This window comes from Gavia stellata, chromosome 6 (genome assembly GCF_030936135.1).
Source record: "Gavia stellata isolate bGavSte3 chromosome 6, bGavSte3.hap2, whole genome shotgun sequence".
Taxonomy (NCBI): Eukaryota; Metazoa; Chordata; class Aves; order Gaviiformes; family Gaviidae; genus Gavia; species Gavia stellata.
The window spans coordinates 157,819-435,460 of NC_082599.1; the positions used below are offsets into that span (position 1 = coordinate 157,819).

Sequence of the window (277,642 nt, forward strand, 5' to 3'; positions counted from 1 at the left end):
GCCAAAAACCTGTTCCTGTAGGAGCACACTGAAAACCCATATCTGGTCATGAAGACAGCTTTTCGTCCATTTAATAGCTTACATTCATGAAAACGTGGACATCAGTTGGGAATAACTGCCCTTGAGAATAAGCAAATAGTTGCCTGCTTCCACTAAGATGCATGTGGCAAGCAGGTGGACATACCTGACGGAAACCAGGTCCTAAAACTGTGTGTATTCGAGTTGTGTGGAGCCAGGAGCACAATCAAAAAGTATGGTCTAACTTAGGAATTTTCTGTCCCTTAGCACAGTTGCACAGGCTCACCACTTTAACAGGTGCAGGACTTACAAGGTAATCAAATTGAAGCTGAACTGTTAAATCTGCTAGCCATGCCGTCTGCCCGTTTGTGATAGGAAGCCACACATCTGTTATTTTCAGGGATACTACTTTGCTCAATCTGCAGAACTGAGAGGTAGTTGTTGGGGACCTTCAGACAGTTCCAGGGCATACAGCAACCCCACATCATAACAACGGTGCTCAGCTCAACTGAAGCAAGCTTTGTGCATGTCAAAGGGAATTTTCCGTTCCTTCACGTTCCCAGAGTACACAACAAAATGACTGTTCTGCAGTTGTGGAGGAGCCAAACACATTTAATAACTTTAGTCCAGCAGCAAGCTAGACAAGCTGTGTTTATGCCTCCTTGAAAAATGAATGCATGAAGACAAACACGCAGGAGGGTGCAACAACAGCACTGAGAGCAGTGTAGTCGAGGTAACTTTGTTCCAGTACATAGCTCGTATTCACCCTCTCTCTCTCTGCACTGCTCAGCGGAATTGCGTGGCTTAAAGTACGGTTGACTCTACAGCTTGTTTTACATCCCTCATCTCAGACACGATAAAGTTTAAAGTTTACAAGTGAGCGCATGAGTCTGCCTGGAAAGAAACTTTTATTTGTTTAAAAAACAAAGAAAGAAACAAACAAAGAAACAAACAAAGAAAAACCCCAAACCCCCCACAGAAACAGCCTCTCTCCGTAGCCCATGCCTGTGCCTCAGAGCAGGGCTGGGAAAGTCTTCCTCCCCCCTTGACTTCACACGCCCTTCACCCACGGCGAGGCTGGGAAGGGGATGGAAAGTGCCAAGTGTTAAGGTGCTGAGAAGCTTTTGATGTTTCTAGTCTCTCAAGTGCTGTTGGCCTGTTCCTGCTCGAAGAGTGCCATGGCTAAATGTGAGCGGGATGCGAGTCCTTCCAAGTTACTAAGCACACAGCGGTGGTATAACTCCTCACTAAGCCGGGGATTGCAGCTCCTCAGTGCATATTTCTGCACTAAACCTGGCTCCACAGCCCTAAATAGGTGCAGACCAGAATAGTGGAGGAAGACATCAAAGACCTCCATGCTCTCCAGCACCTCATCTCGGTCTAGGATATCAGCTGCTAGCTTGGTACGTGCTGTCATATAGTCAGAGTTATAAAAGCAGGCCTCGGCGAAGGAATGTCTGTCAAAATGCCCATCCCTCAGGAAGTCAGTGCTGGAGGAAGCAGTCTGCTCACCACGGTACACCAGTGCAGGGTTGAACTCTTGAAAATGCACCGGGAAAAAGACCTGCCAGTTGCTGATAGTGTTCATGCGGCAGCGGTTCAGGAACTCCATGTTGATTTCTGTCCAGACACTCGCCAAGAAGAATAGTGTATCCACAGGGTGCTTCTTTGAGACTATATCCATGAGTTTCACTTGCGATGGCACCTCAGTTTTAACACTAATCCAGGGGATTTTAACTTCTGCATAGCGTTTCTCCAGCTCTCCTACCATGGCTTTGACTCCAGCAAAAACATCCACCTGACTGACGCGCTGGGCATCATAGGGATGGTAGATGAAAAGCAAAGTCAGCAAGGCGTTATCATGTGTGTCCAGTGTGTTCATAGCAAACATATCCAGGAAGTTTGCCACAAAATCCAGGTCCTGCACTGTCAAGGGAAGCACCAGTTGCACCCGTGTGGCCTCTGTCACGTACGGCATGGGAATAATTTCCACCTTACTTAAGGGCCGCACCAAGCTCACTCGTTTGGCCAGAACATGACTGTGGCCCTTCTGGGTCACTGCCTCCAGCAGTAGGTCCAGTGTATATTCCATGCCCCGTGTGGGGTCAAAACGCCGATAGCCATTCAGCAACTGCCGCTTGCTGAAGCGGAGCAGAGGCTGGTAGCGACTGTTGAGTTGCTCAAGTGCTGACTCAATGATTTCACTGATGTCTGCTTTGCTGGCTCCAGAGAGCTCACACTTGGGGGAGCCATCAGGACAGGAGAAGAGGTGCTGCTCAGTGAAGTAGTCCCAGCTGATTACTTCAAAACGTGACTTTGGAAGAAAGGGGGCATTAATGCCCACAGGCCATGTCAAACCTGCCTCACCTGCAGGGGTCAATGACGTCAGGTTCCTGATCTGCATCTGTGCAAAGAGAGAACGCACACTGATCCCTACCACTTTCTCAAAGAGGTCCAGTCCATCTCCCACCCAGGCCTGCCTCACCACCTAGAACTGTATCTTGGTACTATCACACCAGCAGTTTCAGAAAACATGGTGTCAGAAGTGCTATTTCTGAGACGCAGGACTATATCCTGTGTCTGGCTGACGGTCACCTACAAACAGAAGCAATAATCTTCCTTCACTGTGCTGAAAGAAAAGGAAACCTGTTTGGTTGAGGAGTTTTTGCAGATATCTCTCACCACACACCTGCAGGTCCTGGATCTCCTGGTAGGCTCTGTCCAGCTGGATCCTGCTGAAGTGCTTGTGCAGCCGGTACATCAGGATCATGTCGGAAACAGGGTGTACAGCCAGAGCCGCTTGGAACTCCTCTTCTTCCTCCTTCTCCGGCTCAATATTTTTGGCCAATTCATAGGTGTGATAATGCTGGCCCTGAAGTGGACAAGAGCCAGAAAGACTGGCATGGAACTCGAGTTCACAGAGAAGCCTTCCCTCACCCCAGGCATGCATTTGCCCTTCTTTCCATGCTGGCTGTGGTACCCAGACACGAAAATGTAAGAGCTGTCCCCACCAACCCTACATCCCATACTACATGCCCTCTTGGTTCTTGGTACCAACGTGCCCTTTATCCGACCTCCAAAAGCCTGTGGATCAGCATCTGCTAGTAGGCTGAACATTAAATACTGTATGTGCCCTCATCCCCAACGTCTCAGCTTTGCTTATGGGCCTCTCCCCCATGCTGTCACGCCACATAGCCCTTTCCTCCTCTGTAACTCACAGCAGAGGTTCGCCTAAAAGGCCCTTTGTTACACAGCAGGGAACTAGTAAGAGCGTGGGTTCTGTCAGGCTTAGCTAACCCAAAACCCCGAGAAAGCAGCTAGTACCTGGAGCTGGGAGACACAAGTGATGCCAAGGAAATCGATGATGCAACGTCCCAGCCACTCATCTGGCCGCACGCTAAGGATCTCATTGCGACAGCTGTCCAGGTGCGGATGGAGCTTAAGCAGCAGGCTGCGGGAGATCAGGTAGCCAAAGCCACCATGACAATAGCGGGCCTGCTCATCTCCCCCGATAAACTCCTCCGCTCGTCCCAGGTAGACATCTTGGTTAATGCTTAGGTGCGTCACCAGAGCCTTGACCTGTTCAGCCTGGGCATAGGTGTCATCCTGCATGATGTAGAACCAGTCATAGTCAGAGCCAAAATGCTGATGGATATAGTGCATGGTCTCATACATGAGCCAAATGGGACGCTCATCCCCATGGGCCACCAGCACCATGCCATGAGGCACCTTGGCACTGCGCAACCCTGTAAAGTACAGCAGGCGTGGGAAGTGATGGGCTACTGTCTTGTTCACCGCCACTGCCAACGTATTCAGGGTAGCCTTGGAGGTCAGCACAGCCACAAACAGTCTCTCGTGGAACCCCAATTCTGTCTGGATGTAGCGAGTTCTGTAAAGGAAGGACATACCTACGTGACAAACAGCTGGATGACAAAAATCAAAGGATTATGGTAATGTGGGATAAGTCTTTCTCTGCTGGAGTCTACAATGGTGAAACAGTTAAACCTAAAAGTAGAGCTTTAAGAGAAGACTGACTAGTAAATGTCCCGTTTTGTAAACGCACTTGCTTCCTTCAAGGAAGCTACAATCTCACATCCTTTATCCAAGCTAGGAAACTGCGCTAGTGTAAGTAAAAAAAAAAAAAACCACCACAGAACTAACCACTTGCAAGTTACATACATTGTTACTAATTTCTCAACATTTTCCTAATGAATAGACTGGCTAAAAAAGTTCCAAAGAATAATTTAACATGTTCTATTAGACATGAGTAACAAAAGAAGAAATATTCTCAATCTCCTTGGGCGTTTTTGTTGCCTTTTTTCTTCTCATTAAATTCTGAAGACACTCCTCCTGCACCCCTTGAAGGTAACAATCTTAGCCATCGCCTTGTTGCACTGTGCTGTTACTACGTGAGGTATTTCAAATAGCATATTCCACCTTGAACCTGCTAACTCTCTGGAAGATTTAGATCCCCAAACACCATCCATAGGTGACCGCTTTCCCTGAGGGAAAGCCCGGCCAGAAGAACAGTTTACCTGAGCACTTTTTTGTAAGGCTTGTTGGGGTCTCTGTAGTACGGGACAATCCGGGGCCTGAAGTCCTCGTGGCCCGGGCCCGGCCTTCCACCCTCTGCCTCCAGCCGCGCTCCGCCGGCCAGGGGCCCGGCCCGGCCCGCCGCCCCCAGGCACCGGTCCTCGCCGCCGCTCCGGCTCCAGGAGGCCCGCAGCAGGCTCAGGCTGCAGCCGAGGGAGAGGCCGAGGACGAGCGGCAGCACGGGCCGCAGCGCAGCCAGCAGCGCAGCCAGGCGCATGGCGGGGCTGGGCCCAGCGGGGCCCCGGCGGGGCGACGTCCAGCCGCGGGGCGGGGCGGGGCGGTGCGGTGCGGTCCGGTCCGGTCCGGTCCGGTCCGGGCGGGGGCGGCCGCAGGCCCGCTACGTCCGGGGCGCGCTCACGGGGCCGCTTCGGCGCTCGGGGAGCCGGCGGCCGCGGGACATGGCCGGCGCGGGGCACTCGGGCAGCGCGGGGCGGGCAGCGGCGGGCCCAGCGGGAGGGCGAGAGCGCGGCACCGTCCCCCGCCGCCGGCCGGCGCGGGTCAGCGGCGCCGGGGCTCTCTCGCCGGCAGGCAGGGCCGCCCTTCTGCGCGCAGGCCAGTGGCAGGGCCGGCGGCGGCCCGGAGCTCCGTGGCGGCGGCGCGGGGGGAGGCAGCGGCTCCCGCCCGGCCGCGCTCCCGCCGCTGCCACCTCAGCCGCCACATCGCGACCCTCGCGCGCTTCCGCTTCCCCTTCTCTCTCTATGGTGCCCCGGCGGCCGCTCTACCTGCTGGCGCCGCCGCCTCGATGGTACCGCGCGCCACCGCCCCCCGCGCGCTCGCGGCGGGCGCGCGGTGCGCCGGGGGTGGGGCCTGGGGCCGGTCCTAGCGCGAGCGGCGCGGTGCACGCCGGGATGCGCAGTGCCCGGCAGCCGGCGGCGCGCTGCGGCCCAGCCGGCGGCGGCAGCGCGGACTCCACTTCCCAGAGCCGCGGGGCCGCCCGGCGCGGGTGACGCTTCGCGCTCCGATTGGCCGCTCTTCCGGAGGGGTGGGGCGTGCGCACGCGGTAGCAGCTGTCCTGTTGCGACAGAAGGAAAGCGCGGACCAGCCGGTGCGGGCCGGGCCGGGCCGGGCCGGGCGGGGCGGGGCGGGAGGCGCGGGTCGGGCCTGGCGGCACAGCGGGGCAGGAGGAGTAGGAGTGGGCCGGGCCGGGTTGGGCAGCGCGGCGCGGGCGGGCAGCCCTCGGCCGGGCCCGGCGGCGCCGCGTGCTCCGGGCCGGGCGGCGCGCGGGGCCGCCGAGGCGGGGAGCCGGGGCGGGGCGACCCGGTGCGGGCCGGCTCGGCGCGGCCTAACGGCGCCCGTCGCACTTCCGCCGCAGCCCCTCCGCCGCGCCATGCCCTCGGACCTGGCCAAGAAGAAGGCGGCCAAGAAAAAGGAGGCGGCCAAGGCCCGGCAGCGGCCGCGCCGGGCCCCGGAGGAGAACGGCGATGCCGGGACGGAGCCGCAGGAGGTCCGGCCCCCGGAGGCCAACGGAACGTCGCTGCCAGGTGAGAGGCGGCCCTGCCGCGACGCCAGGCCCGCCGCGCCGGCGGGTGCCCGGCCGGTGTCCCTGCGCCCCGCGGGGGCCGGCGCTGCCCGGCGCGCCCCAGCGGGTGCCCTCGGCGGGGTCAGCCTGGCAGCCCCACGTGTGCCGGTGCAGGGAGCGTCCAGGCCGGGCCCGTTCACGGGCGGGACCGTACACTGTCGGTTGTGCCCACGGCGTAGTAAACGGGGACGTTTGTTCCTCTTCCGATGAAATAAATGCCTTGCGGGCATGGGCTTGTGCCGCGCTGGGCCAGCTGCAGGGCTACCGTGACGGCCACCGCCTCTCCTTGGAGCCAGCAGGACACCTTTAACAATTTGTCATGGCTTTCCGTAAACTGTGCAGGTGAAGGATTCCCTAGGCCCTCTCTTGGGGCTTGCAGGGTAAAGTCAGAGGGTGCTGATGGTGTCTTTTCGCTCTCAAACAGATACTGTCCCGATCTTCTGGTGTTTGATGCCCAGACCTGCTTGGTTGTTTTGGGTTTTTTGTTTGTTTTTCTTTTCCTGCTGCAGGAACCACTGTAGTGTCTGAATTCTTACTGATATTGCTATGGCCCCCTGTTCATCTGTTTCTCTGGGACATATCTGGTTTACAGAAGCTAAGAGCCTGTCTATCTTAATGAAAGAGACTTTGTCAACAAAGAGCTGTTGACCCCCCTAAAGGAAATAGGCAAGGTAAAGCTTACAGAGAGAGAGAGAGAGAGAGTTCATTTTTTGCCCTTACTTCAGCCCACCTGGTAACCTGCAGGCTGTTGCGCGCACAAGTTTTTTTCAGGCTCAGCCCACAGCGCATTGTTTTAAGAGGCACTCGGTGTATGACGCAGAGACCCAGGGCAGCCAAAGGCATGGGGCTCAGGAGGGCAAGGCGAAGGGACCGGTCACCTGAGGACCCCGCTCTTTGCCAGCGCCCCGTGGTCCCCAGGCACACTCCTGAGCGCTGGTGCTGGTGGCACCTGTGCCTGGGGGCCGGGCTGGTGGGCTCGGACCGCAGGCAAGGCCCTGCCAGTGCCTGAACGTGACTTTGGCCCAGTCACCGCAGCCCGGTGGCTGGCACGGGCGACTCGGGTGTCTGCCGTGGTGGGGTGAGCCTGGGCCGTGGCCCAGCGCCGACAGCTCTGTCACGGTGGGGTGGCAGGGCCGGGCCTTGGGCTCTCGGCATTCCCTGACCGGTCTCTGGGACTGGGCTGTTCTGGGTGGGAGCGCTCTGCCCGCAGCTGTGAGCGGCACTGCTGAAGGGTAGGGCAGGCCAGTGGCTCAGGTTGCTGAAGAGCGGAATTGGTGAGCAGACATTGGGAGTCAAGGGGGGGCTGGTAAACCCGTGCAAACATCAGAGGGCAGGTTACGTGGGCCAGTACACGCGTATTTCTTACTGGCAGTTTCCTGTGAAATAATCGCACGTCAAGGGTAAAGCTGCCTTGCCCCTCTTTTCACTCCTCTGGTTTGCTCGTTTATGTAACTGGTCCACTTGCACTGCCCACGCTTTCAGAGGGGGTCCTCTGTCAGTGCAGTTGATGGTTTTTGCTCCTTCTTGGCTAAGGCACATTTTCCTTGGTGATAATAGTGATTTTGCTGAGTGAGTGATTTTGCCAGGAGTGCTAGATGTTGATAGCCAGGGTGCTATCCCTCAGTGGTCTGAACACCAGGTCTCTGCTCAGAGCAGCTGGAGTATTGCTGAGATCCTCCGTGCCGTTTTCTTCTTCAAATGGCAGTGTCTCACCAAGGAGTGAGGATCGGACTGTAGCAACAGAAGATCAGCGTGACGGGAAAGATTCGCTGATACTGTAGGAGGAAGGGAAGAGGGGGGCATGCATATGGACATATTAGCTTCTCAAAAAATTGGTAGGGCCTATTCCAGTGCTGCTGCTTCCTTCTTCCTCTCAGCTTTCCCTTCATTTATTTTCTAGCCAAGTTCTCTTTTGGCCAGCTCTTTCCTTAAGCTTGCAAGCGATACTTCATAAGTTCTCTTCCCACCCCAGTCCTTCCTGCAGTGAGGGTTAGTCCCATCATACTTGGATAACAGGCTAGCTGTCCTGGCTGCTCACTTAGTTCTAATGGTCAGATTTTATTCAGAGGGCAGGTGGAAGTTCCTGTTAGACCATATATATCCATCTGCTAAGCTGAAAAGCTGAGTGTCATTACCTCTGGGCCTCCTCAACGTTTCTGTAGAAATGGGGACATGGGAGCTGTTCTTGTGGTCCTGGGCCCTTTTGGTACAGGGGCTTATGGCTTCCCTTGTATTTGTAAATGAGTAACACTTCTGGTCTGTCTCTGCATGTAGAGGTGGATGCTCTTACAAAGGAGCTGGAGGACTTTGAGTTGAAGAAAGCTGCTGCCCGTGCTGTGACAGGAGTGCTGGCCTCCCATCCCAACAGCACTGATGTGCACATCATTAACCTCTCGCTGACCTTCCACGGCCAGGAGCTGCTGAGCGATACAAAACTCGAGCTGAACTCTGGGAGGCGCTACGGCCTGATCGGACTCAATGGGATTGGTAAGCTCTGGGGCACAGTGACGTGGGCTGCTTGGAACTCTGGGCTGCTTGGGGCTCGGTGAAGATTCTGTGCTGCTGAGAAGCTGGACAGATGCAGGTGGTACATACTGGAAGCCGGAAAGAAGGCTGTTAGATAGACATGGCTGGGACATGGCAGTTTCTGTTCTCCCATCTCCCTACCCAGGAAGAGGAATTGCTAGGATTGCTGGTGGAAGTATGAGGTTGCATTCTGGCTTTGGGCTGTGCATTAGAACTTGTTTCTGTGGGGACTTGGGTGACATGTCTGGGATTTGTGAATCTGTCTGATTCCTGTTTGCAGGATTTATTTAGCAGTGTCAATAAACCCAATGCTGATGCTATTGGTCAAAGAACTTGCGCAGTACAGAGGAGTAGGGAGCGCCAGGTTTGGCCTGAATGGGAAAACAACTGTAGAAACCCTGGAGAAGGCAACGCCCTACATGGAGAGATGCAGAACATGGGTGTAATTGAAGAAAAGCTAGTAAGAGTGACCAGCTGGTTTAACTTTCAGGAAAACACTTAGGTTCTCTAGTGATGAGTGCATTACTTTCCTCTATGTTAGAAGTCTTTAGAGTCTGTGGTCCTGGTAACAGATGTCAGACCTGGTTAGACAGCAGGAATTATACAGCAGAGAGAAAGTTCTGTAAATCTGGGCAAGGGCTGAACTGTGGTGGTTTCCAAAGAGCTGCTTCATGTCTCAATCCTGTCCTTGGGGTGGTGAGCTTTAGCTGGGAGGGCAGCCTGTCGCAGTGAGACAGTAGGCTCTGCTGTGTCTCTAATTCTTCTGGCCTCTTGGGCGAGAAATTCCCAAGGATTTTCTGGGGTTGGACAGGGAGGGAGTCAATGGGATCTGACTGTATCTCGTCCGTTTCTCTGTGACACTGTATCTCACTGAATTCAACAATTAATTGTGGAGTGTCTCTCTGCACACAGGGAAATCCATGCTTTTGTCAGCTATTGGGAAACGAGAAGTGCCCATCCCAGAGCATATTGACATCTATCACCTGACCCGAGAGATGCCTCCCAGTGACAAGACCCCTCTACAGTGTGTGATGGAGGTCGATACAGAGAGGGCCATGTTAGAACGAGAGGCGGAACGTCTGGCTCATGAAGATGGTAAAGCTTCTCGGAGTCCCTGTGGACAAGGGACATTTCCTCCATTTCCCTCCCCACCGAAGAAAAGGTCTTATTTGGGTTCCTTGGCAGTTTTTACATGTTACAGTACCCATCTCCCCCAGCTGCCCTGTACTAGTTGAAAAGTCCTGTGGGATTGCACTTCTTTGGATGAAATTATTCCGTTCAGCTTCTTAAGAAGTGTCTCAGGCTTGGGAACGGAGGGGGCTGAATAGTGGTAAAGCAGATGGACTATGAGCTTTCCCAGCTGTATAGGGGTGCAGCTGAGAGCCCTTTATTGGTAGAAGTGCTGACAGGCAGGCTCTCTTTCAGCGGAGTGTGAGAAACTCTTGGAGTTATATGAACGTCTGGAGGAGCTAGATGCTGACAAGGCAGAAGCACGGGCCTCGCGTATCCTTCACGGCTTGGGGTTCACACCAGCCATGCAGAGGAAGAAGCTGAAGGACTTTAGTGGTGGCTGGCGAATGAGGGTGGCTCTTGCTAGGTGAGTGGTACACTGCCCGCTGCCTCCTGGGAGAATGCCTGCCTGCTCCTAACTCTGCAGAGCCACATACACAGTTCTAAGAACTCAGAGCAGAGCTGACAGGCTTTGGGTTACCTGCATTTACCCTACGCTGTCATCTCCCCTCTCCTTTCAGAGCCCTCTTCATTCGGCCTTTCATGCTGCTGCTAGATGAGCCCACAAACCACCTTGACCTGGATGCCTGTGTGTGGTTGGAGGAAGAGCTGAAAACGTAAGCATGAAGGAATTTGCTGCTTCTGTGGGTTGTGCTTTTCTGCTGGAACAACTTGTCAGCACGTGAATAAGTGCTACAGGAATAACTGTCTGTAGTTCTTGTGGCTACATAACTGTATTGCAGTACCAGTGACACCTTCTTGTGCTTGCTGGTACATGTGCCTACGGAAAGGTTCTTGATGCAAAGGCAGTGAATTCAAGACAAGACCCCGTCTCTCCCTCACTGAAGAAATGAGAAATGCTGGTTTGTACTCCCTGGTTAAAGCTACTTCTGTGAAAGCCAGGAGCAGGCCTGGCAGCCTGTGTACCAGCACCATGTGCTGTACCGGTAGTGTGAGCTTTCCAGGCCTGGCTTCCAGCTCATCTTTCTGCATATTGTTCCTCTGTTTTCACAGAACTGTAGTATCTGAGTGTGTCAGTTTCATCTTGTTCTAGTATGTTGGGTGACTCTTTTTCGTAAACAAAGGTAAAATGTTAAGGCTTAAGGCAAAGAGCTTGGGAGTAGTTATGAAGCTTAGGTTATCTGGGTTGTGCATTAAAAGGACTGTATTGTGAGAAGGGCTTTTCATTTGCAAAGGTTTTTCCATCAGCTTTGTCAGTTGAACCTTTTGCATGCTTGCTTTAGAAGCCAGATGTTTGAGGAAAGTAATTTGAACCTCTCTCTTTTTGGGAGACTTTAACCAGTCATTTTACAGATCTGGAGCAGAGCCAGGCATAGCATACCTAACAGACGGCAGTCTGTACCAAGGTGAAAGTAAGCAGCAAAGGTTGAAACTTCTTAGAAGTGTGATGCCAGTGGAGTCAGTTGCATCTGTAGCACTAGTCATCTACCACATGGGTAACCAGCTCTTGACTCTCTGTGAAGATGGGTGAAGACTGTCATATGGTGAAGAGCGTTTTACTGCAATGAAAGGTGTTTGCAGTATTTGCTTACTGCGGCTGGTTGTAGCTGCTTTACTCCGAATTTCCTGAAGCATCTCCAAGGCTGTTATCTTTTTGTCCTTAATCCGATTGTAGGCAAGAGAGATCTGGTGCATGTAAATCCTTTGTCACCATCAGGGCCAACGAGCAAGAATTCTTTTCCTAGCTTAGTCTCTAATAATTTATGTGGTGCCACAGGTTCAAGCGGATCCTTGTGCTGATATCCCACTCCCAGGACTTCTTGAATGGTGTCTGCACCAACATAATCCACATGCACAACCGCAAACTGAAGTACTACACGGTGAGTAAATGGTGCCCTGTGCAACTGGCAAAAACAGTGGAGCTGTTCTCTGGGGCATGTCTGACGTTCTGTGGTCTCTTTCTAGGGAAATTATGATCAGTATGTAAAGACTCGCTTGGAACTAGAAGAAAATCAAATGAAGCGATTCCACTGGGAGCAAGATCAGATTGCCCATATGAAGGTATCTGCCTAGCTGCATGAACATCTTTCTGCCTGTGCAGGTGGGCATCCCTGCTCCTCCTCAACCTTGTTATTGTGGCTTGCGGCTGACTCTGTGTTCTGTTGCAGAATTACATTGCACGATTTGGTCATGGTAGTGCAAAGCTGGCCAGGCAAGCTCAGAGCAAGGAGAAGACCCTTCAGAAAATGATGGCTTCTGGCTTGACAGAGAGAGTTGTGAATGATAAGGTAGGATCAGACATAGGATTGCATCTAGAGATCAGTATTGGAAACATGGGCTAGATAAGTAGAATGATCTTTAGCTGACAACAGGAACGGCTGACACAGCTGGGAGCAAGAATGGCATACCCTTCCTGATGCCAGGGATGACTGTACTGAAGATAGTGTATTGCTGAAGAGTGGAAAGAGGAGGAGTAATTTTCTAGGGGAGAGAAGGAGATTTGTCATCTCAGTAAGGCTATTTTGCAGACACAGAAATCAGAAATTAATGTCAGGGTTGGGGAAGATGGGGGAGGATGCTCAGAGCAACTCCTACTTCTTTGAAGAGTATAAGCCCACGCTTGCTTCAAGGGAAAAGAAATAGGGACTCATTAGCCAGCAGATGAGCTTGCAAGCAACTAATCAGAATAAATCTGTGAGTGAGTTGCTAGAGGGGCTCGTAAAAAGTTGCAGTCTGGTGCCTTGGTCTACAGATGATGTTTGTAGTGAGGCATGGTTATACCAGAACAATTGGGTTGTCTTGTGCTCCAGGGTATCTAACAAGTGGATATTCTGTGTTAACAGACTTTATCATTCTATTTCCCGCCCTGTGGGAAAATCCCCCCTCCTGTCATCATGGTGCAGAATGTCAGCTTCAAATACACCAAGGATGGGGTGAGTATGGGGAGTGTGCATGGGTTGTATGGAGATTACTTGTATCCCTGCCTTGTTTGGGGGTGTGAGACTTTTGGCTAACCTTTCTGATCAGGCTGCAGCTTATGACTAGCGGATCAAACGTCCTAGCAGTGTTAACGCTGAGTCTTTTGAGGAGAGAGCATTACAGGTGCAGCATGGAGGTTCTGGGTAGTAGTGGAAAGGCGTCAGATGCGACATGATTTTTGTGGTTTGCAGCCATGGATCTATAATAACCTGGAGTTTGGGATTGACCTGGATACCCGTGTAGCTCTTGTTGGACCCAATGGAGCCGGAAAGTCAACACTGCTGAAACTGCTCACAGGAGAGGTATGCTCCCTACATTGTCTGCTCTGTTCTGGACCTTTACTCTTGGGGTAGTCTTCAATGAAGTGGCACTTATTTGCCAGAGCACCCCAGTCAGGCCTTGGAAATCCTGAGGTCTTGCTGCAGTATAGGGTTTTTTCTCTCATATTATCTGTTCAGGCTGCCTCCTCTGTGCCAGAGCAGAGATGGATGGATTCTGTATTTCTGGCATACAGCAAAAGGAGGGATTTCCTGGTGAAATGCTTTTATCTTCCCTTTCTAGCTGCTGCCCACAGATGGGATGATTCGCAAGCACTCGCATGTGAAGATTGGTAGATACCACCAGGTACTCCCTACAGCAGCCACCAGGACATGAAATGCTGAGGAAAAAGCTGTTGGGAATAAGGAATCTTGCCGCTCTATTTCTGCTTCTAAGGCCCCTCCCACTGCTGTCTTCTGTGCCTGGAGATGGGGGAAGGAACTGTTCCATTGGCTGAATGGGCTCTTGCAAATGTTCTTACCCTGAAAAGAGGCTTGCTGTGGTCCTTTCTGTTTAGCCTCTCACCTTTTATGGGAGGGATGGTTGCCTTGTGCTTGGTGGTGGACAAGCCTGCTATTCTGAAGCAGCACTCCTGCTCCTGAAATGGAGACTCCTTCCATAAAAGTTCAGGACAGTGGCTATGCTGTGAGTGGGGTTATTGGCTCTTGTGTTCTGCTGCTCAGATGGTACCAGAGGGGTATAAGGGGGGAAGTACTTTTGGCCATGAAGTGGGTGGCCTGCACAACCTGAAGTTGACTTTTCTTCTCTGTCAGCACTTGCAAGAGCAGTTGGACTTAGACCTCTCACCCCTGGAGTACATGCTGAAATGCTACCCGGAGATCAAGGAGAAGGAGGAGATGAGAAAAATCATTGGCAGATACGGTCTGACAGGGAAGCAGCAGGTGAGTATGAGCTGTCGAAGTTTGCTTTTTGCTCAACAGGGAAGTAGAGCTGCTGCATTTTCTGTTGCTCTACTGATGTCTGACAGCGTGATGCAGTATGCAGCATGGCACACCAGCGCATCAAAATGTTTTTCCATCTCTGCCTTTGAAACTGGAGGAAAAAATAACTCATGGCTCATAGGAACTTTCTTTGCATTGCAGCAATATGTGGGTTGGAATGGGTGACCTCCTCAGAACCTGGGTGAAGAGAAGACAAGTTGTGGCATAGTGCTAGACTCAAGCATATTTCAACTGTAACTTGAACTAGTTTGCTTATCTCTTATTTCTGAGATGAATGCCAGGCAGAAATGCTAGAACACATTCTCAGCTGGGAGTGGGAACCACTTGGTTCAACCAAGAGGACAGGATCACCTGTGGTGCTCTGAGTCTAAACATGACATGCTTCTGTCTGTCATATGTCACACATATGACAGGAGTTGTCCTCATCACTGCAGTTCAACGTCGATTTCTACATTGTTCTTCCCCACTTGTCACTCCAGAAGTTGAGAGTAGTTTTACGGTTCTGTCAGCGTGCAATGAACACTAGTCAGACCTCAATTAACTATCCTTTGGAACCTTTAACACAAGCTGGGTCTTGCTACAGACACTCCTTCTTCAGAAGCCCCTGGAATTCCCCTGTTTTGCTGGTGAGAGAGGCTTAGTCTAGGTGTAAGACTGACTAAGCTTTGTCCTCTTGTGTCATGTAGCTGCTGGAAACACGGTGTGAGATCCGAGTATTTTGCGGTCAGGGTGGCAGTCTGTAATACAGAGCTGCAAACGGTGTCTGTGTTTGTCAGGTTAGCCCCATTAGGAACCTCTCTGATGGGCAGAAGTGCCGTGTGTGCTTTGCATGGCTGGCCTGGCAGAATCCTCACATGCTTTTCCTGGATGAGCCCACCAACCACTTGGACATAGAAACAATAGATGCTCTGGCAGATGCTATCAATGAATTTGAAGGAGGAATGATGCTCGTCAGCCACGACTTCAGACTCATCCAACAGGTAAGAAAAGTAGTGAATTTTGTCAGAGCACCTTTCTAACACTTCAAGTAATTAAAACAAGGTATTTTCAACTAACGGGCTCTTACTCATCCCAAAAAGATGTGTGAGTGAAAAAAATCACTGGCCACGATTCCCTTGCCATGTTCATGTGAAACAGTTACTGAGCTAACCTAGGAAAACATTAGGTACTTGAAAGAAAAAAAACCCAAACCCCTAGAAGTAAAGAATACGTTAAATGGAAATCATGACACACTGTGGAGGCCTTAACTAGATGTTTTTTCAATGATAATGGAGTAATTCTAGCACAGTTTTCTATGCCATTCTGCATAGGCGAAGAAAATTGCACCATGTACACACAAATGTCAAGTGCCGATTTATCAGCTATAGCTTTGTCTGCAAGTTCAGGTATAATTTTATTTTTCAGTGCATTATGTCCAAGTAGTTCAGGTCAAGAACTACTTCAATTCCCAGTTTAGCTGGAAAGGCTTTCCTTCTCTTTTTTTTTTTTCCCCCCTTCTTTTTGTCCATGTATAAAAAAAGAAATGTTGAGGGGTCAAGGATTCTTAGTTCTAAAATCTTGTATAAATTATGCAGAAAACACCAGGTAAGATATTTCACTGCAGGTATTTTTCTTTGGTAGTTGAAGTGTGAAAGTTATTAAACTCTTTTCTTACCGGACTTCAGAGAGTAAATTTTGGTTAATTTTATAATTTTGGTAAAATTATAAAATGCTGTACTGTAAACCTCTCCTCCTCCTTGTGTGCTTGCTTTCAGGTTGCACAGGAGATCTGGGTCTGTGAGAAGCAGACAATCACAAAGTGGCAAGGTGACATCCTCGCCTACAAGGAACATCTCAAGTCAAAGCTGGTGGATGAGGATCCGCAGCTCACCAAAAAGACACACAATGTGTGAGCTCTAGAGCAGTCGGTCAGGTGCTCTCTGTGGAGGCTGACAGTGGCCAATGTGACTCGCCCGTCTGCCGACTGGAATGGGACTCTGCTGCTATCTCTGTGGCTGTGTTCTAGGATTGCTGCAATACTGCTTCCCCTTGACTTGCCTTGCACCTCTGTATCTGGACAGATCTCTTCTCTCCTGATCTGGCTACGTTTGGCCAACCACTTCCATATTTAGATGATGTCCCATCTGAGCCAGGCCTTGGAATCTCATGGTCTGGGGTCGTGGCAGTGGCAGTTAGGGTGTCTGAGCTGCAGTGATAGAGAAGTGGAGACCCCAGCCCAGCTTCTCCTGCCTTTTCCTTCCCAATTTCTGCTTCAGTTTAGATACTTCACTTCAAACTCCTCTGGCCTTGGTTTGTTTTTAACTATTATTTAACAGTGTAATAAACAGATCTGCCTGAGAATCCATCAGTCAATAAAGAGGGAAGAACAGTCTTGTCTTGTTTTGTGAGCTGTGGCAGTTATTGGGGCATGCTGGGGCGAATCAGTGCTGAGCTTTGAGTAAGGATGCAGAGCCCTTTCTTCTGGGGCGAAGGTTCAGTTCTTCAGTACTGCCAAGGTTATGACCAGAACTTGTGGGATACGTGAAGAGGTGAGTACTGAGCTCTGGAGGTACAGAGCACTGAGTAGGATCCTCACACCTGGGAAACCTCTGCTAATCCGCAGGGTGAACACTGGGTTTTCCAGTTAGTGACAGAAGGGGGAGCAAGCTACGCATGCTTTTTTGTTGTTGGTGACAGATCCAATCTTCAGAACCCTTTCAAGTTGTAAGTTCGAGACAGAATGTAGATCTATAAAATACCAGTGTGTGTTCTGTACAACAGCATGGCTTAGGTGTATGTTTTTTCCTTCACCTTGAATTTTATGGGTCTAATAATGAGACTCAATAATTTAGGATTTTTGGACTATGAATTAGTTATTTGTTCCTTGCAGGTTTAACTAAACAAGACTAATCAACTAAAGTTAGTTTAACATTTCTTTTGGTTCTTAATAACAAATTTTTAGGAAAGTTGGTGTTTAAGCCTCACCCTGTGCTACAGAAGTTTGAATAAAATAACATTTTTCATGTATTTTTAACACAATTAAAAGGTACTAAAGAAAAAGGTAGCAAATCAAACCAAATAGCTTCTTGTGACCATGAGTTACCATTTTAATTACTTCTGACACATAAGAATGGCTGTGCTGGTCATGTGAAAGGTTAATGTAGCCCAATAACCTGTTCCAACAGTACATGTAGACAGGCAAATTGAAGAGTAGGACAAATATGTAGTAGTTGTACTCTCTTGGAGTACTTCCTCAGATGCCGACTGTCCGTGGTTCTGAGTTTTTGAGCAGAGTATTTCCTTGGTTTTTTTTCCGAAGGGACCATCTAGGTTGTGACTGCTGCTATAGAAGCCCTGCGTATCATCCACAAGACAAATGTCACAATGAGAGCTGCTCCCAGTAGACAGTGCACAACAGGTTTGTCAGTGTTCTTAGCAATGATCTGAGAGGAAAAAAGTCTTTTCTGAGAAAATAATGCAGATTGGTATAAATGCTGTTCAAGTTAGTTCTGCAGAAAAGTCTAGATTGCATTGAAAAGTCACTTGAACATCTCACAGTGTAGTACCTAGAAGTTAACAGACAGTGATGGAGTAAAAGCAACCCACAGATAAGTAGAGTGTCACAAAAGTTGAAACATGAATAAATGAATGCATGGCTTTGTTCATTCTGCTCTCTAGGTTTTAAAAAAAGATGGTGAGTTGGAAAGGGTTGCAAAGTAGCTATGAGAATGGTGAGGTCAAGGAGTCCTGCCTGGGGGAGCTGTTTGTTTCGTGCTTCCTTATTCTTAGCAAAGCTTTGGCAACAACTCTTTACCACTACATTTCAGACCTGTGTAGTGGAGAGCTGTGGTGGCAATAACAAATGCAGGATATAATCTTACACTGAGTTCTTTGGGAATGGTAAATCCTGAGAAGGGCATGGGAACACTGGGATGACAGCCAGCATGACGGTCAGTAGTTGGAGAATTCTTGTAGCTGATGTAGCAAAGAGGAGAGCTGTGTTAGCTGTCTGCTGCTGCAAAATGAGAACTTCTTCTCGGTTGCAGACAGGTCTCTGATTTAGCAAACAAGAACCACAAGTACATGTTCAAAGCAAAAGTAGCTGTAACTGCACTAGAGGTCACAGTTAGTAGGCCAGGACTTGTAAAATGGATTATATATACATGCTTTATCCCTCTGGTATTTCAGCCTTGATTTAAACCAGTTCATAGTATTGTAGAGTCGTTTAGGTTGGAAAAGACCTTTCAGATCATCAAGTCCAACCATAAACCTAACACTACTCAGTCCACCACTAAACCCTGTCCCTCAGTGCCTCATCCACACGGCTTTTAAATACCTCCAGGGATGGGGACGCTACCACCTCCCTGGGCAGCCTGTTCCAGTGTCTGACAACCCTTTTGGTGAAGAAATTTTTCCTAATATCCAATCTGAACCTCCCCTGGCGCAACTTGAGGCCATTTCCTCTTGTCCTGTCGCTTGTCCCTTGGGAGAAGAGACCAACACCCACCTCACCACAACCCCCTTTCAGGCACTTGTAGAGAGCGATGAGGTCTCCCCTCAGCCTCCTCTTCTCCAGACTGAACAACCCCAGCTCCCTCAGCCGCTCCTCATCAGACTTGTGCTCCAGACCCTTCACCAGCTTCGTCGCCCTTCTCTGGACACGCTCCAGCACCTCAATGTCCTTCTTGGAGTGAGGGGCCCAAAACTGAACACAAGATTCGAGGTGCGGCCTCACCAGTGCCGAGTACAAAGTCCTGTGGTGACAGTCTGTTAGGCAGTGCTGAAGCCACTGTGGCAGGCATGTGTCCTGGAGCACTGACTTCTGTGAGAGAGACAGCCGCTAGCTGGGGCAGTGGCATTTTGAACTCTTTCAGCTAGGGCTTTTCTGTTCGTGCACAAAAGCAACACTATGTCTAGATAAATTATGGTAATTGCTCCTTAGTTGGAGATGGTCATTTCTGTGAAAGAAGTGGCCTAGAGCCTCTATACCATTACTCTTGCTTGTAATCTAGAAGTGAGGTTGGCTCTAACACAGGTACAGCCAGAAGTGGCAGATACTACATCAAGTGCAGGGTTACAGAATCACAAAGGTTGGAAAAGACCTGTAAGATCATCAAGTCCAACCATTACAAAAAAAAACCCAAAACACCAAACAAAAACCAACCCACCCACACACAAAAACCACCACACAAAAAACCACCCATACCACACAGCACCATGCCCATCAAGCCACGTCCCACAATGCCACATCCACATGCTCCTTGAATACCTCCAGGGAGGGTGACTCCACCACCTCCCTGGGCAGCCTATTCCACTGTGTTACCACGCTCTCAGTAGAGAATTTTTTCCTAATATCCAGTCTGTATCTCCCCTGGCGCAACTTGAGGCCATTTCCTCTAGTCCTGTCACTAGTCACTTGGGAGAAGAGACCAGTACCCACCTCTCTGCAACCTCCTTTCAGGTAGTTGTAGAGAGCGATAAGGTCTCCCCTCAGCCTCCTCTTCTCCAGACTTGTTGTGGGATTCCCTTCTCTTTGTGTTATGAGTCGATCCCTATGCTACAAAAATAGCACAAGGATGAGTCAAGCCCAGCACATGGCTTCCAGAATGGACAGCCTCTAGCACATGCAATCTAGGGAATGGATGGTAATTCCCCAACTCTGGGAGTTCACATTTGACTATATGGCTCAGCGGATGAGACTCCACCCTTGCTATATAATGGCTGTCTGTGCTTAATGCTGAGTGACCAGTCACTGCTCCTTCTCTACCAAAGGGCTTCCTTCTAACTGAACATTTTGTCAGAAAAACAAGCTGTGTGTACGTAACTGCCAGTGCCAGACACAGCTGCAGCTGTGGAGAGATACTATGGCTAACAGCTCCTCTAGCATGAGAGCCTTTGTTTGCTATGACCGGTGGAAAAGGTAAAACAGTTCCAGTCGCAGTGAACAGTCTCCCCCAAGACAAAGATCTCAGCTATTTACAGCTCTGTAAATCAGTGGGGGGGTGGCACAAACATGAGAGGGAGGGAAGCTCTGTGCTGTTCCTAATCAATGCATGGCCTCTTGCAAAACAGAAGTGGTGATGTTGCCTGCCTCTTACTCCCAGTATAAGTCATCCACCGACATCTCTTGATATTGTTCGATATCACAGAATATGCCACTCCCGTTCCCAGAAGGATCGCACTACCCCGTATCTTCAACACTCAAGCCCGTTCCCCTTCCCAAATGTGCTGACGTGACCGTTCCACCCTGTCCCACCCAATCACTGATGTTTTAGTTCTTGGTTGCAAGAAGCCGTTCTGTGATACTTAGACCCCATTTGTCACCGTGGTGTTTATTTGCACCAGGGGTGGGTGATCAGGTGCCTCCCCATGAGGACAGGCCTAGAACAAAACTGAATTCAGTGAAACGCTATTGGCTGTACACGCACTGGCAGAGCGACTGATGAGCGGGGCTCCCAAACTCAGTCCTTGGAAGATGTGATTTGCTAAGGGTATGGCAGTATAATGTGTGCCCCTGAGCAGGAGAAGTCAGTGTTCATGGCAGCACAGAGACACCAGCGTGTTCTCCCCCAACAGTACATGCTAGTATTACCCTTTTATGAAATACCTGTTGTGGTGCCTGCTGAGAGAAAGGCTTCCTTTTCCATCTAAGGGACAGAAAACTTTTTCTAGTTTGTTCACTTCTCTGCTGTGTTGCTGCACATTTTTTTTCCCGGCTTAGCTTCATTCCTGCATCGTAATTACCATCACTACCCTGATCACTGGTTTCCAAGACAGATCAAACACATACTCGGGGTGTTAGCCCTCCCCTCCTGACTGCTTCCCTTCTGTCCTTTGAGGCCCTGTTGCGTGTAGCAGGCAGGACTCCCAAGAGCAGGCTAGCTGAGATAGTGGGAAGAATACTGGCTGTTGGGATGTTCATAGTGCTATCATTCAGTCACCAGACCAATGTTCCCTCCAGTTACTGAGTCTCCACTGACTGCATTATCTGTTCCATAGCACGGAAGTGGTTCCACCCATTCGATTCTGGAAGCAGAACCTTGAGTACTCTGATTTACGCCCTTCCACCAAAGTAGGAAGCCTCCTTTCACCAAAACCCTGCATGGACTTGGGAATAGCTCTTCTCTGGCACTTCTGCCCCATGTGAATGAGACGCTGCTGCTCTGAAACGCCTCTTTGCCCATGTTACCCTCAAACCTTTCCTCAGGTCTGGAAGTTTAATTGAATCAGTTACTTCCAAGATCCTCTCAGGCCAGCTGCCCTTCGCTTAGTGCAAAGTGGAATCATCAGTCACAGGTGTGTATTTGTCCCGCTCCTTGGGGGCTGCAGCTGAGGCAGGTGAGGTACTGCCTCCTTTGCTACATAACCAGTCCCCTGAGAGCTGCTGGTTGCTCTGCCAGAGGCTGAGATGAGTGCGGAAGCTGGGAAGAAGCGTGGTCATGCTCCCAGCCCTGGGGAGAGGAAGCCTAAGAGGAAGCCTAAGAGGAAGGAAACCTATTCGGTCTATATCTACAAAGTACTGAAGCAGGTGAGTAAATGTTTCTTTTCTGCTAGAAACTGCTTCATATGTAAAGTTACTTCTGCCCATTGCATGTTAATCTTACAAAGAGGAAGGAAGGAAAATCTGCCTTTTGGTGAGATGAAAAAAGAGTGAGTGGGTACAGGAGAGCCCCAGCTGAGTCTCAAAAGTGTGTATGTGGGGGGTGTCCTTAGGGTAGGAGGCAAGAGGTGGATCTAGATCAGAAAGGGTTTCCTGGAGAGAATAAGCTCTAGTGCATGACTCTGCCTACAGAATTAATTGAGTAGAAGTCAAGAGGGCAGTGACAGCTGCTGTTGGCCCTATGAGCAAGTATTAAAACCTTTCTGGTGACTCTGCTGGGGAGATGAGAAAAAGAATTTTGGGAGGGGGCTGTGAGCTGTCTAGGCCTCAGTTGCAGGCAGGACTTGGGGCACGTGGGCAGTTCCACCCCTTGCAGGCTTGTTTTTCACAGGGGACTGTGCAGAGGCCCTGCCAGTGCAACCCCAAAGCCGCTGTAGTTATCACGGGAGCCTCTCTTCTGTCTAGCGCAAGTGGCACAGAACTCAGACCCTCAGGGTGCCAACTGTGGGTCCCTTTGGGGTTAGGGTGCCCTGTCCAGGGTGGGAAGGGGGGCCCCATTTTTCTGGGGGCACTGGGGCCCCCCCTCCCTCCAGGGTGACGGTGTGTGAGGCAGTGCTCGGTTACCATCTGGCAGGTGCACCCGGACACTGGCATCTCCTCTAAGGCCATGAGCATCATGAATTCCTTCGTCAACGACATCTTCGAGCGGCTGGCCTCGGAGGCCTCGCGCCTGGCCCAGTACAACCACCGCTCCACCATCACCAGCCGCGAGGTGCAGACAGCTGTGCGGCTCCTGCTGCCCGGCGAGCTGGCCAAGCACGCTGTCTCCGAGGGCACCAAGGCCGTCACCAAGTACACCAGCAGCAAGTGACCGGCCCGGGCCCCAATAAAGTCCTGTCCTGCCGCACTCACCGCGCCGCCTCTGTCATGGCGCCGTCGGGGGAAGGGGGGCGCCGTCGCCATGGGGACGGCGCGGTTGCCCTGGCGACGGACACGCCCTGGCGTGCGCGGTAGCCGCGTCCAGCCGGCGGCGCTCCAGGCCTCTGCGGGGCGCAGGGCGGACGGGCCCTCCGCTGCTGCGGGCGGGCCGGTGCCTGGCGGCGGGCCTGGGCGCTGAGCCGCCGCTCCTCGCGGCGGGGCTGCTGGCGCGGAGCGCTGAGGCGGCGGCTGCGCGGCCCGCCCGTGAGGGCCCTGCGGGGCTCCGCGTCGTCCCGGAGAGCGCTCCTCAGCCGAGCGGACTGCCGCCAGCCCCGCTCCAGCGGGGCCCGGCGCGCCGGGACCTCCCCGCCTGGGGCGGCCCTCTCCAGCGCGGCCTGGGGCCCGGGGCGAGGTGAGGGCGGTCGCTCGGCCTCAGGGGCGGCGGCGCGCCGGGCCTCCCCGCTCCAGCCCCGCACGGCCCAGCCGCCGCTCCCCGAGCTCTCCCCCGCGCGGAGCGGGTGCTGGTGGGGCCGGCGGAGCCGGGCCAGGGCTTTCAGCCGGGGCGGGAGGTGCGGAGAGGCTCCTTCTCGGGTCCTGCCCGTCGGCCTCTCCCGCCGCTGCCTTCGGCGGCGCGGCTGCGGTCGGAGGGGGTGCCGCGGCTGCAGGCGCCGGGAGACGAAGGGGAAGCGCGGGTCTGCTGGCGGGTCTCCGGTGATCCAGCCTGGGTAAGGAGCGAGAGGAGACAGCCCGCCGGTTCTTCAGGGGCCGGCCGGGCGCTTCCTGCGGGGGAAGCGTGCGAATCGCTCGTCCGAACTCCGGCGGGGAGGATGGAAGTGCTGCGGTTGGACGCGGTGGTCTTACAGGTCTCTGCCAACCGTCGCGGCCCTGTGGAGGAGCTGAGGGTGCGCTCGGCAGGCTGCCGGCCGCTGCGAGAGCTTCCAGCTGGGCCGGAGCCCACCTCGGGGTGCGTTGGGCGGTTTCCACCTGCCGCCCAGAAAGAGGCTTGTGCACAGATCTGCCGTAGCTTATCGCAGGGCGGGGGTTGAGCTCCTCTCGGGTGCTCCTCTCCGAGGAAGTTACGGGCCACCTCAGTGTGGGGAGCGCAAGTTGGAAGCTCGCTACAAGCTGGTGAAGTTGCTGCAGCGCCTCAGTATTCTGCAGTTTCCCAGTACAACCTTTCGCAGCCCAAATGAGTTACCTGTAGTCTTGCCCCTTTACAATGACCGAGGGTGAACCAGCCACTGGACTTTGAAGCTGGTTGCTATTAAGGTCTTGTCCTCATCATAAGCATGATAAGCAGCTGGAAAACTTTTGTGTTAACGATGTCACACTTTCAAAGGAGCAAAACTGTAAGTAAAGTTTCCTGTCAAATTAGTTTCAAGAAGGGAGGGGGGCAAGATAAAAAGTTTTCTAAAATCTTTTCAGATATTTATAGAATTGGGACCTGTTGATGAAAGGGGCTCAAAGTTGGACTGAAAATCAAACCTGGTTCTCGGAAGGCTGCAACTGGGGTGTTGGAGGGTAGTGTAACAAAAATGTGGTATAAATGTCAGTGGAAAATCCTTGCTGACCACAGGCATAAAGGAGGTTAAAGGCATCTGTAGGTAGTAAGAGAAATGAGTACAAGATTCTGCATATAAAGAACAACAACAAAAAAAATCTTGGAGTGACAAACTACACAGTAAGTACAGAAATACCTTCTGTTTCTAATAAACTTTTTTCTATTTAATTAAAGAAGTTGTTAAAACAAAAAAACCTACTTCCTTGTTCATTTGTAGGTAAAAAAAAAGCTGTTAAATAGCAGCTAGATGGGACAACTGCTTCAAGGTCAGTATGTCTATAACTTTTACCTGGGTTTTGAAAAAATGGGCTGGGGTTCTCTGGTCTGGTGGCACTTAACTAAAAAAAAAATGCTGGAGTAGCAGGAAATTGTAAGTAAAGGATCAGGGAGGAAACATGCTTCGCTCTAGGAAAGGAGGATAGCATGGTTAGATGTGGGTTGGTTAGCCTAGAATTAATTCCAGGCAAAATAAAGGAAACCTGCTCTAATACTTGATAATAAATTAAGGGGTTGGAACATAAGTAATTGAAGTGGTTTATGTAGAGTATATCTTATTTTACCAAATCACAGGCTTGATAGATAACGTCACAGACTTGTCACTTACAATTTTTAGGAAGATTCCCTTTGGCTTTAATTAGCTCTCTATGGCAACTATAGAGCACCCAACAGCAGGTTGACTTCTCTGAGCTGTCCAGTTCTCGGCAAGTTGTTAACAAAGATCATAAATGGAGACTTTCCTTCTTGTGGAGTCCTGCAGGAGTTGGTATTCAGGCTTATGCAACTAAAAAAGCAAAACCTCCTGTTCGCTGCCTGCAAATAAATGTATAAAACCACAGATCATGTCTTTAATATTTGCATCATAAATCGTGAGGCAGTTTGAACTGTGGCCATCTGGATTGTTTGGTGGGACTGGATGAACAGCTGCTGTTTGAAAACAACCAAATACAACTAGGAGCAGAGACTACAGGGCATACTTGTGGAAAGCTAGGGTCGTTCGGGGAAACGGGGAGGGTTCTTCCACAGTTCTCAAAACTCCTTATTTCAGTTCTCAGGTTCCTGATTGCTGAAAATCCCTCTGTATCAGCGGGGTGCAGCTAGCAGCAGGTAGAGGGTGTTTCTTAAGTTTATAAACTGTTTTCAAAGGTGGTTTGGTTTTTCTGGTGGGTTGTGGGTTTGGTTTGTTTGGGTTTTTTCCTCCTGGTGAAAAATTTCTCCCTTTCGGGTAGGGGAGGAGGAAACAGTGCAAAAGGAGCTGGACTGACAGGAGAAACAGGGTATTTTTCTTTCTAGGACTTGTGGACCTCATCTCTTCTTGCTTCTAGTGGCTTTGGAGAGACAACCTTGTCCTGCAGGGCTATAAACTGAGCTAGGACCGAGTGTCCTGTGTTCTGCCTTGGACCATCATGTTGATGACCGGCCCTGCCCGTTTTTCCTCAGGCTGACTGGGAAGTTCATATCCCCAGGTGCTTCCTACATGAGTGAGCCAGGGCCCTGAAGGGAGCGTTAACAGACTCTGCCTGAGACTGTGGTCCACATGGAGCCTGTGCAGCCCACAGGGCTGGATGAGGGCTGTGTCCAGAGTGATGGTGGGGGCTGTGACCTCCGGGGCCATGGTGGGACAGCCTGACTGCCCCACAAGTGCAGTTCCTTCTCAGGGGGTGTGCAGGGCTGTCCCCGGGTTCCTGCATGGAGGTGCTGCCTCAGGGTCTGTGGTAGAGTGAAGGAAAGATGCGGGCTATGTGCTGGGTGGAGATGTGGTGGAGGTCCTTTGCCAGCTTCACGTTGGGACTGGATGCCTGGTTCTAAGGTCATCTGGTGGCAGCAAAAATTAGGGTAGGAGTGTCAGGAGGAACCAGAGCTGTGGTAGGTCCCAGGTGACAGTGTGCGGGGCGATCCTGGACTTTGCAAAGCTTGTGAGGTGATCCTGAGTCTCATGAGCTATGGAGCTGTGACAGGTGCTTGTTTCTGTCTGATCAGGGTCAGTCTGGCTCAACAGTGTGGGCCAGACAAGGTACATGATGCTCGTAGACAGAGTATGGGAGGCAGCAGGGCTGGGACTGAGCGTATCACCTGCGGTCCCAGCCCTGCTGCTATGGTGTGAGGCTGAGGAAGGTTGTACTGGGTGCTCTGTTTCCTTTTGACTGTAGGACAGGATTGAAGAGTGCTCTTTTCTTCATAGTGCCCTGCCTGCAGGCTGGAACGGGTCCTGAGCACAGGTGTTGGAGCAGCATCTCACCCAACAGGGCTATACTTTTATTTCCTCTAGCCCTGCGGCCGGTTGTGCTGTGGGGAGAGGCTGTGCAGCTGGTGCAGCTGGCAGAGCGGCTCTGTCCGGGCTGCCTGCGAGCCAGGTTCCATGGGGGAGACTTGGCCGGATGCGGAGCATCGGAGGCAGGCCTGGGAGAGTCCAGCCAAAGAGCGGGCTTGTGAGCAGGCTGCCGCTCGCATCTAGAAGGTGAGCAGTCCATCTCCTTGCCCAGTCTGTTCTATTACTCCCCAGGCCACAGCATCTGTGTTTACTCGCCCTTTCCAGCAGCACTCCCATTTCCCTAGCCCTACAGTGTGCAGCCATGCTACTTGCGGGATGGAGAGTGCTCATGGATAGCTTGGAACTGCAGTTCTGCTTCTGCCCTGGAGGTGGTTCTCTCTGACTACCTGATGTCAAATGTTTCTGCTGCATGGGCAGAAGCCCGGTGCTGCCCAGCTCCAAGCAGGCTGCCTGCGGACCATGCAGCTTCCCTCTGTGGTACCCTGGCTTTCTTAGCAGGTAACTGGCCGTCTGTGTGGGTAAGGTGCTGATTTACGAGGGGATGAGTGTCTGTCTCCTGAAGTGTCTGGTAGACCATCTAGCCCTGGGTGAGCCCAAGAGGAGTAAAGCTTTAGTGGTGAAGGTGCTTGATTCTCTAATACTGCAATTTGTGCACCCTGCTTCACGTCTTCCCCTCTTCCCCCCTCCTCCCAAAGGCTGGAAGGGTGAAGTTGGTGATTGGCCTCATATCCCTCTTACCACATCCCTGTGTTTCCTCACAGATCTGGAAGGGCAGCCTGCAGCTCAAATGCACCAAGCTTGAGAGGCAGGAGGAGATGGTTGCTCTTGGAATGGTGAGTTCTGCACTGAACCTGCCCAGATTGTCCTTTTTTGCATTTCCCGTATGGGGGCGGGTTCATCTTTCACCGTGCAGGAGTCATGCTGCTTGTTTCCCCATGGCGCTGCCCTGATACACCTGCACAGGATGTCTAACACAGTCTTCCTTTCCCAAGGGAACGCTCTGCATGCTTAGCAGGGATTAGCTTTTGTGAGGACTGCTCCACAGCTCAGCTTCTTCCAGGCTGGACTCGTGGCTCCATGCCCTGTTTGTGCCCTGATGATCTAGTGGATCAGGTGAGATCTGAAGAAGTTGCTCTGGGAGGAGGGGGTAGGCTGTGCCGGCCAGCAGGGATTCACAAGAAATTGCTCACTGCGAGAATGACACAGAAGCACCCAGGTTACAGTTAAAAGCAAACCTTAACTCAGAGCGCATGCAGGCACTCTTCCAAAGTGTCTTAGGGCTGCCTTGGTCCGTGTGAGTCTGTCTTTTTCCAGGTCTGCCTGTGTCCTTGTGAGGCTCCCAGTGAGTTCTTAGTACTGCAGCACTGTCATGTTGCATGTCCCTGGCCCCGTGTCTGTGTCCATCTGATTTGTGCTTACCAAGCTATACATGCCCATGGGCTAGAAGGAGCCTCTCTTTTTTTTTTGCCTTGGTCCGCTCTTCAAACCCCTCAAAAAGAACGCTGTAGTGTGACAAACTGAATCAAAGTGTTCATAAAAATATCATAATGCCTGTGTTCTCTCTCTTCTCTTTTGTAAGGGAACAATGACTTAAGAGTAGGTGCTCTTTTTCTCTCAGAGGGTGGGGGACCGTGAGGCAGGGCATCTCTCTGGTCTGTGATGAGTGGTGCAGGTTTGAGGGGAGGGAGCTTTCTGGGCAATGGAGGCTGGCACCAGTGTGCACACCTGTGTGCATTTCTCTCCCCATGGTGTTGTGTCCCTTGGCAGCAGTGCTGCCAGGTGGCTGCTCTGGTGCATCATTAGACACTTCCAAATAGCATAGGCAGGAATGGTTCAGCACTCAGAGGAAAATGAGCTGCTGATGGATAGCTCTGGTGATGCCAAAGCTGTTAAAATGTGAACCTCTGAAGTGCAGCCAGGGTTCCAGCAAGGGACTCTCATCCTCTCTGTGCTCATCTGCTGGTGTGTGGGGACAGAGCCGGTCTGTGTCCCTTCCCTTTTCTGGTTTGGCCTCAGGTAGGCTGTTGTCTCTGAGTAATGGTAACTCTGAGTCTGTAACTCATGGCAGCCCAGAATCCCTGCCTGGAGAGTGGGAGATGAGCGATGATCGAAGGTCAGACAGACACTTCCCATGAGCACACACATTGCTGTCTGAGGCTCTGTTATCCCTGATGCTGGCAGCACTGTAATGGGACTGAGGGTCCGTGGTGTCCTTGGAGCTGTTCTCCATCTAAGTTCTGCCCAGCAAGGATTGTTGCAAAAGGTTTGTGTCCTTGTTTGTTCTCTCTCTCCATACTCTGTTCACTCTGGAGTCCTGGATATAGCCAACAGTAATGCTGCTTCCTTCACCTCCCCTGTTCAGGATTGTGCGCTGGGGGTGGGGGAGGTATCCACAAGTTAATTATGTGAAAAAGTAAGTCTGTCTTGATATCCATCACTTCCAGGGCCATATAACAATGGGGTTCAGAAGGCATCCTTGTTCTAATGTCCTGTCCTTGCATAGCCGTGTATTACCTGCTACCAGACTTGGGGGGAGACTGAAAGACCTGCTGTCTGGTAAGGTGCTTCCTGATACCTGTGTAGGAGCTGCGGACAGGGACCGTTAGAGCCCCAGTGACTGTCCTGCGGTGCCCCCGGTGCTGAGGAGCTTGGGACAGGGCAGGCTGCTTCTCTGGGGCCTGACGGCAGAAATGGGATGGGGACAAAAAGTGTCTTCTCACACAAGCAATGTGTATTGGGCTGGGCTCAGGACCGTTACCTAGTGATACCCTGCATGGCCTCCACGTGGGAGGAGGATGCTTCCGTGTGGCCCCATGCAGGGTGTGGGGCTGGAGAAGAGGATGACATGGGCAGAGTGGCCCCATGAGGAATGGCTGCTGCAGGCCACACGCCGTTTTCCCATTAGCGAGTGTTTAGTTCAGCGTTTTAAATAATTGTGTCCTCGGAATGATATTTAAAATCCATTTGGGAGGCAATGAGGCGGGAAAGTGCCTGTGCCATTGTGATGACGCTGCGCAGGCCGCGCCGCACATGCATATTACAAACTCGTTACAGGCTCGTTTACACGCACACTGCTCACTCCCCACACAACCTCTTTCTGATGCTTCTAATGTTTCTTCCCCACCACGGCTGCTTCTGCCTGGCTCTGGGGAGAAATTTACTTGATAAGGCAGGTCTGGTGTCGTCTGCAGCAAGGGGAGCAAGGGGCATGGTCAGGGCAGTTGAGTGCTGGCCTCTGGAATGGGGATGTGTGGGGCATGCTTGGTGGTGGGACTGTCTCTCAGGTGTCCTGTCCTTCACCTGTGCTCCATGCTCAATGCAGAACTGTGCTTACTTTCTGACAAGCCCTCGCACTTGTGTTACTGCAGGCTCCAGACCCTGCAGCCCCAAGGCTTTCAGCTGCGGTGCTCTGGGCACAGCTGGGAGAAGAGTTGCAGCACCTGCTCCAGGCTGACTATGAAGCCGAGTACCAGCATGTGCTCTTGAATGTCCATGGGAAGCTGTGTGAGCTGGAGGGACTGGACATGAGGGAGCACATGGAGCAGCAGCTTCAGCAGCAGTTCCCTGAGTGCTGGTTAGTGGCTGAATGGGAGGGTGGCCTTGCTGCTATCCCTCTATCCCCATTCTGCTCTGACTGCTGCATGGCCACCCTCCACTGTCCTCCCAGTCTGTGTAAAATAGAGATCCTATGTTGTAGTACAAGGCTCTTGGTACCACCTATCCTTGTCCTGTTGGCCTTGGTGGCATGAGCAGTATTCAGCCTTCTCCCCTTGTCATGTCTCCCTCCTGATTGTGTCCAGCCCCTTCTAGCCAGGGTCCCAGCTGTGGTTTTGCTTGGTGCCACCTTGTGACCAAACGTTAGTGGGGTGAGGATCGAGCCCCCAGCTATACTGACGGGCATGCTGGGTTCTGACATCGATGTCCCTTGCACAGTGACCTTGCTGGCTGCTTTTCTGAATAGGAAATGGATGGCTCTAGTGTCCTTTTCCCAGAAAAGACCACTGGGCATAAGCAAAGCTGGAATAGGGGCAGAGGTTGTCAAATCAGAGGAGGAAAGGCAAGGTATAAAACATGGGGCCTGTCTGTGGTTGAGGCAGCAAACGTTCTCGGGAAGTGGAACTTCCCCCATCCCGCCCCAGGGCTGGTGAGTCTGAATTTCCAGTGTGTTTGGGAAATGTATGTGGTGGGGTGGTCTCAGGATGGAGGGGTGCTAACCCATGTAATCTGGGCCAAGGAAGTGCTTTGCACTGAGCCTGGATGTGCTGCCTTCATCCATGTTCCTGCCAGCAATCAATGGAGCATTCACAGAATCAATCACAGAATCACTATGGTTGGAAAAGACCTGTAAGGTTCATCAAGTCCAACCATCAACCAACAGCACCATGCCCATTAAACCATGTCCCACAATGCCTCATCCACATGTTCCTTGAACACCTCCAGTGATGGTGACTCCACCACCTCCCTGGGCAGCCTGTTCCAGTGCTTCACCACTGGAATTCACAATGCACTGCCCAAGTAAGGGGGCCGCATGCTGTGGTTGGGAGCGGACTGGAGCTGCTGTAAATGCAACACAGATCAAAAATGAGAAGCTGATACTTAATGGCTGGAACTTTGTAGGGTTTTCGCGTTTGTAGGTGGTTTTATGTGGTGTATTGCCCTGGTTGTTTCCTCCCTCTGCATGTGCCTGTGAGCAGCAAGGCTCCAGCTGAAACCTTAGCCTTGCTTTCAAAGAATAGGACTGTCTGTGGTGGGTCTGTTCTTCAGGACACTACATTTCATCTATGCATAGGGCTTTGGGTATCTGCTCTCCACTTGCCACTTCTTGTGACTACAGCTGTGGTGAAAGAGGCGTGAGCCCATCTTGGGTTTCCAGTTGCTTGCTTATTAGCACATCTTGGTGTGGATGATGTGCAATACCAAATGCAGGCATTTGGATTTGCACGTGCGTGGGATGCTTGGCTTTCCTTGCTGAGACCCTGAGTGTGGTCTGATGTGCTGGAGGGGGGAGAACCGGGCCGCTCTGTCTGCCAAGCTTTGTTTTTCATGTGCCTTGTGGTTCAGCTCGTCCAGGCCAGGCTGTGTTGCATGTCGGGCAGCTGCCCTGCCGAGGGATGGCTCCGAGGTGCTGCAGGGAATGGGGTGGGCTCTGCTGGGGAGAAGACAGCAGTTCTTACCTGATGGTGGCAGTGGGCTGAAACGCAAGCGGGGAGGGTGTGACGTGACAATGAATGAGGGGATGAGGGATGTGATGAGATGCCCTCCTGATGGGAGTGGTGTGGAGACAGGGAGGCATAAGGCAAGAGCCCCAGTGCCCTTGGGAGGTAGGCCAAAATGGAGCTGGAAGAGCGAGTCTGGTGAAGTTCAGCTGCCCTACCTCCGCAGACTGAGTCCAGCACTATGACTAGAAGCTGATTGAGGCACAGAAGAGAAAAGAGGTGGAAAAACCTCCGCCTGCAGGTGAGGGGGGTGGGCCCTCATTGTCTTGAATGTGCCCTGTGGATCTTCCTACTTGTCAGCTGTGGGTGTTTTGCCTGGAGATGCTGAAGGGAAAATGGAAAGGCTTTTGTGATTCATGGGGTTCGAGAGCAGAGCTCTCGGGCTTAGGAAGGTGTTAGCGGCTGTTTCTTCCTGGAGAAAGCTCAATTTACCACTGCTGTGTGCAACCTGTGTCCATGTGCAGGAGGGGGTTAGGCTGGGAATGGCTAACGTGTGCTGTGGCGTCTAGGGATGGTGTTCCTGGTTAGAGCTGAAGAACAGCAGGTGTTAGAGGTGAACCAGGAGTCTGCCCAGTGCTGTGTTGAGGTCGTATTTTACCCAGGTTGATGACGAGCTGTTGAGAGAGGAGCCATGGATACTGAATGCAGCAGTGGGCCAAGAAGATGAGAAGCCACCCAAGGCAAAGGCGGCAGTAAGGTCAGGAAAGGAGCCCAGTGTTTCAGGGACCATGGGTAGGAATGTGTAGCTGGTGGACTAGTAATTGAGCAAGACTGTGGGTAGAGTTGGGGCTGGCTCGCCTGGAATTGACTGTTCGGGCTACGTCTCTGCTGGTGTTCCCCGCTCAGACCCCTGTGCTCTAGCTCTGGTTGAGGCGCCTCTCACCTGCTTCTGACGCTGCAGCTAGCTGAATTGCTGCAGCTCTCAGTAATCTGGGTTGGGAATGAAGAAAACTTAATTTTTTTAAGTAAACCTTCTGCGGGAGAAGGAGGTGAGACCTACAGAGAGAGAGATAGGTGGGCTGTCAGCTTGTATATTCAAACTTCCCTTCTAGCTGGGTTAGAAACCCATCAGTTTCTAATGATGCAATTCACGATCCCTGCCATGTGCTATCCTTGTCAGGGCCTCTCCCATGAGAAGCTGGCTTGCCTGTGTCAGAAGTCAGTGAGCCTGGAAAGCTCTTCTGAATGACTTTTTGCAGTAGTGAGTTGCTCCTGAGTAGCAGAGAAGGTATTACTGAGGGTGGCTACTGCCCCAACCCATGTGCTGCTGCGCAAGAGCAATCCTAAGAAACATTTGAAGAACAACCCTCTCTACTGACAAGAGGGTCTCTAACCTGGTCCTGGTGTCTCATGGCCTTACTTGTGAATGAGGGCTTCAGCTCAGTAATGTTGTCTTGAGGATCAGACGTGTTCTACTTATTCTTTCCTTGGAGCCTGGTCTGAAGCTCTGTGAGGTCTCTGCTACCTCTGCTTACAGGAGGGACTCTGTGCTTGCTGGAGTAAAGGCTTTCCCAGGACAGCCGCAGGCTACCGCAGTTCAATAACTGCATTAACTTTTTGCAGACTAGCAGGATCTAGCTGCTGGTCCCCCTTCTCATGCCCAGGGTACAAGTTCTATTAGGTCCCTCTTTTCTTTCATCTACTGTATTGTAGAGGTGTGTACTTTGCTTTTGGCTTCAATCCAGCACAGCAGCTTCTGTATACCCAGAAGGTTTAACTGTAAAACAAAACCAGGGTTTATTATTCTTAAGGTAGAAAATTAAGAGCTAATAGTTCAAGACTTGAAAACAAAGTGCACAGTATGGGCTCCAGTAGCTTACTATGTGTCATTGGGACCTTTTGAAGGTGGTGGTATTTAATACATCATGTTAGCGTATATGAGCAGCTAGTATCTGCATGAAATCATGGTTTCCTGGGTAGTCTCTGACCTGGTAGGGCCATATGCTACACCTTTAGGCTTGTGGCTTACACAGATGACTTTGCCAGTAACAAAGTCCTCTCCCTAAATCTGTCTTTTGGGGGCAGACGTGCTTTGTCACGCACATGAGCGTGTCTAAAATGGACACACTTGCATTACTGTTGGGCTAGAGATTCCAGTTCCAACACTCTTGCTCTCTCCCACATCATGGGCAGATTTCCACCTTGTATCTTTGTACCAATTTGGGTAGCTGCTGCACGGCTATGGACCTCAGTTTTGTTTTACCATCTCTGTCTCATGGGGAGATAGATGGAGTTATCCACTCAGCCTTGTTCCCTTGCTTTGTCCTTAGTTACTGCTTACTGTGGGGAAGGTGTGATGTCTGGAGACATACCAAGGGTGGGTGGTCCCCGCTTCTAGGAGAGGTGGGTGGGTTGGGGGTGGTTGTACACCCCAGGGACCGCCTTCCCAAAAGCCAGTGACTGTCAGCCTCTGACCCCATGCAAATCTGCAGGTGGGATTTGATCCTCTGAACTCCTCTAAAGTCTCTGAGGATGAGACATTCCAACATGTCTCTTGTGCTCTGTTATACAAGAAATATGCTGTTCATCTTGGCCCCTGACACAAGGCAGGTGTAACTGTAAAACAAATAGATGATTTAGTAAAAGATAAACAAATCTCTTGCAATAAGATCGGCAATGTTTGGAAGCAGACAGATCACTGAAAAAAATTGCAACACTTTTTTTTTTTTCCAAGGATGTGCATCCTCTTCCCTCTGGTCAGCCTTGGGTTGTGGGATTGCACATGATCTCCCTCACTCTGACCTTTGAGGACCCTCTTCATCCTCACCGACAGATCCAAAGCATCTGAGAAAGGACTTGCTAAAGGTCCTGAAATCACTGGGGCCCGAGGACTGGGTGCTGCTGATCTGCGCATCAGACAGGCCCTGTGCCCCAATGTGAAGGTATTATGCAAAACTAGTGAGGAGGAACCTGCTTTTTTCCCCCAGCCGGACTATGCACCCCACTACAGAGTGTGCAGTGAGTGAGGTCAGTAAACTGGATTTGAAGGTAAAGCCTTGTGCCAGTAGCTGGACAAGTCCTCCAGATGATAGTGCTGGGGACAGATGGGCCTGACTTCCCTCCTGTGACCTGTCAGGCAGAGCAAGCGAAGGACCTCTTTTGCTGTGGGGCCGGGGCAGGTGCCAGAGCCCTGTCAAACACGAAGGAAAGGCTCTGCTGGGAGTGTGTGGGGGGTGTATGTGTGTGTGGTTGGCTGTGTTTTGTGGGTTTTGGTGGGGTTTTCTTGTTTTGTTGTTTGGCTGGTTTTGTGGGTTGTTTTTTTTTTGTGGTGGGGTGTTTTTTGTTGTTAGCCATGGGAACGGGAGGAAATCTCCAGGGTAGCTGGTGCAAAGGCAGAAATGCACACCCACTCAGCCCAAGGTCTCTGAAACTGCCCGAGTGCAAAAGCAGTGCCTGCCCTCTGTCAGCATTCTGGGTGTGATGGCTGGGGACCTGGCCTCAGCCCAGCACTCAGCATGTTCCTCCTAGATGCCTTTCCTGGGTAGTTGTAGGGTGTGTGAATAGTACTGTGTATGAAGGGCTAGGCTTGGATTCTGTGCCCAAGCCCATAGCTGGGGGAAGCATGACACCATTGGTTCCAGTGGCAGGAGCAGCAGGAGGTGGAAAGACAGGTTGGAGAGAAACTAAGAGTTCTCCTTAATTTCTCCTTTTCCTCATCTCTTGGAGGATCCAGCCTTCTCTCTACTCCAGGTTCCCCAAGTTGGGGCTGTTGCACTGAGCCCCTCATCTGGCCAGAGGAGACTGGCTATTTGTCCTGCTCTCTCCACCATTCCTGCCATGGTGTCCTCTCAAGGGCCCTCTGCTTTGTTCAGAGACCTGGCAGTGACTCACCCAAAAGCAAGTGGGATGTGCTTACTGGCAGGCTGGGCATCAGTGCCCTGGTCAAGGTGTCAGAAGGCTACAGCCAAGGCCAGGCAGTGCAAGCTGTGTGCATTGGTGCTGATAGTGTCACATCCTGCAGCTGGCCAAGAAGCATGTAGTGGAAGTATGTGAGCTCCTGCAGCTGCTGAGCAAGGTGGGTCCCATCTACAGCCAGGGGAGCCTGGTGGAGTCTGTAGGTAATTCAGCCTGTCCCCTCTGCCTTCTGCTTGACTGTTCCTCTCCAGTTGGTTTCACCTGATTGTCCCATTTCCTTTGTGCTTTGGAGAAATGGCCAGCCCTTCCTCCTGCCCCAAGCCCATTTCTGTCTTTGGTGCTGTGACCCTCCTTTGCAGTCTTTTTTACCTCCTGCATACTTGCGCTCTCTCTCTGCAGGACTAGTAAATGAAGACAGCCCTGGGTAAAATGTGGCTCCAGGCAGTGCAAGAGGCAGCAGCAGTGAAGGAGGCACAAGGGAAACACAAGAAGGGGACGGGGGGGGGGGGGGGCGGGGCGGGGGCAGAAAACCTACCCAAAACCCAGGATATAAAGTTAATAAATGGTTCTGATGAGCTCTGCATATCCCCTCTCTGGACAGGACAGCTGTTTGTCAGTTTTGGCCAATGTCTGTATGAAGAAGGGGGACAAACCACTGAGTTGGGGACAGAGTTTGGGAGGGGGTGTGTGTACAGAAGAAAAAACAAGCCTGCTGGGCATGTGGGTACAGATACACTTCTGATGGGGGTTCTGGGGTGAGCACGGTGAAGGTCACCACATGTGAGTGAGGCTGGAGATGTCTCTACAGTGGTGTTTGGACTGTGGCTCTGTCTGGAAAGCCTTACAGTAGTGGCGTCTACTGCTGTTCTTAGTGCCTACATCAGTCTGGGAGCTCTTGGACCTGTCAGCTGCTTGCTGGCCTTGCTGTACAAATGGGACAGGGAAGAGGAGCACAGGGAGGAACTGCTGAGTGCATCTTCCGCCTGACTCCTTGGCAGGTCCTGCAGCAAATGAGGGGGTGAGGCAGGCCCGGAGCCCCTTCTGCGGATCAGCAGCTCCTTCTGGCCAGTGTGCTTGAGGTGTGCCCTCCTCTCACACCTGTGCCTGGGCAGTCACTTCATTAAGCCTGAACATGGATCCTGAAGTGGGACTGGAGATATAGCCACTGCATCCTTCTGGAGAACAAGTGTGCCTGTGACCCCAGTGCTGCACCCGTGAGATGCTGTAAACTGCTCATGGGCACAAAGTATCTGCACAGTGGCAATGGGGAAATGCATCTGCCAGCTCTTGAAGGCAGCCACGGGACCTGGGACTGGTTCATGGACCCTTTTGGGTTTGCCAGTTCTTGCATAAGCCTTTTCTCTGCACTGGAAACAGCCACCAAAAGGAACTCAAGCAAAGCCTAGCTCCCTGTCTGATCAGCACCTGCAGCCACACCAGAAAGAACTCTATCACAGTTGGGAACCAAGTTGACAGGGTAAAGAATAAATGGGCTCATTAAAAAAAAAAAAACAACAAAAAACCCCCCAACCAAGCAACAACTGAAACAAAAACCAAACAACTTCCCCCCCCTCCCCAACAAAGTAAAAAGCAACACTAACAGCAACCTGTCCCCAAAAATAAAGAGGAAAAACCACCCAAAGCACCATATAGTCGCATATATTTAATATTAACAAGAGACTTGCCTGTTTTGCAGGCTAGATGGTGCAGTCCAGGAGATAAGTCAGGTCAGCCAATGTGACGGCTTCTAACAAAACCTCGTTGTCCAGTGGGACAGCATGGTCCGGGAGAAGGTCAGTGGAGGTGTGTGGTCTGGGTGCACGGCCACCCCCATTAGCCCTCAGGCACTCTTGCAGGTCTGTGCTGTGTCACTCCAGCAAGCCCAGAGACTCTCAGTTACAGGATTGGGTAGGGAACACTGGCTGAAGTTCCCCCAGCAGCTCACGAGTCCCTGTCATCATTGCCGGCGCTCACAGCCTGCCCAGCTGGAAGCTTCTCATGTTGGCAGGGACACAGCAATTACCAGGTTAGTTACAGGAGAGTAATTTGAGGGTAAACGAAGTTTAACAGGTCCCAAACCTATGTCAAGCTACCACAACATCCTGGCTAATGTCCTGCAGAGAGAGCTGTGATAACTGGGGCAGGGCAGGGGCCTTCAGCATCTTTCACGCCTCCAGATGTGACCCGCTGTGGCTGGAGGGGTGGATGGCGTAGCTGAGCGTACCCTGCTCAGAAGCCTGAAGACACTCGTCAGCCTCTTGAGGTTTGTGTGGGAGACTGTCTTCCTTAGTGCCAGGAAACTTGGGTCACGCCGTACAAGCTGCTTTTCCCGGGGCTTGCGTACATGCCCTCCTTTATTCTGCTCAGCTGTGCCTGGGCAGCAGCCTCACTGCTCTAGGGAAGATGCTGGACTCCCAAGAGCAGCGTGTGGGGCTTGTGAGGGTCTTTTTGGTCCCTGCAGAGCTGCCTGTGGGGAAGGCCTCTGTACTCAGTCCCTTATGACTTCTGACACCACTTCTGCTGCAGGTCTTTCCCTAGCTGCCCCCCACCGTGATTCCCCCCACCTTGCTCCGTTCCTTTCCAAGTGGGAGCACAGTGCAGAGCAGAGACTTTGCAGAGCAAACAAGCAAGCACATCGAGAGTGTTTCAAGGCTGCCTGCTACCCCTCTCCTGTGCCTAATCTGTGCTGGTGATTGCATCCAGCAGCTGAAAATAAGCTCTTGGAAGGAGGGGAGGCGGTGAAGGGGGGCTGCCAAGCAGGACTATTTATACTGGGTGAGTCAGGCCTGTGCCTGAACCCAGCCAGGCGCTGGGGAGCTGGAACCCAGGAGCAACCTGCAAAGGACGTAGCTTTGGATAAGAGGCTCTTGCCTGCAGCAGCTTGTTTGCTGTAAGGTTCCGACTTGTCCTGTTTGTTCCCCGTGATGGACTGCACCTTTCCCTTCAGCTCTGCCACACAACGCTTGCTGCAGCTGGATGAGGAGCAGCTGGATCAGGGGAAGTACTCTCGGCATATAAGACCCCGGTACCACCACAGTGAGCGCAGCCTGAGCCCAGTTGGCCAGGGATGCCAGAACAGCCGCTTGGAGCCACTGGAGTGCCGGGATCTGCTGGTCCAGAATGCGCTCTTCACTGGGGACCTGGAGATGGTGCAGAAGTACTTCACCAAGAGCGCAGCCATCAATCTCATCATTGAGACCAAGGGTGATGAGCTGCGCTGGACTAGCAGGAAATTTGGTGGGTGTGCAGGGCTGGGGCATGGGGGGACGGGAAGTGCCCAGGATGAGGACCAGAGAAAGAGCACAGACACCTGAGAAAAGTGTTGAGAGGAATCCCCGGTGGTGGAGGCAGGGTGGTGGAAGAGGGACTTGGAAAGAAAGGCTTTTGGATGAGGAAGGAGGATTCCAGGGCTGTAGAGCAAATGGTAGCAGGCTTCTTGAAGGTGGCCAGGGGCAGATCTCCTGGGAAATGGTGAGAATAGGGCCCTTGGAAGGGCTGCTAGAAAGGAACAACATCAGGACTGTGCTGTTAGAGACTGATGGAACAGGTGTGAAATATGTGTGAGGCGGAGAGAGTACTTGGGTGAGAAGGCCTCAGGTGGCATAAGGATGCTTTTCCTGCCTTATGTCTTAAGTTGGGTCTGTTACTTCAGTTCATTAGAAACTGGAGGTTGCGACATGCTTTGGGAACAGCAGAGAGGTCTCAGCGGTGCCCTTAGGGCAGACCTTAGTCCGTCTCCTGAGGAAGAGGCATGGCTGTGCTTCAGCCTTGTAGGCAGCTGCTCGGGGACCAAGCCACAGCTGCTCCGTATTCCTGCTGCCGCGGTGAGATCCAGCTGTGAAGCAGAGCCATTGCGATCTCAGCTCCAAACACTGACTTTGAGAAGCTGCAGGGGGGGTGATGTGGGAGGGTTAACAGTGATCAGCTGGAGGGGGCTTTGCTCCAGAAAAAATGCATTTGCTGTTTTGCTTGCTTTCACGTGCGGGGTTTGCACCCTGCAAGCCGCTCTATCCTATGAGATGGAATGGGCAATGGGAGCAGAAATCCAGTCTACCAGAGAGATCGTGGAAACAAGCTTGTCCTGAGTGACAGGAGGTAGAAGCTGGTCATCCTTGGTGTTTCATCCCATCTGTACACCTCACTGTACCTTGCCCAGATACGTCTTGTGGCTACCGCCTGTGCTTCCACGCTGTCTGGTCCCTTTTGCTTACCTTCTCATCAGTGTCACCTATGAGCTTTTCAGTAAGCGGCACAGCTGATGTGTTAAAGGGAGAGATGTGCTTGGCAATCTGGAAGTGCACATGTCCTTGCCGCTGTCTGTTAGCAGGGTGCTGCAGGCAGACTCCCAGAATTTAAGACAGGGAGTGTCGGGTGTGGAGGGGCCATAATTGCACCACTCTTTTCCACAGAAGGTTGGTGGCAAAAGCCCCCCCCGTTCCAGAATGGAAGAGCTCGATGAAGGCCACTTTCCCAGAGGTGTGGGTTCTTTTCAAGTGTCCTGACACAAAGCTATGGAGCACACTGATAAAGCTTGACCATAACTGAGAGTTTTGTGGGGATCCACGCTAGCAGGAGACAAACAGATAGGGTGGGACTGCAGGTGCAAGTGCTGCTACTTGTGGGTGGTGAAGATCACTTACTGAGTTCGAAGATTTGTAGACCCCAGGTTTTGAATTGTTACTTAGGAATAAAAATACAAAAGGTATTACCCTTTGTGTAACTGAGGCCACTCGTCAGAAAAATATTAATTGCACATTTTAACTCCTGTCTTATGCTGGGCTGACAGACACTTGAACAGCAAGTCTGTCTGCTCGTAAATATTTGTGCCCCAAAGAAAACAGAACAGCTGATGTAAAACAACTTCACACAGAAAGTGCTCTTATCACCAAAGTTTCAAGATGTGAAAAACCCAACCAAACAAGATCATTCATCAAGCACAGACCAAAAATGTGCTGGCAAATTTATCAGATAAGGGTATAGAACAAAAACCAAGGCAAATCTTCATGCTACCTAAGGCTTTGGTTATGTATCTCACTGGCCTGCAGGGACACTTTCTTAAAACTTACCCAGCCGGCGACCTTAAAAGTAGACTCTAGTGACCTGGTCTTTCCCAAGTCATCCGTATTGATATTTTAAGCCCAGAGGAAGTGTAAATTGTATGGCATTACTGACACTGACTCACACAGCCTTTTGCCTCCCTGGTGATGCTTTTGTGATTGGGAACCTCAGGCTCTGGTGGGATATCTGCTTATATCTTTGGGGAAATAGAGGACCCCATCAGGTGAGAAAGTCTGCCAGGTGCTTCCCTCATTTTAGCCTTTTATGCACTACGTTGTAGCTAGACAAGGTGGTGAAGTCTGCACAGACAGAGGATGCTGGAGACTGTCAGTATAGAACCTGGTCATTTATTTTCATTACTGAGAAGGGTAAAGTTCCCGATCTTACACTCTTCTCTTGTCCACCAGGTAATTGTTGCTTGGTGGTCTATTGGGGTCACTTAACTTGTTTTTAGCTGCATGATCTGAATAGTTCCATGACACAAAGTTAAACTAAACACTACTAGTCTTCCATGCAGTTTGATGTGTTCTTTAGAACATATGGTCCGCACAACACGCGCACAATGCTGATGAACTGTGAGCAAAGTGTGTTGTTCTGTAACCAAAGTAGGGGTCGGGTGGGTTTATACAACTAAGTGGGGACAGGGGAAAATGCCATCTCGGGTGAAAGGACAGCAGTGAGGAACCCTGAGTGAGGGGACTGTCAGGGGATGGGAAAGGGAGTACTAAAACCACGCAGGAGTCTCTCCAAGGCTGAATTTCAAGGAAAAGTAGGAGGGGCTCTAAAGAATAATTACTTTCCATGTTTTTACTTCACTTGTAATGCACTGTTTCCCATCCTTGTACCTGTTTCTACCTGTCCTTTGGCTTTAAGCTTTGATGAAAAAGAACTATCCTGTGGATTATTTAAAAACCTGTTTAGTGCCAAGGGCTCGGGTGGAACTAGCAAATGGAGGCGCAGTGCTGGAGATGTGCAGGGAGCCAGGGGCTGGACAAAGTGCTCCCTCGGCAAGTTTGCAGATGACACCAAGTTGGGCAGGAGTGTTGATCTGCTGGAGGGCAGGAAGGCTCTGCAGAGGGATCTGGACAGGCTGGATCCATGGGCCGAGGCCAATTGTGTGAGGTTCAACAAGGCCAAGTGCCGGGTCCTGCACTTGGGTCACAACAACCCCACGCAACGCTCCAGGCTTGGGGACGAGTGGCTGGAAAGCTGCCCCGCAGAAAAGGACCTGGGGGTGTTGGTCGACAGCCGGCTGAATGTGAGCCGGCAGTGTGCCCAGGTGGCCAAGAAGGCCAACGGCATCCTGGCCTGTATCAGAAACAGTGTGGCCAGCAGGAGTAGGGAGGTGATCGTGCCCCTGTACTCGGCGCTGGTGAGGCCGCACCTCGAATCCTGTGTTCAGTTTTGGGCCCCTCACTCCAAGAAGGACATAGAGGTGCTGGAGTGTGTCCAGAGAAGGGCGACGGAGCTGGTGAGGGGTCTGGAGCACAAGTCTGGTGAGGAGCGGCTGAGGGAGCTGGGGTTGTTCAGTCTGGAGAAGAGGAGGCTGAGGGGAGACCTTCTCGCTCTCTACAACTGCCTGAAAGGGGGTTGTGGTGAGGTGGGTGTTCGTCTCTTCTCCCAAGTGACAAGTGACAGGACAAGAGGAAATGGCCTCAAGTTGCGCCAGAGGAGGTTCAGGTTGGATATTAGGAAAAATTTCTTTACTGAGGGACTGGTGAAGCATTGGAAGAGGCTGCCCAGGGAGGTGGTGGAGTCACCATCCCTGGAGGTGTTCAAGGAACGTGTGGGTGTGGCACTGTGGGACATGGTTTAGTGGGCATGGTGGGGTTGGGTTGGTGGTTGGACTTGATGACCTTACAGGTCTTTTCCAGCCATAGTGATTCTGTGATTCTGTGAAAGGTGTGCTGGTGGTGTATGGAGGTGGCTCGGTTGTGCTGTTGTGGTCTGGGCAGCAGCTGGGTGACAGCAGGCTGGTTGGGCATGAGGCTGCTTCCCTCTTTGTTTTCTTAGTGGTGTCCTGTCTCCACTCCTACCCTTCAGGCTACTCTGCTACCCTGCCCTGCCTAGGGGCTTTCCCTTCACAGCCGGTGACTGCAGAGATACTACTGCCTGAGGAGCGTCCTCGTCAGCCTCTTGGCCCAAAGGTTTGGTCACAAGGTTTCCCAGAATAGAACAGCTGAGACCTGAGCTGTACCCAGCCTGGGCCAAGCAGTGATGTGACATGTCCTCCCTCCCTGCGCAGTGCCCCAGGGCGGGCAGGCAGCCCGTCAGCCGGGGCACAGGGCACTGGTGGGGCTCTACCCTGGGGCTCGGAGCCTGGCCCGTGAGGCAGCAGCAGGTCCTGCCCTGGTGTCTGCGGAGGGTCAGGGTACTGCATCATGGGTAGCATCACGGGCAGAGGAGAGAAGAGTCAGGAGCCCATCTGCACGCGGAAGGTGGATGGCCCTGCCCAGGTCTACTGGCAGGCCCTGCTGACTGGGGATCACGGGATTGTGGCTGAGATCCTCAGCGACCCTCACAACAACCTAAGTCCCAATGCTGTGTTTGACACCAGTGACCTGGAAGAGTGGAAAAACTACCGCTTCAACTTCCGCCGGCTGAGTATGCGGGGGGCAGCGGGCAGGCGGCGTGGTCCAGCTGAAGAGGGGCTCAGAGGCTTTTGCTTATGCAGCAGGGCATTACTATTGCTGGGCTTGTGTGTTACGGGTGCTGTTTGAGTTACGGAGGAGTGAGGGTGAGCGTGAGAGCCCTGGGATGTTGTTGGGTTCCCCTGTGCTGCTTGTGGGAGAGCGTGCATGTGGCTGGGAGTGAGGTGCATCTGGGGTACCTGGCCCTTCTAGCAGGGGTTCGTGCAAGTGCTTGGAAACTGCCTGGCTTCCCCCACGGGGCAAAGGACATTCAAGCTCCTGTTTGTGCTTGTTCTGTGACCGGCCCTGTAGCCTGGCTCTGTCTGTTCTGCGTGCAGCCTGTGCTGGGCTGCTGGTTCTCTCTGTGGGTTGTGCTGGACAAGGAACTGTCACAGCCCTGCGTTAGGTCCTCGAGATGGTTCAGTTTGAACCTGGCCCTGGGAAACACCGCATGCTGCTTCTGTGAGAAAGAGGTGAGAGGGATGTAGTATTGAACATGTCATGCAGTCTGGGACATGGTCCTCCAGCCCAGCCTGGAAGGGCAGCAAGAAGCATGATTTAAGGAGCCCTTTCCCTGTAACAGCTGCAGGCTGTTTGCCAGCAGACCGCACCAGCTCACCAACAGTTCCAGCTGGGTCAGCATCTTTGAGAGTTGGCAGGTTTCAGCCCCTTGCTCTCTCCTAGGCTCTAGATGTCCGTTGCTGCTGAAGCTTGCTTGTCTGCGCCATGCTCCGGGCTTGTCTGAGTCTCCTGTGTGTGTGGCAGCGTACTCTAGCACCCCTTTGTTTTCCTGCTGTGCTTCATGCACGGTGCTCTTCCCAGCCACCTTGCTGCTCTCAGCCCAGCCCTTCATCCACGGTATTCCTGTCAACAGAAACCCTGTGCTGCATGACTGAGCCGCAGGTGAAAAGCACTTTCTGGGAACAGCCTCTGCCCCAGGCTCCTTTGAGCTCCCTGTCAGCATGGCTGTGGAGTCCAAGAGCCATCCCCAGACCTTTGCCTCTGGCAGGCCAGTCCAAAGGCAGGGACCTTGCGGAGCGGGGACTGGCAGGAAGAGGTGGTCTCCTGAGGGGAACCCCGAGTCTCTCAAAGGGGGTGTACATCAGGTACCCTGGGGGAAAGGGCAGGTCTGGGCCCAGTGCTTTTGTGCACTGCGGCTGGACGCGGCTCCCTGACCTCTCTTTCCCTGCAGGACTGTGGTCTCTGAGCTATGAGCAGGAGCTCACCACGCCGCTGCACATCACGGCCAGCCGGGGCTACGCAGACTGCCTGCGGCTCCTGCTGCTCAGGGGCGCTGCTGTCAACTTCGCCCCGGGGGGTAAGACTGCCCTGCATGAGGCTTGTGCGGCAGCCAGTACCGACTGCGTGCGCCTGCTGCTCAGCTTTGGGGCTGACCCTGAAGCTGTCTCTGAGGATGGCTACAAGCCCCTGCATCTCTGCAAGAGCCCGGACTCCATCCAGTGAGTTCTACCCAGGGAGCACAGCGGGCGTCCCTCCCCCTCGGGTCTCATCCTGCGTAGAAGGGGTCCCTACTCATCCCTGCAGGCGGGCTGGTGGCTGTAGCAATGGCTGCTGAACGGCGCGGCCTTACTGCCTGTTCCCGGACCTTTGAAGTCCGACAGATGACTGCAAGCTCAGTCCTCAGCTGATGCAGCTAAGCGTGGGGCTGCTCTCTCCTACCCTCCAGCAATGCAGAGCCGATGGCTCACGCTGCGAAGCTGAGGGGATGCGCTATGCAGGCAGGCCTCCGTGGGTGCGTGGGAGCAGACGCTGGGAGTGACGACACTCAAGATCTGTGGAGAGTTAGCTAGAACTAGGATGACAGTATCTCTGCTCGCCAGTCGTCCTGGCGTAAAACCACTACTCCAGGGCGTGAGGAGCAGGGATTTTGGGGCTCTTGGGAAAGCTGAAAGCCGTGGGATGGTATAGACACGGAAGGGGGGTGGGAGGTAGGATAGGAGCTGGAGAGGAGAGCCCGTCTCTGAGTCACCTTGGCCCACACAGGTGTGTCCACGCGCTGCTGCAGCATGGCGCCAGCGTGAACAGTCGGACAGAGGAGGAAGGCGACACAGCACTGCATGTAGCAGCACGACATGGCCTAACAGACCACGTCCGGCTGCTTCTGCGCGATGGGGCGCAGCTGGAGGCAAGGAATGAGGAGGGGCAGACACCACTGAACGCTGCCTGTGCTCAGCCCCATCAACCCCAGGACATGGACCGCTACTACCGGGTCTGCCAGCTGCTGGTGGAGCGTGGAGCTAGCGTCAATGCTGCAGACGGGGACCGCCAGCACCCGCTTCACCTGGCCTGCAAGAACGCCAATGCTCAAGTAGCAGAGTTACTGCTGGCCCGGGGTGCAAACGTCAACGTCATGAACTACAGCGGCAACACGGCACTGCACAATATCCTGCAAGCGACTGCCTACAAGCTAGACCACCACCCAGAGCGTGTGGTGCAAGCCCTGCTCAACTACGGTGCCATCCGCATCTGGCCTGGCTCCCTCCTCAAGGTGCGGGGCTCAGCGCTGTGCCGGGAGCATGGTGGGAAGGGAAGACCCTGAGCATCAGGGCCCCGGTGAGAGCAAGGGTGTTCCTGTCACAGCAGGGCTTGTTCTGCGCCAGCCTGCTTGCTGTCCTGCCTATCTCTTCCCAGGGGCTGGGGTGGGGGCATTACTGGCAAGGGATTCCGTGGAGTGTTCTCCTGGGGTGTGTTCTCCTGTAGGACTCTCCTGCTTCTGTCTGCTAAGCTGTGTGGACAATACTTACCCAGTTTCCATAACCACTTGCCCCAGAAAGTGTTGGCCCTTTTCCTCTCAGGGTATGTGTTTCCTCTTTCGGGCACACCCTCCAGCTCGTGCTGTCTCTGCAAGACACCGGCAAACAAAGGGTTAATTTCCTGTCTTAATTCCTGAGCAGTGCAATAATTACCCAGCCCGGAGATCAGCAGATTGCTCTCCCCTTTGGGAAAATACAGGAAAATCAACAATTAACACTAATTAATCTCCTATTAACGCCAGATAATGAGGATCACTCGTACAGCCGGAATAGACTCTGACAGCTACTGCTGGCCTGGGCCATAGGGAGTGGGAGCCAAGAGCCGGGGGGGATCTGCCTCTGTGCAGCTATGCATGGGTGGGGTGTGCTCCAAAGGCCACTCTGGGGGTGTAAGACACGCAGCACCAGTGTGTCGCCGGCGCCTACCTGTGTTGTTAAAACGTGGGCGTGGTACACACCGGAGATGTGTCGCACAAAATATGTCCGGTGTCTTCCTGGGGCTCTGCGTGGCAGCTAAGATGGGCAGAGTACTCCTCAGGACACCCACTGCACACAGCGCAGCTACGGGATGTCTCTGCAGCCCCATGCCGAACAGGCGCAGTACGTCCCTGAGACCCCTGTGTAGCCCTCATGGTATGTCTTAGTCTTGCTGCACACAAAATGGGTGTCAGTCCTTGCCTCAGAATGGTTCATGCCCTGACTAGAAAAATGTGAGGAAAGGAGCCTGGCATAAAGTAGTGTCGGTTGCTTAGGAGCTGCTTGCGGCAGTGAGGCAGATGAAGGAGATCTGCATCCCAGCCATGTACGTTAGTCCCTGCATCCGAGGAGAGGCTGTGGGGACCCAGTTGTGCTGAATGCAACCGTGCTGTGCGTGTTGGATGTTGGCTCAGTCACCCTCTTTGCAGGTGCGGTGCTCTGGCACTTCCCACCATCAGTGGGTTTGGTCTCCTGGGACAGCACGAGGGAAGGACGTTAGTTCCCTAGATTTACCGAGGCTGTTTTTGAGCATGTGTAGCTTTTTAGAGGTGAAGGTGGGGCTTGCAGGACCTTGCCGAAAGGCTGTGTTCACCTGCTCTCTCCCTGGCGCAGGTGCTGCGGTACTGCCATACCTGCCCGCGTGTCATCGAGGCGCTGATGAACAGCTATGATCACGTGCGCATCTCTGAGGACTGGGTGGAAGCGGTTCCAGCAGAGGTTGTACAGGTGAGGGAACGCATGCTGCCGGCTGGAGAATGTGCAACCAGGCTACCGCGGCAGGGTGCCGGAGGAGGCTTGGGGCCGAGGGGCGTTTGGGGCAGGGCAGGGCTGGGGCTGGGTGGAGGTTTGCAGGGCACAGGGGTGGTGTTCTTGGGGGATAGGGAGGATGCACCATAGTGAATAAGGTAAAGGTATGTCTGGTTCTACCTCTGCTCCCAGGGTGTTATCCTCAGCTTTAGCTGCCTCTGGTCCTCTCTTCTTTCTCTGTAGAAATACCCGCGTTTCTACCAGTCGCTTTTCTCCCTGGAGCAAAGACCTCGCTCCTTACAGCACCTGGCTCGCTGCACACTCAGGACCTTCCTGGAAGGCCGGTTACTTCTGGTCCTGTCTCAGCTGCACCTGCCAAGTGCCTTGCACCGTTTCCTGCTGCTCAGCTTCGAGGACGTCCTCTACTAAGGGCTGCGGTTCCAGTCCTACTGTGCCTTTCTGTGCAGATGTTCCACCCTTGCCGGTGCAGTCTGTGCCTTCCCAGCTAAACCCTTCCCCTTGCACACCTCCTGCCAGGCCACGTCAGCCCCCCGTGCCAAGCCTGTCGCTGTGTCCCTGTCCCAGCCAGCCTTGTGCTCTGCCTCATGCACCTATTTTGGAGCATTCTGTTTACCCATACTAATCAGCACAGTCTCCAGACTCACTAAAAAAAACAAGAGATGGGGATTAGGGCATTTTGTGGGACAGGGAGCAAATACACGGCATTGATCACAGTTTTTGTTGTAGGACACCAGTCTCCCTATCCCAAATCTACAAACTCTGACCTGAACCAGGCAGCTCTGGTGCCCTGGGCATTTGTTGGGATCCTGTCTTCAGTCAAGTTGTTTACAGTTTGTACCCAAAGGTATTTGGAATAAACCCTAGTCTTTATACCTACCAGAGTACAACTTCTGCCTTGCCTTGAAGACTGTCCTGGCAGAGCTCATCCATGTGACATGCCATGCGTAGTGGCATGTGCACTCTCAGACCTATACATCCATCTGTTTCTCAGAGGACATGGGGGAAGGTGTGGTAGGTGTGGGGCTGAGGCCCCCCAGAGAAACACTTCCCATGCAGGTACAATGTCTGTGGTTGTCTGGCTTTGCAGCTTGGGGCAGGACAGCAGTGCTTGTGCCAGCACTGAGGACTTCGGTGTTGGGCGAGGAGGACACATGCCCCGAGAATGCCAGTCCCCTGGGTCCAGAGCAGCCAGCCCCTATGACAGCCCAGCCAGCATCTACCAGAGCACAGTACAGGTCCACACACCGCTGCCTGGGCTGCGCCGCACTCTAGACAAGGTAAAGGGTAACATTTCTTTCTGCAATTTAAAGACACAGTTGTAAAGAAATCAAAGCACTAGCCATCCTTTAAAGATTTGCTGTAAGCTAACACCATTCCTGACTCAAGGCGTGCCAGAACTGCTGCTGACTGGCGGAAGGTACACTAGGGCAACACTGCAGTTTGGTGCACTGATCTTTCAAGGCCTCTGTTAACACCCACATCAGTGCCAGGACACTGGAACACACAGATCTGAAAGCTAAGCAGACGCAATGCTTGTCTTTTTCTGCCTGTGTCGGGACACAGGGTGCAGCTCTGCTCCCCTAGTTATCACCCACCACCTTACACAACTAGACCATGCTGCTCTGCAGTATCAAGCTTGAAATAACTATGTGAGGTTCAGCGAGCCGTTCCTAATGCACTCGCACCAGTGATGCACCACAGTGTGAATGCTAACGGGATACAGTAGGAGTGTATTCCCATCTTACAGGTTTACAAAAGGTGTCAGGAAACCAGTTGGCAGCCGGCGGGTGCTGGTACTACTATTGCGGCATAGAGATGGTATAACTCAAAAAGGTTTAACAATGTGCTTTATGACATCCATGGGCAGAGAGGTGAGATGTTGGCTCGAGGTGACGTACCAAGACTATCTGCAAAACAGGGATGAAGGGAGCCGGAGAGTCAAAGCTTTTAAAATACCTGGGTAACGGCACCCACTCTTACCAGGCGTCAGTAGTGCACTTCCCTTGAACCAGAGCAGGAACCCAGCCTGAAGTCACCACCCTGCTGCTGGCTGTGCTCCCATGTCTGTTCAGGGTGATCTGTTTGTGGGAGCAGGTCCCATAGTCTTATTCCCAAATGCTAATCAACACTGTATAGTGTTCATTTTTAGCCAGATCATGTCTGTGACTGGGGGAGGTGCTGAAAAGGGAGGGTCTGTCCTTTTTGGTGGCAGCACAGGTTGGAATTGCTTAGCCTGAATGGGTGTCTTTGGTATGAAGGCAGTCTGCAGAGCAGTACATGTGGGGCTGGTTTACTGGTCCTCCTTCTTTCCAGCACTGTCCATATGCCTGCAATAACGTATGTTCGGTACAGTGTACTCAACCACTAAGATAATATCACCTTAAGGACAGGGAAGGATTGAATTTAATGGTTTGCTTTATTTTTTAATTGTTTCTTGCAGCTGTTAGACTTAAAGCCGTGCCTCAGGTCTTGCTGATGACTTTTGTTAGTTCTGAAGTCTGCTCTGCATTTGGGTGATGAGGGCAGCTCAGGTGGAAAGAGGTGAACCTACGGTGTTTTGTTCCTGCAAACACAGGAGCATGCAGGGCCACTACACACATGGGCAGGCCAACTCCTGGCACTGGCAATTCCTCTTTGGACAAAGGCGTCTTGGCACAGACAGGTGCCTGTCGTAACGAAGGACCCGTGCTGCGACTGCAGGTGAATTTCCAGGGTTCCTTTCAGAGCTACCAGGTCTGCAGGCAGGGGATCCCAGCGTAAGTGGGAGGGCTGAGGTCAGGCAGGTGGCTGGGAGGGACAAGCCATCCTTGGGCACAACTCTTCATAGACTAGATTTCATCTATGTTCCCACTGAAAGTCAAAGGACATGATTTCGTTGTGTGTAAGGATACCACTGCATAACCATTGTCAAGCAATGTGAGGCTAGTAGGAAAAGGGGAGTATCTTTTACAGATTGACTGATTTAACTGGGGGAAAAAACCCACCCAACCAACCAACAAAAAAAGCCCAAACCAACCCAACACCAGAAAAGCTTTTGGGCACTCAGGCCCTTTTTCAGAACTGAAACAATCAGAAAAGTTCAAGCTAAGTGCAGGCTGAGAACAAATGCTCTGAGTTTAACTCAGTTCTGCTAATTGATTAGCAATTGATTTTTAGAAACATTTACAAGAACAGAATTAAAAAGGTTTGATGTGCAGAGCACATTTTGGCACTATAACAAGCTGTGCTACTTTTTCTCAGGTTTCTAAAGGGGAAATTTCTAACGCAGCATTGAATGTACTTGCTGGGACAGGAGTTATGCCAGGGAAATTTAGCTGTTCTGAGTGTGAGGGCTATGATCTCAACCGAGGACAGCAAGCGTGTGACATTATTAGCACAGGGGCATGTGGTTCTGATGTGTTTTTACCAACTGCCACAGGCACAGGCAGCTGCTGATTGCTACCGTGTCCCAGGTTCACCGGGAATGTCTCTTGGGTACATGCTGTTGTTCCTGCTTCAGCATCCACTTGGGTTTTTGGGCAGAGCAGTCAGAAAGAGACCCGCTCATGACTGGCTGAAGTAATGTGAGTCCACTGCCACGTTCTCAGTGCAGCTGTCCAAGTGGGAGTGATGTGCTCAGGGAAAAGAAAAATGCATCCCATTTCTAGACAGACGTTTCCATCCTAGCTGCAGCCACTGGGTCTTACTCTGACACTCTCTGTGCAGTCAAAGCATTGCCTATTCCTTGTATCCCCTTCCTTTAACTGAAGATCAACTCCATCAGTATCTCCCTGTAGGCTTCCCAGCCTCAAATATCTGCTTGACTCTTACTTGATCATTCCTGTTCCTCAGTAAAGAGCATGACATGCCATAATGGGTGGACTAGTAAACCATAAGGATACTTATAGAAGGGTACAAAGACAAAGCAAGTACAGAAAAGTCCTTCCCTAGGATGTCCATCCCCACCCCTGAGCTCTGTAAATTCCATTTCAGGTACTTTTGAGTCAAAAGGGCATCTTTGTATTTAGCAGATGTAGAGAGATTTTTTTTTTCTTCCATAAATTTGACCGATCACTTTTGGACCCATGTATGTTTGAGCATTCTGATATCCTTGTGGCAAGGATAACTTCATTGCAGATTGTGTTGATCACCTCCTTTTATTTGTCTTTATGCTGCCACCTTCTCATTTCATTTGATGCCCTTTAACTCTTGTATTCTAAGAATATGTGGGCAGCTATAGTCTGTTCCTCTTCATCATATTATTCAAAACTGTATAGATCCCTGTCATTTCTCTCCTTACTCCAGCTGGAATTCTATTCAGCTGTGTCATTCCCTGTGCGGAAGCTGTCACCCAACCCTTAACCACCATCACAGGCTTTCTCTGTCCCTTTACTGATCCTAGTGCATCACTTTGAGATGAAGGGACTAGAACTGCACACAACATTCAAAATGTGTTGTGCTATGATTGCATAAGAGTTATTCTTATCCTTGTGGATGTGAGATCTACACAAATGCCTCAGGAGCTTTAGATTCATATTTGACGTTACTTGATTATTTACACAGTCCAGGAGGAGGACAGCCTTGGCAGCGATGCCCTCCCATTCAGCACGTTTTGTGGTCAGACGGCATATGTTGCAACCTCTAAATGTTTTTCAGACTCATTACTGTCCAGGATTGCCATCCCTGTTTGAAAATGAAGCTCACATTCTTCTTTCTTATATCTTGCACCTTATACTTAGACGTAACAAAACAGGTTTTTCATGAACGTGGTGTTTCAAGCACAGAGTCACAGAATCACAGAATCACTAAGGTTGGAAAAGACCTTTAAGATCATCAAGCCCAACCATCAACCCAACACCACCATGCCCACTAAACCACATCCCGCAGTGCCATGTCTACATGTTTTTTGAACACCTCCAGTGATGGTGACTCCACCACCTCCCTGGGCAGCCTCTTCCAATGCTTCACCACTCTCTCAGTAAAGAAATTTTTCCCAATATCCAGCCTGAACCTCCCCTGGCGCAACTTGAGGCCATTTCCTCTTGTCCTATCACTCATCACTTGGGAGAAGAGACGAACACCCACCTCACCACAACCCCCTTTCAGGTAGTTGTAGGGAGCGATGAGGTCTCCCCTCAGCCTCCTCTTCTCCAGACTGAACAACCCCAGCTCCCTCAGCCGCTCCTCATCAGACTTGTGCTCCAGACCCCTCACCAGCTTCGTCGCCCTTCTCTGGACATGGTCCAGCACCTCAATGTCCTTCTTGGAGTGAGGGGCCCAAGCAATCCAGATTAGGTTGTCTTGGGCAAGTGCCACCTGTTACTTTTACCATCCCAACAATTCGTTTTTATCTACCCCAATAATTTTACCAACAATTGTTTTTTATTTTCTCCCTGATTGCTAATAACATACAGCATTGATACCTGAATAGAATACAATTAGAAATACATCTGTCAAATGGCTATATAGAATAAGTCTTCTCAGATACCCAGTTCTTTCAACCCTGTTAATACTGATCACACTGACTGCAGCATACAGCTAATTTTTCTTATTAGAATGTCATGCAGAACTAAGTCAAATGACTTACAGGAGTCTAAGCATGCCATATCTACGTAGTTAGCGCTATCAGACTTGTAGAATTACAAACATTGTAAAAAATCATTTGAAAGTTTCAAATGTTTCAAATGACATTAATTTGAATTACAGTAATTTGGGTTCTAGCTTTTACTAATTTACCCAGGTCATCCTTTGGCTGCTTGTCTGTGATTGCTTGGAGTGTATGTTGAACTAACTGCTCTGTAGTTTCTGGGATATCCATGTGAACACATTTAAATACCGGCAAGACATTGGATTTTTTTCCCCCCAGTTATCTTAAGTTCCCCAGTGTGCCGTGATTTGTTATAAAGAAAAAAAACAATGGTTCAGTGAACTCATCAACCAGTTAAATGCTCTTGGATGTAAGTTATCCTCCTGCAGATTATAAAAATTGTTGCTTAGACAGGTTCTCTTTAGCATCTTCCTTAACTACTGATGGAATAGAAAGTATTTCATTACCACTGTAAAATACCAATATTATCCCTCGTTGTTTCAAATACAGAGCAGAAATATTTATTGAGTTCTTGGTTTTCATTACGCAGAACGCATGTGTACACACAGAAACCTGGGGCAGGTGCCCAGCGAGTGCAGTTCTTTGGATTTCTGCTTCTGGGGTTGACATTTCGAAACAATTGGGAAATTGGAGAGGGTTCAGAGAAGAGCCATGAGTGAGTTATGGATTGCCACTGATTCCTGGCAGCGGGAATTTCGGGGAGGTGGTGGTTGGACACACCATCTTCGGAGTCCTGTGTGCAGTTGTAGGCCCCAGTTCTTTAGTCCTGGATTTAGAGGGCAGGAAGCGTTGACAGCACTCTTCCATGAAGCACTGCGGGCACGCGGGCTAAAGACACCCTCCTTTGCCGTGCTGGCATCCGTTGCTGGTCCTCAGCTGCGCCTTAGGGAACTTTCTGAGGGGCAGGCTGCGGAGTTTATTCAGCATTGCCAGTTCTTCTGACTGACGCTTAGAGGTAAAACTAGATCCGGTGGATGGAAATTAAAGCTGGGCAAACACATATTAGAAATGAGACACATTTTTAATAGCAAGGGTAATTAATCTACTAGTTAATTGCATCTTAGAATAGCTTATCATGGTGGATGTAGATTTCTCATCTCTGCCTTTTTTAAAAATCACCAGAAGATCTGCCCCAGCCCAGACCATAATTCATCCTGCATGGTGCTTAGCCCAACTCCCAAAGAGATCAGACTGCTTAATTACAGACCAATGATCCATGGTCTTGTCACTCTTCCACACTGCTCTACAACTGGCTTCTGTCACCACTGGGGCTGTGTTTGGCCCCAGGGTGATGAAACAGCTTCATGTGTCCCTTAATAGCGCTGTCACTTCACTGATACCTCATTGATGTCTCTGACTTCCCCTCAGTTTCCTGCGTTTCGTAACTACTGGTTTGTACTCGCTCTGTCAGCTTCCTTGCTCTGGATTTGCTGCCCGTGCTGGTTTCTGAAAAAGACAATCAGAAATAAATGGTGATCCTAGTTTACAATTTTATTTAAATATTTGCTCTTAATTCAACTTCTCTCACAAGCTTTAGCTTTGAGACTTCAGCCGTTTGGAAGCACTGAGCACCCTGTGGGACTCGGCGGTGTTTGTGGATCCCCAAAGGACCTCAAGGCTGGATGTGACACACAAAGGCAAACTCCCTCCTCTCACCAGTCTGCCAGCACAGGAGGACCTCACAGAGCTGCCCCATGACACTTAGAATCATAGAATCACAGAATCATTTAGGTTGGAAAAGCCCTTTCAGATCCTTGTAAACCTAACACTACCAAGTCCACCACGAAACCCTGTCCCTCAGCGCCTCATCCACACGGCTTTTAAATACCTCCAGGGATGGGGACTCAACCACCTCCCTGGGCAGCCTGTTCCAGTGTCTTGCAACCATTTCAGTGAGGAAGTTTTTCCTAATATCCAGCCTGAACCTCCCCTGGCGCAACTTGAGGCCATTTCCTCTTGTCCTATCACTTGTCACTTGGGAGAAGAGACCAGCACCCACCTCACCACAACCCCCTTTCAGGCAGTTGTAGAGAGTGATGAGGTCTCCCCTCAGCCTCCTCTTCTCCAGACTGAACAACCCCAGCTCCCTCAGCCGCTCCTCATCAGACTTGTGCTCCAGACCCCTCACCAGCTCCGTCGCCCTTCTCTGGACACGCTCCAGCACCTCAATATCCTTCTTGTAGTGAGGGGCCCAAAACTGAACACAGCATTCGAGGTGCGGCCTCACCAGCGCCGAGTACAGGGGCACGATCCCCTCCCTACTCCTGCTGGCCATACCATTTCTGATACAGGCCAGGATGCCGTTGGCCTTCTTGGCCACCTGGGCACACTGCTGGCTCATCTTCAGCCGGCTGTCGACCAACACCCCCAGGCCCTTTTCTGCGGGGGAGCTTTCCAGCCACTCGTCCCCAAGCCTGTAGCGTTGCGTGGGGTTGTTGTGACCCAAGTGCAGGACCCGGCACTTGGCCTTGTTGAACCTCACGCAATTGGCCTCGGCCCATGGATCCAGCCTGTCCAGATCCCTCTGCAGAGCCTTCCTGCCCTCCAGCAGATCAACACTCCCGCCCAACTTGGTGTCGTCTGCAAACTTGCTGAGGGTGCCCTCGCCCAGATCCCCTCGCCCAGATCATCGATAAAGATATTAAACAAGACTGGCCCCAGTACTGAGCCCTGGGGAACACCTCTTGTGACCGGCCGCCAACTGGATTTCACTCCATTCACCACAGCCCTTTGGGCCCGGCCACCCAGCCAGTTGTTCACCCAGTGAAGAGTGCCTCCGTCCAAGCCATGAGCAGCCAGTTTCTCCAGGAGAATGCTGTGGGAAACGGTGTCAAAGTCTTTAGTAAAGTCCAGGCAGACAGCATCCACAGCCTCTCCCTCATCCACTCCGTGGGTGACCTTGTCACAGAAGGAGACCAGGTTAGTCAGGCAGGACCTGCTTTTCATAACCCCATGCTGGCTGGGCCTGATCGCCTGGTTGTCCTGTACGTGCCACATGATGGCACTCAAGATGAACCTCTCCATAACCTTCCCTGGCACCGAGGTCCGGCTGACAGGCCTGTAGTTCTCTGGATCCTCCTTCCAGCCCTTCTTGTAGTTGGACATCACATTTGCTAACTTCCAGTCGACTGGGACCTCCCCAGTTAGCCAGGACTGCTGGTAGATGATGGAAAGTGGCTCGGTGAGCACTTCGCCAGCTCCCTCAGTACCTTTGGGTGGATCCCATCCGGCCCCATAGACTTGTGGGTGTCTAAGTTGTGTAGCAGTGATCCCACCTGAGGAGGGATCTCTGCCTCATATCAGATCTCTGACTCATGGCAGTAGGAGCCTCAGTGTTTGCCCTAAGCTGCAACCCCACGCAGCAACACAGCCGCTCTTTGTGCAGCCCCGTGCAGAGCTCTGCTGGGCTCACTCCAGTGGCTGATTTGACCCTACAGCAGCTCTCCCAGTGCCAAGTGCTTCTGGCACTTCACCGTTAGGAACATGACTCCAAATCCTTCCTGCACTTCTGTTTCCATCCAGATGCGCTGCAGCAGATGCTGATGCTCCTGAGGTACCACGTTCTGCAGGTGAAACCTGGGGGAGCACACCCCTTTTGCTCAAAAGCACTTTCCGGGGCCTGTCAGCCCCCGCTCCGTTCCTCTGGCTCCTCACCAGGTGTCAGCGATGCTGCTCACGTCCGCGCCACCCACCCGCCTCCAAGCACTGTGCTCCTAGCTGCAAGGCGTCCCTTGGGCTTCTGAGCCACGTGGGCTTGGGCCAAACACAAGCACGTGTTTGATAGTAGCCTATGACTTCTTAAATTCGGCCCTGTGCCTGGACAGCCTTCTTCGATTCCTGGAAAGTAAGGCTGAGAGAGTCGGGGTTGTTCAGCCTGGAGAAGAGAAGGCTCAGGGGAGACCTTATTGCCGCCTTTCAGTACTTAAAGGGGGCCTGTAAGAACGGTGGGGACAAACTTTTTAGTAGGGCCTTTTGTGATAGGACAAGGTGTAATGGCTTTAAACTAAAAGAGAGTAGATTCAGACTAGATATAAGGAAGAAATTTTTTTACACTGGGGGTGGTGAAACAGTGGCACAGGTTGCCCAGAGAGGTGGTCAATGCCCCATCCCTGGACACATTCAAGGTCAGGTTGGACGGGGCTCTGAGCAACCTGATTAGTTGAAGATGTCCCTGTTCGTGGCAGGGGGGTTGGACTAGATGACCTTGAAAGGTCCCTTCCAACCCAAACCATTCTGTGATTGTATGAATTCGTAAGTGCCTGGACACATGCAAAGTTGGTCAGACCAACCTTACTTCCTTCTGTATCAGGCCAAAGGGCCTGTGGGAAAGGGACAGAAGGAGCAGATGTTGTGTGTCTTAAATGTCTTAATTTCATGCTCTTTCACATGATGTTCTCAGAAGGAAATTCAGAAAAGACAGTAGAGAGTGAACTACTATTAGGTGAGAGCATAACTAGTCAGAAAACCCTATTCAGAGTTAGTTATCAGTAGTCAAACCGCAGCAATGCATAGAGGGTGTTACCTGGAGGTCTGTCCTGCATCTAGCACTCTTCTAGAGTTGTTAAAGACTTGCATGAAGGAATAGACATTAGCCTTATTTAATCTGCAGAAGACACTGTGCTGGTTGGGGTTGCGGCCCCAGCTGCAGCTAAGGCCAGCAGGCCAAATACCAGGTTCTCCCCTAGAACCAGCGGAGCCCAGCTGCAAAACCTTACTGGGGCCTGACCTGCCAGCGATGGTGCAAGCTGAGATGTGCAGGAACAAACATGCCACGTACTGCCCATGACCAGCCACATGCTGCACAGAAAAGGCATAGCTGTCATGGCATGCATGGATCAGAACCCGATCTGCAAAAAAGTGCTACTTTGGTCTTCTCTTCCGGAGGTGCGATGACCACAGCGTAGTGGGTCTGCGGTGGGGGCAGAGGACATCAAGAATGGTAAGAAGACAAGAAAATGATCAACAAAAAGAGCCTCAAGGACCTGGAGCTGTATATTCTGAAGAAGAGAAAACTGAGTGGTGACAAAATAACAGTATCTAGCCATGGAAAAATTACCTGAAGCACCTGTCCTGTGAGGAAAGGCTGAGAGAGCTGGGACTGTTCAGCCCGGTGAAAAGAAGGCTCAGGGGGATTTCATCAGCGTATATAAATACCTGAAGGGAGGGTGCAAAGAAGATGGAGCCAGGCTGTTTTTGATGGTGCCCAGTGACAGGACCAGAGGTAATGGGCACAAACTGAAACCCAGAAGGCTCTGTCTGAACATGAGGAAACACGTTTTCACTGTGAGGGAGACCGAGCACTGGGACATGTTGCCCAAAGAGTTTGTTGAATCTCCCTCCTTGGAGATATTCAAAACCTGTCTGGCAGCAGTCCTGGGCAACTGGCTGTAGGTGACCCTGCTTGAGCAGGGGGGTTGGACAAGATGACCTCGAGAGGTCCCTTCCAGCCTCCACCAGTCTGTGATTCTGTGACTGAACAAAGAGAGCCCTCTTCTTCGTAATGCAGGACCCAGGACTAGCAGGACTGTTCTTGTACACTGAGTCCACTCTAGATGATGGTGCTGTAGAAATTAAGGCCACTGCATCTTGTGATAAGCCAGTAAGTACTCTATTGCCAGCTGAAGACAGGTGTATCAGCATTACTCATGTACCAGCCTGTGTTGTGGATTGTGTTGCACAACCCGTTCTGCTCTGAATCCTGCATCCTGCACTCTGAGAACATCACCTCTTCTTATAGGCTCTTTGCTTCTGTCAGGTAGTCGTGAAACACACGTCCATATAGTGACCTGCGGATGACGGATGTCATGGCATGCTCATGTAACTGCTGGGGCAGAGCAGTGCACTTGGGGAGAGCTGCTTCTACGCTACAAGTGCAAGAGGTATCAGGCCTGGCTCCTGGAAGAGACCATCTGCTCATGGGCCAGATAGACCTATGTTGGCTGACGGCAACGTGCACAACCTTAGCGCTTGGGTGCATCTGTCCTCTGGCATCGCCCCCTTGCAAAGCCTCCTTGGTGACCTCCAAAGGGCACATTATGCAGTGATATTCCTGTCCCCTCACCCCTTTCTTGCAGCCAGGGGCTGACAATGTGCCAGGCAGGCCATCTTACAAACTGGGTCCCAGCCTGCTGAGGACTCTGCACTGCCCTGAGCAGTTTTCTTTTCATGAAGCTGATGACTTTCCAGTGATGGTTTCCCTCTGGAGATCTCACACTTGCTTGGCTTTCTTTCTCTCGTTCTGTCCTTCTCTTTCTCTCTTCTCCCCATTCTCTCTCTCTCTGTCTGATGCCAGTTATGCTTCCTGAACAATGTCTGTGATCACCGTGGGGAACAGCCATGCTGCAGTTGAGGAGCTAGATGGAATGGACATGTTGATGCTCCTAGGAGACCTTATCCAGAGGAACTGAAGACAGCTTTGCAAGTGTGGGCATTGCTTTGGGAATGTTGCCAAGCATGCCCAGTCTTGGTCTGCTGTACAAACACAAGCCAAAAGAAACCAAGAACTTTCAGCAGCACCCAGTGCCAGAATGGAAATGCGACAGTACCTCAATGGTGCCAATATAAGCCAGCCCTGTGCCTCGGGAGCCCAGTAAATTATTTGAAGTGTTTGGCTAATATCACTCTCCCAGAGCAGGATCAAAACGCAGGAGTGAAGGAGGTGTTAGCTCTCCTAAACAGAACAATCCTCAAAGAGGTGTGTGAAAGGCTCCTACCTTATCCAGGAGTAAAGAAATGACAATGAGAGACACTTGCCAGGTGCAGACAAGTCAGGGAACAGTGCCATCTTCCAAGGTGAACTCTCATCTGTATTGCGAGTGGGCTGAAGGGCTCAACCCAGCTTCCAGCTGAAGTGGTGCCTGTGACCTGTCCCATCAGGCTGACCCCTCTGTACTTACTCTGTTTGTGCGTTGCTGCTCCTCAAGCAGGCTGGAGCAGGATAAGTGCAACATATTACCCGGGATGTATAATCACTATAATCACTGCCAGCAGCTTGCCTGCAGATCCTACTACCTTGGTAATTTGCCTGCATCCCCATGCTCACGGCTCTGCGTCTGCTGAGCAGCCTGTTCCTGCAGGGCACGGGGTCTCGGGGACCTGCCAACAGGTCTGGGGGAGCAGCAACATTTGCTGCTGGGGCTATGTCTAGTACCAGGTTTAGGTGGTGAAGCTCCCAGCTCCCAGCACTGTGTCTTCGCCCCTGTCCCAGGGGACCCCAGTAGCAGACAGCCACGCTGCCCACAGAATCTGCACAAATTCATCCTGGGTCCTGCCTGAGGTTGAGCTGCTCATGGACTTGCCTGGCAAGGGCCAGCGTGGCTGCCTTCCTCTGGGCTGGCTAAACTGTCGTCCGTTGAGGATGACTCCGAGCTTATGCTGAAAGGCAGCAGGGAGGCAAGGTGGCGTGCGAAGGATCCCACGTTACTGGTAGTCACGGGGGGGGTGAGCTAGCTCTGTCATGTCAATGCTGTTGCTAATGAGCTCTAAGAACATTTTCACAGAATCATAGAATCGTTAAGGTTGGAAAAGACCTGTAAGATCATCAAGTCCAACCATCAACCCAACACCATCATGCCCACTAAACCACGTCCTGCAGCACCACATCCACACATTCCTTGAACACCTCCAGTGATGGTAACTCCACCACCTCCCTGGGCAGCCTCTTCCAATGCTTGATCACTCTTTCAGTAAATAAATTTTTCCTAATATTCAGCCTAAACCTCCCCTGGTGCAACTTGAGGCCATTTCCTCTTGTTCTGTCGCTTGTCCCTTGGGAGAAGAGACCAACACCCACCTCACCACAACCCCCTTTCAGGCAGTTGTAGAGAGCGATGAGGTCTCCCCTCAGCCTCCTCTTCTCCAGACTGAACAACCCCAGCTCCCTCAGCCGCTCCTCATCAGACTTGTGCTCCAGACCCCTCACCAGCTCCGTCGCCCTTCTCTGGACACGCTCCAGCACCTCAATGTCCTTCTTGGAGTGAGGGGCCCAAAACTGAACACAGGATTCGAAGTATGGCCTCACCAGCGCCGAGTACAGGGGCACGATCACTTCCCTAGCATTCCCTGGGAATGCTCTTTCTGTTATTGAGGATCCTGGATTCTTCTTGCTCCAGCTACAGCTCTTCCAGGGCTAGTTCTAAAATATGTTCCCCAGGCATGAGAGGGTGTCTCCTCAGCTGCTGCAGACAGGTTTTGCTGTAGGAAGCTGAAGCAGAATCACATGGGGCAGCTCGACAGTGGGCTGAAAGCCTGTGGGACTGTATTTGCAGAGGCCAGATGTAAGCACCCAGGTGCTCCTGGCACCCAGGTTGCCTGCTGGGGCAGGACTTGCACATTAGCTGTTACCCACCAGGCTGAGTGTGCCCACGGAGCCCGATGGCTCAAGCCAGGTTTGTTTCACTTGGGCCACTTCATGGGTATAGTCCAATAGCAGAGTATGTGCCCGATATGAACCTAGCTTCCGTTAACACAACATCACAGCCAGCCCATTCTCTAGACTTTCCCAACTCTGCGTAAATAATTTTGCAACGTTACCCTTGCTTTTATTATGTTTAATAGCTACATTGCAGGAATGCCTAGAGGCCGTGACTAGATTTAGTCCTGTTGTGCTAGATTCTGTGTAGAGATTGTAAGTGGAGCAGGTGGAGGCATAAAGTTAAGGTTGCATAGCAGTTTCCATTAGAAAGACCTGTTTTCATTCGCCAGTCAGTTATTAAACTTTAACTGTTGCGGTTGCGGTTTGCCATGCTGTGTGCGTGTCTCAGACTAAACTTTTCCCGTTACAGCTAAAGCAAAAATTAATTGGCCTCTACTTAACCAACAGCCTGTGTACCAGGAATATGCTCTAGATGCCCCACCTTGGAGCAGCAGCTACAGGGCAGGAAGGAGAGCTGGTCTTCTTCTGCCCGATAGCTCGGGATCGACTTTTCCTAAATTACCAGCCTCTGAGGACCCCATTTTGCATGTACCAAGCAAGGGCATTTTTAGAGGCTGATTGTTTTCTCCCAGGAAGCGTCTGCCCATGCTGAGCAGTTTGAAGTTACGCCGGACCCTCCGTGCTGACCGGACAGGCCATGTATCGTTTGAGCATAGACACTGTGTCCAGCATCAAGTGTTGAGCAGGACACCTTCCAGCCTTGCCTACTGACTCCAGAAATGCAAGCAAACGGGTTTTTTTCCATGCTCACGTGTCTGCAGCAAGGAACAGAAAAGGAGGAAGAAGCTTCAGCAGTTCTAATGCGGAAAACGGACAAGAAGAGGGGTGGGAAGCACAGGCAGACGGAGGAAGGAGGGCGAGCTCAGGCAGTGACATGCTGGGGGAGACAGGACAGGCTGGTCTGCAATCGCACAAGGGCACTGCTTGCAGAGACTGGACTTGAACTCAGTGCTCGGGGCCCAGCCCGGTGAGACTCGGGACCAAGTGCTGAGGCTGATAAACATGGACCTGTGACCCAGCAACCCCAAAACGGAAAGGAGAGAGCAGGTCTCCTCCTGAGACTCTTTTTTAGCTCAATGTCTGATAATGTACCCAGCAAGGTCCTGAGAGGTCTCTGTCAACGGCTGAGAGTGCAATGAGACCAGGGGCTTTACAGATTGCACGTACAATTAATGTTCCTCATGTACCTGGTGTGTTGGATGGTGTATCTCCAGGCGCGTTAAGGGAACATGCCAGCTACTTGCGAGTGGGGGATGGAGCCCGATAAAGCGGAATAGAGTGGCTCCCCGCAGAGAAGGCGTGTGGGGAGGGAGAAACACCCAGGGAGCACACGGAACAGCGGAGGTCTGAGCCTCAAGTGGAAGCCATGGAAACTGCATTTCCACTAGACAGTGAGAAACTGTAGAGGATTAGATATAGGCTACAGAAATTGGGAAAGCCCCTGGAGGTTTAAGGGGTGGTAGAGTTATCGTGTGCAGCCTGGACCCTCACCCTTCCAGTTTGGCTCACCCTGCAAGGATGGTGGCTGTGGGAGCTCTCCATCTGTGTCTTGTTCAATGTACGCACTAGGGTATAATAGTACAATATTTGCTTTATTTTGCTTGCAACCCTTTTTTTTCCCCAGTCCTTCAACCTTTTCTTCTCTGGGTCTTTGCTTTACAATATGGCAAATGAATTTCTACCTTACTTTACTGCAAAGTCTCATGAGACAAAGTAAACCCGAGTGGAGTAAGCTGTCAGGGCCCCGAGCGCATTCCCCTCCTCCTGGGGGTTCGGCTCTTTGGGGCCAGGGCCAACTTACGTGAGGCAGCTGTCTGGCCTTGGGGAACCTCAGCAAGACCCTGCCCCTCTTTGGCTGAGGAGCTGCTTTTAAGCTCAGGCTCTTGGCCTTGGACCTGCCTCACCACTTGGAGAGCGGGACTTGCTGGGTGATCACCGGACTATTGGTGACCTGGCTACTGTCACCACGTCTGCTCTGCTTGCCTTCCCTGAGTCCTGCGGGACTGCGCCCTTGTCAGAGAAAGCACTGCCCTGCCTGCCTTGCTGCAACTCTTGCTTCCTGGCTTCCCTTCCCTGTCGGAGCAGCCGGCCCTTGCTGCTCCTGGCATTGAGCCGAGACTCAGTGTTTGAAGAGAGACAGGGGCTGCAGGTGATGCAAGTGTACGATCAGGTAAGCAGAACCTTAATCTTGGAGACACACGTAGGAACTTGCAGGGTGCAAGCTATTGGTTTGCAGAGGTCGGTATGGGAGCTTGTGTCACTGGGTTCAGGAAGGACCTGCTGCTTTGGGCAGGGGCCGTCATCCTTCCTTGTGGGAGCTGTAGTTCTTTCCCCAGCTTTCTCAGTTTCCCCAGCAGGTCGCTGAAGATAGCAGTTGCTGTTGCTCTCAAATATCTTGCTAACTTATGTGAGGGTGTGAGGTGTGGGTTGAGGGTTACATGTAAAAGGTTCATTGAACAACCGATCAGATTGCAATTGCTCAGGAGTTAGGAGGTTGCTTGCATGGCCTTGATTTGGACCCTTTTGAGTACAGGCCTTGAGATCCCGTAACTTACACATAGCTGTGTTTTCATTTTCTCCATGGTCTAACGTGCTTTGATAGCAGTGGAATGAACCCAAGCTGCGTGCATGAAGATGCCTCCAACCTGAAGGTTCCTTTCCCACAGAGGATTTGGTGGATAAGACAGGAGAGCTGGGCCAAGGACAGATAGAACATGGACGCTGACCCGTGGACCTTGAGCGTGCCCCTTACCATGTCACAGCTGATTCCTAAGGTGGGATTCATCCAAAAGCTGGTCACTGCCAGCCTCCTTCCCAGCCTCAAATCTGGGCCCTCATCCTAGACTAGGGGCTGAATGGCCCATGCCCGACAAACACGCGCGGCTCTTCCTCGGTGATCCAAGGGCCGTCGGTTAGTGGGAGCTGTCTGCATCAGAGTGCTGAGAGGGATCCCTCTTGCCGGGCCTCGGTTTTACCATTCAATATTTGAGTCTGGATGATTATTTTAACATCGACTTCTCCACACCTCTTTTTCCCTGGCTGGGGGTAGGGCAGCTCTCGCTGCGGAGGGGTATTTCCTTGAGACTGCAAGGATGTGCCACAGCGAAAGGCATAAAAGCGATGAAAGAAAGAGGAGGCTCTGTGCAGGCCCTTGGTACTGATGTCATAGCTGGATCCCGGGGATCGGGGCTGTGCCTGTTCAGCGGAGGAAGGCTGCGTACCCCACTGTCAGCCCGGCGGACCCATTTGGCCTCATGTACATGCTCCACCCAGGATTCAAGTGTCCAGCTCCGTGGCTGGACTATCATGTCCCCCATAAAACAGATGATTCAAGGCTGCAGCAAAACAGTGCCCCAGACCTCCTTGGGGACGGAGTAGGAGGGGGGGGGGGGGTGGAGAAAGCTGTGCATTTGCGTAGGGGCCAGAGGTACTGCACCCCTGCTCACAGGGGGAGTGCAGACAGGAACACACAGGGGTCCCGAGAGGAGGACTACCCCTGGGTGACAGCTCAAGGGCTGGCGTGGAGCTGTGCCCCTGCAAACGCTTCAGCTCTGGCATTTCTCAGCTTCCGAGTGCTTTACGTGGTAATCCCGGTGCTGGTTCTCTTCTGAAGCAGGGCTTTAGTCTGCTCAGCGTTCAGCATATCACGGGCCCAGTGAGCATCGCCCCGTAGGCAGGATCACAGCGGAATTGCCGAGCTGCGGGGGAGAAGTACCCCGCTGCAGCGAGGGGACTCCCCACGCGGGGCCAGGACGCGCTCCCCAGGACACACAGTGGGCCAAGGCGGAGCCGTGGAGCTCCGGCCGCAGTTCGGGAGCGCTCGGTTGGCGCCAGTCTCACTCTCTCTGCAGATGGAGCGATGTGCGGGAGGGCCCACCGGGCCGGGGCACATGTCTGACACACGACGAGTGCGCGGGCGGGAGGGGCAGAGCCTTTGTGCAGCTGCGGCGCGGCGCGGGTGGGTCAGCCAGCCCGGCCGCGCGTGGGTCAGCCGAGGGGCCCCCAGCCCCGGGCAGCCTGCAGCCGCCTGGGCAGGCGCTCCCCCCGGCGCCCCGGGCCGCGGCCCCGCTCAGCCGGGGCTCCGCGCCGCCTGCCTGGTCCTGCCCGACGGAGCCGGGCACCGGGAGCCCCCCCCGCCCCGCCCCGCGGTGCACGGCGCCGGGGCCGCGGGGGAGCAGCAAGGGGGGCCGGGGAAGCCTCCCTGCCCCCGTTCCCACTCCGGCCCGGCGCGTCTCCGGGCAGCCCCGCGGCCTCTCCCGGCGCCCTCGCCCGTCCGTCCCACAGAGACCCCGCTCCGAGCCCGCCGCCGCGGCTCCGGGGGCTGGAAGGGGGCAGGCCGGACCCTGCCCGGCGGCGGCCCCCGCCCCGCGCCCGGGACGAAGGCGGGCGGTCTTCCGGCACAGCACGGCGGTCCCGGAGCGGCGGGGCCGCGCCCGGCCAGGGCCGGTCCGTCGGGGCGCTCGAGCCCGCCCGGCGCCGGCGGCCCCAGGCCGCTCCCCGCCGGGCTCGGCCGTCAGGAGCCGTCAGAGGCGGCGGGGCGGGCCGGCTGCGGGAGGCGGCGGGGCCGGGGCGGAGCGGGCCCGGCCGGCCCCGGCCGTTGTCCCGGGCCCGGGGGCGGCCCGAGGACGGATGCGCCGCGCGGCGCGGCCCCGTCCCGTCCCCACAAAAGCGCCCTTGTGCTGGCCCCGTAATTGCTAATCATCAATCACCATTAATAACAGCTGATGAGGCGGGAGGGGGAGGTGCCTTCCCAGGGGCCGGCCGCGCCGGGGGGAGCGGGGAGCCTTGCCCCGCCGGAGCGGGCGCTGAAGGAGGAACTCGACCGTGATGTGCGGAAGATGGATGAGAGCAGAGGGCGACACCCCCGCCCGCCTCCCCTCCCCTCCCCTCCCCTCCGCGGCCCGGCCCGGCCCCCCCGCGGCGGGGCGGGCGGGCGGCTCCGAGCGCGCTTCCACTCCGCCGCGCCGAGCCAGCGAGCGGGCGGGCGGGCGGCAGCTCTCGCCGGGCGCCGGAGCCCACGGGAGGCGGCGGGCGCGGGCCGGGGCCGGGGCCGGGGCCGGGGCCGCGGCAGCGGCGGGGCCCGGCGGCGGCGGCGGCGGCGGCGGCGGCGCGGCGAGTTGGCGGCGGCCCGAGCTCGCCGGAAAGTTGGTGCCGGCTGAGCCGGCGGCGCCCGCTCGCCATGCAGAGACCCAGCGGCCAGGGGACCGCCTTCTCCATCGACTCGCTCATCGGGACGCCGCCGCCGCGCTCCGGGCACCTGCTCTACACCGGGTACCCCATGTTCATGCCGTACCGGCCGCTGGTGCTGCCGCAGGCGCTGTCCCACGCGCCCCTGCAGTCGGGGCTGCCGCCGCTGGCGCCGCTGGCCTCCTTCGCCGGCCGCCTCACCAACACCTTCTGCGCCAGCCTGGGCCAGGCCGTGCCCTCCATGGTGGCGCTCACCACGGCCCTGCCCAGCTTCTCCGAGCCCCCCGACGGCTTCTACCCGCCGCAGGAGCTGCCCCCGCCGCGCGCGAACCCCGACGCCGGCTGCCGGCGGGGCGCCGAGGGGCTGGAGGCGGAGGAGCTGCCCCCGGGGCGCGACAAGGGGCCGCCCGAGCCGCCGCTGCACTTCCCGGACCCCTTCCCCGGCCTGGCAGGTAAGCGCGGCGCCGGCCCGCCTCGCCCGGGACTCCCGCGGCCCCGAGGGGCCCCCCGGCGGGCAGCGCCGCCCGGCTGCCCCCTGCCCGGGCTCTCCCCGCTGCCCCGGCGGCGGCTACGGGCGGGCGGCACCGCGGGCCCCCGAGCTCGCCAGGTCAGGAGCCACGGAGCCGGGGGCGCTGGGGACCGGGGCGCGGCGGGCAGGACGGCGGGGCCGCGATGGGCCGTGGCGGCGGGACCTGCCCGCGGCTGCGCCCCCGCTCTGTCCCGTCGGGCCGGGCCGGGAGGACCGGGCCGGTTCCCCGCCGTTCCGGGCTGGCTCCGCAGCGCCCGCAACTTTGGCGGGCGGGAGGCAAACTCCGCTCGCCGTGCCCGGGCCGCGGGGCGGAAGAGCCGCGGGAGCCGCCGGTCGGGGCGGCCGCCCCGGCGGGGCACGGACCGCCCGGCAGGACGGGAGCGGCGCGGGCGCCCGGAGCCGCAGCCGGCCCGGCGGCGCGGAGCTCTCCGAGGTCCTGGCACCCGGCCCGGGGCGAGCAAGGCGGACGGCAGCCGGGCGCCGCGCCGCCCCGGGCTGCCGGACAGCGCGCAGCCCCCCCCCGCCCGTCCCGGTCCCGGTCCCGGTCCCGGTCCCGGTCCCGTCGGTGCCGCTGTGTCGCGGGGCTGCGCCTCGTCCCCGGCACGATGCCGCGTCCCGGGCGGACGGCGGGGCTGGGGGCTCCCCCGCTCGCCCGCGGCCCGCCCCGGGCCGGGCTCCGCCGCCCTCCCGGCGTTACCGTGCTGCCGCGCTCCGAGCCCGCGCCGCGCGGGGCAGCTCCCGCGCCCAGGCGGCCGCCCCGCTCCCCGCCCCGCCCGGAGCCCCACTCCCCTTCCTCTCGGTCCGCTGCCCCGCGCGGCTGCGCCCGCCGCGCTCCCGGCCTCGGCACCGGCTTTGCCCGACGGCGCGGGCAGGCGGCGGCCGCGCTCCCGGGGCCCCGCTCGGTGCTGGCCGGGGGCGGCTCCCGCGGCCGTGGCGGGGCCGCGGGGCCCTCGCCTTTGAGAGCTGCGGGCGCTCCCCGGAGTGTGCAGGCACCAGCCTCGGTGACTTGTTGCTGTGTATTTCCCAGCCAGCTGCAGCCCTTGCTCTCTTCCACCTCAGCTCCTGCAGCACGGGGCTTGAGGTGTCCCTTCCACAGCGAGACTGAGACAAGCCCACTGCTGGCTTGCTCTGATGGCCTGTCCTGAGAGCTGTCTCCCCTGGTCACCCGCAAGATCCACCTTTGTCTCGCAGGCTTCCTGGCATCAATGCGTGCTGAGAAATCTCTGCTGCTGCTTGCAGTGCTTGGCTGTTTGCTCTCCATCCCCCCTTTAGCCTCTCCTGGGTAAGCCCGGGTCTTTTCCTTGCCCTGCCTTGTTCGTCCCTCAGAAGACTGTTTCCCTCACTCAGGTACCCCTTGAACCTCATCCCTCAGCAGGACAACCAGGGCATTTTGCCTCCCCGCTGCCTTTGTGGGTTACTGGGGCTTTGGTGCTCCTCCGGTGCTCCCAGGCCTCTGTGCTGAGTCAAAAGCCCAGTGCGATCTCACTTCTGCTCTGAACGTCTCCTCGGGGACAGAACTGCCCCGGCCAAAACCAGCTGTCTGTATGACCACATCTTCCCAGGCTACGGGGAGATGAACTGCATTGTGCTTGATCTCCCTCCGTGGCTCCTCTATAGCTAAGCCCACATTCTCTCCTCCCGAGGGACTCATATGAACTGTCCCAGACAGTGGCCACTTCTGATACCGAGAAATCTTATCTCTAAGACTTGCCCTGTTGTGACTGGCTCATCTGATGGAAGGAAATATGTCTTGCTACCGCTGTTCATTCGCTGCTGCCTATTAGCTGTCTTTTAGCACTGTGCTTGCTCTGGAGCCATGAAGAATGCTTATCCTTCTGCACAAGCATGTGCCCATGTGGACCTGACTCTGTGGGCTGCTCTGCCCAGGTCCAAGAGGATTTGTCAGGCCAAATGTGCCCACCTTCTCTTTTACCTAATGTTTCTCCTGACTGCACCAGCCAAGGCCCTTGGAGATGGACAATAGGGTTTGTTTTACCAACCATCTCAGATGAAAGCCAGAATGGTTGCTGCGGGCTTTTTCCACAATTAAAGGAGAGAAAGATGATTTCTGTCAAAAGGAGGCATCAGAAGCTATAACGCAGTTTGCACTAGCATCCTATCTTGATGCCCTGGCCAAAAGCAATTGTCCAGGGAGGAGTCAGAGAGCACAACCTGTGCAGTATTTTCTAAAATGACACTTCCCTAGCATCCAACCAGCTGCACTTCAGGGGCTTTCTGAGCCAGGTGTTGCTTCTGCATATTTAGTAACCTTTGACCAACTCCTCTTCTGTGACCTTATCTAGTCTCCCCTGGAGTCCACCAGAAGGGAGAGAGAAACTTGGCATCAGCCACATCCTGGGGCAAGGTGTTCCACAGATCTCTTATCTGTCGAAGAACCACGTGAAGAAGAAATGCCTCCTTTTGTCTGTTTTGCTGGCATCAAGTGAATTATACCCTAAAGTGACTATTTCTGTCCCCAAGCTCCGTTAGTGTCTCCATCATGCAGGTGTCTGTGGAGACAAGATCAGTTGCTTGCTGGATCAGCCAGCGGAGTCAACAGTCTGTGTTTTGAACTTGCTTCCAGCAGTTGCCGCACTTCCTGAGAGGGGAGAGGCACGTAGGGAAACTGGTGGTAAGAAGCAGCAAAGCTTGGAGTGAGGTTCGGTGCTGCAGCTGCAACAAAGAGTGTGACCGCCGGCGTAAAGGTACTCAACAGCCCCAGCTCTCCACACCTCTCCTGAGCCGTAGCAGTCTCCACCGAGATCCAGGCAGTGGTCTGAGACCCTCTCTTGGGTTGAGGTAGTAACTGCACGCTCAGTCGGGGACAGGGTGAGCTTTCGTGTTGTTCCCTGTGAGCACAAGAGCGCTTGTGTGCTTACCAACACAGGGCTCTTCTGGCTGTCACAACACCCGTTCCTGATCCGGGTCCCCCTGATCCTGCTTGAATAACTTTGTCACCTGTGACACACAGCTCTCCTCACCATGCTTACCACGTCCATGATAAGATCAACGAGCAGCTGGGACTTCGTGAAGGGCTGATGGGTCAGTCCTATTCTTCGTCCACTGCCGCCTTGTTGCCTTTTCAAAGTCACAATACTTTGCTTTGTGGCAGCTTCACTCCCTGTTCAAAGGCCTCTGAAAGTCTCGGTACACCCTCCCGCCAAATGGGTGGGTTCCCCTGCCTCCATTACTTCCTCGACGGGGACAAACTAGGTGACTACCAGACCAATATACCGATTTTCTTTGTGAAAACCTCTGGTTTAGACTGCATCGTGACACAGTTCTGAGTTCCCTACTGCAAACCCAGCCCTTTTATACAACACAAATGTGAGACGTGTTAGTCTGGAAGAGACTATTTACAATCTGGGGTCTGGTTAAGAAGAGTGTACCCAGAGACAGTACCTGTTTTACAAGGCGACATGTTGCACTTGGCAGCTCAGCCTTCTTCCAGTCTCTTGGGGCACAGTCTGGGCCTGCACGAGCGGATGCCCGATCAGCACTGTCTGACAGTGTGGCTGCTGGGGTGCCGTCCTCTGTCGCTGGGGAAGGGCAGAGTCAGGGCAGGACCTACGAGTACTCTTGGTGAAGACACTGACGCCTTCATGCGAGCTCTCGTATCTTGTCAGGCCTTGTGCTCCGGCGGATGGAGGTGGTACACGGAAATGAACGCTCTTTTCTTCGGCAGAGTGCTTGCGTGAGACTGTGCGCTGGCAGCCAAAGTGCACCGTGCCGCCTGCTGCTAATCCTCAGCCCCACAAGCACAAATTCTCTGGGTCTTTACTAGACCCCCTGTGAATATGGGAGATTTCTCCCCCCCGCCCCTGACCCTCAGGAAGAAAGAGGTCACTGTCTATTCTTCTGCAGCAGAATAGAGATGGAGGTGTTTCTTACCTGCTGTATGAAGCAGGAAGAGCAGGGAGGTGATTCCAGGTCTCCAAAGCCATCCACCCTCCCTCAGGAAGCCACGGACTTGCTGCAGGACCGGCAAGGGATGTGGGAGCTCCACAGCAGCCAGGCTCCTAAAAATGTCTCCTGGGCTCAAGCAGTTTCTTGCAGTTGCTGCTTGTGTACGTGCAACCCTGCACCTTCAGGCATCTGATGGCTCTTCTGCCTTTCCCACTGAGGTGAGGTGAGCTGTCCAGAGGTCCAGTGGCCCGGGGCGCACACGCCAGTACCTGGACACTGCTTAGAAGCTTGGAGAGCAGCTGCTTCTTCTTCTGCATGGAGGATTATATTGAGTGGCAGTGCTTCAGGACCAGCTCCTTCCAGCAGCTATTCCTGCTGTTGGGTCAGGCTGGGAGCGTTTGCTTCTAGTCTCAGCATGACAAAAAAGCTTCTTCATCTGCTTGTGCATAGCTGGGGGTCCTCTCCCTCCGTGACCCCTGGCTATGGCCGGGAGCACCTTCTCGCTCGATCTCCTGTGAGGCCTTTGTTTGAGCCCTTCTACCGAGGAAGGGACTGGCTTCCACGCCTCTTTCCTCCCCGCTGCCTCCCACCCATGCCCTCCCTTGCTCCATGGCTGTTTAATCATTCAGGCAGCAGTTTGGGACACAAGAAACCGTTAAGAAGAAGATTCATACCCCTATACCCTATCAGTATCCTTCCAGGGGACGTAACAGAGGTGTCTGCGGCGGTCTGAGTGCTGCCTCCCCTCTGGGTGGCCTGGGATGAGGTCCTGTCTGCCGGGGGGAGTTGGCAGCCTCCGGCCTGCCCCTCTGCACAGACTGGTGGGGGGAGCTAAGCCTCGGGCATCAGCTGCCTAAGCACCTTGCTCCCCGGCTGTGCGACCCTGCTGTACTACAGCACCCTGGGCTCAGGGAGGGAGCGCTGGCAGCAGGACAGCCCCTGGCCTGTAGAGCCCTGCGCAGAGGTTGGCCGGGCTGGAACTGCCTCAGGCTGCTGTTTCCAGGACGGTCCTTCAGCGCCTCTTGGCCGGCTCCTCTCCGGTGAGCAGCACCAAGGGTCTGGTGCGGCGGGACGGGACGGGACGGGACGGGGCTGTGCAGACTCTTTCCGGACGTGGCGGCGCGGACAAGCCCTGTGCGCTCCGCTGGAACGGGGCAGCGATGCTGCTGCAGCCGGGCTGTGGGACGGGCTGGCGGCAGCTCCTGCGGCCGCTCACACCCCAGCGCGCCTGCGGACGCTCCGCGGGCGCTGCCCCGGAGAGCGGCCGCGCCGGGGCCGGGGGCGGCCGCCGCTGCCCGGGGGGCCGCTGCCTGCGGCGGGGCCGAGCGCGCAGCGGGCGCCGGGGAAGCTGCTCCCCCCGCGGGAGGCAGCGCCGGCGGCCCCCGGGCTGCGGCGGGGCCCGGCCGCCGCGGAGGGGCCGCGGGGGGAGCCCCGCCGGGCGCCGAGGCCGCGGCTCCGGGGGCTCCGCGGGCGCGGGGGGGGACGGGCCCCTCGGGCGGGGCGGGGCGGGGCGGGGGCCGCGCCGGCGGGCGCTGACGCTGTGTGCCCCGCAGACGGGAAGGCGTACAGCTCGGACGAGGAGAAGCTGGAGGTGAAGTCGGCGGCGACGCCGTGCAGCGAGCGGGAGGAGGAGAGCTCGGCGGGCGACAGCGAGGAGGAGCCCTTCCTGGACGGGGCGGCCGCCGCCGCGCTGGGCGGCAAGGGCAAGGGCAAGGGCGGCCCCGCCGCCGAGCAGGCCCCGCCGGGCTCCGGGGCCGGCAAGAGCCGCCGGCGGCGCACGGCCTTCACCAGCGAGCAGCTGCTGGAGCTGGAGAAGGAGTTCCACTGCAAGAAGTACCTGAGCCTGACGGAGCGCTCGCAGATCGCGCACGCCTTGAAGCTGAGCGAGGTGCAGGTGAAGATCTGGTTCCAGAACCGCCGCGCCAAGTGGAAACGCATCAAGGCGGGCAACGTCAGCAACCGCTCGGGCGAGCCCGTCCGCAACCCCAAGATCGTGGTGCCCATCCCGGTGCACGTCAACCGCTTCGCCGTGCGCAGCCAGCACCAGCAGATCGAGCAGGGCGCCCGGCCCTGAGCGCCGTCGGGGCTCTCGGACCCTGGGGCGGGCGGGCCGCCGGCAGCGGGGGGGCCCGACGCGGCGGGGGGCGGCCCGGGCGCCCGCTCGCACTCCCTCTGTACATCTCCCTTATTTATTCCGTGTAAACTCTGTATATACGGCAGCGTGTCCGTCTGTCCGTGCCGCGGGGAGCGCGGGCCGCCTGGCCCCCGCGGGCTCCGGCCGTCAGCCGGGCCGGGGCCGGGGCCGCGCTGCCCGCGGGCGCCCGCCCATGTATAGCTGTGATTTCAATAAATTATTTTCTATGGAGCGAGGCGACGTTCCTCCGCGGGGCTGCCCGCGCGGCCGCGCTGCGGGGACGGGCGGCCGCGGCCAGCAGCGCCCCGCGGCCCCCGCCCCGGCGGGAGCGGTGACAGGGCCGGGGACAAGGGCAGGGGCGGCGGCGGCCGGGGAGGGAGGGCGGGCGGCCGGCGGCGGCGGGAGGCTCCGGGGCTCGCCCGTCCCTCGGCCGGGGCCGGTACCGGGGCCCGCGGAGCCGGTGGCTGTGCGGGGAGCAGCGGGGGCCTCGCGGGCTCCGTCGGAGCCGGTCGGGTGCCGGTGCTGAGACACGGGAGGGGGCAGAGAGGGGGGCGGGCTGGGAAGAGCCCCGGAGCATCCCCGGGTGCGCCCTCCCGCCGGCGGGTTGGTGCGCGGGCCGGGGCCGGGGCCGGGGCCGTCCGTCCTCGCCCCCCGCAGCCCCTGCCCGCGGCCGGCGGCGCTCCCCCGGGGTGGGAGGGACGTGTTCGCTGCCCCCGGGCTCCCGGCCCGGCTGCCTCCCCTGCCCCGCCCCGGGCAGCGGGCAGCCCCGGTGCCCCCGGCCCCCGAGGTCTGCTCCGCACGGCGGCGGGTTGTCACCCTCCCCGAAGGCAAAGCCCGTCCCGTCCCATGGGCCTCGGGCCGGGACCCGGCCTTTGCTGGCCCTGGGGTGAGGAGAAGCCCGTGCCCACAGCCCCCTTGCCCCCCGCCCGGTGCAGGCAGGATGCCTCCCTGCTGTCCCCGGGGCTGCCCTGGCGCCCCGCGCCAGCTCCACGCACCCGCAGCCCCACATGCCACCGACACATCTGAGGCCCAGCAATGCGATGCCCTCCAGCTCTTCAGGGCTAGAAGAGCCCTGCCTTGAAGCCTTTCCTCCTTCCTCAGCTCCGAGGGAGCCCATGGGGGATGAACGGGGAAATCCTCCTGCAGCTCAGGTGCCTTATTGCCACTGAATCCTGGGGCAGTGCTGGCTGCCAGGGCTGCCTGTCCCACGGCTGGGCTGAGGGGAAGGTAAGGGTCTCGCCCTTCCGCGGAAACCTCAGCCTGTCTCACCAGTACCAGCTGCCGCTTCTCTTACCACGCTGCTGAGGCTCCGCAGCAGTGAGCAGGGCCAGGGCGGACCCGGCCCTGCTGTCACCGACAATGTGCCTCCTTGCCCCAGCCTGGAGCCGCTGCTGGGTCTCACTGCGCTGATGCAGGAGGGGGGTTTCAGGCTTCCTGAGCAGGGGCTCTCACATCTGGGTCAGCCAGTCTGCTCTTGAGAGCTATGGTATGAGAAGCCTGGCTGCTTCCGAAGCCAGGGGGTATCTCAGACTGAGCCCAACCCCAGAACCTGATGAAGATCCAGTTTTGCACGGGGCACACCTGCACGCACAGTCCTGAGTCAACAGTGCAGAGGACCATGTGATTCCACCACTAATTGGGTGTCCAGCCACGAAAGCCTCTGTTGCTGGTTTGACGAACATGGGGCAAGGGAGCTCATGCATCTGTAGCAACACCCATTGCAACCCCACCAGAGGTTCCTGGACAGGGAGAAGGTTCTCCTCAGGGGTGTGGGACATGGTGCTGCTGGGATGCCAACTGCTCTTAGGTTTGATACGGAGTTTGGGTCACACAGGGTCCAGTCAGCCATTGGCACCCTGCCCTGGCAGATACAGCTTATAAGAACGGACAACATCCCTGACAGCCAGAGGCAACTTCACCTTCCTGGGTGTCCTCCCTGATGCCACAGCAAGGGCTAGTTCATCTCCGTGCTGCCGGGGGCGGGGGAGTGCTCCTTCCCCATGGCCCTTCCCTCTCTGGCAGGTGCATTCTCTTAATCTGGAGCGTGGACCCCATGCTCAGCCTGCACAGCTGACTCCTCCTGCAGAGCCCTGTAGCCTCAGAGCACTGCTGGGCAGCTCTCCCTGCCCTGCGGCTGCCGGCCCGGCCGGCCTGTCTGGGCACAGCCACAGTGCAACCGTTAGGACAAGGCTGTGCTCCTGGATGACCCAGCTGGGTGCTTCTTTCCACAGAGATGTTTGTCGCAGGTCCCGAGACAGTTCTGCGGGATCCTTCCGTGACCTGGCTTTCTCAGCAGCTGCTGGGGCAGCAGAGCACCACCGGCTCCTGCGGCCACGGCAGGACAGTTTCTGCCTCTACCCCCTGCACCACCGACCTAGAAAGGAGAAAGCATCCTCAGCAACTGCCTGGCCTGGTGTTGCTCACAGCACCCCCGGCGTGGGCTTGGCATGCTCAGGTAGCAACATCTGCTGGCATTCGCTCTGGATCAGGGGAGGAAAACGTCCTCTGGCAGCTGACCCCAGCTGCCCTGCCCTCAGGGGAGCTGGCAGGTCCCTTCGCCGTTCAGTGGCAGAGCTGCCTGCACCCGGGAACTGCAGCTCAGGTATTCCCTGCTTCTCCCTCCTTGGGTCTGGGTTGGTCTGAGGCAGAGAATGGTAACTCCCCTACTCGACACGGCTGCAGAAGGGGACACCATGCCGTTTGCAGCAACTGCAATAGTTCCTGCACTGAACTGAGGACGTACATCTGGGCCGGGGGGTGGGGAGGGCAGGAAGAGGCAGGATGAAGCAATCGTGCAGCAATAAGCAGTGCTCTGTCACTATAAATGTGTCCACATGAGGGGTCTGTGCCACTGCAGCCAGCATGGCACAGCAGTACAAGCTTAAGCACAGCACTCCGAAAAATGTCCATAGCTCCAGGGTTGGGGCAGTAACATTGAAAGGAGTTAAATTTTATTTTAGGGTCCAAGAACCCCCTTACTCTCACTTGACATTTCTAGCTAACACTGGGGTTTGGTATGTCCCCGCCCTGTGACAACACCAGTTTATTGTGTTCATGCCCGTCCCCCCGAGCTGTGCACGCTATTGCCAACCCGAACTATGTGTGCACAGCACCCCCACTCTGGCTGCACACTTCTCATCGCCTGCCTGTAGACTGGATGGAGAACTGGAGTTTTCAGCTGCTTAGAAGTTACTTGGGTTTTGGCTTTTTCTGTTGTTGAGTTAGATCAGTCCCGGAGCCAGGACACAATGCAACCTTACGAAGAGTCGTGTTAACGTAACTGCAAGTGCTGCAGAGAGGTGCAGCTCAGGCTGGTGCTGATGGAGGTGACAGACTCACTGCTGTCACCAGGGGTGTTGGAGAGAGCTGCAGAACAGCAGAGTGCTCCTCGCGCTGCGCAGAACAGAGCTCCCCTGTGAGCCTTGGGCATTGCAATGAGCCTGATGCCTCCTGCACAGCGCAGAGCAAAGCGCTGCAGCGCACCAGCGCATGCAGCGAATGGCACTGCCCGCACTGCACGAAGTGGCTACGGCACCTCCCCAGATAGAAGAGCTGCTGGGGCAGAGGCTGCCGTGTGCCCCACGGGCTGGAGCTATAGGTGCCGCATCATTCAGGCTGGGCGGGATGGGAGGAGAGCAACAATGAAAAATTGGGCAGTAAAGACAGACCCTGGCATGACAGAGCCATGCAGACGGGAAGGGACCTCGGGAGGTCTCTGGTCTAACACCTGCTCAAAGCCGGTCCCGTTAGATCCGGATGCTGAGGACCTGGACTTGAAGTCCAGGATCTTCCGGACTTGAAGTCCAGCTGACTTCAAGTATCTCCAAGGACGCCAATCCCACCTCTTCAGGCCCCTGTTCCAGCGTCTGACCACCTTCCTAGTGTTTTTTTTCCTTTTATCTAGTTGGAATTTCCCATGTACCACCCTCTGTCTGTGTCTTGTGTCCTGGAGTGGGAACTGGGCAGGGGGGAAGGAACTCTGATGTGGATACTCAAATGTACACACTTGTGTACATGTGCGCACGCACACACACAGAAGAAAAGATAGATACAGATGTAGACACATAGAGATATGTATATACAAGGACATGCATTTATTTATATATATGTTTGTACATATATACACAGACATACATACAAACAAGACTTCTCTTGCCCTCATGAAGGCAGTTTCATCATTTACAAGGGAATTTTCTCTACCCAGACCTGCCCACTCATTTACCTGGGAAATGGTTCTTAAAGAACTAGGAAAGGAATAGTGACTGCATCCCGCGGCGTGTTTATTCACGCAGTGGTCCCCTCTCAGGAAAAGTCTTTCAGCGCAACAAAGCTGGTTCACAGCATTCTCTACCAATGGGCTTCTATGAAGACCTGATGGGCCACAACATGATGCCAGTGCTACTGTTGTTCACCAGTCAGCCTCTGCAGGACTTGCTCAGATGCTTAGCTGACAGAGCCGTTCCCCAGGAGGTCACACAGGGCTTTTTTCCCCAAAGCTGGTGTGCAGCGGAGGCTGCGATGGGCCCTCTGACCCCGGTGCAGGCAGACTGAGGCAGGGCAGCGGAAGGCTGCACTGTGCTGTGCTGCCCTGGGGGGCAATCCATGCTGCTGCGGGTTGTCTTTGGGGAGCAGCTCACCATACTCCTGGCCTTGGTCAGGAGTGCCTGGCCGAGGGCTGGGGACATGGCTGGCACCGCATGTGCCCACCCTGAAACAAAGGTGCACAGCCCAGTGTCAGGGTCAGCGCTCAAAGGAGCCCACCCTTAGAGGCAAATTGCACTTTGCAACGTGGGCGTCATTGCTGTGGGAATCCTGCAATGCAACAAACCTATACCCTCGTGGGGAGGAATTGGCTCTTGCTGCACGTGGGCAGGAGAGGAACAATCTCCCTTCCCACCGACCTGGCAGCTGGGAAGGGTCATGAGCCCCCCTCGACCACCTCCTATTCCTTTACAGGCAGCTGCACAGCAGGCAGAGTTCAGGGTGCAGGTGCAGAGGGGATTCGATAGCCAGTCTGGTCATGACGGCCTCAGCAGCAGAGTGCAAACTCCTGGTGGGCGCAACTTCAGTGTCGAAGGAAAATGACCCAAGATCTGACAGAAGTTGTCAAGGGCACGCTGGAATCGGGGGCTGGGAGGAGAGAGAGGCTGTAGCCACACTCCGTCGTGCTGCTGCTCACTCAGGTGCTGGGCGAGCTGTGAAGCACTTCACAAGACTGCAGTGGCTGATGATCCCTTGCTAGCCAGGACTGCTGAAACCGTCCCCAAGCAGGGGGTCCCACTCCTCTGCCTACGCACAGCCTACCACCTCATGCCCGTGTCCTCAGCTGCCAGGCTGAAGTCTTCTCCAGAGGGCTTTGCGAGGACCCGTGCTGCACTTTGTGCCCACAGGCAGGCCAGATACCGAGACATGAATGGCACAGGGTGCAGGCGCTGTATGGAGCATACTGGTGGCGTATCTCGGTAAGCAGAGGCCAAGGGAGCTGGGACATGGTGTCACAGCCCGCTCTTTCAAAGAGGCAGGGCTGAGCGGAAACACCAACGTGCAGAGCAATAGCATGATCTCTGCTCTGGCCATCTCTTGTAAAAGAATCTCTGCATGTACCCAGTGCGTGGCCCCGGCTGCCTTGGGGCTGGGTAGTACTGCCCCTTGTCATGGCTGATGCCCACCACGTGCCCCCCCATGAGGCTGTGCCAGCTCAGCTAGGGCTGTGAGAGGGCCCGTGGGGCTTTGTTTGTGAGTTGTGCCCCACGGGGCTTGTCCTGGTGTGGTCTGCGGTGCCTGGGCTCTCTGGGAAGCATTGTAGACCTGCGGCATGGCGGGTTTCCAGCCTGGGGCTGCACACCCTGGACGCGCTGATGGCGTGAGTCTGCGTACACTGCTGCTGCGCTGCAGCACCCGCACCCCGCTGCAGCCACTGCTTCAGCTCAGTGGTGCGAGTGGTGCCGGCTGGCTCCGGCAGGGTCCTTATAGTGCTGCCAAGGAGCTGGTGTGGGCATCGCTGCTGCTGGGGGCTGCACTGCGCAGGGAGACCCCCCCCGTGCTGCTGCCCCGGCACACTCCTGGGGCGTACAGAGCAGAGTGGAGGGTCTGCCTGTGCCCTCCCTGGCACCAGCCTAAACACGGACACAGCAGCTCCTGCCCCCTAAACACGGACACAGCAGCTCCTGCCTCAGCCTGTCCTGGCCCGGGACCACCTGAAGCCATGCGGGCCACCTTGGCACTGAGGTGTGCTCGAACACTGGGATAACGCTGAGCTGGGGCAAGGCAGGGCAGGACCGGAGCGCTGCTGCTGGGGCCTGGCCCCACTGCCGGGTGGGGGCATGCTGGTTTTCTTAACAGCGACACTTGTTCAGCGCAAACCCCTTCCTGCTGGCGATGGGAACAGCCCAGGGCGAGCACAGGCCCTTGCACTGGGGCAGCACACTGGTATGGGGCGGCAGCGTGGCCTCCCTTAAGGAAACTAGGGCCGCTGCAGTGCCAGCAGCCCAGGGTGGCCTTGCCTGCCTGCTCATGACTGGAGAAAAGGGCTTTCGTCTTGACTCTTCGGGACCATGCCAGAGCACACGGGGAAGCTGCTGGTGCTCCCCTCCCCTGGGCACAAGCAGAGGGGCAGCCCCTGGATCCCCGGCACCCATTTGCAAGATACGGGCAACAGCAGGGCACGGGGTCTGTCTCCCCGGGGCTGTGCGCTGGCAGCGGTGCCACCACCAGCAGGACCTGGCCAGGGCTGGGGGTGCCCCGAGGTGGGCTGCACACCCCCACGGGCACCCCGTGGCCCAGGAGGGGCTGCTCAGGGCCGCGTGGCCGCAGGGCTGTCCTCACGTGGCTCCCCTTGGCACGGCCGCTGCTCCCAGCCCCGGCCGCGGGGCTGACCCAGGAGGCAGAGCGCGGGGGCAGGCGAGAGGTTTGGCTGGAGACCCTCGGCCGGGGCTGGCTTGGAGCTGGGTCCCGGCTGTGCCGCAGGCCAGGGGCGCCCCGGCGGGTCAGGGCAGGGCTGGGATGGGAAGGGAGGCGCCGGGGCTGGGCCGGGCGGGATCCCGCGCGGGAGATGATGTATGGGCAGATGTATCAGATCGCACAAGATAAACAAGCAGTGAATTTCATCAGGGCCCATCATGGCTTTAATTTGGCTGCCTAATGAGTCAGATCCAGCCGCGCAGATAAAAGTTGTCAGAGCCGCAGCCCTAATGAATTTCTTGCCACTTGTAATCAAGGCAGCTTGTCTGAGGGGGATGATTAATGGGCCCCAGAGGAGCTCCGTCCCTCGGCTTCCATTCCTGCTAATGCAGTCGCCAGGAAATTAACCAAACCCAGCACCGGGCTGGGGCCGGAGCCAGTACCGATGCGGGGGCACTTCTGTGCACCGCGCGGGAGAGAGAGAGGACAGGGAATGAGGGGCAGACACGGGCGCAGGCGGGGAGGGCCGGGACCGGGACCAGGACCGGGACGGGTCCCACGATACTGGCACACGCAGCCGGCACGCAGAGATGCCTGAAGGGGCTGGTGGAGGGGCCGGGGTCACCATCTGCAGCCACCAGTGGCAGCCCTCTGCCACGGGAGGGGCACGGGAGGAGGCAACAGGGGTCTGGAGGGAACTGCTGAGGGGTACCTGTGGCGGGTGGGGTGCCAGGGGGAGAGCGGGGTGTCTTGGTGACTCCCGACTCAGGCTTGGGGACCAAGAGCCGTGCCCAGTCCCGGTGCAGCACAGACCCAGGCATGGCAAGGGGGGATGCTGGAGCCCCAAACCACCGCTTGTGGTGTGGCTGTGGGTGCAGCCAGTGGAGAACTGGCTGCACTGGGGCCTTGCTCTGCCACGAACTGGGGGAAGCATGTGTGGTCAGGGACGGTAGAGCAGAGACCCACAGCTCCATTCACTGCCGGGGGGGCTATCAACACCTTGGGACCAGATGATGCCCAATCTTCTGCAGCGATCTTTTTGCCATAGCAAACCACCCAGGGTCCTTTGTCGCTGGGACAGCTCACCATTCCCTGCCCATCCCTGCCTCCCCCCCAGCTTCAAACTCACTCTGTTGTGCACAGGGACGAGCTGGCCCCAGCACTTCCGACTCAGCATGTCCCCTGCCCAGTGCACCCCTCTGCTGTGCCCATCTCTGATCCTGCCAGAGCCGTGCATCCCTCTGGGGCCGTGTCCCTGCATTGTCCCACCACGCCCGGGGTTGACATATCTCCCCTCTCCATCCCAGCGCTCTGCCATGTCCACCAAGGGGCCCAGTTCAGCGCAGGACTGCTGTTACCAACTCCGGAGATGGAGGAGAAAGGGCTGAACGTTTGTCAGTCTGGGAGGGAAACCCACCAGACCCCGCAGCGTGGGCAAGAAGCAGACCGGAGGCTGCACTGGAGGCCCAAAGGCAGCACACAGAAAAGCTGGGCTGGCAGGAGGTGGGTTGCTTTATTGGCTTTTATCTCCTTGGCTGCAGATAACACACACAGGGCAACTCATGGCAAAGAAACAGTATATACAGAGTGTCCATATAAATATTTCCAATGTACATTTTATACACAAGTGAGAGAGACATTCCACAGCAGCGTCCAAAGCCTTGGTGTTCTAGCGCTCAGCTGCAGGCTTGGCCCAAAACCAAAGGGAGATGCTCATCTCCTCTCTCCTCTTGCTCAGCCGGAGACCAGCCCCGCCTGGGCAGCAGCGGGAGCCAGCGGGGATGCTCTGATGGAGACACTGTGTATGGCTTTGGGGCTTCAACCTGGAAGGACAGTGACTCTACAGACAGACAGACACAGCTGGGGATCCCAGGGTGACCATCCTCTTCCCCCTCTAGGTCACCAGGGAGGCTGGAGGGGCCTTTGTCCAGGGGCTGCGTGGGAGAGAAGCTCCCTTTGCATCAGCACCTGGGGAGCGGTACCAGCAAGGGGATCCCTCCCTGCACCGGCCAGCAGCAGAGGAGCACAGGGATGCAGTGGAGAAACATGCACCTCCTGCTGCCCCCCACCTCCCCACCGCCCCAGGGGTGCACGGCGAGGCCGACACAGGAGGGGGGGCAGGAGGGAACTGCCCTGCTGTTTGGGAGAGCGGGTGCAGTAATTGCCCTCCCCAGTACCGGCTGTGCAGGGGAGGACCACACCCCTGAACTGCCTCCAGCCCCTGTATTATCTACATGTGTGTGTGGTGGGGGGGCACAGAGAAACTGCCTCTCCTCCCCCTGTACCGGTCATGAGAATGGGGTGTACTGGAGCCCCCCCATCCCAGTGACTCTGAGGGAGCCCCTCCGCAAGCTGACAGCGCTGGGTCTGCACAGCTGCCCCCTCACAGCACGGGGCGAGTTCACAGGAACCGGTGCAGAGGTGCGGGCTGCTGGCTCCCCGGCCTCCTCCCGGACAGAACAGGGGTCCCGGAGCAGGGGGGAGCACAGCAGGTGTCCCCACTGCGCTGCTCTCAGAGCCACTCCTGTGACCCTGGTCCCCTGGCAGGGCTGGAAGGTGGCCGTGCGGTGAGCGGAGGGCCCGTGAGGAGCTAGACAGCACTGGGGCTGGAGCCGAGCTCAGCCGGCACCGCGGTGCAGGCGTTGTTGTTGGCGTTGGTGTTGCGGCGGGGCAGGCTAGGGGTCAGCGTCGTGACGGCACTGTCACTGGGGCATCCGTGCTGCAGCAGGATGTCGATGCACTCCTGGCTGCCGGCTCGCCGGGCGTAGGCCAGCGGGGTCAGGCCCCGAGCATCCCGGCTCTTCACATCCACCCCATACTGTGCAGGAGAGAGAGCAGCTCGTCAGTGGCACCCAGGCACCATGCGGCCCATGGGCACGGAGCTGGCGCAGCAAAAGCACCAGCACAGGCAGAGGGACTCTGTAGCACTGCGGCAGGCAGGGAGAGGGAGATGGGAGGGTGAGCAGGGCAGTGCCAGCGGGCACGTGGAGAACCTGTGAGAGGGGGATGGATGAGGGGTGTCCCAAGACCTGGGAGCGGGGAGGTGCTACAGAGGGGAAGCACTGGGATGGGGCAGAAGGGCCGTGGTGGAGGCTGCGGGGTCCTGCCTTACCCAGATGAGCAGCTGCGTGAAGACTACGTTGGCCATGGCACAGGAGAGATGCAGTGCTGTGCGTCCATCTCCATCCCCGTAGGTCTCATTCACTTCCTCCTTGGTGCCATGGGCCAGGAGCGTTACCACGAGGCGCAGGTCATCCTCTACCACAGCCCGCAGCAGCTGCTGCCCCAGCGGGATGTCCGATTGGGGCAGTGGAGCCAGGAAGAGCTTCTGCTCGTATTTGGCCCGGATCCAGCGCTCCTTCTCCTCCCTGCCAGACGGGACACCGTCACTGTCACAGGTGGGCCAGCCTGCCCGGGCCCCATGTGCAAAGGGGCATGTGGACCAGTGCTGCCACCCTGAACGCACCCTGTGTTAGCAGTGTGTGTTTGTTACACACACAGGCACCCCTTGCATAGCCCCTGCTGCAGACACGTCCCCTGCTGTGCCCCCCCCCCGTGCACACGGCTGTCACTGGCACCCTGTCACACTGCTCCGGTCACATGCCTGACACGCAGTTGTCTCACTGCACCTCCTTATAGCTCCCTATGTACACTGTGCACTTACGTCCAACAGCGTCCCACACCCAGACCCCACACACTGCGCAAAGGGACACCCGCACCTCCATGCTGGTGCCCCTGCACACCCTCCTGCGTGCCCATTACGTGGCAGCGCAGGGACTGTCTCTGTCCCGTGCTTGTGTGTGGGCCATGGCCAGCAGCGAGAAAAGGTTAGCTGCTGCACACGACAGCCCAGTGCCACGGGAGGCACGTTATCACTGCTGCCGTCTCGCCTGGTGCAAACAAAGGCTGCGGCAGCGTCCGTCCCGCCTGGGGCTGCAGGGCCGGGCGGATCGATGTGTGCCGTGCCGTCGCTATCTGCTGCCATTCTATCCATCTGCATCTGGCGGGCGGCCATCAATGCCCCGCGCGGAGCATGCTCACTCCCGCCGCCCCCTGACCCGCTCTTATCCGTTGATAAGCCGCAGAATGGGCTCTTGTTGGGATGAGTGACAGGAGAGTCGCTCCGATAGGGACAGACAAGGGCCTGAAAGGGACGCACCCTTGAGACCCAAACGACGCTGCCAAGCCGTCTCTGTTAACCCCTTCTGCTTTGCAGCCAGCCATGGCTCCAGCAGTCACCACATGGCCATGCCAGCCATGAAGCCCTGCGGGCCCACCAGGACAGTGGGAGAGGGCCTCCAGTGCCGGAAGAGCAGGCAGGACCCTGGACACTGGAGTACTTCCAGGATTCCTGCCCAACTCTCTGGCTGGCTGGCTGCTCCCAACCTCCTGTGGTGCCCTCAAACCTCCTGGTGTGGTTGCCGGAGAAGCATCTCTGCAGCCCCCATCTACCTTACCGACTGCTCTCAGGGGTGGGCTTGGGGTAGCCTTCCACCGCTCCTTCCCAGACAGCGTTGGCCAGGGCGTTGCCGATGGCCGTCATGACCATGAGGAGCTCGCTAGGCCAGTCGTCCAGGTCCAAGGAGCGCACACGGGACAGGTGGGTGCCCAGGTTGCGATGGATCCCGGAGCACTCAATGCACATGAGGGAGCCCAGGTTGAGACTTGCCCAGTCCGGATCTGGGGGCAGCAAGATCAGCGGGGGAGAGTTAACACCAGCATGGACTCACCAGCCTGTCTCCTATGACCCAGGAGACCCATATTTGCAGACACCTGCCCACCAGACCCCTTCCACGCCCAGTGCCCCAGCAGCACAGAGAGGCAAGGACCCCAGGCTGGTCAGGGAGGGGTCATGGACCAGCCCGGCAGGTGGGTCAGCCCCCCATCCTTGAAGACCAGGTCCACTGCAGGAGAGGACGAGACAGCCCCGCAGAGTAGGTCCCTTTGGGACACGAAAGGAGGTGGCTGGGCTGGAGTTCCCCTGCCCTCCCTGGGTGAGTGGCCCCCACCTCCCAGTGCAGCATTTCTTACTCGGTGCATCGCAGTCCACACAGAAGCTGTTCCCACGCGCGGTGCGGACGGCCTGCATGGCCTGTGCATCGCTCTGGCTGCCCAGCCGAGCCTGAAACAAAATGCACGGGAACCTCGTTTACTCAAGGCCAACTGCCCCGCCACGCGTCCTCTCCAGCACCCCGAGAGCCCGTCGGGAAGCCACCAGCACCTTGCTCCAGCAGGCACCGCTGCTGCAGGAGGGGTGTCCAGCACAGCGGCTCAGAGAAGAGGGTCTGGAGGGAACACCGGGTGGGCGTCGGGGGAGCAAAAAGGCAGAGCTCTCCAAGGAGGGAGCGGACAGCACAGGATCCAGCCCTGGCGGGATGCAGAGAGCTCCGTGGGGCCAGAGCCAGGCTGGGGAGAGGCTGGGCAGCTCGGAGAGGTGACAGGAAACCCGGTGGGGAGCAGCGCAGTCCCAGGGATGGGATTCAGCCCTGACTGGGAGCAGAGGGATCAGTACGGGATCCAGCCTGGACAGAGGGAAGCCTGGGACAGGGACGATGCAGCAAAGCAGATGCCAGAGAGGAGGGAACAAAGCAGAACTCAGCCGAGGCCTCTTACCTTATTTTTGCTGCTCTCACATCCCTGCAGGCTGGCGAGGATCTGGCTCTCGATGGCCTGGACCCAAAGCTCTCGCTCCTCTGACGTTGAGGCCTCAAAGAGCCATGTTTGGCCCGTCAGAGACACGATAATGAACTCAAATGGCTCATCTGGTTCTGGAAAAGAAAGGTATGCCATGCCGTGGGTCAGGGAAGGAGGGGGTCTGCCGGTCTCGCAGGGCGTGAGCGCACAGACAGATCCCTGCGGGCCACTGCTGTGCCCGCATGTGGGCAGGATCGCTGGCAGCAGTGGTCCCCAGGAGGCTGGGACAGGGACGCGCAGGCAGAGAGTGCCTGCAGCGAGGAACCAGAGCTCTGCGCCAGCCCGTCCCTCCTGCTGCTCGCACAGCTCCCTGCCTGCCAGCTCCACTAGTGTGGGCTTGCCCTTCCTTCCACACACAAACGTCCGCAGCCTCGTTCCCCAACCATCCCGGGCCGGGAAACCCAGGAGGCTGTGGCACCAGACTCCTGGAAGCTGCTTGCGCCCTGCTCTCCATGCCCTGCACGTCCCACCCTTGGAGGGAGCTGCTGCCCTCTTGAGCAGTGGGATCAGCTCCTCCACAGAGCTGGTGCCCCGAACAGCCCCATCACCCCCAAGGGCCCACAGAGCTCGGTGCCTGCCGATGAGCGGCTTCAGAGGGACAGACCCCTGCACGCTGAATTGGGAGATGCAAGGAAGGTCCTTGCGGTGGGCTCAAAGGCAGCTCTTCACAGCCCTGCGCATCGAGAAGGGGCGTCATAGCCAGCTGAGATGTGCAGCGGAGCAGGGATCCCATTGGGAAGCCCTCAGTGCCTGGGCGCTCCTCGGACCCACACGACAGGGCACAGGCTGCTGTTTTCCCACAGAGAAGCACTAAGTCACAGAGACCGGGGCAGGAGCCATCAAGAGGCAAGAATGATGCAGTTCTTGGCTACTGGCACCTCTTAGTGCCCTGCCAGGCAGGCGGCCTCCGGCTCCCAAACCTGGGAAGCTGGTGGCCATGGGGGTCCCTGGAAGCCGACCAAGCGGAGCTGCTTCCATGACGTGCGTGGACGACAGCAGGGATGTGCAGGGCAAAGTGCCCGGGAGGGCAGGGCCAGGCGACCGGCTCCTCAGGCGCCTCAGGTGCTCCTCTGCACAGGACCAGCATCTGCGCTCCGGAAGCAACCCCAGGAGATACAGCCTCAGTATTAAAGTGCTTCCCTGGCTGTGAAACACATGGACACAAATTCCTGCCTTTCCGTCTTCAGGGAAGATGGTTCTGGTGAGCCCCGAGGGTTGCTCAGGCCGTCAGGCACTTAGAGGCTGGGTACAAATGGAAGCATCCCTACAAACGCAGGCTGCCTGGTGGGTTTCCAGGGAGGGCGTCAGAGCACAGGCACCTCTGCGCTGGGTGGCAGAGCCAGCAGCAGACGGGGGACAGTGAGAACGTGTGAAAGCACCTCAGGCCCCCGAAACAGCCAAGGGCCTGCCGAGAAGCAAGGCTTAGAGCGTGGTCTCCCCCCCGGCTACTGCTCTGATTGCTGTAACGCCCTCCCAGTCTGCGCTGCTGGGGCTGGGCTCTGCCCTGCCAGCCCACGCCACGGGCTGCGCCGAGCGGGCACACGGGCCTCAGATTTACGTGGGGTGCACTGTCTCAGCTTTGCACCCAAGCACCAGCATTTACCTTTTATTGCCAACTTCAGTAGTTAGTGCAGTAAATGACTTAACTAAGCGGGGCCTGAATGGAATGACTAATAAACGTTATGTCACAGCACACGCTTCAGCTCATAGCAAAATGATTTGTAATTACCTAATTAGTGTTATGCAAATAACACCCTCATCTCCATAATGTGCCTTCCCAGCTCTCTATTAAAAGCAGGGAGTCAACTGCACAGCTCCAGAGACAGCAAGGAGGCCGAGGGGCCCAGCCTGGTCCGCAGCAAGGCAGAGCTGCACTGGCCTCCAGCCTGGCACGGTCTGTGCCTGCCGGGGCAGACGCGGGGCGGTGAGCGGAGGGGGTCTGGAGGGGATCCTCTCCTCTGCCTGACTCCCCCCGCAAGCTGCGGCCAGAGGAATCTCTTACTGCGGAGGGAAGCAGCAGGAAGGCAATGACCGAGGAACCCGCTGCGGCCCGCAGCACCCCAGCAGAGCTAATGAACGGGTGCAGAGGCCACCAGCCGGGTCCCACCAAGGGCACGGCCAACGTCAGCTGCTTCTGGGCTGCCTGGCACCGGCTGAGCAACGCTGTGTCCACAAGCACACTCAGAAAATGGGTGCAGCCACGGGAAGGCTCCCTGAGGAAGGACGGGGGTGGCGGGAGAGCACACCCTTCCCCTCTTGCAAGTGCTCTTTCCAGGCTCTCGCTGCCTTCGGAGGCACCACCACCCGCATTAACAAGTACTGGGCACAGCGTCGAACTCTCCATCTCTTTCCATCACGCACAGATGCTTTCCCCAGAACAACCTGAGGGTAAAATGCCGCTCCTGCTACTGTGCCATGGTGGGGAGCATCACGCTACTCACACAGCAGGCTCCGGATCTCGCATTTCATGGGGGTTAGAAGTGTGAGTGACATCTGGTTGGAAAGATGCCTGCCCTTTGCCATCGCTGAGAGCGGTGCACGGTGTGTCCTGCACAGACCCCAGCAGCAGCCATGGAGGCTCGGAGATCAGCAGCGCTGATGAAATGGACTGCTGCAGGAATGCAAGGCTTGGTCTCCACACCAGCAGACCCTCGAGAGGGTCGAATGATTCCAGGACAAAAGGCTCTCCAAGTGAAATGCCAGTTGGCTTGCCTTTCCCAGATAGGAAGGGGAGGCTGTTTCACTCATTTCACCCTAGAATCAGCTTGGGACTCTTCCTCTGGGGAAAGATGTCTGCAATTGCCTTTCTCCTGCTGGGAATGAGAAAATCTGGGGCACCAGGAGGAGGACAGGACTGCAGGTTGCTGGCAGTCAGTCATGCTGCTGGACTCTTCCCCTCTCTGTGATACACTTGCCTAACCAGGACATCGAGCTTGCCCAGCACTTTGCCCCTTCCTCCAGCTCTCAGCCACAGAGGAGACCCCAGTCCCTGCTCTGGGGAGCTCCCTGCAGGCAACACCCCTCCTACCCTACGGACGTTTGCTGTGGAGCTCCAAGGACACCAAATGCCAGCTCAAAAACAAAAGTCTTGGAAAATATACAGCTGGTAACTTCTGAATACTGGGAGAAGAAATAACCGGACAACAGCCAGGCTAATAGCCGCTGCCCCCTTGGCTAGCTAGCACCGTCCTCTCTGTGAGCACTGCCATACCCTGGACACGGGCAGGGAGCACCCAACCGCTGATGGCAGCCGGCAGACAGGCGATACAGGAACCTACTACCACGGCACTCAGCTGGATCTTCCCAACCCCTGCTCAGCTCCAGCCCACTCAAGAGCCAGCAGCTGCCCCCACCTCTTCCATGGTCCCGCCCTGTGCCTGGGATCTGCAGTCCAGGGACTCGAGTGCTTCAGCTGTTCTTAGAGACGGTTCCTTCTACCTCTGCAGGAGGCTACAAGAGAGCGAGGATCCGGCCCCCGCCAGCTGCAGGATCGATTCTGCACAGGGCGAAACGTTAACAGCCAGGAAGGAAAGAGCGGTGTTTCCTTCTGGGGGGCAGTGACTGCCCAGGTGCCTGAGGGAGCGTTCGCAGTTCCCAGATCTCGGATCGGGCCACACTGCTGGAGCAGCGACCAACAAAACCACTCCTGGGACACCCCGATTTATCAGAATGGACCTATTCTCCTTAAATCTCTCCCATCCTTGGTCCGAGCCACCTGTGGCTGCTGTCAGCATGTTGCAGAGCCCAGGCCAGCTGCACGGACCTGGGAAGTAGTGGATGCACTTCAAGTGCTCCCTGCCGCTGAGCCGCTTCTGCTGCCACTGAAACAGCATCAGGCAGGCCGGCACAGTCCCCGGGACACGGTGCGGATTCCTGCCAGAGGATCACACGACTCCATCATCCTTGTTTCTTTCTCCCGCTTGCTCAGTACCCGCCCCCCCCAAACACGCAGGCGGGAATCCCAGCCCAAGCCTTCCTGCGCTAGCACACGTCCCGGGCAGAGACAAGGTGGCAAACGCCTGCCCTGCAGCGCCTGCCTGCCCCAGGGCTCCCACGCGGGGCTCGCTGCTGCTCCCCTGAGGCGGGGGTACCGTGTGCCTCCCCGTCCTCTGCTCAGGATGCTCACAGAGGGAGGGGCAGGCGGCTCCCTGCTGCCAGGCTCCCCGCTGGCTGCCCACACCCGACCATGGGCAAACAGCGGGATTTCTGGGGCTCCAACCCCATCCGGACAGACTTCCCCACCACCGCAGCTCAGGGGCAGCCCGGAGCACTGGGGCTGCCCAGTCCCAGCCCTGGCAGCGGTCCCAGTCAGCCCAAAGCCCCAGCACCAGCTTCACAAACCACAGGACCTCCATTCCCCTTCCTCCTTTGTGCCTCACGGATTCCAGCTTTACTCCGAACAAAGGGCCTGTTGCTCTCAGCAGAGCCCGGGAAGAGCTAACAAAGGACTACAGCTTTTCTTCCACACTAAGGCTTCTTTCACAAACAAAATCACTACCTCTCTTTCCCTGCAGCAACGCAGGACGGCAGTGCAGGGCCAGACCTCTTCGGAGGCATGGCTATGGCAGGAGAGCGGGGAGCTGTGGGATCACACCCTCGGATTTGCACGCAGGGTTTGGCAGAGCTGGGGAGGGAATCGAGGGCTCAGAGCAGCTTCAAACGGTGTGTAGACCCAGCTTCTTGGATGGTCTGGGACAAGTTCCTGAGCAACCTGGAGGGGCCCGTACAAGGTGAATCAGACTGAAGTCATAGCTTTAGGGGAAGTATGGGGCTTTCTCAGATTTTTCTGGGGAAAGACACAGATTTCTGACGTGGCAGGGGCATTTCTGGCCAGATGAAAGGGTAGCCCATGGCAGATGACACAGGCAGAAGGATTTGGATTACCTCTGTTGAAGCAGAGTTGGCAGAGTGCCCTTCCCTGCACCACGCACAGGGCACAGGCTCCTTCCCAGCGGCCAGGGTGGCCAGAAGAGCCCCACATCTCGCCAGCTCAGACTCGACAGGGCTAAGGTCCCGGAGGAAGCCACTCCTACAGGAGTGGGGAGCCCTTTCCAGCCGCCTGGAGTAAGGGGCTATCCCAGGGCCGGAAGGCAGAGCCCGTCTCCTTGGCCCTGCGGCTGCCTGCAGGCGTGCTGGTGGGAGTCCATTACGCCAGCTCCATTAGAATTAGTGGGCAGTGGAAATGAACGCGCTTGTCTCTCTCTCTCTCTTGATGATTTTTTGATGATGTTTTAAAGACTGAGCTCCGTGAAGAGTTGCTGAGCAGAGTTCGGTGCGAGCCAGCTCTGCTAATGGGCGTTAACCCCATGACCCAGCTCCAACACCGCCCAGCAATGAGTGCTCCAAATGAGAGCAAAATTAGCGAGGGCAATGCACAGCGGCCAGGACGGGCCAGGGCCGTGCGGCACTCGGACTCGACTAGCAACCCAGTCACCAAGCGGAGTGGGCTCGAGAGCTTCTGCAGCAACCGCAGCGAGGTGATCAGCCCTCCTGGAGTTACCCTTCACCGGCCTGCTGTGCTCGAGAGGGGGAAGCCAGCAGCCCCCGCTGCCAACAAGCCAGCCTGGGGAGGAAGCATCTCCTCAGGACGGCACGTGAGCACCCCAGGACTGGAAAGAAACGGGGGGACAAAGACATCCTGTATGCACTGCCAGGAACCAGCACAAAGCGAACGGAAGAGGGTAAGGGAAGAGCCCCACCAAGAAGCCGGGGTGGGACAGAGCTCTGCTGCCCAAAGGTGCCCTACGGCTGAGATGCCCAGCAGACCGGCGGATCCGTCACCGTCACCTGCGGAAGCAGCAGGGGATGTTGGAGCGGAGAAGGAGCATGGGGAGGAAGGGAAGCAGTGGCGTCCCAGAAGTGTTGCCCCTGCAGCTCGTGCCAAGACCCTTCTCTCTGCTCTCAGCGGGAGGAAGCACAGCTTTGAGCAGAAGCGGTACATCAGGGTGGCTAAAAACACCTTAGCTTCAGCACACGGCTAGGCACAGGGATGTGTCCTGCCCTGTGAAGGGCTCAGACAACACACTGCATCAATGCAGGAGAGCCCGGCCCAGGCCAGCCCAGAGACCCCACTGCAGGGACCTCGACGTGGAGTCAAGGGAGTGGCACTTCCCACCTCCCTCCCTACGGACAGCCTGTTTCTCCCTGGGGTGCAGCATGAAACCCCCGGGCAGTGTGCCTCCCCGGAGAGCTGCATGGGACAGGCTGACCACATCCCTCACATGCACCCAAGGTGTCCCCATACAGGGTTGGGGCAGCACCCTCAGAGCACAAGCAGCAACATGGGACGGGCTGCTCTCCTATCCCTCAAGCACCAGGACACAAAGCAGCTGTGCAGGGAGGACACAGAAGATGGAGCAACGCCCCTCTAGTCACTGCGGGAGATGCGGCGCGATGCTCCTCACCCAGCGGCAGGATCGTGCCTCTCCCAGCACTCAGGACACAGGGCTGCAGTTCTCTTCCCCCCGCAGGGCACTGGATAGAGCTCACGCACGCCAGCCCACAAGACATGGGGCAGTGCTTCCCACCCCAGCGGGCTGGACAGGAGGGAGCTCAGCACAGGGCATGGGCAGGAGCACTTCCACGCCAGCACACCAGGCACGGGGAGCCCTCCATGCCAGCTGGCTCCCCAGCTGGCTCCTTCCCTGAGCAGACGGGACGCAGCCCCTGCCCTGCACGCAGGACGGTGTGGGATGTCTCCCCCTGCATCCCAGCAGCCCACGAAGGAGGAGCAGGATCCCACTCAACATTAGCAAAACGAGAAGCAGAGCTCACACTGAGCCATGCCCTGCTCTTGAAGCAGAAGTCCCCTTTTTCACCTCCACTCTCCCCCGCCTCCCAGTCACATCCAGTCTCTCCCTTCGCACTGTCCTTCTCCTACTCCCATCCTTTCTCCCCCTTAGAGCCGGCGTAGCAGCGGTGCCTCTGGATGCCCTGGGGAGTTGGTGGTCACACAGGGAGGAAGTGGGGGGAACGCTTCCAGCGTGTGGGGCGCATGGCAGGGAACCAAGGGCTGGTCCTGCCTTTGGTGCAGGGAGTGCCTGGCCCACAGCTCCGCTCTCTTGCTGCCAAGTCCGTGAAGAGTGTCCAGGAGCAGGGCAGCCAGCAGGCCCCCCAGCCTCGGGATGCTTGTTTGCAAGCTGCCACTGTACCACATCATTATGAGGTGTTTGGGATATCAACAAATTAGCAGGCGTCTGGGAAGAGAAGGATGCAGCACCATTCGTAAATGTCAGCTCGCTGCCTCCTCATTTTGCAGATCATTAAACCCAATATTCCTAACCTGTATTAGTGCAACGGGGACAGGCCCCCTCCACAGCGACAAGCCGCCAGGAGAGCCGCAGCAAGAACATTGCTATGGAGACCCCACAGCGCCTTCTGTCCCAGTGCCCCCAGCCCCCGGAGGGCCCCAAGCTGAGCTGGCACGTTCCCACCGCCCGTGCTGCCCGGGGGGCACGCTGGGCCGGGGCGGCAGGGGCAGGGAGGGCTCTGCGCAGCGACCCTGAGCAGAGATGGGCAAACTCAACGGTGCAGCAGCGGGCACGCTGTGGGGTACCAAACGTGTGCGTACGCGTGCGTGCACGTGTGGGGAAGGCTAGCAAAGGCAGTTGAGCCTGCATGTCAGGAAGGGAAGGCGCTCCCAAGGGACACTGCAGGGTACGCTGCGATGCGCAGAGGGGTCACCGCAAGGGACCAGCAGTCTCATTTCTGTGTATATGGGGGGGGTGTGAGGATGCCATATGGGGTGCGGCGTGTGCACACAGCGCAGTGGGGCTGGGAGGCAGCAGAAGGGCCATGCGGGGTGCGTGCACGCACGGGGGGCGGTGGTGTGTGTGTCACACTGTGGGCACAGGAGGGAGGGCACGGACAGCGGTGGGCTTCACGGTGGATGTGGAGGCTCGCTGCAAGACGCACTGGCAGGGTTATGGGTGTGCACACAAGGATGTCTCAGAGGGGCAACGCGGAGCCATACAAGGTCCCCCCAGGAACCACAGAAGGAGTGGGCTGTGGAGGTGATGGAGACAGGGGATCAGCTGTGGCGTGGCGATGCCCAGGCACAGGCTGCTTTCCTCCCGCCAGGACGGAGCAGGGAGCTCGCGGGGTCTGTAATGAGCAGGAGTGACTTGTTAGCACTGAATTAAGAGGCTTGGCGGAAGGGAGCGCACGGGTGACACAAGCTGCATGGGGCAGGCGGGAGCTGAGCAATAGCAGCTGGAATCCCCAGCAATCTGGTAGGCGCAGCTCAGCCCCGCACTCCCAGCTCGCCGAGATCGGCCTCCGACAGCCCCTGACAGTTGGCATTAATCACGCACATCGCCCCAACACAACTCTTTACTGGCCATCAATTTCCCGTGGGTTTTAAAACTAAAAAACAAAGACAAAACCGCGTCGTTTGGCCGCCACTGAGAAGCACATTAAGGGGCTGTCAGCTTCTCGCCATGCACCCTGCATCACTCTTTAAGCACATGAGAAGTTCATTATCCCCGGAGCTCTGGCAGCCATGGGGATGCTGGCGTAGGGAGTGTCGCGAAGGTGCTCCTGCCACCAGACATGCCTCGTGGCTCCCCGGGGCCCTCCCGGCTGCCCCAAAACAGGAGCCAGAGGTCCCGGGCGCAGAGGAGGCATGGCTGCAGCAGGGGCTCTGGGCTTGGCTGCAGCAGGACGGGGCACTCCTGGCCGCAGCGCTTTGCTGGGCTTTCACCTCGAGCAGACTTCCCTGATGGTCCCTGCAGGCTGACACTGCAACCCCACCGGTGCCGAGCTCTTCCCGGGGCTGCTGCGACGTCCCCTGACAGCCTGACACCACGTTTGCCAGCCTGTGGGTGCTCCCTGACAGCCTGAGCCGCGTTCTCTGGTTTGGTGACATCCCCGGCAGCCCAATACCACGCTTGCCATAGTTTGCTGATGCTCCCTAGCAACCTGACACTGCGCTCTCTTTAACATGCGACCATGTAAAAAAGCAACAGCTCGTTTGATTTATGATACTTCAGAACAACTAAGATTCAATTGCTCCGCACGTCCCTGGCTCTGATTACCTCCTAAATGAGATAAACTGATGGCAATTTATCCCCAGACCTCACCAACTTTCCCAGGATGCTAACCTGAGACGCTCGTGCCCGGCACAGGCAGGCGTCGGGGGCACATCCGAAGGCAGCCTGGCCGCAGCCCGAGCCGTCTGCTCCTCCGCACTCCCCTGCTGCCGCTCGTGCCTGGGAGAGAGGCTGCGACACAGAGCTGAGCCGGACACCGGGCCTGGCTCAACGCGGCCGCTGAGGTCTCCTGGCAGGAGGCTTTGGGGGATCCCGGCAGCGGCGCTCCCCACACTGGCATGGCCACGCTGGCGGGAGCTCACGGAGAGCACAGCCGGTCGCTGCCTGTCCCCCACGCTCCTCCCAGGACGGGGTACCCTCCACAGGGGGATGAGCAGCACAGCAGCCCTGCTCTCTGCACAGCCATTTTTACACTTTCACCACGTTGACTATGCGAAAGCAAAAAGCTCAGATGATCCTGCTGTGAAAAAACCTGCTGTAACTGTTCAAAAGCAGCTAAAAAAGATTCAAGGAAGAACCAGACATACTTATGGACACCAGTCCATGCCGTAAGGCATCAGTCATGCCCATGATGTGGGGCAATGCTCAGTCCCAGGTTCACAGCTGGAACTAATTGCTGACCATTAAGACATCAGGATGGGACCTCACATAGAGGCTCATTATCTCTTATTTGCTTGCTGCCAGTTTCCACCTCTGATGCGGGCTGCCGGGCAGGACAGTGACCTGGGTGTGACTCCAGTCCACTGCTCACCCCGAGTGCCTTAGGAAGCAGACAACCCAAGCATCAGTCCCAGATCACTCCTCTGCATGTGCCCTGGGCTGCCTGGTCCTGGTGATGAGCCGCCGCGGCATCCTGAGCTGCATCAGCTCTCGGGAGCAGTCCTAGTGCTGGGGGCAGGAGAGAGGCAAGACGAGTCGCCCGAGGAGGGTGCCACAGGCAGGGAGACCCAGTGCCGATCAGACGTATGGCAGGCAGGGGACAGTCTGCCTGAAAAGGAGCGTGTGATTCAGCTCCGCCATCTGTACTAAGCACAGGGATGTACAAGAACCCTTTCCAGACAGACACCCCCCCCTCCCCAAAACGGGGTATACAGCTGTTTGCTACTGAAACATCGGACTGGCTACAGCAGGACCAAGCTGTGAACCTCTAAGCGCGTGCTGCCTCCACACAGCAGCAGTGGCCGGCTCCTGCGGACACGGAGCACGGCGCCGCTGGCACGGGTGCTGCCCGCAGCCCCGCCAGACCCGCAGCACCCACGGCCGGACCTCCCCAGGGGGTGCTGATGCAGGGCGACCCGTGAGGATGACAGAACTGGCCCAGCCTTTGGAAGCCAAATTTTGCAATCAGATCAGTTTTCTAATACAGGAGATCACATATAAAATAAATAGAAGGTCAGTTTTTGAAAAGCCAACCAAACAGCCAGAACCCCCACCCACCCTTCCCCATGTGGAAGATATTCTGTCCCAGTGTGTGCCTGGGAGCCGCAGGCTCGTCGTCTCTGCCTGACCATAGCGCTGAGCCAGTGGATACTGCACCCATTTACCGACTGAGGAAGGAGACAGGGACTTGGAAAGACTGGATTCAAGCTGAAGACACAGAGGCTGGATTGCTCATGTGCTTGCAGATCACAGATGCCCCCTCTGCTCTGCTGTGCCCCTCCTGCCTCTGCTGCGCTCTCCTAACTCCTCACAGTGGTCTCCTCACTGCTCCCTTCCCACCGCTGCACCGGAGCAGGCTAAGCAGCCTGCTGCCACTCGTCCCAGTACCGCGCATCACTGGGGAGGTATTTTTCCTGCTCCCAGTTCTGGTGCCAGAGGCTTCTGGCAGCAGGAGGAGCAACTGTGTGCAAGGTCTGTGCAGTGACAAATGAAGCTTGGTAACTGACACTTCACTGGCAAACGACGTTCCATGTTGACAAATGCGAAGTAATGCACATTGTAGGAAAAAATTACATTACTCCAACACCTGACAGGGCTCTAAATTAACTGTATCAACCCAAGACAGGGCATGGATATCACTGCAGATAGCACAAGACCTCTGCCCAGCACACCACCACGGCCAAGGACCAGGGCAGGAAATAACAGAAAATATTCTGGTGCCCTCATACACATCACGTGGCACCACATCGTCACTATGTGCAGCCTCGGTCACTCCACCTTCCAAGGATACTGCCAAACAGGGAAAGACAGAGAGGGTGAGCATGTGTCTGAAAAAAACCTCCCTATGAAATGACAGAAAAGCTGAGATGGCTCAAAGATACACGGACTGGGCATCCAAGCGGGAGGGTGACAATAATCTGGTCCGCCCACCCGGATGCAGAGGGCAGGGAATTCTGCCAGGGGCCGGATCACACACATCTTGCGGAAAAGTATCTTATTTAATTTTAAGACTTTGAGCAGTGGTTAGTCCACATTACTGCTTCATAAAAGTGTTCCCACATTTAATTACCTTTTCCACTAAGAAATTGGATTCAATTTTGTGTAACTTGAGATCCCAGCCTCTGCACCTTCTCACGCCCCCGCCAGCTATGCTGAACAGCCTTCCGGGACCAGACTTCTTTCTCTGTAAGTACTGAAAACATCAGTTCTTTGCTTCTCAGTCTTCAATGTGGTAAGCTGAACACCTTAATGTCCACATCATAAATACGTTCATCAGACGCAAGTCGATTTTGGGACCTTCTTTACAACTCTCTCCAGTATTGCCACGCTCTCTTGGAGTATTATTTACAGGATGTGGCACAGTACTTTAGCATGTGCTTTCTTAGTTTCACATGTAGGTGCAAAGTCATTCTACTCTTTGGTATCCCACTTTTCAGACATATAAAGAATACATGTCTCCTTTTGCCAAAGCACTGGACTGAGAAGTGGTGGAGGTGTTCAAAAAATGTGTAGACATGGCACATCGGGACAGGGATTAATGGGTGTGGTGGTGTTGGGTTGATGGTTGGACTTGATGATCTTACAGGTCTTTTCCAACCTTTTCTGTGATTCTGTGGTTCTGTGAGAACTGCAAACCGAGAGCTGATGTGGGGAAGGGCAGTAACGTCTCTGAAGAGTCAACATATACCCATAGCTAGGAACACATCAGTTGTTTAACAAAACATCCAGTGTATATTATAGACTCAAATGATGCTCAAGATGCCTGAATCAACCATCGCAAAGGGGAGGTCTTGCCTAAACTCAGTGGTTTTCAGACGAAGACAACTACAACAGAAAAGACTGAACAACAGAACGGCGGAACTCATATGCAGATCATCACCACAATGTTTCTAAGAGAGACACCTTACTTAAGAAGAGTTGTTCTGCCATGGGGAACCTGGGCTGCTGGTCTACAGGCTGACCTGTGATTTGGAGCAGGATGCCAGGACAGCCGTAGCATGCTGTGTTAGGTACAGGCTAACAAATGTACAGGCTAATATTTTCTGGTTTGTTTTACAGTAGCCATTAGTTTCAAACACTTGTACTTAACCCCTCTCCTCCTGCCTTCAGCCATCTGAATTAAATCTTTATTTTGCTTTACTACAAAAGCTTACTGAGTGCTGTGGGAGAGGATAACCTAGGATGAAGGCAAATCTTAAAGACCGAGGATTGCTTTTCCCACAGACGCTACCCACAGGTGCAGGCTTTGGGGAACGTGGTTGCCAAGCTAATCTCTACCTGGACGAACCTGGATGGCCTTTCATGGCAAAATGCACCTCCCTATGCCTTGCAGGCTCCTTGCCAAGCCTTGGGTCCTTCTTCAGAAACCACAGAGACACCAAATTTCTCAACAGAAAAGCCATCAGTACTTTTAGCATAGGCAAAGCAACGTATACATCTTCAACCAGTTTCCTGAAGTAGATAAAACTTTTCTGAAAGTTTGGAAAAGATGGCCAGCATAGGTCTTTTAAATGATGAAAGTCTGGCAAATTTACAAGCCAAGAGAACAAGGTTCTTTCTTGTGGCAGAAAGTGTCTGCACACCTTAAGCATAGTTAAGCATACCTTAACTACGCATGGTGTGCTCTCAGCTCTGCTAATACAGTTAGTAATTACTATCACCACTAACAGTGTGTGCAGTCACGGGCACGATGGCAGCCCTGCTTCCGCTGCAGGTGAGAAATCAAGGGCAGAGCAAGAGGGGCGGGTTGCTCCTTTCTGCCTAAGCACAAGCCGGCTCGGATGAGGAGTGTTCCAAGCCCCAGGTCCCTGGTGAGCCCCGGCAGGACTCCTGGGTGCCCGGGGCTCTGAGCCAGCGGAGCTGCCTCCCAGGCAGGACACCTTTCCTACCTTCTGCCGCCGTGCTGGGGCCATCGGGCCGAGTCGTCCCTGTGCTCTTTTTCCTGCGATGCTTCTTCCTGTTTGCATGTGGTGATGGAGGGGGCTCCAGCTTCGGGCTGGCAGCGCTGGAAATGTTCGGGCTGGAGCTGAGAGAATCGGCAGTACCGTTAGCTGGGAACAAAGATAAAGAAAGTAATGTACAGCAAGACAGTGACAGTCTGCTCTTTCTAGAGACATCCAAGCATCCCGGAGACAGCCCCAGTTTTCTGCCTGCCTCAAAATGCACAGCCCCACAAGACAGGACAGTACCCGCGCTCAGCCCCATGGCACAGGGTAGCTCCGACACCCGCTCCAGCTCAGGCTCCTCAGGCAGGGTCGGGCTGGACACGGTCTGCACTGGGAGTCATCTGGGATCATCACACGGAGACAGCGCTGGCATCTACGTGGCCGGGACAAGCACTGCAGCATCACTGGGGGCAGCCTGACATGCCAACCCCTCAGCGCACGTCCCTGTCCGTACTGCTCAGCGGCAGCATCCTCGCAGGGCGTTTTTGGGAAGGGACAGTCCCAGGAGGTGCTCTCGGGCCCCCCAGGTTCAGATCCAGGTCCCGGGATCTGCACTGCTGCTGCAGAAGCATCAATCCCCCACGGCACCGCTCTGCCAGATGAGGTGACTGGGGTTGCCACACTTAGGAACCTAAGCATGATGGTCTCAATAGGCTTCCGATACGGAGCTGAAGAAGCTGCATCCCCAGCAGCAACGCACCAAATTTATCCTCAATCATACTGTTCCTTACAATTAATAGCAGAATTAGAAACAATCAGGGAGCTGCCTAATTACTGTCAATTAGAGCGCGCTAATCAAGCTCCGATCACACACACACACGCTGCCGCTGCACTCACCATTAAATGTCAAATTTCATTAGAGACCAGCAACAAAATCAAAAGCCTGACATTCAATTTCAGCAGCACACACAGCGCAGGCTTCCAATCAGCATAAAAATGCAGACTCCGGGGAAGGCAACGAGGCGCAGGAGCCCTCGCTGCACTGTTAACCCTCTCCGAAATACACTCCTGCCTCTCCAGTGTCCACCCACCCACAGGGCACGTATGGCAGCTCCGCTCCCACTCCGCTTCTGTCCCGGGCAGCTCGCCATCCTCTTTGCAACAACGCAATGTCTCCCGTAAGTCCTAACCTCCGATTTCTGTGTTGCGTGGCACCTGAAATTAAGAAAGCAATCACAGCGTCCAGCAAGGGCAGCACCCTCCAGCAGTGGGGACTGCCTGTGACTTGGGAAGCCCTTCTCCCGCTCCAGCCTAGCCTCTCTGCTCCCTTTTCAGCCCGGTTCCGTCAGACCGGCTCTCTGGGGCTTGATCTGCCTCTGTGTGGCAAGACAAACATCCAACAGTGGGACGGAGAGGGCTACAGGCAGCGGCCAGGAGCTGCCCCATGCAGAGGTCTGGCGTGCAGCCGTTCCCCCTCGCAAGACTGGGAGAGGAGGCAGCACCCGAGCTCTTCCATTTCTGGTTTCTACTACATTTGACACGCACTAGTAGGGTGTTTCTGCTGCTATTTATCCACAGGGAAATAGTTCACCCTTGACAATTAAGAGAGATAAATCTAACGAATTCAGACTCCATTTTTATCAATATAAATTGCTGATACCGTTCTCCAGGACTACGCTTAGAGCAGGTGTGAGGCACCTTCATCTCCCAGCCCGGATGACGCAGGGGACCTGAACTTTCTCGTCTGAGGCTACACGTGGTGCATCCGACCTCCCTCTGCTGCCCACCTGCTCCCCAGGACACCCCCCGGGGCCAAACCACGCGCTGCCGGCGTCCTGCCCCCCTCCAGGCTCAACATGAGGGTTCGTGCCCTTCTGCAGCTCCTGCCAAGGCGCCTGCAGGCTGCGGTGAGCCTGACGCCTCCCGCTCCGTGGAGCAGAGATCACCCACGTCCCTGCTCTTCTTACTGCCCAGCAGCTAAAGCCGCAGAGCTGGGGGCTTCCAGGGCCCCCAGTGGGATGGGGATGGGACTGCAATGGGGTGGGCGCAGGACGTAAACCACGCTCCCTCTGCAAGATCAGGTCTTGCTTGTTCGCCCTCTTTTTCCCTAGCAGGACAGAAGTGAGCTCCTCTGACCCACCCAAGGACTTCCAGGTCCACCCAAGGACTTCCAGGTCCCCGTCTCACCACAGGAACCCTTCCAGCAGGCACACGTGGGACCTCCTGCTTCCTCCCTCCAAACCATGTGGCCTCACGGGCAGCCCCTGGGTCCCCACGGGTGGGCCGCAGAGGTCCTCCCATAAAGGACAAACACAAAACGTGCGGGAGGATGTTTACGCAACCTGTACAGCCCATCCCAGCCCTCTTCCAGGGGCTCTCCCGCGCACAACGGGAGGAAGCAGCCCACCCCTGGGAGTTGTGAGGGCAGCCCGCACCCTCGGCACGTGCCTGCCAGTCTGCTCTGAGCCGAGAAGTATTCCCCACCCTGCCCCGCCATTTAGAGCTGGAAACACAGCGGAGAACTCACACCTGGTCTGCAGAGACACAGCGGCACAGCCGGGATTCAGGCGCGGGTGCAAGGCACGCCTGCTTCGGCTTAGCTCAGCCCTGCAGCGCAGGGGCAGACATGCCGCTCAGCTCGGCATGCCGTGCCACACGGGAAGCAAAGCCCTCTCCCTCCTGACACTGAGAACCCACTTCTGCCGGCCGCCAGCTGTGCAGGTACGCAGCCCGGAGAGCCGCCAGCCCGGCGTGTTGCAGCCCGGGGCTGCTCCAGCCGACGGGGTCAGGAGCCCAGGGAGCTGCTCACCACCCTCTGGAGCCGGGGGTTTGCTCCAGGGGCTCCGCCTGCCCCAGCCCTTCCTCGACAGCCCCGAGCGGTTCTCCGATGGGAGACAGACGCTGGCAGGTACAAAATGGTGCTTTTCCCGCCTGCGCAGCGCTGACGGCGGTGCAAGCTGTGAGCTGGGCAACCGACTGTGAGGCTGCTCTGGGAGGCCCCCAGGATGTGGGGCTGGTCGCCGCTCGTACGCCGCAGACCCTTCAGCACAGCTGGCCAAGTGACGTGTCTCTGGGCCACTAACACGGGGCAGGGCAAGGCAGGACTGACCCACAGGGCTGGGGGCCCAGCACAGCGCAGCGGGACCTGGGCAGAGTGGACGAGCAGCCATCAGCGCTCGAGACACAGCACTGAGTCGACATCTCACCCCTCCACGTCACAGGGAGAAGCAGTAGCATCTCACTCCTGTTTGTGTCAGTCTCCAGGCTACTTTGCACAGAAGAGGCAGATCGCTTCGGGTGGCCGCAAGTGCAGCAGGCTCCTCCCGCGGGCAGGCAGCAGCGGCCGGCTTGCTCTCCTGGACAAGCCAGAGCCAGGGCAGGCAAGACGCGCAGCGCGGCCACGCCAGGCTCTGCAGCGGGGCGTCTGGGAGGAGGACGAGACCTGCCGCAAGGGTCCCTGGGGCGGGAGGCCATCCAGGCAGCAGCTGCCGTGACACAAAATTCACCTGTGCAAAGGACACGTGCATGCCGGCCACGGCGCTGCCTGCCTGCTCGCCTGCAGCCCTCGCCGCTGCGCGCACAGGGGCTCGCTCGGCCGCCGGCACGGGTGGCTCCTGCTGCCTGCGTGCATGGCTCCCGTGGGCAGGGCAAGGTGCCACTTGTGCTGGGTCACCCCTCTCCCGGCGCAGGGGACGGGCCCCGCAGCAGCGCAGCGGATGCGCCCGTGTCCAAAGCGGTGCGCGGAGCAGCGGGCCCCCTCCTCGCACCCCGCTTCCTCTGGCGCCGGAGGAGCGGCGGCTGCCCTGCTGCACCCCATGTCCGAGGCGAGGGGCGGGGGGGCTGCCAGCACATTAATGCTCAGAGCTGCGCCCTTCCGCTCCCGTCGCCTGCGCTGCCCCATCAGCAGTAACAGTCTGATTAATTCGCTTCCAGCAGGGAGCTGATGGGGCCAATGATGGAGCCGCTGCATCAGGCGCGCTGAAATTGATAGTTTTTCACAGTTACAAATGAGGAGCCTCCTCAGCTGCAAATGGCGCCCGCACAGTCGGACTCCGGTAATGATCATAAAGAGGCTCTCTTTAAACTGCGAAAGCCCCTGGGACCGAGCGGGGGGGCGGCTGCCGCGCTAATGAGAACTACAAGGGGCGAGCAGGCATGGAAATGGCTCCTCCACTCTTGATGTGCATTTAACTGCTTTTTTAGTGCGGCGGCAGAGCCAGGAACGAAGGAGTGATGAATGCAGCACAAAAGCATTTATTTTCCAATTCGGCAAAGTGGCTACGTTGGGAAATGTATGAATTATTTTAATTCACTCAACTGTCCTGAAACATCACAGAGAGCGAGTGAGCGTGGGGGGAGGGGGCGGGCCGCGCTCAGTGTGTGCTCCAGAGACAGGAATTACTCCTATTCCTTCAACTGTCCCAAAATTTGGGAGCTGGGGCTGCTGGTCAGGAGCAGGGATGGGGGAAAGCAATGGTTACTCCTCGCACGGTGAGCTGAGAGTGGGGCAGGCAGAGGAGCGAGGTCAGAACAGTCCTGCCGAGGAGCAGCATCCCTTGGCTGGAGGGAGACTGCTTTCCCATGCCCGGAAGGAGAGCTTCTCCCCCCACCCCGGTTTGGACACGGCCGGCTGACCCTCACGAAGGTCCCAAGGCCCCAAAGGCTCTGTCGGACCCCCATGAGCAAACTCTGGGCTCGCAGCCCCAGGGCAGAGCTCAGGACTGCCCCGTCACCAAAATAAACCTCCCCACCCGCTGCAGCTGAGGGGAGCGGGGTCAGGAGTGCTACTTACAGGGGTTGGGGCAGCTGCCGGGGATAGCCACGGCCTCGTTCCACTGGTCCGCGCTGGAGACGGAGTAGGAGCGCTGGTGCATGCTGTCTGGCTTTGAGCTGAAGCCCACCAGGTTGATGCCACTGATGGAGCGCTCTGAGTGCAGGGAGGTACTGCTGGTCGAGTGGGGAGCACCTGCAAGAGAGACACGAATTTAGCACGGACCAACCGCTGCTCTGAAGCACGGCAGAAGAAGGAAAAGCTGTCCTATACCTGATCCGACATGGTCCCGGTGGCCCTGCATGAGGACAGGCTCTGTTTGGCTCTCCTCTCCCAAGGGGTGCTCATGCATCACCCCCCAAAGGCGCTGAGAAAAGAGCGCTGCCCAGCACATAACACTTCTCAGAGAGAGACCCAGCTTGAGGTATTTCAACGTAGCACCCGGGGATGCATAGCTAGGCAACCTGGCACACAGCTTCCCCCTCCCACCAGATTTTTGCAGCCGGAATTCACGGTCTGCTCATAATCTTCACTATAGCCTCCGGCACCTGGACAAACACAAACCCACCCCACAGCCAGCACGCCCATCCTCACTCCCTAACTTCACCCCTTGTGTGTCCCCAGCAAGAAACACAACCATGTTGGAGGCACTAGGAGTGAACGGAAAATCACGTGGAGGATGTCAAAGGGACAAGCGGGGGAATAGATGTCTGTAAGGTGCGGATCGTGGGTGGAAAAGCCTCTTCCCACTAGCTGGAAACCCCCTGAGCTGAGCCCAGACCTTGAACCACCCAGGAAAGGAGCGTTTTTGGGACTAGAGGCCGTCATAGAAGACAAGATCACTCAGATATTCAAAACAGGTCAAGTGTTTCCGGATTACAAGAATATCCAAAATTTCCCAAATAGTAAACAGAGCAGCTCTGACAGGGAGCAAAAATCTCGCCGTGCAAGGCTGCAGCAATCTGTTAAGGAGGATGCCGCTGCCCTAGAGGGATTACCCGACACCTGCCCACAAGCACTCTCCTGTGCCTTCCCTTAGGGCATTCAGCTCCAGCCACCGTAGAGCAAGTGCTCCGGGAGCTCCGTGCGAGCAAAGGGTCCCTCTCCCTACTCTGAAGCTACCTTTCCTCCTTCCACGCCCCAAGGCGCAGATGCTGAGCTGGGACTCCCACACCAGCCCTTCTGGCCATGGCAGAGGGCAGGGCCCGTTGAACGGCTCCGGCCGCACTGCGCCTGGCTGGTGAGACACGGATCCACACCTGACCCATCTGCTTGCGCCAGCCCCACCAGAGCTGACCGCCCCGCGGCCGCGCACGGAGCCGGGCTAAGAGGAGCCGAGCAACTTGTTTCACGGGACTGGTATGTCAGTGGGATCCTTTCACAGACGCAGGCTGGAGAGCAGATGGACACTGGCCGGAGCAGGTCCCCAGGTGGATCTGCTACAGCCAGGACAGCTCACCTGACTGTGTCTTCACTGCGTAAAACCAGCCTCATTTTGCTCTCAGAGAATCCCAGAACAGCCGAGGCTGGAAGGGACCTCTGGGGCCGTCCTGTCCAACCCCTGCTCAAGCAGGGCCACCCGGAGCCAGCTGCCCCGGACTGTGTCTGGATGGTTTTTGAATATTTCTAAAGAGAGAGACTCCACAACCTCACGGGACAACCTATTCCAGTGCTCAGCCACCCTCCACAAAGAGCAGAGCCCCGGAAAATCCCCGTGTGGAGCCACAGATTTTGTACGTAAGGTTACGTTTCTGTCCCTGCTGTTTCCAGGAAAACCTAAGAAATGTGATGTGAATGTCACTGGTGCCTGAGCAGTGCCTGAGGCTGCAGAGTGCCTGAAACAACAGCTCAAGAAACCCAGAGCCGCCCTTACAGAAGGTGTGTGCCGAATGCAGGGGTGATGCGGGCCGTCAGCCCTGCACCAGGCATGCCGGCCGTCCGCCAGCACCCTTCATTCCTCACCAGCACGGTGGGTGCCTCCCACCCTCCTCTCCAGCATACCCAGCCTGGGCCAAAAATCCCCTTTCTCTGCTGCACTGCGTAGGGACAGTCCGTAAGCCTTGCCTGCAGATCCTGCCTGTCCCGGCAGTGCCGACGCCGAGCTCGCAGGGCCGCGGTGCCCTGCAGCCCCGAGTTGCCGGGCCCCTGCCCGTGGGGCAGGAGCAGCAGAGCCGCCGGTTTGTCTGCCTCCAGCCCGGCTGCTGCATGCTCCCCCTCCCTCCCCTTGTTCAGCGCCACAGAAACACGTGTAAAACCATGACACTGACTTTGCCTCTAATTAGCCCTTAATTTACAAGACACACTCGGAAGGGTAATTAGCTGGCGCTCCGCTCCTGACTGCCGCATCCATCTCCTCTCGCCTCCTCGTGGGAGGGAGCCTGCTGCCACTACAGCAGGGACAACGCTACTCTCCCGGGACCGGGACCGGGACGAGCTGGGTCCTGGGGACCGTGCTGCTGGGTTGGGATGGGATGGGACGGGACAGGATGGGATGGGACGGGACGGGACAGGACAGGCTGCCCTCAGAGCTCAGGCAGTGCCTGCCGGCCCCATTCCAGGCTGCGCACAAAGCACGTGTCTATCGCCACAGCCACGGAGGAGAGGGAGGCAAAGAGCAGGAGTGCGGCGTGCCTAGGAGAAGCTCCTCCAGCAAAGGGGAAATTCCTGCAGAGCCCCAGGGTGCCCAGATTTGCCCCTTCCACCTCCACCCCAGCCACGCTGGGAGCCCCAGCCTGCAGACACACGCTCTCCCATCGCTCCGAGGAGGAGCAGCGTGGGCTGCCACAAATACCCAAGTGCCCCAGCCCTGACCAGAGCCGGGGACATGCTGCTCTGCCGTGGCCAAGGCACCCTCCAAACCTGCCCCCAGCGATGGACCTCAGTTTCATGGCGCCGTGCGGTGGGTGAGGCCGGGCAGTGGGAACGAGTGCTGGCAGCAGGAAAGGAAGGCTGCTGTGGTCAGACTCGCCGAGCAGCAACCCCAGACGCCTCAAGAGCCCGCCCCGCAGCCCTGCTCAGCTTTGCCGGCGGCCACCCTAGCAGCACACCACGCGGCCAGGGCAGGCGGCCACAGCTGCGGCGTGACCTGCGCCAGGCCCACTGTGTGCAGAAGACACGCTTGGGAAAGCCACCGACACGCGCTCAGAGCCTGCCCCGCACGCCTGCGGCAACCACCCGACCCTGCACCGGCGGCCGGCACGACCCTCCCGAATCGGACGCCTGCCTTGCCACAGCACGTGCCATGAAGATGCGGCGCCGATTTGAAAATTTCATTTTGAAATGGAACAGTGTTGCTATGACTTCCAGGAACAGCTTCTATCAGCCTCTGCAGTCTCTCCAGGAGCTCCCCGCACTTCACACCAGCTGCCTGGAGTCACCCAGCTGCAGAGAAACGTCCTCACAGCCCGGCCGCTCGCTTGGCTCACGGACCTCCCGGCTGCACAACTCCAGGGTGTCCCAGGGATCTGCACGGTGGTCCTAACAAGGCTAGAGCCCTCAGGAATTGCATCACTTTGGGAGTGACACCAGCAGCAGTTGCTGGATATGTTCCCTTTAAATTAGGCAAGCAAAGTGAAAGGTGAATAAAAGGCTACGTACAGAATACTAATTGCGTCTCTGAACCAAAGCCTCCAGGAACTGAACTCTCCCTGACCCTGCCTACAGTCCCTCAAGCAAAGCTCTCCCAATCACTGCTTCCTCAAAACCCCAAAAAAAAGAGATTCATGTAGACATGTTAGTGTGACCTCACCAGCAGGCAAGGCTTCGTGATGCCTTTTTAAGTAAAGCCTAACCGATGACATGGCGGTAAATGGAAAATCACCTAAAAGCAGAATGTCATTTTTCTAAGCGTGGAGTGCGGCAGCCTGGCCACTTCAGGAAAACACCGAATCAAAGCAAACTGGGAATTCCTCATTAAGGTGCAGATGCACAGGGGAACTGGATAAAGGCGAGTTAGCAAAGAAGGGTACCGTCGGTTGGGAAGGAGGTCATTTGCAGAGTCACTCGAGGATCTTTGGACAAATCTTTGGACTAATTTAATATTTTCAACAGCGATTTGCCAAAATAATACATGGGTTCTGGTGAAATTTCCTGGTGACATTAAGTTGGAAGCACTGACAGCCTTCTGGCGATAAAGACGTCACGCAGGACTAGATGATTTTGAAAAGTGAGCTAAGAAAGCCACAACAAAATTTATTTAGTACGAAATGCAAAGACATGTACTCTGGAACTAATGGGCCTGATTCAGAAAATCCTGGGAAAGTATGTACTGTTTTCCATGGGATCACACCCCAATGACAAGAATGTCTGCACTAGGCTGGGCCTCCTAACTGGGAACACCAGAGGAGGAGGAATTCTGCAAGTATTGCCTCGTCACAGCATCACCGAATCACACCACCGCCGAGGCTGGGAAGTCGGATGTGATCCCACATGCGCACGACGAGGTTAAGTCAAATGTGATCCCTCGTGTGCAAGATGAGGTAAGTCTTGCGTAACTGGGAAGCGTGCACGCTTTCTGCCCAAAGCTGGTATGACACCTCACCTAGCTCCTCACGCACAACCTACCACCTTGAAAAAAACGAATTCAAGGTGGAACGGATACCGAAAACAAAGGTGACTCTCCATTCCTGCTAATCCTGTCAGCCTACCTGCTCACATCCCACAGCACACCGTTCCGAACCACCGCAGACTGCCAGCAATAGCAACACAAAGGGTATGGCCATGCTAAGTCATATACTTTTTAATAGGAGTAACACCTACATCCCTGACAGCTTCACTCAGGAAAGGACTGCTTCGTTCTCTTCCTTGAACATACAATAACCTGACCAGCACTGAAGAAACCAAGCCGTGACACATCAGCTCTACCTCCCACCACCAGCATCGCAGACCCACTGCTGAGCAAGCTCCCGGTGAAGCCAGATCTCTCCTGGATGCACATGTCCCGGGTGCTGAGCGTCTGCAGCCTGGCCAGGACATGGACGAGAGACCGCTTCAGCGGCACAGACGGACACGCTCTGTGCCCCAGCAGACAACGGACAGATACCAGTGATTCTGGTCCTGGGCTAATCTCTTTGCTGCGTCTGATGCTGTCAACCCAGGAATACTGCCGTTTCAACCTGAGAAAGGGGACAGCGTCCCGAAGGCTCATCCTCCTTTGGCCAATGCACACAGCAGGCTGCAAGACAAAAACGTCTTCGCACCCTCAGACCCCTGCCCGGTGATAACTCAAAGGAAGAGCTGTCTCTTGCTGGATTTATTCAACGTTAAAGTGTGGCCAACAGGAGAATGGTCAGACGGCAGCTAGATTCTGCTCTGTCTGTGCTTCTGCATACCACGACCTCCCCGAGGCCCTGCAGAGCCGAGGGCATGGGCAGACAATTGCCCACAGTTATGTTTTTGCGAGGAGCCACTGACTGTCGGTCCCCCCTCAGCACTGCTCTCCCGGGGCAGACGGGTGGCTGCTTACCAGGTCCTTACAACGTGGAAGAAACCGGGTTCGCCTGGGGGAACAGGGCTATGCTAAATTTTAAAGAGGCACAGGCTGGAGAGCAGTTTGGGAATTCCCCCTTGTTGTACGGCCAAGGACAGCACAGGTCTTTTCTCTGAAGTGCCAGGCCTTGCTCCGGCACAGGAAAGGAACGCTGCCGCCACGCTACGTTGCAGCAGAGGCTGCAGCCGTATGGCATGAGATGGTGATGGAGGTCACGGCAGGATGCCCAGTGAGGACACCCTGGCATGAAGCAAACCCGGTTTTCTCTTGCACGGCAGTAAACCAATAGCACACTGCAGATTAATGCTATTCACTATCTGCCAAACCACGTCCGAAAGAGTCATCAGTTACCACTACTCGTTAAACAAAACTTTAAGGTACTCGTTGCCAACTGATCGTCATTTATCCCAAATAAAAATTAGAAATCCTGCAAGTCACCTTAGTGTACTGACTCTCAAGTACGCTGTTGGTGTCTGCAGCCATAGCATGTCTCAAAGCCTCCCCGAAAGCTGTGCGCGTGGGGCAGCTGCGGCTGCTCTGGACCCCGAGCTGCTGCTCCTGGGCCGCGTGGAGCGGGCTGGACCGGTACCCACCTCCAGCTGGTGGGAATCTACTCCAGTCCGAGAAACCAACTGGTTCTTGAGGGGAGGTGAGAGCCAGTGAGCCTGGTTAAGCTGCCTGCCTGTGAAATGCCTGCTGCGAAAGACATAATTCACCACTCTCCATCAACAGGCGGTCAGCTGCCATGCATGCAGGAATGCAGCTGTCCTCGAGCATCCCGTGGCTGCCTTTCCCGGAGCCGCCCCCACCTCTGGCGCAGGTCGGGAGCCAGAAGAGTCTCTGTCAGGTTGGTTTTCTGAACCAAGCACTGCATGCTGTTTCACTGGACATACTCAATTCCTGCCAGTAAAGAGGCCAAAAAACCCAGGCTGGCTCTTATCAACCAGAAGCACCAGGATGGACTCATGTCATTTGAAAGACATCAAATCCCAAGTTCTCCTTGGGATGTGGCAACAACGCCAAGCACCTATGCAGCCCCACAAGCACGGCCGGGCATGTTCAGGGACGACAGATGTCCTTCCCAGCTCTGCCAACAGCGACTGTCTGTGCGAAATGCTGATCCAAACGGCAGGCGACCTAGGTTTCCCAGCCCTGCTTCTTAGCAAGGCCGTCAGGATCTGCCAGCTTGCACACAGCGGGAGCCATTGCCTTTCACTGGGCCTCACAGATGCTCTGACACAGGGGAATCTCCCTCCTTTCTTAGCACTGCATTTGGAGAGCACATTTTTGGACACACGCACGCGGTAAGTGGCTATGTAACACCCCAGCTCCTACCAAAGCCAATCCGTGGTGGGTACGAACCGCCAGAAGAAACAGTTCTGCGCAGCCCAGACATCTCTGGGAGGACTGAAAAGCCAAGCTGCCTGCAGCAGGACGGGAAGAGCTGACCACGACACGGTTGCCATTTTATACTCCCGTCTCCCAGCCGAAACTCAGCGGCCCACGAGAAGAGCCAAGGCACCTCCAGCCAACACACCAGACTCACCTCTGGTTCAGATGGTGGCTGACTCCCCGCGCAGAGTTCGCAGGACCCCAGCAAACTGGAGAAGCCTGCGAACAGGTACTGCAGCCACGGCTGCCCCTCAAAATCCTCAGGCACCAAGAGCACGCCGACAGCCCGGGAACCGCGGGCAGCCGCAGCTACTCAGTCCTTCTCCAGCCTGTGCTCTGACCGCACCACACACCCACACAGAGCCCGTGGAGCCTGCTGGGGCACGCCTGTCCGCTCGCCGTGCGGCTCCACCGCCACGGAAGGGTGGCCGGAGTTGCGTGGGGAAGAGGCAAATCCACCCGGAGAGCAAGCGACAGCACATCTGGACAAGAAGCCAGAAGCAGCCAGAAGGAGCCCTCCGACTGACTGCTCTGTTCTGCATAGCATAAAATTACACCATAGGTCTTCCACTAATTCACTCCTGCCTGAACTAAAACGTATCTTTTAGAAAATCTTCTAATCTTGATTAGAATATTGTCACTGACAGAGAAATCACAGCAACTCTTGATAAGTAGTTCCAGTGGTTAATTACCCTCACTGTTGAAATTGGCACCTTATTTCTAGTCTGAATTGTCTTGCTTCAGCTACCAGTCACTGGATCTTGGTATATTTTATCTGATAAAGAACTCTCCATTACCACATTTTTGTTCCTACACAGGTACTTACAGACAGTGTTGAAATAACCTCTTAACCTTTTCTCCGATAAACTAAACAAATTGAGCTCCCTGAACCTTTCACGACAAGGTGCATTTTGCGAGCATTTCATCGTTTGCACAGCTATTCTCTGAGCCCTTTCCAACCTATTGGTTTCATTCTGATACTGCGGACATGTGAAATCCATGAACTTCAGCTCTCTGGAAGTCCTCTCCGTCCCAAAACTGACAGTCACCATCAACACTTCGCAAAGACCTTGACCACATCTTCTAGAATTCCTGAATTAAATAATTCAGAATTGCTGATTCAAACATGTCTAAATCTCCTACCTGCTGTTTAATATGCTCCCTAATTACAGTTGGAATATGAAGAATTCATCATTCTGTGATAAGACACATCATCTTGCCTCTTGCCAGACACCAAACAGAAGTCTTCACTGAACACTGCTCTTTTTTTTTCTTTAGCAACCATTCTACTATTTTCTTCCAGGAATGAACGAACGCTGGTTTTAGGATTCATTAGTTCCTAATAAACTTGAAAAAAAAAAAAATTCACTGTCTTTAACCCTGCTGCTTCCCTTTTCTGTAGCCCCTTGCGCAACCACGGTAATGTAGGCTCCGGAAACTAGCCAAGAGGGGGGAAGGTGAGCTGGGAAATGAGCTTCAGATACTAAATCCATCACTTTCATTTGTATGTTATGTAGAGTCTCCATGGAACATGTAAAAGCTGAAGATTAGGAACTTGGTAAGGTGTATGAACAGCGACTGTTCTCATGATTCACAGGCTAAAAGTACTGTATTACAGAGACGGAGACGCTGTGGACAAGGCAGCCACTTCAGCAGAAGCTCACCAAGTCCAAGGCACAAGATGAGCGTAAAGTCAAGACGCAGCGAGTGGTGGTAAAGGAGACGCTGCCACATTTCCACGCCGCACCGCTGAGACCAGAACAGGAAAAAGCACCAGGGAGGACACAGGAGCTGCTTTGAGCTCAACATCTGGACCTGTGTTGGAGGAGGAACCAAGATGGAAGACTTGTCTTTTTTTCAAGTAAAGCAGCTATGAAAGAGAAGGAAAGAGAGCTTTCCCTCCAAGAGAAAGGCGGCAGAGATGACAGACTCAGGCAGAAGTCCGCAAACTAGGAAGCTCTCAGACGTGGCAGGCAGCGTCGGTCTTCCCGTCAGCTGAGACACTGATGTCCCTATGGAGGAAGGCGGCGTGCCCAGCAGCCGCGGCGTGCTGGTATTCTTACCTCACTGGTGACTTTGTTTCCAAGTTCTTGGTCAACAGCACAATTTGCTAAATGTATTTCACTTCTTCCCTAAATTTGACGGGTACCAAGCGTGGCCTGGGGAAGCTGGGCAGGCACAAGGTGCACAACTTCTCCGCGAACAACAAACCCAGAGCAAACGGTGAAACAAACCCTTTGTGCGGCTGCAACCAGAGCAAGTCTGGGAATGTCAGGAGCTGGAATGCTTCCCACAAAGCCAAAAGGGTCACTTTGAGGGCTGCTCATCATTAATCACTCACGGCGGATGTTAGTCTGTGGAGCTCTGGCAAAGGGCTACGTGGCAGAGAGAGCCTCCACCCGTGGTTCCAGCTGGCCATGCAGGACCGCACTGGTGCCATCAACTATCTGCCTACTGGAGCTTTCAACTTCTGCTCAATACTTATCGATTACCTTATTACGTGGCCGTTATTTTTATTGCTTTTAATATATATACAGTTACACAGATGTACAAAATACGTTAGCGCAACACAGCTCGCTCCCCTCCACTTTCTTTTGTTCCTGTGCATTCTTTGCTATCTGGACAGAGAGAGAATGAATAGTTTATGTCTCCTCTTAGCCCAGATTAATACATTTTTAAGCAGTGCAATCTTCCTTTTGATTTTAACTTTTTGGTATCCAGTAAAATGTTCTTTAAAAACTCCTAATTACGCTTCACTTTTTTTTTCTGTTGAAGTTCTTTCTCCCAAATGATCTGGCTCATAATTGCTTTCAGCTTTGTGAAATTGGCTCGGATATATATTTTTGTGTGTGTGTGTCTCTGTGTGTGTGTGTGTTTAGTACACTTTATCTCTGATTTGAATTTTACTCTGCCTGAACACCAACACAACGAAGTCAAGGTTACTTTTACCTAAGCCACTACCAAATTTTAGTTTTGTGATTCATTCTCCCCATCTGCTTGGATGAGGGTAACTACGGCGTTTTCCATGGGGGCTGCATTGCTTCTTTGAACCAGTAGGATTCAGAAGGTGTAAGGAAGCTTTAGTGTCACTTGGCTAAAAGTCCTTTGGTGAGTATCACCGTGCTAATGTAATTTACTCTCCAACACGTTATAGTGAAATACTTCAGAAACTGTTTCTGAGACACACAGACCGAAGTGCTGGGAATGAGCAGTGGGGAGAGGATGAAGGAAAGACGGTCCTTGTTTCGGATCTCTCTCCTGGTCTGTTAATGTGACCAGAGGTGTCACTTACAGCCCCTGTACAAACCTGAATCATAAGCTGCAGAAAATGTACAAGTAATACTGTTTAAAATACAAACCAGAAGAGATACTGTGCAGCTGAAAAGTCCAAAAGAGATCACCGAGACAGCGGTGGGAGACAGGCGCTCATGACAGGTTGCAACGATACGAATCACCATTTGCATTTAGAGTCAGAAGCGGGAAGCCGAGTGATAGAAAATGGCAGGGAGGAAGGAAGCAGACCCAGAACTTTCTGGGTTTGCTGCAGAAGTGTGGACCTGGACAAGTATTGCAGTGAACGATGACAAACCAGCATTTGCACACAGCTCACGAATGCTAGCAACTGAAAAGGCCATTCAGCTTATGCTACAATTGCGTTGTATTTTCTTACATAACTTCCATTTCTAAAGCTAATCACTCCTAACGTGTTTTATCCACCCCTGCTCGCTTTGTCCACAGAGGCTGCCTGGCACCGAGCAACACAACCACCCGGTGTGCGCAATACCAAGAGAGACCGTGGATCAGCTTGAAGTTCGGCACAGGTCCCTGGGAGGGGGCAGAGCAAGCACTGCTCCTGCCAGGAACAAAGAGCCAAAACACAGCCCGTGGCTCCGGGCAGGACCTTAACGACAACAAGTTTGGTGGTACGAAAAACCCTGTTTGGAGCAAGCCTGTAACAGGATGACTCTATCCCTCGTCTGCTAGCAACGGGGTTTTGCACTTTCCTCTGAGACGCCTCACTGCCCCGCGACAGAAAGGAGAGCCCAGCCACCGACCGGCGCGCCTGCAGCGCAGAGCCGCAGAGGAGCGGCCGGGAAGGGGGACTCGGAACAGGAGCGGCAGCCTGCACTCAAGCAGGGATGAGCTGGCAGGAAGACTGGGTGACAGCAGAAGGGCCACGAGTTTGTTGCCTGTAAAAAGTTGCTCTCCTGCCCCTCTCCTTTTGCAGCACAAGTGTGGTCTGGATGGAAGAGAAAGCATGGTTTTCTGGAAAAGGTCCTTAGTCCAGACCAGGAGAATACCAGCTACCCCGTCGCCCCGGTCTTCCTTGGCAACGTGGGGCAAGTTGTTTATACTGAGATTTTTTACAGGTGGCTACTAATTACACCCTCCTCATTTTTCCAGGTGCCCTGTGCAAGACACCCAGAGCCAGATGTTCAGAAATGCAGGATGCGTACAACTACAACTGCAGCCGATGGCTCTGGCTTGCTGCCCCTGCGCGACGAAGCTGCGTTGCCCATCTGGCTTCCCTCGGCACTTCCATCATCCCCGGGCAGGGCTCTGATCATCAGAGTGTTTTGTCTGCCTTGTTCTCCTCTCCTCTCTGCTCCTCCCCTCCTCGCTTTCTCTGAGGCCTTTTCCCCTGTTCAGCCCTGCAATGCACAGCTCCTTTAGTGTTCTAGCAAGTAATAAGTATATCAAGTCCCAGTAATTATCTCTAATTAGGGTTAGTGATTATACTGTTGGGTTGGAGAAAATCAATCTCTGGTTTCCCATCAGGGACGGCAGAGAGAGTCGGGGTGGGGAGGGGAGCCGGCACTGGCAGCTCCCTCCCGTGCTCCGATTCCTCCCGCGAGCTTCTCCCCGCCCGCACTGCTAACGGCACCGCTCGCCCCGAGGACCAGGAGCTCCGTGCGGGGGAGATGGGTCTGAGCAACGGCAACCCGGGCACAGCCTCGCTCCTTCGCTGGTCTGGACAAGGGGGAGGGCCACCCACCCCCGGATGCACAGCAAAGCCGCGGCTGTGACGGCATCGCTGGGGCCAGCGCACTGGATGCTCTCACAACACTGTGGCCACCTCCACAGAATTCTCCTGGGGACGCGGGGGCTCGTGCCCTGCGTCTGGAGGCAAGACGCAGCGTGGGGTGCTGGGGATGCTGGGCTCCCCGGAGGGCAGCACGGAGCAGAGACCCGAGAAGGTCCTACATCTCCTGGGGGCCCAGCGTTCGTCAGGCGACGGCAGCTCACCCGAGCGATGCTCCGCAGTCTGAGTGAAGCCCGAGGTCACAGGTACAATCCATACCCCAGCACGCTTACCCTGCATACTCCTGGAGAACGTGGCGGCTGACCGTGTGTGAGTGACACCACTGCTGCGGTCGAAAGGGTAACAAGTGGGAGGGCTGGATACGCTGGAAGGCAGCTGTGGATGAGCGTGAAAACTGGAAGAGGAATAGCCAGAGCAGTCTGTCCTACACCAGCGAAGCTGCCTTTTGAGAAAACCCACAACACAGCGTGTCCATGACGCCCAGCCTACAAGTCTAGTGAGCTGAGTGCTCACACCTCCCGAGCAGCAAGGCTCTGGGTGCGGACATACAGAGCAGAGGGACGGGTGAGCAGCTATCTAAAAGACGGGCAAAGACAGAACCGGTTCTGGACAGAAACCTCTGGCAACTGGCAGGTCAAAATGGAGAATGGCAGCCAGATTTCTGGCAAAGGAAGCCTGCAAAAAGAAGAGCAGGTCTGAAGCAAGAAGGTGCTGCCTTTCTCCCCATGCTTGTACCGAACCCTGGCCACGGGGCAGGAGCCGAAACCTCATTTTCATGGCGGGGCGACAGCTTCTGCGGCTCCCAGGAATGGTGGGAGCAGGCAGCTCTGCTCCCAGGCACGATTCCTGGCTCGTCTGCTCCATAGAGGAGTCATGTTCTGACAAGGGGAGCGTGAGGCCCTTCTGGAAACCAAGCAATAGATGAAGCTACTTAATACGCTCAAGATGGTTGCGTCATCAACTCTCTGAGAACGGTAGCATCTTTGCAAACGTCTGCAGAGTCATCAGTAAAGCTGGAAAATGATACAACAGTAATAGTTTTTCTGTATGACTGAATAGGCTACCAGTATTTTCACATAATAGCTCAAGCGCAGATAAAATGGTCTTCAGATGCAATGAGGACAGACTCTGGAGGAACGTGGACCGGCAGGCAAGGAGCTGCTACAGACTGTACAGAGGCTGTGGGGTTTCATCCGAGCTGCTCCTTGCCGCTCTGCCTCACAGATACCCCCGCAGCTCTCCTCTCTTGGCTGGTGCAAACACAATCCAATTTGCACAACTCAGTAACAACTCTGCATATTCACGCAGAGTCCAGGATATCTCAGCTGAGCGGCTCAGTGTGCCTTTCCACTTTACAACCAACAGATCAGCAGTTTCAGCTGATGTGCCACAGCATGCCCCAATTCAGACCTGCAGTGCTGGTATACACCTTTGCCACTCCAGATAAACCTCAAACACCTTAGCGTATCTGATTTCATCCCTGGTAGAAAGCATTTCCTTCCGCCCACAAGGGCAGACTCATTCTGGAAAAATCATTCCGCTGCCTACCTACAGGCTAGAGTGAGTCAGATGGCCTTCTAAAGGGAGACAAAACCGTGGTAAAACCTAAGGATGCAGTCTGTTGCAATGCCGTAAATACTACTGCCACCGTGACATGGCACGTCCCGGTAACATCCTGCGACAGTGGCCTTGCTCAGCAATTTAGGAAGCGTGATGCAGTGCTGTGCTTTGTCCCTGGGATCTGTGGGGAGGACACGGGAGCGTGTCGCAGGGCCAGGGCTGCAATGTCCCTCTGGGAAGCAGGAATGCTCTGCATAGCCAGCCCTGTTGTACAGATGGGAGAACTGAGAGACCGTGAGCAGCAGTTTGCTGGTCACCCCAGGAGTCCCTAACAAAACCAAAGAGACAACCTGAGTCTCCCAAGTGCAACGGCCCTGCATAACGCTGGAGCCTGACAGCCAGCGAGGTGGCGGAAGGACGGCCAGCCTTCGGAGACATGGCTGGCAAGCACCTCGCTCCTGGCTCCGGTATCTACTAGCACGTCCACAGAGACCCTGTGGCCTTTACCAAAAGCTGGGGATGAGCCAAGGTTCATGGACTCTCTGAAACACACAGAAAATTAACGCTTTTATGGAGTACGGAATACTGTAAACCCCCAAAGATGTTACAGGCAACTGAGTCCCTTGAGCAGGGAGAGGACGCTCATCCTGAAATCACCAGTCTCCCACTGAGAGGTTGTGCAGGAACAGCCAACGGTGACTAACCCACAGGCAGAGGTAAACTCCTCCGAACCAGGGGGTTAACCCTACATTAGCCAACTGACCACCCTGCCACGGGAGAGGTCCTGCACTCAGAATGGACCCACGTGAGTGATTTGGGCAGGGCAGGAAGGACTTGGATCAAGCGGATAGCGCTGTTTGCGCTCTGCATCGGCACACAGCCCAGGGAGCGATGGACGGGCAGCGCAGCCTCCGAGTCCAGTATGCACCGGCGTTTAGCTCAGGCCAGGCCAGCGCCTTTGGTTCATGCGCCTGAGCGGTCTCTGAGCACAGAAAATGGATGAAACTAAACAAGAACGCCTGCTGCAGCGCTGCTCCTAACGTGCTGCCACCTCTGCAGGATGTCCAGTTCCCCGGACCGGGCTGGAACTGGTCGGCAGCACGCTCCCCGCACCCCGGGCAATGGGCACAGTGAGGCTGGCATGTCTTCACCCACCGCTGCTCGGAAAATCCCATCCCCTTGGTCTACAGCGGAAAGAGCTCAGCACAGTACGGTGGTGCCGACCAACAGCTCTACACATGCACCACCTCGTCCGGGCCCAAAGGTGACCACTGCACAGGCCAGTGCTTGCACATCTCCTGCCCACGGGAAGGACGGTGGGCTGGAGAGGAATTGGCAGGCTTAGGGACAGCACGCCTCTGAGGATGATGGGGATGACGATGAGGAGTGAGGTGGTCTGTTACCTTCAGGACTTCTGAAAGATTTCTTGCGGAATCAAGGTGCCCAAAAGAACAACGCAGAAGGCAGCAGGGCAAGCAGGGGCAGTCCAAGGGCAAGGAGCTGAACATCTCCTTTGGGGACCTGGGATCTAATCCATACACCACTGCAAAATTCCCAGAACTACTGTTCAAGTCACTTATACCAACACTTGTCAAAACCAGCCACTAATAATGTGTTCCTCCTCTTCTGAGTGCCCGGGTGGAGACTCTGAAGACTGATAAACAGGAGCTCACTGCTCACATCTACACTTTAAAGGCTTAAAAAAAGGCTAAGTTCTTGGGAAAGAAAAAGCAATTCTTATGCTGTAAACTGGGGGCACATAGTTAGCGGATGCTTTTGACAATGTTGGCTTTATCTTCTCTTTGCCTCAGTTTTCCTTCTATAGAAAGAAATAATAACAGCTGAGAGAACAGACTTAGAACGTTTGGAAATATGACATCCATCGTAAATCTAGTATATGCCTAGCAAATTTGGCGAAATATAACCTCAAGCTGACCCAGCGTATCTCGGTCCTTCAGGCTTCCATCCACGACAAGAACTGGGCACCAAGGTTTGCTGGAACTGTCCTACCTCGTGTCACCCCTTCACGTTCCTGATGCACTCCTCCTCTCCCCGGGAAGTCCCAACAATTTCTAGCTTCTACTCAATGCAAAGCATTGAAGGCCACGGCTCCAACCTCACATTTGGATTCATCCTCCTACTTCAGGCAGCCAGATAAACATTTGCGAGATGTTACTGTATGAATGTTATAGTGAATTTATAATATTTTGATATACATATGAATTTGCAGTATTTTATACATGATTCATGATGCAAAGTATTAATTGCAGATAAATTTTACTAAATCTCTGATCTCTGCTTCAACTTCAGACTACAAGCAACCCTTTAACATATTGTTGGGAAGGATAAAGGTCCCACACCGACAAACATCACAGACAGACCCTCATCCTCTTCCTTTCAGCTTTGGCGTCCCCACGTCCAAGTTCTTGGCCCCTGGCTGAACAACAGTAACTAACGTTGAACTTTTCCAGTCGGACGCAACAGAAAGCAAAGCGAGCTAGCGGAAATCAGGGCCAGCCATGGTTTTAACACCAGGCTCCCAGTCAGCAGCACATGGCCCTGCGCAGAGGAGCACAGGGAAGGCCTGGCTACATCCTCAGCCTGAGCAGAGTGGCAAGGGCCACCGAAATATGCAGCAGAGGCTGCCCACTTCCATAAGCAAGGAGACCCTGTGGTAGCATGTCTAGAGGGAGAGAAGGACTGTATCCACATCTGGCACCCAAACAGCTGTGTAGGGATGCTGCACCAGCCCTGGTCCTTGAGATGAGCAGATCCACTGGCTGACGGGGCAGAACTGGAAAGACGGCTCTGGCCTTCTCTCTGCCAACTAGTTCGCAGGCACCAAAATAAAGAGAGCAGCGTTACAGGATTCCTGCCTCAGGGTAGGAAATACTGGAATGGCGAGAGGTAGCCATAGGTTTTAAGAGCAGGTCCTACACACCGTGCAGGTAACAGACCAGCCGCAGGATTACGGGCAAATCACGGGGGCAGTAAGCTCGTTTTGAGGATATCACACCTTGACCAGCCGGCCTTCCCTGCCGAGTGAGCGTGTGTGTCCACTGGGGATGTTCTTGGTGTCCGCAGAAACCTGCCACGGCAGGGTGAGACGTGCTGCTCCTGCACCCACGGGCTGTTTGCAGGGTGGAGAAGGCAACTTTCTTCCAGAAGTGAGAGCTGAGCTCTTCCTCCTCAGTACCCAAATACCCATTTCGTAGGAGATGAATGACCCTGCTCTGACCTTAAAGAATACGTTGTGCAGCCACAACCAGGAGAAAGGCACAAGATGATCCCACCAGCCTCCTGTCTGCCATGACCCGCGCCACCCTGCTCTCTGCTGCCTCTTCTTCCCTCAATGTCATTGTCCCCCATGGCGAGCAGCGGTATGCCAGGGAAACAGGTTTTCCCTTTTCTTTGTTAATTCTTCCCTCATTACATTTGAAATTCCACAATCAGTGTGCACTGTAATTGTCGAATTTGATGCTAATGATTAATGAATTAAACATGGATCCATCAATTAGTCCTCGGAGAATAATTCTGCATAAAGCAGCGGATAATGTAATTACAGTAACAAAGATAATGAGATGTTAACATCGACGGAGCCCGACGTGACATGATCACAGCAGGCTCAGCAACCCCGGCCTGGGGGAGCCAATCCCTCACTCTGCAGAGGCAGAGCATCGGGGGGCAGAGCACACGCACCGGGCCGGGCGGAGGGGGGGCCCGCTGCCGCCACGCTCCCCCAGCACCAGCGGCCAGGCAGGCGCCGGCAATGGCACGGTGCTCTCCTCCCGCCTGCCTTGTGCAAACATGCTCCCGGGTTATCTGCTCTGGAAGCGACAACGAAGCGCGCTGCTAGGCGTCAGCACGAACCCGGCAAAAATCCTGCAGCTGCTTGGAAACCCAGCACCATCTCGGCCCCGGCTGGGCTCCCAGGCGCTTTGCTGAGCGGCTGAGACCAGCGCAGGCTCCCCATCGCCCCATCTGGCACAAAAGCCGAGGGGAGAGGCAAGCCACCCACACGCAGGGCGTCGAGGGCTCTCCTGCACGTGCCTGAGGAGCCTGGCTGGCTCCGGCTTGGAGCTGCGGATCAGTGCAAGCGCTCAGAACTCAGCCAGGGGAGAGCTGGACCCGCGACACTTCAGAGCAAACATGAGCACCAGCCAAGACACTCCACCCCAAGCAGTGCCTCCACCACCACAGACACACTTAAGAAAATGCTCTCCCTTGGCCACAGAAGCAATCCTGCAGCAGGAGGAGGAGGAGGAGGAGGAGGAGGAGGGCTCACACGCAGCCTGCCCTGACACTCATGTCAGACCGTTCCTCAGGGCGAAGGCAATCAAGCAGCATCACCCTTCCCGCTCTGCCCCCACGTAGAAGACTCCAGTGCCTAAGCTCACACCCCTGCATGAGACCAACTCGGCTCCTCCTGCTTGGCCTCCTCCGTGCCAGAGGCACCGGTGCCACCTTTGCTCTCCTGCACCGCTTGGCAGCAAATCCCACGGGAGGCTCATGGTCCCCCGCGAGCTGGAGAGCCCCACGCTGAGCCACTGCAGAGACAGGCAGAGCTTTCTGCTTGAACCTCCTCCCCTAACACCACGCTCCGGCTCTCCCAGGCGTTGTTTGCTGTAGTCCCATCCCCAAGCCACGCAGCCCGGCTGCCTGTGCCACGCTGGCCAGACAACCTCACTGGGGACTGCTGCATCAGCTCAGCATTCCTGGCTGAGGTAGAGCATCTGCACTGCTTCTGCCTGCTAGATCAGACAGCCTTCTGCTGTCGGAAACTGAGCCTCCACGTAGCTGCCTGCAACCACAACCACCTCAGCAATCTCGGCCGATTTCTCCTTACACTTCAACCCCTCCTCTGGAGGCAGGTTTTCCAGTGTTCAGCTGCTTGGCTTCCTCTTACATTGCTCAGCTGCAATGCAGTGTCAGGAACAGGCTCGTGCGCTCTGTGCGTGCCCACGTTAAGTGTGCGCGTAAGCACGTGCACAGGCATCCCGTACCACATTTTCAGGCAGTCTGCTTCATGCCCTTTTCCCCTGTGTTGACTGCTTTGGAGTAGGTCCCTACAAACCTCTGCAAAGCAAGAGCTCAGGGCTGCAGCTGTGCTGAGACCAGGCTCTCACGCTGATTGACACTGTCTCCGTATTCTTGTGCTACCATCTGTCCTTCCCCACTAAAAAATTCCTTTTCATCCAGCCTGCACTTTGAATAAGAGCTGTCCTCATTCTTCAAGCCAGAAACACACACTGAATCAGGTAATGAGGTACAGATGGGGCAAAGAAGCAGAAAGGGTGAGCTTGCTGAACTACAAGTAAAGATACAGCTGGGGATCCCTGAAGAAGGGCGCAAGAGAAGCAGTATTCCAGTGGGATGAAGACCTGCAGGGATCTGAAGGAGACACCTGAACCAGCAACGCCACACGTGCAGTGAATACACGCTGCCAGGCTCCATACTCACAGCCGATTTATACCCAGAACACAGCGACCTGAAGCCCTGGCAGCGAGATCCGCACATCCCTTTCCTGCCCTCTCCAACCCAACCACCATTTGGGTTTGCCTGGCACAGGAGACACTGTGAAGTGCTGCTCGCTCTGGCTGGCGAGGTGCCCACGTCACCCCGTGAAGCCACGTGCCCAGAGCTCACCTGGGGCACTGCTGGGCACCGTCCGCTCCAGCTGCAGTCGACGGAAGCTGCCCGTGCTCAGCGTGCCCAGCAGCTGCCCCAGTACCGCTCCAGCCCAGAAACCCAGAAGAACACAGGTGTTTCCACCACCGGCCCACAGCCAGCACCATCTCACCTGACCGGGGATTTATGACACCGAGCAGCAACCGCCAAGAACTCTTCCTCAGCTTTCTCCAAAGGCCAATACCCACTTGTGCTCCTCCTTTGAGACTTCAGGAGCCTCCACAGTTCCCATTGCTTGTGGAGAACTTCCACTAGCGGTTTCAAAAAAGACCTTTAGCAAGTATCACTGTCCTTTCAGGACACAATCTGACTCCGAAACCCAGACGCGGGGATGCTCTGACTAACCTAGGTGCTCTTGGTGGTCTCATTTCTAGTTGTGGAAAATTAAACAGACAAGCACAGATGGGTCCTTCAAAGTCCCTAGAAGTCTTTGACATGAACAGGGTAAGCATATGTGCCTATTTCTATGCAGCCTGGTTTGCAGCACGAGTTTCTCCTGGCACCCGGTGCTGCTGTAGTATTAGGTCTGGGGAATCGCAGCGCCAGGACACCTCTCCTGTGCTCACGCTGCCCATCACCAGCCATACCCACCGGCTCTTGGAACAAGTGCCTTGTTCCCGCATCCCAGCAAACCCTAAGTGCCCAGGGAAGAGCCAAGTGTCTTCCCAGCCCACGGTGCCTCCCACCTCCTGACACAGGAGACTCGCTCGGAGAGTAAGGGTGTTCGGCTGGCCCAGCCCTTCACCAGATCAAGGGTATAAATCTGCTGATGAGACATAGGGCAGAAGGTCCTCTCTTCAGAAAAGGATGGGCCTTTTAGCTGTATTACAAAAATGTATTAAAGGGAAAAAAAAAAAAAGTCTTTATTATGAAGTTAAGGTACCAAAAGTTGGAGAATGCCAAGAAGGAGTCCGTCAGGACAGTTCTAGCGTGAGCCGCGTGCATCCTCACTGTAACGCAGCCTAAGGGGCTGGCGTGTCCCGGGGACACCCTGCACCGGCCAGGCAGGGCACGCCCTGGGCAAGGCGCCGCGGGCGCAGGACAGCCCGCGCGGGAGGGAGGAAGGGAGATGGGGCCGGTGGGACAGGGACGCGGGTGAGTTCTCCACATCCCAGGGGATGCCGGGTCTCCACCATGCGCCCCTCGCATGACTGTGCCCTCCCAAGCGCCCGCGACCCAGTGCGCCCCGCCGTCCCCTCCAGCCTCCGCAGCGCTGGCGCGGGTGCCTGACAGCCAGCTGCGGCACCGGGGCCACGCCAACGCCAAAACTGTCCCTAAAAGCTCCAGCTGGCACTGAAGACGTGCAAGTGGTTTGGACGCGTAGCCGGCACCAAGGTGGGGGGGCCTTTGAACTGCCACCCGAGCCCTGGTGATGGCCGACGGTGTCGATCCTTCCCAGGAGACCGGGAGATGTGACTGCGGAAGGTGGACCGCAGGCCTGGCAGCACAGCCGTGTCCCGCACGGGAGGGCGGGCAGGAGCCCCTGCCCCACTGGCGGGGAGCGGAGGAGGGTGCTGCCGGCAGCGGGGACAGGAGAGCCCAGGGCTGCCCCCACCACGGCGGGGCTGGGACCATGCAGGAACAGCCCTGGCTGTGGCAGAGACACAGGGGAGGGACAGAGGAGCTCGGCTCTGCCGGGAGCGCGGGCAGAGCCGTGCAGGACGGGGCCATGGCAGGGCTCGTACTGCCGAACCCCACCAGCACCTGCAAGCGTGGGTGTCCTTTGGCTTCCGCTGCATTTGGAAGGCGCCGACTGGTGCCCACTAGAGAGGATTTCTCCCCAGAGGGGCACCAGAGAATGCCCATTTTACACAGGGCCTTTAGACCGCGCCAGGAACTGGCTGCCCACTTTGGGGTTCCCTCCTCAGGTCTCAGGGTGCAGCTGGCCAGGAGTGCCAGTGCTTCCCGCTCTGCTGTGACTAGTTACCTCCACGCAATGCACCCTGAATTTTCCAACCCGGTTCATCTTGCCCCAACAAGAAGGAGGACTTAACTGTAAAATAAAGATTCAGTAAGCAACGCTAATACATCTGAGTTTTCACTCCAAGTTGAGAAAGAAATTGTTACAAAGAGTAAAAACACGTAGCGCTGTCTTAGCGTCCATCAGCAAGACCACTTCACGCCCATGCCCCTACCCAGCTCCAAAAGCTGGGGTTCAGCTTCACGTGACCACCCCCTCCATCAGAGAGCTAACCGATCCCAACGCTGAAGCCGACACGGAAGCTGACAACCAGCCTACCTCTGCCGGGGCGCGCTTCCCCGTGACCTTAAGCTGTCCGCGGCGAATCTCTCTTTCTGCCAAGGCCTGCCCGTGCTCCCATTTCATGCCAATGCGCTACGGACGGTTTTCTGAGGCACTGGTGCCTTTGCTACTCAAAGCAGTTCTTGGACTGTTTTTATATTAAGAGCAACACTTTACAAATCGAAAGAAGCGTTTACTCTCTTTATATCCACGTATTGCTTATACCTTTAACATATTCTTAGCCTTCATGCACATCAGTCACAATCTATTCTCATCTCAGTCATGAGTTGTTTTCTTCAGGCGTGCTCAGGAAGGCGAGTCCCCCTCCCCTGCTTGCGGCTTTCCAGGAGTAGTGTTACATTCCCCCTCTTCCCTGCCTGCCTCCCAGGATAAGGCCTGACGTAGGATGCTTGGCCCAAAGAAGTCTTGTGATACGACCGTGGAAGGTGGAGCCCGTACATGCAACACCCTCTCACCCTACGCAAAGGAGGGATGGCTCAAACAGACAAATGAGTTCATCGCTGCCCCTGACCACATCTGTGCCACTAAAGGGATTATCTTTGCAGCAGAACACAAGAGCCGTCAGGGCCCCCGCTTAAAAACCTGCGTCAGCGTGGGGTGCTGAGCGGGACAGCAGCGTGCACTGGGTGGACCCCTCTCCTGGCTTGCCTGGCGCGCACTGGACCGAGTGGTTCAATCGGTAGGCTGCAAGAAGTCTCCAAAGAAAGCCTAGGGGACAAGAAGGTGGGAGGAAAGCGCCACGGAAATATCTGGGCATACGAGAGATGCTTCTGGAAGGCATATCCAAAACGTTCTCAGACGAGCTGCCCTTGGCTGGCACTTCCCAGGCGTCCTCTTGGTCTTCCAGGACATAACCAGGGAGACGGCGAGCACGATGCACAAACAGCAAACCCTGCGTCGGGACACGGATGAAGAACACACCGCTCGAGTCCACGGAGGTCCAGGCGCGGGGCTTCGCTTCCCAGGCCGGTCGGCTTGGTCAGGCCCAATTCTGCGCACAGCACTGCCTGCCACGAACATGGCAGGCAAGGAGCGCAAGCTGGCAGAGGCGACGGGGGCCCGTCGCCTGCGCTTCAGGATTTCCCGACGTTGAAGGGCTTGATTTAGGGCTCAGCCGTCAGTGTGGTACTAATGCTGGTTATTTGCATTTAGTTAGCTCTAAACCTGTTAACAGACCCTGTGCTTGTTCTCAACTACTCTTCCATCTCTGGATAGTCTCTTTACCAGTAAAATTTCATACAAGAATAGAAGTTAGGAGAACATTACAGTTGGAAAGTGAAGAAAAAATAGCACAGAAAAGCAGAGACCATGCTGCCAGGAGCTCTTGACAGCCCAGGAGGAGATTAAGTGCTCCACAGCTTCCAGTAACCAACTTCCAAAGCTTTGATCAAATCCCAGCGTATTTTCCAGGGGACAAAGAAAAAAAAAAAAGTTCCTAATTGAGGACAAAATACCTGCTTCTAGGCAATCTTTGCACCGCATCTCTGAAGATTTACAGCTCTTGGAGAAACATTTTTAATACTGACAAATTCTGTATTCACAGAATCACAGACCCACAGACCGGTGGAGGCTGGAAGGGATGTCTGGAGGTCGTCTTGTCCAGCCCCCCTGCTCAAGCAGGGCCACCCAGAGCCAGCTGCCCCGGACTGTGTCTGGAGAGTTTTGGATCATCTCTGAGGAGGGAGACTGCACAACCTCCCCGGGCACACAGGACGTCACATCTGCGTACATGCTCCACAAAGAGTAAGCCTTAGGTGGACATAAGGCAGCTGCAAAGTCTGACAATGTTCTGTGCCTCTGAAAACAGGGTTTACAATGGGAACACATGCGACCTAAACTAAAACCAACTCTGACTCCAGTAAAGTTGCCTTCTTTAATGGTTTAAATACCAGGGTACAATCATCCGTTGAGCTCACAGTCCCACGGATTTCACAAATATAAGCTCCTTCCCCATTCTTACTTTATTTAGCTCCAAGTTGTACTGTCTGTACCTACTTTGGAGGTTATTTTGAATCACCCCCAGAGTGCTGCATATGTGTATTTTATCCACATACAGGGCAGTGTGAGATATTTTACCTTTTTTTCCTCCTCCTCTCCTTTATCTACTTCTTCTTTTCTTGCCCCTGGGTAAGGACTGTGCATCTAGTGGACATTATTTAGCGCGCTCACTTACCTTGGCGGAGCTCAGGTCACACGAAAACCACAGACCACCTGCTTTGAACTCTAACCACAGGCCATTTGGTTTTACCCAGACACTCCTGGTGTAAAACAGCAAATCATTCAGGTCTCCAAAGCTCCTGCCCTCTGAAGACTAACTTGTGCACTGGAAGAGAACTGCAGATTTTGAGGGTTTCCCTCTCCAGCCGCCCAAAGCATGGATTAGATGCGAGATGCCCAGTGGACTCCAGTAACAGTCCTGTCCCCAGCCCCAAAGGTGGCAAAATTGCCAAGTCCCTGCCAGTTTGATGCAGGGCAAATTCTTCACCGACCCCAAATCCAGTACTCTGCATTACGCAGGGATATGAGCAAGACACCTCAGAGGATTTTTATCATGTCAGTGCACTTACCGTGGCGACTGCATCGTCAGCTGCAATCAGTCTGGGAGGCATCAGAGTGAGTTGAAAAAAATTCCTCAGAAAACATCTTACCATTTGTGTACGAGGAGGAAAAAAAGCCTTTCTGACCAACGCAGACAACCACCCAAAGCCAAGACACATAAAATCTGATTACGGTTGCTGTCTTAACGCTGAGCCCTGTGCTGATGCATGGGCTCTGGGTAGCAAAGTAGCGCTGTTCTGCTCAGGGGCCCAGAGGGAAGACAATGAACAGGGGATCTCGAATTCATAGATTTCTACATGAGCAAAGACCACCGTATCCATCCAGTTTGGTCACCTGCACGCATGCACGCAGCGACACACGCGTGAGCTGGATTAAAGCATATCTTGTAGAAAGATAACTAATCTCATTTTAAAGGCTTCAAGCAGTGCAAAGTCCACCAGCTCTCCAGATAAACTATTCCAACATTTAATTACCCTCCCTGCTAGGAAACTACATCTCCTCTCAAGTTTAAATTGCTCTAACTTCAGCCTCCACGCACTGCGTCTCCTCAAGCTTTGCCAACCAGACTGAAAGGCCTTGCACAGCGCTCACTTCTAGGCGCTGGTTTTCCAAGCAGCGGTCATTAGTAACCAGGTCACATCTCAGTCTGCTCTCCTGAGTCCAACAGGACTGAGATGACGGTTGAAAGCAGGATACAGGGTTACGTAGGCATTTGGTTTGACATCACCATAAGCTTTTCTGTGGTTTGTCTTTGAATTCTTCCTACAGCTCCGATAACCTTCTCTAAGTAGGAGCTCAGCAAAGCACCCTAGAAATGCACGATTGAGAAGTGCCTCTGTACAGAGGCAGGAATTGTTACCACGCTCGGGAACGCTGAGGGTGTACCGTGGTGGTGAAGAAATGACAGTGTACAGCGGAGAGCCGTGGCAGAAAACAGGCAGAGCTGCACACCCTTGGTCAAAAAAGACAGTAATTGCAATCATTCACTGGCAGTTCATCTGGTCTGCAGGCTAATTCTGACTCTACAGAAACAGCAGTTTCGGTTCAGAAGGGCTTCTTATTTCACACTCGGCACCACGCGAACACAGCGATGTTAGCATGCCCCATTCCCTGCGTTGTGTGTGAGGCCGAGGACCCCAGCCAGCTCCCGGCATTCATTCCAGCTGCACCCCCTCTCCTGAGTCCTCACCTCCAGAAAGCTGTGAAGCACAGTGCCGACAACACCCTGACCACAGGACGCAACCGGGGTGCAGAGCGGGGCTGAACGGCGACGAGGATGTGGTCACCCACGTTCATTCTCGGTAGCACAGTGTGCAGTACCAGATTATGAAGGTTTTCTGGTACCAGCAGCATTACCCGCACTCCCTCGTTAGGCCAAGGAGCGGAGAGGTACCCGTACCCTGCTGTACTAGACCCCTGCCAACAGCTGGCTGGGAAGAATGCGTGTGGGAACTGTCCGTCCTGGCCAAGGACACCAACCCCCGAGGACAAAGTAAAGGCACGTCAATACCCAGGGGAACTTGGGCAGGAAAGCTCTAAGTTGAGCAGCTCCCCTGGGCAGGGTGAGATACCTCCTGGGGCAGGAGAAGCAGCAAGCAGTGTGGCATGAACTCCACGAGAAAGCAGAGAGCCTCCCAACCTCACCTCTCACCGCGCTCTGCGGCAGCTGCGCCTCTTGAATGTGCACACAGAAGAATAATAATTACGAAACAAGCCCCTCACGTTACTCTTTCTCCAGGGAAAAGTGGAGGTGGGGGGGAAAGGGGCCACAAAAAGGGACAGAAGCAGAAGAGAACTTGCCAGGGATCAAGAGACATCCCTGGTTGAGATTTCCTTTGTTCTAGGGAGCAACACCCACCAACTCATCAGAGCCAAGTGTTCCCTCTCAGGGAGCTCATGACACTAGTTAAAGCCCTTCTACTCTTTCTTCCGTCCTGGACACTAACCAGCATAAAACCCCAACAGGAGTTTACCTGAGACCCGCACAGAAACGCCAAGACCCGCCGAAGGCACTCGCAAAGAGTGGTGAAAGCAAGAAACTCCAGAAGAGCTTTTTTGCTTCCGGCTCAGCAAAGCAAGGCACTGCTGATGCACCGGAGGGAAGGATGGCTGCCAGCTCTGTGCCACCCACACCGACTCTTACCTGTGCCTCCCGTCAGCTGTGTGCTGCTCCTCTCCTTCGCAAGCCCGTTGGCTTTGGGGCTAGCGCTGGGTGCTGCTGCCGTTGTTGCCCTGGGTAGCCGCTTGCCCGGTACCTTCACTGTAGTTCTCAGCAGATCGATTTCCTTCCCGTGGACGTTCTGCATGTAATCCTACAGCAGAGAGATGGAACGGTTCAGGATCAGCCCTGCCCTGGCCCACCGCTCTCAGCTCCCCTCTCATTCACATACTCAAAACTAAAACCCGGATCCGTTTACCCACGTGGTACCTGGTTAACAGACAGATGGTCAGCCAGTAACTTGGAGGTGATTTGGGAGCTCATCACATGCTGGTTTCTCCTGCACTATACTGAAGTCCCAAGTCAGGCAGGCTAGAGGTAAAAGACCCTACACCTTCCCCAGTGTCCACAGCCAGCTGTTTTCTGACAACGTGGATGCAAAGTCTTGACTCCGACCTGCCTTCTTCCCATGACTAGCTGGTGTGTTAGAACTGGCTCCGGAGAAGTGCCAGGTCTCACTTTCAGTGCCCAGAACTAGTCAGCTCTGATATGAATAACATCGGGATGCTGCCACGGGCAGTCAGATGCCATGACAAGCCCATTTGTGAAAGCCTGGCTGGGGATCAGAGATTAGATAGAGCAAAAGAGCACGTAGGTGGCAGGCAGTTCTTCTTCCCTGTCATCCGTTGTCTTTTTAATCACAGCACTCAGCTATAACAGCTAATAATATAATGTAGTATGGTGTAAGTAATGGGATACCTGGAAATTCCCTCTTGGGTCACAGCTAGCATAATTCAAGCCCAAAACAACACAACTCAGGCTAACTCCCTTGTACATTCATCTGCATAGCTTTACATTATTCAAAACTTGGTGCTTCCACCGTTTCTTCTGGTAGCCTATTTATTGCACAACCAGAAACTCTACGTGCAGACTGTTAATAGCATTCTGCACCGCCTCCTTACAGCATCTCGTCTTTTGGTCAAAATAAGGCTGCAGACCTCTACCCTCTCCTGAGAGCTGTCTCCTGTCCCACGCCTTCCATCCCTTCCCTGCTCCACAGGGCACTGCAGCTCTCCCCTAAGCCTCTCCGATGCGGCTGGCTCTTGGGCTCACGCCCCAAGAAGACCCGACCGATGTAGTCTCCAGAGAGATGCACAGAGGGGACTGCCCCGCAGGGACCGAAAGCTGAGCTAGAGACTCCGGGAGGAATCGCGACACGGGCGCATCCTCCCCTGGGTCTCTGCGCTGGGGATACGAACTGCAGTTGGGAGAGGTGTGGCAGCAACCGTCCAGGGTGAGACTGCGGCTGCTGCAGGGAGGCTCGGGCTTGCTCCAGTTCACAAGGAGGTCACCAAAAAGATTAACTCAGAGCTGGTTCCTGTCTGCTTCCAAATCCAAGAAGATAAAGACAGGAAGAAGATCAGTCTACGCCGAAGCGTTCTCCCAGTCCTTGGCTCCAAGAAGCGGGTGAGTGGGGGCTGTATGGGCAACGCTCTGTGGTCTCAGGGGACTACCTGCAGGGCTTACAACCTCTCAGCAGCACCTCAACACCTCGGTTTGAACTCTTCTCTTTCCACAGACCCCTGTGCAGGCATCCAGCCCTCAGAGCAAACCCAAGAGACGGGGCAGCGCGGCAGCACACCCTTCTGTGTCACCAACTTCTGGGTGACTTGACCTCAGATGACATGCCCACAGCCTTTGGTGCCCCGGGCAATTCCTAGATAACCAGCCCAAGCAAACATTGCTCCAAGCTGTTCCTGGTTGGGTGGGAGCCCGGTGGCACCCCGGGGCAGGGAATCTCAGAGGGGCTGGAGGATTTTCCCTAACTCAGCACAATTGCTGCGCTAGCCGGCTGCCTGCCGGAGAGAGCGGTCACCAGCGCACCGCTTTTATTACATGCTATAAAACAGCAATTTCTTCCCAAGCCTCCTCGCTAATTACCCAGCCAGTTCTCTCATTTCATTTTATTACTGGAATTAACAACGAGTTCAAAGCGTGGAAAGCTATTAAGATGTGTGATTAAGCCACATTCAATTAGTTTCTACAAACAATTTAATTGATGTTGCAGATAGAATTAACAGAAGGTGATTGTGTGAATGGCTCCACTGGCTGCAAAATGGGAGATGCTTTCTCTCTAGCTCTGCGCAGCACAGCACAGCCTGGCCAGCGAAGCTGGGCTGAACCACATACGCCTTCCTCACGAGCAGAAGCATTTACTCTCCAAGGCTTTGAAAAAGTGATAGGAAACCGCACCAGTCTCTTCATAGAACTTGTTCTTTTCCTGGCACTGAACACACTCACAGAAAGGTAAGAAAAATACAGATGCAACAGGGATCAGACCCCCAAGCGCTCCTGCCTTGAGCAAGAGCTGCTCCCCACTGCTCCAACTCCAGGCATCCTGCTTGCAAAGTCTCTGGAACCGCTGACGGTTCCAGAGAGGAGGCAGAGGTGGCACCTGCGAGCAGGAACACACAGCTCCGAACGACCCAAGCATAGGGCCAAGCAGATATGCTTCCATCGAGGAGTCGGAGAACACTTGATTTCAGGGCTGGCCCCAGCTCACCGGAGAGCTCTCTGTCCACCTGTGACTGCAAACCCACAGTTCAAGCCTGACTGCCACTGAGGAAACTTCAAAGTGGGGACTGGAGGTGCCAAGATCCAGATCCAGAAACAGGTCGAGTGATAAACACCCAAAAGCAGATGAATAGCCCCACCAGGAAGCTTTTGGTTGGTAAAATCAGAAGTATGACCCAGCCAGAGCCATGCAGTAATTTTCATCCGAAGGGGCCCAGACACATCTGGAGCAGATATGTCTACTGGAGGAAAAAGAAGAAAGGCAGGGCTGCTGATCCCGGGGGTACCTACGCCCATCCCGAGAGGGAGGGACAGGGAGAGAACGTAACAGAGACACAAGAGAAGAGAAGTCTAGGCGGGAATTGCCCTGAACCCTGCCAAGGAAAAGCCATTGGGAACACAGAAGCAGCACAAAAGTGCTCCGGGGCTTGAACATCCTGACAGGGGCTGGGAAAGACCCTCTTCCCACAGGAACCCCGCTGCTGCACCCTGAACGCTGCCGTCCCCCGGGCACGTGGCAGGAGAGGCTCGCCCTGAGCGAGGCACGGGAGAAACCGGGACTTCCCATCTCAAAGAAGGAACTTCGGGAGGCCGAGTGTCTCCGTGACTGAGGATCCCACAGACGTGTTCTTGGCAGAAGCTTACCTCACCACGGGCCTGCCGGCCTGAGAGCTGCTGCCACAAATGGAAGTGAGAAAGAAGCACGTGGCCTTCCTCAGGAGCACAGGTTTCGTTAGTGACCCAGGCTGGTCAACCCTAACGTGCTCTGCTTGGGTCACCCTCTGAAAGGACATGGGAACTCGCTTCATGCCAGGGGAGACAAACCCAGCGACAAGCGCACTGCAGCATCTCCCGATCCACTCTAGAAGACCAGGAGGAGAGGATATCATGGGACATCCTCTTCTGGACCCCCTCTTCCTCCAGGCTTCCTTCTGCACCTGCCCCCTCCAAGCAGGCTGTAAGCCAGACATCCAGAGAAAAGGCAAGGCAAGGCAGAGGCGCCTTTGCTAATCAGAATAGCACGCTGCTCGCCAAAGCCTTTGCCAGCATCGCAGTAAAAAACGTAACGCGATGGCAGGTGTCATGGCTCTTTTCCCCAATTCCCAGGGAGGCAATGCCACGGAGGGAGCACGCAGACCCCCCCATCCTTGCAGAAGTCCGAGCTGGGCAGCAAGCAGCTCTGCGGTCTGTGGCCCACACGTAATTAGTCCCTGCTCTAGGTAAATACGTAGGGCAATACAACCCCTATCTTGGGTGCAAGGTTCAAAGCTTCCAGTGGAACCTAGGGGAGGAGAGGCGCATCTTGTACCTTCCTTAGCAACAGGCTGTGGATCACCAGTGGCACCAGGTGGAAGCAAACCAGATTTTTGCTTGGGGCACGGCAGTAATGAAATGAAATGCTGAAGAAGTGCAGTAAGGAAAGCAAGTGACATCAATCTAGATCACCCCCTGAGGAAGAAATGGTGTAAAAAGGAGAGGAACCTGGTGTGTAGCAGCATCATCTGAGACCGGTTAAACAACATCCCAGAAATTACTCTGTCACTACAGCTGATTGTAATAATGGCCTATGATGATGCCAATGGAAATGTGAGAAACCCGCACACGCGTGTGAGCACACACGCAGAGCAGGCAGCAGCAGCAGCCACCCCCTCCCAGTTTGGTTCTATAAAGACCAAAAAATGGGGTTACAAAGTTAGGGAACTGCAGAACCACAGTATGGTACAGGGATCAAAGACTCAAAGAAAAAAAAACCCCTGTTCCCAAAGCTCCCACAAATTAAGGAAAAGGAAAAGCAAGGACTGGCTTTCCAGTGTAAGGATAGGAGGGTTAAAAGGTGCAGTGGCTCAGGAGGGCATTGCAAGCCCATGAGTTAGAGACGCAGGGTCAGAAATGAGGAGAAAGACTCTGAGGCTCAGGGCACTCCAACACTGGTGCGTGTGAGGAGACGGGGGACAAACCAAGCGCCCAGGAGCATTCAGGAAGCACAGGAGCAGCGACACCTTGCTCTTCTCCCTTGAGCCCCGCAGAGCGCTCCAGCACCCCCTGAAGCGCCCCGCGCCCAAGCTCTCCCCTGCGCTCCCCAGCCGCCGCCCGGCTGTCCTGCTGCAGCACGTCCCCTCCGCAGAGGGTGCTGTGGCCCCAGTGTCACAGGTGTGTCTGTCCGCGGCTCACTGTCTCAGCAGCAAACTGTGCTCAAGAGGGAACGGGGAAGAAGTCATTAGCCCCACAGTGGGGAGGCGACAGAGATGGATGGGGAGGCAGCTGTGCGCCTGAGCCAAGCAGTGAGGAGGATCAGAGATGCATCGAGTGACAGCTCAGCTCGGCAGGCTCTGCGCAGGCACCTCATCTCCATTACCCAATACCTAGCAGCCAGGAAAATTATTCCACACCCAAATGGCACCATCAGCCATGGCTGCAAGGAGTTCTCTGCCTGCTCCTCACCCCAGAGGCAGGGAGGCAGCACCCCCTGCTTTAATGGACTGAGCAAGGGAAACAGAAAAGAAAGATGCATTTACTTAGCATAATTCTGCGCAGAGCATGTTCCTATCAGCTCTTCCCACCCAGCCTGGCGCTGCAGAGACAGCCTTCGTGAGAGGGAAGAGGTTTTCTCCAGACCTGCCCTGTGGAGGGCTAGTGCTGAACCTCCTGCGCAGGGCCCCGCTGCAGGCCGCGACGGGGGCTTCCGTCTGCTGCCAAACTCTTCCCAAGCAACTCCCTGCAACTGTGGCAGCTGCCAGAGGACCTGCAGCAGCAGCCATAGCACAAAGGAGGACACTGCTCTGTCCCACCCTGCTCCTCTACCCAACTCAGCGCAGCACTTACATGCAGGCTGGGGTGGTAGGTGAGGACTCCGTTGTCACACAGCGTCACGTACTTCTTCTTCCACTCCTTGTTGAGAGACTTGCCGCTGCGTTTGAGGAGAATGCCCTAAAAGAGAAGAGTCAAGAGTCTCAGACCTTGTTTGGCCCAGGCACCTCCCGCTCAGCTCCAGCACTGCCCCTTGTAGGAGACCAGTCTTTGAAGACACACGAAGATCAGGACTCAGGAAAACGTCTTCTAGGTTCGCCTTCCCAACAGCGTTTTCCCTGGGCCTGGTTCCTCGCAAACCCCAGCATGTCTCCACGGACAGCCCCCCGCCCCCCATTCTCAGAGACGAGGGTCTCCCCATGCCAGTACCGCTGCCCAGAGCCTCTGAGGGACTTATCACATACTCCACGGTCCCAAATCACTCCCTCTGGGCAACTCTTCTTGTGCTGAAGGACAGCACCAACACAAGGCAGAAGCCAACCTCACCACCAACCGACACTTCTTGCTCTGTTAGCACGGTGCTCCCAGACCTTCCTCCATCACCCAAAGCACAGCCAGAGGGATGATCGAGGCAAGGACAATTTGGGACAGGCAGGGGCCAATCAGTGGAACAACGCTCCAAGGTACAGCTCTCACAAGGGATGCGTATTCTCTTGGCTGCTTGCACTTCCTTCTTAGAGATGTCAAACAGATGGAGCTGGGGACACATTTCAGGAGGTAGAGCAGGTTCTGGGCAGCTGAGGGGTCGGTTCAGCCCCCTTCCCCATCAGGATTTTACATGAGACCCATCCTGTGGTCTTCAGGCACAGCACACTCCTACGGCCTGAAAACGATTGTGCTCAAAAGCCCTGAAGCTCCCTCTTCCCACCAGCCCAACCCAGAACTAACTGCCATTGATCTGAACCAACACTCAGAGCTTGGGACCTCCTAACCCCCTCCCCATCCCGTCCTGCCTTCCCAGGAAATCTGCTTCTAGCAGAGGCGGAGACCAGAGGTGGAGAGGGAGAAGGAAGACGGCGAGAAGCCAGGCGTAAGGGCTCCGGAGCAGGGACCAGGGAGAGAACATCAAGTATTCTGCCAGCAGGGAGGAAAGGACAGCACAGGGGGACAAAAGTACGACTGAATAACAGAGTCTGGGAAAAAGCTGGATCTACCAACTGTCGGGCCTGGGCCCTCCAAAAGCACTGTCTGGACAGACATCCAGACTGGCTGTTCCTAACGTGGCAAAAATCTGGGCCCTGGGCCAGCAACTCCTCAAAAACCTGGACAGAAAGTCTCTGTCCTGCCAGCCTCAGCATATTTGGGGGCCCCGTCCCACTGCCTAGAGACTGAGGCTGCTCCGCCTGCGTGATGGAAAAACACAACAAGAAGTTGTAGGGTTTGGCACATGCTGGGGTAACAACGCTGCCAGACATGACCATGAAATCGGCAATAAATGATGCAGAAAAGACAGAAGTGCTCCAAGACCGCTTGTGTTCAGTACTTGGGAAGCAAACAGTGTGAAAAGGAAACGCCTCCTACTCGTGCAAGGGAGAGAAAGTTAAAACAGAGCGGCAAAAGCTAAGCCGTGTTGGTGGCAAGATCTGATCCCTTGCCTTCAAGAGCTCCGAGAGACCGGGCTGAAGAGCTCACTCGGCAGTGGTTAAGAGGTGCTGATTTTAACATGCCTTGGAACACGGCAGCAGTCTGAAAGCTCGTGCTTTGCCAAGATCTGCAAGGGGAAAAGCAACGACCCTTGTAAATACGGCCGCTGAGCCGGACGCATACACTGGGCAAAACCATGGAAAAGCCACCGCGAGAGGTGATCAGCAAAGAATGAGAGGACAGCAGTGTAACTAATGCCAACCAACGCGGAAAGAGGACATCAGAGAAGTTTGATGCTACTTTTGGTAAGATCACAATATCTGATGACAACAGTAACTGTGCTGACACAGCATTTTTACTCTTCTGTAAGGATTTTAACTGAGCAGCACACACCATTAAAAACCAACTGTACAAAACCCATGAAGCCATTAGTGTATGGAGTAAAAACTGGTCAACTGAAAGGTCTCAAAACGTAATCATAAACGAGAACAAGCGTAATCATAAATGACAAAACCACGTCCAACAGAAGTACTTGTATAGAGGTCCAGCCAATCTGCTTTTGATTCATACTATTTAATCACCGTCTTCCCCAAACGAGCTCAAAGAAAACATAAAACCAGAAAACTTGAAGGTAACAGAGAAACCGCACAGCGTAAATCACTGCGGTGACTGGTCATTAGCACAAATTGCCTCGTACCACTTGGCAAACTGGGCTCCTGAGAAGAGCGTGATTTTAGCACAGCTCGTGCAAGTTGCTGCCCCCGGGGACGGACTGCCGGGGCGCCCCGGGGTGGGCTCTCTGGGCTGAGCGCGCCATCGCCCCGCGGATCCTGAGCTCCCAGTGTTCAGTTAGGAAGGTAACGCAAGCCGGCAGTGGAGGAGCAGCGGACTATCGGGTCGGACCAGGCAGACGGTATTACCTCCAGGTGTGATATTACCATAGCAAAGCAGAGCTGGAAGAGCGTTCGGAGGTCACCTCGTCACATCCCTCCCCGGGGCAGGCTCAGGTGTACCCACGTCACTCCAACCTCATCGTAAAAACCGCCAGTGATGGAGACCGTGCTCCTCCCCACCGGAGATCAGACCCCGATGCTTCCCGCACCTCCACAATGAAATGGCAGCACAGCACTTGTCCCGTCGTGGCGACCACTCAGAGCAGTCCCACGTCTCTGCAGCAGCCTCTCATGTTATCCGAAGACTGCGATTACATCTCCGCACACTCTTCTCTCCTCTGGACTCGCACTCCCAAATCTGTCGCTCCCGCGTTGCAGAACGTGCTTCTGAGAACATTAACCTGCTCGTCCTGGGGAGTCTCCAGCGTTCCCAGAGCTCGAAGGGCAGTGTCCTGACCGGGACACGGCAGCGCACCCGAGGCCTTACCGTGCCAGAGGCAAGACTGCTTCTTGGGTCTCGTAAGCCATCCTCTCACACGCAGCGAGCGGTACCTGCGTTTTCTCAACGCCAGGACACGGCTGGCTCTGCTCTGGTTCTGACCTACACAAAATCATCTTCTCTAGCAGCACCGCTTGGCCACGCGTCTCCCACACGGTGTGTGAAGATGATTATTCCTCCTCACATATAAAGACAGCTTAATATTACACCAGCTAATCCCGATAAATGGTGGACTCTCTGTATTTGAGAACATTTGTTTGGTATCTTTCGAACAAATCTGCTCCAGACCAGGCTGAAGTTACAAATTTGGCTCAAAGTCACTGGGTGAAATTCTCTGGCTTCTGGGCATAAAGGTCCCTTCTGGCCTTAAACCCGGCTCAGCTCTACAGTCTGACCTGCCAACAGATACAACAACTCCAGCTGCCTCCCCTCTCCGTGATGTGTCTTCAGCCTGACACACCTTGGTGCTAACAGAATACCTACTTCAACATTTTCAGTCTGCTGCATCTTCTATCAAGCCCCAGAAACGTGTTGTCTGCAGAGAAGAGTTCAGCTGCGGTTAGTTCAGCTACAAATCTGGAACTTTGCAAATTGAAACACAAGCAAAACCAGACCTGGAAATAGAGAATCGAGCACTAGCAACCCATTTTTTCAAGCCAGAAGGCACAAAAGTCCAAAATTGGGAGCAACTACACAGTCTAAGTAAACATCTAATAAAATGGGGGGGAGAGGAAGGGGCCCTTAAGGCCAAACATTTGCAAGAAACAGCTGAATCGAGGGATAGAGCTCAGTTAGACTTGTTGTTTGCTGCTGTATTGGAGATTAAGAGGCCGGGGACAGAAGCCAAGAGGATTCCAGGTTTTAACAGCGTTGCTGTGCTGACTTCATCAAGGTTACAGCTCCATAGCCCAACTTCTTTTTGATGGCAGAACGTGGCCCAGCAGCATCCAGAGAACTCTGGTTTTCCTGGAGGAAAGCCCCTACGGCAGCTCAGAGAGAAGCGAGAGGTGGCAAGGAGGACAAAGCCAGGTGACACGCAGGAGAAGGGGCCAGAGGCGGGCGCATCCCCGCAGCTGGACTCGTGCCCTCCACGCACGTCCTCGGTGTGCTCCTGCGCACGTACCCCAACGTGCCTCCCGGACAGGCTCCTCAGGTCTGCCGAGCCCCCTGCGCCGGCGTGCGTTGCCACACCTCAAGCTCCCTCTGCTTCTCGTGGAAAGATTTACAAGAAATAACTCTTCCACAAGTTTCTTCCCGAGTGTGGAAGCCATGCACAAAGGGAAGAAGCTGCCAGAGATGAAAGGCAAGAGAGTCAAACCCTCTTCCTCTCCCCACTTCTCCTTTCTTCCCCGGCATTTTGTCGGCCAGCGCGAGTGTCTCTGTGTTGTGTTTGGATTGTGGTGGTGCACGGTAAAAGCAGCAGCAGCAATATGCAGCGTAATGAAGCAGGGAGCAGCGATGGCCCCCAAAGGACTCGTTTACTCCACAAATCTCCCTTCCACTCACTTTTTGCTAAGAATTTTAACACCAAACTTAATTGTAAAGTCGCGTATTGATTGGAAAATGCAAATGGCAATTTAAATGTAATCTAAGCTCCCAGCATGATCCCAGCTCCCAAGGAGGAGGAGTCACCCGCCTTGGGCCCTACTGGCGTGTGCGGCCCAAACCGAGCCGGGCCAGGGACCTGGGGACCCCCGGGCTGCCTGTGCGTTCAGTACAGCCTTCCCGGAAAGAATCTGGTACACGTGCAATTAGGAGTTCATTCCTAGTAACGAACAGCTGGGGAAGCTTAGTCTCCCGGCCTAATTAACCCACTTCTCAGAGACAAGCGTCCAGCTATGAAGAAGCTCTTCCAACCTTGCAAGACCATCTGAACCTACGTATCACCAAAAGGACATGGCAGCAAGGGGATCCCGAGCCCACGGCGCAGAGCAGCCCCAGCTGAGGCACTGCCTCTGCAGCCTGGAGGGAGGGGAGGTGCTGTCCTAGGCGTAGAGATGCCCCAGCATCCATGGTCTCACCTGTCCCATTGGGGATTTCCATCTTTTCTAGGTGTGCGTGGGGCATAAGGGAGACAGAGCAGGTGACCCGGAGGCATCGTTCTCAGTTGTGCTGGAGAAGGGGGTGACAAGTGACAGCCAGCCACCACACCTCCGCGGCAGCACACGTCCCTTCTCAGCCAAGCAAAATCTCCACCCAATGTTTCTCCTTTCTGCAACACGCAACCCAGCCTCCCACTTCGTGGTCAGCCTTCCCCGCCATCAGACTTGGTTGGCCCTGTGCAGAAACCCAAAGCACCGAGCGCCAAACAGGGCTGCCAGCAGTCCTTAGTGCTAGCCCGCTGCCCGCAGAGTCCAGGACGAGACCGTGCACCGGTCACACTGATCACGGGCATAGGGAGCATGGAAGGAGTCTGCAGGGCAACTGCCCCTACTGCTGCCCCACATCACCCGCTGACTTCAACTATCTTTAGGTAATTTAAGCACGCACCAGTCTTGTAGGAATCAAACCGCTCCCGAGGTTACCTACCGGTGGCCGCAGCGCCCCAACCACAGCATTTGCTGCCGTCAGCCCAGCAGTGCGCGTGCTGAGGGAAGCGAAGCAGTCTGAAACTGGCCAAGCACGCAGGCAGAAGATCCTGCACGTTTGCCACTGTACAGCCCTCAAAATGACTGGCTTCTCTGCTCTTTTATGGCTGGGCAGGACCTCCAGACCATGTAAGAGTCAAACTAGCTAAAAGCCCTGCTCTTTCACTGCCCTTCACAGAGATGGAAAGCAACAAGATCTCCATGATCTTCCAGAAAGGACAGGTCCAGACCAGAGAGCAGAGCAATCACCACCTATCCCGAATCTTTGCGATGTGGAGCTACAGCTCCTGAGAGTCTTTGCTCCTTTGCACATTGGTGGTACCAAGTCATCGCTCCTCCTGGAGGGACGACCCGGCAAAGGGCCACAGCAGGGATGGTGCAGAACTGCAGGACTCTAACGTTACTCTGGACCGACCGCACTGCGTATGTACACCAACCCAATCCCCCATAACCTGCATGTGGATATTGGCCTGTTTCTTCCTTTAGGAACAAAGATCTGTGCCTTCCTAAGCTGCTGTAGCACAACTGTTTAAGTCAAGCAGTGGGAGGGCAGCAACTTCAGAGTGCCACAGTATCTCAAGAGACAGGTCACAGCAGTGCGCTGTGGCCTGAGCACTGCCCCAGGACCAGCAACACCAGTGTGGTGTAACACAGTCAGTCAGAGCCCAGGGAGGGAGGGCCACGTGCATAAACTGGTGCCTACCTTTCCGACAAGACACTGCTTCCCCAGTGTCAGTACGTGTTCCCGTAAAAGGTCTGCCAGGATCTTCTCTGCGACATCACCTCCTGCAGCTCTGGCTACGGGAGGTGCCAGTCCTGAGCCTGGGCACGGACCCAGATCTCGCAAGGTAACGTTTTGCTCCGCGCTCTCCTGGTGAGCTGCTGCTGTGCAAACTGGTCGCTTCACTTAGGTCCGGAACCAAGCACGTAGTTCAGCACCTACTTCTTCTTGCAAAGCACAGGAATGATGCGCAAGCTTTGTTTTGCAGACCTAGACCTTTGTCTGCCTCAGTTCTCCGCCTGTTCGACACGGTAACAGCACTGCTCTGTCTACAGCAAGGAACGACTTAATCATCACGCTAAAACACTGCGATCTCCAGCAGAATGGACAAGGCCAGGCCCAGTTAGCAACACAGAGAGACACAGGAGCATCTTGCCCTGCTGAGTGAAGGGAAATCCTGGAAAAAGCAACCCAAAGGTCCAGAAACCAACGGCCATGGAAATGCTCCCACCACCAGACCTCCTGCAGTCAGCAACACGGTTTTGGGGAGCCAAGTCAAGGCTCCAGATGCTCTGCTCTCAGTCTCCCCTTCCTCACCGCAGAACAACTGCCCACTGCTTCCCCCGCCTGCCGTGCTGGGCTGACTCAAAATCAGAGCGCACAGGCGCTGCCACCGCCAACCAGCTACGCACTGTGCTGACTGGCAGCCAAAAGGCAGCACACACGGCACGGAGGCAGCACTTGGACTGCGCACCTCACAGCCCTCAAGGTCACCTGAGGGCAAGCACCCCGGCAGCAGAAGTGGTGGAAGAAACGGTTAACGGAGCCTTGAACCCTGCTCCAACCGGGAGATTAAAAAAAGGACCTGTGCCGCAGAGCAAGAAGGGGCATGACCTGGCACGCAGCTGATATGCCCCTTCCCGCCGGGGCTGGGCAAACCTTTGGCACTCTGGAAGCAGAGCCCCCACGTGCGAGACCCCACAGCCCCTGCGCTGGTGCCCAGCATTGCTTCCCCTGCCACTGCTCCCCTCCGGCCCCAGAGCACGCTGCCCTCCCAAACACAGCCCTCCTTCCAGCGCTGTTCCACTGCACTCCCGCGTCAGCGGCACTGACAACAGCTCTTGCAAACCTTTTACAGTACTACTACATGGACTGGAAAGGGCAGGAAGCTTTGGGAGCTCCAGCAGCAAGCAGGGTCTCTCTCTTTTGACCCACCGCCCCATTCCTCAGTCAGCCTGGCCTCACCGAGTCCTTCCCAGGGATCTGTTTCCCCAGTGAATACTCAGCACGGAACAGTACCAGGGAGACAGTACATGGTTGGGACGCAGAGTCTGCCCTCCCGCCCCACTGCCCAATGCTCCTGAGACACAGAGATGTAACCGGCCCCGTGCAGAGCAGCTCAGCACCGGCAGCGTGCAAGCAGATGGGGCAGAGAGAGGCCAGCTGGACCCATCGGAAGAAAAATGGATTCACAACCGGGGGCACAGAGTGCAAGGCAGAGGCACAGCCAGGTGCTGCAAAGCAGTGTACGGATGAGCCTTGCCAGCACTGCATGGAAATCCTGGTGGAAACACCATCCAGCCAATCCATACCACTTGGCTTGCTCGGACATCACCCATCGCTGCTTTGCAGCCGATGGACACGGGGGCAGGTATCGCTCAGGGTTCCCTGGAAGCCAGGAGGCAGGAGCTGACCGCACTGCTGCCGGGCCAAGTGGCAGTCTCCCTCTGATTCATGGCAGCTCGCGGAGTGCGCAGGGTGCTCGCTGCTCTTTGCCGCTGCCCGTTATGAGGAGAGCCTCTCTGTCCTGCCTGAGGGCAGCTGGGCTGGCGCGGAGCAGGAGCAGGAGCAGGAGCAGGAGCAGGAGCAGGCGCGGTGAGGCGCGGGGCGCTGCGGGGGGCTGCAGCCGGGGGTCGGGAGCGGGTGCGGATGCCCTCTGCCGGAACCGCTCTGCCAGCCGGCCGGAGCAGCCCCCGCCCCGCGCCCAGCACCCCCGGCACAGCGCTCCTGGGGTCCGGGCGGGCGTGCAGCCCCCCAGGGCGCTCGGTCGGCCAGGCCCGGGGGCACCCAGCCCCTCCGCGCTCTCCCGTGCCTGGTGCCGGGCGAAGGCACCCGAGCCCACACCGTAAAGCCGCGAGGGCCCTCCCCAGGGAGCCTGCTCTCACAGAGGGGTGAAGGGAGGAGGATCGAACCTGCTTCATGGGAATGGCCCGCCCGCTGCCGATACTGTCCGCTTTACACTCCGGCACCTTCTTCTCCCGCTCCGGGTCCGCGCCCTTTCGAGACTGGAAGAGAAGAGACACAGGTCCGTTAGAGACAGGGCAGAGGAGATGGGAACGCACGGCCCCACCGTCCCCAGCGGGCTGCCGGACCAGAGCAGACCAGACCAGACCGCTCTCCCCCAGGCCAGGTCTCCCAGCGCATGGAGCAGCCAGCGTCTCACCCGTCCCCTCTAGGGACACTCCAGCCCCAGCCTCCCCACCCCCTGTCCCGGCAAGCTGTCCTCTCCCCCCACAACTGCAGGCAGAGCTGTCCTCCTAGCAGAACGGGGCTACCTCTGACCCCCCTCCCGCGGGGGCACACAGGACGTGGCGACAGACAGAAATGGCATGGGATGCAGGTGGAGCATGGATGGAAGCAGGAGAGGCTAAGGCAGTGAAGGAACTCACACCTCTACTAATCCAACAGATTTATTCTGTTAACACACTTGCACCATACAAAGTAGCACAGGTCACCGGGCAGAGATACCAGCCCCTTACAAAAGAGCATGGACAATAAATATCTATCACACGTCTAGAGAGCTGAGAGCAAGACCCGCCAGCCCCCGAGGGAGGCTGCGGTGAGAGCAAACTCCAATAAATACAATATGAAATATACAGTCTGTTGAGCAGAACTCATTCAAAGTGCTTAGGACAGAGGAAAATATCAAGTCATACACGGCATGGAGCACAATCAATACATTCAGAATCACAACAATGGCAGAAGGGCAGCGGCAGCGTCTCTCTGGAGCGTCCTACACACCCCCTCAGTCCGGGAGCGCCCCATGTGCTTTGGATCAGAAAGGGACGTGAGCCCCACGCGCCTGGGACACCGATTCACTTGCTTTTGGGCCCAGAACAAAACAAAGAGATTGAAAGAGAAGAAAACTAAAGAGACACAGATGGCTGCTCTGCTGCGAGGAGGAAGAGGAGGAGGAGCAGGAGTCCATGCAGGCTGCAGGAGGTGCAGTAGGGAGGAAGGAGCTGAGTGCTAGCGGCAGGCGCTAACAGCAGCTCCCGCAGGCAGCAGCAAAGCGTCTTTTGGCCCATCCAGCTCCACTCGCTGCTGTCGCCCGGTCCCGGTGGGTCTGCAGGTCTTCCCATCCCATGAGGGTCGTCCGCCTGGCATCCCCGAGCATGGAAAGTGCCTAGACAGCATCCAGCAGGCCCAGAAATGTCCCAGCTTAAAGTGCAGGCGCAGGCCGTCTCAGCGCTTCCTAGACTTTACATTGGGGGGATTTAAAAGGCTCCTGCGTGTCTCCGAGGGGGGGACCCATGCTGGCTGGAGGGCGGGCGAGCCTCTAATCTTAGATCAATCCCAGTGCCCATCCCTTATCCGGCCCTGGAGAGGCAATGAAAAGTGAGAGAATTTGTACAGAGGTGCCGTGTGTAACCACCTGGATCTTCTAATTTGGAAGGAGTTGGAAAGGCCTTTTTGTTGATGAAAAGTTGGAAACAGTGGCACATATCTGCAAATATCGAAAGAATAAAGAGTTTGGCAAGTTATACTCAGAACACGGACACGAGTCTGTCAGCGATGGGCGCCAGCGGACAGGCAGACAGACAGGCCACGGAGCGAGGCGCCGGCGGCAGCAGCAGTTGGGGTTTGGGCTCCGGCTAGCGGGGACGGGGTGGGCGCCTCTCGGGCAGAGTCTGTCTCCACCTGGCGGTCTCCGGCACGCAGACCCCCGCCTCTGCGGCGGCGGGCGCGATCCGGCGTGGGGAGCAGGAGGGGAGCAGGAGGGGAGCGAGAGCAGGAGAGGAGGAGGAGGAGGAGGAGGAGGAGGAGGAGGAGGAGAGGAGGAGGAGGAGGACTGGACGCCAAGGAGCCAGGCACAGCTCGGGACTGGGGCTGCAGCTGCTCCCGGAGCCGAGCGGAGCACGGCCCTGCCCAGCGCCGGACCTCGGAGAGGCCCGTGCCCACCTGGGGGACCCCGTGGCGACGGGGGCTGCTGGCTACACCTACGCTGCCTGCCTGGGAAAAGCTAGCGGCAGAAAACCAGCCTTCCCTTCCCTTCCCTACTCTTCCTGGCCCTGTCCCACCGTGGGAGGAGGTGTCAGGAGCTGCTGCTGCTGCCACGACCAAATGGGGTGAAGACGTCAACGTGAGCCATGTATGTGCCCCAGCACAAGAGCAAGCAAGTGAGCGTGAGCCCCAGCCCCACGGCGAGTGAGCGCGAGCCCGGATGAGCACAGGTGAGCCCCACAGCGAGTGAGCAAGCTTGAGCCCAGAATGAGCGAGCAAGTGAGAGCCCTAGACGGATGATGACGTCCACAGCAAATAAGCGTAAGCCCCACAGCAAGCCGCCCTCCTCCTCCCGCCATGAGCGCGTGCCCACACCAGGTGAGCTGAGCATGGGGCTCTAGGAGGAGCGAGAGAGCGTGAACATGAGCTGACGGCGAGTCCAAAACCCGTCGGCGCGCAGGCGAGCAGAAGGATGGGTGGCAGTGCATGAGCGCCCACGTGCACTGGTGCACAGCAGCAAGCATGAGCACGAGAAACGGCGGGGAGGGAGGAGAAGCATCCATCAGCACTGAAGTGCAACAGTAAGCATGACCATCAACAACAGGAGACCTACAGGGCATCTTCAGGGAGGCGTGAGCACACAGAGGAGGGGAGGGCTAGTAAGGAAACAACCATGCGTCAGGAGCAGTGGATCCGCTGCACAGGGCGGTGTGTGCTGGGAGGAGGAGGTTGGCGGGGCACAGCCTACCTGCCAGGCAGCACAGGCGGCGGGGCGAGCGCGTGCGCTGGGGAGGGGCTGGGAACCCGTGCACACGGAGAACTGGGAGGGGATGAGATGCAAACGGTGGGGAGCGCACGGAGCATTCAGGGCATCAGAGCGGATGCTTCCAGGGTGTCAGAAGCTGGGGAGGATGGGTACACTCCCAGCACGAGGAGTCGGGGGAGTCTGGGATGCCAATAGTGCAGTGAGAGGGACGGGGCACGGGACATTGTGCATTTATGTGGTCTGGGTCCAGAGCAATGGCGGCTGTTCACACAGGGTAACACGGTGCAACACGTACAAGGACTGTGCGGTGGCCGGTTCCACAGACAGCAGACACGGGTGTACTGAGCAATGGTGGCTGGAAAGCACATTTTGATGGGGAGGAGGAGAGAGGACTGAGCCCAGCACGTTTACAGGGGCACCAGGGGGAAAGGAGCACATTTACGTGGGGAACAGAGGCTATCTACGCTAGACACAGGGACTGGGAGTACGTGTGCGCTAACAGCAAGGGGAAACTCGTGGGCTGCGCTAACAGCGAGCGTAAGTGTGTGGGCAGGACTGTGTGCACGCTGCGTGGACGGGTGCCTGCATGGTGTGAGAGCGTGCTGAGAGGCAGGCTGCGACTCAGCCAGCAGAGATAACAGCCGCAGGCGTTCCCTGCACCACCTGGGGCCCACGGCTTCGCTGGCTCCCTAAGCCTCCCCTCCCTCCCCGCCCCACAGCAGTTTCCAGGCGCACTGCTCAAGTCACACAGACGCGGGGTTTTGGGTGCTGGAGCGAGTGGGGGCCAGTGCCACGCGCTGGGCTCTGCACAGCACCAGCTGGCACCAAACAAGGAGGCCCAGTTGCCAGGGGCTTGGTGCCACGCTCGGGGGGGACAGGGCCCCAAGGAGAGGAACCGCAGAGGTCACTGGTGCTGTGCACGCACAAAGTGCAGCTCTCCCCTGTAAAGATCAGGGGGGTCTGCTCACACACACACATGCACGCGCACATACCCCATGCACACTCCTACGTGTGCAAGGAATGGCTTGCTCTCAGGCGCTCCCCCACGCACGCGCACACACACAACCTCCCAAACACACACCCCAGGAGCAGCTCTCAGCACCACGGTCCCTACACACGCAGAAGGCTCCCTCCCTCCCTGCTGCACGCACACGCTCCTGCAGGGAGACCCCTCCACGCACCCACTCTGCATCCCCTGCCACCCGTCCCTCCCTGGCCAGCACAGCAAGGTTCACCTAGAGACTAGTGCACGGAAGCCTGTGGGGCCAGACTGCTGCGGATCCGCTCCCTTCCCCTCTCCTTGCGTGACCCTCAGAAAACTCATCCCAAAGCTCCTCCGACCCCAGGGTCACTTACCGTGAATATGTTGGAGCGCCGCTTCGACTGCTTGCGGATGGGGGTGGGTGTGTTGGAGGCAGCAATGGTCTCAATCCGCAGCTCCCGCTGGCTGATGCTGGGTGTGGAGGGCACAGAGGAGGAGTAGTCACTGAAGGCTCCTCCACCATTGGTAGCCTAGGGCAGAACGAGAATGGACAGTCAGACGGAGACAGGCAGCTGCCCCGGGCCACGATCGAGGAAACACCTTCCACCTACGCAGCCTCCTGCACTGGGGACAAGGAAGTGCAGCACAGGACTGGGACAGGGGAGACATCCTACGCCAGGCACTGCTCCTGCCCAACGGGGGATCTTGGGAAAGCTGTTTCCCTTCTTTCTGCTTTAGTTTTTCCACTGGTAAAATGTTAAAATTCTGAAACTGACAGTGAAGGACAGCAAATGGACAGAGAGACGTGAAAGCTGGCTGTCGGCCGGCAGCCAGGGAAGCCCTTCCAGACAAAGGTCTGGAGCAAAGGCACGGAAGCAGCAATGAACCATGCAGCCCTGAAGAGCAGCAACTGGCTCTCTTCTCAGAGGGGCATGGCTGGGGATACTTCAGCGTGCTCCCTCTCCAATTCACAGGACCGGTGCAGCTATCTCTCCCTCTCCAGTGTCCTGAAGCACGGGGTGCCACAAACCAAGCTCACGCTCCATGTAAAACACATCTCTGCCACTGGATTGAGGTCTACCCAAGCAGACCCCAAGGGTGGCACACACCTCTTGTGCCTGTGGACCACCATGGCCTTGGCTGCAGTGGCCCATGTCTGCGAACATGTGGGACAACACGCTGTGTCTTCACTAACAACTCGCTCGACTTCAGGGAGAGGGGAAGATCCAACCGTGCAGTTTGTGGAACCATCTCAGTGATACTTTTCTTTCAGACAAGTAGCTGCTCACTCCCATTCTGCTCACGTAAGCTGTGCGGGCAACGACCTGGAAATGAGCTTACAAGAGGTCCCAAGGAGCAACACCTGCACAAAAGCATTTCAGAGCTGCAGCCCAGGACGTCTTACTACGATGAGGCACGTGGCAGCCTGAGCTCTCGTTGGCAGTTCTGCTGATCTTTGAACAGTATTTCCAACGTACATTGAAGAATCTGCCCCCAGAAGGCTAGGAGAGCCGTGGCACCCCTTGCAGGGAGCAGCCCGACTCCTCAGCAGCATCCAACCGCCCTGGGACTTCCTCCACTCCCACCTACTGCTTAGAGCAGAAAGTGCAAGCACATGTGGGATGAGGATCTGCCAGAGGTGCTCAGTGAGAAAACACCCGCTGCGCCCGGCGGGATCTGAGCCTTATTCTGAGACAAGCGGTTAAGAAATGTTAGAAGCATGAAAGAGGCTGTGCGGGCAGAGCAGCCACCACGACCCGCAGCCCGGTCTCCTAGAAAGCATGCAACTTTCACTCAAGCTATGGACCGTCTCATCTCTGATGAGAGAGAGGGAACAAGACACACAAGAGAGAACTTCTTTTAAGAGAGGAAAGAGCCGTCCAAGAATCAGCCCAACTTCTTCCTCTCTGAGGCAGAGCAAGGGACTTCTGACCGAGGGCAGCTAGGTGTGCTGCAGGGAAATCCTGCTCCGGAAGGACTCAGATGGACCTCCTTCACATCCGCGTTCGGGGAGCTGACAGCTGCTTCTGGGGAGTTACAGTGCCCCTACTTGCCAGGGCTACCCCCGGCTCCGGCACAGCTCCACAACAGCCTGCCTGCAGCATGGTATCTGCTGCCTGAAGTCACAGCAAAACACCCTTCCACAGCAGGGAGGTGAAGCCCACGGGGAGGCACGCTGCCCTGACAAAACGTCCTTGAAGGCCACTGTCTCCAGGTGGGTCTGGAAGACCCTAACCCCATGCTGGAGACAGGGCAGCACCAAGCAACAGATCCTCTGCAGCCTGCCCAGCTCTCTGACGGCTCAGAGGGCAAAGGGAGCCTCGTCCCGAAAGGGACTCACCGGGCTGAGCTCCTACCTGCCGCCAGCCCGGCGGCATGCGCGGCTCCAACCGAGGAGCTGGAGCCATGCGGCTGCTCTGTGGCTTTCAGGAGAGCCCTGCTGTGAGCAGGCGGCCTCCCTGCAAGTGTGGGTCTCGGACTGTCCCAAGCCTGTCAGAGACAGGAAAGCTTCGGGCACCCCGAAACGCAGAACGAGTGGGAAACTGGTCTGCTCGTACTTCTCTGCGTGTAAAAGAGGCCAAGCACTCTGTCCGGAGAAGTGAATGTCGCCAGGGAGTTTCTCCGGAGGCTGTCCAGCTGACGAACCCTGCGCTCAACGAGGGAGTTCTGCTGTCATGTCCCAGGGGAGGAGGGACCACCAGGGACATGGAGAAGCAAACCAACATGCCGCCCTGCCAGTGACTTCTGAACCATTAACAGAGACAGCTCCTGCAAACCATGGATTCAACCCTGCATGAAGAAGTGTTCTCCACACGCCGTGAGGAAGGCACAGATGCAGAAAGCTAGGGCTACCAAGTCAAAGAGAATTTGCTGAGACAGCTCAAGTTTAGGATCAGGCATAACAATGTCTGTACAATCAGTATTTAACTGATGCATAATGTGTGAACTATATATAAAAAAAGAAAAAGATTCAGAGTGTGAGGGAAGAGATGGCCGATGCTGCAACACAGAGAACCTGCTACCCAGGAGGGTGAGCCAGGGAAGGCTGCCAGGGGTCCGGAAACCACTCCGAGGTACTCTCCTGGCTAAGCTCTGGATATTTCGGTACCCTTGTCAGCACATTTAGGAAGCTATGACTGTGGGAAGGATTCAGTTCAGAAGAGGCTGTGGAGTCTGAGCTCCTGCCATAGCAGCTGGGACAAACCCTACGGATGTTAGGTGACGGATGCTAAAGCTCCTAGGAAGAAATCTTGCTAAATTGTGGTTTATATTTTACATACTCCCTGTAACCTTGTTTCTAGTTTTTGCCTGGCCAGAATAATTTTCCTTAGCCCGTAAGTTTGCCTACTGTTGGAGACAAGTCAAGGTTACCGTCTTTCTTGAGCAACAAAGGACACAAGCATTTGAGCCTGCTGGTGTCCCACCCAAACCTCAGGAAAGGCACCGGGGCTGAAGGATGTCTCGCACCAAGCTACAACGGCTAGTGTGAGGGCTGGTACCATCCCTTGAGTTTGGGGGCAGAGCAGAAATTCCCCCAAAGGCAGACAGCAGTGCAGCCTCTGGCTACGCAGGGAATCCTGAGCCACCGCACCGCTCAGCCAAAGCAAACTGCTCCAAGACTTCAGCAGGGATCCAGGGACCCAGAAAAAGTCGCAGGGATGTGGAGAACCCTGACAAGATGACAGGTCTGGGCAAATACCTCATTTTTCCTCCTGGCAGCTACTTTGCTGATCCACCTGAACAACCACCTGTGGTCGCTATGGAAATCTAAGACCACAGTGGAAGCTGAAAACTTAGTAAAACACATGCAGGACAAATCCGTCCCATTAGTGTGTAATGGGTGGGTATCATGAACTTCAAAGAATATCGATAGTGCCGTAGGGTGCCTGAGCAGGGAAGGACTCAGATGAAGTTAAGATCTAGTAACTCTCGGCATAAAAAGGCACAAGGCAGAACAAGGAGGGAAATTTGGGAAGGGCTCTGAACGGAAGAGTGCAAACGAACAGAGCCACCGACTCAGCATCTGCACCGGAACAGGGAAGAAGCCAGAGGAGAGGACAGACCGTGAAATGGAGGGCATCGTGAGCTGAGTGGGTTAGGGGGCACGGGCTTCCCCGAGGAAATGCAAACACCCGTTGCTTCAGCTGCCGCAGCACACGTGCTGACTGAACCCTGCTGCAACGTGCTGCGGCAGGCAGGGAAGCGCTCGTTACCGAGCACAGGTGAGCTGCAGTTTGTGTTTCAGTTCACTTGCAAACTTTAGTTTTCCACCTCTTTCATCTGCTCTCTTACTAAAGTCTCGGTAAATGCACTTCCCAGTGTCAGCAAAGAGCCCGTGCAGGACCGCAGAGCAAGGCCATCAGAGTGAAGCCGTGACACTGGGCAGCCCCACGCCAGGAGGGCAGCTGCGCAGGGCCGGGCACGGCCGGGCACCCAGGCAGCGCGGTGGGGCCTGGCAGCGGCTCCCAAGGCCCGGGGGACTACGCAGTTCACTCCACCAGCCTGCGAGGCTCGGCGTGGGGTGCCTGTGTCACCTCCTGCCAGCTGCTGGGAACGAGTTCCCTGGCAGAAAGACAAACTTCCATCCCACAGCAAACAGGCAACTGTGATTCATCCTACAGCCTGGGGTACGCCTAACGGCATCTCTGAATCCCTGAGGAAGGATGGAGAAAGGGGTAGCAACAGTAAGGAAATCAGGTGGAATAACTCTGCGTGTACTGCAAGCATCCACCGGCCCGAGAAACTCCCACCCACACCCTGCAGGCAAGGGGCAGGCAGCTGCCGGATGGAGCCGGGTGGAAGTCAAGGCCAAGCCAAGGAACAGGGCTCCCAAACCCATCTAACCTGCTCACCCAGTGCCAGGGGAGGGCAGGAGGCAGGAGGGAAGAGCCCACACCAGCAGGCAAGCAAGAGCTTTCCTTGGGAGCTGCAGGGCCCCGAGGTGTCTGTTCAAACGGGTGCAGATCCACATCCTACGAGCCGCTGGGAAGGCCCGAAGGACGGACGATCCCGGCGTCCCCAAGGGAGCGCACAGGACTCCCGAGACCATCCCTGCTCCTGCCACGCCAGAGGACCAGGGAGATGCTGGACGTGGTGCTCAGAGTCACAGACCTGACGAGCGCATCTGGCGCGCTCGTGAGTGCTGCTGGAAAACCCTGACCACAGCCGAGCTGTTACTACGGCTCCATTCCTCTCTGCCTTGACGGGAGCAGCGTCCTCTGAGGCACCAGGCACCGCTGCGGAATAAAAGCAAAAAACCCCAACATTCCCAAAGACAGAAATGAAACCAGGGCCTTTGGCTGGTTCAAGAAGTGTTTCATGAATAGGATCATCCACTGTGCAAGGACACCAAAACACCTCACACGGCACCGTTGTCACAGCGCCCTGCCAATTTGGGAACCTGGCACAGCCACGGAGGTTTGGAAACTGGCCACCGCCTCACACCTAGGAGAAGAAAGTCCTCAAGACAGATGGGTGACAAAATCACCAGGGTCCTCTGGGGTCTCTGCTCTACCAGTAATTGCAATGGCCTGGCCAGATTATCAGGACACCAGACAAGCAACGGCCATTTCCAAAAAAGTTAGTTTGGCTCAACTAGTATAGCATCAAACTACTTCCAGAGAAGGTGTCCGCAGAACTAGGACAAGAGACAGGGCTGGCTCCCAGCTCCTGCTTGCTGTAAGCAACTCTGCTTGTTCCCATTCAACACTTGTTCCCCTTTCCAGAAGACAAATGCCTTCTTCACTGACAGCTCCAGAAGACAGAGCTGTCCCTGCCTGGATGGGCCAGGACAGGCACCGAGCGGAACATCCTCCTCATCTCAGACGGCACCACCATCTCTCTGGGCACAAAGCTATGAAGGGAAGCAGACCTCCACCGTAGCTACTGGCAGAAGGGAAGAGTGACGATCCAGGAGGAAGGGAACGCCGTTGCTAACGGCCCTCAGAAAGGCAGCCGGCTAAGGGGAACGAAACGCTGCTGGAGATGCCGTAACTGCCTGGAAGGGACAGAGCAACGCTGCCGCCGCACACGGCCAGCAGCTGCAGGCAGCACCTCTCCACACCCAAGACCCGGCCCTGTGAGGACAGAGCAGTGTACAGACTCCCAGGGGCTCCTCCTGGCCAAGCACACACAGATGCCAGTCCCGCTGTTCCCACAAGTGGTACTGAGAAGAAAGAGATCCTTCTGTCCCAGTGCGTGTGTCTTGCCTGCGTACACCAATACCTAGCTATGGTACAAGGCAGACAAAAGCTCCTAATTGTATTTTTTGTCTGGCTTCTTTCCATCTCATCTCCATGTTAAACGCTGCGTTCCCAAACCCTTCCTTGAGATCCTTTTCCCTGTGCCAGTTCCTGCTCTCTTACTTGCGAAGGCAAGTAAGAAACCTTGGCGAGAGCCCCATACCCTCAGGTAGGAAAAGAGAGGACGTGGCACTACTCTGCAAAGACCTTGTCACTCTCTAGTTCGTCCTTCCTGACACCGTACAGTCTGTCCACCTCCCCCCAGAGCTGCCCCACAAGGCATCGCAGTGCCAGGAGCAGAGGACACCTCCCAGGAGCGAGGCCACCGTCACTGAGTCCCACGAGAGGCTCCGGCACTTCTGCTGCCCAGAGCCGGAGAGCAGCGCCCAGCAGGACTCGAGCTGTCTGCACCCAGCTCTCTCCTGTGTCAGGGACAGTCGCTCCAGCTCCTGCAGGAGACCATACCCTTCGGTGTGCCACCACCATCACAGCGCACTCCTGAGCAGCGGTTCCGGGCTCCTTTGCATCCCTGCTGCAGTAACTGCCTGGTCGCTGTGCTCGCTACTGGATGTGTGTCCTCCCGCATGGGCAGCAAGCCCGACTGCACCAGAGTGCGTGGGCTGCTCTGCCCAGGTCCGTGTAAGAAACATCAGGAATCAGTGAACCTGTGTTTCTCAAAGCCGGTTGGATTTTCTCTGAGGACAGTGGGAAGCAGTTCCAGAACCACATTCCTGAGCCCAAGTGAGAATGGGGAAATACTTCACAGCACTTTACGATCACTCACCAGTTCCATTACTTCATGCTCTATTTTTAGGAGAAGTTCTTTTTGTAATGGAAGAGAGATGTGTAAAGACCACGGCGAAGATTGCTGCAGCAGGTCACTGGGAACCGAAAGGGTTTGGGGTTGAGCCACAGAAGACCCAGGGAACAGAAATTAACTTTGATCCTCACTGTGGCGTCCAGATTTGCTGAGCGCAGGAGGGACACAGAGTTAGACGGGCACACAGCATGCACGGAGGAGGGAGGACAGAGGGAGGAAGCTCCAGAAGGACATGGCCTATCATTATTGCTGACACTGCTACAACCCAGGCAATCAATAAGTATTTCCTGCTTAGAAAGGCCTCACAGTTAGCTGCAATGTCCTGTTAGCTGCATGCTGCATTACTTCCCTTGAACAGCTCTGGTTTCCCACCAGAACTACCTAGGTCCCTCCGGCAAAGCCCCGGGAGCACAGCACGGTACTGGGAGCAAAGGTCCTGTCTCAAAGCCAAGGAGCCAGCCTTCACCTCCACACAGACGTCGTCTGCAAACCGGGCTGAAAGGTACTCTGCGGGAGGGAAAGGGAAGCAGGGAGGTTTCTGAGCAAAAACCTCTAACAAAGCTCATGACACGCAGTTAGAAACCTCTTCCGATGCCCCAACTTTGCTTCCCCGTGACCAGTCTTAAATCCACCCCCTTTGTTCTAGCACCTTCTTTTCTTAAAAGGTTCTTTCCTTTCACAGCTGCGTATTTTAGAGGTCAGGGTTGGTCCATTTCAGCCTTCACTTTCCTCAGCTAAACAAGCCAAGTGCTTAACTTCCTCTTGCGTCAGGGTCTCTTTTCCCTCCCACTCGCTTTTCGCTGTTCCTACCCCGGTTTCAGTGCATACTTACAGGAGCGACTGGTATCCCCACAGCCCTCACACAGGGAACACATTTTTAGCTTCACTACAAACCTGTTGCCCCGCACAGCAAGCGCCATTAGTACAGATTCGTTAAGACCCTTTTCTCATACTTCGGACATTGAAGAAAATACTGCACAAGTGTTCAGCTCCTCCCTGAGGAACACTGCCTTTGGCCGTCTTCCGCCCCGCTCCCCCTTTCAGCACACGTTGCCCCTCCTTCCCAACCAGTCTTTGACTGTTCACAATTTGTCTGCTAATAAAACGCTCAAATTAGCAGATACACTCAAATCTGCGTTTTCCCTGGACTTTGCTCTCCACCTTGGATGCCTCCTATTCAACTTCCCAAAAAGCAGCCCTAGCCAGACGTTCTGCAGGGCATGGTATGGCTGTGCATGTTTTACAAGCAGCTGTGCTCACTCTGCTTGCGTCCCGAGCTGGCTGGACACAAACAAGCTCTGATCAGAAAGCTACGTAGCTTCATCAGGGAGCTCTAGCTGTCAGCAGGGCTCAGCCTGTTCGCTTGCACACAGAGACTTCATCCGAACTTGCTGGTGTCCCTGGTTGACCTGGAGCACCAGGCAGTTGGCACAGGTCTCTGCAAAAATCTGTACACACCTACCCGTAGCCCAGCTTTAGAAGCCTATACAGTCAGGTATAAACTTCTCCTGGGTATTTAGAAATTACGTAAGGGTCCAACCAGTGGCTGCAAACAGTACTCGTGTTCGTACAGGAACAATCTCCCCTGTGGTGGTGCACCAGAAGTCCTCTCGGGGCTGAGAGCTCAGATACACCCTAAGGTTCAAAGCGTCCCCTTATAAAAAGAGTGTCAGTCTGGTGGAATTTCTTTTGCTAAACTTGCTTTGCATTTTCTTCCGGTTTACATGCTCCTCTGAGTCCTTAGCTACTCTGTTCCTCAAAAACCATTTCAAGCACTGCTCACTGCTGGGGCAGCCGAGGGGCTCACAGCTGCTCCAGCTCTGCTGCCTCCCCTCTTTCATAAACCCAGCTGCTACACTTGCTGATCCTCAGTCCGACAGCACCGCGCCAGACAGACAGATTTCCCAAAGCCCTTGCTACAGATCCTGTGATTTCATACACCAGGTGCTTCAGAGCTGGGAATCTGTTGGCTTGACTGCCCCTGAGGAGCAGCAGAGCCCAGTATTTCACCTGCCCCATCAGAGAGCCAGCTCAGCATTTGTGTGGGTGCTGGGAACTGCGGCAAAGCCCGAATGCAATTAGGCAGCTGCCCAAAGGATCTCCTCCACCAGCCACTCGCCGTGGCAGCCTGCTTTGGTTTCTGATCTGCCCCCCCTGTGTCAGTTCTGCTGCTCCAGAGTCACAGAACAAACACCTCCAGCTTCACCACCCTCCCGGCACGGAGACCCTGGCAGCCCCTGCCAAGTTAACGCTGTGCCAGCAGAACAGCACAGAGTCCTTCCTCTGCCAGAGGGGAGGAGAACCTCCCCCTCCTCTGTGCTACTCCTTCAATTCGCCACTGAATTCGCCCCTCCACAAACACATCCCCTAAGAAGCCCACCTGTATATGCCTGGAAGACCATCAGCTTCCTGCTTCCAGGGGCAGCAGGACCGGGGCAGCTGTGTCCACCCAGGCTCGCCTGCCTGGCCAGGGCAGCCGAGCCGAGCCCCCTTTCACAGGTCTCATCCCGCTCTGCCCAGGAGCTTCCCTGCAGACTGCTCAGGGCTCTGCCGCCAGCGTCTGTAGAACCACACCGCAATCTTTGGAGACCAATGGTTTAGACACGAAGCTTGACCTCAGGGCAAGCACCAAGCTGTTCTGGGCTACGGACAGAAGCTCCGGGGTGACCACCACTCTGCTCTTTCCAAAAGCTATGCCAGGGCTGTAGCGAGAGTCTGAAGCTAGGCTAAACACGCTGTGTAGTGAGTGACCTGAGGAGGTGTGGAGAAGCATGTGGGGTCCCTGGCTTTCCCTGTTCCCATTTCCCACCTGGTTGATGTGAACAGAAGGAATGGAGGCCGCAGAGACAGACGAATGGCTGGGTGAATTGGGCAGGGACTTGCAGGGACCGATGGAAAGCTGCTGTTTCTTCCGTAGAGCCACCACCTTCTGAGCCACTGGAAGAAGGGAGAAAGGGACAGGGTCAGAGTCCAGAAAGCAACTTTCCCCACCCACAGATTTCTGGAGTGCTTCAGTGAGACCCAAACCCTTTGTCTGACTGATGCCAACGTCTGGGGCTCAAACCGCGCCACCCTGTATTAACAGGGAGGATTTCTGCAGAACACCCAGCCTCGCAATCCCCATGGCCTGCCGCTGCCACGCAACCCAGCTGCAAGGGACAGCGTCTGCCCGTGGCTGTTCCAGCAGGCAGCAGGGCAGGCTTCCCACGCTGCTCACGCAGAGTCCCCGAAGGCCATTCGCCCTCTTGGGTCTCACGCGGAGCAGTGACTTGTTGTGGACACCAAGGAGTCACCCAGAGCCCTGGGCTGCTGCAGAAGAATCCCTGGGCAGCCAGAGTCACTTCTCAGTCACCCCCTCACAGCAGCCACAGGAGCCAGTTACTGAACTGAATAGCCTGGGCAATGCCACCTCCATCAGCCTGGGCCCTTGTAACCCTCACGGTCTCCAGGTGTTCGAAAAATTAACATGAGGAACAACTTGCCCAGTTCCTGTGACCTCACTGCCTGATGCCAACAGCCCAAAATTGCATTTCAACCTTCCCAATCTCCTACCTTTTCTGGAAATAAACATCTTGACCAAAGAGCATGACAGCAAACAAGCTGGGCTGTTGGGGAATTCAGGAGAACACATTGCCACTGCTCGTTTTCTCTTGCACACTGGCTGGGTACCCCCACCATCACAGAAGGAGGAACGTTTCAGCTGAACACGACTGAAGGCATCGGGAACATCACACATCCAACCCAGCATGTCTCGTATCGTGAACCCTTGCAATAAAGGAGCTGCCACATTCCCCCTCCAGAAAGATCGATGACGTTGCACCACACGTGTGGTGTGACCGAACCCATTTGGAAAAGTCAGATGTCAACAGCAACTACAAAATCCTGCCACCTCCCAGCTGCACTGCCACGTCCCCTACAGAGACAGATGAAGGCCTATTGGGCCACTGCTGCTACCTGCTCATCTGATAAAGCTGGAAGCCTGTCCAGATTCCCAAGCTAAATATTAGTCCCATAAATAGCAGGAACCCCTCCTACACCCACCAAACAGACCATATCAACCTGTTGTTTTTCCTGCTCTCCTCCCCTCCATCCTCTCCTCTGGCCAGCTTCATCCACTGTTCACTGCGTAAACCATCTCTCCTTCAAACACTGGCCAGGCACACTGCGAGCTCAGGCACCCCAGCTCTGCAACACCCCGTGTGTTGGCTGCCCGGGAAAAGCAATACGAGGGACTGGCAATGCTACCGGGATGGACATGTCCTCTGCTGACCCCCCCCAGGACCCCGCAGCCTCTGATACACAACGGCTTTAACCTAGGCAGGTCGAACCACAGCCCGGCTGACACACCGCGTGGTGTTCGGCTGTCTCAGAATCACACAGAATCACAGAATCACTACGGTTGGAAAAGACCTGTAAGATCAAGTCCAACCATCAACCCAACACACCATGCCCACTAAACCACGTCCCGCAGCGCCACGTCCACACGTTCCTTGAACACCTCCAGGGATGGTGACTCCACCACCTCCCTGGGCAGCCTGTTCCTGTCTCCATGGAGAAGACAGCCTGGGAGGAGACGTGGAAAATGGGGCAGGTCTGACAGAGGGGAAATTCAAACACCTGCGTCAGAGGAGCAGTTAGGGAAGGAAGAACTCAGAAATTACCCAGCAGAGAGTAAGACGGGTGAGACCTCTTCTACCACGCAAGCCTGCAGGGCTCATTCTTTGTGGTGTTAAAGTGATAATGAAAACTACCCGGCCAGATCCCAGACCAGACAGCTTCTCCGGCTCCGTGGAAGCACTGACTTCAGGAGAGCAGCACCCATGTACAGCAGCTGACAGCCTGCCAGCGGGACCAGCCACATCCCCACGGTCTCAGAGGGCGAGTTCATCAGCGCAAAGCAGAATTCCCATGACAGGCCACATGGTACCTAGGAAGCATTTTCAGGGATGCCACGACAGGCAGAAAGCCACTTCGCTCAACAGCAACATCTGAGCACCCACAGCAGAAGTCAGACAGTTCCAGAAACCTTACGCAGAGCCGAGTCCAAACTAGATCGGACATGGCAGGAGAAGGGACGTCCTGCATGGCCACAGAGAAAGCCTTTTCACTTTCCAGGGCAGAGGGCTTTATGCTGTTCAGGACAGCTTCCCAGAGCTTCACTGGAGAAGGCAGGTTCAAGGCAGGAGGTTTCTCAATATCCAGAATACAAGTAGGTCAAATTTTAGAGGAAGAGGCAAGGTGAGAATGGTCTCTTGAAAGAGGGAGGTTGAGAAGACCACCAGTGGGAAAAAGAGAGGAGGCCAGAAAGGGTTCAGAAGAACTCGTCAGCAACTGCTGTCCTGGGCAAAGAGCCTGGCAAAGGCTCTGCCTTGTCACTCACACGTTAGTGGTAACAAAGGAATTAATCATGAGGCCAGCAAGACCACACCGGTGGTGATAAAAATCTCACCAACCCTTAACCGAGGCGTCTTGAGGCAGCCTTCGCGCTTCTGCTTGCCAGGCAGAGGTTCCTCCTCTTCTTGAACATCAGCCAAACTTTTTCAAGGATAATTTCTGTCATCCTCTAAGCCAGCGTCTGGGATCATTTGCTTATCATGATTTCTTTGGTTGCTACAGGCAGCTCTGTGATGTATAACCAACGAGCCCTGCCCTGGCCACAGAACCTCTGTCCAGGTACGTTTGTTTGCCAGATGTCACATACCGTGCTCCTGTGCATATTAGCACTTGAGCATCACACGGTATTTAAAAGCATACCACAGCACTCTGTTCTAGATGTTCTGCAGAAATCCTTGGTGATGCACCAAGGACCCTACAGAAAACACCTCGGGGAGAGGGGTGGCACCTGATGGAGTCGCAGGGCCTCGCACACTCCCCTGGGCACAAACTCTCGGCCTCTCCGTTGAAATGCTCCTGCCAAACCATCCCTCAGAAGCATCACTCACTGCCCTGGAAGACATGGCGATGCTGTCGATCACCCCGACAGCCAGGAACAAACCAGCTCACACCCGAGCAGGAGGGGAACCTGCTGCCCAGCTGACCCACTCAGGATGCAGAAACCCGAACAACCCCCCGGGCAGGAGAGCCAGAACCACCCCTGGGCTTTCAAGCTGAAGTCACGTCTGCAGCCCTGCGGCTGAGGAGGAACGATGGAGAGCAATGCCACCCCCACGTCAGCAGCCGGTTCTGGCGGGCCACAGAGAAGGCTGCCTCGCACTGCCGCCTGTCCTCTCCGATGCTCAGGGCCAGTGGGAGGGGAGGAGCGCTCACCCTGGACCTGCCGCAGAGGTGAAGCTAGAGAAGCCACCCACAGCACCGGGCAGCGTGGCTGCTGTCCCTCCTGCGCCCGTCCAGGATTGGGCCTGGGTCACTCCTCCTCTTCAGGAACAACGCCGAGATAATGAGTGCCAAGGGGCTCTCGACAATTTGCTCTCTAACCTTTGCTTTGTACAGAAATATTCTTAAAACGAAGCCCAAGAGCTGAAGCACCCCCACACCAATGCCTTCTTGCTGTTGTCCTGGCATCCTCTAAACTTTAGGAGATTTCTGCATACAGGAGCTCTGCGAAGGCAATTTTGAGAAGAACGCTCTTTAACCCTACCTCTCCAGAGCCAAGAAACCAGTTCAGTGCCAGCCTCCCACCTCACCGGGAGCTTTGCTGTGAGCGAGGGGAGCACACCGACCCACCCCTCAGGGCTGGCTCACCCTGCCGAAGTTCCGAAACCGCAGCGGGTGCCTGCCGGGCACTGGACGCTGCAGCACACAGCCCAGCCTGCGTCCCCTTCCTGCTTGTGCCAGGGTCATCTCCTCGCGGTATCTGAAGCCACAGGCAGACTGTCCCACCCTTCACAGAAGCAGTAACTGTGACAACATCTGGTGCTGGAAGCAACTTGGAAAGGATGAGAGAAGTGCCGTTCCCACACAGCAAACAGCGTTTCCAGGGGGACTTTTGCCAGAACACGAGAGAAACCAGCAAGGAGAAAGCTGCCCCTTTTCTGCACGCCCCGAGTCCTTTCCGCAGTGACCTCCAGAAGCCTGACTGCCTGGACAAAGCCTTCACCACTCCAAAAGATTCAACACAATTACAGTGGCATACACTATCACGTACGTGGTCTAGATCCTTGCACAACACAACCACAAACTTAGCTTCAGACCAAACAGCCGGGAACCGCTCTAGACCTGGAGGAAGGGCCTCTGCTGCACCTGCCTGAGCAGGAAGGAGGGCACCCAACAGCTGGATGGAGCCACCCAGTTCTTGGAGAACCTCTGAACAGTTGGTGACTATGCAGATCCGAGGTTCTCCTTCTTGGAGCTTCCCCATGCTCAGCAGCACCACGTGCAGACGTGGGGCGTTTGCAGAGACAGCAGCTTGGGAAGGAAGAGTGCTAGCCTCAGCCTTCAACTGAGTGCCCAGCGGCAGGACGGTCGCTCCCTCAAGCCGTCACGCTAGACCAGCACAACATTAACTTGCCGTCCAAAAAGGTCAGCGATTGCTTGTTGTTAGACAAGACAATGGCATGGAAGGGCTCTCTGGGAACGGAGATGCAGCATATGCTCTGCATAGCCTGGACAAGCAAGCAAACCTTTGCAGTGAAAGCAAAGACCGCAGCTTAGAGAAGCCTTCCTCTTTCTGCTGTGGAAAATGGACATCTTCCCCTGCCTGCGTGGGGCAGGCCTACACGATCCAGGCTGAGCAACTTGTGTTGGAGAAATCATATAAAGACGAGGTCTGGCTGGTAACTGGATCGCCACGCGGGGCAAGCTCCTCACACAATCCATGACTGCCAGCACTCCCCCAGATGCCGAACCAGATGCATCAGGACCCACCAGTGCTCACTGGGAAAAGCCGCTCACCCACTCTGAAAACAACTCATCCCGTCAAGTCAGCTTCTCCTGAAACCGGATCCTGGAAGTCCCTGGATAGTTCTCAGATGTCTGTGGCCAACGTGTTGGGCTCAGCTCTCCTCAGCTCCTCGCCAGCACCTCCTGGCCCCTTCTTTCCCTCCCCACAGCTTTGCTCAGGAGCATCTGTGCGCTCCTGCAGTTGAGCAGGCAGGTGAGAGCACTGAGGACCTGAGATTTACTCCAGATCTCCTACGAGATGGTGGGTCCCTCTGCTCCATTTGCAGCTCCCAGTTATCACACTGCTTTCTCCAGAGCTCTGAGCAGCGCGCTCAGCAAGGGCGCCGATACCGGCAAAACTGCACCAGCAGGCATGTGGCACCGCACGGCACGCAGAGGCAGCCTACCGCAGGAAATATGGCACGCGACAGGGAACCGCAGCAACGCAGACAGCTCCTGCGTACACAGACTCAAAGGCCAGAAGGATCTCTCCATCTTCCAGGCTGACTTTTGTATACTGCCAGCCATTACGCTTCACCCAGCCTATACTGCACCAGCCACCAGGGAATGCGGCCAGACTCTTCCACAAAGGGACTTGGTCTGGATTTGGAGAAAGTACAAGAGGTGCAGAATACAGCACTTCCCTATGCATTTCTTCCAACAGTTAATGAAAAGAGGGCTACTAATAAAATAAAGCAAATATTTTTCAAAATTTTAATTCAACTAGCTTTGACTTCTAGCATTAACTCTCTGCTAACCTGCAGAGTCTCAGTATCTGTGATTTTCTCCCCATGTAGACAGGTACGCAAATACTTTTATATTATAATCAAGTCACCCCTCAGTCTTCTTTCTGATTTATTCAATCGATAACCTCTTCAGTGTTCCACTATCAGGTATTTTTTTTGTAGCCTTTGATTAGTTTTTGTAGCTATTTTTTTAAAATCTTCTCGGTTTCTCTGTGTCCTTTTGAAGTGCTGACACCCGAGTTTGACAACAGTCCAGCAACGGTTCTCCTGCTGTCCTGTACAAAGGCAAGAATCCCTCCAGACTTCCGCTCGGTGCTCCCCTGCTTATTCGCCCAGGACAGTATCAGCCCTCCTGGCAGGGCGGCCCACGCTCCTTGTTCCGTACAGCATCAGCATTTGCCCAGACTGACATCAGTTTTGTATGAACCGTCTCCAATTACCACACTCCTTGGGGTCTTCTGGGTTTCCTCAGCCTCACTGCTCCTCACGTGGACAAACCCGCTCCCTTGCCGCCTTCCCAACCACATGTACAGGCTGTGAATAAACCCAGACAGAAGATGAAGCACAGCACTTTGCAGGCACTCACTCCTGAGCCTTCAAGCAGCAGCTCAAGATCGACCACCAAGTTGGCTAAGCGGTGCTGGTGCTTGAAGCTGAGTCCCGGTCTCACATGGGAGCTTTCATCTCACACATCACACTGCTTAAAGTTGTGTTGTCTATGCTCCCAGGGTCAACAAAGAGAAAAAATAACCCCAGAGTACAATTCATTCCATCTTGAGATAAAAAAGGGTGAGAAGCAGCCTACCAAATAGCAGCACCTCATCCTGCACTGCCTTCCCCACCCCTTCCCAATCCCACCGGCTGCTCTTCCTCGCTGTACTGTCCTTCAGAGAAGGGACAACACAGAACCAATTTGAAGGAGTAAGCTGAACAAATTTGGTGACACACGGTGCCAAACGCTTTCCAGAAGCCAGGATCAGCCATGCACACAGCTCGCCTGCTGTCGCTCTCTCCAAACTGGCTCTGCAAACCGCTAAGTTGGTTTAGCAGATCCTCCCCGCCCAGGTCCGCCGCGGTATTCACTATCCTCAGCTATTCCCAGCTGTTCCTTCCCACCATTCCCCCGTTACTCATGAGGCGGAGGAAGAGGGGGACACTGACAAGCAACGTGCAGAAGAAAAGCAGCACTGTGACTATGATCCTCAGCCCCAGAACAGGAGATTGCTGGAAGGTCACAGACTCATGTAGGGGAAGGAGGATCACCAGCTCCAGCTCAGAGGATGAAGCACTTGAAGCCCACGACAGGCTCAGTCCTGTGCCTTGCCCTCAGCCTATCTTGCTGTGCTGCAATGAATCAAGCTGGATTTTTGCCTTCAGGCAGTCCTGCTGCACTATTATTTCCAAACCTTTTTCCATGCGCCTGTTCCACTTGCAAACACTAACAGCACAGCTCTCCTCCTTTCCAAAAGCGACTGTCCCGTCCAGCCACTCAGCTCTGCACAGACCCTTCCTCACGCATTGAACACAGATCCCCAGCTGCACTCCAGAAGACAAGGTACAGAAAGGGGACATGGGAATACGCAGTCCCATTATAGGGCAGGGTCCCAGTTTATCTGAGCAGACTGCAAACTCCTAGGACGTGGTGTAGGTTCCCTCTTCCACCTACAGCATCCCTGTCACGCAGACTCCTCTCCAAGTTTAAGCAGAAACACTCTTCAACACAGTGTTCCCACGAGGAAGAGCTGCCCCAGCTGGCCGTTCAGCTGCTGCTCCCCTACCTCTAACACCCAAAGGTTCTGCTGTGCTCCCTCCTCTCCTCCAAGAAAGGCAATCAAAACCCTCTCCGCAGCCTCACAAGTCCTCTGCAGGTTCGTTCAGACTGCTGTGCCGCACAGGCCCACCACGGGGATGCGACCAACCCCTGCAGCCTCTCTGCTCTCTGGAACGAGTGGCTACCCAGAGGACAGCCCCTGCAAGAAAGGCAGGAGAAGGGTGCTGCCCGGCCCTGCTCTGCAGTCCCTCGTGCACATCCATGTGCAGTTCAGCTACGTCCCATCCTTCCACACACACAGCACGTCCTACTCCTTGGACCTGGGCTGCACGTGTAAAGCAATGGCACTGCACACGAACGTGTGCTAAGTCCCTTGGCCTCACGGCAGCACGCCGTTCTAACCGAGAGCCGGCGCTCTGGGTAGCGTAAGCCCCCTCTCTGGGACAGCACTGCTGCCATGTCTCGCCCGGACACCCTCCACCAGCTGCAGTTACCATCCTGGAAGACTCTCTCCACGTTCAGTCCGTAGGTGGCACAGGTCTCGTAGTACGTGCAGCGCTTCAAATCGTTGGAAAGCTTCCGCGCCCGAGAATCATCAATGACCCGGGGGTTCGTGGCGCTGATGGCATCTGGAAAGCAAAGGGAGAGGAGGTTAAAAAGCAAGTGCCTGCGTCCCATCTATCCACAGGTCCCTGGGCACACTCCCTCCCTCCCTCCCTCCCTTCACACACTGAGATACCCACCTTCATAGTACACCCCCTCTCCTGTAAATGCCTTAGATTACAGTCCCACGTTTGTAGAAAAACAGATTTGTTAAATGAACCTTTTTAAATGAACCGGTTTTTAAATGAACCTTGCTCAACTCTCCTAACCATCCAGCCACCGACGGTTCTGAAGACAGAGGGCAGAAACCAGTGGGAGGTGTGGCTGGCAAGGCAAGGCAGCCCGGACGTTAGGAACGGGACACGCCACCACAGTTTCACACAACCATGTCGTGAACAGTGCAGCTGCTGAAGACAACAGGACACTCAGTGACAGCAGACAGAGCGCTGGGGGCAAAGGTGTAAACAGCCTGACCTTGGGTCCAACTACAGCCTCATCTGCATGAGGACGCAGGGTGTTTACGCGCGTTAGAAAAGACTAACGTTGCCATCTGTCAGCATGTCACTGGTCATGGCTGCTGTAAGGAGCCACTGCACTCATCTGCAAGTCCCCCTCAGCTGCAGAGTAACATGGATTTGCCAGTCTTGAGCATTTCAGGTCTCACAGCCATACCCTACAGATGAAAGAATCAGAAAGGAGAATTCATCCTCAGTTAATTGGGAAAGACAGATCTGCTAGGATGCACTCACAGTTGAGGCCTTGGTGGACAACAATAAAATATAGGCTTAATTTGTATCCCAGATGGCTGCTAAAGAGCTCGCATGTTTTGGAAAAACTGCCTTCCCAAGAGGAATCCGATTCCTTGAAGACATGCCAGGGACAAGCAGGGGCTGCAAATGAACCCTCTCAGGAGGAGTCGAAGGAGTACTGGGACTCGCATTGTAATGAAGTCCCCCTTGAACTCTCCATGATCTGCCGTATCACTCTTCCCCACTCCTGAGTCTTCACAGCACATGCCTGCAACCCCAGCCCAGTCCTGAACCAAGATCACTCAGTCCTGGCGTTAACACCACAATCTCTAAATATCAGAAGTTTAAATTTTGTTCTACGCTTAATCCGCGGTCCAGCGCAGACAGCCCTGCGACTCCCCTCCCGCTCTCACTGCCTGCCTTCCCACCCTCGGGGTTTCCTCTTCACCAGAGCGGGTCGCACCGCTCAGGAACTGGGTCCTGCCAAGACCTTCTCCCCTCGCATCCTCCGTCCCCTGCTCCCGCTCCCTGCTGTCACCCTTATGTCCAGACAACTTCTGCAGCCCCAGGCTCCCTCCTGCCTGTGCTTTACCATCTACAGGCAGGAAAGACGCTCGTTTTGGAAGAGTGGAGCTCAGATACCTGCAGCAGTGCCCTCGTAGCTGCCCCTCCCTGCCTCCCGGGCACCCGAGCAAGCCTGTCAGAGGCCAGGCTGCCTCCGACGCAAGGCAGGAATCCCAGTCAAGGGCTGCCCTCTCTCCTGGCAGCCCCTCTCCATCGGCAGCTCCTTGCCCAGGCATATCGGGGGTGCCCAGCTGGGGCTCCAGGCACAGCGTCTCAGCCTCAGCTGCGGCTTCGTGACTGTTCTCTTACGGCCTCCGTCCCAGTCCCAGCTGGCTCCAGGCCCCAGCCCTGTGGGAGACGGGGCGGAGGGCAGTTCTGGGCTGCTGCTGCTCTCCCCCGCATCCACGTGTGCTGGCAACACCTCAGGGCAGACGGTGCTGCACAGCTCAGGCCTCTTCTCGGGGTGGTGAAAGCGAGTTGCCATCCCCCCAAACCTTCCCTGCTGCAGCTTGTCCCAGAGGACGAAGGGCAACGCACCCGCAGAAAATGCTCCCACACCCAGGCCCTGACTCCTGCCTGGGCCCAGCCGCTGCCTGCAGAACCGAGGAAGGCAGGCAACGCCAGCAGGTTTGGGCATTTCAAAGAGGAACGTGGCTCCGTGAAGTAAGGCAGCTCCTTCAGGAAAGCTGAGATGGTCTGAGGAGGAATTACTCAGCTCCTCCACAGCCCTAGACTAGGGGCCTCAGAGTAACTCTGTCCTGCGTACGGCTTACAGACTGGGATGCCCCGACGCATTTGCAGGGCTAGCACCCGGCACTCTCTTGCCAGCGTAGACACGTCACCAGCACTCCTGACCGAGGCAGGGAGGATGTGGGGAGGAAACCCGGCCGCCCCGCTCTCACCCTGCGTGCCCACCAGCACCATCGGCACCTCCGCTGTGTTCCGGTAGCTGCAGAGCCGCAGGTAGTAGTTGTAGACTGTCTGGAAGCTGATCTCGTCCTCCAGGCTGAAGACAAACACCACAGCATCGACCCAGGCAGCAAACTGAGGGAGACACACCAGCCGTTACCGCCCAGACAAGTGTCCCGGAGCCCCATGCCCAGAGCCGCCAGCAAGAGCAGCCATGCGGCCGGTGCGTGGGGCGCTGCGGCCGGGGCAGCCAAGCACAGGCCCCAGCAGCACAAGGTCCCTGGCACCGCAGGGAGGCCCTGGGGTCCACAGTCACCACAGGGGTAGCCCCTCCTCAGGCCTCGCAGTCCTCACGTTCTCCCACAACCGCGCTCCCAAGAGGCAGCCGGGAAGGTCCCCCCCAGGAGCCCTCCAATCCCTCCAGCCGGACAGGGTGGGAAGGGACCGCAGGAGGTACGGGTCTCTCCTACCTGGAGTTCGGGAGGGCCCCCTTCATCTCGAATCAGCAGCAAGTAACTCTGACCGTCCACTACGATCTCCTTCTTAAATCGGCCACCTTGGGAAGACAGCAAAGCAGCAGGTCAAGTGAGGGGGGGAGCAGAGGGAAACCCCTAACGAAAGCCAGGGGAGGCTGCAGAGCCCTGCGGCAGCGGCAGACAAGGTGCAGAGACGGGGGTCCCCTTTAGAGCCGGTGAGAGGAGCGAGGACCCAGACCACCCCCCAGGCGCCCTGGGAACCAGACCTACCCTCCGGAGACTCCTCCTGCACGTAGGTGCCGGTCAGGTAGCGGTGCACAAGGGCCGACTTCCCGCTGGACAGGTTCCCCACGATGCCCTGGAACAGAGGCGCGCGTCACCCACTGCCTGCGCGCCCAGATACCTCCCTCCACACGAGGCCACCCCTGCGAGGCGAGACCACCAGTAACCAGGTGCACGCACCAGTAACCGGGTGCGTGCCAATGATGGGCAGAGACAGTCACGAGAGGGCACAGGGGCTGGCACAGCCCAGCTGGCACTCGGTGAGAAGCCTGGGGGCATTAACTGGTCTCAGTCGGGCAGAGCACAGCACGTACTGGCGCGCAGCCACCCAGACGGAGGGCGCTGAGGACCCTCGTCCTCCCCCAAACAGGCGCAGCCCCATCAGTGCCACGTTAGCTCTTCCCACAGCGCTCCTGCTCCTCCGGGGGACGCCTGCCCTCCCAAGCCACAGCCAATTCTGAAGGAAAAAAACCTCTTCTCCCAGCCCACACATCCCAAATTTTGGGGCGATGCAGTTCTTGACAGCACCTGCCAGAAGGAGAACGAGAGCAGAGACTGGCCACGCATTCGGTACAGCTGCTGCTTCCGATCCCAGCAGCAAGGCACAGCGCTTGCTCCTCGCTGCGGCAGTGCTGCTGCTGTAGCAGAGCGTACGTTTCCCGGTGGAGCGGCTGTGCTGCCTATGCAGAAAGACACCTAGCACCAACTTTTAACTGACTTGAAAAATAAAGATACCTGGCACTAATTTTTAACTGGGTTGAAACACACCGGGCGGGGGGAGTCTGGCAGTCTGGATCACCCTACAAATTTGCTCCAAAAGGAACGTAGCTGTCCCAGGATGGGTCAGCCAGACAACCCACTTTTTCCTAATGTCAGCATTTTCCCAATGATTTCAAAAACCTCCAGTGCCTAAGGGCTTGCAAGTGGGCTTGCCTGCTGATGGAAGAGCAGTCCTGGGGTAAAGGGGCGTCTTCTGCCACCCTTGCAAAAAATCTATTTCTGACTGGGCAGCTTATATCCCACAGCTATTCCCCGCATCCACAGGGACAACATAGCTCGCAGATCAGGCTCTTGCGTTACTGAGCATTCCACCTCACGCTCCTCCAGCCTCAGCTGCAGCGTTGCTCTGATGGTGCTGGAGTAGAAACGCCGGGGTGATGCAGAGGCGCCCTTCGCCCGTGCTCTTCTACCGTCTCCCGATGCCCCAGGCCTGCGGAGAGCCGCTCTCGGCCAGGAGCCAGAAGAGACGTTCCAAACTCACTCCTTACACAGGCCTGTGCACCTCAAAACCCTGGCTGGGGAAGAAGGCGGGCAAGCTCCTACCAGCCGTTCACCGTGCAGAGCCCAGGAAGCCGTCCCGGCTGAGCCCGGGTCACAGCTCACCGAATCTGGGCAACGCAACCTCCCGCTCCTTTTCCACAAAGCTTCCCAAAAAGCACCTAACGTACCTTTGGATAGTCTGACCTTACCACGGAGCTTCTCATATGTAACCCACTACTGCTTTAGGGCACCCGACGCCTCCTCCCGTGTCTAAACCACCCCCCCAGTGCTCCCACAAAGACATCCTTGGGGTGGGTGTCCAACACACCAACACCGCCATTCGGAGCACCTGCCCATACTGCCCCGCAAAACTGGGAGCCGGGGGGGATTTCTCCACTACTGAGGGTTCATGCTTTGTCCCACTGACTTTGTGTTGTTGTTGCCCAGCCTGCCATCCACCCAAATGCTTTTGTAGGCATCCTCCTCCTCTGTCCCCAAGATTAGTTAGCATGGTTTGTGGGGACTTGCTGTTTCACTGGGATTTAAGACGTCTGGTACATCTACCAGACAGAAGCCACCAGAGACATCCCTGTGCAGACGTCCCAACGGGGCTGCTGTGTTTCTGGAAATTCCAACATCCCCTGCGTGTCCACGGCTGCTTCACAGCCAACGCACAGTGACGCTAAAGCATTTGGCAGCGCTCCGCTGACCTTGCACCCTTCCTAAACCCACCACTGGACCAGACCACGAGATTCAATGGGCACGTGCCGAGTACCCACATATGCTGGAAATACCAGAGTCCCCGTGGAGGTGCTGCAGAGACCCGGTGGGTGTACTTCTGCACAGAAAGTCCCAGGGAGAAGTACATTATCTTTACAATGAGAATTTCAAGCAGACACACAGCACTGAAAAGCTAATAGCGTTCGTGAAAACAGCACGTACCCTTACATGCATGAGAGACAAAATCAAGATCCCAAGTCCCATCACTTGTCTCCAAGTGTCGCCTGCTTATCGGAAACCGGCACAAGGCATGTCAGGGTCAGAGCTCGTCACTTGTCTGCTGTCCCGGGAGAACCCTCCTCCTGGGCTCCAGCGAGCCCAACTCCTGGAAACACATCACGGCACTGCCGCTGACTCAGGGAAGAGGCCACAGAGCTGAGCAGGGACCAGAACCTGCTGCGTGCTCAGCCCGGACCCAGCCCAGCAGGGCACACGTCGCCCCAAGAGACCCGAGTCCCGTGTGCTGGGGCTGGGGGCGGCTCTCCCCCGTCCGTCCCGCTGCCTTGGGCTGTGCCCACTCCCGCACTCCCAGAGCCTGGGAGGGGGTCGGCCGGCACCAGGCATCCCCAACGCAGCCCGCTCGCGCCAGGGGACGGGACCGAGAGCTGCGCTGTCGGGGCAGGGCCTCCAGAGCCCAGCAACACACCTTGGTAACGCTTCCTCATGACGTCCAAGCGTGGGCCCCAACAATTTCAGCTCCGGCCACTGGCTCTTCCCTGCTTGCCAAGATCTACTCCCCGTCTCGGTAAGTGGGGACCGCAGGCAGGTCTCGCAGACACAACCCGTGGTGACGCCGGGCTGGCAGGCTGCGGCACAGGGCAGACGTACGGCGCTGCCAGAAGCGGTCTAACAGCAGTAGCACAGCACTCCGCTCCATGCCGCCTGCCTGCAGCGACCATCCCCGCCGCACCCACGCCTGCCCCCTGCACCCACCTTGCATTACGCCCTGGACTGTGCCACCGACACAGTCTGTGCGACTGCGGAGCAGAAGGAATCGAGAACAGGCCGTCCTGCCCAGCACTCCTTCGCAGTGCTCTTTTTCAAAGCGGCGCAGTTGCCGGAGCAGGCCTGCAGTACAGCCGCACACAGCCCCACCAGCGCCGAAAGAAGTGGGGGGTGAGGAGAGAGGAGTGGCTGGGAACATGAAAGCTGCCTCTGCCACCAAAGAGAAGCTTACGGCTGACCTTTTCCAGGCAAAGGGATGAGCTTGGAGAGTGAGTCACCACCAGGCAGGTTCTCCAGCTTTCAACCTGGCGCTCAAAAGCTCCCGCTGCACCAGGTCCTGCCCCGGGCTACCTGCATGCTCCCGGTAAGAGGCAAAGACGCGCCAGCCCTGCAGCAGCGGGCGCTTCAGCCGGCGGCAGACCGTGCTACAGGAGCGCAGGAAACCGTCCGGTTTGCCGACGCCTCTCGTGCCCACGCCGCACGAAGCCAGCGAGCCACCGGACCGGGGTGCCTGGAGCCCGGGACTAGGAAATGCAGATCAACACGCTCCCACGGGCATGCCCGGGCTGAACGCATCGCTGCCAGCTCTGTCACCCACAACAGTAATTACAGATCGTACGCAGCGCGTTTAGACAGATGAGAACCCATACCAGACTGCAAACCTCACAGGTAACGCACACATGCTTCTGGAGCCAAGCGGTCTGCGGAGACGTAAGGGCTACACGAACGCCACAGCCCGTGTTATTAATGGAGGTAAAACCCCTTCCTCCAGCTGAGCCCTCCCTGCCGCTGCCGCACTTCGATGGCAGCGTGAGCAGTCTGGGATATAAAGAGGTGGAGAAGAGAGAAGAAACTGTGGAGAGCACCGCGCAGAGCGGGCAGCTCGGGGTCTCAGCTCTGTGCCCAGACTGGCCGCAGCTCCAGTCCCTGCGGAAACCTCTGCAGAACAGAGTGGATCCCCGAGGCCGGCTGGCAGCTACGTCTCCACGCAACATCAGAGATTAAACACTCCAACAATATTTAGCTCTCTAAAACCAGGATGGAGTCTGCATTTACGCTTTGTTTGCTTAGAACCAAAATCCTGACCTACGTCTTGCTGAAACACACTTCTGCTTTGTCTTTCCCTCATCTGGTGTTATAAGCAAGCTCAAACAGAACTGCCAGTCTTGAGGAACATAACCCCTCCGAGGCAGCAAACCGAAGAAAAACGTGCTGCGTAGGCACCATGGAAACCTCTGTATCAGGACATGTTGGGAGAAGGAGGGAATGCAGCCTGGCTCCGCGCTGGCCAGCAAAGGGCTGATATGGCCCAGTACGGGGTCTGGGGGACGCGTCCCCGCCAGCAGGCACCATTCGTGCCCGTCTGCAGGAACCGCTGCCTTCTCTCGCACACAGGCTCCTCTCAACCTGCAGCAGATGGAGGAAGCTTCAGGATAAAACTGAGGTGGGAAAAAGTGCTGAACGTAACTTAAGCACATCAAGCTATTAAAAAACCTGAGAGGAAGTACACTGACCACTTGTGGTCCAAATGGGAACACGAGCAGGGAAGAAAGCGGTAAGAGCCTTACCTCCTGCAGGAGAGGTAAAGGAAAGGGTTCATTCCCGCAGAAGGAGGGATGTGGGCTGCAGCGAACGCTTTATGTGCCATGAAACAGAAGCCCCCAACGAGTCTGTGGTTTTTCATACTCACAGAATTATGAATCTCGGTTCACAGGCTCAGCGTAGGTCTCCCCCGGGGACAAGGACTGGCAGATCAGAGACAGGGTGGGTGCTTCGTGCAGGCCTCTCCCACGATAAACACTGCGCTCTGCCATTTATCAAAAGACCCTGCGTTTGCCCTGCACTAGGATGTCTTTTGGTTTCAGACACATTTTTCACCGGGGTGCGCTCGGTGAAGCATCACACAGGCAGGACCGAGGTCTGGGTGGCTCTGCCGCGGGAGCCACTGCCGCGGCACTGCTGAGATCGCTGCCGAGCCTCGTGCCAGCTGCGCAGGCAAGACCTTGCTCCACCTGGAGCACCTCCCTGCGTCGAGCCATGCCTCTGAGGATGGGGCCGGTGAGGCTGAGGTGGGGGTCGAGGGGAGAGTTGCTTGAAAACTGGAAGGGAGCAAAGCCTGGGAACATTTCTTGCCAAGTCCCAGACATTTAGTGATTCCTGTACGGGCTCCGGGATGGGCGCCACATGGGGACCCCTTCCATATCACCGTAACCTGCTGGTAACTCGGGACGCTCACTCAAAGACCAATCGGCCTGCAGGGACCGGGGGAGAAGAGCTGGGCCCTGCGACGGAGGGGGACGGCCGCGCTGCTGGGGTGAGCAAGACGGGAGGTGAGGAAGAGGCGTCATAGAGCTGGTGCACCCACCGGGCAGCCAGGGCCGGAGCAGCGCGGTGCGGAACGGACCCCTTAGACACCCGCCCAAAAGCTCAGGACCTGCCCGGCTCTCCTCGTCCCCACTGGCTGACCACCATCCCAGATCCAGGCAGGAGCAGCTCTGCCGCTACGCGACGTCCTTCCCTTCGCAGCCGCAGAAAGAAGAAATCCTGGACAACCACCCCACCGCCCAGAGGTCCGCCCGCCCAAGCACAGGGTGCCCCGCCACAGTCGGCTGCTGCAGCCCAACCCCAGAGGCACGATGGAAGGGGCTTCGGCCCAGCAAGGCCGGCACTGAACCAGGACTCTGATCAGAGCCTCCAGGCTGTTAGAAAGAGCTGCATCGGCCGGATGAAACCCCAGAGCAACAGAGATCCCCAGAGGTTATGGAAAACATGGGAAAAGGATTGTGCTAATGGAGAAAGAACTAAAAGCTTTAGGTTTGTTTAGCTTGCAGCACTGTTTTGTAGCCTGCAGAACGTTAAAATGTCAGAAGGCAATAGACAGAATAACTGCAAGAACATTTTTGAACAGACAGACATTTTACAAGCCAAACTAACAAACGAATATTGAAAGTTTGGTTTGATTTTTACTTAACTGCAGATAAGAAAAATGTGGCAGCATGGTGCTGGCATGTTTTGCAAAAAGGCTTCTTGTTTCTCAGATTAAGATAAAAAAAAATTAATCTTGAAAGGGCTGAAGGGAGGCATGCCAACAGTCTTCAAAGGCAGTTAAGTGCTGCCATGGAGAGCGCGAGAAGAGCGGAGTGGTGGAACAGATTGCCGAGGTCCCTCAGAACAGACAGACAGACACTTGCAAGCGACTGCGCCATCCTGCCCGCCCCGACGTCTCTTCCAGCGCCACCCCAGCGCTCACAGCATCGCTGCCGAGGGTGCCTGTCCATGAATGCCCGAACCAACCCACGAGCTCATCACCACCAGCAAGGAGGTCCTGCTTTGTCCCTCGCCCCAGGCACGGCCTCTGCCCCTCGTGCTCGCCAGCCAGCTCAGCTCGAGCAGAACACCTCCGTGTCCTCCTGCACTGCTGACCTGCGCCAGCTCTCAGACGGCCCCGGCAAAAGCCAGCGTGCAGCCATCGGCAATGGCAGGCCATGGGAAACAGTGCCGCACCCCGAGACCAGGCCCCCTCCCTCATGACCTTGTCCCGCATGATGGGGGCTGTGTTGGGGCAGCCCCCCTACCAGAGACCGTATCCCGCAAGTAGGCGATGAAGCCCGATAACGGCGTACCCTGGGAAACCCGCCCTGCGCTGACAAACTGGAGGAGCGTCATCCCCTCTGTTTGGCAGAACAAAGCACCAGAGGTGACGGTTTCATCCCACCAGCATCCCTCCACAGCAGGGACACCACGGGGCAGTCGCGTCTGGGAGGTGGCCAGTAAAGGCAAGGGAAGCACCCGCACAGAGCTCAAACGGAGAGGTGACACCTCCCACGCGGGTAACTCCCACGCTTGGACAGCTGCTCTGAGGGTGACGACCATGGATGGATGCCCGAACCGCCGCTCAGGACCTGCTCCTGCTTCTGCTATGCCAGAAGGTCTAGCCCATGCAGCGGTACCCGGTCAGGAATTATGACTCTGCTATAGCCAGCAGGAAGGGTGAGGTGCTCAAATATCACCTTTCAATGTTCACATCCAAGTGCTCTCCCACATCAACACCCTCTCCCTTACAAGTGTGAGCCACTGAGAAGCTCTTGCTTTCCCCGAGCACGACGGCAGCACCAGCTCCTCTCTCCCCCCCACGAGGCTGAAGCCTCTGTGCATTTCCACTCGGCCACGTTAAAACACGTGTTTTTCCTGGGGATTTGGAGAAGCATCAAAGAACTGGGGTAACTGAGGCACGGGTTGCGAGTACTCACCACCTTCAGCTCAGGCACCGAGCGACTCAGGGTCCATTCCTGGCTGTTCACAAACGAATCTGCAGAACAGAGAGGAGAAATCATCAGGTCACCCTCATCTCCCTCAAAATCCTAAAAGGATCCTGCCACGCTCTCCCTGCTCCCTCCAGGCAGGAGATGTATGTCTCCTCCCTCCCTCCCACCTTGTCTAGAGACACGAAGCCGCACGAGGTCCCGACGCCGCCCGTGCCTGGGAGGCGCTGCAGCCAGAGCTCCGGGCGGGAAGGAGCAGCCGAGCTGAGGGCAGGAAGGCAGCACAGAGCCCATGTACCCTCCCAGGGACCCTCCCTCCTTCCCTGCGGGAGCACAGAAAGCCCTACCACATCCCCTTCCTCGAGGCACGTGGGACAAGGGAAGCACCAGAGACTAGACGCCTTTTCGGGGGGCACGTGCTGTAAAGGACCCCCGAACCGAGGGCACGTAACGGTGAAAGCAGTGCCCTGAGCACTGCAGTCAGGCTACAATACCAGCGTGTTGTATGCAGTGCAGATAAAGAGCTGAAGGCACGCTATAATCTATGTTCGTGATTGAAAGGGAACACAATTAATTATGTGTACGTTATGTAATTTGCAGAACGTTGTAATAGGCTTAGGAAGGTTGTAACAATCAGGGACGGCTTTGAGCGGCACAGGGAACACCCTCTCTCCTGCCACAGAAATCACAAACACTTCATTTACATCCAAACATTCTCCGGGAGCTGGTCGAACAACAGACTTCCCAAATAAAACCAGACTCACCGGAAGAGGAGCGAGAGCCTGGAGAACACCTTGAATATCAGAAGTAACCAGCAGCCACTCCTAACAAAACTGGAGTCCTTCATTTGCCTTGGATGGGGAAGTAAATCCTCCACCCAAAGCCAGATGGCTACGGGTCAGGGGGCCAAAACAAAAGAGCAGCACTTGCTGTACGTTAATAGTGTAAAACCAACAAAGGATTTTGGGAGACTGAAACCTGTGGGAGCACTGCTTCTTCAAGAACCTGTAATAAACTTCCGAATTCGCTGCCACGGACTATTGCAGAAATGGAAATCTTAGTTCGGTTCAAAAAGGGAAGAGGCGAATCCGCGAGACCCAACCGCGGGTGGCAATTAAACACGACAGCCTGGGTGCTACCGCTGCTCAGACGTCACCCGAGGCCACAGCAGGATGCCAAGCCAAAGGGGAGGATGGCTCTAGACCTGCCCCGCTGCCCTGTCCCCGCAGCGGCCGCTGGCACAGGAGCCGCGAGCTGCCCTTCCCCGCCCCGGCGGCTCCTCCCTGCCTGCCGCTGCTCCCGGCAGCCCCGACCCCGCTACCGCACTCGCGGTGCGAGTCCCAGCTCTCGGCGTCGGCACCGGCACTGCCCAAACCGGCTGGGCAAGCTGGCGGCTGCAGCTCTCTGCTGAGTAGGTGTTTCATCTGGGGCTGTGCCACGCACCGCAGGCTGAAACCAGGGCGCTGCAGGAGATGCCACCAGACCCAGGCAGGATCAGAGGGCAATGCCAGGCTCTCCGGCCCTGCCAGAAGCCTGTCAACGACTATCTTCACTCCAGTTTATGTTGCTGCCCTCCCAGCTCCCAAGGGAGTTCCCAACCAAGGGAAGGTTGGACACACAACGGCTGCAACCCTCGCTCTACCTCCAGGCTAACGCCTTGTCTCATCTCTCCCTGCCTCACCTGGGCAGTCGGTGGGAGATGGCAGCCCAAAGCTGCGTGGGGAAGAGTCTGCTCCTGCTGCTGGTGGCCGGAGGGCTTGCAGGGGCCCTCCTTCCGTGCCCGCACGTCCACACACTGGTCCACCGCTGCTCTGCGTGCACGAGGGGACAGAAAGATGATCCGCCACCGTGCCTTTTTCATGGCACTTGTGCAGCCACCGGCAACCGCAGGCCACAGCGCATTTTTCCATCGTGTCAAAAAAAGGTAAGAATACGGTGCGCATGCCTAGAGTTTACCAGTCATACTAATTTATTAACACTTCTTTTTCAGAAGCTACAGACAAATAAAACACCAGTCTGATGCAGTAAGACAAGGTTATTTATAACAATCGTGAAGGTTCTTAAGAGGAATCGTTTCTTCATGGTCTCTGTCTTTCACCTATCCTGTCTTTTTTTAGGCAGAGGTAAAATTTTTCCTAAAATGACTCATAAGGAGGAAAATTATAAGTTCTTGAGCCCTTTCAAAAAGGTAACAGGACACCTGTATTTCCAACTGCATTACTTGGTCTAAAAAAAGCTGTCACCTCCACCTATAACTTCTGCTCCGCTTCGTCCCTTTGTGAGTTAAACGCGACGGGTAAAGCACCATCGGTACTTTCTCCTTTACTGGCATTCCCTCCCTCCACATTAGACGAAGCAGCGTACTTGCACTGTTTCGCTATATGTACCTTGTTCTTGAACTATGAAAAACTGGCAAAAACCAAGCAGGTTTTTCAAGGGGTTCTGAATGGAGCACAAGTCAAATGCGCTCGCCGACTCGGCCTTAAGAAAGAAAAGAGAGGCAGAGAGAGACCTGGAGAGGGCAGGCTCTGCTCTGCTCTGCTTCTGTCTCAGATGCTCAGGATAGAGAAACTGTCCAGATTTTTGCTAGTTGCCTCCTTTGCTAACTGTTCTAACAGAGTTCGTTAGCAACAGTTTGATTTTTGACTCACTGCGAAGGTCTCTGAGAAAATCTTAACACAAATAAATAACTGCGACGCAATGCCAATTTAGCTACATTCAGCCGTACACACTAAATTATTAACTATCATCAGCACGCTGAACCCAAAACACCAACGTACAACCTGGGCACCTCTGCTTGTCAATCAGTGCCCAACGTGTGCCAAGTCTGAATTTTAGCCCAGGCCACCAGCCAGCCCTGGTGACCCACCTGGCATGTCCCAGCCCGTGCACGGCACCGTCAGCCCACAGGTCCCGGAGCAGCCCGGCACACCGGCTGCATCCGCGCTGTCTCTGCTCAGCAGCGCACGCCAGGGCGCTGGCACCTCTCTCGGAGCTCCTGCCGCCGCAAATCCCCGCGCCCAAGTGACAGCCCCACTGGCACGAAGGAGTGGGATGGGAGCACCGGCGGTGACAGCTCTCACTGCCTCCGCTCACGCCTGCCCCGTGCAGCAGCGGGGAGGACGCGCCGAGCACCCACTCACTCACCCGCACTGGACCTCTCTAAGCTGCGCTGTGCCCCAGATGCAGCAGCCGTCACCCAGGAGCTTGCACACTGCAGTCTGGCTTCAACACCAGGCTAGGCGGGGGGAGACCCTTCCCGTCCGGTCCAGCTCACCGCCCCCAGACCGCGGCTGCTCTTCGGGTGCAGGCGGGGGACGGGACTGCCCCTCCTCTGGGGCAGGGAGCAGGGCTCGCCCGAGCGCAGGACAGGGCTCGTGGCGGGCGCTGCCCGGCACCGGGAGGTGGGCAGCCACCCGCAGCTCACGCCACTACTGCTGGGAAATCCACTCGCGACTGCGGCTGGACAGAGCGGCTGCGCAGCACCAGATCCCTGCTCTGCCATCACCGGGTGTCCTCCTGCCCCTGCCGAGGGGCCGCTTCCCCTCCCCGGGGGTGCTGGGGGCTGCTTTGCCCCAGCAGCAGCTTCTGCTGAGGGCAGGAGGGAGAGGCAGGAGGCCGCCCAACATCGTTACCGGAGAACGGCCACCTGGATTCGGACCGAGGGTCTGCCCAGCCCAGCACGCCATCTCCAGCACCAGTTGGCATCTGGGAACCCAGGAAGAGTAGGAACATGGTGAGACTACACGATACTGATCCTACATGTGTTTGGGGCTGTTCTCCAGCTCAGGGATCTCCTGTGGTTTGTCTATTTAGCAAACCTCAGAAACCTCTGCTTTGAGTAGTTTTTCTGTTAAAAGTAGTTTTTCTTTTAAAACCATTTAAAATTTCACTTCCACGTTATTCTTTAGCAAGGAGTTTCAGCAGTATAAATACCCATTCCTTGAAAACCCACTTTCTTCTGTTTTAGGCTTGACTTCATGGGATGCCCCCAGCTCCTGTACCAGAGGCAGTGAGCTAACATCCCCAGCCAGCCTGACCAGCACAACCCCGCCTTTCACCGCAACCCCTCTTTTCCACACTGCGGAGTCCCAGCTGTCGGATTGCTCCACGTGCAGAAGGCGTTGTGCACCTTCTACCCTCCCTGCTGTCCTCCTCCAGTCCCTCCTGTTTAGCGGAAGAGGACACGTCCACTGCACACGTCGCTCTGTAAAGCATCTCACCCGCAACAGGAGGAAGGCAGACGGCTGTACTGGAAGGTCCCACGTGGCTCCAGCGACTGACCCTGCCCGACTGCCCAGCTCCTTCCTTGCAGGAGAGCCCGCTGTAATGGTAAGGAGCTCTACCTGCAGCGTTTCGGGGTCGAGATACCCCCAGTGTAAGTGTTCACAGAGGGAGGGATGAACCCACTCTTATGCCAGCACCCAGGAGGGTAAAAGCAAGTGCTTACAGACTACGTGACCAAAGGAACAGAGGCTAAGGTGGAGGTGGCCCTGAACTGAAGACAGCCACGGGATTCCTTCACAGTCACCTGGGAAGTTACTGAAACACAGACCTTGGAAGGGCCGGTTCCCTCTGCGGCCCCCTCCAGAGCCAGGGTCCCAGGTGTCAGGATGAGAAGACCCTCATGTCCACTTGCCATCCCAGCCCGTACCCGTACACACAAACCCTTCCACTAATGAACTCCTACATGAGCAAAGGCGCCTCTTGTTCAGGAAGACATCCCACCCTGACTTTAAACTGCCCATGCGGAGCCCCACTCCTCGCACCGACCCACTCGCTCTGCCCTTCCCCAATAGCTGAATGGGTGGAGCTGCCTGAGGCGTTTTCTGCCGAAAGGATTAGGGATGAAGCAAGACAGCGCCTGGGCCAAGCAGAGATGTGAGGCAAGGAGGCCGCGCGTGTCTGCACGCCGGGGTAGACACACGTCTTCTGCCTGCACCTCGCGGCATGCCCGGGAAGCTTCCCAGCTTCTGCAAGAGCACAGAAGGAGCGTCACGGTGTCCTGCAGCACGCCCTCCAAAGCCACTTCCCAAAACACCCAGCTCACTCCGCAATGAGTCAGTCCGGCGCAGAAGAACAGCGGCTACTCAGGAAGAGCGCTTGGACCAAGCTCCCCCGCACGCCTGACTGCTGGCACCAACCGGCCAGGCTTCAGGTCTGGCTTCAGACAAGCTTCGTCCAGAGTGTTTGGGGGCTTTCTTTAACGGTGGTGGCTTGATGGGCATGGTGCTGTGTGGTGTTGGGTGGGTTGGTATTTGGTGTGTTGTGGTTTGTTTTTTGTGGGTTTTTTGTTTTTTTTTTTTTTTAAGGTTGGACTTGATGATCTTACAGGTCTTTTCCAACCTTAGTGATTCTGTGATTCTGTGGTGCGCAAAAGCTGAAACTCCTCAAAACCAGGAGGCATTAGTGTCAGCTTCCCCAAGTTACTCAGTTAATAAAGAAGCATTCCCACACATACACTTCTAGCACTCCCTGCAGACCAAGGGGAGAAGCTTGCCTCTGGTTGTCAAAAGGAGGAAAAATAAATGCCTTCAGCTGCATCAACCAGCAGCTTGTAGCATGCATCTCCTCCTGCCCCAAGTGCCCCAAAGAGCAGAGTCCAGAAGATGCAGCAGTTCCTGCAGCACCTGAAGAACTGCCATTACTAAGCACGAAGCCTTGACTTACACCGTTCCCACCTACCACCTAGGCAAGGTACTCAAGACCATCAAGACCATCAGCTAGTCCATGAAGGCATGAGGATCTGGAGCACAACCCACTTCACACGTCAGGCTGGGGGCCGTGCCACAACCGAGTCTTTCAAATCTGTCACTGTAACTGGCTCTCAGTCCTTTTTACACCCCAGGGCACACCAATCACCCTTCTCTCACCACGCACGGGGACACACAACCTGTGCACGCCAGGCTGACATCTGGGTGACCCACACCTAGTCCTGCTGCGCCCATTCGCAGGCCCAAAGACGCCTCGTCGGTCAGCTCTCGCGTCACCCGACGCCCCTGTGTCCTGCAGCCATCTGCACCCGTGCTCGCAGGGACGGCTCCATCGCTTGGTTTCAGGTAATTCCCCAGCACAGAGCCCCCCACGCCGTTCTCTTGCACTCATTTTCCTCCTCTACCAGCAGGTTCTTGCAGAAGCGAGCGCAGCAGCCGTGTGCGGGCGGGCACGGATGACACCCACAGAGCTGCCAGAAAGCACCTCAAGAGCAGTTTCTCAACCACCCAAAACAGCCATAGGCCAAGTACCTGACTGCCGAAAAACGCTGACACAACTCGCTGATGTCAGATTTGTCCATCCCAAGTGTTGATCGTTTGCTACTAAAATGCAGCATATGGCCATTTCCTGCACTTCATCGGCATAAAATCTGTTAGTATAACATTATACACTCTGTCTTGAGTGGCTGCGACAGACCCAAATCAGCGTAAGGAAGGTCCAAGTCCATAGCTGCAAGAGGTTGTTTTGGCTGTGGGAGTCCCCCCTCCGATGACACCGTCTGCCAGACCCTCCCCACGCGCAGTGCTTCTGCCGCCCAGCCGGCTGCCGAGCAGCGGGAGCTGCAGGGGCTGACGCCAGCCGCCTGGGCACTGCTCCCCCCTGGAAGAGGCAGGAGATCCCCGTCTTCTCCTGGGGAGAAACAGCGACCACGTGGAAGCACCCAGCACGCCACCAGCGACCTGACCTGATCTAACGCACTAACCGAAAACCAGGCGGGCAGGTCAGCATTAGCACCTTCCTCGCAGTGCCAGAGCCTCGGTAGGAGCTTGTTCAGCAGAGATTGCCTCCAGCTGGGTAACACCTTAATGAACTGTCATCTCCCTCGTCACCAGGGTTCATGTAGGCATCGGGGAGTAGCGATTTACTTGATTAGCTTCACTGCTGGACTAGCTGTATCATTTGGTATTTCACCTTAAAACACACCCAGTCACTCTTCCTCCCTCTTCTCTTTGTTATTTAACAACACAGAAGAGACCAGACTGCCAGGGCTGCGGCCGAATACCTTCCCCAGGCGCACCTGACCTCAAAAGCAGAAACAGTGGACTCACGGCACCGCTTGCACACCGAGAGCCTTAGCGCAGCCAAACGTCCTACGGACCCGCTGCTGCTTGCACCCACTTGCTGCTGCAAAGCCGGGAGGAGGAAGGGGCTGGCCGGGCAACACTGACTCCTCACCCAGGCTGCTCCCGTCGTAGGATGAAGCGCGGCAGGTTCATCTACCTTGTGCTTCAGAAGCGCTAGTGCCAGACACATTTGGTCTCTACACACAGCAACTAATAATTAACCAACTTATTATCCAAGCCACTGTGGAACTAACTTGGACACTGAAACCCTGGACGCTAAACCCGGCCTTGAAACCAGGTCAGAGGCTGAGCAAACACAGCAGTGCCCACACAAACCACGTTCCAAAGTACCCATCTGCCCGCACACGCAGATAAAAGGGCTCCAGAGTGCGATGCGCCTGGGCAGAGCCACCTCTTCCAGGCCAGGCTTGATAAAGACTCAACCCCGGCAATGCTGGCGGGAAGAGAGATTTCTCCAGGTCAAGGACCGACACGGGCAAGGCTAGCGTTCCCGTCAGAGAGCTTAGCCGACGCAGATACCCTGTGTAGGACACGATCTTAGCAAGGATTACCTCACCAGAGCTTTAAATACTTTGCAGCAGTGAAAGGAGAGGATGTCGTGCATCTCAGGGAAAAAAGGGCGCGATCCCGAACTGCTACCCTTGCTCCTGAGCTACGCCGCACGCGGCAGCAGCTGACGCCGCCGCACCACAGGTGCTGCGCAGTGCACAGACTTCAGAAGAGCCACACGTTTTAAGCCTCTCGGCACCCACTGCTTCCCAGTCCACGTCCGAATACAGGCAGACCAAAAAACCACAGCAAATTGTCTCTGCTCTGACAGCTAGAAAGGGTCTACTGAAAGGGACAACCCGGCAGAGCTAGTGACATGGAGGGACAGATAACCCACCGCTTCCCCAAGACGAGTGCTCTGTGGGGACCTACTTCGCCCGTGAAAACCTGTGCCAAATCTGCCTGACCTCAGCTCTAGGTGTTTAACCCCACAACCAAAGGCAGAAGATTAAAAAGGCACTGCTTTTTGAAGTTCCCTCTTCCTAGGGATGCCTGCAGACCGTAATCAGAACACCGCTGCACCTACTGCACACATCTCCTCCGATCTCATCCTCAGAACCAGCCCTTTCAGATCGGTGTCCCAAGAGCTCCTTCCTTGATACCTTCCAGACTTCTTAAGTTTTTCTGAAGTGTGGACACCAGACTGGATTCAGCATCCAAGCCACGGTCTCTAAACCCATCATGCCATCTCTGCTCCTCACCAACACTCCCAGCTAAGCTGAGGCAGGTACCAACAAGAGATGATACATATCATTATCTCCTCAATTCACTATGCAAACTTCACCTTACTAATGTAAAAACACCCCCCTCTTCTCCCAGTAGTCTTCTCTCACACATGCCCTACACGTTAGTCCTCTGTGTGGCCACACACCAAACAGGAGAGTAAAAGGGAATTACCTTAAACCTTCAAGCACTTTAAAAAGCAGGGCATCTTTCTGGGAGAGGGGAATATGACTGTGAGAAACACTTCCTGAGCTGTGGAGTCCCGATCCCACTGTCAGAGATGCTGCACCCATCATATGATCCCTCCCTGCACGAGGAAAACTCCAACCCCAAACCAGTCCAGTTTTTCCAAGCCTGTGCCTATCAGAGGGCTTCTTCGGAACTGCACTAGCCGATACCTCGATACCTAGAAACGCTCCTCTGAACCGCTGGCCACAATTCTTTGTGGCCAGTCCAAGCTGGCTGGACTCCGTGTTGACTTTGTTCTCCAGCTCCAAGGGCTCTTGCCCTCTCTTGGTGCATTCACAGAAAACCACAGCCCCGTCAGCCTTCATCCTGCTACGCAAAGACCAGCTCCTTAAGTCTTTTTCGGGCAACAAACTCTGCATTCCCCTGATCACCCCTCCCTGTCCTTGGTCCAGGCTGAACCCCGCCATCAGCAGGGAGCGAACGTTACCCGCGCAGTCCAAAGGAGCTCTCAGCCCGGCTGGGGGAGCAGCACTGAGACCGTCCTCCTGACTCTCCGGTGGGCCAGGCTTTTTGGCCCTTGGGTACGTCTACATGGCAGAGTGCAGCGCTGGATGGATATCTCAGTTTGCTATAAACAAAATACTCTAGGTACTGGAAACAGGGTAGCAGCGTTGGCTTGGATCTCTGCCTGGACTCATATATCCAGCTTTTCCAAAGAGCTGATAACCGCAAGTGCAGCTGCACCCCCTCGGGAGGGCGTGTTGGGACTGTATCAGCAGCTTTCCTAGGGCTAAGGTGGGCAGCGCTAGCGCAAAGCATCAAAGTTTCTGAAATGTCGAGAGGCTGTTAGAAAGACTATTGGCCTGCAAGCCTGAAAGAGGAACGGGGCAGAGATCCCCTGAGCTGCTGCATCCAGCAAGTCCACGCTGGAGCAGTACTAAGGTTGTGCACACCCGACCTACGGGTGTCCTGGCTTAGAGGCTCACAGCTCCCACCGGAGTCAGCCAGAGCCCACAGACCAACGTGCTGAGTGGAGAGACAACGGGGAGACAGGACACAGAAGACAGGACAAGCAACAGCAGCTTTGGTCTGCAGCCTTCACCGCTGCTTCTTCGCATCTTGTTGATCCCAAGAGGACATAGCTCGACTGGGTACAACCAAGTGGATAATGGCAAAAATGGTGTTCTGAGACCAAACCAAAGGGTGAACTTTGCAGCTCCAGCAAGCAGGGCTTGCTCTGCTGCAATGGGCCACAGTCCCAGAGGCAGTCTAGAAAGGTCATCCCCAAGCTTGCGCCTCCGCTATGAGCCACGGTGGCAAGCGCTAACCACCCTGACAAACAGCGGTCTCGCATTAGCTGGCTGGTCACTGCAGGAGAGGGCTCCAAGCCCTCCCTGGCGCTCCCCAGCGAAGCCTCAGACGGCTCTCCAGCGGATGGACCCAAAGGGAGCCCCGGCCCGCCCCAGCAGAGCAGCCAGGTGAGGGGTGAGGACACCAACACAAGCGCTCAACCTCAGCTGCTCCCCTGGGAATGCGGCCGCCGGGCTGGCTGCTGCTGGCGCAGCTCCTGCTGGAAGCCGCCGGCAAGCAGGAACAGGCCCCCCGCTGCACGGGCAGGACCCGGCCCTCCCTGCCCGGATACACCCACATTCCCCAGCCATGAGCGCAGCCTCCCCTCGCCTGGGAACCTCCCGCCACCCAGCCGGCACCCCGCCCCGGGCACCCCTGCCAGCGGCACGGCCCCCCGGGAGGAGCGCACCAGCAGTATCCCGTCCCTTCACCCCACAGCGCACAAAGGCAGCCTCAGCCACCCACCCGGAGCCTGCAGAGCCTCCCGGACCGTTCCCGGGAAGGCACAGCGAGCCCCAGGGACAAGGGGGACCAGCGGGAACAAGCTCCTTGAGCTCCCTGCGCAGCACCTGCGTGGCAGCGAAGGTCAGGCTGCCAGCAGTGCTGCTCCTGCACTGGTCCCTGGAGCCCAGCCCTCCTGGAAAGCATCCTGGGCACAAAGCTCCTCTGGGCAGCTGCTGCCTTGGGAGCGCGTGGATTCCTCGGGGAGCCCGCCAGCCCCAATCCGCCCCTCTGGCACGTGAGCCAAGCCAGGGAACTGCCTCCACAATGCCTGGACTCCAGAGCAGAGCAATGGAAACCCGGAGAGGCTTGCAGGCGCCAGAAAGCCTCTCGCTCCCAGAGAGCGGCAGGTCCCGGCCCAGCCCAGCCCCCAGCTCTGTGCGCACAGGCCAGCGTTCAACGCCTTAAAAAGCCTGTGGATGCTGTTCTCCCCTCCCAGCCCCTGCCAGGCAGCGGGGCTCACCGGCCCGTTCGCTTCTGCAGGGCCGGGCCGGGCACACTGCAGGGCCAGGGAACGGGATGGGGCACAGAGGCACCGGCAGCCTGGTGCCCGCAGAAGCCCCGCACACCTGGGCAACCCCGGTACAGGAGAAGAGCGCGCGGCAGCGAGGCCAAACACCAGCTAGTCGAACACCTAACGGCTGCTTCGCCACCAGTCCCCATCGCGTGCTAGTCCCACGGGGGTCCTGTTCCCCCTCCCCAGCCGGTCCTGCTCTCTGTCCCTCTGCCACGTCCTTCAGGATGCCACCACCGCTCTCCGCAGGCTGCCCGGCACCTGGCGAGCGGCGCCGTGGTCCCCAACACATGGCCTCCGCTCGGCGCCAGGGAAGACCCCGGCAGAGCATCGCCCAGATAGAGCCTAGCATCAGGGAGCCGCTTACAAGAAGGAGGTGCAGGCATGTTTCTCTGCTCCCCAAGCCCCTCATGCTGCTCCACCCCTCTGCTCTGGCAATCTCCCAAATAGTTCAGCGCTTGCTCGGGAGCCCACTAACAGGACCCCTATCCCCCTCCCATGGAGCTTCAGTTCCCTCTGCTCCCCTGATGCTGCTGCGTAAGGCTCAGCTCTCCCTGCCCTTGGCTGGGACACCACTGGGGCAAGAAGGATGCGGGATACACACGCTCGCTCGGCTCCCAGGTGTCTGGCCGGCAAGGGAACCCGGACCCCTGGAGCATCTCCTCCCAGCTAGCCACGCTGCGGCTCCTTCAGCACCGACGTCGATGGCGGCGCCCACGGCCACCGGGCGCTGCAGTGCGAAACAGCCCCGTGAACGCTCGCACCACCTGGCTACAGCCGAGCTTTCCTGAGCGCAGAGCTCCAGGACGCAATCGGGTGCCCCTGCCCAGCCCAGGACCTCGGCTGGGACAGGCCATGGCCACCCATCCCTGCAGAACCCGCAGGCGCAGGGGAGCTCTCGCCAGGCCAGCACCGCTCCCGCGCTCACTTACCCAGCGCTCGCAGCGGACCGCTGCCCAGAAAGACGGGCTCGGCACTGCCGTGGGGGTCCTTGGGGCACGCGCTGCTGGTGCTGCCGCGCTCTCGCCGTCGGAAGCGGCTCGTGAGGAGTCTCCAGAGTCCCCCCGCCTGCCCGGGCTCGGCGTGCAGCCTGCCCCCGACCCTGGCCAGCTCCGGGTAGAGCAGATCCCGCTTGCTGGGGCAGGTGTGCAGGGAGCTGGCGTCGCCCTCGCTCTTGGTGCGGAGACGCGCGGGGCGCAGGAGCCCCCCCGACTCCGACCGCCGCAGCTCGTGGCCCCGGCGCAGGCGGAAGCTGAAGCTTTTGCGCAGGGAGCTGAAGTTCCTCCTGGGGCCGGGGCTGCTCCGGCCGCTGCCCCCGAAGAGGTTCCAGCGGCGGCTGCCCCACAGGGAGCCCCCCCGCAGGAAGCCGGGGCTCTCGGCGGGGTGCGGCTGCCGGGCCGAGGGCAGGAAAGTCATGCTGCTGGGGCGCGGGCGCTGCGCCCCGTCGGCCCCGTCGAGCAGGGCCGCCGCGCCCTCGCCCTCGCCCTCGCCCTCGCCCGCCGGGCCCCGCTTGCGGGGCGAGCGCAGCCTGAAGAAGCCCAGCAGGCTGCCGCGGGCCCTGGCGGGGGGCGGCGGGGGCAGCAGGGCCGCGGCCGCCAGCCCGTTCCCCGCCGCGCAGAAGCTCTTGGGCCGCCGCCGCTGCTGCTGGGCGGCCTTGAGGGCGGCCTGGACGGCGGGGACGCCCTGCAGGTCCAGGGACTCGCAGACGCTGACGGCGCGGCGGGGGCTCGGCCGCGGGGGGCCCCGGCCCGCCTCGCTCCAGCGCCAGCCCTCCGCCATCGTCAGCGGCGGGGCTGCCCCATGGCCCCGGGCCGCCCGCCGCTCTGGGCCGCTGCCGGCGCGGGCGGCCGGCCCCGGGGAGGCGGCGCAGCGGGACCCCGCACGCCGCCCGCTGCCTGCCGGCTCCCACGCCGCGCCGGCATGCCCGGGCCGCGCTCCGGCGCGCCGCCAGCGCGGGGCTGGGCCCGCCCCGGAACGGGGCCGGGGCCGGGGATGGGGCCGGGGCCGGGGCCGCCCCGCGCGGCCGCGCCCTCCCCGGGCCGCCGCCCGCCCCCGACGCCGCCGGCAGCGAGCCCCGGGCGGGCAGGTGCTGCCCCTCGCCCGGCCCCGGCCCCGGCCCCGGCCCCGCGCAGCGGCCGCGGAGCCGTCCCGGGGCGGCGCTCACGCCTCCCCCGCGGCGCTCGGCGGCAGCCCCGGGGTAGGGCCGGGCCCTGTCTCCGCCCGGCCGCCCTCGGTGCCCGCCTGCGCCCGCGGAGCGGCGGCGCTGCCCGGCCGCCCCGCACCCTCCACGCCGGGCTGCTCGCCGCCCGGCCCGGGCAGCACGGAGCGCCGGGCAGGGCGGTCCCGGGGCCGGGGCCGGGGCCGGGGCCGGGGTCCCCCCGGCGCGGCGCGGCGCCCGCACTGCCCGCCAGGGGGCGCGGCGCTCCCGCTCGCCGCTGCCGCCGGGCGCCCCCGCGCGGCTCCGGGGGGCAGCACCGGGAGCCCCCCCCGAGGGCCCGGCGGCCCCGCCCCGCCCCGCCCCGCCCCGCCCCTCCCGGGCACCGGGCTGCTCCCCGCCGAGGCCGGCAGCCGCCGCCGCCCGCCTGCCCATCGCTCCCCCCGCTCTGCCGCCGCCCCGCTCCGCGGTCCCGCCGCACATCGCTCACCCCGGCCCTCCGCGGGAAGTACGGGAGCCGACCCCGCTCCCTGCGAGGGCCCATGAGCGCTCCCGGCGCCCTGACCCCTCACTCCGTCCCTCCCACCCCGGGCACCCCCTCGCCGCCCGCTCCCCCCCCCCCCCGTCAATCCGCGTCTCGACAGCGAACACCGTCAGCGGCTGTCGCGGGGCCCCGTCCGCGCCGCAGACGACGACAAACGGCCGCGCCGCGCCCGGGACCCCCCGAGAACACCCCCTCAGCACCCACCCCGCAGCCCTCGGGCCCCGGGCGAGCGCGACCGTCTCAGCCAGCGCTCCGCTCCTGCCTCCTTCCAGAGCACAGCGGGTTTTGCCCTCGATCACACACGCCGCCGCTAAGCTCTCCCCCCCCTTCCAGGCCCTTTCTTCCAGAGTCCCCCAGTGCAGTAATAACTCCTCTGCCTCCTCGCCAGCTCCCCCCCCCCGGCTGCCTGCGGCGCTCCCCCGCTCCAGCATCGCCCCAGGACCCTCCTCCTCCTCCTCGCTTTTTCCTAACGCATCTTCCCTCTCCCTGGCTTTCCTCCTCCTCAGAACAAGCATGAGCCGCACTCCCTCTGGGGAGAAAAAGAAAAAAAAAGATGCTCGACTCCCCCCTTAAAGTATTTTTACATTTCGAAAGCTCTGCTAAACCCGCCCAGGTCTTCTCCTGCCTCCCAAGGCCTCTCCAGGCAGCATCTTAATATCAGCACCTCCTTTTCCCCCTCCTTATCCAGGAGTCTTTCACTCCGCTGCCTCGACTCCTCTGAAATTCCACCAGCTTTTCAGACTTCGCCCTCCCTTCGATCTCTCACCCTCCTTCACAGAACGCCCTCACGATTTTCTTGAACACCCCATCTCCTCTCCAGCTGTCCGTGGATGCACCCAGCCCCGTTCATTACCCGCAGCCCCAGGACACAGCTAAACCCCACCTCGCCATGAGGCACCACCAGCTTCAGCCCTTCCCCTCCCCAGGGCACAGCCAACGCCTCAGCCAAGCCCCTTCCTCTCCCTTCTCCATCCTCCCCTCAGCCCACAGGTTCCACCATCCGCCTCCCCTCCTACCACCCCCGTGAATAACGCAGACCACCATCGCCACGCTGCATAAGCGGAGCTATCACCCAGCAGCCTCCTCCCTTAGCTGGAGATCCTTCTCTTCCCTCGACTCCTTTGCACCTTTCGGACAGTAAAATCTCTAATTCAGCAGTACCCCCTCCCAGCTACACGGTGCTGAACACACCCCGAGCGAGGATCAGCTCAGAGATCCCCCTCCCCACACCATGTCAGCGCTTCTGGGGCAGAAGACGGGACGCATCCAGCTCCCCTCCCTCCCAAGCCAACAGGCACCGATATCTGAAACCGAGCAGAAGGCGCCTGACAATCCGCCAAAGCTACAGCTCTGCCATCTGTGCCAAGGTCACAGAACACGCGAGCTGCCAGACTGGATCCGACCCTCATCCACATCATCTGGTGTCCTGTCTCCCAGGAGCAGCCGCACTGCAGCGAGGAGCGAGGAATTCTGCAGAAAGCAATTACGAGGGAACGTCTTCCAAAGAGCGCCGAACACCAGACGAGGCTGGCGGCAGAGACCGTGGCGTCTCCATCACCGGAGATGTCAGAACCGATCACACAGACGTCTGTCAGGGGTAATTCAGACACAGGTAACCAGCCTTTGGGCAGGGAACCAAAGCAGGAACCTCGCAAGCTCCTTCCCAACTGCGCTTTGCACAGCTCCTCGCTCCCAGGGATTGGAAGTTGTTCCTGTAATGAAGCAGGACCATCTATATTCATCCCTTCCCAAAATCCTGGCTTTAACTTTTACCGTAGCAATGCCAGATGGTACACCTCCTATATGAATCTCATCTTTTTAAAATATTCTGGCAAGTTTGGGGCTTTAAGGTATCGCTGAATCACAGAAACGTCTGCTGGGAAGGACTCCAAGAGATGGTGTACCACCCGCTCCCCTGCCGAGGCGGGACCAGACCTGCGTGGATCACCCCGACAGGCGTCTGTCTGACCCCTCCTAATGACCTGCCCAAGCCCACTGCAGTGCTGCACCGTCCTCGCTGCTCCCATTCTTCCTCGTGTCCAAATCCCCGTGCCTGCATACAACGGCAAGTACTTCTGCCATACCCTTATCAGCTGTGAAGGATAACAGACTGTGTTCTTCCCTACAACCTGAAACGTACCGAGAAACAGAGGGTTCCCCTCAGCTGACGTCTTCTTCACTGTCCCTCCGAGGATCGTAACTTTAAAGCTATTATTCTTTTATAACGCACTCCCTTCAATTCTCTACAGTTTGTCTTCTACCGTTTTTCAAAGGTAGTGCCCAGAACCTGGGCACAATACTCAGCTGAGGCCTCCAGCAGCACTGAGGAGAAATATAACATCCGTACTGCGATATCTATCCCAAAAAGATACTGGTCTTTACTACAGTAACACCACAACGATATTTTTACCTAATTAGCCTGTTAAGAAGCAAAGGTTTCCATATGCTACATACATTGGTATGATCCGCTTGGCATTATTCCTACAGAAAGAACAAAAGAGATTGGAAATAAAATAAAACGGAGCCTTAGGTAGGACTTCTGGTGGCAGAGGGCTGCAGGCAGGGTGCCTGCACCCAAGGAAGGGCTCAAAGCCCACCAGATCTCGCCAGCACGTGGGCTCTGGCTGCCTCTTCAGCTACCAGGGCTGAAACGGCGACCGATGGAGGAACTGTTCTGAGAATGACACCAGGAAACCACTGGTGTTTAGAGACTGAAATATGCCCCGCACACCTTTAAGTGTCCTGTCTTACCCAGTTCACTCCATGATTACACCGGGTTTGACTGGTGCTGTGTACATATCTAACGCAAATGAAAGGTCACAGTTCACCTGCCTGGTGGGAAGGGGCTGCTGCTGCAGTCCCCTCTGCCGCGTGGGTCTCCGGAAGCAGACGAGCTCCGAGAGCTGGGATGTAACAGGGACATGGTGATTTTGCAATCCTGACCCAGGGCAGGTGCCTGGGGACAGAAGCAAGTTAGTCTCTCACCATTACTTTTATGAGTCACACGCACGTTACAAATATTATGGCAATGAACATCTGGCTTAAATTACCAAAAAGGCATGAGAGGCTAAACAACAGCTGCACTGGAAGATAGTCCGAAAGTCAGGGAACTTTCCACTGCTGGCTGGTCCCCAGTGTGAAGTTCAGGGTGGAGCCCCGAAACAGAAAAGAAGTCTGAACCGTGACTGGTCAAATGCTCCAGACTTAACTGGCATTGGTATTTCTGCTCCAGCTGTCTGCAGATGCAAAGGTTTTGTTGCAAGGGGACATTCAGCCTGGAGCATGGGACGGCTGCATTCACCGTCCCACCTGGGTTTGAAGGTGCTGTCGCTCTGCAGAGAGGCCCAAGTCCGGGAGACCCACTGCAGCAAGTCACACGTCCAGCGCGGACAAGGGACCAGCACTGCGGCGTCCAAGAGCACCTCGGCAGCTGGGGATGGAGGGACGAGGTTCCCAGCACGGATGGAGATGTACGTTTTCGGCACCCTGGCAGCAGGCAGATGACGGCAGCAGACCAGGAGGATGGGACAGACCTCAGCCAGCCCCGGGACCAACATGCCGGCGGGGCTGCAGAGTGCCCGCGGCCAGCAGCCCCACGCGGACCGTGCCGGCAGTGGGACCACGGGCAGGGGACCAGGCTTAGTACCGCTGCCCAGGCAGCGCTGCCAGGGGACAGACAGGACAGGGCACAGTGACACCACCGCACTTGGGCCAGGCTGCAAGACGCCCAGGACCCTCGGCACACGCTCTCCAGCCTGACCCACACGACCGGCGCGATGCCAGAGCTGCAGAGCGGGAGGGCCCCACGCAGTGCCACGGGACGGCGGCGGTGCCCATCTGTGGATTCAGGACCCCGAGCGCTGTGCCAGAACTGCGCTGGAGCTGCCAGGCTCTGCAGACCAGCTCCAGCCGGCTTGGCCGCGCACCAGGAATACTGATGAGGCTCTGCCCAAACAGGGAACGTCTGGGGGCGCAGCCTCCGCTGCCCAGCCATGGGGTGCGCAGCGCCGCAGCCCCCGCAGCCCCACGTCACAGCCAGTGCTGCCACACACAGCGCCCAGCCCGGCTGCCAGCGCGTCAGCAGCAGGCAGTGTGCCGCAGCCGTCACTGGGGAGGCGGCAGCAGGGCAAGGCCCTGCCTGCTGTCCCCACAGGGCAGGGACAGAGCCATCCTCTGCCCCACCAGGAGGAGGGTGAAGGAGACGGAGCCGTTTCCCCGACCCTGAGCGGAGGGACGCTGCTCACAGCTGGGTTCAGCCGCAGCCAGGCTGGGCACCGCTGTGGGGCTCCGGCATCCAGCACAGCCAGACACCGAATCACACCAGCTCCGCCGCGATAACCCTTTCTGGTCACCCCAACCGACCCATTCGCAAGGGACGATATCCCCACCCTCCCCACCGACAAAACACCCGCCAGCCCAGCAGCCCCCTGCAACTGCCCAGGGTCTCAGACCAGAGAAATGAGGCACTGCTCAGGCCCGAGCTCCAGCGGAGCCTCTCGCTGCCCTGCCTGCCAGCTGGAGCCCCTGCGCCCGGCCCCTGCCCGCGCCCCCGGAGCCGTGGGTTTGGCACCCGCAGGCCTGCCTTTCCCTGGCCTCCTGACTGAGGGATCGCTCACATCGGCGCAGGCTGTCACCTACAGTTTCCATGGAGAGAGGAGGAAGAGGCCCAGCCAGCAAACAGTTAACAAAAGCCAGGAAGTAAACAGAAAAGGCACACAAGAGCCTGACTTCAGCATCAGCTCTCTCCCTCCTCCCACACACCCCCAGCTCGGGTCCTGCCCGCAAACCTCGCCACTGCTGACGAGGAAATTACCGCTTTCTCCCTCCCTGGGATTCACAGCGCTGAAGCAAACCACCCCCTTCCTACGCGCCATGAGGTCATGCCCATGTCACCCAAACCACCCCGCACCGCCCCGTCCCCGCAGCCGGCAGGGCACGGCCACTGTCTCGCCCACGAAGAGAAGCTGAGCACCAAATCGCCGCCAGCCCTCCGGCGAGGGCAGCCATGCCGCGGACCCCACACGGGCAGCCGTGCCGGGGACCCCGCGCCAACACGCTACGAGACAGATCAAAGACGGCGCTTCCTAAGCCCGGTCCAGACCCCAGTGCCACAGGGAAGCCCTGGAAGCTAACGCTGTGCGATGGCATCTCCTGGGTGTAACAGAAGATCAAGGAAGCGATCGCTTCTGCTCATTAAACCACCCCCCGGGCACTTCTGCAAGCAGGGATGTTAATACCAGTGTCCTGACTAAATCTCAGCCTCTGCTTAGCTGCAGTTAGTCTGGTACCTCCGCTCCAAGCCACGGGGCAGACTCGCCGTAATGCCAGCGTAGGCACCAGGCTGCTCCCAGGCTGTATTTACGCCCTTCCTTCGTGCTCCTCACCGGCCTCGCAGGAGACGCTTGAGCAGTGGCTGCAGGTACGAGCAGACTCAGCTAGACATTGGGAAATCTCCTCAGTGTTTTGAAATCCAAAGACAAAAGCCCATGTGAGTATTTGGGAAGAGGACTAAAGGAGACCTCTTCAGATCTTCAAACCCAGCCCTTGCCCCGGCTTTAAAATCCCTCCCATAATCATCATTTACAACAGTGAAAATCCTCTAGCTTATTCCAAAAGCAGCAGAGGAAGGGAGAAACAGAAAGAAAAATACCAAAGGGGTGGAACTAAGAGACAGACAGCGCAGAAATAAGACACAGAGGACAGGTAAATAAATCTGGCCATCAGGAGAACACAGCCTCCTGGCCAGGAAATGGAAGAGGCTGAAAAATCCCCCCCTGCCGCGACAGAAAGGCAGAGATCCTGCAGCAGCCTACGAAGGACGGCTGCAGAGCCAGCTCCTCGGTGGATCAGGGGGGCAGAGGAGAGCTCCAGACCTTCCCAGCTCGAGGCCAGCCCGCACGGAAAGGCTAGGGAGTTTGCTCAGAGGATCGAAGCCAAGAAGCCTTCCCACGGAGGGTGCTGCACGGGGCAGCAGCCCCTCTCACCGCCCCACCAAGGCGGCTGGCTCGGGGCAGCGCTCCCTGGCCTCGCCAGCCGGGCTGGAGCATCAGGACACCCATCAAAGCGCTGCGGGGAAGGAACAAAACCCTTCTCGGGAACAGAGAACCTCAAAAATGAACCAATCCTGCCCCACAGCCGGGGAGAACCAGCTGTGCTGAACACTGGACACTGAAGGAAGGCTGTGCGATGTCTGTGCGGACCCTGTCACTGCCCTCGAGACGCCCTGCCACCCTCGCCCTGCGCCTGTGAGGCCGGCCAGCGCTCGTCCCACCCAGGACGGACACGGGCCGAGGCTCGAAGGCCACGCGGCCACGATGCAGCGCTGTGCAGCAATGCACAAGTACAGCCTCTCTGCCCCACTTCTCATGCTAGCTGAGCTTTTAGACGTGACTGCGCCGTTGCCATGTTTGCACGCCCAGCGAGTAAGGGACATTCCTACACCCTTATGAAAAGCCCCCATCCTGGCAGAGGATGGAGCCTGGACCCCCCAAGCCAGGTCTGCACTGACCGGACAGACCACCCGTCCTCAGGTCCTTCTCATTCTGTTGCACGCGGCATCGCTCAGACACCACCAGCGAAACGCACAGGAATTAGGGGAACAGCAGACACCAGCAGAAGGTTAAGACTGCAAAGGCGTTCGGTTCAACAAAAAGGAGAGAAGCCCAGAACCCCAAACGGGATGTTCCCAACAGAGCTTCCCAAAGCTGTTGGAGACCTCCCTGGAAAACATGAAAACAATTACACTGTAAGAAGCCATGAAAAGATCCCGTTCTTCTTCCCTGTTCCCTCCAGGCACCTGCTCAAGAACGAGAGAGGAGGTAAAGGAAGTATTTTCAAAAAACAAGCTAAAAAGCCACAGAGACTGATAACAACATGAGATGCTCACATGGAACGAAGCACCCCAACAAATGCCTTCAAATACCATTTCACCTAACGCTTCTACCTCGTCATCCTCCCAAGGAACAGCTCAGTGACTAATAACACCGGCACACAAAGGCAGAGATTGTTTTGCCACAAACAACAAGAGAGTCAGTGGTGAGAGCAGCATGAGTAAACTCTTCTGTATCACACCTGGTGCAGGGTAATTACAGCACTCCAGCCAGCAACAAAGCTCTCCAGAAAAGCCAAACCAGCTTCCTCCCTGAGAAAGAGCCCACAGACCCCACGTTTTACCTTAAAATCTCATCAGCAATTGTTTTAGAAAAGGAGATATAACTCTTGGGATGCTAAAAAACGTAGATGTCACCTGGCATATGAAACTAACATTGACGACAAAATGCTGTTGGGGAGAACACGCGTTTCATTAAACCCACTCACGTCCTCAGGTGGTGCGACACGGACCTCAGAGCACGCCAGAGCCAGCCTCCAGCCCGCAACGCAGTGGCATCCTGCCGAGCCAGGGCCCCTGCTCCAGGCTGGACGAGGGTCAGATGTCTCCTCCTGCTCCTGCTACCGCCTAGATACAAAGGTCCCGGGCTCCGACACCGGCAGCCCAGAGAGGGAATTCCTGCACAGGTCTCCGCAGGCGGGATGGCATCTCCTCCTGATAGCACCTCTTCCCACCGCCCTCCCCACGGACACGCAGCTCACTCGCGGCGGCGCGGGGCAGCCCCCTTTGATGATCCATCCACGCTGACAGTTGAATTCAGTTCTATTTTGATTACCTGATTGCCCATTACCCAACTTTAGGTGGCCATCCAAACACCCACCAAGCCATGCAGTCATCCGCCTCAGCTGACAGAAAACTGTAAGGCATTTGCAGAACTTGAACTTCAACAAAACATTTCATACAGTGAAAAGGGAAAAAAATAGTTAATGTGAGAAAGGTGGATATTAGTGCAATAACTGCGAAGTGGGTTAATCTACAGATTAAATAGACCAAGCGTTTCCAGGGCACGGGCCTGCCAGCCCTGGACTTCCAGTGCCTCTGCTTGCTTATATTCGAGAAAATACCTGAACTCTTTGCTGCAGTGTGCAGGCTGCGACCCAAACTGCCTCAATGTCCAAGACAAGGGAGGTGGCAAACGCAGCGCCGGTGTGCAGCAGGTCAGGGGGGATCCCAGGTACCCCGCACCAGCGACGGGTAGCTCCACCACGGTCAGACACGTGTAATGGCACGAAGGAGGAAGAACAGGGAATGAGACAGAGAGCATCATTAGGGCACTGTATAAAATCCACGCTTTACCCCAACCCTGAATGCCGTGTTCCGGTCCTCAACTCAGAAGGGACACGAAGAGCATCCATGAAATGAACAGAGAAGGGTGTGTGAGCCTAAGGAGGAGGCAGCCAAGGGGGGGTCAGACTCCCAGTCTATGATCTGTTCTCCAGAGCACTGCACAGGTAAGTAACCAACAGCCTCTTCCAACAGAAGAGCTGGGGAAAGTCAAGGTAAACTGTCGAGTTTCAAAACAAAGGGAGGCACTTCTCGACATGCCGTGCTGTCAGGCTGCGGGCTCCTTGCCACAGGAGGTTGTGGATACTCAAAGTCCACCCAGTTCAAAAACAATTAAGTGAAATCACAGAAGGAAATCTAACCAGGACTATTAAATGTGCAGCACTACCACTGGCACAGGAGTCCCTCACCCACACACCACTGGGTGCTGAGTCAACCAGGGAAATATTACTATACGCTCTTCTTGGTTTCATCTGATTCCCAGGGCATTTGCTTGCAGCCATCTTCTAAGAGGATACTGGGCTAAACCGAACTTTGGTCTGAATCAGCACAACCTTCCCCAAACACACCCGTGGTTCCTCTGACCACCCTCACAGCCCATTTCTGCTCCTGTTTCCAGCAAAGTCCTCTTCTCCCCAACAGGCATTGTACAAAGCCTCCCGGAGGAAATCTCAGCCATGCCTTGCACAGGGACACTTGTGCATATTCTTATATGCATATGTCATATATTCTCCCTACGTAGCATAGGGCTGCGCTTGCCATTTTGATGGACTGTATGTCTCTTGCTCCAAGAACTGCCGCAGCCTAAACCAACCCAGGCTGTGACTTCAGAGTGAACAGCGCAGCACAACTTCAAGGGAAAATAATACCGAATAAGCCAAAATCCCCATTGCAGTTTATTAGCCTGGGGCTCTAAGAGCACCTTCTTCCTAAGCCTGCGAGCCTCAGATGCAGCACTTTCCAGATAACGAGCTCCTCGGATCCCTCTGGCCCTGGGAATCATCCTGCCCTCACGGCAGCCGAAGCCGGATCTGGGCTTTCCAGGAGAGACAGACCAGAGAGAGGGACGCAGCAGAAACGTGCCCGGGGAGATGGAGACCACCCGCTGACCGGGGCCGTGGACTGCCCAGAGCAGAGGGCCAGGACGCCCACTGATCCTCGCCCGAGCGGGGCCGCAGGACCGGAGGCTGCAGGAGAGTGGTGCCCGTCGGACAAGGAAGATGCGCTCCAGCGCGGCACCAGCACAGAGCCGTCCCGCGGCCCGGCCGGCCGAGGAGCTCCCGTGCATTGCCCACGCGACGTCACCTCAGGCCTGTGTGCGTGCGTTTTCATCCGGAGTAAGGCAATGCTTTGTGGAAAATACACAAGCACATAATTAAAGGCTGCATCAAAACTCATATGCAAAAGAGCCCCAATGAGGATGTAAAGGCAAATGTAAATTTTCACAAGGTTGGCTTTCGGAACCAAAATAACGTTCGTTTGGTTTTACTGCAGGTTTTTTCTGAGCCATTTCATATGACTTTTCTTTTTATGTAAAAAAATAAAGTTATACCTAACTGTACCAAGCCATCTCACATAATCCAGAGAGCTTGATCTACAGAACTGTGGTACCGTGGTGCAGCCGCTGCCAGCTGAGCTGCAGCTTCAGAGGCTGGTCATCAGACGGGGATTGTGACCCAGGGAAAACACCGTACTGCCAGAGCCCCCAGGCTAGCGCGCTCGTACTTTGCTCCCCCGTACACGCACCAGCCCCACCAGCCCCAGCGCACGAGGCTGCCCTGGACGAACTCCACCCAAGCGCCTTTATTCCGCTGCTTGCGTCCCCGCTCTGCAGCGGCACCGCTCCTGCCCGACACGGGGGGTCCAGCCTGTGCTCCCGGGGCAGGAGAGGCTCCGCAGCGCGGGCGGGCTGGGCGCTCAGCAGGCAGGAGGCTGCGGGAAGGCAGACCCCTGGAGCAGCCTCACCACGCGCTCCGTCTCCGTCCATGCACACCGTGACACACACCAGCACCCAGGCGAGAAGAGCTCTGTCAAACACAGGCATTTTGGGTTTTTCCCCAAAGCCTCTGCACAAAGACCAAACCTTCGACCGCAGATGGGGGGGGGGGGGGGGGGGGAAGAAAAGAAAAAAACCCCAAGCCACACACAGCAGAAGGTGCTGGCCTCCCACCTGCCTTCTCTCACCCCCCCGAGACTCCTGCTGCAACCAGAGGCTCCTCAGCCTCCTGAAAGGGAGCGTGTGCCGAATCCCACCCGAGGGTTCCCCCGGGAGGGAGCAGCCTCCGCGTCGCTCTGCCCCGTCCCACACCCTCTGCCACGCTGACCCTCGCCGCTCCCAGCATCTCCCCACCGACACGAAGTCCCAGCGGAGCCCGACGAGTCCCCACCGCCTGACCGCAGAGAGGCACAGAGGAAGACTTCAACCACACCGGCACCGATACGAACTTCCTGTGCGGTCGGGGCAAGAGGTGACGGCTTCGGGTGCCTCCCACTGCCCCGAAACCGGCTGCTCTTTAGCTGGGAGGACAAGGCAGACGTCTTCAGAGCTGAGCTGCCAGAGGGTAGCCGGGGGGTGCCAGGATAACCATCCGTACCGAACCATACTTTGGGCCAGCAAGAAGACCTTTATAACAACAGCCGTCACCAGCCTGTCCCGCAGCACGCAGACGCACATGAGGAGGTTTCCCCCTTCGCTGCAGAGCGGCTGGTGACTGACATGCTGTGTGCTGGTGCAGGACAGAAGGACGTCTGTCCATCCCTCCCTCCCTCCTTCACACCAAAGTTGAAGGGTTGCTTCTCCTTGGCCCAGAACTGCGGTGCTCCACCAGCGCGGGCAGGCGGAGCGGGCGCTCACCTGCCAGGGAGGAGGACATCCCCCTGCTCCCTTCCCAGCAGCGCCAGGCTGTGCAAACCCGGTGCTGTAACTGCAACGTAATTGCTGCCTGGGCACTGCCTGCAGCCCAGCCCAGGGGCAGCGGCGGAGAGGGACTGGCATTATCTCCTTCCGAGCACCCTGGTGACCTGGATCTGGGGCAGGCAGGAGATGCCCGCTGCCTCCACAGCGGCACAAGGCTCTTCGGGAAAGATCGAACCCCCACGAGCATCTGCCCCGATCAGCTCTGCTGCCCCTCGCACAGCCCAGCAGCTCCAGATGCTCCCTGGCATCTCCCAGCCTCGCCAGGCGAGCGGCTCCAGCCACAAAGAGCTCCCGCTCCCTCAGCCGGGCTGAGCGCGGGGCAGCATCGCCCCACGGCATGGCGAAGGAGCAGGAACGGCGGCTCTGTCACCGACCGCCATCCTGCCAATCACACTGGAAGGAGCATTCATTTACGCTCTCCCCAGAGCCAGTGTCTCAAGCTCCCACTAATACAGACGTCTTCTGAGACACCCCTAATCCTCTTCTCCGGACTGGTACCTGCCCCGAGACCACAGGGCCTCCCAGCTGTCTCAGCCAAGTCCTGCTGACTTATTTAGAAAATCCCATTTGAGATCCCTCTTCGTCCATGCACCCCATGCCGCTGGTGCCCGGGCACCCGAAACGCCCCTGGCACCCATGCCACAAGGGGCACGGGGGACATCCTCTGCCCGCTCACCTCCCACCACCCCGCTCCGGGGACCAGAGAGAAGAGTGACCTTCGTATGTCCCCCCGGACCCTTGAATTACTGCTCTCACCTCTTCAAAACACATGCCTTATTTACAGATGGCGTCTTTCAGCTTCAGCCTCCAGTCAACCCTTCTGCCTGCAAAATGAAGGGACCACTATCAAAATCCAGCTCCCTTAAAGACATTTCTAAGTCTGATCAAATAACCTCTCAACAGTCCCTTTGATAACAGCAGGGCTACTCAGATCCCTTTCTATGGCTACATCCCGCAATCTGCTCATTAATTCATGAGCCTTTCTGCATCCTCCCTCATTTCCCGATGCTCTTCTTCTAGTACAGACACAGCAGAACCAGGCACCGTCCCAGCAGGGATCATGCCGGTGCCAAACCTCCTTCTCTACCACCAGGTTCCCTATAGATAACCACACACACGGAGTCCATGCTGTCCTCCGCTCTGCAGTGGAAACTCAGTGTCCACTGACAAAGAGCATAGCTCCTCGAGTCTTCCCAGTCGCTGGCTCTCCGGACACAGTCCCCCAGCCTCCTCCACCAGTGGCTCACCCACCTCGGTGCTTGGATTCCTCCGGCTTTCGTCACTTCACAGGATCTTCATTAATTCAATTGTAATTCTTGATATTTTTTTTTTCCCAGCTAAATGCTACAAGGTGAAGAACGGATCCCGCAAAACCCACCGCAAACCTAGCTGCTCCAATACAATTTTTATTCACAGCTATATATGGAGGTCCTAATTCTTAATCTATTTTACACGTTTCGTGTTGACCATAGGCTCTTCTAATTTCTTCATTGGAAGGCCACTCTGTCCCAAACCAAATATCACAAAGAGGTCTAAACATATTACTTAATCATTAACACCTGTACCTAATCACTCTGCTCAGGAGTTGTTATGAGTGTTACAGAAAACAGATCCCATCAAACCACGTTACTTGGCACTCACTTCCCCTCCTTTAATTCTTCATTAATTCAGATTATGTCAGCCACTGCGCTGCTTTCCCAGGGATCGATATCAGGCTAACTGTATCGTAAATACCTGAGTCATCCCCTCTACCCTGTTAGAGGCTGGCACAGCCTCAGCCTGCTCCGGCCTCCGAGTCGTCCTCTCGTTCGGGAGCCACCGAGAGGCCAGTGACCAGAGCGCTCCGCAGCCAGCTCCCCCAGGGCTCCCGGGTGCAAGCCACCCAAACTGGGAACCTCAAGATAGCCCGATTTGGGCAGGGGCTGTTCAACACTGAGCAACCATTGGAGGGAAAGTATTTCATCTCCCCAGGCGTGGGACGGAAATGCTTCTCCCGCACGGCTACCAACAATCTCTGCATTTTAGCCAGCCATGGACCAAGACCATAGTTAAAGAACGTCCCTGTTCCTAATAAACCTCACAACTCCCGACTGCCACTACCCAGGCTGGACGTAGGCTGCTACTCGTGTCTTATTCCTTCAGTTGCTCACCCCCAGTCTTGGTTAATGTTCCACAATAGCAACTTTTTCTCTGTTAGCAATTAATTATATGACAGTCCTATTGTCCAGATGTGCCACCTCTTTTGTATGCCAGGCTGAATTTTGAAATAGTGCAGCCTTCTTCATTAATTGTGGGGTTTGGGCTTTTTGGGCACAAACAAGACATTCTTTACAAATGCGTAATTATTGCTTGCGTTTTCTATTTATGTTCTTTCTCCTAAGTACTTCAGCTCATAATTATTTTTTTTGTGTGTTTGTGACATCAACCCTTCTAAAACAAATAGCAACGGGTGAGTGTCACACAAGTGCCATCACCAGAAAGACCATCACAACACTACTCAACCTTCCTGGGAGAAAAGAGCCCGGCAGTTACGGAGGGCTGCAAGGGGAAGGGGAACACCCTGCCCTCCTTTCCCCATCTGCAGATGATCCGGTACCGAGGAAGGGGCTGGGATGACTCCCGAGAGATCGCTTTGGTGGAGGTGGGATCACTGCTGAAAGCTCCCCAGGGTTGCCCAAGGCTGGTACCACTGGTAACACCATGACACCAGACCCGGTAACTTTGGCATTCATTGTGTGATGCTGCTCACGTCTAAAATCCTGGTATGACCAGAGCACCAGAATATTGTCTGGCACGAGCACCATGCAGATGCAATGGCAGCTCCAGCTGATCTCGTTATATCCCTTTTGACGCAGTTGGTTCTGCGCTGTGCTGGGGACAAGGTGGGAATGAACAGCACCGAGCCACCGAGGCTGGAGGGAAGGTGCTACCTAGGAAGCGAGTGCAACCACCACCCATGAACGAAACGCTTCTGGACAGCACGTGGGGAGGTTTTGTGGAGGGAACGAGGATGCCCAGGGCTGGGGCGCTTGCCCTGGCGGAGCGGCTGAGGGAACAGGGCTGGCTTAGCCCGGAGAAGAGCTGGTCTCTGGGGGAGCTGAAAGCAGCCCCCCATCACCTACCAGGGTCCTCGAGGTGGACCGAGCCCTGACCCTTCTTTGAGCAGGCAGGCAGACTAACACACGCGTTCAGGAAGCGCTGGCGTCGCGTTCAACACCGTGGGGCTGCTCAAGGGCCGCAGTGAGCCACACTTCAAGAGCCGAGTCCCCGCCACTGTCTGCATCTGCCCACAGCCACCTTCCAGCTTTCCAGCTCTACGGGCGATGACTGAGCGAGCACACCCGCTCTCCGCTGCCTGCGGAGCTTACAGCAAAATTTGGGAGCTCCAGGTACGGAAGCACTTAGGAAGGCAGGTCTGGATCCCTACGCTCGTAACCCCCTTTCCCCTGTACCGAAGCCATCAGAGCAAACACGCACACAACTACAATGTTCACTCCATCTTTAAACATCTTTGACGTCCAAGGTCTCCCTGGCCAAACCACAAATCCTCCCTGAGCCAGCGAGCCGCACCGCAGGCTCTGGAGCAGCCTGGGAAATCCTTAAAGGAGAAGAGATCTTCTGCAGGGAGCCGCATGCCAGCACTGCTCAGCTCTCCCTGTGCCTCCGCCACCGAAACCTCGCTGCGCCACTCACGTCGGGGAACGGCAGCACCGGAGACCGCGGCACGCTCCCCAGGACCACAGCTTCCCTCCTCAGGAGAAATCTGCACTGAAAGGAGCTGCACGGCTCTTGGAAAGGGAACATAAAAGCGGCTGGAAAGGAACCGCAGCAGCAGCGGCACCTCCCAGGAGCGGGGTCCAGCCCGCAGCGGGAGCCAGCTGCAGGTCCCACGGCACGGCACGCTGCACCGCCGGAAGGGCAGCAAACAGGAAACCTGCCCGGGCCTCGGATGCACAGAGGAACGGCCAGCTGGTTGAAAGGAACTTCGGAGAAAGAACAAATTAGCTCAGGCTCAGACAAAAGACTGGTTCACAGGGAAACCTTTGCTCAGCCGGATGGACAGAGCGAGTCTCTCGGCAGGCAGCACGTCCTCATTCTGCTGCAGCTCAGAGCTTCAGGAGGAGGAAAGTGCTAGAACGAGTACAGTGGTTGCAGGCAAGCAGAAAAAGAACAACAACGAAAAGATCAGATCCGCTCCAAAGCGTTAGTCAGGACAGCAGAAACAAAGACAAAGCGTTGCGAAAGGACCTTAAAATCCTGAGTAACTGGGTGACAGAATAGTAGATGATCAACATAAAGGGGCGTGCTCAGAAAAAAAAATAATTCTTATTCTGCATATACAATAACGAGCTCCAACTGCTTGTTACCACTCAAATGAAATCTTGAGGTTATTCTAAATAACTCTGTGAAAACATCAGGTCGCTGCTCAGCAGCAATCAAAGAGCAAACAGAGTACTAGCAATTACTAGGAAAAGGATGAGGCACAAAAGAGGGAACATCACGACACTCTCGCACGCATCCCCGGTTTGAAGGCTGTGCACCACTCCGGTGCCGTTCCTCACCCTCCCCGGCGCTTCTGACCCAGATCTCAAAAAAAGATAGAAGGGAACTAGAAAAGGTACCGAGAAGGGCAGGAGATGATCAAACGGACAGAACAGCTTCTCTACAAGGAGCGAAAGGAAGATGGCAGAGGGGGAATGAAGTCTTCCATGTCAGGAGAAGAAAGGAGAAGGCCACCAGGGAACAATTTGTTCACTGTTTCTTCCAAAACACAAACTAGGGGACATCAAATCCAATTAATCAGGAGGCAGGTTCAAAGCAGAAAGAGATCTCTTCATATAAAACACTGCTAAGCTGTACAATGCCTTGTCAAGGGATGTGGCGATGCCAAGCTAACGCGCACTCAGAAGATGATTAGGCAAACTCAAGGACGAAAGCTCCGTGCAGGGCTATGGAAACATGGAGACGCTGCTTTGGGCTCGGGAAATCTGTGACCAACGAATGGCTCCACGCTGGGAGAACGAACGGCCCGCAGCCCGGTCCGCGCGTCCCGGCGCCCGGGCACAGGCTGGGCGGCAGCAGAGGCCACAGCGATGGGCTGGAGAGCCCACGGAGCCCCTTTGGCGACGGCACGAAGAGCGGACACGCCTCGCCTCTCCCCCGCGGGCCTCTGCGTGTGCAAGCAGAGCTGCCGGCAGCATCTGTGGTTTCGGTTGTCAAATAGTCACTGCAGCAGCTGAGAATCAGGGCCTTAAAACTTTGCCAGACTAACTATTCAAGCTGAAATTTTCCGTGCTTGCTCTCTGCATTAGGCTGGTATTTTTAGAAGGTTCAGCAAAAGCAATTCAGACATTTCCAAAAATGAGGTTAGGGAAAAATAAGGTAGCTTTGCCAAAGTTGTACATTTTTCCAGCTTTTACCGAGTTATTTGAAGAGCTCATCGACCTCCATAGTTCAGAGCTGCAACCAAGCGGCTGGCTGAGGGTCATCCTTCGTTCAAGGAGATGACTTTTGCTGCCTGTAAATGTGCGTCCAAAACTGGGGGCAAACAACGCCTTTGAGAGCTGCTGCTCACACTTCTCAGTTTGTGCTGCTGGATGCAAAAGAGACCCCTTCCTCCTAATTCAAGCCAATACAGAAGGAACAGAAACACCAGGGAGGCAACTCAGGCTCTGGCTTCTGCACGTCAACAACTCAAGCTGAAGATGCACAACAGCCTAAACTTTAGGTTGGGCTACACCAAGTCACAGGCTGGAGCAGAACAGTGTCTATCTTCATCTGCTAGATGGCTTCCTTGCTGACAGCCTAAAAAAAAAAAATTCAAAAATACAAAGAAATACAAAGGCACTTTTGATTTTAGCACTTTGCAATTTTTGAGTGCTTGATGTATAATTTTATCGCTGTTGCTTAAGATGATTTGAATGCAATCAGTTGCATTACCTATGCAGTCAGGCTTTTCAACTGAGATCGAGGACTCCTTCTATTGAATCCTGTATATTTTGTCACTGATAACAGATTACAAAGACAGCAGAGATCATCCCTGTGCCATTCAGCTGCACAGCACAGGTTAGAAAAACCCACTCAATAAATTCAGCATCAAAATAATCCTTTATACCCGAGCTAGCTAGCGGTGCAGAGAAACACCAGGCTTTGATTTGAGGCCTTGCAAGTATTTACTGCATCTCTAGGAAAGTTATTCCAATGGTTAGATTGGACAAATCTAACCGTCTCTGACAAAAACGAGTACTTTAAAGCTGAATCTGTGTAGCTTTGGGCTCTGCCCAGCGGGTCATATTCTGTCTTCAGCTTCTAAATTGACCTGACGGCTTTCAAGCCCCGTACTATACTATTAGCCATCTTCCCCAGGCTTTAAATTATTTTATGGCTCCTTTTGTAATTATTCACGTTTTGTAAACCGTAAAAAAGTTATAGACATCGAAATTACATATAGTATCTGGTGATGGTCTTGTCAAAGCCACAGAAACGCTAGCCCTCCCTTCCACATCCGTGAGCTAAGTTCCAACTCACGCTGAACGCCTGCGTAGCAGTGTCCCGCAGAGGCTTCGTCCCAAACTAACGCAACCATTGGGATGTTCCACCATCTAAACGTGGCCAAACTAAATGCATCTTCTCCTGGACTATAAACGATCTATCATTTTAGGTAATGTCTGGGATGAGTTGGAAGTTACTGAGGTATTTGTTTAATAACCTTCTTACATTGTACGACGCATAAAATACCGTGCCAGCTTTGAAACTGCTGTGGCTTACAGGAAAGCCAGTTAAGGCAGAAATACATACAAACTAATTAAGGAACGGTGAGTTTACATGAGAGAGTTCACAGAGAAGTTGCCCTTCTTACATTTCTGTGATGTCCCAGTGCCCAAAAGACAAAGGTGCAAGTCCCGGCAAGGAACGGACTCCTCTTCTTCCCTTCTGACCTTCCACCATGACATGGTCTTCCAAAGTCAGCAAGATGCTATGGCTTAATCTGAAAGCCCAGCAGTAAAGCTCTCTCAAGAAAGCGAACAGACCAGTAGACTTTCTGTGATTTGTGTTTCATGGGACTGAATCCACCTCTACCCACAAGAGACCACGGCGGCTGCGAGGTTTCAGTCCACATGAGCCCAAAGCATTACCTTAGACACAGAAACAGGAGAAACGCCAAGGCCAGAGGACTTGGCAAGGCAAGGCAGCCGGAGGACTGGGAAGAGGTGGGCTGAAGGGTCCCGCTCTCCAAGCCACCTGAGAACGGATCTGCTCTGGAGACACTGGTTTCCATGGGGCAGCTCTGCAGGGAGATGCTCTGCTGAACCTCACCAGCACCAGAGAGTCCCGTCTCCACTAACACCCTGCTCAGGAGGCTATCATAAAAAAAGTGGGTCCCATCACATCTTTTCCTCCTCCTCTTTCCAAGCCGAACTCAAAGCCATCTGTGTTTTAGATATCTACATCTGATCTAGTCACCCTCAGCTCTCCTACAGTCAACGGAGAAAAATAAGCACTTTTAGTGCACAAGTCATCCAACCTACTTTGCACTCCTACTTCAGCCCGAGATTGACTACAGAGGAGCCTGGGGGAACTGACTCAGGTGGGTCATGTCCATCACAGCCACCGAACGCTGAGTTAGATGACTCCCCCAACTTCTGGATCCCACAGCTCCCTTCAGTGACAGCCTGCTCAGCCGACATGGCATGAGCAACGCCATCCCTTGAGGCACCCGAAGTGAGGAACACTGGCACAGTTGCCCAGAGAGGTGGCTGATGCCCCATCCCTGGACACGTTCAAGGTCAGGTTGGACGGGACGGAGCAACCTGATGTAGTTGAGATGTCCCTGCTCACTGCAGGGGGGGTGGACTAGATAACCTTTAAAGGTCCCTTCCAACCAAAACCATTCTGTGATTGTGTATTTCTGTCAGGACCGTAGGGGACTAGGCAGGGTTTTCTGGACCACCGCTCTGAAAGCGGGTATCCATATTTCTGTGTAAGGGCAGGTTTGCGTCTCCCCTTGCACTCCAGGCAGACAGACACACCGCACCTCGGAGCAGCAATCGTGGGAACGAAGCAAGGGACTGCGGCTCCAAAGGACCAGAGTGCTCGCCACCCCAGCCTTACGTCTTAATCACAAGATCGCTCTATTTCCATGGAAACAGCAGAATTAGAGACTTCAGTTTAAAGACAATTAGCAACATCGGGTATTTAACTGCTAAACCTGTCAGCACTCCCATCTCCAACGCCAGGAGAGGAGACAGTGCTTCCCCACACCACCGCCCCGCTGCAGCCCTGCCGAAGGCTGCGCGGCGGCAGCCCAGCCGAGCCACTCTCCGGCCCCACCACCGCATCCGGCTACACACAGGCAGCTCTGCCAAGGGCAGGACTGTCGCATTGTTATTTACTCTTGCTTCACTTACCAGTCAATTAGGCTTCCAGAGAGCTTACCCTGCATCAGTACATTAGGAGATGGAAGTTCCTGGCCGGTGGCGGTTGAATCCATTGCTTGCTTGTACATCAGCAACTGATTTTGGACGATGTCCAGCAATCCTGCTGACCAAGGCTTCCCTGATGCTTCAGCAGTAGGAAAACGCTTTCTGTACTCGTGAGTCATTCAGCGACTTACTGGATGGCTTCAGGCACTAATACGAGTATCAGCCGGCACAAGAAGAGGTTAATGCCTCCTCTTTCGCCTGACACAGCAAAGCACTGCAATTGTTACGGTCAACCCGAAGAAAGAGCGGTGCGGAGCCAAGGTGCTAATTACTACTGCTAGCAGAGGGTTACCCTGTCCAACTCTACAGCTGTCTCTCCACCTTGCAGCCACGAGTCTTTCTTGAACACAAAGCTGAGAAGGAACCAGGCAGCATCACAAACCTTCTGAAACAACTGCCTTGGGTTTGCAAAACACAACAACGTAAGCTACGATACTGGTAGCATCATCAAGGCTGTTGAGCTAGATAAGGGTGCTCTCAGGGGAGCTACCTGCGCCCAGGAAGCACTTGGGTAACACAGAGGCATCTCCCACGAGAGAGGAGAAGAGCTGCCTCTCCGCCATCTGCCCAGCCAGGGGTCCATTTCGAGGGGTCACCACCCCCAAATCCCCTCTCGGTGCTCTGCTGCCTTGGCATCCCAGTGGTCAGCATGACCGTTAGCTAACGGGTCCAGGGAGTCTTGCACAACGAGCCTCTCTCCTCTTGGCCATTACACCCGAGTCCAAGGTCCAAAATTGCTCAGTCCAGCTCTGATTACATGCTGCCGCACAGACAAACAGGCAGACAGTGGGGAACAGATGCTAATGGAGAGTAAATTTGCCATAGCACATGCTATCTGCTGCCTTGCCCATGCCTGGAAGGCATTGGAAACCTGGCCATGAGCCAAATTCCTGCCGTGATTATAACCACACTCCTTAAGCCCTTCCCGCTGGGTCCGGACAGCAATGTCCCAGTCTCTAGGAGAGCAACTTCTCACCCACAGAAATCCTAACCCTGCTCCGAGACAGAGAGCTCAGAATTGGAGAAGATGGAGGGAAGTCATCTTGTACAGCAGAGTCTGTGGGACACAGCAAACCTGCCCTGCTCCAGTGAGAGCTCACGTGGAGCCACCTCCACCCTCGTGCTGGCAAAGCTCCACATCAAGACACCGAATCGTGGCTGAAAACTGTGTTTACAGCTGATTTACCATGGAAGAGGGGGGTGCTTTAGGCCAGACTCTCCTTCAGCCTCTGGAGAGATCTCCCTGGGGTACAGTTACACACGCCTGCAGCCCGAGACTATCTGTAAGGACAAGTACAGGCAGGGAAGAGCCTCTCTGACCTCCAGTCCATGCCTGCTGCTCCCCACACAGAGCCCTTGAGCATCCTGAATGCTGCCGTCACCCGTGCTCATGTCGTACAGGAGTCCCAGCCTGCTTCTCCACAAAGCCACCGCGCATGGGACGGGTGCTGATGCAGAGGAGATATGCCGTCAGACCCTTGGCAAGATCAATTCTACCCCTGGGTTTCCCCCGACGCGTACGCCGGCTCCTCCCCACCCCGAGGGTTCAGCAACCAAGCCCTCGGGCTGCCTTGTCTATGGCTCCTCGCTCGGTCCTTTCCCCTCCTGCCACTCTGCTCTCCTGCCTGCAGCCTGCCCGTCCTCCTCTCCCCTCCTCGCGTGGCCGGCCGGGGCTCACACCCCCTCGGCTGGCAGAGGGGAGCAGGTGGTGGGTGCTGCAGTGGGTGCCTCTGCCTGGCAGCAGCAGTGAGTCAGGCGCAGGCAGCGCGGCATGTGGGAGTCTGCCGGCTGAGTCACCCAGCGCAGAGACGGGCTGAGTCACCCTCGGACACAGCGCTGTGGGATGGATGGATGGACGGACGGACAGACGCAGGCCGGCCGGCAGATGCTGCCGCAGCAGCTCCAGGTGCAGGTTTCCTCCCGGCCCTGCCGTGCTGTGCCATTCTGCTGCCAGCAGTTCCCTGATGGCCCTGGCACTGGGCAGAGCGCCGACCCAGCAGTGCCGTGGGCAGGAGGACTCCCGGGCTGCCAGCGGTGCTCCAGGGACCACCGACCAGGGGCCCAGTGCCTGTTCCCAGACACACGCCAGCATCCCTGCTGCGGCGCCCATCGGCTGCCCCCACTGCCAGGAACGAAGCCACAGGTCGGACAAGCCCTCAGCCCGACCGCAGCAGCTGCCCCCCCGCACCACAGCCACCCACCCCGCACCCCTTCCCGCCGCCCCCCCCGCTCCTTGGCCTCCAACACCCCCTGCCCCGGGCATGGGGCAGCCAACGGCCAGGCTGTGCCGGGAGCACGGCTTGGCCATGGCACCTTCCCCAGCCCGGGGCGGCCGGCAGCACGCAGCCGTGCCCCTCGGGGTGGGGGGACCGAGAGGACCTCACCTGCCCGGTCCCTCCGACCACTGCCGCCCTCTTCGGCTGGAGGAAACTGCACACCACCTACTTCAGCAATAAAGGAACCCAAAATCTCATTAACTGTGCATTTATTTTAGTGTGCCACCTAAATCCGGCACCCGCCGCTGCGGTTTGGGACTGGCAGAATTAGCTCAAGGAGAGGAGGGGATGCGGGGCTGGGGTCAGCGCTTGCCGAGGAGCCCCGGGGACCCGGCGCTGCAGCGGGATGGCCCCAGGTACACAGACAGCCTGAGGCAACGGGGAGAGCAGCACACGACCCGCCGCTCGAAAAGGAAAGCCCGCACCAGGGTGCAGTGGTGGGGGCTTCACCCACTGACGTGGCCCCAGCCAAACCGCGTGAAGGAGGAAGGGGGATGGCGACGACCCCTTCCTACACCCCTTCGCTGGCGGTGGGACCGGGGCTGCGGGCACAGGAGCAGCTTCTTCCCGCTTAACCCAGAGAACAGAAGGAGCAGCAGATGTAACCGGCTTTCCGAAGGGTGCCGGGCACTGCCCAGGACCGAGGGGCTGTCGGAAACAGAGCCCACAGCCCGCAGCTGCAGCTCCGGCGCAGTTCACGGCTGCAAACTCTGAGCCCGCTGTGCCTTCAGACGGGCTGCCGAAGCCAGAGCCGGGCGGGGGTCTCTTCCAGACCACCCCACTGACCAGGACAGGCGGGAGCCGCTCCTCGGCTCTGCAGGCACCTCCATCTGGGCAACGTGCCTGACAGCGGGACTCCAACCAAGGCAGCCCCCGAGCGGAGCGCACCTCATGAGAGACACCTTCACCGGGCTGGGAACCCGCGGGTGCGCAGGGGTCCCTGCTCACACTGCGGCACCCTCCACCGCCAACAGCGGGGCAGCAGCGCGTGCACCTCCTGCGGCAAGCAAGCGCCGGATCGTTTCTGGTCGTCTTGGGGAACGAAAGCGCTCGTGGGGAAACCTCACACTGAGAAGACGGGGTTTGGCATTCTGGGTCTGAAGGGGTCCGTGGCTTTATTTGGTTTTTCATTTGATGCTGTTGTTGTTGTTCAGGTTTTTTACATTTTCATGATAATTTATCAGTTAGCCAACAAGCCAATACTCTATAAAAAATAAAGAGAACAATTTGGCTAAAAGACCTGAACTAGCTTAGAGGCTCGTAACATCCAAAATACCCAAAAAAGGGTAAGTAATGGGAAAAAAGAGGAGGAAACAGATGTCAGTAAGATCTTGAACGCAGGATGTATCAAAAATTGGTATAGGAAGCTGAAGACTTCAGGAAAAGAAGTTTTTCAACAAACAATGCTAAGTACAACAGGAAGCAGCTTTGCAAAATGCAGTACCTCCACACAGCTCCTGCGGGACAGACACAGCAAAAACCGCTGCGCGGATACCAGAGCAGAAGTGGTCCGTCAGTCCTCACACCGACGTCATTCAAGGAGCAGACCAAAACACTCATAAAGAGTAAACACAAAGACAAATGCATAATTTCAAAACCATTAGCCAAAAAAAAAGAAATCATTAAAACAATATAGTTTTAAATTAAAAGGCACAAACAGCTTGAATACAACGATCTTGGAAAGAGCTTGTTCGCAGAAAGGATCACTTCCCTGCTTATGCTAATTTTCAAAAAATATTGAAATAATGGAGATATTCCGGAATGACTGAAACAGAGTGAAGTTACCTCAGTATCCAGAAAAGAACACACAGACTCCCCCAAGGAACCACCCGCTATCTGGCTTGACATCAATCCCCTACAAAGCAAGGGGAAGGATTAAACGGAACCAATTTTTTTTAAAACAGAAATTCAAGTTATAGGCCTGATTTCATTCTTCCAGGTGTTTGAAGCGGTGCTGATAAAGACAATTCTGTCTATATTTTCATGAAGATGTGACTCATTACCATACAATATTCCTATTATAAATTAACACTTTGCAAAGTCATTAATGATAAACGCGGTAAGAAGTGGCTAAACGACTAGTCTGAGAGAACGGCCAGAGAGACTTCACGCTACGGGTGAGTATCTATCCAGTGACACTTCAGAGCCATCCTAGTGATGAGGGGAAGCTCCGGACAACTGGGAAAACGCTCTTGCTACGCCCGTCTCCAAGACACGCAAGGCAGCAAATGCCAGAAACGCCAGGACAGCCAGCTCCACCCAGCTCCTGCGAGGACCATGGAGCACGTCCTTTTGGATGCCATTTCCAAACACGTGAGGAAGAAGCGGGTAACCAGGAACAGTCGGTATGGACTTACCGTGGCAGATCACCCACGATCAACCCAACTGCCTCACGAAACGGCTGGGCTGAGGAAACGCGGGCTGGACAACCAGAGTAAGGATGGGCAGAAACCGCCTGCACCAGCAGGCTGAGGGCAGCAGCCAACGGCTCAATAACCAGCCGTCAGCCAGCAACGAGCAGAGTAGCCCGTTGGTCAATACTGGGCCAAGATCGTGCCATACCTTCATCAACCATCCATGCAATGACACAGCGCACCCCCAGCAATCTGCAAATAACGCTAACCCTGGAGGGGGAAGGTGGATACGCCGATGTTCGGCAGACATAGACAGAGCTCTAATGCACAGGTACCGTGATAAACTTGGACTGGGCGATGGGAAACCTCATGAAGCTCAGTATGGAAACATGCAGATGTCTGTGTTTGGGGCAGGACTCCCATGAGGCGGTGCCGGCTGGGAAGCTGCTGGCTGAGAGCAACCTGCCGGACAAGAGCCTGGGGTCAAGGCACATGTGAGGTTGAGTACGAGCCAACAGCACGTGCTCACAGCGAGGAAGGCAGACTGCATCCTGGGTCATGTCAGGAGAAGCATGGTCAGCAGATTGAGGGAATCTATCATGTGTCTCTACTCAACACTGGTGAGGCTGCACCAGTTTGGGACTCCCCAGTTCAAGAGGGATGTTGAAAAACTGGTGAGGGTCCAACAGATGACTACCCAGCCGTGAGGGGCTTGATCTACATGGTGACACTGAGGAGATGGGCTTCCTCTGTCTGGCAAAGAGGAGGCAAAGGGGCAATCTCATAGTGGCCTTCAGCTACGTCAAAGATGTAGTTGAACCCTTCTCAGCAACAGCAGACAGTGCAACAAGGGACAAGAGCCACGTGTCATGGCTTTGGACCACAGAGACTGAGTATTAGAAAAAAAACTTCTCCACTAAGGGAGTAGCACCCGCAGGGACATGGTATAATTTCCATTCTGAAGAGTTTTCTAGATTCAGCCGGAGAAAGCCACAGACCCGATCTAGTGTTGGTGAGAGTCTGACTTTGGAAATCTCCAGTCCAGCCTACTCAGAGATCCAAAGAGCACTTCTCTGATGGTATGAACGAATCGGTACCAGACCTGATGCTATTCAATGCTTTCTCTATGCGATGCAATAGCGCAAGTAAAAGTAAGATCACAGTTGAAAAAGATCTGGTTGACGCTGTAACTTGGAGACTCTAGGACTAGGACGTGACTGAGTCATCTGAATCACTTTGCAAGCGGAGCCCCTTCAGCTAAAGCACGTTTTTGTACTGCCCAGTGCAAGGTGTGTTGGCCAAGGATTACCAGCCGTCCCTGAAGGATGGGGGCTCAAATCCTGGGAAGGGTTCAAAGGTCCAAGCAGGTGAGCAGTTCATCATTAGTTCTCAATGCAATGCTGAAGCAAAAGAGCTAAATGATCCTCAGATACTTAAAAAGAACAGTCAATAAAGAAAGGAGATGGATTTACAGTAAACGTAACTGTGGCCGAGGCAAATAACAGCATGTTGCCTATAGTCTGATTTTTTTTTATTTTAAGAACACTGGGTAATGAAGAGCCGTAAAAATTCTTTGAAGGTCACCATAAATGAACTCATAAAGAGACATTTATGAGCATTGTGCAATTAACTTTCCAAGAAGAATATCAAGAGATAATTTATTATAAAGTAAAAGTAAACTTTTCAGGGAATAACTTTCAAGTAACAAAGTTTTATTTAGTCCAATCTGAAGAAAGAAGTAGAAAAATGGAACTTTAAACCAGATGAATGCAAATTAGAAATTAAATGCTAACTATTAGTAGCTAGAGGAATTAACAACTGGAACAACCGACCAGAGGAAACAGTGCCTTGGGTGCTGCTGCAACCTGTTGCCCAGGGAGGGTGTGGAACCCCCATCCCTGCAGGTTCTCAAGACCTTTTCAGCTGGACAAAGCCCTTCACAGCCTACTTGGACGGCAATGCTGACCCTCGCGTTGAGCGGGATGTTGCGCTAGAAACCTCCCAAGGTCCCTTCCAACAGGGATGGTTCTGCCATTCTCCACCTCTTGACGTTTTTCAGTCTGACCTACACGTTTGTCCAGGAAATGCTTCAGCCAAACAATTTATTAAGCTAAACAGTGGGGTAATAACGCAAGTTCTATTAGTGCACCATACACAGCAAAGTAATTGAGCAGACACTCCAGTATCAAATTGTGTGTTTAAAAAACAAACCCCCCAAAACCCAGCTGACTGAGCTCAACGTACTTTTAGGCATTTTCTCCTCGCAAGAGGAATATACTTAAGCCTTACCCCTCTCACCCTCTCAGCCCTTGCCTCTCACCATCACAATTTCCTCATGCCCTTCCATCACAAGCTCACTGAACATCCCGCTGCAGCCACGTTGTGCAATCCTCTCTCCAATAACCCACGTTCAAGCCTGGGCTCCCGAGCAGAAGGGGTTGGGCAGATTCTTCCACACCCGTTTCTTACTTGCACCAATGGCCACGCGCCATTTTGTCCTCTAATTTTATCTTCGACACTCTCCAACTTAATTTCCACGTCTGACAGTCTACCAAAGCATCCTTCACCAAATCCTCTGAAGAAAGCTGTCGGGAGGAGGCAGAACAGAAAAAAGGCCGTCCACAAGTTCTTATGATGTATCGGAGGAAGGACAGCAAACTATAAACACGAGACTCCACCAAGGCAGACGTTACTGAACCCCATATGCAAGATCTTATTGGAGGCAAATCCACAAGGGAAAGGAAAAAAAAAAGAGATTACAGAAAGCTGGCAGGTCGTCAAAGCAATGGTGCTAATGGCACAAACGGAAGCTATCCCAGTGCAAAGGAATAACAAGTGTGGTAGGAGACCAACTTGGCTAACTCACAGGAGCTCCTTATTGGTCTCCCAGGAAGGCATGCATGTGGAAAGTGGGAATTAGGTCAGATTAATATGGATAAATACAAAAGAATGGCATCAGCACCACAGACTGAACTCAAAACAGCTACGCAAAGAGTAAGAGGTGACTAGCAACAAACAAGGAAGACAAAAAGCAATTCCTGTGTACATTAGTAATCAACATAACAACATGAAAAAGATTGGTCTGTTACTCAGTGGACAGAAAAAGCAATTGAGAAATGACACTGAGGACGAAGTGTTTTATGCCATTTTGCGTAAGTCTTCACTATAAACAGCAAAGAGGGGTCTAGCACAAAAAGTACCGGCCAAAGAAGCTTTCAGTAAAAAAAAAAAAAGCCATGTCAGATTTTGATTAACTGGACCCTGGAATGCTTAATTGTCTGGAGCAGCCGCAGAAGAGCTCAAGCCCTGAGAGCTCTCAGCTGATGGAAGGCAACTGCACTGAAAAAGGCAAGAGTAGTGCCCACCTTTAAAAACGAACAAATAGAGAAGCTAAGAACTCACAGATCACGCCGATTCAAAACATTAAAAAGCGCAACAACAGCAACAGCCTTAAGTCACTGGAAGACAAGGCAAGCATTAGTACGTATGGATTTATTAGGAACAAACGGTGTCTAACGAACGTCAGTTCCTTCTGCAATGGGGTAACGGACCTTCAGCACAGCAGAGAAGCAGATGTTAAGCATCGTACGTTAAGTAATGTTTCTGACCCTGTTTCACGTGGTATTTTCAAAATTAATTTAAGGACGGATAAACCTACTGTAGGCTCAGAACAATACTGATTTGATAACTATTCTGAAAATATTTATCAAAGATAACTATACAAACTGAAACGAGTATCAACTTGGACTGGGCAAGGCTTCTCCTAGGTTCAGCTCTGTTCAATGTTCTTATTAAGCAACCAGATGATGGAAGAAAGCACGCTTATTAAAATTCAGGTGGCACGAAACTGAGAGTGACTGCAAGGATTAGAATCCTAAAAGGCTTTGTCAAATTGGAGAAATTGTCTAAAAAGGATTAAATTCCAAAGGGGCAGCTGTGAGGGTCCACACTTACGCAGCATTAACCATTGGCCCAAGAACAGGACAGAGAGCTGTAGAATTGTTAGCAACTCTTCAGAAAAGGATCTGGGGGTCAAAGCGGATCACAGATCAACAGGAGTCAGCAATACCATATTTCTGAGAAAAGGCAACCAGCGTGTTGAATCATGTGAACAGCGACAAGACTGCAGAAGAAGTCCTGCTTTGTGCTTTTTCCAGCACTGGCTGAGTGCTGCATCCAGCCTCGGGTACCAATTTTCAAGGGGGACGTGATCAAGGGGAGAGAGTCCAGAGGAGCATGAAGATGAATAGAGGACCAGAAAATGTTACAGACAAAGACCTGAAGTTATTAAGCCTAAAGAATAGGATTCTGCTACAGTTTTCAAGTATGAAAAGAGGCTGCTGCAAAAAGGAAGGGAACGATCTGTTCCCTTTGTCCTCGGTAAGTGGCTGAAATCGGGAGCAAAAAAGATTCAGGTTAAACTTTCTAAGGAAAAGGACAGTTACACACTGGAAGAGATGTCACAGAATCCTCGAGTGGTTTGGGTTGGAAGGGACCTTCAAAGATCATCTAGTCCAACTGCCCTGCTGTGGGCAGGGACATCTTTCACTAGATCAGGCTGCTCACAGCCCCGTCCAACCTGACCTTGAACACTTCCAGGGATGGGGCATCCACAGCTTCTCTCGGTGTCTCACCACCCTCATCGTACACATTTCTTCCTTATGTCCAGTCAAAACCTACCCTCTTTCAGTTTAAAACCACTGCCCCTTGTCCTGTCACTACAGGCCTTGGTAAAACGTCTCTCTCCGTCTTTCTTATAAGCCCCCTTTAAGCACTGAAAGGCCACGCAGTAAGGAAGGTCTCCCCAGAGCCTTCTCTTCTCCAGGCTGAACAACCTCAACTCTCTCAGCCTGTCCTCACAGGAGAGGTGTTCCATTGCTCTGACCATTTTCGTGGCCTCCTCTGGACCCATTCCAGCAGGTCCATGTCTTTCTTGCACTGCGGACCCCAGAGCTGGATGCAGCACTCCAGGTGGGGTCTCAGGAGAGCAGAGTAGAGGGGCAGAATCCCCTCCCTTGACCCGCTGGCCACGCTTCTTTGGATGCAGCCCAGGATACAATTGGCTTTCTGGGCTGCAAGTGCACACTGCCGGCTCATGTCAGCTTTTCATCTACCCATATCCCCAAGGCCTTCTCTGCAGAGCTGCTCTCAATCAATTCATCCCCCAGCCTGTACTGGTGCTGGTGATTGCCCTGACCCAGGTGCAGGACCTTCACTTGGCCTTGTTGAACTTCATGAGGTTCACATGGGCCCACTCCTCCAGGCTGTCAGGGTCCCTCTGGATGGCATCCCTTCCCTCTAGCCTATCAGCTGCGCCACTCGGCTTGATGTCATCTGCAAACATGCTGAGGGGGCACTCGATCCGGCCGTCTATGTCATTAATAAAGATATTGAACAGCACCGGTCCCAGTACGGACCCTGGAGGGACACCACTCATTGCTGGTTTCCATTTGGACATTGAGCTGTTGGCTGTAGCTCTTTGGATGCGGCCATTCAGCCAATTCCCTACCCACCTAATAGTCTGTCCATCCATCAAATCCATCTCTCTCCGATCACTCTCCAGGCTCCTGGGAAGGCTTCAGATGTACTGTCACTGACAGTCTTTTAAAAGCTGGTTAGACAAACATTTCTCAGAAAGAACAGACATCTTGACCCTAGGGAGGAAGGTGGGTAAATGATCTCCCATTGCCCTTTCCCACCTCACCAGGGAATTGCACAAGGTTTTTCCTGCCTCACGTGCAGATTCTGGGCTCTTCTGGACCCTGCCAGCTACTCCTTCAGGAACCTAACTGGCCACAACACCTTGTCCTCATCGGTCCCGGCAATTCTTTTATTCTCTTGGTTCTCCTGCTAGTTCTCCACTGCTTCTTTCACCAGCCTCAGAAAGACCGTCCTCAGCCCCCACCTTCAGTTTTGCTATGTTTTGCAGGTGTCTCGCGTGGCTCTGCCCATAGCACCTTCTTTTCTCCCTTCATGCTGCTTCTAGCTAGCCTTCTGTTTTAATTTAATACCATCTCTCAGCTCTATGTTGATGATTCATAGTTCTGCTTTGCTATTCCTGGACTGTCTCCTGTCCAAAATGAAGTCTCAGCTTATTTTCCCCTCCAGCATTTCAAGTGTGTACCCACAAGCCCAAGCTCAACGTGATTAAAGAGAGCTGTTACTAATCCCAGCTTTGTCCCCTCTTCCCCTAAGCCCTTGCTGCTCGATGCCTGGGGACATCGCTTAGATCCTGTCTGTGAGTTAAGGACATAATTCAGACAGGGAACAGAGTTCACGGCCCTAACTCTCCTCCTCTCTCCATATCCTGGTTGTCCCTAAACCCCTGCAGAGCTACACAAGTTATAGTCCCTGAAATACAGCCTTTATCACCTGGCCACACAGTCAAAGACCCCAGGCTTCCACTCGACATCAATCACTATTGCACCCTTCCCCCCAGAGTTGTCTATAATGCGTAAAATTGTGCCTCATCCATATTCAGTCAGAATGCTGCTGCTAAAATTATTTTCCTAACCTCTCTTTCTTAAGCAGGCCAACCCTCCCTTCGAATCCCCCCTCCGGGTCCTCCTCTTCCGTCACGTCAACTGCAAGCTGCTTGTCTTCACCCTCCCAAACTGCTCATACGGTAACAACTATCCTTCCTTCGCTGCTGAAGAGCCGACCCTCCTCCCTCCCAAAATACGACAGCAATCTCTACTTCCCAGCTGCTAAATTTCAAGCAAACACCTATTTTCTCCCATTTGCACTTCATGTTTGAAAAGAGCTCTCTGTAAACAACCTGAAATCTGCTTTATTATCCTCTTTCAAATTGCTCCTTAAAGCTATCCGCTGCCTCTGTACTCACCAGAAACATGAAAAACAACACAGGGTAGATAGATGACTGCCATGTTAAGTCCACGTCCACGATGCAGCCCATGCTGTCCCACTGTCTCTGCGCGCTCCCCACTTGCTCATCGGCACCTGCCTCTCATTTTTAAATGAACTACAAGACCTCTGCGGCAGGGCTCTCTGTCCTGTGTTTTCACAGCGTATTCTGCAGGAGGAACCTGATCAGATAAGGCTCCAAAGTGTGACTGTAATGAAAAAACCAGTAACAGAAGCAGCAGACTCACACCTAACCCTTCCCAAACAGAATGCCATAGTGCTTTCAACCCTGCAGCACCCACCGCTCGCTGGGGACAGCGCCAGCCTCGGCCACCCGCCCACCGGCCAGCAGCGCTGCTTCGTCCACGGATTTGCACTCCATTCACCCCCATTCATTCATCTGGAAACTGGGGAAGGGCGGCGCATGCGCTAGAGGCTGATCTGAAAGTCAAAACCCTTTTCATTAAGCACAGGAGTCACTGCTGGGCTAAATATCAAAAGCAGTCCAAAAAACAACAGCAGGAGGCAAGTGAGCAATAAACACGCTACAGGGAGCAAGTGTCAGGGGCTGACAGCCCACGTTATCCGTTGCGGCAAGTTGAGCCATGAGATGACGAACCCGAAGCTGGTGGCTCCCAACCCTCCAGGGCTACGGCAGCAGCGCGACAAGACCAGGATTTTGGACGCAGCAGCCAGCAACCAGTTAGCTATAACTAAGGCGCAGTGGTCTGGATGACTGACTGGATTTCATCACCTCGCGGATCACATGGAAGTAACAAGATCTCATACATAACCCCAGGCAAGAGCTTCCAGAGTGACTCACGCAAGTCAGAGGTTCCAGTGCCGAGATGCAGCCCCACGGCATAAAACCACTGAGGACAGATGCAAATGTCCCTTGCCCTCCATGTGGCAGGAGCTGGGTCGCTCTGCTCTGTCTAGGTATCTGCTCTGTCTAGATGTCTATTTTCTTGGGATTTGTAGGAATTTGGAAGCAGCAGGGGGTTGCCAGGTTTGGTTGAAACTGGACAGCGGGTCTGAAAGTTACTGGGGCAGGAGAGGCAAGCACAGACGAACAGGGCTTAATCATAAGAACCTCCTTTCAATAGGGAAGCAGGCTAAAATTATCTCGATTTTTAGCCTTCCTGCCTCAGCAGACTCCTTGCTCTCACTACAACACTTCAGAAAATCCACCTGAACAGGCACACCGCAGCTTCAGGGCTGCTAGTTCAGTTTTGGGCCCCTCACTCCAAGAAGGACATTGAGGTGCTGGAGCGTGTCCAGAGAAGGGCGACGAAGCTGGTGAGGGGTCTGGAGCACAAGTCTGATGAGGAGCGGCTGAGGGAGCTGGGGGTGTTCAGTCTGGAGAAGAGGAGGCTGAGGGGAGATCTCATCGCTCTCTACAATTACCTGAAAGGGGGTTGTGGTGAGGTGGGTGTTGGTCTCTTCTCCCATGTAACTACTGATAGAACGAGAGAAAATGGCCTCAAGTTGCGCCAGGGGAGGTTCAGGCTGGATATTAGGAAAAATGTCTTTACTGAGAGAGTGGTGAAGCACTGGCAGAGGCTGCCCAGGGAGGTGGTGGAGTCCCCATCCCTGGAGGTGTTCAAGGAACATGTGGATGTGGCACTGTGGGACATGGTTTAATGGGCATGGTGGGGTTGGGTTGGTGGTTGGACTTGATGATCTTACAGGTCTTTTCCAGCCTTAGTGATTCTGTGATAGTGGTGCCCAGAGCACTGCAGGAGGAGGCAGAAGGAAATAAGACCACAGTTGAGTTTTCCATGCAGGGCACTGTAGGCAGAAGTAAAACGGACATGGTTTCTTCACACCATGCAGCTGCTGTACGGGAGGCTCTGACTTGCAGAAAATCCTGGAGGAGGATTTAAAAAAAAAAAAAATATCAGACGCCAAAGTAGGAAGGTGGGATCACGAAGCGAAAAGGACTCCTTCTGCCCAGCGAGGGATGCAATAGAAGCATGATGGTATTACTGAGGTGCTCGTCAAGGTTAAAAGGTCTGTCCACAGGCAAGCTGCTGGGGCAGCTCTTGTACACCTCTATTTCTAGTAGTTAGGTTTAGGTATCAACCTTTCAGCCCATTGCTGCTTCTTTGGAACTCATGGCCGATGCCCACACCCCTCTCGCATTCACCGCCAGCTAAGAGTGTGACTGGGATTTTAGCTCAAGGATTTCAGCTCAAGGATTTTAGCCACCCCATTGCCCAGGGCCACCAGGAACACCCGGTCTTCCCCAGGGTCTACTTCTGATGAGGAGAGAAGGTGGGACCCATTTCATCTCATCCGGCGCACCTGGAAATGCAGTTTAAGGTTCAGCTAAGACATAATTTAAACCTACTTTGGCCACCCAAATTAACCAAAAGTCCTATCACCAGCTCTGAACAGCCAGCCTGGATGCACAGACACCTTTAATCCTCACCTTGGTGAAACTCCAGAGGGGGCAAGAGCTCAGCGCTGCCCAAGACTCAAAGGTCCCTGCACAGAAAGCGGACACGCTCCATCAGGAGCTCTAGGAAACCTGCTGCAAGGGGATGGCAAGGTCAACTATTCATGGAAAAATTGCCAAAAACTAACCAGACTCAAATTTCTCCACCCCAGCCCAAGCACAGAAGGAAAGCGCAAGCAACAGTCCTGGCCACAAACCAAGGTCTCGCCCTGCACTGAACACAGAGGCAGCTCCAGGGGACAGGGTCTGCGGGATGTCACTGCTCGGAGCATCGGTCAGGCGCAGAACTGTCCCTAAACAAGTAAAAGACTCTGTGCAACCGAGCTGTGAAACTCCCTGACCGCAGACATCGCGAGAGCTACGAGTTTGCATTGGGTCAAGGAAGACTGAGCAAGCCGAGGGAAGAGAGAGCCACCAAGGACTAAACAACACGCAGAAACCACACCGAGCTCCGGAAGACCTGCCAACATCCGGCAAAACACTCGGAGAAAGCATCCCTTAAACAGGCGCTGGTTCCTACGCTCCCCCCCAAGCATTTGACTTGTGCTGCTGTCACGGGCAGGATATTTGGTAAACGGGCCTTTGGTGTAAGCTGGCTGTCTCACACAAGCTCAGGATCAGCAAAACACAGGTCCACGTTGCCTTCCCCCCCAGCCCTGACCATGCATCACTCGCCTGCGCCCACACCGTGAGTCCGGTGAGCAGCTGTAAACGGATCCAGCCAAACCCCAATGCACAGCTCGGTTTCTACCAGAGCAGCTCCCCGATCCAGCTCACCAGGCAGCAACCAGCGCTGGCAAAAGGAAGGGCAGGCAAGGAGCTGCCAGGTGGGAACGGCCACATTGTCCCTTCTAGCAGCAACCACACTTGTGTTGGATCGAGGTAATTGTGAAGCCGCAGCCACAGAAATCTCTGATGCTCCCACCGAGGCCACATCCAAATCCCGTTCCTTCCCTGCGGCGTACCTCCACATCCCTATCGTTTCCTCTTTAGCCACTATGTCAGAGTTCTTGCCCCCACAGCGCCAGAAACCTTCTCTTCCCTCACCACGGCACCTGCAACTTCATCCTACTCAGTCTTCAGCTACCGAGATCATACTCCAGTCTTCCTGCTCTGGCTTCATCATCTCTCCCAACTCCTGTCCATCACAGTGTCAAGCAATTTCTTTTTCTGATTTTCTGACTCTTCCGCGAGACTTTGTTCTTGAGTTGTAAGCTCTATGAGGTAAGAACTGCACCTGGCAAAGGTGGCCCCAGATGACTGGGGCTGTAGTATAAAACTTCATAAAAACAGGGGATTTATTTGTCCAAGCATTTCCTCCAGCCGTGTTTCTGCTCTGCCCATCACTCCCACAGGGCCAAGGTCTCCCATCGCACCAGGACCTGCTCCGGGACTCTCCCCACGCAGATCTTCCTGCTTGTGCCACTCACGCCAGGCGTTGGCTCCGGGAGATGCTGAGCGGCGTCAGCCCTGCCGACCCCTCTGCCAGGCAAGGACGCGCGCTGTGTTAGAGGAGCCGGGGCTTTTCCTTGCCAGCACGTAAGGCAGCTCGAGAAGCACTTCCAAGTACCCTCAGGAGTCTCTCCTGGGAGTCTTTGCCCTGAGACCCCAGCACCCCCCATCCAAACAAAACGGAGCACGTGATCAGAACATTTGCCCTCTCTCTCATTTTTGTCTTCTTTTAACCACCTTTGCCCTTAATTTCTGGCAAAGCTCGGACTACGGTGACAGAGGATTCCTGCCCCGATCCGGCACGCAGAGGGGGCAGCCCGGCAGAAGACACGCAGCCGCCCGGGATGCCCGACTCCAGCCCCGGGAGCAGAGATGCGTCGACGGCTCTGAAGTTTGCTGTTCTTGGAGGAGGTGGAGCACAGCTCCTCCCGCCGCACCCCGCCACCGTGCCCTGTGGTTTCCAAGCCTTCGGGAACTTACAGGCACACACAAACAGGGCAATTCTGCAGAGGTCATGGAATTAGCAGGAAAAAGCTAGCTAAGCAGAACGCTCTCCTTCCCAAAGGGTGTAATTTACTTGAGGCTGATTCAGCTGAGCAAGGACATGCCGGCGAACCCTGCGTGCGGCCTGGCAGCACGGGGCTCCCCAGAACCGAGGCAGGATGCTGGGAGGACTCCAGTGAGCTTTGTTCTTATCTTCCTCAGGAAGGTACTGCACCAATGGCAACTCCTGCTTCAGATTTTGCTTTGTGAATCAGAGCGTCAGGAACCAGTTTCAAAACACACTGGAAAAGGATGCAGAATAGAGCTGTAAAAGTTACGCTGGAACTGAATAAAATGACAGGGTTCAGCCAGTTTAACTCATCAGAAAAAGAGAGAGAAAAGTGACCTCGCTAATTGGTACAAGCGGCTTTAAACACAAAAATACCCCGTATCAAAGGGCTACTTACTCTTAGAGAGAAATGCAAGAAAAAATATCCAGCATCTTGGAGGTGCCTATTGCAAAAATTACGCTAATTATTAACAGCAAGATGGCTAATAATGGAGAAGAACTCCTAAGGTAGCAAGGCCCTACACCGTAACCGTATCTCAAAGATACGCCTTAACCAGATGCCTTGTATTTAGCCGATTGGGAAAAGGCTAAAATCCTGGGATGAAAGTGTTCGTACCAAACGACCCAGACGTCCATCCTGGTCTAAAACCCAGCAAAACAGCCGGGACCTGGAGCAATGCAAAGCCAACATTCAAAGGTAATTCCAGCCCAGCAAAAGCCAGAGGCAGAGCCGCTGCCCGTCGACAGATCATTCTCCAGGGGTTTTCTCATCCTGTGCCTCCGCCGGCGAAGCAACAGCTGAAAAATGTAGAGGAAGGCTTTTCCAAACTAATCCCGCTTCTCAAAATGCAGGAAGGAAGCAGAATGAGTTTAGAAGTGTGTTGGAGGGGTGTGAAAGGACAATAAGGGGAAAACCGCACACAGTCCGGGTAAAACCCTGACTACCCTCATTCAAGCAGAGAGATTCTTGCTCCGGCTACTTGGCCACCAAGTCCTCGCACCATGGCTGACAACCTTCTCCAAGCTCTTCCCAAGAGCTGAGCCTTTAGGTGGGCTGCAAGGCATGTGCACGACAGCTAAAGTCAGGAAAAAATTCCAATCGTTTGACAAAAGCTCTGTTGAGGGATCTCACCTACTTCTCCCCATCTATCTTCCACCTCCTCCCTCCTGGCCTTCGTTACTTGGCGCACACAGAAGACCTCTGTGTAACCACCTTCCCAGCCCCGCACCGTGATCCTCCTTCCCTATCTCCGCCTTCCTGGCCCTCTCTCCTGTGTGTCAGCGGATCCGCGCTGGCTCCTGCTGCCCCACGCAGCTCACAGCACCCGTCCCTCGGGCAATTCTCTGCACCGTCGGTGTCGCTCTCCCTGCCTAGAACCTGCGTTTTGGTCACTTCTGAAAATTCACTTCTATGAAAGAAATGAAGTGCTGTGTAATTACTGTTCCAATTACAAATTCTATTAATATAATTCTGTCTACAGTCTGTTCCAGAGTAACATAGTTAGAGGTCACATTTATTGCAAGCAGGGGTTGTACCAACCTCAGAACTAAAGTTGCCTATCATTTTGCTTTATGCATATATAAAATCTTTTATAGGGCTCAGCAGCTTGCAGCCGTCTCTGAAATTTGGCAAAGAAACAAGCCTGGGATGAGGGAAAGGCTTTTTGCTAGCCCCCTGAAAATCTGTCCAAATTTGGCGGTTAGAAACTACTGTAAACCACCGGGTCCTGCCTGCGATTCAGCTGACGCTGGCGACCAGCCAAACCCACCGCCTTCCCCAGCCCTGCGTGCCCGACAGCCCTCTCTCCTGCCACGGCCTCCGAACGAAGCTCCAGCTACAAGGAGGACACCAGAATAAAGCCGATCTCCCTTTCCTCCCGCAGCGACACTCTGAACACCACCCCTGTCTGGGCCCAGGAGAGGCTGACCGGCGAGCAGCCGCAGGCTCCGTCCGGACGCGGTTTTCACCCCGTCACTGACTCCAAACTCTTTTCGTTCCTCCTCGGGAAAAGGCTCCTTCCCCCCACCCGGCAGGGCTACCAGGGCTCCCGGCTGCAGCAGCCTACCCAACACTCGCTTTATCTCCCTCCTTGGCAACGCTGTCTGCAGCGTGAGCCACAAAACCCCGAGGTTTCTCTGCAACACACCTTCTGCTAACACCTCCCTCTCCTACCCGCCAACGCTGCTCTGAAGGTGAAAACCTGCGCCGAAGCGCTGGCAAGCTGGGCTCCGGCCGGAGGGCGGGCGGCTCGGGCGCACTGCTACCGCTGCAGAAAGGAACTGGCCCCTGCCTTTTTCCCTTTTAAAAATGAAGGAATTGCCTCCCGAAAAAGAATCTGGTAAGAGGACGTGAGCAGGTCTCGCAATATCCAGCACTCAGTGTTAGGAAGTTGAATTTGGGATTTCCCTGGCAACTTCCGTAACAGACTTCAGGACCAGAAGCAGTCATTACGATCACAGAATCTGATCTTTGGATCAAGAACATCAACAAGCCAAGAAACAAAAGCCCTCCTCCAGCAATTTCTGTATCTGGCCCAAAACAGGCAGTTAAGAAGGATATTCCCTTCCAGACTCGGGCACTTCAAGAAACGATAACATCTCCAGCAAAACCCCTCCGGTGGTTAATTACTCCCCCCATTAATTCAGTCTCTCACATATACTGGGTAACGTATTGCATGTAACTGCATAACCACAGCGCACCTCTCACCAGGATCACGATTTAACCCAGTGCCTAGCAGGTAAGCGAGGAATGCAGCCAAGATAAGGAAATCTGTGGGATTCCTGCTCCGAGAAATCCACAGCTGGAAAGAAAGGAGGGAGGAGGCGGAGAAGAACCAGAAGAGACAGGACGGGTCTGTGGTGGGAGCAGGCAAAGCCCCGGAGGGCACCTGGCCTCCAGCCCCGTCACACAGCCCTGCGCGACGCCGAGCAAGCCACGCCACGGCCGCCTGCTAGTGTGCTGGTGGTCACTCTTCACGCCTCGTCTTTGGGTTAAACCAGACAGCTGCCGTCCAGCTCCCGGAAGCCCTGACCATTTGCAGCTGGGCGTGAAAGAATTTTGTTTTCACACGTTCCTTTGAGCAGCAGGAGAAAACAGGCACCACGAGTGAAGTTGCTAAGAGACGCACCTAAACGCCAACGTGCTCACCGTCAGCTTACACGAGTTCACACGGCGCAGGACGGGGCGCAGGTGGGCAGCAGCGGGCGAGGACCGACAGCGGTTGGGGAGGGACACACGCACCCAACAGCCGGGGGAGTGTCGGGAGCGGCTCTACGTCCCCGCGGGAAGGGAGACAACGCACGAGGGGCAGGGACGCAGGGAGCCCGTGAGGGCTGGCCACCCGCACTCTGCCTGTGGAGATGGCCCCGTGAGCGACTCGGGAGCAACACCCAGGTTTCGTACAGCAGTATTTCAGTTGATACCTTCTCTGTCCCACAACACGGGAATCACAAGCAGGATCAGACCACGTCATCGCGGTTACCGGTCCCTCGGGTCTTCCACTGCAGCTGGCTTCAGAGGCGCAAACAATGGGGAGCTGCAGGAACCCCCCGGGGAACTGACGCGAGATGGTCTTCCCCCACCAGGACCATCCTGACCTGCCCCGCTGGAGACCGGCTGGAGCCCCCGTGCAGAGGGCTACGGCGCTGGCACGGCCTGTGCCAGCCCTCTGCACTCCCACTGATCTCCAGTACAAATCCCTCCCCTCTCCACCTCGCTGAATTCCATTAATTCAACGGCTTTCTGTGGCAGGAGACCTCACCGAGCAGTCACAGAAGTGGAAACCTTTTCTTGCTTTTACATTAGCCCCGTTCTGATCCCACTGAGCGTCCTTTGTCCTTGCGCCACATGACAGATGAAACAAGTTCTTGAATTTGCATTCCCTCGACCGTGCAATCTTTTAGACTGTTGTTGAAGCCCCTCTTACTTTTCCTCTTTCCAAAGAAACCATCCCGAAGACTGAAGCGAGGTGCAGGCGTCTTTGAGAAGAGCTCCAGGGAAGCCGTCCGGCCCAGACTGCTCCCTGCCGGCCCCCACCACAGCGGGGCCACCGCTCTCCAAAACCGGTCCCGCGTGCCACCCGCAGCGACATTTCTGACACGAGTTGGCGGGAGCAGACCTGAGCACGCTGCCAAAATGGAGCGGAGACAACAAAATCCACGGCAGGGAAACAGCAACGCTCAGCAAGCCACCAAACCGAATCAGGAGTCCTTACAGAGGCCAAACGGCACCCACGGCCCCGAGGCGTTCTCTGCCCAAGGGCAAAGCCTCGCGGCAAAACTCTGCAGGTTTAGGGCCACCGAATCCAGCCAGAGGGACCCTTCGGTCGCGCTGCCGCGAGCCGCCTCCCAGCCTAGCAGCAGCCCCAGCGGAGAGCCGCCAACCCTTCCCGTCCCTTCGCTCGGCTCCCTCAGCCCTTCAGCTGCGCGTTCCGCGGGCCGAGGCTGCGGCTCTCTGCCTTTCGCATTTTAACGGGCTTCGGCACACCACGCACCCCACCGGGCTCCGCTGCCCGCCGGCCCCCAGCACGGATCCCCGCTCGCCCGGAGCTCGGCGGCCCCGGCCGCAGCTCCCGGCTGGGAAGGACGCAGCCGAGCGTCCCCCGGCCGCGGCCCGGCCAGGCAGCCGGGCCGCGACCACCCGCGCGGCAGGCCGCCGCGGCGCCGGGCCGGGACCCCCGCGCAGGGGGCGGCTGCGCGGCGCCCTCCGCTCCCGCCGGGCGCCCGCAGGCCCCGGGACGGCGCCCAGCCGGGCCCCGCGCCCCCCCCGCCGCCCGGCGCGGCTGCCGCAGCGGCGGGGGGGGCGCCGCGCCCCGCAGGCCCCGGCCCGCCTCGGCGCAGGCCGCGGCCGGGCCCCGCCGCGCCTCCGGCCACCCCCGCGGGCCGGGGCGGCCGCTTCCCGCCGCTGCCGCGGGGCCCGCCGGGCAGCGCGGCCGCTGCCGGCCCGGCGCGGCGCGGAGCGGGCAGGGCTCCAGCCGGGCCCCGCGGGCAGGCAGCGGGCGAGGCCGCCGCCCCCGGCGGGCACCGGGAGCAGGTGCAGCGGCCGGCGGGGACAAAGGGCAGCGGCGCGGCCCGGTTCGGTTCGGTTCGGTTCGGCGCGGCCCCGCTTGGCCTGGCCGGACCAGCGCGACCCGGCGCGGCGCGGCCCGGTTCGGTTCGGCCGAGCCCGGCCCGGTTCGGTCCGCTGCGGCCCGGTTCGGTTCGGCCGAGCCCGGCCCGTCCGCCTCACCCTCGATGGAGATGACGTGCTCGCGGATCTGGCTCTGCAGCGCCAGGTCCTCCACGCGCTCGATGAGGTCGTAGATGGCGTAGATGTTGGGGTGCACCGACTCGAAGCGCCCGATCTCGGCCCGGATCGCCGCCGAGTTGGAGAGCCCGAACTGGGGCGGCGGCGGCCCGCCGGGCTGCGGACCCGAGGGGCCGGGCACCGGCACCGGCACCGGCCCGCCCGGCGCCGCCAGGCTCTGCTGCTGCGGGCTCTGCCCGGGCCCGCCCTGGAAGTTCATGGCGGCGGCGGCGGCGGCGGCGGTGGGGCCGGCGGTCAGCGGCGCGGGGCCGCCGGCAGCCGCTGCATGGCCGCGCTCCGCGGGCTCCGCCGCTCTGCGGGCTCTGCCGCCCCCGCCCCGCCGCGCCGCCCGCCCGCCCCGCGCCGCCGGCAGCGCGCCCCGCGTCACGCGCCGCCCCCGCCCCGCCCGCGCCCGCGTCACGCCGGACGGGAGCGAGAGCGGGAGCGGGACCGGCCCCGGGGCGGGGGGGGGGGGGGGGGGGGCACTGCGCCGCCGGCGGGGGGCGCGCGGGCCGGGGCGGCGGGGGCCGAGCCCTGCCCCCGCCCGGCCCCACGCGCGGCCCCTCGCGCCCCCCGGCTCTGCCCGCCGGGCGGCGGGGCTCGGCCCCCCCCCCGCTCCCCGGCCCGGCCTCCCGGGCGCTGCCGGGCCCCCGCCCCGCCTGCCCACGCCCCGCGGGCCGCGCCCACGCCGCCTGTCCCGCGGCGGCGCTGCCCAGCCCTCGCCCCGGGGCCGGGCCGGGGGGGGGGACGCGGCTCCCCGTCCCCTCGCCACCCCTCGCCGTCCCGCAGGGCCCCCGCTCGGCAGCGGGGCACCGGCACCGCGCGGGGCCCGCCCCAGCCCCCTCGGCATCCCCCGGGACAGCGGGCCCCCCGGGACAGCACGGCTCGGGACCCCCTGCGTGCCACCCCGGCCCCCCCGGTTGCCAGCCCGCGTGCCGGAGGGAATGTCACCCTGCGCCCGCCGTGCCGAGGTCACTAAGGAGGCCACGAGGCGTGGCGGGCTCCAGGAGGCCGCTGGAGCATCCGTCGCCAACCGCCGCCCCGCCGCCGTGGGGTCCCCTCTCCGGTCCCCCCCGGCCCGCAGGGCCCCGCTGCCGTCGCCTCGCTCGCACGCCCGGTACAGGATGCTTCTGCGAAGGCCGGCGGGGCGACGGCGCCGCGGGGAGACCGTCGCGGGGGGATGCTCAGAGGCCGGGGGGCTGTCACAGCGGGGCTTGGTGGGTCCACCGAACGAAGCCGCAGGCGGTCGCGCTGATGGGGCTCGCCGCAGTCGCGACCGTCAGGCTGCCAGCCCCGTCACTCCTGTTGGGCAGGGTCCGATAAAGCCCACCCCAGCTGCGCCCACCCCTAAAAACAGCCTGCGAGGGGTGACCACGAGAACGGACGGGCTCCGGCAGGGCACGGTGCCGGCAACACCGCAGGCACGAGCGGCCTGGCCTGCAGGCAGCGCGAGAGCCCGCTGAGCTCGCTGCCCGGCCGCGCCGGGGAGACTGATGGAAACGAGAGAGCGTCTTCCAAAAAGCTGAGAAACGAAGAAAACAGGATGATAAGCCCTGGCAGATCAAATGAGAAAGTATAATCAGGGAGATGAAGAAAGAACTGCAAAACGGCCAGCGGAGGGGATCAAGGCCCCAACGAATTTCTCCCTCGGACCCACTGGCACCAAAGCCCCGAGGGGCGGCGACGCCGCGATGCCCCGACGCCCGGGGGTGCTCGGGGGGCGGCTGCAGAGCCGGGCCTGGGCCGTGCTGGGCGCAGCTGGGGGCTGGCTGCCGCCCGCCACCCTTCTCGGAGGTGGTGGTGGGAAGGGTTGGAGGAGGAGAGGTCTCTGGAGGGTTCCTAACCAGAAATGCCTCCCCGGGGTTAAGGAATCCTCCGGGATGCAGGCAGCCGGCTGCTGGGGGAGCGCTGGTGGGAGCAGCACATCCCTGCCCTCTGTCTCCCTCGTTTTGGCCTGCCAGGATTCCTCGAGAGTGCGGTCCCTGCAGCCTACACCGTGAGAAGGGTTTTATTAAAAAAAAACTTTGATGAGGGTTTTGTTGAAAGCTTGTAGAAAATCCACGCCTATTATAGCGCCTGGACCAACCTCACCCGTACGCTCGTTGATGCTTTCCAAGACCTCTGAACGGATTTGTGAGTCGTAAGGTCGCTTTGCAAAAGCCGTCCCGGCTCTTCCCTAGTACGTCGGATGCAACCACGCCACGCAGGCGGTTCTGCACTGCGGTCTCCGCTGGTGTAGCGGGCACACAAGCAGGCACACAAGACTGCCGTGCCCAGAGCCTTCTTTGAAGCCTTCTTTTTCATTTGTGTCTTTCTGGTCTTGTTCACGGCAGCCAACTGAACCGGCTGGCTGCAGACGACACCGAGCAGTCCGAGGGTCCCCTGTCCAAATCGCTCCGGAGGTGCTGGATGGGTGCCCCTGCCCCCGCGAGCCTGCCCGGAGCAAAGAGCCTGTGTTCTGCGCCCTCTCCCACGGACGCTTCAGTCCCAGACATTGCCTTGGGTGTATCGATGTCAAACGGCTTCACGCCCAGTGCCAGCAAAGCGGGTGGGTTCCTTTCTTCAGAAAGCTCCTTCGGTATCACGTGCCGAGGGTTTTCCAGTCTACCTACGTAGGAAAAGAAAGCAATCTGGCAAGGTTGCCTCGCGGGTGTCTCCCAGCTCCTCTACTGTTACCAACACTTATTTCATCATCTCTGAATGAGCAAACCGCTTTGATGATTTGCCTGTCCAAAACAACTGCCTTGGGGCCTTTCTCTTGGCCTCCTGCCTCCTCAGAGGGGAGGCCCAGCAGAAGGCTGCAGGTCCTGGATGTTCCTGAAGCGTGTGTGCGGCCCTGCACCATCACCCCACGAAGGCTCCCGGGCAAAGGGCTACGTTTTCTCTAAGTTAACACCTGGAAAGCATGAGCTAGTGCAGCCTGGAGCATTTCCAGAGGTCCGCGGGGAGATTCCTGTATTTCCATAAGGTCTGTGGAGCCCAGGCAGCAGGATTCGTCTTTTTTTAAATAAATATATGCACACACATACATACACACACACACACGTATATGTTTCGGTATTTTCCCTTTCTTTCTTGGAGAAGGAACAAGAGAAAACCAGGGAAAAAAATCCATCGCTTTCTGCTTTTCTCCTTATCCTCATGCACCAGCAGAGCACTGAAAGTGAACGCTACCCAAAGCTGGGTGAAAAATGAAACCTGAAAAGATGAACCCAAGCAGCCACCTGTGTCCGGCAACCTGCAGACGCCAACGGGCCTGGGTGAGAAGCCGGCACCTCCTCGAGCCTGCAGGGAGCTGCTCAGCCCCAAAATGCCGCCTTCCGACCCGGGGCAGAGCACCGCTCCGTACCACGGCTGCAGGTCTCGCGCTGCCCCTCGGCTCGCATGTGGCTTTTGAGGTCCGGACGCCGAGTGAACCCCATGATGTGATGCTCTGAAACGGATGGTTGCTGGTATAATCCATGAGCGGTGGTCCTACAATTAGTGATCATAATGGGATTGCAATCAATCCCGACACATAGGTGATAATCCCAGCCAATAACGTATTTACGTAGCGCTTCAAAAGGCTTAATTTCCTCGAACAGAGGAAAGTCAAGTAGAATCACTGAAAAGGAAAGATTAGACTAAAAAATAGGAATTTAAATGCAAACCCCAAGCAGAATTTCTTGGATGACCAAGAAAAAGGGACAGATTTGAAAATCCGTCTTGAAAGGACTGGCGTCAGAAGTCTAATTTTGGGATGTCTCGTGTGATGGGCTGGTTTCAGGCAACGTTTCCCCCTGCTCATCACAGCGGAGACGGGGATTGTTCTGTGATAGCCGGATCACTGAGGTCGGCGGAACATCTCCCGCCCAAGACACGCTGTCACATCAAATTTATTTTCTTCCAGCTTTGCTCCATCACTTCCCCAATTAACTTTAAACGTCAAAGATAACACCCACAGGCTCTTCTTCTGAGCGTGGCATCAGTCAGGTGCCACTCTTCCCTGAACGACAGCCACCCCATACCCGGCACCAGCGTCCCCTTCTCCACGGAGTTACGGGGCGCACCGACTCGAGGGCTGGGGAGAGGCACTGCAGGATCCCGTTCCGGGCTTCACCGGCTGCAAAATCTCACCCAGTGACCTCTGTATCGAGACCAGTAACTCTTTTTGACTACGTACAGATGGCGCTTGGCTAAAGCAGGAATTCCCTGGAGGTGCCTGGCCGAGACCCGCAGGCATCAGGAGGCGGGACTGACCATCATCCCCACCACAGAAACGCGCTGTTCTGGTACCTGTGCTGCTCTCGGCTGTGTCTTTAGTAAAGCACAGGAAAGGGGGGGGGGCTGAAGTCTCGTCAGCCTTCTCCCGGCCGTACCAGCTGGCCCAGGAAAGCAACGCTCCCTCCCCAAACCCTGCCTGCCTCACTGCCCGAGCCCCTGTCCGTACCCCACCGGATCTCGTCACAGAGCCGTGAGGGTTGGCGGCAGAAAAGGACCTCGGTACATCAGCCTGTGAGCTCAGGGGATGAAACGAATGTAAGCTAATTCTAATAAACACTTTTAACTGATTTTAAATTCTTCAGTCTCCTGTGAATATATCCCCAAATTGAGGTTTGTTCTTTTTGCAAGCGCCTTCATTAGCACACGTGTCCGTTCCCCCCTGATGCCCACCCGGAGCCTTCGCTGTGGTGATGCCGTCCGTAATCCCACATCGCTCTTCCTTCTCTTGCTCTTGGGAGTTTCTTGCCTGTGGATGTTGCGCTTGTCACCAGAAAAAATCCCAGGTAGAACTGATTTCCCAACTCTTCTGAGACGTCCGGTGAGGGGGAACCTCACCGCCCTTTGCTGGTGATGTCCGTAAGCTATCTCCGGGAGCAGTTTACCGCAGCTTTGCACCTCCTTCCCGCTGCTGAACCCGAGCCGCCTCCTCTCCCTAGAAAGGTGTTTGGGCATTGAAATCAAATCACCACTCAACCTCTGCTCTGATGCAATTGTAAGGCTTAGAAAGATCAAAGGAAGGCGTTTTCTCCGAGCCTCAGATAATTTTCCTGTTTCTTTTCTGAATCCGCTCAGATGTCTTAATAACTTTTCAAAATGCAAAACTCTGGATGCCATTTTCCAGCGCCGATCTCGCCTCCGCCGAATGCCGCGGCCGTGGTCTCTGTGCTGTCCCTGCGTCACCTTCGCCGCCGCCTTGCACACGCGTCTCAGGGGGTGTCACCGGCACCACCGCCATGCGCACGCCTCTGGGGGGGGTTCCTTGCTTGCCTGTGATCCCCAGTCTGTGATTTAAACTGTAGGTCATCCGCGTATTTTCAACACTTGTGTTTTCTTGCTGCTTTTAGACCCCTGAGTAAGGTGCTGAATGCCACCAGCACCAGGCAGAGGTCTTTTAGGGATCTTTCTAGCAACACACTTGGCCAAAAAAGAAATTCCTGTCGATGAACACGTTTTAAATTCATCAGTTAGCCTTTTAGAGTCAATTAATAGTTCTTTTATTAGCATTGTACACTGCTAAGCTTTTAAATCAAAATGCCCCAGGGCACTAAGCCAATTTTCTTACCAAAGCAAAGCACGTTAGATCTGCACTTACCTTTTCAGCACCGTCTTCAAAAACTGAAGACGGGGCTGTTTGAGAGGACTGCTCCCAGCGGGTGAGCTCTCGGAGGGGACCAGACAGAATTGTTCCTGCAAAGCAAAATGGGGTGTTCCCAATCACAGACTGGAAACGGAATTAATAGAAGAGGAAAATGAATCAACCCGATGTGGTCACTGAGGGTCCCGGGCACCAAAGCCCTCTCGCTGTCCCGGTGCTTGGTGCCAGGGCCACCGTGGTGCCGCGGGCAGTGACTCGTCCGTGGCCGAGGCTGCCTGCGGGAAGTGCGAGGCAAAGCCTGGCTGAGGGTCCTGACCCCGCGCTGCCGGCACTGCTCGGGACTCGCTGGGACCCTCATCCCGCTGCAGCAGGGCGCATCGCCCTGGGTCTGCCTTTGTGCTTGAGTTCACGCAGCTGCTCAATGCAGAGGAGCGAGCAGGACCCTGCACCTTCCCCTGCCCCTGCCCCTTCCCCAGCACCTGTACCTGTCCCTTCCCCTGTCCCTTCCCCTTCCCTTCCCCTGTCCCTGTCCCTTCCCCTTCGCCTTCCCCTGCCTCTTCCTCTTCCCCTTCCCCTTCCCCTTCCCCTTCCCCTTCCCCTTCCCCTTCCCTTCCCTGCCCCTGCCCCAGCCACCCACCCCGCTCCTGACACAGGGTGCTGGTGGCTACTGCACCCACACGCTCTCTTTGGCTTAGGCCACTTTCCCGCTGGCCACCCTGTTTTCCAGCCGGCTGCAACATTCCGTAAATCAGCGGTGATGCCGGTGGCAGAGCTCTGTCACCTGAACCAGCCCCGGCTCCTCCTGGAAACTGCAAATCATGAATAACACAGAAAACTGCCTGGGCATTTACAGTGCTTCATCCAGCCGCCCCTCTTCCCCACCGCTCGACAGCTTTAGCGGTTCCCACCACCTCCTCGTCGGCGGCGGCCCCGGAGCGGGCCGGGGGGCTGCCCTGGGCTGGGTGGGAAGCAGCCAGCCTCCCAGGCGCTAACGTGCCGGGCAGCACCCGTCTGCCGGCGAGGCGGCCGCTCTAGAAGAAACAGCGTGGATCGGCAGGGTTACCACGCGGCTGCCGGGCAGCTCCTCCTGCACGGCCGTGCCCGCTCACGCGAGGGACTGCAGCGTCAGCGGGCACGTCATCCGCTGCGTGGAAAGCAAACCCACCACCCTGCCGCCTTCCAGCGCAGAGCGGAAACGTCAAACTCTTCTCCCATTTCGCAGCGCCGTTGACAGCGTCGGCGCAGCGCCGGGCAGGCACGCCGCTAACAGCTCTCCTGTTCCTAACGCATTCTTACGTCTTGGCCCCGCTGCCCTTGGCAGGACCTGACCCCGATTTCTTCCTGATGCCTCCCACTTCCCTTATCTTTTCCCACTTATCACAAGTTCTCATTTACCGTGATTTCTGCTTCCTATTAGCTCCACTCATTACCCATCGCTTTGTGTCCCGAGTTCCTAAGGAAACAAGTTACAGACGCTGCAGTGGGGATTATCCAAGCAACTGCCTCTAAGGAAGCTCTAATGAGCCTCCAACGCGCGTTTCGGGAAGCTCGAGCAGCGACTTCACCGGGGCGGCTCCTCTGCGGGGGCCCGATCCTCCTGCTCTCCCCAAGCGCTGGCTGTCCCCCGAAGGCTGGGTCCTGTGGCAGCGGGGACGGCAGCGCCTCAGGGACGGCTCCGCTGGGTCTGTTAACGCCGAAGGCAGGCTCCACCGAGGAACAGGGTCCTACAATGGCTGAAAACAGCGGATTGCTTCAGAAACCTTTCTACAACCTGATGGAAAAAGCAAAGTCCTTCTTCAAGAAGGGGTAAATCCAAAATACCCAGCAAGTGGACTTTAACCAACCTAAAGGCGAGACCTGGCTTTTTGTCGCTGCTGTCTTTAACGACAGGGAGAAATCTCGCACTTCCACCACAGAAGCAAGCGGAGGAGCCACCACCAGACTGGATGCCACAGACCCCAGCCAGTGCCCGGGGGCTGACGGGGCCTCGGGGGCCTCCGCTCCAACCCGCTGCTCCAGCCCTCGCAGTCCTTCGGCGGGTTGCCTTCTGCGTGACACCAGACGTCCCGCAAGGCGAAGCAGCTGCCTTACACTTGCAGGACGGACCCCGCCTCCGGCGTACGCGGCACGGGCAGCTGGTCCTGGGGAGACGGGTTTTATCCAAAGTCACCGAAAGGAAACCTGCGGAGGCGGCGGGAGTTTGTGCCTCGGTGCACTGGAAGCCCCGCCGTCGGTGCTGCCTGCAGCTCGCCCGGGCCGGCAGGACCAGCGGTGCCTCATCCCGGCTGAAAAACGCGTTGGGTAAAAGACAAGTCAGCGAAAACGTGTAAATGAGCTTTCCTTTAATTCCATTTTAATGGAATGAAAATCAACGTAAGGAAAACACGAGCTCGTAAGGAGAAACTTTTGCAGGTTAGGGCGCCTCTCATGGAAGGAGATGGAGTTCAGGGACCCCCAGGTTCAGACCGCAAAGAGGAGGACATCGTTCTCCCGGTGGGGATGCAGATCTCAGAGAGGGCTGCGATCGCTGCGGCGGCGGGAGAGTCACCCCGCTTCGCTGGGCAGCGGCTCCGGAGGTTCGGATCCTGGGGGCTCGGCAGACGCCCCTGCGCCAGGACGGAGGTCAGACGCCCCAAGGCAGGGAGAAGCTCGGTCGGTTTTGGCGGACAAAATGCTTGCTCTGACGAGGAAGTCCAGTGGGTTTGGACTGTGATAAGATGGGAACTGGAAGGTACTGTGGAACAATGAGATGGAGACTCACCCTGATAGCTAGGACACGTACCTGGTCAAAGACAATGATACTGTACAAAGATACAATAACCTCTTCAGTGCGTGTAGTGGGGTGCCTGGGAATGGGCCCACAGTCATCACCTTTTGACAAGATACTATCCTTGGGTGAATTTTGCTCATTATAATCTCATTATAATACTAAAAAACACACCTCCATCCCAAAGCTACCCACCTCCAAGGTGCGACCACCCCTCACTGAGCTTGCGCACAAGATTTTTCTTGGTCTATACCTTTAAAAGCAGAATGAGAAACTTTTACACCAATTACAGCAAAGACATATATGACTAGAGTCACTCAAGCTCCAGCTGTTACGTAAAAATAGTATAAAAAGGCTTAAGAGAGGAGGGATGCCAGGGAAGATACCATCACAGACCACCTCTGACACCTGGGATCAGTTGACGGGCTGAACCTCTCTTCCCCCTCAGTAGGGTCGCCTTTGGGTAAGATTCGGACACTTGGCTATATCGAGTGCTTCCCCAGGAGTCTTAGAAATCTCTACAGAGCTGCTTTATAACTTAACGCATTTGTAGCCAGGCTATATTACTCATATTCTTGGTATGTGCACATGCTTTGTGGGCAGTAGTTCTATCACCGGCAATCCAAAGAACTTGTGCATCTGTTGCTTCAATAAACCGCACTATTCACTAATCTACCGTAAGAGTTCTCATTGAACGCCATAAATCCCTTAAGTGTGGCCGTGCTAGTTCATGGAAAGCGACTAGATTGGAAGTGTATGGAGTTATGAGTGTATCCATAATTGTGAGAGTTCAATACATTGAACGCATCTGGACTGGTAACACAGAGAACTGGGCATCACTCAGAATCTAAGCCCAGCCGCCCCCAGCCCCTCGGATACCTGAGGACAAGCTGGAACGCACGGGGGGTTATTTTCTGCCAAATTGCCTTGTCCTTTACCGCGACAGGGACCCCAGGCTTTCCCAAAACCCGTGGGCAGAAATCCAACATCTGCATCTGTCTGAGTACTCTGAGTACAGTTTGATGCTCAAACTTGCAACCTAACCGAGGAAAAAGTTTTCCAGCGACACCGTAACCGAGGCTGAAGTTGTCTGTTGAGGGAATGGTCTTGGTCGTCCTTCTTCAGCCTCACCGACGCTGCCAGTGAGGGGGGCTCAGGCGCGGGCACGGCACAGTATCCTGTGGGAGCGCGGTGTCCCTGCCGGTCCCGCCAGCGGTGTCTGACCCCGCGAGGCATGCAGGGCCCCTGAGGGCACGTACAGGACCTCAGGTCTTGAGGTGCTGCAAAATACCCGTGAAGCCATGCAAAGGGGAGACCGTCCCCGTGGGACAGGCGGGCGCTGCCCATGGCCCCCGGCTCGGCCGGACCCGGGCCACCTGCGAGGGGCCGAGCGTCCTGGCCGGCAGGTGAAGACGATGAAGCCAGCAGAGATTCCCCCGTTTCACACGTTAATCCAACATGGGGCAAACCGCCGGTGGGGGCTGCCAGGGCCGCGAAGGGACGTGCTGTCCCGGCCCCTCGCTCACAGCATCCCGTCAGCCCCGGGGCCACGGGGACCCCCCAACGTGTCGGCTGCAGGGCCGGGGAAGAGCAGACCTCTCCGCTCCACCGGCACGGCGGGGCAGCTGCGGTGGTCTCCAGTCGCCGTCACGCCGCGGACGTGCGTGGAGGCAGGCGCTCGGCACAGCGGTGCCGGGGAGGTGCCACCACCCGTCCTCGGGCCTGATCCAGCCAACAGCAACATCCCGGTCTTGTGCAACTGCTCATTACCGCACGCCTTCCAGACCTTGTAATTTATGTTATCAGCACCCTCAGAGGAAGCAGGGATACCTCACAAGCATGGGCGCCTACGTCCCACGCGTATATCTGAGGGACCCCTCGCCAGCAGGCCATGAACAGCCACATCCCCTTTCTGGCCAGGGAAATCCCCCGGTTTCACTGCCACCACTCGCGTCGTGTTACTCAGTTGTGATCGAATCGTTAATCCCTTCTGCTCACCCCCAGCTCCCAGGGACGTGCAGCACAGGGACCGTGAGCCGTGCCAAGACCGGCACAGCCGGGGCAGCACGATGAGTGCCGGGTGTGCCGCAACAGCTAACACGGCCGGTACCAGCATCACACCTGTACGTCCATTTTCATTCGTACTCACACACGGTTTTCCACATCCTTATGCTCAGAGCGGATTCACGCGACATCGAGAAACTTTTTGTGTCGTTAGTGTTTAAGCTCTTTTATTTATAACATCCTGCCGCAACCCAGAAAGCGATGGGACTGGCAAAAAGGGCATTGGCACTCGAAGGAACGGGCTGAGTAGAAAGCGGTGCTGCTCGGCGAAAAGCGGCTGGGTCCAGCCCAGGCGGAGCTGGGGGAGAGCCCGGCAGGGACTGGCCTGTCGCGACCTGTCGTGGGCAGCTGTGACTCAGGATTATGATTATTTATATTTATTATTATTTCATCATTATTATTTATTTACTTTATTAATTTATTATATTATTATTATAATCATAAATATTATGATTATTTATAACACCCCGCGTTATAAATATACAGCCAAAAGGGATGTGTCGCCCCACCGCGTACCCCGTACCCCAGGCAGTGACCCCCCCCCCCCGTCTCAGCACTGCTCCCGATGTCCCCTCCCAATGGGTGACACCCCCAGCCGGGGGCTGCGGCTCACTGGGACAGCCCGGGGGGGGCCCAGACAGGGGCTGTCCCCCCGGACAGCCCTAATCTGCGCCCCTGCCTGCCGTCATGCCCCTGTGCTCCCCTGGGCGGGTGGAGATGGGCCGGGATGGGCTGTGGCTGCCGGACGGGGGGATGTTATTCGGATTGTCCCCCCCACGGCCTCTCGGCGGGCGTGCGGGGGGGTTATCACTGAACAGCAGAATCAAACTTCCTTCAAACACTCATTGTCTGCTGTAGCTGAAACGTTTCCCCCAGCAGCGTCGCTGACCCCAGACGCCGAAAGCTTTGTCCCAGCGTGCAGAGGGACCGCAAATTCGTAAGGCAAGAGGGTTTCCCGGTGAAACCCCAGGCTACCCTTGGTGCCCTGCCTGCACTCGGCCGTCTTGCCCGGGGCACGAGGCGGCAGCTGGAGCCAGGACTGAGCACGGTCTCTGCAGCATCGGGGATGCGCTTCCCACTGCGTTGGATGTTCTTCCCACCCCAATCCCAGGCCAGACGACGAGGGGGGCTGTGTGCAGGGAATGCTGCCCAGCGGGTGTTTGCCTGCACCCCGACAGCAGAAGCAGCAGGCTGGGAAGATGCTGTTCCCCCCCAAGACCGTTGACACTTGTCCCCGCGCGGCAGAGCAGCGCCCGGTGTCTTGGGGATCCTGCGTCACCCGTCCTTCTTCGCCAGGCAGAGGTGCCGTTGCTATTTTGAGGCCGTGACTGCAGCTTAGGAAACCAGTTAAGCTTCAAACTTTCTTTTGGTGCTTTCTGCTTATTTTGAATAAAGCAGCCGAGGACACAGCAGCCGAACATGAGCCCTGGCCCAAATAGGAGCTGTTTGCAGAGACGGACTTGCTGGACTCCTGGGGAGGACCGCTGCCGGGAAGACAGCTTTGCCTGCGAAGCGAACGCGGGAGAGCCAGTCTGACCAGCGTTCCCACGGTAGAGATCTGCAGGGAGAGATAACACCAAACCAAGAGACTTTGAGTGCCGCAGCCAGAGCCAAAAGCCAAGGCACCAGAAAGCAAGGCGGGAGGACGTGAAGGCGGGGATTCAGAGCGGAAGGTGCAGTGGACTCGTCTCACCCAGCTTTGGGTGCCCGCAGAGGAGGTGACTGCACTGGTGATGCCTCCTCCACCGCTGGCAGAGGGTGCATCCGTGCGGCCAGGGCAGACGGCGACGGGGCGAACCTCATGCTGAGCGTGACAGCCCCGAGGGAGAAGCTGGAGTCGGCCAACGCTTGTGGTGCAAAACCAAGTCAGGGCAGCAAAGGCTGAGAAAGGACCTGCTGTGGGAGCTCAGCGTCGGGCAGGAACGACCCCACCTTGGCAGGCTGCTGCAGCCCCCCACCGAGGGCAGGTGGGGCAGTGGCCCCCCCACGCAGGAGGCGAAGGGGAGTCGGGAGCGCCCGTCTCCCTCCGGAGCAGAGGGCACCCACCCGAGCCTGGAGCAGCACCTGGCACAGGCCAACACGGTGCCGAGGGGACAGCAGCAGTTTGGGCTGGCAAACCCCCTGCCAACCCTCGGTGCTCCGACACAGGGGGGATGCAGGAGCAGAACCTCTCCACAGACGGTGGGGAGGGACCGAGGGAGCTCAGTCTGGCCACGGCCAGACACTGGAATGAGCTGCCCAGGGAGGTGGTGGAGTCACCATCACTGGAGGTGTTCAAGGAACATGTGGACGTGGCACTGCGGGACATGGTTTAGTGGGCATGGTGGGGTTTGTTGGTTGGTGGTTGGACTTGATGATCTTACAGGTCTTTTCCAATCTTAGTGATTCTGTGATTCTGTGATTCTGTGAGCAGCGTTCATTCACGCCGAGTGACAGCCCATCACCTGAACCACGGCACACCGTGGGGATCCCATGCAAAGCGCACGGCGAAGGCGATGGTGTCAGCCTGTTGAAGGGGATGTAAGTATCACAGAATCACAGAATAATTACGGTTGGAAAAGACCTGTAAGATCATCAAGTCCAACCATCAACCCAACCCCACCATGCCCACTAAACCATGTCCTGCAGCGCCACGTCCACATGTTCCTTGAACACCTCCAGTGATGGTGACTCCACCACCTCCCTGGGCAGCCTCTTCCAGTGCTGCACCACTCTCTCAGGAAAGACATTTTTCCTAATATCCAGCCCAAACCTCCCCTGGCGCAACTTGAGGCCATTTCCTCTTGTCCTGTCACTTGTCCCTTGGGAGAAGAGACCAACACCCACCTCACCACAACCTCCTTTCAGGCAGTTGTAGAGAGCGATGAGGTCTCCCCTCAGCCTCCTCCTCTCCAGACTGAACAACCCCAGCTCCCTCAGCCGCTCCTCGTAAGCTCCCCATAAGATGACAGATCTCCCGGGTTCATCCGCACATTGCAGTATCGCTTTAAAACATGACGCAAACAGGGAAAAACATGTGTGAAGGCCGAGCCGCCAAGACAGAGGTGAAGAGTGGGGCCGGAGAGGAGGGGGGGCAGCGAGCAGGATCCTGATGCAGGATCCCCCGGCACCGTGACAAACCCTATGGGGCCAGACCTCGTGGGATGGGGTAGGGCGGCGGGGGCTCCCGTGGCAGCGGGGAGAGGCAGTGGTGTCCCGGGCCATCCACCACACGGGAGCAGGAGCACTGCGGCCGCGGGACACCCGAGCACAGCGGTCCCCGCCGGAGCAGGAGCCCCGGACCTGGTGACAGCAACCGGGGGAGGCCCATTGCCGAGGCGTATCCAGATCCCCGCGCTCTTGCCTGCTGCTCCTTCGTTTCCATTATTGCAGGGTGTGTTTTTACCCTTAGCACACAAGAGGAGAGCTGATTCCTATTTGTCTTTTAAATCTTGTCTGATAAGACGTCATCTGGGAGCGATCACGAAATCACTGCTGGCAAAATCAGCGGACTTCATAAAAAAGGAGTGGATAAAGAGCAGCTATAGAGGAGACACACAGAGAGATCCAGCTAGCTCGGCGAGCCGGTCCCACTCAAATAACATGTATTTAAATAGTCAAAAATAATCATCTCCCTGGTAATAAAAACTGTAGCCCCCAGCCGAAGAAAGAAGGTCTTTGCTCTAGGAAGGAAAACATCTGAGAAGGATTCAGGGGTCGCACAGTAACCGAGGATGGTACAAAACTGCCCCGAGAGGGGCCAGTGCAGCCGCTGAGGGTTTAAAGGAGGCTGCGATGAAGAGGTACAGGCGCAGAAGGTGGATCTTTCTTCCAGTCACGGCACTGGCGATATCTGCACTGACACGACACCTCCGGCTCCGGGGGAGACGCTCTGAAGGATGGAGAGGCTGCACAGAAGGGAAAAGCTGCACGGCGGAGCTGGAAAAGGATTTTCAGCTCGTGACTGAAAAAAATCTGTGCCTGCGTAGCTTGTCAGAAAGGTTCAAGAAGTGGCAATTATGGCAGACAAGCACATTCAGGGGAGAAAATACCGAGATCTAAGGGTTCCTCCTTTCCGAAGAATAGCAAGAACTGCTGGCTGCTGTGGAAACGGCACCGACACAAATAAGCAGCAAGACGCATTTTTGGTAGTGGCTTAGGAAGGTTTGCTATCAGAACATCCTCAGTGCGGATAAATCCAAACGGAGCTTTCCTGGAAGGCGAGATTTGTCTGAACAACAATCAGAAATCTCATTTCAGTGCAAGAAAGGACGCTGGCTGTGCTATCCAGGCCCGGGCTCCGGGCTCCTCCAACACTTCACCACCTCCCCGTGGCCAGGGAGCTCCTCTCTGCCCGGGACGCTGCCTGTCCTCCGCTCGCCAGATCCCTCCTCTCCTCTCCCTCCTGCTTTGCCACCGTCTGTGGCATCCCAGGACAAGGGCAAGGGCACGGTCCCCATCGCTCAGGACAAGCGGCCTCTATCCAGGACCTCTAACGGAAGAAAAGCATGATGGAGCAGCGTTACGGCTACAATACGCCATTTTTGTGAAAACCAACTTTTCCCGTAACAGCCCCCTGAGCAGCTTTGCCTGGGGCTGATCTAAAAAGCGCATACAAAAATGCACAGGAATTGTACAACATTAACAGCTCAGCCCGTGGCTGTCACCGAGCTCACCCCTGCTCGTCTCCCACCTTCTCTATCCTGCCTTGGCCAAGATAAACAGATTTGCATACATACCTTAATTTTAAAAGAAAACTAGTAAAATACTTTACTTTCTGCAAAAGAATGAAGAAGAAGGAACTAGACAGCAGTGCTGGAAAGGGCTGCAAAAGGCCGTCTTCATTCGTCCCCTTGTCCCAGGCAGGCTCCGTTACCTATCTGAACGGGCTCCTAAGAATATTTAGGAACTGCCAGTGACAGAGATCTGACAACTTTTGCTCTATTCCGGTGCTCAGTTATTCTTAGAAAATTATCAAACTTTGAGTTCCCTTTCTGGAGCTTCACCAGATGATTCCTTTTCCTTTCTAAATTATTCCCTCCCCCTTTTCATCACTTTTCTCCATATTTCAGTACATGCAAAGTCATTGCAATCATCTCCTTTCTCAGCCGAAACAAGCTCAAGCTTTCGAGCTTTTTCTCGTGAACCAGGAGCTTGTGGTCTCTGACCGGTTTGGCTGATCTTGTACGGAGTCTCCCATTTCTCCAGACCCTCCTTGTCACGCAGGGTCCCACTCTCCCGGTGAAGCCTTCTTCACACCGTTGAACCTTACCCCGTGAGACTCCCGCTTACGCAGCCCCGCAGCAGGGTCGTGGTTCAGCCCCCGAGCGCCATCGGTGCGTCGCGATCAGCTCTGACTCGGCCCCACTCATCCCACTGCTGAGCCCCCGTAAAGTCCCACCAGATGTTTCTCTGCAAACATTTGTGAATTGCCCCCGTTTCGGACCCTATCAACACCCCAAGCGCTTGCAGCCCCGCTCCGTGGCGTCGCCTTCCCAGCCAGTCCCGGTACGGGTGTCCTTGCCCCCACCCGAGCCACCCGGGAAAGGCACAGCAGCAGCGCCTGGCCGGGCTCCGCGCTGGCGCGGCGGGCTCGGCTCCCTCGGCGCACGCACCCAGGCTGGCGGGGAGCCCCCAGCACCCCCCTTGCAGGCGTCACTCGGCCCTTCCCCACACACCCTGCACAGCCCCTTCAGCAGCACCCGCCGGCGGCTGCTGAGACGCGATGAGACGCAGTGTCGGGATTTGTCCCCGGCAAGCCACGGGACGTCCTTCACGCCTCCTTCACCCCTCGCCTGGCCAAGAAGCCGGCTCAGGTGGCTCGATGTGACTCTCTCCTGACACACGGGCATTGACCGCCCCACCTTACCTGCTACTGGCACCGTCTTGCTCCCACACACTCAGAAAGTTTCTCCGCTGTTTATGAAGACATTTTCTGGACAGGGGCTTGGGCTGGCCTGTACAGCCCCCGCCTCCCCCTCTTGCTGCAGGGACAGGGGACGCTCCCTCCGCAGCAGCCCTGGCTGCCCGGCCTCTGTGTAGGCATTTGCAGACCACCCCGAGCCCATGTCTCGAAGGCGCCGTGAGCCGCAGAAGCAAGCGGGAAACCTCTGCCGCTGCGGCGCGGCTCCGCAGCCGCTTCCCCTTCGGGCCTCCAGCGTCCCCCCCCCGCGCCGGGGGCCCTGCGCGTCCCCACCACCCGGCGTGACCCCGGGCGCGACGCGGGGCGCAGGGACGGGACGAGGCGCGGGCAGCCACTGGGAGGGAGCATCCCCCGGCCCAAGCCTGCGCGGGGGTCGAGGGGGCCCCGCCACTGGCAGCCCCTGCGGAGCGGGACCCCCACCACCACCTGCCACTGCCCCGGCGCACGGTGCGGTCGGAGCGACTGCGGCGCTGGTTCCCGCAGTGCTGCCGGCACTGGAAAATCAGAGCCCAAAGTTAGTGCGAAGCCAGAGCGAGATCAAGGAGAGAGGAGCCCACATTAATTGCAGGCAAACAGATGGAGCTGGTACTTATCTCAGATAAGGAAGAAAAAAATCATGAGAGAACTTAAACGTACTGAGAGGCCGCATCGCATGACTTCAGAGCAGGGGAAGTGGGGGAGGAAGGTGAGAGCTCGCGGGCGAGATGAGCCCGGTGCTTTCTGGAATAAAAATGCGCTCGAGGATAGTCGGACGGACATTCTCAGTGGACAGTGGCCACGGGGAAATGGAAACCATTTTTTAGGGTGGATTTCATGTGCAGAACCCCAACTTTCTCAGCTCAGAGGCACTCTCCATCTGCAGCACTTCCATCTGACGCTGCCGTTCGCACGCGCCTCAAACTGGCGCTGCTGCCAAGAGGAGCGATACCTCCTCCTCCTCCTCCTCCTCCTCCTCCTGCCGCTCCCACCCCCAGACCAGCCGCTCCGGCACCACAGCGGCCGTGGACCGAACCAGATGGAAACCACCCCAGCAGCAGGAAAGGGTCGGCATCAGCTCGGCCAGCGCTGGACCCGGCTCATCCCATGGCGGCTCCCCGAGCAGGGAGGGAGCCATCCCGCCTGCCCCCTGCGCTGTGGGGCTGCGGCCACGGGCCTACATGGACACCAGACGGTGCCACAGCCTGCACGGGGCAGCGGGAGGGTCCCCACCGCCCCAGAGCTCCCGGAGAGCATCGGTCCAGAAGGAAGGGGAGCAGGGGACTCGCTGCGCTCTTCCGAACCCGGCTGGCAGCCCTGGCAGCCTGGGGGAGTGCTGGAGAGAAGCCACTGGCAACAGACCCCCCAGGTCCAGCCGGGATGCGGGGCTGGAGAGCAGGACCCCCACGACAGAGCCGAGGCGAGGGCTGAGGCGCAGGGCTGAGCCTGAGTGGGTGTCCTGGCCCCATGGGGAGAGGGTGTGGGTCCCTGGTGGGCTCATCGGGGCTTTAAGGCTTTTTGGTGTACTTGGGACCCTGAGGTGCTTAATCACACTTGCTGTTAAAAACTGGTGTTTCATTCATGAGGGAGCTGGGGTTGTTCAGTCTGGAGAAGAGGAGGCTGAGGGGAGACCTCATCACTCTCTACAACTGCCTGAAAGGGGGTTGTGGTGAGGTGGGTGTTGGTCTCTTCTCCCAAGGGACAAGCGACAGGACAAGAGGAAATGGCCTCAAGTTGTGCCAGGGGAGGTTTGGGCTGGATATTAGGAAAAACTTCTTCACTGTAAAGGGTTGTCAGGCATTGGAACAGGCTGCCCAGGGAGGTGGTGGAGTCCCCATCACTGGAGGTGTTCAAGGAACGTGTGGATGTGGCACTGCGGGACATGGTTTAGTGGGCATGGGGGGGTTGGGTTGGTGGTTGGACTTGATGATCTTACAGGTCTTTTCCAGCCTTCGTGATTCTGTGATTCTGTGATTTCTGCGGGGATGTCTCCATCCAGGAGAGCTGCCCTGTGCGGGGCACAGCTGGGAGAAGCCTCTCGCCTTTCCGGGAACCAAAGGAGGAGCAGGAAACCTCGTCCCCTCCCCATGGCCACAGCCCTGGGTGGGCTCAGGCTGCCCCGTCCTCCTCACTCACCCTGTAAGGGTAGCAGCTCCTTCTCCCAAACCCATCAGGACATTGGTCTGCTGTGGCTCCCGATACAAAGCAGGCAGTTAGTGGCAATAGCGTGGTGGGGAGAGAGGTGTTTAGTAAAGAGATGTTGCCTTCAAGTCACAATAACTGTCCTCTTTGGGCTGGGGATCAGGGCAAGAGCTTTTCCCCAGAATAGCTGCAGCTCTTTAATCTTACTCTGGAGCTCGGAGGTAACTGCAGGTATTAATCCCATCCATATCTGCGCAAAGAATGGCTGTCAGGCAGCAAGCAAATCGCAAAGTCAAAATACATACTTCAGTGTACGAAGCTCGCTCACACTGCGACCCGCACAGAGCCTTGCAGGTGAGAAAGAGCATTTAGCGTTGCTGTGCTGATGATCTGCTAATGGTTTATTCAAGTAGATGGCCACCGGCCTGGCAAGGCCACAGTAGTATGCGCAGAGGACATATATTTGAGGACAAGCCCCGACCTGGAGAGAAGCCGAGGCTGGAGGGGTGCCGGGCAGGCTCGGGGGTGCCTGGCACCGGCGGCGCACTCCCACCCCACTCCCTGCACGGGGCTGTGCTGGGAACGGCTCCCTGCACTCACCAGAGCGGCCATGGGTGAGCGGATGCAGGCTTGGCTCTTGTTTTAGAGAAGTGGTGAACCATGGTCTGCTTTCCCTTTGTTGTCTGAGTCCCTTGCTGTGACCTGCCGCTAAGCCATCGGCCATTTCGAGACACCCCGTGGGTACCTGGTGCCCAGCTGGCACGCGTCCTGCCTCCGCGGGTGTCTGGTCGCAAATCGAGGCGTGCAACACCCCAGTATTTTCTCCTTGTCTGGGGTGTGGGTGGTTGGACAGGTCCAGCCTCCACAGGGAGGGCCGTGGGGACACCCCGCGGTGCACGGCCGGTCACGGGGCAGAGTGCCCCACTCCCACCCATGCCCCACAGCTGGACCCTCTCCCATGGGGTCAGGATCTCTCTGTGACCCTTCTCTTTGATGAGAGACTGCCGGGCCACGGGAGGTGAACTGTGCAAGCACGCAGGCGGCTGTTAAGAAGCTAAAAATGGCAGTGAGGTGAATGAAACCCATTCGGGCACGGTGGAGGTGCCGCCCCAGGGGCACGGGGCCAGCGAGTCCCAGCAAGGATGCAAGGACAGCTGATGAGGAGGGAGGGAGCTGGCACAGCCCAGCAGCAGGGTGGGGGACCAGGTGAGGCATCCTTTGGAAAGGTGAAATTGTGAGTAAAGGAGGAAATGGAGGGGACCATAAACCCTGGCAGATTAAATGCATAAACACAATGAGGCAGTCAGACCGCTCTGAGGAACAGCTAACAAAGAGATTAGACCCAACAATAAATCTTTCTTCAGATGCATCGGGAGCAGGACGCCTTCCAGAAGCCTGCAGGGCCAACGGATGCCCGGGCACGAAAGGTAAACCAAGAGGACAGGGCTGCTGCAGAGGAGCTAAATCCATTTTTTGCATCGGTATTCACTGGGAAGAAATCAGAGGGGGTTACCCTGCAGGGACCCCTCTTTGCAGGGGCTCAGCAGAGGATCTGTTTGGAAAGGCAGCAGCTGCAGAGGACAGCGGAAGAGCCAAGCTGATGGGGCGATGCTGACCCGTGCCGCAAAGACCCCAGGATGCATGGCCCGAGTTATTGAGATCTTTTACTCGCAGCTGCCTCGATACCCGGTGGGTACCTGGGTGGTGGAGGGTCCCAAGAGTGGTGCCGTCCATAAAGGGCTTGAGGCAACTCTTGGGGAATCCTGTAAGTCCAGCCGCTGCAAGGAGCAAACGAGTCAGAGCTGTGGCGAGTAAAGCTACTGCAGGCTGGGCAGATATGATCCATGTGGGGATGGTGGGGTCAGCTGTTGTGCAGAGAGGTCCTGACCTTGCAGAGAGCCCCAAAGAGAGAGCAGAGAGATTACATGCGGGCAAGATGGTTGAAGGGTGAAGTCCGCCCTGATTCCCAAAGGGCTTTAAGAAAAGCAAGCAGCCGTGGGGCAAGCAGGACGGCCAGTTTCCTAGAAGACTGGGTGTGTAAGGCAAGCGTGAATGTCGGCTCTTGCCATGGAGGAGGTCACCGGTGCAGCCCCTCGTGGGTCTGGGCTCTTCAGCACTTTCCCCCGCGCCGGGAGAGGGCAGAGCTGCAGGAAGGGGTCACAGCACCCTGTGGGGTGCCGGCTGCCCGAGGTGCAGCAGGTCGCTGCACCCTCTGCAGCACCCTCCACCCCTGCTGACCCCAGAGACCACCTCACTCCCGTGGGCAGGCCCGCTCCAGAGGGGAACGGGGCAGGTTTCTGTCTCTGGGCTGACCTCCCACAAAACGCGTGGCACCCAGAGCAGCACCAGGTGCCGGGACCTGCCGTCCATCCCATCGGGCTCTCTAACGGGAGCAGAGGCAGTGCGGTGAGCAGGAAGAGAGAAGCAGAAAGTGGAGAGGGAGGCCCCTGCCCACGCAGCGGCACTGGCACGCAATGCCACACCGTGAGGAGGGGGGCCAGCGCCCATGGGTGCCCAGCCCGTGGAGCTGAGATGTCTCGCCCCGGCGCTGTGCCGGAGACGCTGCCGGGCTCTGCGCTGTCGCCCTGCCCTACCCCAAGCCTGGCCGGAGACACAAGCAACGCTGTCTTGGCCCGTTTTCCATTTCTATCGCACGTATTCAGACAAATGGCACAAAGATGCTGCTGGGGCCGGCCGGTGGAGGTGAGCTCCCAGCCCGGCGCAGGGCGGAAGGGGTCGATCCCCCGAGGGGCACGGGGAGCCCTGGGCAGGGGAGGGGGGATCTCACCTCTGTATCTCGCTGGAGCAGCAGCACTCTAGAACTGGGCATTGCTGTATATTAACAATATTTTAGAAGAATATTGAAAAATCAAAGAGATGCTGAAAAGACCCACGCAGAATGATTTGAGGGCTGGAGCGAGTGCCTTACAGCAGAAGATTTAAAGAGCACAATCTGTTCAGCTTATCCAAAAGAAGATTGAGGGGTGACTTGATTACACTGTAGAAGTACTTTCATAGGGAAATATTAAATGGCTCTTTAATCGAGCCAGGAAAGATATAAAAAGACTCAATCTCTGGAAGCTGAAGCCAGACAAATCCACGTTGAAAATTAGACACAAAATTTTATCGGTGAGGGTGATTAACCACTGGATAAAATGCATTAAATTTGAACAGTCATAACCACTCAAATGATTTTGTTCAGACATGGCTTATTTTCCACATCCTGGAAGTTATAAATCCTATTTCTGCTTCCTACACAGTATATGCATTTTTCAAATCTGCTGCTTCTTTTGCATCCTTGCATCCATCACTCTTACATCCCTGGGACCTTCTCTTCCATTTTTGCAGCAGCCTCTCCTTCAGTCTTGGAGACTTGCCTGACCTTCAGCGGGTCTCTACCCAAAGCTGCACCCTTTACCTGTGCCTTTAGCTGAATCGTCGTTGCTAAAATCCTTCCTTTTACTCTCCCTGATGTGTGCATCAAGCTTAAGTGATTTCTTCCCACCTTCCAGGTCCCAGAGACTCTTCCAAACACCAGGTACTGGGGCTTGAGTCGCTCTGCATTGCTCTCCCTTTCCGTACGTCCTCTTTTCTAACAGCTCCTGCTCGACACTTGTTGCCTTTTCTGGGTGACTCCAACACACAGCCTGCTCTGTAAAGTCTTGCCAGCTCTCCGTCTAAAAACTTTGTTCTGAAAACTGTGCCATAGACTAAGTAAAGGGCTTAACTTTTGAAAGTATTACATGGAACTACCAAGATTATGAGATTTTTTTAAACAGTATTTGTTATTCTCTTTTTCTCTTCAGACCATGTCTAAGCTTTGTGTTGTGTTGCATGTGTGGACCCAGGCCCCGATTTTAGAAATGCCTTGGGTAGGGGTCTGCCCTCACCGAGCTGCTTGCAGGACAGGAACCACAGGTGGTATTTTAAGGTTATTACACAAGAGGAAAAGATCCCCATTTGGTTTTCTGCTGCCAGTGTCCCATAGCCAAGGAGCGAGAAAATCTCAGTTCCTTGTCCTATAGGACCTATAGGTGCCGGGTTAGTAAAGCCCCGACACCATCCCCAGCATGCCGGTCCTCCAGAGCCTGGCCAACAAAACCCCGGAGGTGACCTCACCGGCACAGCTGGCCGACGGGCAGATTTTCCTTCCCACGAGGAAAGATAATATTGTTCAGCTGCCACAAAACCCAGCCCGGGGTGTGGTGCCCAGCACCCCCAGCGCCCCGAGGTCTTGGGGGGCTGGCAGCTGGGGAGCAGAGCTCGGGAAGGAGGCAACCTCTGGCTGGAGCTGGGTTTCCTTCCCCCTCGGGAAGAGCCAGCCTGGGAGGTGGGAGCTGTGGGAGGGCTCTGCCAGGCCCATGCTGGCAGGGAGGCGAGATGGGCTCCTCAGGAGCACACTGCTGTCGCCGGGAGCTTGTCAAAACGGCCCTGCTCCGGTTCGGTGAATCTGCGTTTCCCCAAGACGGTTTGTCAGAAATGCCTCTGTGAGCTCTGGCATCCAGGGCTTCGAACCTGTGGTCATCACCCTCTGCTAACTGCAGCTTATTTAAATAATTTACTAGCAGCTAATAATAAATTTTTATTCTTCCGTGTGTTTTTTTTCTTGTCTTCCTCAACGGGTGCTCTGCTGCCCTCAAAGCTTTGCCTTTTCTTTAGTGATTTGTTCAGCTCAGAATAACGTGGGTCCTACTTCACCCTGGTGCAAGTGCCTGTCCCCATCCTTGTCCTCCCGTCTGTCTGTACTAACTGCTCTCTGCCCATTTTCCATCACTGGAGCAGTGACCGGCTGTGGTCACCAGTGACTGTGGACAGATTGGCTCTGTGGCCGCTGGAGGTCCAGGGCCACTCGATGACCGCAGTGACCGTGACCGGGCAGGTCTGCAGTGCTGCTTCATCTGAGTGCCAGTTACTGCGTGGAGGCTGGTGTGAGCAGCAGCTCTGAAAAAAGAATCAGGGAACAGAAAATCAAGGAACCGTTTTTATAATTTGGGTGGTGATACCCAGGCCAGCCTCCCTTTCCGACCACCTCTACGCCCGGCCTCCTCCCTCCCTCTGGGCCCACCTCCGGCCAGCACCGAGGTCCCCTCTGCAGCCACCAGACCCCAGCCTCACCCCTTGTTTCTCCCGAGTCTCCGTGGGATGGCCCCCAGGCATGGACCTGGGCTCTGCCCAGCACTTTCTGCATCAGCCGTAGTGACCCAGGGAAGGGGCAGCTCCTCCCCACCAGTTTCTCACCTCTGCCCCCCGCACCACACTCATGGCTCAGTGCTGTGGGAGAGAGCAGCGCACCCACCACCCCGTGGCACCTCAGAGCAGGGGGTCCCGCCTGCCCACCCATCAGCCCGCATGCCCTGGGCAGATCGAGCAGCACGACCTGCTCTCCAGCAGCCTCTGCACCCATGGGTGCTGCCCGCCTCTGCTGCCGGGACCCCCGGCTTGGCCGGTGGCTGCCCATCTCCTCCAGCCCCTCAGCAGGTGACACTGGGGACCCTCCTTGGCCCTTCCCTGTGAGGGACAGTGCTGTCCCGCAGGGCTGCGGTGTGCACGGGTGGCTTCTTCCGGTCTTGTCGCAGACCGCTTGCTCGTGATGGGGACGGGGTGTTTCACAGCCTGGTTCTCTGCGGTCCTTTGTAAATGCAGAGCTCATCCTTGCCTAGAGATGCAGCAGCTCAGCATCCCCAACTCCCCAGTGCTCCCACCCACGAGCTCTTTTTTCTGGCCCAACTGCTTTCCCCACAACACGTCTCCACGTCTTTGACTGGGGCTGCCACCTCTCGCTGTTGGTGGGAGCTTCTGAAGAGCAGTTTCATCTGCAGAGGCGTTCATCTCTCCCATGTCTCCACTCCCACAGGCGCTGAGCTTCGCCGAAGGCGCTGATGATGCTAAGCTAAAGGGACTCCTCGGTCCCACCAGGATGGCAGCGCCATGGGCGAGGAGGTGTCTGCCCGGTGCCCCCGCTGCTCCAGGGAGAGGAGAGAGGAGTCAGCACCCAGCGCAGTCCTGGAGCTGGAAAAGATGCAGATAATGATCAGAGATGCTCTGGTGTAGAATGACTGAATCCGCATCTTTCCTCTCTGCGGCGTAGATGCCGAGGCAAGTTACGTCAGGGGACTGCGTCTCTCCTCTGCTGGAGAGCCGTCCTCCCCGTGGGCTTCCAGGAACGACGGGTAAGCCAGAACGCCAGCAGCAGCCTATTTTTAAATTCTGCTGTGTGTGCGAGAGCTCTGCTTTGGCAGCCCCACTTTTCAGCTCCCTCGGTGCTATTTGCAGGTCATTAAAGACTTCACTCCCTGTGATGGCAGGACGAGTTCTGCTCTTGAGTTCTGCAAGACAGCTGTACACAGAAAATAAATTTTATGTTTGCAATGCCTCCTGCTAATGCTAATATCACAATTACACTGCCTGGAGCCTTAAGCTCTCCTATCACACATCTCATCAATCTGCATTGCTGCAGTCTAATGATAAGCTGAAAACAGTGATGGAGAATGCAGATCAGGATTGAAGGAGGCAGCTGAGAATCACCACCTCAGGCTCCACGCCCCGTTTCTGGGACTCCCCGTCGCTGGCCTGAACTGGGATTTCAACCGGGGCTGGAGCCAGGAGCCCCGGCCCACCCCCAGCCTCACGAACCAGCCGGTCCTTCCGACCTGGAGGCAGCTTGGACACAGGAGCCCAGAAGGGAAAATAATTAATTCCCTGGAGCCACCCAGATCCCTGGAATCGCTGCGGCTCTCAGATCCACCTCGGCAGAAAGGATGCTGCAGCTTGCGCCCTGCTGCCCTTAGCAGATTCCTCCTGATTTTATTATAGAAAATGTCTTGTGCCATCGAAGCGATGGATCCCTGGAGGCGATGCCCTGGGGAAAGGGGATATTGTCATCCAAAGACCTCCCTTTCACCTTCGTTCCTTTATGGGCGCTGTAGGTTTTCTCCTTCCACAAGTCTCCCCCGCTATCTCATTGTGATGGTACAAGCCTTTTCACCTAAAAATACGGAAATTTTGATCAAACCATTTTTGACCACTTTCAGAATTATCTGAATGCTTTTCAGAACACAGAAAAGCTGAGTCTCCAGCATTAAGGTTTCATACCAGATACTAGCTCAGCCAAGAAAGATTTTAGGATAAATTATTTGAAACGTCTTTGAATATCAAAACTAAGTTGGAGACAAAAACTATGCCACGCTAATTTTTTCATCTATCATCTTTCAAATTTTCCTTCTTCATGAAGCCTGCAGGTAGGTTTAAACGCATCTGGAGAATCACAGTCCCCCAAAGGATCACTGCAACTCGGTCAGTTTTAGTCGGAAGCTTCTCCCATTCCCCCATGTTATCTCTGCGCTGCGTAATCTGCTTAATCCCTGCCAGAGACCACGTCTTCACCAGAGCACGGCTCTTCCAGCGACAGGCTCTGCCTGCGAAATTTGCTGTTCTTCACCAATTGCCCACGTTGTTTTAGGATCACAGAATCATTCAGAATCATAGAATCATTCAGGTTGGAAAAGACCCTTAAGATCATTGAGTCCAACTGCAAACCTAACACTGCCAAGTCCACCACTAAACTGTGTCCCTAAGCGCCACGTCTACTCAACCACTTCCCTGGCCAGCCTGTTCCAGAGCTTGACAACCCTTTCAGTAAAGAATTTTTTCCTAATATCCAGTCTAAACCTCCCCTGGTGCAACTTGAGGCCATTTCCTCTTGTCCTGTCGCTTGTCCCTTGGGAGAAGAGACCAACACCCACCTCCCCACAACCCCCTTTCAGGTAGTTGTAGAGAGCGATGAGGTCTCCCCTCAGCCTCCTCCTCTCCAGACTGAACACCCCCAGCTCCCTCAGCCGCTCCTCATCAGACTTGTGCTCCAGACCCTTCACCAATTTTCTATATATAAAGCAAAGAACAGGATATTGATTAAATGATAAAAATATTTTCGCTTTTAAGCAGAACCGGTAACTTCATGCTCCTTCAGTTGCGCGAGAAATTTAATCTGGAGGGTTTCATAGAATCATCACAGAATGGTTTGGCTTGGAAGGGACCTTTCAAGGCCATCTAGTCCAGCCCCCCTGCAGTGAGCAGGGACATCTTCAACTAATCAGGTTGCTCAGAGCCCCGTCCAACCTGAGCTTGAATGTTTCCAGGGATGGGGCATCTACCACCTCTCTGGGCAGCCTGTGCCAGTCATTCACCACCCTCAGCGTAGAAAATTTCTTCCTTAAATCTAGTCTGAATCTGCCCTCTTTTACTTTAAAACCATTACCCCTTGTCCTATTGCAACAGGCCCTGTTAAAATGTTTCTCTCCGCCTTATAACCCCCCTTTAAGTACTGAAAGGCTGCAACAAGGTGGAGCCTTCTCTTCTCCAGGCTGAACAATCCCGACCCTCTCAGCCTGTCCTCACAGGAGAGGTGTTCCAGCCCTCCGACCATTTCTGTGGCCACCTCTGGACCCCCTAACAGGTTTCCAAGGACATCTCATGAACTGGGAGAGGAGTGGCTGGAGAGCAGCCCTGCAGAAAGGGATCTGGGAGTGCTGGTCAGCAGCAGGAGCAATAGGAGCCAGCAGCGCACCCTGGCAGATGAGAGAGCAAACCGCATCCTGGGTGCATCAAACACAGCACGAGCAGCTGGGCAAGAGAGGGGATTATCCCGCTGTGCTCAGCGTTGGTGCGGCCTCAGCTGGAGTACTGTGTGCAGTGCTGGGCCCCACCACTTGAGAAGGATGTGAAGGTCCTTGAGTATGTCCAGAGGGCAACAAAGCTGGTGGCAGGCTGGAAGGAATGTCCTACAAGGAGCAGCTGAGGACTTTGGGCTTGTCTAATTTGGAGAAAAGCAGGCTGAGGGGTGTTCTCTGCAGCTTCCTGAGGAGGGGACATGGAGAGGGAGGTGCTGATCTCCCTGGGATCCAGGGACAGGATGCCTGGGAACGGTTCAAAGCTGCGCTGGGGGAGGTTTAGGCTGGACATTAGGAAGCGTTTCTTTACCGAGAAGGTGGTCAAACCCTGGAACAGGCTTCCTAGAGAGGCGGTTGATGCCCCAAGTCTGTCCGTGTTTAAGAGGCATTTGCACAATGCCCGTAATAACATGCTTTAACTTGGTCAACCCTGAAGAGGTCAGGCAGATGGACTAAACGATCGTTGTAGGTCCCTTCCAAGTGAAACAGTCTAGTCCAGTCTAGTCTATCATTTCTCCCCACAGCAATCCCACCCTCCTAGGCCTCGCCGAGAACCACCGCATTAATGCCAACACCCGAACGCCCCCCATCCTCCCCTTGAGCCCAGGACCGGCTGCCGCCGTCCTTGTAGCCCCTTCCTCCCGCCACCCCGGAGCACCGCGTCTCCCCAAGCTGGGCACAGCGGGGCCGAGCATTTCTCAAACCGATGATGGCGGATGAGGGAAGGTCCCTGGACGAGGAAGCCCGACGGCGCAGGTCCAGCCTGGCGCGGGGCACGCCGGGAGCTGTAGTCCAGCCCCCTGGCGCTGGGCGTGCCTCCGGCACGCCCAGCGCCAGGGGGCTGGACTACAGCTCCCGGCGTGCCCCGCGGTTGTACCTCCGCGCATGCGCCGAGCGGGACTACAGCTCCCGGCGTGCCTTGCGGCGAGGCGGAAGCGGCGCGATGGCGGCAGGTGAAGGGCCCGGACCGGCCGCGGTCGCCTGCGACCCGGCAGGCTGACGGCCTCGCTCTATGCCCGCAGGTCGGTAGCCGGTGTCGCCGCCGCCGCCATGGCGCTGATCGAGGGCGTAGGCGATGAGGTGACCGTGCTCTTCGCGTTGTTGCTGGTCGCCTTGGTGCTGGGGCTGGCCTGGGCCTCCACCCGCGCCCCCGAGCCCACCGCGACGCCCCGCGACGCCGCGACGCTGCCCGAGGAGGGCCCGAGTGCTGCCCCGACACCCGTCGAGCACAAAGCCCCGGCGGCGGCGGCGGCCGCCGGAGCGACCCCCGATGGGGCGGGCGGGCTGGCGGCGGGGCTGCGGCCCCGAGCCGGTCCCGCACCCGCGCAGGGTCCCCTCGGTGAGGGGGACAGCGGCCCCGCCGAGCCCACCATGGTGCTGCGGCTGAAGTTCCTCAACGACACGGAGCGCCTGGCCCGGGTACGCCCCGGCGACACCGTCGGAGCCCTGAAGAGGTGAGGGGCAGGGCAGGCCGGTTCTCCCCGGCACTGCTCGGGGCTGTCCCGGCTGGGGGCGGCGCCGGCGGCTCCCTCCCTCCCTGGAGCAGCTGGGAGCTGCTGCTCTTGCCCTTGTGCCGGTGTGTGTGCCGGCGCCCGTCCCTGGCCGGGGTGTCAGGCGGCCCGTCTGGTAACGCCTGGGGCGGCTGACGGCGAAGCACGGGCACAGGAGCGCAGGCAGAGCCGGTGGTCAGGGTGGGTGCGTTCGCAGCCTGCTGCTGGGGGGGTGGATGGAGGGGACGCTGTCCTGGCGGGAGCGTGACATCTCCCTCCTTGTCCCCCGCCCCAGGGCCTATTTCCCAGGGCAGGAGCAGCAAGTGCGGCTGATCTACCAGGGCCAGCTGCTGCGCGATGACGCCCAGAGCCTGGCCGCCCTGCACCTCGCCCACAACAGCGTCCTGCACTGCCACATCTCCCAGCACAGCCCGGCCCCCGCGCCCACCGGTCCCCACGCCTCCGCCGACCCCGTGCACGCCGCCCTCAACGTGGGCAGCCTCATGCTGCCGCTCTTCGTCCTGATGCTGGCCGTGCTCTGGTACTTCCAGCTGCAGTACCGCCACGTCTTCACCGCCACCGCCACCACCTTCCTGGCCGGCCTCACCCTCCTCTTCAGCTTCATGGCCTTCACCATGTACCGCAGATAGCACGGCCCCGCGCCCCGAAAGGAGCTGCCGTGCCCGGAGTAGACTGGGTCCCGGGTGGAGTCTGCCTGCCGCACCTGAACCTGGGGGGGCCGCGCCGTGGACTGTGTCCCCCGGGGGCTGCAGGCCCCGGCGGGTCGGGGGGAGCTGGTGTCCGGCAGGAGGCAGGCAGCCTGCCCGCAGGCCGTGTCCCGTGGCGCTGCAGCCGGAGCCGGGGCTGTCGCAGGAGCTGTGCTACCTCTGGGGAGGGGCGGGTGGGTGGGGGGTCCCGGTGCCCCCCCCAGCCCCGCACGGAGTGTCCGCCTGGCCCCGTCCCCCCCCGCCGCGTCCCCCCCACTGCTCCCGTGCCCCGCAGCCGCCCGGCTCCGTGCGCGGGAGCTCCCGCAGCCCCCTGCACGCTGCTCCTGCATGGGACGGTGTCCGCTCCCCCGGGGCCGGGGCTGCCTCCCCACGGAGGGGATGGTCCGGCCGCCCGGCCCCTCCCGGGGGGGGCCGCTCCCCGGGGATGCCGGTGGGGGCGGGTCGCGCCCCCCGCCGCCCTGTTACGATTAAAGAGGAAGGACTGTGAACGGTCGCGGCCTCCGGCTCTGCTGCGCCGCTGGGGGGGGGGGGGAACCGGGGCGGCGGGAAGGACCGGGGGTGGGGGGCGGGGCTCCGGGGCGGGGGGCGGGGCTTCCCTGGCGGCGCGCTCGCCGCGGGCGGGGCGGGGCCTGCGCCTAGGGCCACGGCTTCCGCAGGGTCCCAGCGCGCCTGCGCCGGCAGAGCCGCCCCGCCCCTTCGCGAAGCGCTCGTTCATTGGAGGACGGGTGGCGGCTATTTACATATGCCGCGGCGCCCCGCCGGAGCCCGCGCACCCAGCCCCGCCCCCGGAAGTGTGGGCCGCGCGCGGTGGGGCGGGGCCGCGCCGCGGCGTCCGTCGGCCCGACGGGGGCTGTCGGGAAGATGGCGGACTCGGTGTCCGGGCGGTGCTGAGCGGCCGGGGCGGCGGCGGCGGGTCCCAGCGCGGCCGCGAGCGCCATGTAGGGCCGGGCCGGGCGGGACGAGGGGTGGGGCCGGGCCGGGCACGGCGGCGCCCGTCTAGGCCGGAGGGATGGGGGACCCCGGGGATGGGGTCCTGGCTGGGCTGGGTGTCGCCGTCCCGGTGCGGTCCAGCCCGGCCCGGGCGTCCCGGTGCCGAGGGAGGAGCGCTCAGTGCGGCCCAGGGGCCTCGGTACCGGGGGAGAGGCGCTCCGTGCGGACCGGAGGACCCGGTACCGGGGGAGGAGCGCGCAGTGCGGCCCGAGGGTCCCGGTACCGGGGGGGGGGGGGAAGCTCGAGGGCGGCCCTGGGGGTCCCGGTGCCGGACGGGGATCTGTGCGAGCCGCGGCTCCTGGGACGAGGGGAGCTGCGAGCCGGGGGCCCCGGGAGAGGGGAGGGGTTTGTGTGGGCCAGGGGACGTCAGGGTGGGGACGCCTGTGCGGGCCGGGGGTCCCGGGACAGCGGGGCTCGTGTGGGCCGGGGGACCTCGGGCCGGGCGAGCCGTGCGGGACGGGGGGCCGGCACCACGGGGGTCTCTGTGGGCAGGGCGGGCCTCAGGACAGGGGGCTGTGTGGGGCAGGTACCCCCACCCTGGGCCAGATCCGTGCGGGCGAGGGGGTCCCAGCGTGGGCTCCGGGCGTCCCTCGCTGGCTCCTGCCCTCTCAGAGGCACAAGCTCGCCCCCCCTCACTCCCCCCTCTCATCCGCAGGGTCTCCCGGTTCTCCGAAGCTTCTCGAGCTGCCCTGCCCTCGCCATGCTGCGCTTGCTGCCATGGCTCCGTGCTCTGACCCGGGAGAGCGTGCGGCCCGGAGTCCTGCAGGGCCTGGCTGCTGGTGACAGGAGCGGGGCCGGGATGTATCCCACCTGCTACTGTGCAGGCAAAGCCAAGCAGCGGGCTGTGCTGCTCCCCCTGGACCCCTACGGCCATGGGTTGCTGCACACCTTTCCCCCGGACGCCTACAGGACTCGAGGCCATGGCAAGAGGAAGAGCTGGAACTTCATCCACGAGAAGATGAGTTATGACACCTTCTTCACAATGAAGCGTCTGATTGAGCGCTCGCGCAGCGTGGGGGAAGTGCTGCGGTGGGTCACGCAGAACCCCAGCAAGGTGTCCGCCAGCCACTACCCCATCGCCCTGCACAAGCTGGGCCAGCTCTTGCAGCAGCAGCAGGGCCAGGCCACGGTGAACGGGGAGAGTCGCGGGCCCGGACAGATGCTGGAGCAGCCGGAGTTTCAGACTCTCTGTCAGGCCATCATCAGCGGTTGCTCCAAGTTTGATAACTTCAGCATTGTCAACTGCCTGTACGCCGCTGCCGCGCTGGGTGAGTGTCCAGGACTGCCGGTGTCTGCCTGCTTGGGGTTGCCCACAGCAAACGGGGGAGGCGGGCAGGGCAGCAGGACACGGGCCAGTGCTTGGGTTTGTGAGGTGAAAGGAGAGCTTGCTGGTCTGGCTGCCACAGAAGGAGGAAGGATGTACCGGACCAGGAGCCAGTGTCTGGGTTTGTGTGTGGATTTACGTGTGATAGTGGCTTTGTGGCAGATGGAGCTGTGCCCCTCGAAGGAGGAGGCTCTGCTTGGGATACGCAGCAGGAAGGGAGTCAGGACTGACTGCTCCGGGGGCCTCGGCTGGCTGGAGCACCTGGCATACTGACCCGAAGGGCAGCTGAAGCGGTGGCCAGCGCCGCTTGGCAGGATGCGGGATAAACCACTCCTCGAGTTTTTTTCCAGTCCCTGAAAATCAGCAAACATCTGAGCATTGAAGTGTGAGATGGGAGATCTTGGCTAACCTCTTTGCAAGCCATGATCCCTGTGTCATTGGCATTTAATATTCAGGAAGAGAGGTTCGGGCCGGTTTGGGTTCCTGCGCAGCAGCAGCGTTTGGGCTGGCCTGCGGGTCATGTCCCGGGGGGGCTCACCCTTCACTGGGCTGGGGGCCCTGGAGGCCCCTGCGGATTCTCCTGCCTGCGAGGAAGGGGATCACGTCTGGCGGTTGCCTGTGGCGGCAGGTGCCTGCACTCTCCGACCCCCACGGCTCCTGCCAGCCCTGCGCTCTTGTGTCCCAGGCGCACGTTTCCTGCCATTCTGTTTGCTTTTTTTTTTCCGCCGCAGCTGCATGCTGGGCTGAGGCCTCGGCTGAGCCGCGTACGGAGACGCCCGGTCCCGGCCGTGGGTTGATGCAGTAACTCTAGATCCCGCTGAAGGGGGGAGGGAAGAAGTTTCTGCTCTTCCCCCCTCTGTCTCATGGCGCCTTGTGTTTGTTGACACTGAACTCTGGGCTGCCAGGCGCCTCTCCCCTCAGCTGGGCTCCCCCCAGCCTGCTCTGGTTTTGACCCACACTTTGTTCTCCGTCAGTTGCCCTTCCCTGCTCACCACGCTTACCCGCTCATTAATAAAAATGCTGACCCGCCTTTTTGAGACCTTTTTTAAGGAACAAAGCAACTGCTCAGACCAATTCTTCACTTTCCACCTTCTGACTGATTTTTGATTAATGATAAAACACAGCAACTTACCCCATGCTGCCTTAGTTGCTTTAAAGCCCTTTTGAAAATTGAAATCTTGTCAGCTGGCTTAGGAGACCAGTGGGCTACCAGGGCCTCATACAGTGCATAATGCTTCATGCATCTCCTGGAAATATCTCTCCTGACACGCGAAGGATGGCCTTTGCCTTTTTTCGTAACTGCACTGTGCGCCTGGCCTCTTGTCTTACTGTGGTTGAATAATGCGTCCAGAGTTGGAGGAAAGTATTTCCCCCAGGACCCAAGTATGAAAGACTAAAGCTGAACTAGAAAATGGGAGAAGGTTAGAAACGTGAAAGGATTCATTCCTGTCAGACATGGACAGTTTTTATTTTGGTAATCTGCTGATGTCTTAGTTGTTTTCCAACGAAAACTTTTTTTTAAAGTACTTTTTGAGGTGTGTTATTTATCTTCGAGAAGTTTGAGACTTAAGAAACAAACCTTGCTTTTGCGGGTGAACTAAAGGACTTCCATTTTGGTGGAGTGGGTGGGAATAATCCAACAGCTCCACATGACTTTTTCCATGGTGCAGATGCACTGATGTTCTGGTCAGGCTTTGCCAAACCCGTCCTCTTTCCCTTTCTCATCTTCGGTTTGATCACTGACACGACAAATCTGTCCTTCTCTGGCTGTAGTCTCGTGCCTGAGCTTACGAGGACGGTTGTGTCTAGTGAAGACGAGAGGTGGGGTCCGGGTGTCCGTAATCCCTTCCCTGTCGCAGGCCTGCCTGGGGAATCGCCGCTGGTGCGAGTGCTGGAGGATGAATCCCGGAGCCGCCTGGGCCGCTTCAACCAGAAGGACGTCTCCATGGTCTTCAGCAGCGTGATGAGGCTCCACCCGTCCAGCCCCCACCCCCTGGTCGAGTCTTGCCTCAGCAGTTTGGAGCGGCACCTGGAGAAGGAACGCCACCCCCAGACCCTCTTCCTGCTCCTCTCCTACTACCGGCTGCGGGCGCAGGCGCTGCAGGGACACCCGGCCTCCGACCAGCAGCTGATCAACAACCGCAAGATCCTGCGCCTCGTCAGGCACACGCTGGGGCAAGTGAGTGCCATGCGGGAGCACGAGCTGGCCCTCTTGGACGAGATGCTGGCTCTGTGCGCCCAGGAGGCGAACAACAAGGCCCTGGAGGCCATCTTCAGCTCTCAGCTCTTCTACGAGAACCGCCAAGAGCGATTCATCCGCAGTATGGCAGGTGAGGGCAGGGTCTGCCCAGGCGGGGTCCCAGCCTCGCCCACACCCAGAGGTGTGAGCCTCTTCGCCGGCGCGGGGTGTGCTGGGCTCTGTCCATGCACTTGGAAGCCTCGGAGCCTCCTTTCTTGGCCCCAGAGGACATCTGGGTTTGTGACGGCACCAGCTGGGGCCTTGCTGAGCACCAGGGCCTGCAGCGGTGGAGGCTGGAGCGGGAGACGCTCTGCATTATGGCCCCCCTGTCACTGCCTTCCCGGCCTAGCCCTCCCGGGGCCTGAGCCTACCTTGCCTCAAGACTGGGAGCAGGTTGGTGTCGGTGGGGTTTCTACAGAAGGGCCCCCCCTGTTCTGTGCACGTTCCAGCTGCGCTCCAGCTGTGCCTTCTGGGTGCACGTGACGGGAATCTGCCCGAGCCTCTCACAGGCCCCATAACTTGATGGGCTTTGGAAGCCTTCTGGGTTTCAGGAGAGGTGGCTCTGCTGCCCAGGTCTTGTTATCTCCCACCTGCCTGCACTGCCTTTCCTGCCCAGGCTGTAGTGGCTTCTGGAGAGCTGCAGTTCGGACAGAGCCAGGCCTCTCTGACGGATACCCCGCTGTGGTTTGCTCTGTGCAGAGTGGCTCCCCAGGAAGGCAGAGAACCTTACCCCCTACACCATGGCCCTCATTGCCAAGTACGTGGCCCGACACCGGCTGCGTGAGCCGCGGCTGCTTGATACCATCGCAAACTTTCTCCTGAAGCGTGGGGAGCAGCTCGACAGCAAGGTGAGCGTCCTCCCCCGTCTGCGGGGGATGCCTGGGGCTGGCGCTGGGGGAAACCATGTCCCTTCTCTGCCATCAGACTGGGGCATCTCGCTGGGGACCGACCGGGGTGTGCCCTGATCCTTACGGCTTGTGAGAGCCTGTTTCTGCCCAGCTCTGGGCAGGCCTGGGCTTGACTTGCCCTTCGTCCTGCTGCCTGGCCCGGCCTGACTCCCTCTCCTCCTGCCTGCAGGTGATCCAGAAGCTGGTGTTTCCCTTCAGCCGCATGAATTACCGCCCATCCAACCACAGCGAGCTCTTCCCCAAGCTGGAGGCCATCCTGGAGCAGAAAGCTGGCAGCTCACCCCTGGCAACCGTTAACATCCTCATGTCCATGTTTCAGCTTAGCCATTTCCCCCAGACCGTCCTGCACCAAGTCTTCTCCCCAGCCTTCATCACCAACGTTATGAGTATGTTGGGCCTTTTCCAGGGTAAACCCAGCCCTTAAAGCTCAGGGCCGGGGTGGAGGTGGATTTTGAAAGCATTGGGCAGAACAGACTCCCGCGGGAGCACAGGACCACCTCGCTGGCGGTCAGCCCCCCCGGGAGTGTGGCTGGGTGAGGAGGGGCTGCCAGGCGGCATCTAGCCAGCCGTCCTCTCCCCGCAGGCAGCCCCTACGCACTGATCGTGCGCCGCTACCTCTCGCTGCTGGACGCGGCGGTGGAGCTGGAGTTCCGTGATTACAGCGGCCCGCGCCTTGACCCACGCTACCGCGTCCTCATGTTCGAGCATGCCCTGACAGCCGACGAGGCCAACAGAAAGTACAGGTCAGCGGCTGGGGCAGGCGACGCGCTGGGGAGGGGAGGGCTGCCCCGGGTGGGGGAGAGCACGGCTGGGAGCGCGGTAGGCTGGGCACCCCGCTGCCTGTCCCCTTGCAGGTGGGCAGTGCGGTGTTTCTTGGGACGCGGGGTCGGTGACCTTGTTCTGGCAGGGTCCCAGCTGGGGTAAGGGCCCGTATGTGAGCTCCGAAGCCTGTAGAGGAGCAATATAGAACCATTTAGGTTGGAAAAGACCCTTCAGATCATCGAGTCCAACCGTAAACCTAACCCTGCCAAGTCCACCACTAAACCATGTCCCTAAGTGCCATGTCTACACGTCTTTTAAATATCTCCAGGGATGGCGACTCAACCACCTCCCTGGGCAGCCTGTTCCAATGCTTGACAACCCTTTCAGTGAAGAATATGCTGTGGTGTAGCGATATCGGGAGGAGCTTTTCTGCTGAATGAGCTGAAGCGTGTCCCCTCCTTGCCCCAGAACAGCAGAGCCCAAAGCTAAAGGCTCTCCTTATTTCTCGCTCCCAGGGGCCTCCAGGTCTCTGCACAGATGTGATCAGAGGGAGAATGCGGGTCGGCAGTGCTCGAGGGGGCAGGCTGGGGGTCCTCCCTAGTGCGTCCTCTGACTCTTCTTTTTCCCCTCAGTTACAAGGGGCTGGTGGCCGAGGCCCTGCGGCAGCTGGTGGGGGAAGAGTGCTATCGGCAGGACGAGGTGCTGCCGCCAGGATACTGCACAGGTAGCCTGCCTGGGCACCCTGCTTTGGGGCAGGGCATGGCTCCGGGGAGGGGGTTGGCAGTTGGGATTTGGGGGGGTTGTGGGTGCAGCAGAAGCCCTGCGGCTGCCTGGGTGCTCAGGGGAGGCCTGAGGGTGGGAGCTTATTCAGGGGAGAACTAGATTTGGCTGCTTTGTCACCACCTTCCCCACGACACTGCCTTCCCCCGGCGCTTCGGGACGAAGCTCCCTGAGCCGCCCCTGCTGCAGGAGGGCTCAGCTGGGCCAGCGCAGCGGGGGGGATCCCCTCTGCGCTCCCGTCTGCTGGGCTGGCTGGCGCAGCATCTCCCACCCTGCGGCACACGGGGTCCCCGAACCCGTGTCCCATCAGTAGGGGGGTCTCAAGGGCCTGGTGCTGATCCCTGTTCTCTCTCCGCAGACTTCCTGCTGTGGATTAACCGCTCGGGCACTGTGCTGCCTCTCTCCCGAGTCCCTGCGGCTTCCAAGGCTCCCTCTGCCCACACTACAACGTCCCCTGCTGCCATTTCCTTGCGCTCGAGCGTCCTGGCCCTCACCTCGGACTTGCAGGACTTTGCCCCGTTTGCTCCAGAGACGCCGAGCAGCCCCCCGGGCTCCCGGGAGAACAACCTGGCCGGGCGGTTCCTGCCCACGCTTTGCCCTGCCCCAGGGGGCCCCTGCTACCAGCCCCCCTCGGACTATTACTGCGGCCTGAGCAAAGAGTCTTCCCTGGAGAGCCAGGGCAGCTCCACGTTAAGCAGCCCTTCCGAGTGCCTCTCCGCGCAGCCGGCTGGCACCCCTGACTGCTCGCCCAGGGGCACCTCCGCAGCCACCCTCTTCCAGTTCCCCATCGGCAAGATTCTGGAGGAGGAGGAGGAAGAGGAGGCTACCGCCAGCTGCCCTGGGCACGATCACAACTGCTTCCAGGGGGAGCAGGCCCAGGAGGAACCGGAGGAAAGGAGCCCACCCCCCAGCGAGGACACCTGCCCTCCGCCCTCTCCGTGCCGGCCCAGCCCCAAGCGAGGGCCAGGCGATGGGCCGCAGGGAGCTGAAGAGATTCAGAGGTACCGAGCAAGGCCAGTCCGTGTCCCCAGTCCTTTCCGGCAGGGCAGCCACCCTGAGCCTGCGCCGGCACTGGCTTCCGCTCCTGCCCTCCCCGGCAGTCGGCCCCGGCCCCTCCTGCCCTGCGCTGTCAGGTGCCCGGCGGCAGCGCAGGCTGTGCTGCAGAGACCCCTGTCCCCACCGCCCCCAGGCCCCGGGGTGCAGCACCCCAGCCCGGCTACGGCTGCCCCTGCCACCAGCTGGACGCGGGGAGGGGCGGGGGGTGCCACCCTTCATCCCCCGCAGTTTGGGGGACCAGGCGCGGGCTACGCTGCTGCCCGTCCTGCGGCGTGGGGTAACGCTGCCCTCCTGCCCCTGCTCTGTCCTCTGCAGGGTGGTGCTGTCGGTCAATGACAAGTGGCATTACTGCCAGAACTCTGACATACTGGTGGGCTCGCGAGCCATGAGGGACAGGCACTTGCGACTGCTGGGCTACTGTCTGGTTCAGGTAAGCGGGGACTGCTCCCTTCCCTTCCCCTCCTCCCCGTGGGCAGAAACCGCCCGTGCCCAGCCGTGCAGCGGGATGGGCTCTGTGCTGGAGAGCTGGCATCCCTACTGTAAACACTCCTGATGGAAGCTGTCCTTCCTCACTTGCTGCTTGTGAGAGGAAGCAGTGACTCATCCTCACAGCTCCTTTTTGCCCTCCTCCACCCCACCCCAAGACTTTTTCCAGGCGGCTGGCGGGCGAGACCAGCCCCGGTGCCCTGGCGGAAAGCACGGACTAGGGGATGGCCCCTCCTGTCCGCTGGTCCTGCAGGAATCCTGTCCTACAGGTCTGCCGCCTGGAGCCGAGACCCGACCCGTGCGCTGGGCAGGGAGGGGAGAAGGGGAAGCTGGCTCAGCCCGGGCCCGGCAGACACGATGGCAGCAGCAGCGTCGGCTGCGGGGCCTGGGGGTGGAAATCAAGTGGGGGCATAGCTCAGCATGATGCCCTTTGCTGTACTCCTGGCTGTCAGTTCTGCAGCGTGCCTCTTGCCGCTGTGGGTGGAGGCGAGGCGCGGCCAACCTCCCTTCGGTGCCTGTTGCGATGTCCTGGCCTCTTCGGTTGCAGCCGCTGGCTGGTCTGTGGTGAGAGCTGCGAACGGAGAAGCCCTCAAGGCTTCACCGCCACCTTCGCAATTGTCTTCAGATTTCTTTGGAAACTTCAGGTGTTTTAAGGTGTGCAGCTTCTGCAAGACTATTCGTGGCATTATTTTTAGCTTGAGGATAGATATTTCTGAGGAAAAGAACTCCAAAATGCAGGCCTCTTATCCCTGTTTACTTCTCCTCTTCAGAGGTCACCTGAATTACAGTCATAGATCTACCAAGCAGTCCCATAACCATTTCTTAAAGCTTCTTACCTCCCCTGCTGCTGATGGTGCAGCGTGCCAACACGAAGCTCCTCCTAATTTCATAATTTGCAATGTACATAGTTCAGAAGCCCTTTGTTTATGCATAGCTTTTGCAGTCCTGTGACTGTGTTCCCAGACAGCAGCGGGGCCAAGCAGCTTTGTTGCAGGGAGGAGGGCTCCCCAGTGCCCACCGCCGGGCTCGAGGCCGGTGCCGCAGGCTCTTGCTGTGCATCTGGGCTCCGGGGCACCCTGGGTTGAGGAGGGCGCTTGGCCTAACTGCCTCCGCTCCCAGCTTTGTGCCACCACGTCCGAGAGCCGAGGGCTGCCCTCGCCTGCCTGCCCTGTGCCCAGCGCAGCCGCGGCAGCCAGGGATTGTGTTCACCCTGCGCTTGGCCCAGCTGGGGGGTCCGTGCCCCGTCTCAAACCGTCTCTGGTAACTATTACCACTCGGGTCTGCGCCCCTGGTGTGGGTCAGGGCTGCTGCGGGAGGCTGGGGCTGCTGACCAGCAGCCCAACGGGGTCTCTGAGGAGCCAGGCGGAATGGGCAGGGGTGCGGGCGAGCAAGAGCGTGCTCTTACTGCCATGCACAGGGTTGGGTGCTCTGTCCGGCAGCATGCGGTTAGACGTCGGGACCCGCGTGACCGAGGCCGCAGGAGCTCTTCCTCTGCTCAGCATGCCCGATCGTCGTGCAGCTGCTAGTGCGGTTAGCTCCCTTTGGGTGCGTGAGAACAGGCGCTCTGGTCCCATCCCCTCTATTCCCTCTCCAGCAGCAGATCGTTAAAAAAGGAGTCAGAAGTGGATCATGGATAGTCCAAGGACTCCTGCACCGGAGCGTGTGTCTGGACAGCTGTGTTTAATCGCCCCGATGGACCTCTCCTCTGTGAGCATTTTATTCCTCTTTGAGCCTGTTCGTTCTTCCACACCTGCAGCGTCCAGTGCCAACAAGCTCCAATCGGTGCTACCTGCAACAAACTCTGTTTGTTTTAAATCTGCTGTCTGGTCAGCCGATGTGGTGCTGCCGGGTCTGGTACTGTGAGGGAGTGAAGAGCAGCTCTGCGGTTACCTTCTTCTATGCTTGTGGTTCCAGAGGTCGCTTCCCTTTGGCCACCCCTTTGAGACGAAGAGCCCCAGGCAGTTCAGCTTCTTCCTGAGTTGAAGCTGCTTCACAAGTCGGTTGTTGTTCTTGCTCTTCTCGTTTGAGGTTTATTTCCTCTCCTTCTGACACCTTTACAGAATCTCAGAGTAGTTGAGGTTGGCAGGGGCCTCTGGAGATCAGCCAGTCCAAGCCCAGCTCCCCTAGAGCAGGTTGCTCAGTACCTTGTCCAGTCGAGTCCTGAATGCCTCGGAGATAGGTTGCTTTCTGGGTAACCTGTTCCAGGCTCAAGGCCGGTGCTGCTTTACCCTCACGGTAAACTAAGTTTTTCTTACGTTTGGGAGGGGCGTGTGTGTGTAGCTTTTTCTTAAGTTTAAATGGGATTTCCAGTATTTTAGGTTTGTGCCCGTTGCCTCGCTCTGTGTCACTGGGCACCGCTAAGAGCCTGGCTCTGTCTTCTTTACAACCTCCCGTCGGATATTTGTACATACAGATAAGATGCCCCAATGCTTTTCTTCTCCAGCTCTGTCAACCTCTTCTCACAGATCACATGCTTTAGTCCCGTAATCATCCTTGTGGCCCTGCGCTGGACCCATTCCGGCATGTCCATGTCTTGTTCTGGGGAGCCCAGCACTGGACACTCCAGATGTGTCTCACCAGTGCTGAGTAACAGAGAAGGATCAGCTCTCTCGACCTGCTCATGGTACTCTTCCTAACGCAGCCTGGGGTGCTGTTGGCTGCCGTTGCTGCAAGGGAACACTGCCGGCCAGTGTTCAACTTGTCCGTCAGGACCCTTAGTCCCTTTTCTGTAAAGGCACTTTCCAGCCACTTGGCCCCAGCTTGTCCTGGTGCATGGGGTTTTTCCTCCCTAGGCTCAGGACTTGGCCCTTCCCTGCCCCGGGGGCCGTTTCTCCAGCCTGTTTAGGTCCTTCTGAATGGCACCACAACCGTCTGGTGTGTCAGCCACTCCTCCCCATCTTGTACTGTCTGCAGCCTCGCTGGGGCTGCGCGCGGTCCCATCGTCCAGGTCGCTGGTGAGGATACTAAATGGTATTGGCCCCAGTACTGGCTCCTGGGGTGTGCCGCTGGTGACTTGGTCCAGCTGGACGTCGTGCTTCTGTTCGCAGCTCTTGAGCCTGGCAGTTCAGCCCTCCTTATACTTAATTTAAGGCCTTCTCTTCTTGGCTGTTGCATTGCCGTGTGTCTGCTCGCTCGGTGCCGGACTGCCTGTCGTGTCTGGCACGCCACTAAGCTGTCTGGGTATGTCTGTGTGACTGTGCCAGGGCCGTGCTCCTCCTCGGATGCCGTTGATCTGGTAGCAGCGGCAGGTGTGGATTTGTCAGTGCCTCTGAACAGGGCTTCCTTCCAAGAGAGCCTGCTCCTTCTGTGGCACAGCGAGCAGGGGCTGCCCGTGGTGACTGCGAAGGACATCGCCAGGTCTCGTACCCAGACCCTTCTGTGCCTCCATCCTCCGGTTGGACCTGCATGTTGCTTCCACCCTTCGGGCAGGCGGTGGGAGAGCTATTGCAGGGTCACCTACCTCAGATCCTCTGCTCAGCCCACAGATGCTCTGGGTCTCAGCCCTTTCCAAGGTAGATTTTTTTTTTTCCCTGGTGGTCCTGACCTTTTATTGACAGCCAGCTCTTTTCCCTCAGAAGTTTCTAGGTAAGAATATGCTCCTTCCTTCCCAGGATCCTGCCCTGAATAATGGCCAGGTTTGATGTTCTCACAAACCCTGTCCTGGCTGTGGCACTACTCGCTTCCAGCCTGTTTGGTTGAAGGAGCTTTCTGTGCTGTTGATCCTTGCGCAGTGTCGGAAGGGCACGCTGGCTGGGGAGGCAGACCCCGCGGAGCTGGGCAGTGAGGAGAGGAGCGTGAAGCAGTGGAAGGAGGTGGCTCTCTACCAGAAACCTTTTGATTCAGACCCGCTGCAGCCAGAGGACTTGCTTCCTTCTCTCCAGGCAAAGTTAGCAGCGTTCTTCACCCCCGGCCTGCGTGTGGGACTGTTGGAGAACAGCGCCTGTCTGCAGCCTGTTCGCTGTCCTGGGGGCAGCATGCAGTTTGTCTGTTTCTTGTCCCACTTGCTTATCCGTGATGGTTGCAAACACGTCCTGGACCCCGTGTAGCACGCGTGTCAGGATCTAGCCATTCCATGGAGTGTTTCTGCCCATTCTGCTTGTGTTCTTCCATGTTCTCTGCAGCTTGGGAAACTGGTGGAACTTGTGGGACTGACCTGAAGGGAGAAAATCCTCACAGCTGGCTCTCTTGGGCCAAAGGTTCTGTCTTGGTCTTTGCATCTGCGCCAAGTTTTCTCACCCTATCTCTTCACAATGCCTACTATTAGCCCTGTTTCTCAACGAGCCGGTGAGAAAAAGCTTCCTCCTTTGCAGGCAAACTCCTGTGTGTCATGATCTGCAACTCCTGAGGGATGGCAGTGGCCTCTCCAAGCAGCCCTGGATGCTGGGATGGTATGGTAGACCACCCCCTTGCCATGCATAGAGCCCTTCCTGACCGACGGCTCTCCTGCAGACCTGGCTCCGTGCAGGCTCCTCCAGAGACCAGGCTCCAGCCCTGCTCTGAGGAGGTGTCTTCACAGACGCAGCCCCCCCAGGGCTCGGGTCTCCTGGTACCTGTGAACGGTGGAGAGCCAGACTAGCGGCACAGAGCCGAGCGGTGTGTCACTTCCCCACAGAGAGGGACGTTTTCCCTCGTGCGTGTCCCAGGCACTGTCTCTCGGAGCAGGCTGAGGTGCACCAAGGTCGCTAGAGCTGCCTCGTCTGCTCAGCCCCGAGGGCTGGAAACAGCAACTGAGGTTCGTGGCCAAGAACTCCCCTGTGTAGCTCCAGCCCCAGCGCCGTGTTGCTGCCTCTTAGCAGGATCTCCAAGCCTGAAGGAGAGCTTTTCTTGTAGTTCCTTATTCCCAGGAGGAACGGGGCAGGATGACTCTTGTGCCTGAGTAGCAAAACGCACCGAGGGCTGGACCACAGCTGGGGAGCACACGTGGGTCCTGTTGCCGCAGTGCAATGCTTTTAGCTCTCTCCTGTGCTGCCAGATGGCTGAAGCATGGGCCACGGTTACCCTTAGTCCTGCTCCACGAGCACTGGTGCTGTTCAGGGATCTTGGACCAGCAGAGCTTCCAGCCACCCCAGCAAGTTTTGGCCCCCAGTTCCTGATACCGATGTGGAGGGGACACTGGCGGTAGCTGGAGTCTCCTGTTCTTGTCCCTGTGGATCCCTTCTCCCGTGGCAGCGGCAGTGCAGGTTTCCTCCATTCCCCCAACCTTTGGTGGTCCCAAACTAGTGCGGGGACGGGCGTGCGTCTGCACAGCCCCCGGTGCAGGCTGGAGCAGGGGCTGTCACTACGAGGTGACAAGCCCTGCGGCGGGAGAGCCTTGAACTGTGAATGGGTGTTTTTAGAGACCGGCTGTCTGTAGAAAAGTGCCTGTCGGGTTGTCCCCCGACGGTGGCTGGTACCGAGGGGAGGGCGCAGGCCCCTCTCTGCTCCCACCCCATGGGTGTGTCTGTCTCGTGGTTGGGGCGCCCCAGGGCTCGGGGTGGCCCAGGGCTCGTGGCCCTTCGGCGATACGTTCGGCTCTGGGTTGTATCCGCTGTTCAGGGGCAGAGAGCGCTCCTGGCTCCACAGACTGACATGCAGTTCAGCTTTCCCAGGGGAGTCTCGGCACCCAGTACCAGCTCCCCTGGGCCAAGGGAGGGGTGTTCCCATTTTTGTTAGTCCTGGTGCCTTCTTTCCTTAGCAGACCGTGGTTAAAATGACGTCTTGGGGAAGAAACTGTTATCAGGGCTTGGCTTACCCCCACAGCCCTTTCTTCTGCTGGGAGGCTGCCGGCTGCTGTGCCTCTTCCAGGTGTTGCCCGCTCCCGGGAGCGGTTTCAGCCCATCCCATCCGCTGGAGAGAGCCTGCAGCAGCTGAGCCGGAGTGTTGGCATGTCCCCCTGCTCCTCCGGGCAGGGCTGATGGCTGGAGCTTGCGAGCTCCCCTGGCCCTGCAGCGCCTGTGCGTGCCGGGGGGGCCCGGCCGCGGTGGGGATCGGGGCTGCCTGTGGGCGCTCTCAGCCCTGCCGGAGCGGGCAGCCGGCTTCATGGGCAGCCAGGTTCCGGGGTGAAGCGCTGGGAGGGCAGAGCCAGCCTGGGCAGGCGCTTGGGGACTCGTGCCCCCCCGGGAGGCAGCCCCGTAGCTGCGCCTTGCCCAGGGCTGAGCTGGAGCGGGGCACGCTTCCTCTGCCCCGGGGTCGGTGGGACGCTGAGCTGGGGCTCCTCTTGCGCCCTCCTTACCCTTGGACGGAGCAGCACTGTCCCCCTTCACCCCGGGAGGAGACGGGTCCCAGGTGCTGGTTCTCCCCCCGCTGCTGCGGACGGCTGTCCCTGCCTGCCCGCGGGCCCCGGGACGGGGCGGCAGCGGGGCTGGGGGTGCAGGTGGTGGTGGTGGAGCCGCTCTGATGGTTTCTCCCCGTTCCCTTTCAGCTGCCCTACACGGAGCTGGAGAAGGTGAGTGGCATCGAGGAGGCCAAGCACTACCTGCGGCAGAAGCTGAGGGAGCTGCGCTTCTGAGGGACAGACAGACGCCTGGAGTGCCGGGCCCCGGGTGGGGAGGGGGCACAGCGGGTGGGTGCAGGCGGGTGCTGCCAGCCCCTCTCCCCTGGAGAGGGAGCTGCCCCTGTCCCGGGGGGGGGCATGGGGCTGGGCCGGGGTCACCTCTTCCTTGATGTGGGGCTGGGGTAGTGCGAGATATTTATTGCTGTTAGCGTGGGGAAGGGGTGTGACTTGACTGGTGCTTAGGGGAGTGTGTGGGGCTGGGGGGGGGGAGATCCCTCGCTGCCTCCCCTGCCCTGGCCCTACCCCCCCAGCCCTGGCTCCAAGGGTCGCTGTGGGGGGGCCTGGCCCCCCGGCAGCACTGGGGGGGCAGGGGTCCCCGTGCCCCCAACACCGCTGCTGGGAGGGAGGGCGGTGTCCGGCCCCCACCTGCAGGGTCCCGGGGGGCTGCGGCAGACCCCGCACTGGGCCGGGAGCGGGTCGGGCAGGGCCATGGCTGTTTGCACAGGGGGCTGCTCCCCAGCCGGGAGGAAGGGGGGTGCTTGGGAAGTGGGGGTTAACTTTACAATAAAACTGGTGAAAAGTTTGCAAAGTCCATTCTGTTTATTAGTACAAGGCAGCGGCCGGCCCACAGCCCCTGCCCGGGCTGGGTCAGGCACAAGGCGAGCCCTGTGCCCCCACCCCAGCAGCCCAGGGCACAGCCCCCCCGGCCGTCTGCCCTGGGGGGGCACAGGCAGGCGCAGGGACCCCCCCCCGTCCGTGGCAGCAGGGCCGGCACCCAGCCCTGGCAGTGTGCAGTGCATGGGATGCTGCTGCCTGCAGCCCTGCCCTCGCGCAGCCGTGGGGCAGGCAGGGGGGTGTGGGGTTCACCCCCCCGCCAGCACCTCCAGCCTCAGCTGCCTCGGCACCCCTCAGCCCAGCGTGCTCGTTATAAAGCTGTTTATTGCCATTTAAATTACACCGTTAAATAAAACGCGGTGGGATTTAGGAAACGCCCGATTGTCTGGTGGGAGCCCAGGGCCTGGCCGGAGGCTGCGGAGGGGCTGGGGCAGGACCCGGACCTGCAGCTCTGCTGGGGGGTGACCGGGGGCTCTGCCCCATGGTGTGGTCAGGACGTGCCCGGGGGGACCGAAGGCACGGCACGGCCCTGTACCGCGCCGGAGGGGTGGGGGGGGGCCCCGGTGGAGCGAGGCTACAGGCCGGCATCTCTTTGGCAGGTGTCCCCCCCGAAGGCACGGGGAGCACGGGGTGCCCGTCCCCGGCTGGGGACAGCGGCGTAGCTGCTGCCCTAATCCCCTCGCAGGGCGGCAGCGCGGGGGGCCTGGATGTGCCCGGCCCCGCAGCCGCGGACGGCTCACTGGCTGGCACGCGGTCACACTGGCATCGGCATTTCGTTGTACTCGTCCACACCTTCCCGCTCGTCAAAGATAGGCTCGGCCTCGTCCGCATCCAGCTGCGGGGAGATGGCGGCTGAGCGGGCAGCGAGAGGCTCCCCTTTCCCCACCGCCCACCCGCGTGGGGCCAGCCGTCACGGCCCACAGCCCCGAGCACCCACAGGGACGAGGGACGCAGTCGACCGCGGGACAGGGAGCAGGTACTTACATACTTCATCTCACGGTCAGTGAAGATACGGCTGAGCAGACACATGCGGAGTGGCACCGTGAGGATGAGGATGAAGGGGAAGGCCAGGGAGGCCACCGTGGACATGACGGCCCAGAGCACGGCCAGACATGCCAGCTGCAGCCCGGTGAAGAGGTGCATGCGCAGCGTGCGCACCTGCGTGGGGACGGGCATCAGTTCTGGGGGGAGCACGCGCGTGCCGGACCCCCGCGTCCGCCTCCCACCCCAGGCACAGCCTGCCCCCAGCAGTAGCCCCCCCACATCCAGGGCACGGCTCTCCACAGCCCTGCCAGGGTCTGGCCGCCCCAGAGGAACGGCCCTGTCCTGTCCCCCCGCTTTGTCCATTCCCTCGCCCCCCTAAAAAAGGCTTTGCCAGAGTCTGTCCTGCAGACGCCCCGGTGCCCCAAGCCCAAGGGTGCCCCGGGCTGGCGGCTGCCCCAGACGAGGGTCCCACCCCCCCCGGACCCCCCAGGGCCCTCCTCTGACCTTTTTGACGTAGGTGACATCGGGGTGGTGCTTGGGGGGCATCAGCAGCAGCTGCAGGCGCTCGTAGAACTGGATGCCGTTGAGGGAGGTGACGCCCATGTAGAGGAAGATCCCGAAGAGCACAGCCAGTGGGATCTGCCGCAGCAGGTCCCCGATGACGATGGACAGGCCTGGGCCAGAGCGGGGTCAGCCGCGGTGCCCAGGGAGGGGCCAGGGCTCACAACAGCCTCCTGGCCCCAATCCTCCCTGCCCAGTCGCCCCCCACGCTTGGGAAGGGTCCTGTGTCACTGGTGTCCACGTGGGACAGGGTGGCCGCACCGGCTTGCCCAGGGCTCAGGGCACCCCAGCTCTTGTGGGCTCAGCCCCCATGCTGCTCCCTGCACCGCCGCGGCTCCCCATGGCTCCCCGGCCCCCCACGGCCATGCAGGAGCTGGCGGTGGACCCACAGCCCGCAGGGCTGGACCTACCGACGAGCACAGCCACCAGCAGCCCGGTGACCCGCTGCTCCTTCACCTCCTGGATCTTGGGCTTGTCCCCAGGTGCCACAGCCTTGCTCATGACGGTGAGGGCGTTGGCGTGCGTGACGGAGCGCACTGTGGCCGCAGCGAGCCACGGCAGCCCGAAGAGTGCGAAGAAGCCGCCCATGGCCACGATGAGCAGGAGATCAAGGTGGAAGCCAGAGCCCTTCTGCAGCATCCGCTCCTTCTTGCTGATGATCAGCCTGGGCACAAGGGCAGACGGTCGGCATGGCTCGACAGGGCTTGGCACGGCATGGCACTGCAAAGCTTGGCACAGCTCAGCACGGCACGGCACAGTTCGGCACGGCACAGTTCGGCACGGCACAGCTCAGCATGGCATAGCACAGCTTGGCATGGCTCAGCACAGCTCAGCGCGGCACAGCTCGGCATTGCACGGCATGGTACAGCACGGCTTGACACGGCACGGCACAGCTTGGTACAGCTCGGTACGGCACACCCTGCCCCACTCGTGCCCCGCGCAGCCCCGCTGGGCCCCCAGCCCTGCCCCGCTGCGCTCACGTGGTGATCTGCGTCTCCATGAAGATGAGGATGAAGACGAGGAC

General features: G+C 56.5%; 9 protein-coding genes across 16 annotated transcripts in view; 6 read left to right on the forward strand and 3 right to left on the reverse strand.

Moving 5' to 3' along the window:
- Nucleotides 1-903: 903 nt before the first annotated feature.
- CHPF2 (chondroitin polymerizing factor 2) lies at nucleotides 904-4,840 on the reverse strand. 2 transcript variants are annotated; one of them, XM_009818922.2, is made up of 4 exons: nucleotides 4,554-4,840; nucleotides 3,343-3,907; nucleotides 2,708-2,890; nucleotides 904-2,422 (listed from the first exon to the last, which is right to left on the reverse strand). In XM_009818922.2, exons 1-4 carry the CDS (start codon nucleotides 4,826-4,828, stop codon nucleotides 1,160-1,162), a joined length of 2,286 nt encoding a protein of 761 aa, XP_009817224.2. In that variant the 5' UTR covers nucleotides 4,829-4,840; the 3' UTR covers nucleotides 904-1,159. The 2 variants fall into 2 exon arrangements, with proteins under 2 accessions (XP_009817224.2, XP_059674675.1); XM_059818692.1 differs by lacking the exon at nucleotides 2,708-2,890 and having other exon boundaries at nucleotides 4,554-4,828.
- A 1,098-nt stretch (nucleotides 4,841-5,938) lies between these two features.
- On the forward strand, nucleotides 5,939-16,468 carry ABCF2 (ATP binding cassette subfamily F member 2). Its single transcript, XM_059819043.1, has 14 exons — nucleotides 5,939-6,092; nucleotides 8,405-8,617; nucleotides 9,569-9,751; nucleotides 10,082-10,253; nucleotides 10,408-10,503; nucleotides 11,625-11,727; nucleotides 11,813-11,908; nucleotides 12,016-12,135; nucleotides 12,691-12,780; nucleotides 13,018-13,128; nucleotides 13,388-13,450; nucleotides 13,918-14,046; nucleotides 14,883-15,086; nucleotides 15,861-16,468. Exons 1-14 carry the CDS (start codon nucleotides 5,939-5,941, stop codon nucleotides 15,996-15,998), a joined length of 1,872 nt encoding a protein of 623 aa, XP_059675026.1. The 3' UTR covers nucleotides 15,999-16,468.
- Nucleotides 16,469-21,493: 5,025 nt separating this feature from the next.
- Nucleotides 21,494-22,556, forward strand: LOC132317241 (late histone H2B.L4). The gene is made up of 2 exons (XM_059819044.1): nucleotides 21,494-21,613; nucleotides 22,320-22,556. The coding sequence occupies exons 1-2, from the start codon at nucleotides 21,494-21,496 to the stop codon at nucleotides 22,554-22,556; spliced, it is 357 nt and encodes a 118-aa protein (XP_059675027.1).
- A 15,820-nt stretch (nucleotides 22,557-38,376) lies between these two features.
- ASB10 (ankyrin repeat and SOCS box containing 10) lies at nucleotides 38,377-47,969 on the forward strand. Its single transcript, XM_059818960.1, has 5 exons — nucleotides 38,377-38,741; nucleotides 44,385-44,652; nucleotides 45,197-45,701; nucleotides 47,056-47,169; nucleotides 47,434-47,969. Exons 1-5 carry the CDS (start codon nucleotides 38,429-38,431, stop codon nucleotides 47,617-47,619), a joined length of 1,386 nt encoding a protein of 461 aa, XP_059674943.1. The 5' UTR covers nucleotides 38,377-38,428; the 3' UTR covers nucleotides 47,620-47,969.
- Nucleotides 47,970-66,070: 18,101 nt separating this feature from the next.
- GBX1 (gastrulation brain homeobox 1) lies at nucleotides 66,071-72,928 on the forward strand. Its single transcript, XM_059818999.1, is given in 3 exon segments — nucleotides 66,071-66,113; nucleotides 66,116-66,871; nucleotides 72,408-72,928. Coding segments are annotated over 3 exon segments (1,320 nt in total).
- Nucleotides 72,929-81,392: 8,464 nt separating this feature from the next.
- AGAP3 (ArfGAP with GTPase domain, ankyrin repeat and PH domain 3) lies at nucleotides 81,393-230,348 on the reverse strand. 6 transcript variants are annotated; one of them, XM_059819158.1, is made up of 20 exons: nucleotides 230,072-230,213; nucleotides 175,696-175,754; nucleotides 168,449-168,536; nucleotides 168,173-168,258; nucleotides 167,696-167,837; nucleotides 165,372-165,506; nucleotides 157,331-157,458; nucleotides 147,834-147,989; nucleotides 143,680-143,772; nucleotides 135,218-135,322; nucleotides 129,823-129,974; nucleotides 125,863-125,870; nucleotides 115,052-115,106; nucleotides 103,690-103,811; nucleotides 98,901-99,062; nucleotides 85,502-85,656; nucleotides 84,920-85,010; nucleotides 84,346-84,568; nucleotides 83,001-83,256; nucleotides 81,393-82,706 (listed from the first exon to the last, which is right to left on the reverse strand). In XM_059819158.1, the coding sequence occupies exons 5-20, from the start codon at nucleotides 167,715-167,717 to the stop codon at nucleotides 82,479-82,481; spliced, it is 2,091 nt and encodes a 696-aa protein (XP_059675141.1). In that variant the 5' UTR covers nucleotides 167,718-167,837; nucleotides 168,173-168,258; nucleotides 168,449-168,536; nucleotides 175,696-175,754; nucleotides 230,072-230,213; the 3' UTR covers nucleotides 81,393-82,478. The 6 variants fall into 6 exon arrangements, with proteins under 6 accessions (XP_059675141.1, XP_059675139.1, XP_059675138.1 ...); XM_059819156.1 differs by lacking the exons at nucleotides 115,052-115,106; nucleotides 125,863-125,870 and having other exon boundaries at nucleotides 103,690-103,863; nucleotides 129,806-129,974; nucleotides 230,072-230,348; XM_059819155.1 differs by lacking the exons at nucleotides 115,052-115,106; nucleotides 125,863-125,870; nucleotides 230,072-230,213 and adding an exon at nucleotides 187,545-188,391 and having other exon boundaries at nucleotides 103,690-103,863; nucleotides 129,806-129,974.
- Nucleotides 230,349-258,209: 27,861 nt separating this feature from the next.
- Nucleotides 258,210-259,512, forward strand: TMUB1 (transmembrane and ubiquitin like domain containing 1). The gene is made up of 2 exons (XM_059819165.1): nucleotides 258,210-258,677; nucleotides 259,009-259,512. Exons 1-2 carry the CDS (start codon nucleotides 258,274-258,276, stop codon nucleotides 259,361-259,363), a joined length of 759 nt encoding a protein of 252 aa, XP_059675148.1. The 5' UTR covers nucleotides 258,210-258,273; the 3' UTR covers nucleotides 259,364-259,512.
- An 860-nt stretch (nucleotides 259,513-260,372) lies between these two features.
- FASTK (Fas activated serine/threonine kinase) lies at nucleotides 260,373-274,502 on the forward strand. The gene is made up of 10 exons (XM_059819161.1): nucleotides 260,373-260,379; nucleotides 261,087-261,699; nucleotides 263,615-264,085; nucleotides 264,694-264,842; nucleotides 265,072-265,288; nucleotides 265,486-265,645; nucleotides 266,297-266,388; nucleotides 266,803-267,445; nucleotides 267,816-267,930; nucleotides 274,387-274,502. The coding sequence occupies exons 2-10, from the start codon at nucleotides 261,132-261,134 to the stop codon at nucleotides 274,471-274,473; spliced, it is 2,502 nt and encodes an 833-aa protein (XP_059675144.1). The 5' UTR covers nucleotides 260,373-260,379; nucleotides 261,087-261,131; the 3' UTR covers nucleotides 274,474-274,502.
- A 1,295-nt stretch (nucleotides 274,503-275,797) lies between these two features.
- Nucleotides 275,798-277,642, reverse strand: part of SLC4A2 (solute carrier family 4 member 2) — an 11,359-nt gene continuing 9,514 nt past the window's right edge. For both annotated transcript variants that reach the window (XM_059819152.1, XM_059819153.1), the window contains 5 exons: nucleotides 277,599-277,642; nucleotides 277,029-277,282; nucleotides 276,562-276,731; nucleotides 276,058-276,231; nucleotides 275,798-275,908 (listed from right to left, as the gene is read on the reverse strand). The exon at nucleotides 277,599-277,642 is cut by the window's right edge and continues 123 nt beyond it. In XM_059819152.1, coding sequence (XP_059675135.1) covers nucleotides 275,828-275,908; nucleotides 276,058-276,231; nucleotides 276,562-276,731; nucleotides 277,029-277,282; nucleotides 277,599-277,642 — 723 coding nt within the window. In that variant the 3' untranslated portion in view covers nucleotides 275,798-275,827. The remainder of the gene's footprint in view (nucleotides 275,909-276,057; nucleotides 276,232-276,561; nucleotides 276,732-277,028; nucleotides 277,283-277,598) is intronic.

Excerpts from the sequence above, each read along its gene's own strand:
- TMUB1 (XM_059819165.1), top strand. The coding sequence starts at position 258,274 with ATGGCGCTGATCGAGGGCGTAGGCGATGAGGTGACCGTGCTCTTCGCG. Across the intron at positions 258,678-259,008 it reads ACCGTCGGAGCCCTGAAGAG|GGCCTATTTCCCAGGGCAGG; the intron begins GTGAGGGGCAGG and ends CCCCCGCCCCAG.
- AGAP3 (XM_059819155.1), bottom strand. The coding sequence starts at position 188,391 with ATGGCGGAGGGCTGGCGCTGGAGCGAGGCGGGCCGGGGCCCCCCGCGG. Across the intron at positions 103,864-129,805 it reads ACAGCTGACGGGAGGCACAG|GTGCTCCCCACTCGACCAGC; the intron begins GTAAGAGTCGGT and ends TCTCTCTTGCAG. Across the intron at positions 99,063-103,689 it reads CGGCAGCTGCCCCAACCCCT|CTAACGGTACTGCCGATTCT; the intron begins GTAAGTAGCACT and ends CTTTGTTCCCAG.
- FASTK (XM_059819161.1), top strand. The coding sequence starts at position 261,132 with ATGCTGCGCTTGCTGCCATGGCTCCGTGCTCTGACCCGGGAGAGCGTG. Across the intron at positions 264,086-264,693 it reads ATTCATCCGCAGTATGGCAG|AGTGGCTCCCCAGGAAGGCA; the intron begins GTGAGGGCAGGG and ends TGCTCTGTGCAG. Across the intron at positions 265,289-265,485 it reads CTTCATCACCAACGTTATGA|GCAGCCCCTACGCACTGATC; the intron begins GTATGTTGGGCC and ends CTCTCCCCGCAG.
- ABCF2 (XM_059819043.1), top strand. The coding sequence starts at position 5,939 with ATGCCCTCGGACCTGGCCAAGAAGAAGGCGGCCAAGAAAAAGGAGGCG. Across the intron at positions 10,504-11,624 it reads TTGGAGGAAGAGCTGAAAAC|GTTCAAGCGGATCCTTGTGC; the intron begins GTAAGCATGAAG and ends GTGGTGCCACAG. Across the intron at positions 11,909-12,015 it reads ATCAGATTGCCCATATGAAG|AATTACATTGCACGATTTGG; the intron begins GTATCTGCCTAG and ends GTTCTGTTGCAG.
- LOC132317241 (XM_059819044.1), top strand. The coding sequence starts at position 21,494 with ATGAGTGCGGAAGCTGGGAAGAAGCGTGGTCATGCTCCCAGCCCTGGG. Across the intron at positions 21,614-22,319 it reads TCTACAAAGTACTGAAGCAG|GTGCACCCGGACACTGGCAT; the intron begins GTGAGTAAATGT and ends ACCATCTGGCAG.
- CHPF2 (XM_009818922.2), bottom strand. The coding sequence starts at position 4,828 with ATGCGCCTGGCTGCGCTGCTGGCTGCGCTGCGGCCCGTGCTGCCGCTC. Across the intron at positions 3,908-4,553 it reads CCTTACAAAAAAGTGCTCAG|AACTCGCTACATCCAGACAG; the intron begins GTAAACTGTTCT and ends CTTCCTTTACAG. Across the intron at positions 2,891-3,342 it reads CTTGTGTCTCCCAGCTCCAG|GGCCAGCATTATCACACCTA; the intron begins GTACTAGCTGCT and ends TGTCCACTTCAG.
- ASB10 (XM_059818960.1), top strand. The coding sequence starts at position 38,429 with ATGGACTGCACCTTTCCCTTCAGCTCTGCCACACAACGCTTGCTGCAG. Across the intron at positions 38,742-44,384 it reads CTGGACTAGCAGGAAATTTG|GACTGTGGTCTCTGAGCTAT; the intron begins GTGGGTGTGCAG and ends CTTTCCCTGCAG. Across the intron at positions 47,170-47,433 it reads TTCCAGCAGAGGTTGTACAG|AAATACCCGCGTTTCTACCA; the intron begins GTGAGGGAACGC and ends CTTTCTCTGTAG.